This window comes from Vigna unguiculata, chromosome 10 (genome assembly GCF_037176805.1).
Source record: "Vigna unguiculata cultivar grain cowpea cultivar isolate G323 ecotype 2 chromosome 10, ASM3717680v1, whole genome shotgun sequence".
NCBI lineage: Eukaryota > Viridiplantae > Streptophyta > Magnoliopsida > Fabales > Fabaceae > Vigna > Vigna unguiculata.
This window is the reverse complement of record NC_140801.1, coordinates 47495541-47776821: the sequence shown is the minus strand read 5'-3', so window position 1 is coordinate 47776821 and position 281281 is coordinate 47495541. Positions and strand designations below refer to the sequence as shown.

General features: G+C 32.1%; 18 protein-coding genes, 3 long non-coding RNA genes and 2 pseudogenes across 35 annotated transcripts; 14 read left to right on the top strand and 9 right to left on the bottom strand.

Moving 5' to 3' along the window:
- The first annotated feature begins 9551 nt into the window (after positions 1-9551).
- LOC114167484 (1-aminocyclopropane-1-carboxylate synthase-like) lies at positions 9552-13366 on the top strand. Its single transcript, XM_028052579.2, has 4 exons — positions 9552-9810; positions 9912-10043; positions 10390-10550; positions 12118-13366. The coding sequence occupies exons 1-4, from the start codon at positions 9640-9642 to the stop codon at positions 13091-13093; spliced, it is 1440 nt and encodes a 479-aa protein (XP_027908380.2). The 5' UTR covers positions 9552-9639; the 3' UTR covers positions 13094-13366.
- Positions 13367-20929: 7563 nt separating this feature from the next.
- On the bottom strand, positions 20930-25253 carry LOC114166009 (Iron-sulfur cluster biosynthesis family protein). Its single transcript, XM_028050665.2, has 7 exons — positions 25053-25253; positions 24851-24924; positions 23784-23830; positions 23161-23330; positions 22505-22635; positions 22319-22427; positions 20930-21287 (listed from the first exon to the last, which is right to left on the bottom strand). The coding sequence occupies exons 4-7, from the start codon at positions 23317-23319 to the stop codon at positions 21219-21221; spliced, it is 468 nt and encodes a 155-aa protein (XP_027906466.1). The 5' UTR covers positions 23320-23330; positions 23784-23830; positions 24851-24924; positions 25053-25253; the 3' UTR covers positions 20930-21218.
- A 16790-nt stretch (positions 25254-42043) lies between these two features.
- Positions 42044-44160, top strand: LOC146883377 (uncharacterized). The gene is made up of 2 exons (XM_085667687.1): positions 42044-43708; positions 43981-44160. The coding sequence occupies exons 1-2, from the start codon at positions 42490-42492 to the stop codon at positions 44019-44021; spliced, it is 1260 nt and encodes a 419-aa protein (XP_085523813.1). The 5' UTR covers positions 42044-42489; the 3' UTR covers positions 44022-44160.
- Positions 44161-49900: 5740 nt separating this feature from the next.
- On the bottom strand, positions 49901-52364 carry LOC114167328 (heavy metal-associated isoprenylated plant protein 39-like). 2 transcript variants are annotated; one of them, XM_085668327.1, is made up of 3 exons: positions 52097-52364; positions 51573-51648; positions 49901-50710 (listed from the first exon to the last, which is right to left on the bottom strand). In XM_085668327.1, the coding sequence occupies exons 1-3, from the start codon at positions 52100-52102 to the stop codon at positions 50319-50321; spliced, it is 474 nt and encodes a 157-aa protein (XP_085524453.1). In that variant the 5' UTR covers positions 52103-52364; the 3' UTR covers positions 49901-50318. The 2 variants fall into 2 exon arrangements, with proteins under 2 accessions (XP_085524453.1, XP_085524454.1); XM_085668328.1 differs by having other exon boundaries at positions 51573-51645; positions 52097-52311.
- Positions 52365-66217: 13853 nt separating this feature from the next.
- On the top strand, positions 66218-68651 carry LOC146883376 (uncharacterized). Its single transcript, XR_014985288.1, has 4 exons — positions 66218-66655; positions 66883-66931; positions 67896-68035; positions 68388-68651. It is a non-coding gene; the product is annotated as an uncharacterized LOC146883376 (long non-coding RNA).
- A 23384-nt stretch (positions 68652-92035) lies between these two features.
- LOC114165245 (Erythronate-4-phosphate dehydrogenase family protein) lies at positions 92036-95320 on the top strand. 2 transcript variants are annotated; one of them, XR_014985144.1, is made up of 3 exons: positions 92036-92923; positions 94543-94893; positions 94979-95320. XR_014985144.1 is itself a non-coding variant. In XM_028049902.2 (2 exons), exons 1-2 carry the CDS (start codon positions 92240-92242, stop codon positions 94771-94773), a joined length of 915 nt encoding a protein of 304 aa, XP_027905703.1. In that variant the 5' UTR covers positions 92036-92239; the 3' UTR covers positions 94774-95320. The 2 variants fall into 2 exon arrangements, 1 of the variants encoding a protein (XP_027905703.1); XM_028049902.2 differs by having other exon boundaries at positions 94543-95320.
- Positions 95321-105526: 10206 nt separating this feature from the next.
- Positions 105527-111765, top strand: LOC114167231 (protein REVEILLE 5-like). Its single transcript, XM_028052249.2, has 8 exons — positions 105527-105925; positions 107144-107201; positions 107811-107934; positions 108032-108208; positions 108321-108455; positions 110001-110110; positions 110224-110283; positions 111153-111765. Exons 1-8 carry the CDS (start codon positions 105693-105695, stop codon positions 111249-111251), a joined length of 996 nt encoding a protein of 331 aa, XP_027908050.2. The 5' UTR covers positions 105527-105692; the 3' UTR covers positions 111252-111765.
- A 5583-nt stretch (positions 111766-117348) lies between these two features.
- Positions 117349-120881, top strand: LOC114166708 (putative serine/threonine-protein kinase At1g01540). The gene is made up of 7 exons (XM_028051485.2): positions 117349-118026; positions 118851-118955; positions 119045-119167; positions 119261-119431; positions 119786-119915; positions 120029-120238; positions 120513-120881. The coding sequence occupies exons 1-7, from the start codon at positions 117470-117472 to the stop codon at positions 120681-120683; spliced, it is 1467 nt and encodes a 488-aa protein (XP_027907286.2). The 5' UTR covers positions 117349-117469; the 3' UTR covers positions 120684-120881.
- Positions 120882-126458: 5577 nt separating this feature from the next.
- On the bottom strand, positions 126459-130404 carry LOC114166709 (uncharacterized). Its single transcript, XM_028051486.2, has 9 exons — positions 130262-130404; positions 130053-130172; positions 129892-129959; positions 129478-129586; positions 129323-129391; positions 127846-127903; positions 127190-127425; positions 127018-127069; positions 126459-126920 (listed from the first exon to the last, which is right to left on the bottom strand). The coding sequence occupies exons 1-9, from the start codon at positions 130262-130264 to the stop codon at positions 126853-126855; spliced, it is 783 nt and encodes a 260-aa protein (XP_027907287.2). The 5' UTR covers positions 130265-130404; the 3' UTR covers positions 126459-126852.
- A 4883-nt stretch (positions 130405-135287) lies between these two features.
- On the top strand, positions 135288-137396 carry LOC114165688 (coenzyme Q biosynthesis Coq4 family protein / ubiquinone biosynthesis Coq4 family protein). Of its 6 annotated transcripts, none has more exons than XM_028050253.2 (4): positions 135298-135467; positions 135753-135848; positions 136210-136419; positions 136769-137396. In XM_028050253.2, exons 3-4 carry the CDS (start codon positions 136237-136239, stop codon positions 137258-137260), a joined length of 675 nt encoding a protein of 224 aa, XP_027906054.2. In that variant the 5' UTR covers positions 135298-135467; positions 135753-135848; positions 136210-136236; the 3' UTR covers positions 137261-137396. The 6 variants fall into 6 exon arrangements, with proteins under 6 accessions (XP_027906053.2, XP_027906054.2, XP_027906055.2 ...); XM_028050254.2 differs by having other exon boundaries at positions 135753-135893; XM_028050255.2 differs by having other exon boundaries at positions 135310-135467; positions 135799-135848.
- A 3788-nt stretch (positions 137397-141184) lies between these two features.
- Positions 141185-147140, top strand: LOC114166044 (mitogen-activated protein kinase homolog MMK2). Its single transcript, XM_028050697.2, has 6 exons — positions 141185-141515; positions 142255-142384; positions 143111-143248; positions 144438-144770; positions 145674-145857; positions 146502-147140. Exons 1-6 carry the CDS (start codon positions 141355-141357, stop codon positions 146675-146677), a joined length of 1122 nt encoding a protein of 373 aa, XP_027906498.1. The 5' UTR covers positions 141185-141354; the 3' UTR covers positions 146678-147140.
- Positions 147141-147220: 80 nt separating this feature from the next.
- Positions 147221-151665, bottom strand: LOC114166043 (putative polygalacturonase). Its single transcript, XM_028050696.2, has 6 exons — positions 151526-151665; positions 151002-151337; positions 149762-149882; positions 149139-149313; positions 148966-149036; positions 147221-148098 (listed from the first exon to the last, which is right to left on the bottom strand). Exons 1-6 carry the CDS (start codon positions 151553-151555, stop codon positions 147389-147391), a joined length of 1443 nt encoding a protein of 480 aa, XP_027906497.2. The 5' UTR covers positions 151556-151665; the 3' UTR covers positions 147221-147388.
- A 15378-nt stretch (positions 151666-167043) lies between these two features.
- On the top strand, positions 167044-185059 carry LOC114167388 (B-block binding subunit of TFIIIC). 6 transcript variants are annotated; one of them, XM_028052477.2, is made up of 18 exons: positions 167044-167422; positions 170003-170176; positions 172073-172835; positions 172930-173004; positions 173091-173153; positions 173689-173865; positions 174176-174739; positions 174849-175604; positions 176026-176301; positions 176442-176597; positions 177085-177440; positions 178097-178577; positions 178815-179126; positions 180451-181222; positions 181337-181395; positions 182973-183449; positions 184252-184290; positions 184675-185059. In XM_028052477.2, exons 3-18 carry the CDS (start codon positions 172116-172118, stop codon positions 184858-184860), a joined length of 5469 nt encoding a protein of 1822 aa, XP_027908278.2. In that variant the 5' UTR covers positions 167044-167422; positions 170003-170176; positions 172073-172115; the 3' UTR covers positions 184861-185059. The 6 variants fall into 6 exon arrangements, with proteins under 6 accessions (XP_027908278.2, XP_027908280.2, XP_027908279.2 ...); XM_028052479.2 differs by lacking the exon at positions 170003-170176; XM_028052478.2 differs by lacking the exon at positions 167044-167422 and having other exon boundaries at positions 169955-170176.
- A 3041-nt stretch (positions 185060-188100) lies between these two features.
- LOC114167117 (putative N(6)-adenosine-methyltransferase MT-A70-like) lies at positions 188101-192312 on the bottom strand. 2 transcript variants are annotated; one of them, XM_028052076.2, is made up of 8 exons: positions 192072-192312; positions 190346-191541; positions 190124-190222; positions 189851-189934; positions 189401-189750; positions 189055-189271; positions 188868-188947; positions 188101-188614 (listed from the first exon to the last, which is right to left on the bottom strand). In XM_028052076.2, exons 2-8 carry the CDS (start codon positions 191516-191518, stop codon positions 188332-188334), a joined length of 2286 nt encoding a protein of 761 aa, XP_027907877.2. In that variant the 5' UTR covers positions 191519-191541; positions 192072-192312; the 3' UTR covers positions 188101-188331. The 2 variants fall into 2 exon arrangements, with proteins under 2 accessions (XP_027907877.2, XP_027907878.2); XM_028052077.2 differs by having other exon boundaries at positions 192077-192303.
- A 10264-nt stretch (positions 192313-202576) lies between these two features.
- LOC114166525 (putative UDP-rhamnose:rhamnosyltransferase 1 pseudogene) lies at positions 202577-204316 on the top strand (annotated as a pseudogene).
- Positions 204317-204802: 486 nt separating this feature from the next.
- LOC114167416 (mechanosensitive ion channel protein 1, mitochondrial-like) lies at positions 204803-215167 on the bottom strand. Its single transcript, XM_028052503.2, has 7 exons — positions 215024-215167; positions 213957-214848; positions 213584-213861; positions 212872-212972; positions 212271-212378; positions 211147-211368; positions 204803-205123 (listed from the first exon to the last, which is right to left on the bottom strand). Exons 2-7 carry the CDS (start codon positions 214754-214756, stop codon positions 205010-205012), a joined length of 1623 nt encoding a protein of 540 aa, XP_027908304.2. The 5' UTR covers positions 214757-214848; positions 215024-215167; the 3' UTR covers positions 204803-205009.
- Positions 215168-216459: 1292 nt separating this feature from the next.
- LOC114167616 (nuclear transcription factor Y subunit C-4-like) lies at positions 216460-217122 on the top strand. The gene has a single exon (XM_028052724.2). The coding sequence runs from the start codon at positions 216612-216614 to the stop codon at positions 216990-216992; it is 381 nt and encodes a 126-aa protein (XP_027908525.2). The 5' UTR covers positions 216460-216611; the 3' UTR covers positions 216993-217122.
- A 6069-nt stretch (positions 217123-223191) lies between these two features.
- On the top strand, positions 223192-226430 carry LOC114167411 (uncharacterized). Its single transcript, XM_028052497.2, has 3 exons — positions 223192-224204; positions 225574-226113; positions 226225-226430. The coding sequence occupies exons 1-3, from the start codon at positions 223365-223367 to the stop codon at positions 226324-226326; spliced, it is 1482 nt and encodes a 493-aa protein (XP_027908298.2). The 5' UTR covers positions 223192-223364; the 3' UTR covers positions 226327-226430.
- A 1667-nt stretch (positions 226431-228097) lies between these two features.
- LOC114166583 (epi-neemfruitin B 7-O-acetyltransferse L7AT-like) lies at positions 228098-229607 on the bottom strand. Its single transcript, XM_028051331.2, has one exon. The coding sequence runs from the start codon at positions 229569-229571 to the stop codon at positions 228222-228224; it is 1350 nt and encodes a 449-aa protein (XP_027907132.1). The 5' UTR covers positions 229572-229607; the 3' UTR covers positions 228098-228221.
- A 6723-nt stretch (positions 229608-236330) lies between these two features.
- LOC114166267 (uncharacterized) lies at positions 236331-240958 on the top strand. Of its 2 annotated transcripts, XR_014985159.1 has the most exons (3): positions 236356-236640; positions 236756-236901; positions 240780-240958. It is a non-coding gene; the product is annotated as an uncharacterized LOC114166267 (long non-coding RNA). The 2 variants fall into 2 exon arrangements; XR_003599885.2 differs by lacking the exon at positions 240780-240958 and having other exon boundaries at positions 236331-236640; positions 236756-236953.
- LOC114165584 (epi-neemfruitin B 7-O-acetyltransferse L7AT pseudogene) lies at positions 237432-239011 on the bottom strand (annotated as a pseudogene).
- Positions 240959-247527: 6569 nt separating the features above from the next.
- On the bottom strand, positions 247528-251340 carry LOC114167301 (UDP-glucosyl transferase 73CC6-like). The gene is made up of 2 exons (XM_028052356.2): positions 249844-251340; positions 247528-247763 (listed from the first exon to the last, which is right to left on the bottom strand). Exons 1-2 carry the CDS (start codon positions 251272-251274, stop codon positions 247584-247586), a joined length of 1611 nt encoding a protein of 536 aa, XP_027908157.2. The 5' UTR covers positions 251275-251340; the 3' UTR covers positions 247528-247583.
- Positions 251341-258742: 7402 nt separating this feature from the next.
- On the top strand, positions 258743-260896 carry LOC146883375 (uncharacterized). The gene is made up of 2 exons (XR_014985264.1): positions 258743-259878; positions 259959-260896. It is a non-coding gene; the product is annotated as an uncharacterized LOC146883375 (long non-coding RNA).
- Positions 260897-281281: the final 20385 nt, after the last annotated feature.

Sequence of the window (281281 nt, the reverse complement as noted above, 5' to 3'; positions counted from 1 at the left end):
TAAGATTTAAGCAGTTAGCACAAGATAATAAATTTTGAGTTAGAAATTAAAGGGTGCTGAGGTGGTGTTGGAGATGAACACCAAACAGTGTCGTGGTGATTATAATCCTTGGCGATTGGTGCAAAACTCATGTATCTCATGCCTTGTATTTTCAAAAGAGAGATCATCAACGCGTAAGAATCCTGCACCACCATTACTTGCGGTAAGACGAATGCACTCAAAGTTTGATTCAAGAAGTAATTCTCTGATACGAGTTACATGTGTATATTCCAATGTGTTCCACGACCACAAAATGTTTGAACACTTTCCCAGGAAACTTGGAAGATGTTTCATAGTCATTCTTTGGTATACGTGGCAAAGTTTTCTTAAATTCCTACCAGAAAGTAAGGGCATGTGGGGCCAAAACTTTACACGGTGTTGCCGGCCATGAGCCCTAGGGTTCCACCTTTTCAAACTTTCTATTTCTTCTGAAACAGTACCTAACATGCTTCTGTATTGCCATCACGATACTCCAATTTACTATTTTCACAGTCGAGTGCCGGCCAAATAAATATCTTTTTCTCCAAGTGTTTTTTTTTTCTCAGAAAATTTTTCTAGTCAGTGTTTGTCTTCCTTTATCTGAAATTATTCATATAAAAGAAGAAATTATCCCACGTAACTAAATAGAATTAGGAATGTCAAAAAAATCTGTACAGAATTAGGAATGTCAAAAAAATCTGTACAGTGAGTATTTGTGGATAAAATCTACGACATATCAGAAATGGATATTATAAATGAATATCCACATATAACAGTATGAATATTTTTCATACAAATATGTTAACGGAATGAATACAAATATTATAGTATTCATATTCGTAGATATCCATACTCTATCCGCTCCGTTAATATCTCTAGACACAATCCACATATATGAGTAATTGATAATATAACTGATATTAAACTTGATCTTGTTAATTATGTAAATATTTCATATTTGAGTATCATACTTCAGAGTATTAAGAGAAAATATTTATAGACACTCAAAGTCTCTCTCTACCTAAAGAGAAGAAAAGAAAAAAGATGATATATTTATACAAAATATGATGTCATAAAAGAGAGATAAGCGTGCTTATTAAAAAAAAAGGTTGTATTCTATTTAAAACAAATAATTGAGATAAAGATTTCACTAAAAACGATTTTCTAACTTTTTAACAAAAAATAATTATAAATAAAATTTTTGTTATTGAGGAACATGCACATAAAAAATTAATTAACAAGGATCAGATATTGTAATTTAGACTCGTACCTAATTCAAACCCCTAAAAGTCATTCTTCACACTAACATTATTAGATTTAGTGCATAATATCAACACATGATATATACTCTAATGTTATTAATAATTTTGTTTTGAATTTAATTCCCACAATTAACGTGTGAGATGAGAGTCATATTATTATTCTTTATATACAATTTTTTTATTGGTATGATAATTATTGAAACATGTAGCGAACCAATGCTCAAAATTTTTCACTAAAAGAGGTACATAATTGGAGTACCTTATTGTCCACTTAGACTAAACAAGACTGAAAACAATTACATTCCACTTATGGTTATAACTTTCGTACTTTGGAACATGTTTGCCTAACGCAGAGGGAAAAAAGAAAGAACATATGAATTAATATATGTCTCAAATAATATATTTATATTCAAACTTAGTATATATACACATTACTATTTAAATTGAAATATTGCTTAGAGTAATTAATTCTATGCATGTGACCAGAAAAACTCAGAGTTCATCAAGTCAATAAATAACTGAACCGTCCAACCAAAAAGTAAGTCAGAAAGGAATAATTACCAAATGTTAATTTATTTGGGTAATTGGTTTTCATTAAGGTTCACTAGTTGACTTAATAAATTGGTTAAAAGGCTTCACCGACAATTGAGATATTATTCTTTTTTTACTGCTCATAACATTATTGTGCTAGATTTAAAATAAATCCAAAGTGAAAAATAGTGTAATACCGAAAACTGCATACATATTATTTTAATCTTCAAAATTAATATAACTGTTTTACGATTAATTTGGTAATTGATATTTTAAAATATTAATTTGGATTCTAAAAATTAAGAGCACAAGTCAACTTATTTTTTAATATATTGAACTAATAAATTTACTCGTTAACTTCGACAAATAGTTATTTTGGATATCCATATTTAATTTGATCGTTGACCAAATTAACAACGATAAACAAAGTCAAGATCTAACGGTTTTTATACAAAGGTTGCCCATAGTTTGGTTCCCGATCATTTTTTTTTTCTGGCACATAAGTACTTTGTGCCATGACTCAACTACACTCATGATAGCAAACATTATTATGGAAAATTAGTTTTAAACCCTACGTATGAATGGATAGAGAATAAAGAGAGTTGTCTAACATTAATAGATTCGTATAATCTGTGTATAGATAACAGTCTTATGTATATTGTTAAATTTATTTAATTAATGTATGGACAAGCTCATCGAATGTGTGTTGCAAAACTCATTTAATCAGTAAATGAACAAACTTATCTAATATATGTTCTTACACTAATCTAATTAATGTATGAAATGACTTGTTTTATGTTTTATGTACAAAATACTTGTTTAATTAGGACATGAATAGACTCATCTAATGTGTATTACTAAACTCGTCTAATTAGTGTATGAACAGACTCGTCTAATTAGTGTATGAAGAGACTCGTCTAGTGTATATTGTAAGATTTATCCCGAATTGACATACTCGTCTAATGTATATTAATAGACTCGTCAAATTTGTATATGAAAAAAACTTATCTAATATATATCTCTTTCTCTCTTACACGTTCTTGATTTTATTTTTTTCATTTTAAATAGTTATTCATCAATGGAAGCCTAGTTTTCTTAATCGATTCACATTTGCAACATGAGGTAAATCCAAAATTGAGGTCGTTCTTTTTTTTTTTTAGATTTTGATTGAGATTTTAATTTGAAAATTAGTTGTGAATTAAAATTAAATGATTTTTTAGTTCTTCGTAAATGTGTTCAATATAATTATTTAATTAAATTTTTTAATTGAATCGGTTGGTTGTATAAATTTTAATTTTATTTTATTTTCAAATTAAATTTATATGAAGTATTTTGATCATCATATTTTATCTTTAGAATTTTGCAATTTTAGTGAACAGACTCTACATAAATTCCCTCCCAAACTGCAATTTGTATAATAAGACAAGATCATATTTAATTCAAGTGATATGTATTTGTGAATCGACTTGGCTTGAATTTTATAAGAGAAACTTAGTTATTTTTTGAATCGAATTGACCTCATTATGAGTTATTCATTGATATTTTAATATGGAAAACATGCTTACATTTATTACTTGGTTAAAACCAGTCGTGGCCCGATTGTTAATCACATTATTCACTTTATTTAATTTTTAAAATAATATAAATATTTTTTTTAAAATTTTATTATAAATATTGATTTATTTTATAGATAATTTTTTTATTAAAAATACTTATTTCAGTTTAAAAGTTATTAATTTTAAAAAATTAATTGAATAAAACACCAAATTAGAATATCGTTTATTTATAGATTTTTTGAAAGATGGATACTTCATTGATCTTGACAATGCTTTATTTTTTTATGCGAGGATCGGCTCAAGGGTAACATAAGTGTAATAATATAAGTGTAACATTAACTTTAGGTCTCCGGTACAAGAAGGTTTCTAATTTTTTTTATTATTAATATTTTTATATTAAATTAATGATAAAATTATGTTTAAGAAAACAAGACTCAATTTTTTTTAACTAATATATCTTTATTAAATTAAAATTACAAAATTATATTTAAGAAAAAGTCTCAAAAAATATTTTATTAATGATATATGTCAATTAAATTAATTATAAGTTCATGTTTAAGAATAAAATTTAATTAAAATTATTATTTTTTATTGATATTAAAAATGATAATTAATAAATTAACACTATTATTTAGTAAATTACAATTTTTTTTTATGAAAAACACAATGATTATTTATCTTTATTTTCTTATAATGACTTTGGGTTCTATTTTCTTCTTTTATCTTTTTATCTCGATGTGACTTTTTTTGCTTCTCTTTACTTTTTTCTTTTCTAAAAATCCTTGTTTTATGGTTTTGAAAGATTACATTCTTTCAATTTCATATTATTTGTGTGTACCAATTTGTTCATCATCATTTATGACTAATATTTTTTTTCTATTTGTATTGCTATTGTTTTTATTCTGTTTTAGATTTGTATTAGAAATAGAAATACATTTCTTTTATCTAATTTTATTTTTTGGTACTTTTCGATCTACGAGTTCCAAAAGTTTTTTTTTTTTACATATATCTTGACAAAGAAACTAGAATTTTTCTACAAAACTATTAATTAGATTAGGATTTAATCTTTTAGCGGATAATAGATTAATTGGAGCATAATTCAAGTTGGATTTTCTGTAAAAAGATAATTGAAGTTTAAGGAAAAAAATATTTAGATTTAATTACTCGAATAGTACTGACTTTGGTAGAGATGCGTCAATTTGATACCCACTTTAAAAAAAATATCAATTGCATCCTAGTTTTTAAAAAATGCTTCAATTACGCCTCTTTTAAACAAAAAATATTAACACCATTAACAAGGTTAGTAACTTAAGCGAAATTATAGATTTGGAAAATGGACATTCTTAATTATATAAAAAAAATATTTTTTTTTTCAAATGCATATATATTATAAAATAATGGTAATAATTTCACTGTCAATTAAATGTTAAATGAAGTTAATTATAAAAATTTAATAAATAATTTTGCATCAAAACAAACTCAAAAAAAAAACTTATTTTTTAAGTTTGTTTTGACCTTTCAAAATCTTGAATCACTCTATTTGCGTCATCATGTCACTCATGTCCTTTCTTCTAGAAAGAGTAAATTTACTAACCATGATTTAAGAGCACTAAGATCAATACATCGATGATTTTCATATTTTAATTCTAAAACAGATTTAATCAACTTTCTAATTTTATTAAATATTTTTAATTAAGTTTTAATTAAAGAAAATTATCTATTAATTACTCAAAAAATTTATATTTTTTAATTGAATATTATATTAATTTTTTTTACTATTTAATAAAATAATTATTTTAACTGGTCATCTTACTTATTTATTTCTATATATGAAAAATATGAGATTTTGAGTAATATTTGTAATAATATAAATATAAAATGACACGTGATTTTTATTATTTTTTATTAAGAACTATAATTTTAAATTCGTGTTTATGGACCGATTAATGTTTGTTTGTATGGTATTAGAACCGTATATATTATATTAAATGATAGTTTAGAAAGAAGTAGAGAACAAAATAGAATAAATATTTTTAAAAATAGTAAATATATTGGAAATTATTATTTATTATTTTTATTAATATATTTTGTTTATTTGCATCGCAAAATAGACCATACATATGCATGATTATTAATCGGTGGAAAAAATTAGTATATATACTTTTTTTAATGTGGTGTAGTTATTTATTTCATTATTGGTTAAATTATTTATTTGGTCCCAATTTTGTTTTGTAAATTTGAATTTGGTCCCTCAATTTTTAAAAGTGTTAACTAGGTCCCTAATTTTGGTAATTTGTTTCAATGAAGCCCCTTCCGTCAAAATGGCAGAAACGACATTAAGAGCACAATGACGTGGAGATGTTAGATGGGACTGAAGAGTGAAGTGGCACATTAAATGTGGTACATATGGAATTTTAAATGCTGTAATAAATAAATAATTTCGAAAAAAAGAAAAATGGTGTGCATTTAAGCCCAACAGAAAAAAAAGAAACCAAATTAAATACACTTACATAAGGTTTTTCTTCAATCCAACATGGAATGCTTTCTTATAAGAGGCTGATATATTGCTCCATTGCCTGCTCTGGACTCATAATCCCAACTTTTCGCCATGCAGTCCTTAAAGAAATGACTCGATTAAACACATAAAAGAATCTAATGGTGATGAAAACTAGAGCAAGAGGGAAAAGATTCTAAGCAGGGTAATCATTAATCAACTACCATTTTGCTCGAGCAGAAGAGAACTTCAGTGTCAATGGCCGGGGTTCGTGGCAAGGACTCTGTGTAGCAATTCGGTAATAACCATGAAGCTTCATCTTCACTTCATTACTGAGACTATTATTGTTTATCCTGGATCCGACAAACCCCTCCTTCCTCCAATTTCGGCCACGAACGCAAACCCTAGAATAATCCCCAATTTGCTGGTTAACACAAGCGCTGATTCTGTTTTATTACATATTAAATGCACACCATTTTTCTTTTTTTTTTTCGAAATTATTTATTTATTACAGCATTCAAAATTCCATGTGTATCACATTTAATGTGCCACTTCACTGCTCAGTTTCGTCCCGTCTAACATCTCGACGTCACTAAGCTCTTAACGCCGTTTCTGCCATTTTAACGGAAGGGGCTTCATTGAAATAAATTATCTAAATTAGGGACCTAGTTAACACTTTTAAAAATTGAGGAACCAAATTCAAATTTACATACAAATATTGGGACCAAATGAATAATTTAACCTTCATTATTTTATTAATTTTCTACGAATATGAGACAATTAGTTGGTGTAATCTAAATTTTAATATACTACTAAAGGAGATGCGCTAGAAAAGATACTCTCATCATCATTTACATAAATAATATAAATAATAGTGACAACGACAATTTTTTTATCCATATAGGTGATGATATAAAAATTATAAGAAAACATAATATCTTTTATTATACAACACATATTTTCGATGTAAGTAATCAAAACTACTTGTCCACTTACATTGAGCATATCAATTTATATTAATTACTAAATCTTATGAAATAAGTAAGATAGATAACGTAACAACATAACAACAAAACTAAATAAGAAAAACTCAATCGAAAAATATTAAAATTTAGAATACATAATATAATAAAAAAAGTTATAATTATGTTTTTTTGTCCTTACATTAAACCATATACTTATTTTGTTTCTACACATTATAATGGTTACAAAAAATAAAAAATCCTTCTTAAAAAAATGATACATAAAGGTTTTATTATAATATATTATTAAATTTGATTTGTGACATGAAAAATATGTTTGTTAATCTAGAAATATGATTTTTGAATTCCAAGATAAAAAACATACTTAACCTATGAAATAATTTAATAAAAACTAAATTAAAATATCAAGTTTATAAAACACTTAAAATATAGTTGTCTTAAAAATAGTTAAACATTTTGATATGATCTTCGTAAGTCTTTTTGAATTTTATTTATAATTTTTATCTTTTAATTTAATATAGTACATAATGATTGATATAATAAAGATTAAATGTAAAATTAGTGAATATTAAATATCAGTTAAATAGAATTAATGTGAAATTCTCAGGATTTTGGTTAATTCATTTCATAAAAAGGATGCACTATATAATATATAAAAATATATGAATTTTGATAGAAGATATTAAGTTTTCTCTTTGTGAAAATTGCGTGGAATTCTGAATTATATGATCTTAATATTAATCTTAACAAGGTAACATGTGATGATCAATCTCGTGATTTATCACTCACCTCCTCCTCTTTCTAAGGTGCAATGTCGTTTCCCAAATTGAATATCAGAATAGTCCCTTAATTTCTCATCAGATTTTCATATGTTAAATGCAATATCTGGTTATAGTGAGAACCATGGGTGATGGGATTTTTCAGAATAATAGAGGTAACTTTCCGAGTAACTTCACAATTGATTTTGGCATTGAAACTTCTTTTCTTGCTTATGTTGTTACAATTGTGATAGACATCAAACATGTGCTCACCGGTTGAAAGAAACAATGGCTTCAGTGTGAATTGGTGCTTGCAGTACAAGTTCTAGATATAGTCTTGTTACTTAGAATCTGCAAGCTAAATGGAGAAAATGCAAGGGGATCACATCGTTTTTATTTTTATTTTCCTGCTCTCATATTTTTCTTGAATGGAATATTTGTTCTAATAAGCTAGCCAATTATAATTTAGTTAAAAAGTTCTTAATGGTTAGATTTCATTAATTATGATTTCTTTTATAATAGAAGTGAGCTAATGGAATATTTGTGCTAATTGTTAAATATATTTTTCTTTAGAGCTAATTAACTTGTATCTCATTTACGGTGTATTTTATATGATTTTATTATTAAAGTATTTGTCATTTAGATTAACTATATGTTAATACAGAGTTTGGATTTAAGACTTTATCCATACTATCCAAACCGTCCAGCATTAGATCAATCTTAGTTTATTCTTCTATTTGTAACAATTTTCTTTAGAACGACGTAATATTGGTGTCAAGTGGAGAGACATAAAATGCAAGAAGAAAATGAAGAACGGAGAAAGTGACACCAATTGATGCGATAAAAAATAAACAGATAAATAAAAAAATATAAGCAACATAAAGAGTGAGTTTATTTGAGTATTTTTATCACTATTAAAAGAATTTATATTTTTTTATTTTAAATTATTTTAAAAAATATTTATAAATTTTGTTATGAAAAAAATTTTGCAACAGATTGCTGTCAATATTTTTTGTAAAATATTTTATATAAAATATTTTTCACAATAAATTTTGTGAGAAATACTTACGAATTTTATAGTTTTGTAAAAGATAATTATTTACGAAAAAATTATCTGTCAATTAAGATTTTTAGAAAAATAAGCAGAACAAAATATTTTCCTGTAAATTTGCAAAAATAAAATATCATGTAATATGAAAATTTTTAATATTTCTAACAGAGAAAAACATTTATTATGTTTGTTTTTAAATATTTGCTTAATTAAAAAGAAGTACGGTAAAAAAAATGGAATGGGAGCTATTTTAAAAAATAAAAGAGATACTTTTAATTAAAAACGTATTTTTTTAACCAAACATAAAGTAACATACGTACTTTTATGAAAATTACTTAATAATATTTATAGGAGATTTTTCAATTGAGGTGTAATTTTCGTTTTAAAAGTATGTTTTATGATTTTGATAATTAAATATAAATTTATTTAGTGTGTTAGTAATGGAGTTATTCAGTATCTATTTTAATAAAAAAAATTAACTATTATATCATCTTTATTATATTTTTATTAGATGACTCGTAAATATCTAATTTTACGTTTGATAATAATCATAAATAGAATACAATTTTCATTTTACGAAAATTAGTTTTATTAAATTGAGTTTAAGTTTACCCAAACTCACTTAAATTAAAAAGAAATGAGTTGAGAATACAATTATTCTATTTGGCATTGTGGTCGTTGGTCTTTCCACACGTGTTTATGAAACGAGAAATGAGAAGAGAAACAAGCAATTGAAATTCTACGTACCAACATAATCCATTATTATCTTTATTTTTTTTTTCAGCGTTCAATCATAAAGTTCTAAACAGAGTTTTCTTCCTCATCTACCACTGTTCCTACCCCACATTTACTATAAATACCCCAAACTCACACCATTTCTTCACCGGAACTTGTTCGCTAACCTAGCAAGCACGATCCAAATTCCAAAACCTTTGCAACTCAAACTAGAGTCTTATCAAACACCTTCTGCACAAATTAACATTAACATGGACTCTCAGAGAATGAGCCAACAACACCTTCTATCCAAAATTGCCACCAATGACAAACATGGAGAGAATTCTCCATACTTTGATGGGTGGAAAGCATATGAGAGAAACCCATTTCACCCTACAGAAAATCCTCAAGGTGTTATTCAGATGGGTCTTGCAGAAAATCAAGTACGTGTGATTCTCCATAGACCCACCATGAAAAATGCAATTGTGTTTTCTTTATTATGATCAGTGGTGTTCATTTTCTTGCTGGTTTTTATGTTTTCCAGCTATGCTTTGATCTGGTTGAAGAGTGGATTCTGAATAATCCCGAAGCTTCCATTTGCACTCCCGAGGGAGTGCATCAGTTCAGAAACATTGCCAACTTTCAGGACTATCATGGGTTGCAGGAGTTCAGAAATGTAAGTCAGGAAATTAAATGAAAGCCAGACATAATATATGAAATCAATCTTTTCTCACGTAAAGTTTCATTTTATTAATTTCTACCATAATATATAAAATGTGAAATCTATTATCCGTATTTATAATCTCGATTTTAACTATCATAGAATCAACAATTTCTGATTAACACGGAGTTCAACCCACGACTTCTTCTATCCTTCTTTCTAAATTGATCTTACTTCTCCAAATTATTACTGAGGAGTTCAAACTCATGATCTTACCCTCTCTTTCCTTCTGTCTAGCGACTATTTCACCTTATCGGCCATTAAACTCATAAGAAAGGTGCAATTTTTTCTGGTTTTTCAGGCTATTGCGAATTGGATGTCAAAAGTGAGAGGAGGTAGGGTCAGATTTGATCCAGACCGTATATTGATGAGTGGAGGAGCAACAGGGGCCAACGAGCAAATCATGTTCTGCTTGGCTGATCCTGGAGATGCCTTTATGATTCCTACCCCATTTTATCCAGGGTATGTACCTTCTCTTCCTTAAAATATGTGTTCATTCAATGAATGTCTCTGTGCTACTCACTATCAAACTTTTAAAGTGAAAAAACAAAACCAAACATTCATAAAGCCTTATAATAATAATAACACCTCTTCTTTTTATTTAAGGCGAAATTCAATGTCTTCACATTCTACTTACTTTAGTTTCAACGGCTTTTCTTAAAATAATATTCATCAGAGTGATATTTTTGTTTCTGATGAACATTTTATGTATATCTGCTTACTGGTTTAAGTCTGGAATACTGTAGAAGTAGCCTAATATTTTGACAGATTACGTTATCTGAAGTATCTAAGAAAACGTGGCATTCAAGGGTTTTTGTTGCGGACACCAAATAAGGTGAAGCTTGGGTTGTATCAATCAAAAAAATGTATCACTAATAGATGAAATAATTGAGTCAGTTTTAATTTTATAAGCAAAATAAACTTTATAAAAGATGTGAAGAACAACAACACAAAGTATGACATGATCTTAATTTTTTTGTGATATTAATTAAGGTTTTTTCTTTAAGTTAAACTGATTAATTTTATTTTTAATGTTACAAATGTTTCTAATATATTATTCTCCACTGTTAAAAATAATATTTGGGTTTAATAACTTGTAAAACAAAAATTTTGACTTGCAATTATTTATAACTTATATGCGGATCATTAAATTATAATTATTTTTTCTATCTTTTTATTACGAAATATATATCCTCTTATGGTATGAATTTCTCTTCTGGTCTTTGTTGCATTTTGTGATAATTTGGAAAAAAAAGATCAGAGAAATTATGTTCAAACTATTAAGCGTGCGACGGTGTGAGGTTAGTCAACACGCGTGTGGTTTTTCGTTCACATTAATGTTAAGTCCAAATTAGACACTTCGTGATGCAAGCTAAGTGGATTATAACTATACGTTGACCTTTAGAAAATGGAACATGGAAACTATGAACATTTAGGGTGACCTCATATTCAAACACAAACGTCAGCACAATACAATAATTACACACACATGCAGCTCTGTAAATTTTTCAGAAATTTAATTCCGTAGCTCAAAATTTCTTCAAAATATCAAATTTAAAGAAAATATTTTTTTATTTTTATTTTTTTTTCAAGGAATGTCTTTTGCCCTAAACCCAACTATGTTCTTCTTTTAACTGATTTCTGCATTGATATATTTAAATTTGCAATTAATTTGCTTTAGAGATTATGCGCTTTTTACTGAAAATAACTTTTTAAAACTTTATTCAAGACTCTTGTAACTCTTTCCAGCTACCCACTTAATGCGTGGACCACAATACATAATATATTCACTGTGGCTGAATTGGTCAAAGGAGAATTAAACCTGATAGGGTGATTACACGCATGTTATTATAATAACGTGATGTGATTAAGATGTGGAAAAATTAATTAACAACTTCTCATCAATGGCAAAATGTGATCATATATATGATTACGTAAGTGTATACTTACACAATACAAAACACAAAGAATGACATGTATGCTTTTAACAGAGTGATAAAGATTGATATATCTTCATATTTTACTACAGATTCGTTCGTGACTTGTGTTGGAGAACCCAGGTGCAGTTAGTTCCTGTTCACTGTCATAGCTCCAACAACTTCAAGATAACAAGAGAAGCTCTTGAAGAAGCATACAAAAAAGCCAAAGAGGACAACATCAACGTTAAGGGGTTGATCATAACAAACCCCTCTAACCCTTTAGGAACAACCTTGGACAAGGACACGTTGAAGAGCTTAGTGAGCTTCATCAACGAGAAAAACATTCACTTAGTCTGTGATGAAATCTACGCAGCAACTGTGTTCAGTAGTTCCCCCAGTTACGTAAGCGTGGCTGAAGTGATCCAAGAAATGGAACACTGCAAACGTGAACTAGTTCATGTCATTTATAGTTTGTCCAAAGACATGGGGTTCCCAGGTTTCAGAGTTGGCATAGTTTATTCATTCAACGATGAAGTGGTGTCGTGTGCAAGGAAAATGTCTAGCTTCGGCTTAGTCTCGTCGCAAACTCAACACATGCTGGCTTCGATGCTTTCCGATGAAAAGTTTGTGACGAGGTTTCTTTCGGAGAATTCAAGGAGGTTGGAAGAAAGGCACGAGAAGTTCATGAAGGGGCTTGAAGAGGTTAACATCGCTCGGTTTCCAAGCAGTGCAGGACTTTTCTTCTGGATGAACTTGAAGAGTTTGTTGGAGGAACCAACTTTTGAAGCTGAGTTGAAGCTATGGCGTGTGATCATTCACGAGGTGAAGCTGAATGTGTCACCAGGGTCTTCTTTCAACTGTTCTGAGCCTGGTTGGTTTAGGGTTTGCTTTGCCAACATGGATGATGAAACAGTGGATATTGCACTCAACAGGATTCGTGAACTGGTGGGGAAAGAAACAAAGAAACCAGTGGGAATCAAACGTTGGCAACTGAATCTTAGACTCAGTTTTTCTTCGAGGATGTTTGATGAGAGTGCCATGTCTCCTCATTCACCTCTTGCATCACCTCTTGTTCAAGCCACTTGAATATTCGACAAGGGTTTGCATGAACATCTATCATTTCAACAACTATGAACTATGATATTGTCTGAGTCTGAAAATATTTTATATTTTTTTTTTTGCTAATTAGGTTTGTTTTCCTAATGTTGTGGAGGGTGCTTAGGGTATTTTCACGTTTAGGTTGTCCTAAAGGGCTAACTGTGTAAGGTAGCTAGGGTGACTGAAATGATCGGTGCAATATTGCAGTTATACATATGATTGGAATAAATTTGCCCACTTTATATTTGGAGAAAGTTTCGTTTTTCCATACATGTAACATTCATGCATGAATCAAATAGTGATTGTTTTCTTCAATGATTCATCGTAACTGCGTTGGATTATATATTTTTAATTAATTTTATGAACTTGTAACGCAAAGTTAAATTGTCGGAAATACCGAAGCTTCTAAAATATATATTTTAAAAGTTAAATAAAAAATTATATTTTTTTATTTATAATAGTAATTATTTTAGTTACTAATATTTTTTTACTTCGTAAATTGGTATCAAAATTAGTCACTATAATAACTAATCATTTTTTATCATAAAAATTAATTATTATTAAAGAAACATTTTTTTTAGTGAGTAAGTCCATTTTCACATCCTAATTTCTTGGTAAATGTTGTTCTTTTAAGTGATTCACAATTTTTTATTAAAAGACAATTATTCTGTTATTCTTTTAAGAGAATTAACCTCTTTTGAGTATTGTACAACCTTCCACTCATACCTTTAAAAGAAGTAGATTTAAAAAACTAAAATGACATTTTTAAAGCACATGTTAGCATAATACTAATGGAAAGAAATAAGGTTAATTATATAATAATTGAAGGTTTATCGATTGATTAAAGTTTCGAACTTTACATGACCGATGTGCATATATATGCATAACGTCACTCGTTCCGTGGAGCGTGCATGAATCACATAATATTATTATATTGAGATATTCAATGTCATTCTTTGGTACCTTAATTCGCAAGGGAGAGAATATGATGACTATAGTGTGAAAAGGGTACTAATTAAGTGTCTTATTTTCGTTGTGCATATCTACTCATCCAATCTAATAAAGTTTAAACTATTAAATTATTATTATTATTATACCTACTTATATTCTCTTATTGAATGCACCACGACTCCTTATATACCACTACCTTGTTGACTGATACCACACCCCAGTCAATTTTTTTTTTTTTATTTATTAAAGTAATTATGTTTGAAGTGAGTTATTATAATATACTAATTAATGAGAAGTTGAAAGTATTTGAAGACAACCGTGTCTGAACAAGATTTACAGCTTTCGTTTTTTCTATGTTTATATTCTATTTCTAAAGGTTAATAAAATACCTTAATTTTTTGATGAAATCATTCATTTTATCTACTGTCATTAACTTAAGACAACATTAATTGCTAATTTTTTGAATTCACTTGATTTTTTTATTATTTTAGCTATTTGGTAAAAAAAAAAAACATTGGTTATATATTTTTAATAGAGAGCTGATACTTTCACACTCTTTGTTCTCTACTTCCTCTTAAGAAATTCATGTAAGAATTTTTTATTTAATAGCTTAGTTTAAACTTAAATTAATCATATTAATTTAATATTTCGTTATTAAACATGATCTTAACAACTTTATTTAATGATTTTTTATTTAATAACTTAATTTAAACTTAAATTTATCATATCAATTTAATGTTTTATTATTAAACATGATTTTCAAATTGGAGTATTTATAAAAACCGGTGTAAAAGAAATTTTTATCTGTTAATTAATATACACATTATAACAAGAATATTTTTATATAAAAACAATTTTAATTAGATTAGAGACCAATTTAAACATTTATTTTTTGCTACTTAAAACTTTTTTAGTTAATATTAAAAGATTAATTTAGAATCTAATTTACAAATCAATTATAATATTTTATACATAATAGAAATTATTTTAGATATTAATCAATTTTAATTTATAAATTAATATTTAAATTAGTTATCAAAAATAATTAATTATGTTTTGCTCTTAAAATTAGTTTTGATTTAAGAATTTTATGTGCAGTGACATATTTCAACACGTCAGTCTAAAACAATTGAGGTTGTGTTTTCATTTTTATTATTTTTAATTACGTTTTCTTTTCGAACCATAGAATAAGTAAACTATTTATCATACTTTTTAGAAAGTAAAAAGTTTAACACATCACACAAGAAATCTCTGAGAAACTTCCACTGCATAATATGATCAAATAGTTTGGAACCAGTTGCTATCTATCTTTACTTACAAGTTCCAAAAACTATACTATGAAAAAAACGACTTCTACTTTTCTAAAATTTCTCTATTTATTATATTTGCATCGAAATATAGTTTATGAAAATTCCTATAGATATTTGAGAAACAATCCAGTCCCAGATAGCTATATATCATCACCTTTATCTTCTGAGAAAATCTTTTGTCGAGATTAGGGTATGTACTTGATAGATGTTGAAAACAACAAGTGTGTGCTTTTGTTTCCATTTGTATTATTGTTCTGATACGTGTAACTATGAAATGTGGTGAAGAATAAATATCCGAGGTTAGAGCATGGCTTTTCCAATTTGTTATAATTCGTTCTTACATTTTTGGTCGGATAAAAAGTGAAAGGAAAGGTGTGTTGAGTGTTGTTAGCTTTTCAGGTCTTTTTCCACCATTGGAAGGGAACACAGTGACCCACACATTCTGCATTTTCATTGCATCGCATATCAAAATTCAACTCTCTGTCTCTGAAACCAAACCTAACTAAGTCTTCGCATGCAGATGATAACTCACAAATGAATCTGAGTGGAAAACAAAATCTAAGGTACCGAACTGATGATTTTGTGGCAATTGAGTGGTGCATAATTGGAAGCTTTTCTTGTCGTCTGGGACATGTTCATTCGTTTCCTGTTCCTTGACACTGTTAGAACATTCATGCACTAATTACGTGAATTTGTGGTACTTTAATGCTTCAGGTTCCATCAATGCTTAATGCTTTGAATGGTGAACAACAATGAAGGGTCGCAATTTGCAAATTGCAAGCTAAATATGTGTAAGTCGTTATCTAAACTCATACACAGTTGAATAGAAGGTTCGTTTGATGAAATAGTGGCTCAGCTGGGCCACTTGGCTATTGCAGATTCTGTAACATCTCCCTCTCATGATTATCATTGTTATGTTTGATTTGATGTCCTTAGCAACAAAACTTGAGGTACTCAAATCTTCACACTTCTAAAATATGAGAACAAATTAATTCATGGAAATAAAAGAAGAATCATAATTTTATTATTATTATTATTATTATTATTATTATTATTAGTGTTAAATAATCATTTTTACACATTTTGAATTATCAGAACATCTCATAGATTATGCTGGAACATATAGTAATTCATTATCCTCCCTTACTCCAATAATTGATTGTCTCTTTCCTTCAATTAATTACTCTTTCGATATTGAAAAATATATTATATGAATTTATAAAGTAATATTAATTTGTTTAATTTTAAATTCAAATTATATATCTCATGTGAATATGGTCTATGTAAATAAGATGTTAAATTATTTTATATTAATACAAAATTTTGTGTGTATGATTTATGTGAAAAATCTTATCATGTAACTATAAAATTTGATAAAATCTAAAAAGTATTAAATAGTATAACATTTTATATCTTGGTGATTTTGTGAAAAAAAAAAAAAAAGAAGAAGTTGTGTTTCTATCTATAGTGACCCAATTTAATATAGTCTTTCTCTTCCCAATATGGATGTTGGACATACAAGCATTTTTCAGGTTAATTTATCAAATATTATTAATTTACTTTTGTATTTTCTTAAAAGGTTGGATTTTTAAAATTTTACCAACATGGTTGGTATCATCTCTACATCAGGTTCCTTCTACATACACACCATCTTTCAATCTTAACCTAAGTTCTTTTCAAGTTCATCTCACAGTATATTCAAGACATCTACAATCACATCACTATATGCTTATAATTCAACTTCACCTATTGTTAGATATGTATAAGCCATGTGAAGGAAAAAAAAAAACACAAGAGATATTTGGTGAAAACAATTCAAAGAAAGTTTGGTTATTGATTTATTAGAACTTTGATCAATATATAGAGTACAATATTCTATCATAGAAAAAGAAAAGTAAAACCTAATAAAATAATAAAACAGAATATTTGATAATAATAATAATAATAATAATAATAATAATAATAAAAGAGAATCAAATATATGATATTTTTATCGATATAAATTAAAGCAAAGTAAAAAATGTATAATATCTTTATTACTTATGGATTGTTATCGATCTACAATGTCTTTAGAACAATATGATAATAAAGGGGATGACGAAGATGATAATGGTCAAAATAATGATAATATTGAACAATAATTTACCATTCTAATTGAACCGAATATGGAAAACACCGAAGACTTAGAAAAAAACAAAGAATACCATCATGTAATACTGATTCATACAAATAAATATTTATATTGGGATCATCATTTATTTTTATTTTAATGGATTTGATTCGCTATAATTTTTTTCTTACTTTATTAACTGTCATATATTCAATTATTTAAATTAATTTTAAACATTAAATTAATTAAATAAAAAAATAGAAATAAGTTCCATTAGATATAATAAAATAAAAATTAAAAAATACTTTACTTTAAACAAAAATTAAAACCACTTCAATATAAAATATTACTTTTAACGGAAAAGTTTTCGAGTCTTCGAATGTACCAGGACTTCAATTTAAAAAAAAAAAAAACTAAAATCATGCTACCTCATGAATTAAAATGTGTTATTGAACAAGTATGAACATATTCAATCCTCAATACTAAATGTACATTAGTTATCAATTTTAAACATAACAGTATCCATTCATCCAAATATTTCACTACAACTAATTTGCTAATTTGTTGCTTTTAATTTTTTTACAAATATTGAATCAATCCAAAGGTATTTTAAATTCAATTCTACCAAACCACTAATCTAATTAATATAGCTCCTCGAGCATCTTAACAAGTGGAATCTTGTTGGGGGTTTTGAAGTTTTTTAACATAGGAGACATATTATATATATATTAATTGTTTTATTTTATTCTATATTTACAATATTTAAATTTTATTTTTTTAAATTTAAATAATAACTAAATATATTTTTATATAAATAAATGTTTAAATTTGAAAAATTTTCTAAAAATTAATTTAAAAAAATTATTATGTAAATATTTCCAACAAACATCTCTTATATAATAATCTTTTAATGTGTTATTGACAAAATAAAACGTGATTACATATTGAAAATTCCGTTCCAAAAGGAATAACAAAATAGATGAAAAACAGCGATATTTTCTGTGAGAGACCAAATGTTCATCGCAAACATCCCATAAATGAATCCACCTCAAAATTTATATATATCTTTAGTAAATACATACCTAAATGCACCGCAAAATTTAACACGTTACTTTGTTCCCATATATTTTAATATATATATTAAAAACAAAGTTAGTTAATTAATTTACGTAATGATTAATTATATTTTAATAAAATAAAACTCAGTTTATAATATTCAATTATGAATTTAAGATAATTTATGATTTTTTTTCCATGAATGGAGCCCATTTTCACATCTAATTTATTGACAGATGTTGTATATTGTTTATGGTAGACTTATAATTTTGTGATTTTTCAAGTTCATTATTTGAAACCTTAATTTATAAGGGAGAGAATATGATGATTATAGTTAGAGTTGTCAAATTAGTCCATAATTCATGGGTCCGTCTTGATCTACTCTTCAATAACTCTCCTTTAGGGGACCCTAAGGTAGGGGTAAAAGAAAAGTTACACCATTTAAAACCCCTCTAAAAGTGTGTTAGAGTCAAGGTCAAGGTGGATTAGACCCCATTACGAGACTTTAATTAACTCTTAACAACATATTTAGCTTGAGTCAAAGGTCGAGCATAGTGGTCTCAAGCTGAAGATCGAGACGGGGTGACCCAAATTAAGGTTGGAATTATCCATTTCGAACAAAAACTCTAAACAGGCTGACCCGAACCTAATGCCAAAACAGGCCAACCCAGGAAAAAGGTTGAGATGAATTGATACGGACGAAGGTTGAGACGGGTCATCCCATACCGAGGCCCGAGACAACCAATCTGGGTAGAAGCCCGAGACAGGTTGGCTTGAGAGGAAGGTCAAGTCAAACAGGTTGGGATGAAAAATGATACAAGCTAGGGTCGAGCAAAAGCCCAAAACGGATCGAGCTAGGTTGAAGGTTGTGATAGGCCAAGTTAAAGGTCAAGACAGGTCGGTAGAGATGTAAGTCTAAACAGTCTGACCCGAGCCAAAGGTCGAACCAAGAACATCGACCAACTTTCAACCGATGTTAGCCAGGGGCCGACTCGACCAACCTTTATTCGGGTTTGACTTGACCGACCTTTGTTCGGGACCTACTCCGCCAAATTTGGCCGAATTTTGAGTTGGGCCGACTTAGCCGAATTTGGTTAAGACCAACTCAACTGAATTTGATCAAGGCCAACTTGATCAAAATTCGATCAAATTTTGAGTAAGGTCGATTTGGTCAAATTTGGCCAAGGTCGACTTAACCGAATTCGTTTCAATCAAGGTTGATTCGACCAAAGATGGTCTTTCGCCCAAATTTCGGTTGGAATCGACTTTACTGAATTTGGCCGAATTTTCGCCACGATCAACTTGAACAAATTCAAGCTAATTTTGACAAGGGTTGACTCGATCAAATTCGGCCTATTTCAATCTTGGTCAACTTGGCCAAATTCAATATAGGACCACTAAGATGAATTGCGACTGGGTCAACTCAGTCATATTCTGACGAATTTCGATCATAATCAACTCAAGCAAATTTTAACTAGCTTCAACTCGACTGAATTCAGTCGAATTATAACTGAGGCTAGCTCCACCAAATTTCGAACACCTTGAATCAACCGAATTGTGACGAATTTCGACCTTGGCCGACCTACCTAAATTCGGCCAAATTTTAATCAGAATCTTCTTGGCCCAGTTCTATCTGAATTCAAACTCTGTTTTAACTGTATTAAGTAGTGACCATCAATTTAAAAAAATCTAAGGCGTGATCGAATTTGTTTTCCTTGCTGGATTTTGGCGGGCATAGAGACAAACATTCATCAATGAGAAAATGATAAAATACATACTCGAACACAATTTAGGATGATGTGAACGGACTCGGTGGAAGAAGAGGGCGTGGCGTGGTGAAGAGTAGCAGGAGAAGCATAAGAAAGAAGAAATACGCAGGACGGATTGGTTGTGTCGGGATCGTACTGCCTAGTGTAGAGCAAGGCTTCGAATCATTGGTCCTGCTTCTGTTTCCTCCCAAATGAAAGGCTTCAAAATCATAAGCACAAATATAAAGCATTACAACACAATCATTTACATATCATTAATGTGGACTCCTCGATAACTTCAAGTTAAGTGATGATATAAAATTCTAGTTTGAGTCTCCATTTTAGTTAAAGGGTGATATAGCATCAAATTTCATGAGTTATTTTAATAAACTAAACTACACCAATGAATCTAAAAAGGCCAATAGATATGTCCTAAATTGAATTCTGAAAAAATTATTTTTAAAATGAAAATTAGTATATTTAATATTATTTTTCAATCAAATTACATTTTATAAATTTAAACATTCAAAATCAAATTCTATCGTAGTTCATACTCCTTTACTCACATATTAGTTTCTCCTTTTCGGATACAGCCACTGTAATGAATGTATAAATAGTTGAAATTTAAGTGCATATGATCAGGTGTGAATTCAACACAAAATATGCAGAGTATTATTATCAGTATCAGTGTATACACGTATAGAATGAGCGTTCAGAGAGAAAAAAAATCATGGCATAACAAATCAAATGCCAAACCAAAGGACGCAGAATCTATAAATACTTGCTTTTATGGATATGGATAAACCTATTACTAGGACAGCAGCATTTGAGAGCATTGTACAAAATAAACTTTACCTTCTTAGTGGTACAAAAGAACGGAAAATTGGTTATAACAAATATCTAAGGAGTGGGTGAAGTGTCAAAAAGGAGAAACAAAATCACAATTGTTTCACCATGAAGGAACTTTTACAACTGCAACCACCAACTGCACTGGGGTTTTCAGTCACCTGCACATGAAACCAGAGTCGGTAAATTGTCATCGGTTATATGCCTTAATGATTTTAATATGCAACCTTATAGCACAGAACAAAGTAATGATAAGTGATGATCATATACATATTACATCCCAAACAGTTATGTAAGTTTTCATGTCAACACTATTTTGCAGACATACTACACTTTTCTCATGGAAACAGCAGTAATTGAAGAAAATATAAGTTATCACAAACATGCTATTAAAGTGCCGCTGCAAAAATTTCTCTTTAATAAACATGAAATCATGAAACGAACAAGAGAAAAATAAGGTTATGAAATCATTTAAGAGTGGATCCAGACAGTGTTATCACAGATGATGGTTATTGCTGATTCTGCTTAGAGGGGATAAGTAATATCAGAGTATCGAATCATGCTTCTTAAATGTTTTAGTATCAAAAGACAGAACAAGAAAAATTAAAGGATTACGTTGTTGATTACAAATCAATTCAAATCTGTTAAGATTTTGATTGCAACAGGTTCACCTGCGAAATTTTTTTAAATAATTTCAGATAAATTCCAATTTTATTTTTGTTTTTTGCACTTCAAAATTCCCGAGATTTCATAAGATGGATTATTAGTGTCCTCAGAAATCAGAACTATAACATAGTAGTGAAATCAGCAACACGCAAATCCAAAACTCACTATTAACACATGCAGATTAGCTAGACCGACAACAATTGTATGCATGCGGTACTAAAGGAGATAAATAGGTGTGCATTGATACTTTTTCTGAAAACTTTATGAGAATACAGCATAGGGCGTGCTTAGCTTAGCCTATTTTTGATGCAAATTTTCTTCTTTTTTTTCTTTTTTGAAAATTTTTATGAGAGCAATCGAAAAGAAAAAGGAAACAAGTATTTCTTAAAAGAAATAAATTTACAAACGTGCACACAAAACATTCTTCCCTAGGTGTAACCATAAATATAAAGTTCTGTGACAACAATGGTGCGGTGCTAATATGAAGACAACAGTTTATGCTCACTCACAAGTGAAATTGTCTTACCACGAAAGCTGAACGGATTAGCTCCTCAACATAATCAACCGTTGCCCCTTTTACAAATTCGTATGATATGTTGTCAACGACCAATTTAGTTCCTTCTCTCTCAAAAACTCTACAATGTAGTGATAAAAATGTCAGAACAAGGGCTTAGCATATCATTATTGAAATTTCCATGAGAAAAGGTAATACCTATCATCTGAGTTAATTCGGTCATCAAGATTAAAAACATATTGGAATCCAGAACAACCACCAGTTTCCACACTCAAACGAAGCATTTTTCCACTAGTCGATGATTCACTTGCTTCCAGTTCCTTCATTTTCTGTTGCGTTGACACGGTGTAGAAATGAGTCAATAATAAGTATTGAACTCACGTTGTAATATATACAGCTTCATGGAATTAAATTAGTAGAATCGAATTTAGAAAGGATGACCCTACGATGCAATAAGTAATTTAGTATAACCTGCATCATCTAAACAATAGTCACATCACATAAATTATGTATTCCAACGACGTGCGCCAATCATCGAAGAAATACTGAACAAAGCTTGTTTGTGTTTTTCCCTATACTATAATGGGACACAAAAAACCACCACAGTGGTTGTTGAACCCCTAATTTTCCATTGCCAAAATACAAATCGAGGTACAAATCACGTACGCAAATCAATAGCTATACCAAGCAAAAAATAAAAACATATTTTAATTGTACTAAAGCAGTGACCATCAATTTACAAAAATCCAAGGCGAGATCAAATTTGGTTTCCTTGCTGGGTTTCAGCGGGCATAGAAAGAAACAAAGATCAATGAGAAAATGATAAAATAATGAAAAATTAAAAGGGGACATACTCGAATACAGTTTGGGGTGATGTGAACGGGCTCAGCGGAAGGAGAAGAGGACGTGGCATGGTGAAGAGTAGCGGGAGAAGCATAAGAAGAAGAAAGACGCAGGAGGGATTGGTTGTGTCGGAATCGTGCTGCCCAGTGTAGAGCAAGGCTTCGAATCATTGGTCCTGCTTCTGTTTTCTCAAAATGAAAGGCTTCAAAATCATATTCATATGCACAAATATGAAGCCTCACACAATATTATGTAAGGATAACACAATCATTTAAGTATAAATCAATCTTACAGAATGTACTTGTAATATATATATATATATATATATATATATATATATATATATATATATATATATATATATATATATATATATATATATATATATATATTAATTTGCTGCTGGTATTTCCAATTAATGTGAACTCCTCAATAACATCAAGTTAAGTGATGATATAACATTCTAGTTTGAGTCTCCATTTTAGTTAAAGGATGATATAGCATCAAATTTCATAAGAACGACACTTATTTTAATAAATTTAAGGGTCAATCAATTATAATTACGGCTAAAAACTAGATCACACACCCAAATGGAACCAGCTATATGGAAACGAGCGAATAATACTAATCTTACCAACAGAGAAGAGAAGCCTCAGGGATGCTGCGCCGGTCTCTTGCGTTCTGAAATACAAGAATTTATAGAATTATAGGAAAAAAATTATATATTGTAGGAAGAAACTTCCTTATATTGCTTGTTGTTTGGTGTTGGGCTTCAAGACTTTTCTTATAGGGTTAGAAAAAATATATTGAATTACACAATTTAAGACAGTAAGTTAGACTTTCAGATTATGCAATCCTAAAACTTATATTTAAAAGTCTGTATTTTAGAATATACAATTTAAAAGTCTTTTTTACGAAAAAAAATAATTTATAGATTGTATAATTCAAAATAGACTTTAAAATTTGGAATGATTTACAGATTGAGTAATAAAAAACTTATATTTTGTACCAAAAAAATTTTACAATATGAAATCCTGAAAGATATTTTCAGATTACAAATTCCAAAAGTTATATTTTACATTAAAAAGACTATTAAATTGTGTAATTAAAAAGGCATTTTCAAGTTACAGAATTTAAAACATTTTGCTGACGTAAAATCTCAATGTTTCTATCATGAATTCACCATACACCTCATGGACAAAGTTGTGGTGTCAACAAGTGATGGTAAGAAAAATGAATGATGATATTTTGACATCATACAGTCATTTGATAATTTAAAATAATGATATTTTAGTTATATTTATATTATTTTTTAATATATATATATATATATATATATATATATATATATATATATATATTAAAATGGAGTGTCAAATATATATATTGTTAACTAGTATCAAAATAACTTTTTCCTAAGAGAATAAGACAATTTGTCTTTACACACCCGTAAAGATGGAAGATGAAACTACAGTGATTCAAATGTTGGAACTTCTAATTCTTAAACACCAAAATTTTGATTAAATAATTGGAAAAGGGATATCCCAACTCGCAAAAAACATGTGCAAGATACGAATTACAAATCAACCAGAAATCCCCACCCCATCCACGAAATCACCATAACGAAAACCCCCCCAATTCGAAAAATAATGTCAAATGAAGCCCCAACAAAATGATGCAAAGAAGAGAAAAGAAACAAACCTGCGTCAACGTCGCCGATTGTTTCACCACCGTCAGTCACCTTCGCCGTTATGGAGACTCTCTTTCGTTATGGACTGTTGCAGTAAGAAGAAGAAGCTTAGGAACCATCAACTAAGGCAAATCAATTGAATAAGAAAAACTAATTTGAAGAATTTTGCGAACGAAATCGAAGATTAGAAAAGGAATCGAAGAAAAGACGAACCTGTGTCGCGTAGGGCCGCTGTCGGTGTGGTCGCTGCCGCCGATGTGATCGTCGCCGGAGTCAACCCCGAACTGGGATTGGGCTGGGTTGCGTGGGTGTGGTAGGTTTTCGCTCTCTATCTGTCGCGTGCTGCTGCTATGCTGTTTAATGTTTTTGTTTGTGGCTCTCTGGACAGAAATGAAGGAAGGGCAAAACAAAAACAATCAAAGCTGTTAAACGGGGTTGGCCCCGTCCAGTGGCATTTAATGTCCATAAGTAATAACTATTATTACAGTATGGTAAGTTTATTACTTTAGAATATATATATATATATATATATATTAGCGTTCACTGCACTGTCACGTATATTAACATTTTTAAATATGGATGATAATATTAATAGATAATGATAGTATAATGTTATTAAGTTAATATATAAAATAAAATTATATTTATTAAAAATAAAGTGAAATATACAAGAAAAGATGAAAGAATAATTGTTGATAAATAAATAAAAAGTTTGTAAAAGTAACGGTAATTTTAAAAAATTTAATAAATAATTATATTTTAAAGGATAAAATTAGTATTTTGAAATGTGGACACAAAAGAGGGTATCATCTTTTGTGTTCATATTTCGTTATTCCAATTTTACCCTTAATTATTATTTTAAAAACTAATTATTTTATAAATAGGTTACTTTTAATTCTTCTAAAAACCTCTTATGTTTTAACCCGTTGTATTAAAAACTTCTCTTATGTACATATTTTATTTTTCTAATTTTACATTTAACAATTATTTTAAAAATTCATTATATATTTTTTATTAAACAGAACTGAATCGAATCGAATTGAACTGAACCAAACCAAACCGAATGGTACTAAATTGAACCAGACCGAACCGGGTCGGACCGAACCGCACTAAACCGAACCGAACCGAACCGCAACAAATCGAACCGGACCAGACCAAACCGAACCGGACCGGACCAAACCGAACCAGATCGGACCGGACCAAACCGAACCAGACCAAACCAAACCGAATCGAACCGCACTGAACCGAACCGGACTGGACCAAACCGAACCAGACCGGACCGAACCGAACTGCACTGAACCGAACCAAAATGAAATGAACTGAATCAAACCAGACTAGATCAAACCGAACAAAACCGCACTTAACCGAACCGAACCGGACCAGACCAAACTGAACCGGACCAGACCAAATCGAACCGCACTAAACCGAACCGAATCGCACTAAATCGAACCGAACCACACTAAACTGAACCTAACCGCACTAAACCGAACCGCAATGAACCGAACCAGATCAAACCGAACCAAACTGGACGAAACCGAACCAAATTGAAACTAACTGAACCGAATTGAACTGGATTAAACTGAACATAAATATTCTTTACTTTTGCTGAATTTTAAAATACCTTCAAAGAAAGAGAAGAAAATTTAAGGAAAAATTTTACACTTTCATAATTAATCAATATAGAGCAAAAGGAGAGTCGCTTTGTAATGTGCGTAAAAAATGTCACACCGAAAATTTTTTTAGCACCAACACCACAATCGTGAAGTCCCTCTTAAACAATTGAAACATAATGATTTTCCCCAAATTAAATATAGCAAGTGTATAAACAATAACATAAACAAACTGTATACTTTCAATAAAAACAACATTCAAAGGACAAGCTTAAAAATGTTTGTATTCACCTTTCATGGAAATAACTATTTTGTCAAACTGGAGAACATAGAGTTCCGAAATTGGTGAAAGTCTAAATATTTAAGAATAATATTATAAGACGATGAAAAAAATTATTTTTTTACTTTAATATTTAATTTTTATTATAAATAGTTTAGTTTTTTTTTTGTTACTTTAATATAATACAGATAATCATATTTAAGTTTAGTTAGACTAATTTTTTTCATCTATAACAATATATATAGATGATACCCTCTTTTGTATCCATATTTTGTTATTCCAATTTTACCCTTAATTATTATTTCAAAAACTAATTATTTTATAAATAGTTTACTTTTAACTGTTAGCCTAAAAACCTCTTTTGTCTTCAACAGTTATTTTAAAAACTTCTCTTATGTACATATTTTATTTTTCTAATTTTACATTTAACAACTATTTTAAAAATTCATTATATATTCTTTATTGAACTGAACCGAACCGAATCGAATTGAACTGAATCGAACCGGACCAGACCGAACCGAACCGAACAACACTGAACCAAATCGAACCGGATCGGACCAAACCGAACCGGACCGAACTGAAACGCATTGAACCAAACCAAATTGAACAGAACCTAACCGCACTGAACCGAACCAAACTGAACCAAACCGAACTAGACCAAACCGAATTGAACCGAACTGAACTGAACTGAACCTAATCGAACCGAACTGAACCAAATTGAATGGAACTAAACTGAAATACTCTTTAGTTTTGCTAAATTTTAAAACACCTTCAAAAAGAAAAGGAGGACGAAATTTAAGGGAAAAATTTACATTTTCATAATTAATTAATATAGAGCAAAAGGATAGTCGCTTTTGTAATGTGCGTAAAAAATATCACACCCAAAAGTTTTTTGAACACCAACATCACAATCGTGAGGTCCCTCTTAAACAATTGAAACATAATGTTTTTGCTCAAATTAGATATAGCAAGTGTATAAACAATAACATAAAGAAATTGTATACTTTCAATAAAAAAAAAATTCAACGGATAAGCTTAAATGTTATAGTAGTGAAGGTGGTAAGGTGGAATGACGAGAGCAAGGCGATTTTTATATTTTTTTACTTTAATATTTAATTTTTATTATAAATAGTTTAGGTTTTTTTTACTTTAATATTTAATTTCTTTTTATAACTTATATTTTTTTATTTCACATATTTTCACAGTTCAAATTGAGGTTGATTTAAAAGTATGAAAAAAATATATTCAAACACATGCATCAATTTTTTTTCTATTAAATTATAATTTTGTAAATTAAAGTATGATTTGTGCCGTATATATTTAAGTTTGTCAAGAAACTAATTTATATACATTGAAAAAAATCTAAATAATACATTATTTTAAGGGAACACTGTGTATACATAGAGAAATATAATTATTTTACCAACTTTTGTGTCTCATTCAATATATAAAGAGGATTCCTTTTTTTGTGTCAACTTTTCGTTTTCCAATTTTATCCTTATTTATTATTTTAAAAACTAATTATTTTATAATTAGTTTATCTTTAACCGTTTTTTTTAAATCTCTTTTATTTTAACTCGAAAAAAACTTTTTTTCAACAATTATTCTAGTTAATAACTATTTTAAAATTTATTATACATATTTTGAAAGTAAATATTATTGATCTTAACTCAAATTCTTATAAAAATTAAAAAATGTAAACACACAAGCGTTGTCACACCTATATTTTCGCTAATATATATATATATATATTTAACGTAAGAAAAAGTAGTCAAAGTATAAAGTATATAGTAATTCAATCCCATTTTTTTTATTTTAATTTTTCTACAAAAATGGTGTGGTAGCTATTATTTATCACAATTTTTGACAGAGGTGTTATTTGCTTTGGTGATCAAATCCTCAAATTTGTTTTCTCCTACAATATAGTGTACTTCAAAGTTTAGACGATTCAGGGTTTGAAATTATAGAAAACACGTTATAGGATTCTCGTGACAATGATAATGGTAGAATATTAGTCTTTATCTTTTTGGTGTAATTATGCTTTTGATCTTTATTTTCATAACAAAATCTCAATTTGATAAAAATTGTCACGTGTCAAGCTGTTGTCGTGCCGTGACAGTGACAGGATGATGTAGCGGTGACAATGTCACATGTCAGTATTATGTCATGTGTCATTTCCTCATTCTCAATTTGGCCCCTATATTTTAATTTTTATCTAATTTTAGTTCCAATTTTTGTAAAAATTGTGCAATTTAGTCCGTCTCCAAATTGAAACAAAAATTAATTTTTGTATAAATGTTATACAAATATTTTTATTAAATTTGATATTTTTATTCAAATTGATATTTTTATTATATGTTTTTAACATAACTAAGTTTATTTAAATTTGTGTTTCACTTTCAACTTTACTTAAAATTGTTTTCATATTTTAAATTTATTTGTTTTTTATTGTTACATGAACTAGTTAAAATTATTTTTAAAATTTTTATAATTGTTATTCTTACACCAACTCAAACATTTGTATAGAAATTATTAAATTTTACACATTTTAAAAATATACAATTATTTGAATTATAAATTCAAATGAAAAATAATATTAAAGTACAATGTAATAAAATATTAATATAATTTATGAATTTTTTTTCCATTAACATTATTTCTGTTAACAACTTTAAAACAATTTTTGTGACGCCCCGACTACTATACTAAATAATTATTATTTGATAAAAAGATGTGGAATTAATTTTTTTTTCCATAAGATTATCCTTGAGAGAACATTAATAATAACATAACTTCATATTCATATATATAGTTTACATCTTTATAATTGTTCGTGAAATATTACAAAAATATATATTTGTAAAATATTAAGAGTTCTACATTAGAATAGAAGATTATCTATATTTTTAATATCTCCTAAACATATCAATAGAAATTATCCATGAGTCAATCTTCAGAAGATCCACCAATAATATCCCGAACAACTCTCACTGAGCAGGTTCCTCTTCTGCTCATGCAACAGGTACATATGAAAGAAAAATATGAAAGGAGTGAGGTCTTTATAAGCCTTAAATATCAATCTTAATAAACTCAACAAACAACACAGACACCGGGGGGCCTAGATTTGGACCTACAACCACAAAACTTGATCTTGTTTTACCAGACATATGGATCCATATTTCACTTCTGATGATCCAATCTGAACATCAAAAGTTACTTTGGGAAGTGATTAGGTAGTTGAGTATTTCTCATAAAATATTGGTACAATCATAATTATTTCTTTCTCGAGAATATTAGCCATTCATCGGCTCACAAAAGAGATATATACTCACTACCTAACCTTGGCGATAGGGCTGGGCAAAATAAACCAAACTGCACTACACTACCAAAAACTGCACTGAACTAAAAAATTGTTCGCATGAACTGCACTGAACTGGAAAACAATTCAGATGAACTGCACTGAATTGTTATTCTTAAAAATAAACTGGACTGAACTGCACTGCACTGAACTGCACTGCACTATAATATAAACTGAACTGAACTGTTATAAACTGAATTGTTTTATGAACTGCACTACGTCAGAACTGAACTGCATTATTTTTGGATTGAACTACACTAATTTTTAACTTAACTACACTGTTTTTGAACCGTTTTTGAACCGAATTGCACTGCTTTTGAATAAACTTCACTCTTTTTGAACTGAATTGTACTATTTTTGAACCGGATTGCATTGATTTTGAATTGAATTGCACTATTTTTGAATTGAATTACACTATTTTGAATCGAATTACACTAATTACATATGATTGTACTACGCAATAATAATCTAAAGTTTATGATTTGAAAATGCTTAGAAAATAATACTTGAAATATGCATCATACTTCAATACACCAATTAACATTTTTATAATTTTTTTATTTATATTAAAGTTTTTTGTAACTTAAAATGTAATTAAAATATTAAAATTAATATAATAAATATAAATATCAGTATTAACTTATTTTTTATATTTTAAAATCTTATGTAATATTACTTTTTAGTTTTACAATGTTTATTATGTTGCATAAAATTTTTTAAAAGGATTTATTTTAGAAAATTCTCAAAATTAATATTTTTTTAACATTTGTATTCATTAATATTTGTGTGAAAAATGTTATAGAAATTTTATGACGTTCTAAAATTAATATTTTAAGAATCTTTTAAAATAAATTCTCTTTAAAAAAGTTGATGCCACATAATGAATATTTTAAAACTAAAAAATAATATTATATAAGATTTTAAAATAAAAAATACGTTAGTACCAATATTTATATTTATTATACTAATTTCAATATTTAAGTTACAAAAAACTTTAATATAAATAAAAAATTATAAAAATGTTAGTTGTCACATAATTTAATTTTTAAAAATAACTTCTGTAAAATCATAACAAAAATAACATTACATAGTAAAATTCATTCAAAATAAATTAAGATATTGAATTAATTTATAATTTTTTTTAATAAATTAATTATAAATATTTTATATTTTTCTCAAAGAAAGAGTAAAGAAAAAAATTAAGACAAAATAAAATAAATATTTTAATATGAAAGAGAAAGAATAGAACGTAAGATATAAAACACATAAGTCCAATTCTTATCCTAATACTAATATTTTATTTGAGGTATTTTGCTCTTTCAATCTATTATAGTTCAATAGTTAACTTAGTTAACTTAGTTAACTTAACATAAGTTTAGTTTCTTAAAACTGAACTATTTTATAGTACAGTTCAATTATTATTATGAATAGTTTAGTATATTTTAGTTTAATATAGTACAATTAACTATAGTTTAGTATAGTTTAGTAAATTATGCCCAGCCCTACTTGGCGATGCCGAGCAGGTATCGGATAGTCCCAAGTTTGGCCTATGAATATCCTAGTCCAGTGCGTTATTCTGAACTATCCAGATATTCACCTACTTGGTAAAACTTCCTTAGACCCCACCATGGTCCCTGCCTTTCATCCCGCAGTGTACCAAACTGTGACTTCCCAAATACAACCACTTTGACACTGGTTTAATCTCAACTTATTGAAACCAGACTTAACTCTTACTCAACTGACATACTCTTGAATATTTTCAAAGGTCATAAAATGTGATGACTATCAAATCATGTCATTGCATAAACTATACACAAAGAACATAAAATAAAATAAAATGTACATGTAATTTTCTTATATTCAAGCTCACTGAATAAAATAATATTTACTTTCACTTCACATTTTTTAAATTATAAAATAATGATAAAATAAGAATCAAAGCAAGAACTTTAAATAAATAATTAGATAAGGATTAGAACGTTATAAATAAATATAATAACAAAATATTAATTAAACAGGACCAGTGCGTAACTGGAGATAAAAATAAAATAAAATAAATAAATAGGACCAGTGCGTAACTGGAGATAAATAAAATAAAATAAATAAATAGGACCAGTGCGTAACTGGAGATAAATAAAATAAAATAAATAAATAGGACCAGTGCGTAACTGGAGATAAATAAAATAAAATAAATAAATAGGACTAGTGCGTAACTGGAGATAAATAAAATAAAATAAATAAATAGGACCAGTGCGTAACTGGAGATAAATAAAATAAAATAAATAAATAGGACTCGTGCGTAACTGGAGATAAATAAAATAAAATAAATAAATAGGACCAGTACGTAACTGGAAATAAATAAAATAAAATAAAATAAAATAAATAGGATCAGTGCGTAACTAAAGATTAAATAAAATAAATAAACAGGATCAATACATATTTGAAGATTAAATAAAATAAATAAATAAACAGAATCAGTATATAATTGGAGATTAAATAAAATAAATATAAAAGGATAATAAATGAAAATAAGTTAAATGAAAGTAAATAGAATAATATATGAGTCAAAATAAATAAAAGATTAATATAAAACTCATGAGCTTATCAAGATTAATATATAAGAGCTTAACCTCACTCCCCCTTACCTTATTGAGTGAAGAGCACACTAATAATATTTGAAAAGGACTAAGATCTCTTTGAATCTTTGCTCTAAACTTTCTCTTTCTCTTCTTTCTCTTTCTCTCTCTTCTTTCTTTCTTTCTCTCTCCCCTTTTCTTTCTTTCTTCCTTTCTTTCTTTCCCTCCTTCTCACTTTTTCTCCTTTTCTTTCTCTCTCCCGTAACTTCTCATCTTATACGTATATATAAGCCTATAAATGTTTATCTTTCTTCAAGTCATCATTACCTACATTAATTAATGTTTATCTCTTAGGTCTTTTTTTTTTCTTCTTCTTATCTTTTCTCATCTTATCTTTTTTTTTTTCTTCTTATATTTTCTTCTTATCTTCTTATCTCTTCTCTTTTTTTCTATATTTTTTTTACACACCTATTTAATAAAATTTATATTTTTTTTACGTAATAGTTTTTTTTAATATATATATATATATATATATATATATATATATATATATATACATATTTAATAGTTTTGTTTTCTTCTTATTGTTATTCTTAATAAGTAAAAACATGATAAAATATATTTTTACTGTTTAGACTACATCATAATAAAATACAAAACATTAGTAAAAATATAATATTTTCTAAGTGTTTTATTTAAAATAAATAATATAGTTTGTTAAAAAAAGGGATGTTACAATTTTAAATAAATTAAATGTAAAATATACATTTAAATAAACTTAATTTTGGATTATTATCATTTTTTTTACGGTTATCCTTTTGGATTCTTTATTTGTATTTTTTTTTTTGTATTTGATGTTAGACCTAATATTATCAGCATTGGACGTATCACCATTGATGACATCAACTCTTGGACATTGTTGTTACGGGTACAAAAGGTCTTGAAGTATAACAATGCAATCCTTCGAGGCTTTGTCAGAATCGCTCTAATGTCTGAGATTTGTTTTGTGTACTCATGTAGTGTGGAAGGCTGTTACTTGCTAATTGACAATGATAATTAGTTTTTTTTTTTGTTTAAGTAGGTGTGCCGATTATTTTGAGGTTAAAAGTTAGTTAAAACTACATATTTTATTTTGTTAAAATAACGAGAGTATATAATTTTGTTTTATATCCCTATTGTAATGTGAAATATTTTCTAGTGTGATAGTCAAGTAATGTCTTTTGTTTAGATTATTATATGACTTGAGGACTTAAGTCAAGGATTAACATATGAGTGTTCTTTTTAAATTTATTTAAGAAAATCCATATGAAGAAAAAAAATGATATGATTTTGTACGTAATATTTTTTTTCTTACAAGACCAATAATTATGGTTGGGAATTACCCATAAAAATTGAAAAAAATGAACATAATTTAATAGTTTTATCATTTAGTTATATGAGTATAATCGAATAAGACTTTAGCTCATAGGTAAGTTTTATGTCACTGTATTAATTCATTAAGATATGTTGTTATTGACAAAATATAATAGTTTTATCATTTGGTTATATGAGTTTAATTAAGTAAGACTTTAGCCCACATGTAAATTTTATGTCATTATATTCATTCATTAAGACATGTTGTCATTGGTAAAACATAATAGTTTTATCATTTGGTTATATGAGTCCAATTGAGTAAAACTTTAGCCTAGAGACAAGTTTTATGTTACATTCATTCATTATGACATGTTCGCATTGGTAAAACATAATAGAGTTTTATCATTTGGTTATATGAGTATAATTGAGTAAGACTTTAGCTCAAACGCAATTTTTATGTTACTAGATTCATTCATTTAGACGTGTGTTTGTACGGGTAAAATATAATAGTTTTATCATTTGGTTATATGAGTATAAACGATTAAGACTTTAGTAAACAAGTAAGTTTTATGTCACTAGATTTATTCATTAAGACATGTTTGAATCTATCAAACATAATAGTTTTATCATTTTGTTATATGAGTCTAATTGAGTACGACTTTAACCCACATGCAAGTTTTATGTCACTACATTCATTCATTAATACATGTTTGCATTGGTAAAACATGATTTTTGTTATAGTCTCAAATGATGAGGAGCATGTATCTTAAAAATTTACAGTTTCTTAAACTGTGAATATTTCTTATATCCATTATGGTTTTCCCAAACTAAAAAGGGGATAATTATAAGTTTTTGCAGGAGAAAGTTCTTCTCAATTTGGATTGAATGGACATTGATTATACTATTAAAAAATTAGAATTATCGTTATTATCGAGACCAAAACTTTCAGATGTTATTGATCTCTTTGAAAAGTGGGAGAGGTTACTTTGCCTCTTTGTGACATTAATAAAGACCAACTTTTCTGTTGGTATTCGAGTTTTTGATGGTTAGCATGACAATGTGAAAGCTTTACTAAAGGTTATTGATGAATAATCCATCAAATTTGACAAATCTCTTACCAACACAATTATCATGAATTTTTCATTCTTAAAGCTCACCGAGGTTAAGACATTATGTGATTATGTTAGAGAGTCCAAAGATTACAGTATTTTATTGTCCATCTCATAACATTAGAATTCTGGATCAATGAATGTGAACTTTCTTGGAAATGACTTAGTTAAAGTGATTTAATTTAAAATAATCATAGTAAAGTTCAACTCTCTAAATCAAATGACAGGTTGGTAATGATTCATGCTCCTTTTGGTTCAAGAGCGTATTAGATAGTTGATTATTCGAGTTCCACAAATTATTAGAGATAGATCAAGTTGTTGAGGAACCTATTAAACAACAAGTTTTCCATCAAGGTAGTAAAGCAACATTAAGAAGATCTACAAATATCAAAATATTAATTAACAATTTATAATGATTATGAAGTGTATTTACAAGAATCAGATTATAACATTGGAGCCGAAAGTGATCTTGAACGGGAACTGATGAAGAATGTTTCATATGCTTCTAATATTGGAAGTCTAATGTATGCTCAGGTTTGCACCAGACCTGACATTTCACTGTTGAAGTTTTGGAAAGATATCAGAGTAATCCAGGTGTTGACCACTAGAAGGTAATCATATATTTTTAAGGATCAAAAGATTTCAGGCTCATATGTAAACAAACAAACTGATGGTTTGGAGGTGATAGGGTACTTCTATTTAGATTTTAGTTGGTTGCATTAATACTAGAAAATCAATATTTGGTTATATTCTTATCCTAACTAGTTGGGTTATATTTTGGAGTAGCAAAAAACATATCTTAACGGCTACTTCCACTGTGGAGACTAAGTTTGTTTCTTATTTTGAGGCTACCTCACATGGTGTATGGTTGAAGAGTTTTATGTTTGGGTTTAGAGTTGCGAATTCAATTGCTAGGCTATTGAAGTTATATTCTGATAACTTTATTGTAATATTTATGGCTAAGAATAATAGAAGCGAAATTCAAAGTAATCACATTGATATTAAATATCTAACTATAAGAGAACATGTATAGTGGTCATTGAACACGTTAGCATTGAGTTGATGATTGTCGACCTTTGACTAAAGACATGTCATTAAAGAATTTTAACGATCATTTAGCGCAAATGGAACTTGGTTCTATGTTGTGACACATTAATTTTACTTTGATAAAACTCTTATTTAGTTTTTTCTCATTTTGTTGAGTACATATTTGTTTATTTTGAGAAATTTCGTTTGACCCAGAATAATAAACATATGGTTTATTCATTGGAGTTAAAAGTCTTTGATGAAAGACTTATATATTGTGGTACATGAGAGATAATACTCAATTTTGGATTACCTGTCACCACTTGTATGTAATTTCTTGTATTGGTTGATAATGGGAGAAATGGACCAAGTGGAAAATGTTGGAAATTTCCCAAATGTGATATGTGGGATAATATGATATATTCACATGGTCAATTATTTCCATATATGTGGTCCATTTGTCAATCAATTTTATAATTGTTGCATAAATTTTGATAATGTAATCCCATATAATTGACAAAAATTTATTATGGTAATTACTCTCTGATGGGCAAAGAGCTCTATAAAGTTCATAGGTGTTTTGTGCTTTGGGTCATTAAATTTTCTCTCTTCTACATTATACTATATAATCAAAGTTTAGAGAGTGAGAGTTTGAAACTATAAAGCACATTAAAGGATTCTCGTGACAATGACAATGACTAAAGGTTAGTCCTTATTTCTTTATCTATATTAGTTTAACAATGCTCAGGTCCAAGTATAGCAATAAGAGTTTTAACACCTGGAAGTAATTCAACATAAACCTCTCAATCATTCAAAAATGGTACCACCAAGTATAGCAATAGGAGTTTTAACACCTGGAAGTAATTCAACATAAAAACCTCTCAATCATTCAAAAATGGTACCACAAAAGGAGATTTTTAAGAAAATACAAACACAACTATATCATCATAGGTTTTGCACATCTTTCAAATAACCATTAATCTCTTTCAAACTTTGTATTGAAGATTTTTGAATGTTGGTTGGATTAACGTCAACATGAATAGTTAAGTCCTCATCATTATTGAAATTGTAAGTATACAAATGAGATATGGGTAATCATTTTGGATATGCTTGAAAGATTTTCATAATGTATAAGATGATGCTTAATTGGATTATGGATGATATTGTTGTACTTTTTAAAAAAATTGCAAAAGTTTTTCTCTTCTAGTATGAAATGTGTGGATTGGGAGAACTTGATTTGATTAGATGTGGTGCCACCAGGTAAAACTTTGGTTCTTTGGAAGTTGTTGTAAGGTTGTTTTACCTATTGATGTGGAGGTTAAAAAAAAGAACGATTTTATGCTCTATGTGTTCTTTTTGTGGTAATAATGTTGAATTTTTCTCTTATTTATTCTTTCACTGTTCTATTGTTATATGGTTATGGGAATGGTTGAATGAAGTTTTTCAGGATTTACAACTTTTTTTCTTTGGATTTGCACCTTTGAAGGGAGTGATTAAAGTGACTGTCATTATTGCAGTTGTTTGGATGATTTGGAGGATGAGAAATCATAATAGATTTTAGGATCCAAATGTGTTTTCTTCTGCTATTTTTCAAATTAAGGAGTTAGTGCATATGGTTTAGAATAAATATAAAAAGCATGAGTAATATTATCTTTGATTTTATTTTTTTTTTGTGCAGAAATTTTTCAATATTCAAACTAGGGTAGTTTCACTTTTGGATGTAATATGACAAGTTCTATCTACCATTTGGCTTAAGGTGAATATTGATGGTGCAGCTAAGGTTTGTCCTGGTTTGGCTTCATACATACTTCTATTTATGTTGAGTTGTGACTTTTCTTTAGTTTGTCATGATTTTTTGGATCAATGAATGGTTTTTAGACTTCTATTTATGTGCTGATAAGTTAGCTAATTTAATTTTGATTCATAGTGTCACAACCTAAAACGCAACAAGATGACTAACTTGGAAAAGAAAAAATAAAGTATTTTAAAATAAAATACCTTTTTAGGAGTCTTCACCATAGTTTATTTTGGAAAAACTATGGAAAAATCATAAGGATGAAACAAAACTGAGGAAATATTAACACCCTACCACACCCACCCAAAAGCAATACCTTTAACTACAGATACAAAGATAATGTGAATTTCAAAATACACAATTTTCCTAAAATTAGTAGAAAAATAATACTCTAAAGAAACAAAATAATTTTTAGGTTTTAAGGTGCTTGACAAGGATAATTCCTTTTCTCACATATTTTTATTCATAATAAAGAATTAAAGTTACGTAATTTGGTTGCAGAAAAAGTTTATTGAAAATATTGTATTTGTAATTTTTGAAAATCTTATATTTTTCAGAATTCTTTTAAGGAAAGAAAAAAAGTACCGAGAACCAAACAGTAACACAATACAAACATCCAAAAACTTATCTTCAAAATATTTTGATAAAATAGTTAAATACTAGACGATGCGGATAATCTTACAGGTATCCGAACCTTTATTGGAAATATCAAATAACGCGAATGACCATAAAAATATCCTAAAAACTTATCTTTAAATTTTTTTATTAAATTATCAAATATCAGCTATACATACAATTATACAAGCATTCGAATTTTTATTAGAAGCATTCGAATATTTATTAGGTATATAAGACGATACGGACAGACGGCCGTATAAACACCTAAAACATTTTAAAACGTATAAGTATGAAATTGAAAAAAAAAATGTTGAACTTATAATACTAACAAATTATGGACAATCCTTAAATCCATATAGAATAAAGAAAGCAACAAAACAAAGCATTGTGAATATTTGCCTCTAAAGGCCCATTTCCTGCGCATCTCGAATTATACCAGATTAATCTAATTCTCAAATATAAGCAAAAGCAACCCATTCATAAGAAAATCACATAAACCTAATATTAAATTTAAAATGGGACCCGCATCATGTAATGTTAACTCACCCATACAAATTTCAATCACATATACAACTAAATGCATCAATATTATACTATAAAACCTCCGGGATATTAAATGCACTAACATATGCATTCAATCCAGAAACAACAATATTTTTCAAGTTCTACTCAGAACCACATCTGCAAAATAAATTAGGAGCCTCTACTTCCAGAATCAAACAAATTGCATCAAAAGTTCAAACCAGAACAGTGTTAAAGACAAACCTAAGACTCTAAATACTAAGTATATCAAATTTGCCTCATCACTAGATGAGATTAAAAAGATACCATGTTTATGTTATACCATAGAAAAATTAAAAAAAAAAACGACTCTAAACATTGCCATCAAATCTGAATCCATCACATGTATAATGAAATCTTATAGCCATGAAGCTTTCGGAGTCGATTCATACAGCAAAAATATGGGCTAACCTCTGTCACTAATTAACGACAACACAGAGTCCCAACAAAAGCAATTATGAAATTAGACCCATGCCAATGTGATTCACCCAAACCCCTTTCACGACCAACTTCTGCCACAAACAGTACTCACTTTAACTCATCAATCCTAACACAAATCTAAGTAAATTATAACCCAATAATTCGTCTCAAGAACAAATTGCATTTTCAACATAGGTTTTTTTTTTTTAAAACAGGATTCTTTTGAATCCATAATCATAAAATAGGTTCACTTGACCATTTTTTTTTTAAAAGTGAAGTTGTCAGAACTTCTACTGATTTTTGTATATTAAAAAACTGAAATCGTCAGTATTCACCACGATTTCAGTACTAAAGTTGTCAGAATTCATGATATCAATACTAAAGTCATCAAGACACATGACTATTTCAGTTCTGTATTTATTTTTAAATACGAAAATCTGAAAGAGTTCTAATGACTTCTTTTTTGTAAAAAAAGAAATAAAACAAGTCACACGATAACTTTAGTCTGAAAGTCGTCATGAAACCTAACATATTCATCCTATTTTACAAAATAAATTTCAACCCATCCTATTTTTACGATTACATATTCAAAACAATGCTGTTTAAAAAAAAAACAAAAATAAATAAAAACCAACAACTGTACTAGTAACTAGTAACTGCAGTTCTCCATTTCAATAGCTCATACTAAAAAAAGACCTCATAACCGAATCAAAGATCCACAGTTTCATTGTTTCCATCAAAAATTCTTATCATCTAATCAAACCTAATCAGTGAATCCAAACGTATGGCACCAAATATTTTGCATAAAAAGCTCAAAACACAACCGCATTGAACCAATGTTAAATGAAAACCGACGTGGTGTCCAGAGAGTGGGTAAGGGTTTTGGGTTGTGGGTACGAAACGGTCTATCAGATTTTGAGTTTTAAATTAAAAACAATCTAAAAGATTTGTATTATGACGATAATTCGATTATAGCAATTGCTGATAATCTTATTTAATAGAATAAAACATGTTGAAATCGATAGATATTTAATTAAAGAGAAATTCGAAGCTGAAATCATTTATTGCACCTTTTGTAAGATTTGAATTATAATTGGTTGATGTCCTTACTAAATGAGTGGTAAGAAGAACATTTAATAAATTTTTATTCAAGTCGAAAATATCTCATATATTCATACACCAATTTGAATGTAGTATTAAGATAAATCAAATATTTTATTTGATTAAATAATCAGTTAAATATTATGACTACTAAAAATTAGAAATTTATACAAATTTAATAAAAACGGTTTAAATTTAAAATACATATTATTTTCCTTCGCAAATTCATCCCCTGCTAATAAACACACTAGAGGTCATTTTCCCATTTTTCTTCTCTTTCTCGGCTTCAGCCAAATCACAGAAGAAAACCTTTTAGCACTTTTTTTCTCTGCCATGTTTCTCTGAACCTACGTAGCGTCAGGGTTTAACGAAGAAAGTAAAAATTATCTCAGCCACTAGTCTCCCTTATAGCTGGCATCGACTACCTCAGTGATGAACAAAGATTTTCTGACCCATAACATCGCATTAATCCAACCATAAACTAATATATTCAATTGATTAAGGCTCTTTTAGGTTTAATCAATCACTAATTTATATATATTATCATTTTCGAGAGGTTCATTAGTATGACTGACAGGAAGAAATTCACAGAATTGCGGTGAAAGGGATGAAGCAAATCACTGACAAATACGTATGTTGAACAACGATTATAAATGAAACATTACAGCATTTTAGTTTGAATTAATGTTATTAATATGCATTGACTTGGAGTCAACCAAAACATTGAAAAAGTAAAAACTGGTACTGTACTATGATAAATATAGGAAACACCGTCCTTTATAATTTAAGGATAAGAATCCTACGTGTTTGTGCATGTTCTTTGACGCTTGTATTTGGAAGTTAGTTGCATTTATATCTTGCACGTATTTTCAACAGTGACAACATGCTTTTTCGACACTAGCGTGTACCTTGATTTAAACAAAAAAAGAAAAGGCCCGACAGAACATAAATTCACTTTGAATTTGGAAGCAGAAAACTTGTAGAACAATCAATCCCTCAGGCTTTTTTCCATGAATGATTTTCATTTATGCTGTGTTACTGTTTATTGTTGTTATCGTATCTGCTTTTTATTTTCTTTTCGTTTATATTAATTGTTTTCATCGTTTTGAACTTTGCATGATATGTTAAATGTTTGTGATCACTGTTTTTCTTTTTGGATAAGCATTGTTGTGATGAGTTTGATTTGCAGGTAGAGCTTGTATACCATGTTGGAATTTGGAATGATATATGCTGACGAAGATAAATCACAAACGACCACACCTAATCAATGGACAATATCATCATCAGTGACAAAATTACCTAACATATATATATATATATATATATATATATATATATATATATATATATATATATATATATATATATATATATATATATATATATATATATATATATTGAAACCCTAACCCTTAGGGTTTTTCCCGTTTTCCCCCTTTTCTTATAACTGATTACTGATTTAATCAGTAATCTAGGGTTTTCATTGTACCCCTGTTTTTCCCCTCTTTCTATAAAACCCGATTGGGTTTTTCCCCTTTTGTATGAACAGAGAAATAAAAACAATAACAGAAACAGTTCTTACCTTTCTCTTGCTTCTCCCACGAGCTTGGCTCTGCACCTCACTGCAGATCCCCTTTCTCTCTTCACCATTCTTCGTTTTCTCTTCCAATCTCTCTCTTCTACGTTCTCTACCATGGCCACTGTCTTTTCCTTCGCAAATATGACAGAGAGAGTGGTTGTGGTACTGCTTTATGGTACCAGAGCAGGTTTCTAACCTGCTGTGCTTCCGCTTTTCCCTTTCTTTATACCAAGAACGTGATTCTTGGCATCTTTTTGAAGGATCATGGATGGGAAATCTGAAACAAAGCCAGAATACACCAGCCAAAAGGCCAACAACTTTGATCTTGACCAATCACTCATACCCACCAGTCCCTACTACCTACATCCTGGAGAAAATCCAGGTTTGGTTCTAGTTTCTAATGTTTTAAATGACAATAACTATGTTTCCTGGAGCAGGAACATGCAACGTGCTTTGCTCTCCAAGAACAAGCTGAAATTCGTTAATGGCAGCATTAAAACACCTCTGCCCACTGACCCAAATTATGAAGCCTGGGAAAGATGTAACGTGATGATTCTTTCATGGATTATGAGAACTCTTGCACCAGACATTGCAGAGAGTGTTATGTACATAGATTCTGCTAAAGAACTATGGGAAGAATTAAGGGAAAGATTTTCTCAAGGGGACTACTTTCAAATATCCGATCTGTTGCAGGAAATTCATTCCATCAGACAAGGAGATAGAAGCATAAGTCAATTTTTCACTGAATTAAAGAAGTTGTGGGAAGAACTAGAGTTCTTGAGACCCATACCTAACTGCACCTGTGGAAAGCCCTGTGAGTGTGATTTGTCCAAAGTTTTCTTGAAACAGAGGGAGACTGAACATGCCATCTGCTTTCTAAAGGGATTAAATGATAACTACAACAGTGTCAGAACTCAGATACTGCTCATGGAGCCTCTACCTAACATAAACAAAGTTTTCTCTCTTGTCATGCAGCAAGAAAGAAAGGGCAATGGTTCTGGAAATTTGGCTAATGAGAATAAAGTTCTCATGAATACAGCTGACAAAGGATATAGGAACCAAGAACAAGCTTCTTGGAGAGGCCAAGGAAGAGGCAATGGGTCTCGAGCACAAGGAAGAGGCAGAGGCAGGAATCCTAATCAAGGAAAACAATGCACCTACTGCCACAAAATGAATCACACTGCAGAGGAGTGTTATTCAAAACACGGATATCCTCCATGGTACAAGCAAAGGACAGAACAAGATAAAGGCTCCTATAGTAATAAAAACTCCAATACTCAACAGATGTGCAACCTTAATGTCAATCCTGAATCTCAAAAATCCTCTGATCACACTCCAGAAGAAGGTACTGCCAATACAACCTTAAGTATTGAACAAATTCAGAGACTGCTGAAGCTTTTAGATGACAAAGATGAGCCTAAGCACTCTGTCAGCCACATCCAGAGCTTCAGCAACAATGTCTCAACTCACAAAAATCAGCAAGGTAAAGCCTGGATACTTGATACAGGGGCCACAAACCATGTGTCCCATGACCTAAGCCAATTTTCAAGCTTTTACAGAATTAAACCTATTACTGTAAAATTGCCTAACAATTCTACTGTCACTGCTGAATTTGCTGGAACTAAGAAATTCTCAGAATCTTTGATCATTTTTAATGTGCTATACATTCCTGAATTTTCTTTCAATATAATATCTGTTCAATCTCTCATAAATGACTCAAACTGTAAACTAACTTTCTCTTGTGAGCAATGTCAGATACAGGACAATCATTCATACAAGATGATTGGGCATGCTAGCATGATAAAGGGGCTGTACTACCTTGATGAAAACACCTCTACTTCACAAGATCATGGTTTTGTTAATAATGCTATGAATTACTCTAAGAAAGACATAAATGTATGGCATTACAGACTTGGACACCCATGTAATAGTGTGCTAAGACAAATTTGTAGAACTTTTCCTTATGTTCGTGATTCTTGTAACAACATATGTGACATATGCCATTACTCGAAGCAACATAAATTGCCCTTTCCTCACAGTATTACCATTTCTGATAATTGTTTTGATTTAATTCATGTTGATATATGGGGTCCTATTTCCATTCCTTCCATACATGGGCATAAATACTTTCTTACTGTTGTTGATGACTTATCTAGACATACTTGGGTTTTCCTCATGCATTCTAAAGGAGAAACCAGAAGCCTTTTATTGAATTTTGTTATATACATTAAAAATCAGTTTAAGAAGGATATAAAAATCATCAGATCTGACAATGGCCCTGAATTTGAGTATGATGATCTTTATAATAAATATGGTATTATTCACCAAAAGAGTTGTGTTCATACTCCTCAGCAGAACTCTGTAGTTGAAAGAAAACATCAACATATTTTAAATGTTACTAGAAGCCTGCTATTTCAGTCTAATATACCTAAATGCTATTGGTCTTATGCTGTTAATCATGCTGTTCATATAATAAACAGAATACCCTCTGCTGTTTTAAAAAATAAATCCCCATATGAAATGCTTTATTCAAAATCTCCCACTTATCTTGATCTGAAAACCTTTGGTTGCTTAAGTTTTGCTTCTACCCCTGACATAAATAGAAACAAACTTGATCCTAGGGCAAGAAAATGTGTTTTTATTGGCTTTAAAAATGGAATAAAAGGATACATTCTGCTTGACTTAAAATCTAGAGAGATCTTTATAAGTAGAAATGTCTTGTTCTATGAAACCATTTTCCCTTGCAGTTCCACTGAAACCATCATTGCTGAAAGAAATAATCACATGAATCAGGATTTTAGTTTCTTAAATGACTCTCATATCAACATTAGGGAGAACCATATTGCTCTTAACGATCCTACAGGAGAAATTCAAGAAAATGATAGCACTATTGATGATGAAGAAGACAGGACAACTGACAGCTCCAATTTACAGCAGACAGAACCTGAACAGATTGTGAATCAACCTGCCCAAGATCATGACAACCAAGAAAATACAGCATATGAACAAGATGACACAGAAGACAACATTCAGGATTTGAGAAGATCCAGGAGAGACAGAAAAATTCCTCATTATCTGAAGGACTACCAGGTTAATGGTTCCTTAACTATCAATAACTCTTGTCAACCTAAATACAGTAACAAAATAAAGGCCAACTATAAAACTGCTTATCCCATTGATTCTGTCGTTTCTTATGATGGTTTATCAAAGGAGCATCTTCACTACACTCTCGCCATCACTGCCAACCACGAACCACAGTCCTATACTGAAGCTAGCAAAACTAAAGAATGGAGGGATGCTATGAACAAGGAAATACAAGCTCTTGAAAACAACAAAACCTGGTATCTCACCAATCTCCCAAATGGAAAGAAGCCCATAGGTTGCAAATGGGTTTTCAAGACCAAGTATAAATCTGATGGAAGTATAGAAAGGCATAAGGCTAGGTTGGTTGCGAAAGGATATTCCCAACAAGAGGGAATAGACTACTTTGACACTTTCTCCCCTGTGGCTAAACTCACAACTGTCAGAATCATTTTAGCCTTAGCAGCTGCCAAGGATTGGTACCTATATCAGCTTGATGTTGATAACGCTTTTTTACATGGAGATTTAAATGAAGAAGTCTACATGACACCTCCACCAGGACTGAAACTTCCCAAACAAGGACAAGTCTGCCGTCTAACTAAATCTCTATATGGCCTAAAGCAGGCCAGCCGTCAGTGGTTTGCTAAGCTTTCCTCTTTTCTCTTAGAACTCGGTTTTATTCAATCCACTTCTGACTACTCCCTTTTCATACATAAAACTACTAGTACTTTCACTGCCTTACTTGTGTATGTAGATGACATTATATTAGCAGGGAATTCTATGGAGATTATCAATAAGACCAAAGGTACTCTGCATCAGACCTTCAGAATCAAGGATTTAGGGAAACTAAAATATTTTTTGGGTTTTGAGATTTCAAGGACCAAGAGAGGGATCCATATGTGCCAAAGAAAGTATGCCTTGGACATACTAAGTGAAACTGGAATGACTAACAGCAAGCCTTGCCAAACCCCCCTCATGAATGACACAAAGCCTCTTTTCGCAACTAATAATACCTCCTACAATGCTGATTCCTATAGGCGATTGATAGGGAAACTTCTCTATCTCACCAACTCCAGACCTGACATCAATTACTCTGTGCATCTTCTCAGTCAGTTTGTACAGGCACCCACTGTTTGCCACAACCAAGCTGCCCATCATATCCTAAGATACATCAAGGCTGATCCTGGTCGAGGACTGTTTTTTCCTAAAGACACTGATCTACAAATAAAAGGCTTCAGTGACTCTGATTGGGCCACATGCCCTGAAACAAGACGCAGTGTCACTGGTTATTGTGTGTTCCTGGGAGAGTCCCTCATCTCATGGAAATCCAAGAAACAGAGTACTGTTTCCCGATCATCTTCTGAAGCTGAGTACAGGGCTCTCGCGACTACATCATGTGAGATTCAGTGGATTAGCTATATTCTTCATGACCTCTGCATTCAACTTGATCTGCCCCCAGTTCTCTATTGTGATAATCAGGCCGCCAGACATATCGCTCAGAATCCCTCTTTCCACGAACGAACGAAGCACATTGACATTGACTGTCATGTGATTCGCGAACGCCTCCAGAACAACCTCTTTCGTCTTCTCCCTATCAGCTCCAATAACCAGCTTGCCGACATCTTTACGAAAGCGCTCCACCGTACCAACTTCAAGCTCAATGTTCACAAGCTTGGGATGTTGAGCATCCACCATCCAGCTTGAGGGGAGGATATTGAAACCCTAACCCTTAGGGTTTTTCCCGTTTTCCCCCTTTTCTTATAACTGATTACTGATTTAATCAGTAATCTAGGGTTTTCATTGTACCCCTGTTTTTCCCCTCTTTCTATAAAACCCGATTGGGTTTTTCCCCTTTTGTATGAACAGAGAAATAAAAACAATAACAGAAACAGTTCTTACCTTTCTCTTGCTTCTCCCACGAGCTTGGCTCTGCACCTCACTGCAGATCCCCTTTCTCTCTTCACCATTCTTCGTTTTCTCTTCCAATCTCTCTCTTCTACGTTCTCTACCATGGCCACTGTCTTTTCCTTCGCAAATATGACAGAGAGAGTGGTTGTGGTACTGCTTTAATATATATATATATATATATATATAACTTTGATGTTATTTTTTTAATCAATGAAGGTCAGCAATGATATATATATATATATATATATATATATATATATATATATATATATATATATATATATATATATATATATATATATATATATATATATATATATATATATATATATATATATATATATATTTTATAGTTCATAGTTTCTTACATAATTTGGCTTTTAATAGGAGGAAGAACAAAGAAGTGTTAACATACTTTTAATGGATGGTTATTTTGTTTCATTTAAGAAAATATACGTATCTACTTGACCAGTTTAATTTCTATGTTAAAACAAAATTTTAACCAAAATACAGTTATTTAACAAATTTGTAGTTGAGTTTTACATATACAGGTGCATTAATTTTCTTGCGAGCCTCATATGCCATGTAGTTTTTTTTTTTTTTATACATTTAAAGAATTATGTGTTTTTTAAATAAAGAAGAAAAAAAAATTGTTACATCCTTAAATGGTAAACAAAATGAAAATGAGAAGGAAGTATACTCATTTATAATGAACATTTTTTATTTTTAACTTATTAGACATTTTATGTTATTTTAACAAAAATGATGGTTTAATAACCCGATTTTCCTATATAACTAATTAACAACTTTTTTATAATAATAATGATGAGGATGGTGATATTTAAATAAATTAATAATATCTTAACAAATAATTAAGTAAATAATTGCTTAGTTCTCACTGTACCACTACTCTGTATCACCATTGGTTGGATGCAAAATTATATTATAGGTTAAATAGTTAATGTAGATTTGAGTTCAATGAATGTTGCATTCAATATTTTAATAATAATAAATAAAAAAGTCGTTCATAACAATCTTATACACAGACGAGAGAAGATAATTTATAAATATTCTAATTTTCACTATTTGATATTTATAAAATTTTTCATTATATTAATTAAGTCAGAAACTATTCTATAAATTAAAATTTATAAATATCAAAATTTTTAAAGACTAATTTAGAATATAATACTATACTAATTTAGAATATAATACTATTGAGTAGTTAATGTTAAAAATTAATTTAAACTCTTATTTATAAAGTAATTATAATTTTTTACTAATAATTAAAATTATTTTATATACCAATAATTTTTAGTTTATAAATTAATATTTAATTTAATTAATATAATAACTAATTATATTTTTTCACTAAATTAATTTTTTTTAATAATTTTCTTGTATTACATTGATGCATATATTATGTTATATATACTCACCAAATTTTTATTATTGAAAATTTGTAAATATATTTACTAATCAATTTAATGAGTAACAATATAAATTCTACAAATGATTTTAACACTAATAAAATATTATTTTTTACTAATTATTTTGTTCATTTATTCGCAATTTTCTTTTCACTATTTCCCCTTACTTATTTTTTTTATCTTCCTAAATTGGTCTTTCTGACTTGTCTCAGATTCTCATGTCACTGGCTTTAAATATATGGTTAAAATAGTTTCAAAGGTGTACTACTTAGTTGTGTACCATCAAATCCAAATTTTTTCTTTTGTTAGAAAAAATTAAATAAACATTCAGTTGCTCTTTTTTTATCACACCACTTAATAAGACTTCTTACTTTCTCTCTGTTTTTCTCTATCTTTTCGTCTTTTCACTCAATCTTTCCCAAAATAAAAGGAGCATTCATCACTACTCTTTATTCAGCAGCCCACATAGAAACTCTACAAGGTATAACCTCACACCTAAAGTTGAAGTTTTGTGCTGTGTCTTTGGTGAGAATAAGAAAGAAAAAGTTATTGATAGTGAGGTGATGAAACCCCTTTAATCATATTCCACTAAGTAGTGTATTAGAAAACGAGTAAAAATCTGATACACGAGCATCAACAGATTTTCCAAAATAATAAAACAACTCATAAGTACCCAAAACTTTAATATATAAAAGTTTAGTACTTCTCAGAAGATAAGACCCAACAATGAAGGTCAATTAGCTCATCAACACCATTAGGAAAAAAAAAAATATGCTAGCAATTATGACCAGCTAATAGTGCACTTGGATCATGATTCATGATTCATGATTCATGATTTATGACCCCTTCAATCATGCATCAAAGTAACCAATGAGACAAACCAACCCCACAAATTTCCATTTTTTTGTTTTTCTTTCTCTGAATCAATTGCCGTGAAACAAGGTAACAACAATCTCGTTATGCAGAGGTTAATCAGAATCCGAATATCGATGATTTTTACATATGTAAAGAGTGAGAGGAACTATGATAACACGCAATGAAGAGAAAGACGAAAAAAGAATCTCAATAATGGGGTACTATGCATATGCTTTTGAGCCACCATGCCCCACAAGAAGAAAGACATGACAATGCTGCTGTCTAACAAGAAAAGACATTATCTTTATGGTTTGGAGTGGTTGAGGATGTGCCAATAGATTCTGGGTTGGGGCTGCTTCCCCCTCACCCAACCCCACAAACAATATTTTTCAAATCACATCTCAGACAAACACACACGCTATATTAATGTAATGGATAGTGATACATTCACATAAAGTATACTTAAATTACATCCCAAAAATTTTATTCCTTCTTCTCTACACATTGAAAACTTCTCAATAGCTCAACAAGACATCACCATGTTATATACAAGGAATTCCTGTACTCTTGGCAATGACTCATATTGGAGTGAAAGAGAATTGAATCCATTACCATGATGAAGAAGTGTGTCCTTCCCTTGTGTCTGGACAGATTATACTATTTAATTAACACTTGACAAAACTTACATACAGTTCTCTAGGTGTTTCTGATATTGCTTATTCGATCAGAATTGAAGTTTGATCAAATGAAAATTTCAAGTTCTAACAGAAGAGCAACACCAAACCCACCTATTAAATTGCATCCAAATTTTCTTTTCTTTCAACAAATGACACATGCATTGGGATTCTCTTCTATGCTTGGAGCATAGTAGTGTGTGGTCATGTAGGGGTTATATGCTGCTCTTTGAGCCTTGACCCATTCCAAAACAGGATCTGGGAGTGGCTCTTTCTTTTTCTCATCTTCCTTCTTTTCATCTTTTTTTCCTTCTTCTTTCTTCCCCTCTTCCTTCTTTTGTTCCTCTTTCTTCTCTCCCTCCTTCTTTGCCTCTCCTTTCTTTGCATCCTCTTTCTTCTCTGGCTCCTTCACTGGTCCTACTTCCACTATGTCTGTCTGCCAGTATTTCCTCAGTTTGCTCACAACACTCACCGGATCTACTGTTCCTATCACTGTTAACTTCTTCTCCTTCATGTTCATGGCAATGGCATCAATTCCTAACATGTTGCACAACCTCATCATTACCACTTTTTTCATTCAAAACATAACTTCTCAAGCACAACAAATGTTTCTCTCAAAAGGTACAACATCAAATGTGAAAGATGCCAAATGGTCAAGCAAAAACTAACAATCTTTGACAGGAATTCGATACAAACTATAATGCAAATATATAGATAAATGTTTCCTTGTGCTGTATAGAAAAGTTCTGTTCACAAAAAAGTTTCAAAAGGTCATTGCAATTCTGGTTTAACATAGCCTGTGGAGAATTTGTTAAACAGCTATTACAGCAGACCTAGATGATCGATGATCGATTCCAAACAACTACAGAAAATGAAGTTTAATGTTATGCCATATCAAGTAATTTTAGACCAATGTTTTGCATTAAACATGTTTTGTTGAGAATTAGGTGGAACATCTTAGTGTTTATGTTTATAGGTAAGATGTCAGGAAAATAATCAATAACTTCCAATTGGTCCCAAAAGGCACCATTCTTTTACAGAATACCAGAATATAAGATATTTATGCTTAATATAAACTAGTTAGAATAATTAAATATACATGACAAATTTAAGAACATAGACATCTTACTATTAGTATTTTCTCTATAGCTTTTTGTTATGTTTCATTCAAAACCAATAAAATTAAATATTAAAGCATTTTAGATACAAAAGACACTAGTATAATAAGAGACGTGCAGCCTTCTACCACTGTCCTGTTGACTGATTCGAAATAATCCATTTTTCAAGATGATAGAATGATAATTTAAAATAATAAAAAAATAGTGGAGGAACATCCAAAACAAAACAAGCAAAGTGAACAACATCATCAACTACAACAAAAAAAAATACTATTTAGTACCTGAAAGAGTTGAAACTGTTTTCAAGGCCTTCTGCTTTTCCTTGTCATCATGCAAATCCAACTTGAGTACAAACTTCTGTAACCAAAATAATAAATTGTTTCAGCCCATATTCTATTATAATGAATCACTGAAAGAATGTTTCTTGAACAAACAAAAATAAATGTGAAGCACTTGAAACAAAAGTTTCTGTATCAAGCAAAAAGCTTATTATACATAAGAAAACATGTGATCTAAACCAGACCCAGATTTCCAAACTAAATTCAAATCCAGGAATCTGATGAAGACAGTATCAAAAATCATTTAAGGTCACCCAGATCTTTGAATCTGGAGAAAAAGGGGATAAAACAGAGGCTGTGAAAAGGAAAAAGGGAAAAAGGGGGAAGACATAAAGCTCATGGAGAATCAACAATGAATTCAGTTCTGAGTCAAAAGTTAAGAGGAGAAAATTAACCATTTTTAGAAAACGAATAAGCAAAATAAAGAAGAGCAGAAAAGAACCAAACTTGGCAAGTGTGAAACATACCTTCATTTTTTTAAAAACTATGCAATTTTGTGCAGACCAAAGAAGAGAGAAAAGCTAATATTTTTAAGAGAAGGAGAGAAAAAAAAATGTGCAGATGCAGAGAGTGGTGAAGAGGGTATCTAATAATGGTCTGATGGAAAAGATGGAAAGGTAGGTTTGGAGAAACAAGTGTCAGAGAACGAAAGATGAGACCAGTTGAAGAAGTATTTATATGAATGTGGTTGTTTTTATAGAGCAGGTGTAAAATGATGTGTAGTCCTTTCTGACGTTGTAAACTTTTTGATAATTTGTAATTTAATGTAATTGGTGAAAAAGAAAAGAAAAAAATTGAAAAAAAAAAAACTTAAAATCATAAGAAATGATGATGATAACAGAAAATGAGAGGAAGATAGTGATAGATTGGTGAGAGAGAGAAAGGATGCAAATGAATGCTGTGGATCTCGGGACCGAATGAATCATACTTATCAGAAGTAAAGACCAAATTCTTTTATTTCTCATTCCCAGATCAAATGTTTAAGAAATCTTTGAGTATATATATTTTAATATCAATAGTTAAAGTATTTTACAAGTCGGTATGAATAAAATTAAAATGTTCAATATAGTATTCAAATAGTAATTTGCTTTTAAAATTATTAGTTTATAAACTATGGCTTATTTTGATTAATGGTTAACTTGTAGTTTATTTAACTTTTTATATTATTTATTATATTTTAATATATTTCTTATTAATCATCTATTATTACATATTTTAGTTTTATAAACATAATTAGTTATGTTACTTTTAGTATTTATTTACTTAATTTTAAATTTTTACAAAGTTTAAATTAAAACATTAAACGTTACAATTTAATATTTGATGAAGATTACATACAAACAAAATTAGGTTTAGTTGAGTTTTAAGTAGAATTCCTTTTAAACTGTGATTGTATAAACAAAATATAGTTTTTAGTAGTTTAATTTTCTTTGTTAATCAGGTGATGTGGATGTTATACTATTGTCACCTTATTTAGTTTATATCATTTATTATTTTATAATTTGATAATTATATATATATATATATATATATATGAAGAAAATTTGCATTAGAATCTTTATTATTTTGGTTAAATTTTAATTCATTTTTGGAATCATATCTTTGACACATCTTACCATAATGTAGTGGGTAATGCTTTCTATGTATTACTTCCTCCCACCCTCGTAACTACATTGAAAATGAATTTTATGAAATTTTATCTTTGATTATTGTAATTTATTTCTTTGTCATACATTAATGTAAAAGATAATGCTCTCGTTGAACTTCTTCCTCCCAACCTCCGAACCATGTTGTAGTTTTATGATCTTTCACTTTCTCATTTTTCAATTTAGTCTTCATCTTCTTCATGTTTTTACAATGTTTACCTATTGCAAAGCGTGTAAGACTCGAATTCAATTCCTTCACGTAGTTTGTTATAGCGCTAAGGTAAAAAATGTGACAACATTTTGAATGCTTTAAATTTTAAGAAGAATCACATTATTCAAGCACGATTTCATTCATTGTTGACTTGTACAATAATGTTATTGAAGGATCCTGACCTTTTTTGAAAACTCATTTTATTGGTTCTCATTAAGAGGTGATCATAAATTTTTTCATTTAAGATATCGAGGATGAGGTTAAGGATTTATTGTTTCCTTCACCTAGTTCTTTATAGCGCTAAGGTAAAAAATGTGACAACATTTTGAATGCTTTAAATTTTAAGAAGAAAAGCATGATTTCACTCATTGTTGACTTATGCAATGATGTCATTGAAGGATCCTGACCTTTTTTGAAAACTCATTTTATTGGTTCTCATTAAGATTAAGAGGTGATCATAAATTTTTTCATTTAAGATATCGAGGATGAGGTTAAGGATTTATTGTTTCCTTCACGTAGTTCTTTATAGCGCTAAGGTAAAAAATGTGACAACATTTTGAATGCTTTAAATTTTAAGAAGAAAAGCACGATTTCACTCATTGTTGACTTGTGCAATGATGTTATTGAAGGATCCTGACCTTTATTGAAAACTCATTTTATTGGTTCTCATTAAGAGGTGATCATAAATTTTTTCATTTAAGATATCGAGAATAAGGTTAAGGATTTATTGTTGTTCAATTGTAGAAAGAGAGAATGAATAGGTGTGGTGTTGATATTGGTGATGAAAAATGTGACATAAGTGAAATTAAATTATAAAACTACAAAATAAAGACAACCGACCAAAATGATTCATTTAATACAAAAATTAAACTTTTCAACTATATAATTTTGGAAGACTTAATATACCACCAAAATATGAAAATTTATTATGAATTTAAAATTTAATTGAGTATAAAAATAAAATAAAAATATTTTAACTTAGAAAATCTTAAAATTTTAAAGTGAAAAAAGTAATTAGTATTTATTGGATAACTCATCGAGTATTTCGTCCAAATCAAAAAAGTATTGTCAAATAAACCTTTAATCCTAAAAATATATGATATTGCAATATATTGATAATCAATTAGGATGTTTTTTTGGTAAAACATATTTGTTATGAAATCAACATGACATAATCACCATTAAACAAATTAGAGATTCAGACGTAAACTAAAAGAATTATAGGTAATTATTCCGTCTTCTGAATTACATTGCATGTTAATATATATGTAAAACTATTTATAATACTAAGTAAAGTTCTCTTTTTAATAATGATTTTTCAATTTAAAATACTAGAACCGTCAGGTAATTTCAGTAAGATTAATTTGATTAACTGAAAATTTAAGAATGTTCAGGAAACCATATTAAAAGAGACATAATTTAATTTAATTTTTGTTAATAAAAAAAACTGAAATATATAATGTTGTCGTTCCTAAACTCAATTTGATACTTCGATAGTAAATTGTCGTACAAGTTTACACCTACAAGAAAATTATAGTATTTATCTGTTTATAAATATTTACAAAATCTAAGAGAATGATGTGTCAGTTATTTGATGTCCATAAAAATAAAAATATAAAAAATATAAAAAAAATGTGAATTTAAAGAGGACAGTATTTGATGTTGTTGTGGAAAGTTGTAGGCCCTTGAAAAAGAAAAGAGAAAGAAATATAAAAGTAATAGCAGGTGAGATTTTGACTTGCTGGTGAAGCCTCCAAGTTTAGCCACCCCTACCCAAAATTTAACTCAACCTTCATTTTCTTCAAGGATATGTAATAAAAATGTGGTAAAATATTCAACTTTTTTTTAATTTTTAAAATATTTTGAATATTTAAAATATTAAAATATTTTTAAAAAGGTGTTAAATTATTACAGTTTATAAAAAAATATTTTGAATATTTAATTTGTTTGTATATTTCTAGAATTAGAATTCTATACCATGATCAATCGATCATGCGAGTTAATCAGAGTGTTTACTAGTCAAATTAAGTTTAGAAAGAACTGAAAGAAAAATAGTAGAAAATATCTGCAGTTTAAATTGAAAGTTATTAACAAATATTAAATAACATAAATTTGTCATATTTTACAAGGCTTTTCTTTTTAGCCTTTGACACTTTCCATTGGTTAAAAGATAAAATAATGAATTTTCCAACAACTCATCTTCCATTCCAAGAACTTCAGTTAAGAGATCTTTTGCGTCGTTCAAAAGCTATTTATGCAAAATTTCTATTCCCATAAACAACATTAAAAGGAAAGAATGTCAAAGTAAATTCTAGAACATTACAGAAAACTTTGAATTTTTTCAAAAAGCATAAAAAAATTGTATAATTTGTGTGGGTGTGATTTGAAGAAACAGAAGCCAGAGAATTTGGTTAAAAGAAAACAAATTCTTACTTTCACCAAATAGACAAACTTAGATTTTTTTTTTTGCTTGAACGCTTTTTTACTTTTTAATCAAAATATTTGTTTGCAGATTATTGAAATATAAACACCAGTATTAATTAAATAATAATAACTAAAAGTATATAAATTAAAAAATAGAGAACGTGATTTTAAAGAGATCTTGCAAATCAACTGTTTTTTCAAAATATTTATTTTATGTTGGATATTCGATGACAAATTTAACCTAACTAATTTTTAAGCAAGTTCATGTTATACACCAAAATACAACTTATAATTTAATTTAAACACAATCAATATAAGCATTTAAAAAAAATATACTTAAACTAGTTATATATGGCAGTAATATCAATAAATAATTAATATGCTAACTGCTTGTTATCTTAATTAGGAGTGTGTATGATGGATTAAAATATCATCATATTTATTACGTTTTTAAATTTAAATTTTGATTGGAATTTATTTTCATTTAAATTAGATCCAACTAAGACTAAGAAGAAATAATTTGAGTTTCTCGATTAAACTCAATATTTATGTAAAATAAAGTTGATTCATATATAATTTGTGAAAAGTGTTTAAATGATTTATGAAAAGATAGCAATGTTTATATTGTTATGTGATATTGATATGGCAACGTTGAAGGTTGAAGGTGGTCCATAAATGCTTGAGCATGCGTATCTCTCTATTATCATCATCAATCGACCGACAAATGTACTAAATATATACTTTTTAATATTTATATTAATTAGAAGCACATTTTTCATCAATTTTATTCATGTGCTTTTCCCTATCTTCTTCGTACAAAATAAAAACTCTTGAAAAAATTATTGTTGGGATTAAAATATGTAGTAGAATATTAAGAACTCCAAAATTCTCCTCTTTCTATAAACCTAATTGACAAAAAAAAATTATCAGTTAAAGCCAATTCCAATAATAATATTAATGATAACTAGAAAATAATAAAATAAAAGCACGCCAAATACTTGATAATAAAATTAAAATGGTAGAAAAAAAATACTATATTACCCGATTCAGTAAAGAGTACTTCTTAAGGTGATTTATTCCAAACCTAAAATAATATTCTCTAACTTTAACTTTAAATCCTGAATCACATAATTAAGAAGAAATATGTCTCTTTTAAAACGTAGGCTTAATTATCAATTTGGTCTTCTAATTTGTTGGTTTGATTCTTTGTTCTCCTTACTATTTTTTGATTCAATTTGATTTTCTAATTATTTAAAAAGGTTCAATTTGGTCTCTGGTGTTAAGTTGACGTTAACACCGTCTTCGTACATGTCATGTGTCATTTTATGGAATTTTTTATTTTTTAATTTTTTTTATTATATTTTAAAAAGAAATTAAGCTGTCACGTTATAGTTGTGTCACATGTCAACTTGATAAAAAAATTAATTTAATTAAAAAAAAGTGAGGTCACGATTGTGCCACGTGTCAAACTAACATTGGTTGTGTTCAATTTAGTCCCTCTATTTACAATTTTGATTCAATTTAGTCCTCTAATTTTTTAAAATAATTCAATTTTGTCATCTCTAATTTGATACCAAATTAGTAATTAAACTTAATTACAACTTATACGTACACGTTAAAATCATTTTTATTATATTTATAGATCAAATTACTCCATCTAACTATTCAAATTATTTTTTTTACGCGTGTACAAAATTTCAAGTATAAAAAAATTACAAGTGAAAAATGTAAGAAATAAAATAACATGAGTATTTAGGGAGTGATTTGATGTATAAATAATAAAAAAATATTTTAACATGAATATATAAATTGTAATTAAGCTTAATTATTAATTCGGTCTCAAACTGGAGATGATAAAATTAAATCATTTAAAAAAATTGGGGGACTAAATTAAATCAAAAATTCAAATAGAGGGACTAAATTGAAAACAACCAATGTTAGCTTGATATGTGGCACAATTGTGACCTGCCATGTAGCATTATTATTTTTTAAATAAAAAATCTCAAATTAACATATGTCATAACCATAAAGTGACACGTGGCAATTTAAATTTTTTTAATAAAAATAAAAAAAGATTTTAAAAAAATTTAAAAATTCTACATAATGATACGTGTTAATAATAAATGTGATGGGAAAGACAAATCACTCATAAAGATGTCAAGATAAATATTTCTTTAAAAATATAAATACAGTGCATATTAAATAAAGCAACATATTTACTTTTTATCATTGTTCAATAATGTGAAAGTTTTAGATAACCAAGAAATAGAGATTCAGAATTATTTGTATATATTATTTTTTTTTAACTCATTAAAATGTATTTTAAACGATATAAATATAGTAAAAAATATTGAGCTCCTAAACATTTAAGATTTATTTTTCTTCCTAATTCTCGCACAAATTCAAAGCTTCAAACTTAACTTCACCTCCATTTTATCCATATTTTAAGTATTTATACTCAAAAATCATATAACAGGTCACCTCCATTTTTCCATAACCCATTCATCAATCAACACGCACATGACACTTAATTCTCCATTTAAAAATAGGTCACGTGTCCAAAAATGAAGAATTAACCCCTATAACACAACAAGAATGTCACTGTTTAACTTTCAAAAATGGCATCGACCATAATGGGAATGCAAAAGGACGTGGACTAAACTTACACACAACCCACTCTACAGTATTTATATATATAAAAAAAAAGAGTAATTGCTTTTATCGTCAGCTTGGCTGACGCATAATTTAAAAATCAATAGTCGGCTGGCCGACGCATATGGATTCAATAATTGGCATCGGCTGGCCCACACATACATCTCTTAAATAAAATAAAAAAACAAATCTTTAATTAGATTATATTTCGTGGTGACATTTTCCATTTTTCAATTTCATTTTGCCTCCACCATTTTGTTTTTCTAACATAAACTCGTTGCCCTCCTCTTCTGCAACACAGTGAGTGCCACAACCATTGCATCATTTTTCAATGTTTTGCGTCTCTTTTCTACTGTGAGTGTGAGAAGGTTTGGAATTTGTTAAGCGGAATCGGGGGTTCGGTGAAGGGGAGCTCGTTCCCCAATCTACCATAAACAATGTCTGTGAGTAAAGTTATGAGTTTGCTTCTGCATTCACGGTGAAGGTTTCTTCAAGTCATTATGCACTCTTCCACGACCTATCGCACACCGCATTGGTCTGAGAGCACCGCCTCTGCGCTCACCTTCAAAGCCCCTTCCAGCAACACTCTAACTTCTCCATTCTAGTCACCCCACGAGCCAACAAGGAGAGCAAAGAGGTTTCGATTTCCATTTTCAATTTCCAGTAACTTCTTATACATCTCTTCCTTAGTTTTGGGTTTTTCCTATTAGGGTTTCTTTGCTTTGTGTGTTGGGATGATTAAATTCGATTGATTTTGTGTCATTCTTGCTTTCTCTATCTGCTTGATGCAAGTTTTGGGAGGCAAGTTCTGGGAGGCACGTTCTGGGAGACTTTGTTGATGTTTAAGACATGTTTTTCAACTGGAGTTCTTTAATTTGAATACCAAGAGTGAAGGCTATATTGTCCGGTGAAGATTCAACAACTGGTTGGTGTTGATCATTAAGCGTTTTAAGTGAAGGTAAATAACTTTTGGAGACTTAAAATATTAAATTTGAGGTGCGTAACTAAGTTGGATTTTGAATAACATATTATTTTGACTTCTGAATAATATATTACTAATATGGAAACTTGTAAAAAAAAGTCTGACCTTGTTTGTTTTAAATTATAACAATTTTCTCTAATTTTCAGTTGAGTTCAATATAAATGGTATAAACAGACAAAAAAAAATGTATAATACTCGTGATTTTATCAGATTAAAAATATTGCGTTTCTATATCTTATAATAATTTTATGAAATTCAATTACGATTATCTCTCAAGAATATTTGTGTTATGTGGGGAGAAAGTGTTGGTAAATAAAAATTTAAGAATTTGTATACGATGCATGTATTCGTACATAGGTAAAATAAATGGAGATCTATAGAGTCAAATTATTCTTCTTGCTTTTGGGATTCAATGACATAGGTTAATTATAATTAGTACTTGTTATTTCACTTTCTAGCAAACATATTGCAATTATAGAAGAAGAAAATGTTAAATTCTTATGTTGTTTATGACACAATAATAACGTCAAAATGTTCACTCATTGTGTGCATGATTAATACAATTATTTTTTGTTTGTTTTGTGTTTATTATAGTTTTAAGTGATTGGCTTAATAATTTGGCCAACTAATGCAAACTCATTTTCTGATTTGCACGTTAGGTTGGACCAAAACCGGTAGTTGAATCATTCTCATTGCCACAGATTAATACATAAGTTTTTAGAATTTTTTTTTAAATAATTATTAAAAATAATAATTTCTAAATACATAAAATAAAAGAAAATTATTTTAGAAACAAAGTAACATCTTTACGATAATGTCTATATTGGATTATTACACGTGAAAACATGTTATTAATATTAGCAATTTTTTTACCTATATACATTTTACTAACCTGCATATATTGTAATTACTATTTCATTCCTGTAAACTGGAAATGTTGATGTAATTAGTATATAATTAAGCCTTTTAAACATGTGTAACATTTGATTATTAAATATATATTTCATGCAACTTTTTCATTAAAAAAACTCAAGTTATTAATTGTGATCTCTTATAAACCGTTGTGATTTATATTTTTTATCCCTTTGAAGAATAATACACAATTTTATTCTTAAATCTTATTTCAATTCTTGTTCGATTAGTATTTTTGTTTTATATTTTTAGATTTGTATGGTTTCCCTTATAATTTATAATCTTAAAGTGCGGCATTTATTGAATTGTTATCTCTCATGCACATCCCTTGTTAATCATATGTTAGATGCAGAGCGGTCCACAAAACCCTAGTCTGTTTAAAGCCCATACAAATGGGTCTGTTATTTTTTGACCCATTTCTACTCTGAAAATTTTTGGACCAGTGTGCATACTTAAAAAAAAAAAAAACCAATTCCGGACCCTAAAAATTATAACAAATTGGCTAGACCATTTTTTATTTCTTATAATTAATTAATTATTGATAATAATAATAATAATAATAATAATAATAAGCCTTTCTTTTGATTTGTGTTTATTTTCTGATGATACGAAATATTTGATTAGTTAGTAAACTTGTAGAAAATATTATATAATCAAATGTTGTTTAGATAATGTTTGCAGGATTAAAATGTTATAAGAACATAACATCTCTATAGAAAAATACGCGAATAAAAATTATAAAATGAATTTTATTTTTCATTTTCTTTTCTAAATTTTTGGAGATCTTAATTGGAGAGATGACCAAAGAAATTAATTTCTGTGGTACTTTAATATGAATACACCTTTTAAGGTATGCATCCTTAATGAATATCATTATGATATATGTGATCAAAAATAATGAAAATACACATAATATAGAGAGTGAAAAATTGTCCTATATGTAGGAAGGTGAAGCCTTTTAAGGTAAGCATCCAATATTTCACATTTTTTAAGAGAAAATGTGAAATATAAAAAATGACATGCTCAAAACTAAAAAGTGAAAAAATGATGGCTAATGTTTTGAAGCTAAAAATCATGAAAATTTATCTTTGCTAACACACCACCCTTAACATTGGAATGCTTTGTTAGAAGTTTTTATGATGGAAGTGATGAGTTATAGGTGTTTATGACATGCATTTTTGGTTACATAGAGAAATTCTTTCCAAGTCTATTTTATCAAATAAACACTTAAACTTTGTACTGTGATGTTTGTGAGCATGTAAAGAGTCACAAAACTTATTTTATTTTACTTTCAACTAAAAATTGTCTTCCTTTTATGATCATTCACTCTTATGTATGGGTCCATCCAAGGTTACAATGTTGGGTGACTCAATGTGACTTGTAAGGTTTATTGATTATTGCTTAAATGACTTAGTTATGTTTGATAAAGTCTAAAAGTGATGTTGTATGACTATTTTAAAAGTTTTGCAAAATGATTAAGATTACAAAGCACAAGTTCAAGTACTATTAACAATGGAGGATAATATATGCTATCAGAAGTTTAACATTTTTTAGTAGTAGAGGGGACACTTTATACTTTTTCAGTCCAAGAATTTCTAGTAATTGTTCAATGTTTTTCTTCAATTTTTTTATTCAATATGGTTCCAATATTTATTAAAAGGAGTCAATGTGCTTAATTCTGTTAGATCAACATTAACATCGTTAGAGGACAATGACTAGGCAGATTAATTAATTTGTGTTTTTGTAAGAGGAAAAATCTATTAAGACCAAAAGAGGTATTAAGCCTTAAAGGAATTGTTCATCACAGATTTTGTGTACTCCACACCAAAATGGAGTGGCAGGATAAAAAAAAATCATATTTATCTTAGGTGGTCCGAATTGCACTAATTAGAGCTCACATGCCAACATTATATTGGAGATAAGCTCTCACATATGTAAAATAGTTTATTAATTGAACATTGTCTAAGTCTCTTGAGTATAAAACACCTCGTCAATCACTCAAAAACACAATATTAAAAGTCCCAAAATTTTTGAATTCATACACAAAGTTGTTATGTTACTTATGTTCACTTATATAAGCGTAAAAGAAATAAATTGTCTCGTATAGTTGAAATGTCCTATGAGTAATTATGCTTGTAACCAAAATTTCTCTAATTCAAATATCACATTTATAAGTAAATTTCATTTGTATCTATTCCTCGTAGTGTGCAAAAAGTTTTAGTTGACTCTAGGTGGAATGATGTTATGAATGAGGAAATGAGATCCTTGCAAAGGAATAAAACATGAGATTTGGTAGATTGTCTAGATGGAAAGAAACAAGTAAGATGTCGATGAATGTGTGTTGTAAATTTTAATGCAAATGGTGCAATTGAGATAAACCAAAGTAATGTATTAATGGCAAAGCGATATAGACAAGCATATGGAATAAGTTACATTGAAACTTTTGCTCCTCTAACCAAAAGTAGCACAATTAGTATTGTTGTCTCTAGTTGTAAACCTTGATTGGTCTTTACAACAATTTGATGTGAAAAATATCTTCTTACATGTAGAGTTGTCTAAAGAAGTTTAGTACTTGAAAGATGTGGGATTTGGATACTTAAAACAAAAAGGAGTGTAAGTTGAAAAAGTTATTATATAAACTAAAACAATCACCACAATCATAACTAACAAAATCATAACTTGTTTCTAAAGAAAATAAATAAATATTACAATTTTGAATGCTTATTTTGATGATATGATAATTACAAAAGATGATAAAGCCGGATGCAAGACACTAAAAGAGTACCTGGAGAAGGAATTAGACATGAAAGATCTTGGACCTTTGAAGCGCTTTCTTGGAATGGAGGTTTCAAGATCAAAATCAAGTAATTTCCCTTTCAACAAAAATAGGATTGAATTTTTAAAATAAAAAAACTAGGATAAAGAGGGGAGATATGATAGACATAGAGATTGGTGTATCTCTCGCACAACAAACCAAATTTAGAAAATGCTTTTTATGTGGCTAGTTGCTTCATGCGCAATCCAGGTGAAAAACACATGGATGTTACAAAATGGATTTTAGGTACAGAAAAGTTGCTAAACTCTAAACTCTAAATCCTAAACTCTAATTACAAATATGTGATGGTTTATATTGATTTAGATTGGGTAGGTATCGTTAATGATAGAATATTAACCTCTAAATCACATTTGTAGGAGGTAACCTTGTCACATGGAGAAGCATGAAGCATAAATTAGTGTAGAAGTTAAACTTAAAGGAATGATTCTTGGACTTTGTGAAGGTTTGTAACTCAAATTACTTCTCTAGGATCTAGGTATGTACATATGCAAATAATTTAATTGTATTGTGATAATAAAGTTGTGATATATATTCTCACAATCATATCCAATATGAAGCTTGTGGAGGTTGATAGTTTTTTCTTAAGGGAAATATTGATAAAAAATATTGTAAATTTTTCAATATTCTATCTAAAGATCAACTTGTTGATATTTTTATCAAAGTTGTGACAAACCAAGATTTTGGAAGATTATTAGACAAATTGAGAATGTCCAGCCATTTAACAACTTAAGGAAGACTATTGAGATAAAGATATTTGATTTATAGGTTTGTAGTGTAGTATAAAATATATGATGATAACTTTCTTAATTTCGTTATGATTTGTGGAAATAAAATACTATAAAAATTGAACATTTACATATAAAAATAAATTAGTGAAAATAATAGAATGGATTTTATTTTTCAATTTTTTTCATCCCTAAATTTGTTATCTTATTAGGTTTCTAAAATTCTTTTATGTTGATATATCTTTCAAATTTTATTTTTTAAAATATTATTGACTTTTTTGTCCTTAGAAAAGTTTTAGCACGTGTTTACTATCTATAATGGTAATCTATAAGTTAGTGAAGCAACCATGACGTTAAAAAAGAAATACAATATACTTTTTTTAAATACACCATCATACGGTATTTATGAGTTTTTTTTACTGCATCCTATAAAAAAACTAATATTTTCTACCATGTTTTAATTTTTTTTTTATAAACATATTTACAAATTTTATTATAAAAAAAATTAAGAAATTGTCACTAATTTTTTATAAAATATTTTGTATAAAATATTCATTTTAAAAAAATTATTGAAAATATTTATGAATTTTATAATTTTGTAAAAATATAATTATTTACGAAAGAATTATCTACCAATTAATTTTTTTAAATAATAAAAAAAATCTTTTCTTACAAATTTTATATAATATGAAAAATTCTAACAGTGATAACACGTTGGTTATACTTATGGTTAAATTCATTTTTGAAATCAATTGTAATACTATATAACAATTAAAAAGCCATGTGAAATATCTATAATCATCACTGATAACAGGAATAATGAATTATTAATATATTTGTCAATTGACCAAATCTAATTGATTAAATAAATTGAAGTAATTGGTTTGGTTACATAACTCAAATTTTGTGTTAAGGGTCTCAATTAGACATGTGTGTGCATGTTTGTAGAAACACTCAAAATCAATTTCTAAAATCAATTCGTGGTTAATAAAATTGTTTGCAAGTACTCAAAATCAATTTCTAAAATTAATCGTAGATACAAAATTCACATAAAAAAGAAACAACTCTTTAGTTTTTCCATCAATCAAAATTGATTTTTCCACATCAATTTTCTCAAAATGTTTCCAAATCATGTATCACACAAGAGTCATAATTATTTTTTCAGGAGTGAGTGTATCATACTACTCTAAAGGAGTGAGTGAAGATGATAGAGACATATGGCATCCTTAAATATTTTTTCAGGATCAAAACATTTTGGTTAAACCGGTGCATTGGCTAAATTAGCATAATTATTACCTAAAATTCACATAAATAATGTCAAATTAGTGTATGTAACTTTTGTAGTGTATCTCAGGAGTCTAATCCTTTTTTAGTTAACACAAATGTTAACTGGGAATGTCACATACGTGAACCATCCTAAACATGTAAAAGTAGAAGCAACCAATGTTGACTTTTTGTGTTTTCTTAAATAATTTTTAAGTAAAAATGACTTTTAAGTCTTTATTTGTGTTGTTGTTTTAGGTCAATTTAACATTGGACTGCGGTTTGTGGAATGTCTCCTCTAAGAATCTTTCTTATATCTCTAAGAATTTTCCTGATATCTAGTAATCTAAATGTAATATTTCAATGAAATAAAAAGCTGACAACATTATTACTAAATTGACTCTTTAAGGGCAAACTGATTTCACTAATACACTGATTTAGCCACCAAAGATTAGTGTCGATTTATATAGATACGCTATTAGAGTTTATTTTAGCGTCCGTCAGACAACGCTAAACCCAAATAATTAAAATAAAAATAAAAGTAAATTATATTAGTTTTTTTATGAGGGGTATTCGACACTATTTCATTCCATATTAATGTTGGCCATGCGACACTAGTTTAATATTATTAGATAAATCTGTTTGTGAGAGTCGATGGACACTAAAATATTTACGGGTTACGTGAGTTATGCGACGCCAATTCAATATGATGTGTAAGAAAATAATATTAGTTTTTTGTCGTGGGCTGATCCACACTATTCTATTTCAATTCGCTTCGATGTAGGGACGCTAAATTTTATATAATTTATAAAAGATAATGAAAAACTTATATTATTTATTTGCGAGCACCGACCAACGCTATTTTAGGTGAGATTTGTTATTTATTTCCGGTTAGCGTCGGTCAGTCCTCACTATGTTATTTGATTTTGCTTTGCGTCGGCTAAGGGACACACAACTTGAATATAATTAATTTTTCGCTTTCTATTTCATTTCCCTCCTTTATTTTTTTCTCCTGTACCCTCGCGCTATTTCCTCTCCAATTTCACTCTCACACCCACCCATTACGCCCTAGACATGGTGAACTCATTTCCCCTCTCTTGCAATTTCAATCTTGCGCATAGCCCCCACTAGCCTTCTCCTGAAAAAGCTCACCCTCATTTTTCCCTGCTATAGAAGCTCGTATCACTGGATTCCCTCCATTGGCTTTCCTTCTCACTGTCTCCCTCTCTTCATCACGCGGAAAACACCGCACGCCTCTCTTCATCAAGTGAAAAACACTCCACAGCTCTTTTCGTTGCCTTCTCACCGATCGTCGTCCGATTTCGATTGTCACCCAACTAGTTCCATCTTCTCACTATGGTCGGGCTTAGATTTGGTATGTATCGCTCTTCTCGCCATCTACCTGTTACCTACTCTTGGTTATGGCTTGCCCTAGTGCATGTTTGGATTTATTGTTTGATTTTGTTACTTGTGTCTATAATCTAGGGTTTATATGTTTGATTTCGTTACATGTTGATCAATTTCTTGATATTGCTAATTTTTGTTTGATTTGAGAATAAAATGTTTTTTATAACCAAGGTGTTGATGTTTCTGTGTTTGCAGATGCAGGAACTGATCCTAGGATCTAAAAAATGTCGTGTCTTTGACCCAGGTCTTTTTTGTCTCTCCAATTAATGCTTGTTTATAGTAATTAATCTAACTCCTTGGTGATTTTTTTGTGATGAACTCAGAGAAGGGGATGGGGTTTTCAGTGTTTGATTATACATTAGTTTAACCTGCTAGGGAGTTTGGAAAACAGTTTTATTTTCTACTATTTAATAATTGGGAGTTGTTTTGGTGGGAATTAGATGGGTTTGTTCCTTTTAGTAAACTGTAAATGATGATTATGGGCACGGCCTTAAAATACTTGGGGAGACTGTTTTATAAATCTGCTTCCTTCTTGATCTACAAAATGACCGTTCCACAACATTTTTTCATGAGAAACAGGAAATGAGATGAACAGAATTATAGTTTTGGTTGTGTTGCTCTATTTGAATGTTAATCATGACCTCAATTTCTAAAGGTGGATTTCAAGTTGAATATAGGGTCTGATTTATGTGATGTAGCTTACATTTATAGGATTGTGAGCTAAAGTGGAGGCCATGTGGTTCTTCTATTGATCAGGGCTCGACGCTTGCATCCATGTTGGAACCCATAGAATGTCTTTGTTGCGGTTGAATTGGCCAAGCCAAACCCTTTTACACCATAAATTTTGATAGTTATTTTGTTTTGTTTAAGGATGATTACCTTTATTATTTATACAAAGTAATGTGCACTGTTTTACCATACCTTTTAGTTGAAGTTGATTATATGTAGATAACAGAGTACTGTATTGTCTGCACGATAACTTGTGATATCATTTGGGATAGTAAAATCTTATATTGTGTAAATTCAGAAATATATTCGAACTCAAACATGCATTGACACTGCAGTTAAATTGACTATTAATTTAGTTCACCTAAATTAATAGACCTATTACTGTCTGATATGGTATTTCGTCTCTTGATTTTATCAAATTGCTTTATGTTGATACATTGCGTGGTAACTGTAATTGCTTTGATATTTTGTTGTCATAGAGAAACCCAAAGGTGATATTATATCATTGAAAGCTGAGAAAGAAGACTTAGAATCATCACTCAGCAAGGAGAGACAACATGCTCTTCAATTCAACCAAGAGCTGACAAAAGCTGAGTCCCGTAACACTGACCTTTAAAAGGTAAACTACCTTAATTGTTGAAGTTACTTTTTAGTTTGGAGTTATAGGTATGGATTCAATTCAGGAATCGAGCATTAAAGTGGGTAATGATTACTAGCAAATAAAAATTAGAATTTTAAAGAACTATTCTATTGCTCTTTTTCTGTCCAGAGCTTTGACTTATAGGACACACTCCTTCTATTTTCTTTGAACTATACTTCTTTCTTTGGTCTTTTGGTCTATAGATCAGTCGGTTGGGTTAAAAGACCCATGCAAAATGGGGTGTGGTATTGAACTGGTTGATTCAGAGTAGTAATTTTGATTAATTTCTAAACCACTTTCCACTTTCAAATTGTTCATGAAATTGCTACAGGGGCACTATGGAATCTTGCTTTCAATGCCGGTAATGCTCTACAAATAGTAGATGAAGGTGGAGTATATGCACTTGTTGACGAAGAAGATTATGAAGAAAGATGATATTAAAATCTGATATATGCTTTGTTAGTTGAGTTTGTAATAATTATACTTTAGAAAGATTTATCAACAAATACACTAACACTTTATAACTAGACTATATATATTGTGACAATGAATTATCTGGAAATTAGAATTTATGATATTTTTATTCCATGAAAAAGTCCATTTCATTTTGCAGCAGGTGGTAATAGTTATAATTTTGAAAGATTAGAATTGTTCTTATTTTATTTATTTTATTTCTAGTATAATACATTTATTTGTGTTGGCTAGCCCACGCAACATTAAATGTTTTAGAATAACTTTTATACTAAGCGTCGGCTAGCCTTCGCTGTTTACTTTGTAATTAGCATGGGCCAGCCCACACTGCTTTTAACATTTTACATTTTCTTTCATCATTTAACGTTAGATGACCGACACTATATGGAACTCAAATCAGTGTCCCTAATGCGACGCAAATAAATTTTACGTCCAAGGTTTTTTCGTGGTTCCTTTTCCGACACTCGGCCGACAACAATGTTAAATTAGTGTCGGCTTTTACTTTTTATTGTCGGTTTTTGGCCGACGCTATTTCTATGTATTCTTGTATATTTCAGAAAATAAAACAGATCAACAACATAAAATACTTTTGAAAAATGATATAACCAATATCAAATTTCCTATGTCCTTGACATGAGACTCATTAATGTAAATGTTTCATGACTTTAGAGGACAGCCATTTTTCACACACACACACAAAAAAAAAGACTTTAGAGGATTTAAAACACTCAACAAAGACATGCACTATGAATTTAAAATAATATACAAGACACTGAATCAGCTTTAAAAAGAACAAACACACTTTTGAAGCGTTGAGATCTACATATATGGCTGCAGCAGTTAATTCAGAGAAGAAGATCCCTGAAATATGATATTTAATAATTTATTATAATATGGATATTTCAGTAAAACGAAAGGAAAAATATTCATACAACATCTCTATAGAGAGAGAGAGAGAGATAAATATATATATATATATATATATATATATATATATATATATATATATATATATATATATATATATATATATATATATCAGAGGCAATTCTAAAGGAGTTATGGAAATCTCAATTCTAATTGAAATCCCATGAAGTGGTTGGCAACAGTGGACGAACCCTTCTTATTTGTTGACGCTGCAACCGGGTTCTGACGATGAAGAGCAGGAGAGTGATGAACCACAATGTGTATACAACGAAACCTAACGAATCCCAAGTTTCAGGTAGCAAGAGCAAGAGCAAGGAAATCAAGGAGAGTGAACCAAAGACATGCATGAGGATGTCAAAGTGATGAACCCTAATACCAAACATGAGGGTGCCCAAGAAGCCCACGCAATAAAGAAGAAAGGTAGCAATGGAGAGCATGGTGGTCTTTGGATGAAGTTGAAATGGGGTGGGATTTTGGGGATACCTGATTTGGATAAAACCGAGAAGTGCAAAGAAAGTGAAAGCAACAAGGGCATGCAGAGGATTGGTTTCCATTGCTACGCTACGTACTTGTACATACAGGATATTCAAGGTGATTGCTTCACGACCTCTGAAACCACGATCCAAAGAAATGGGTCTTGGCCTCACAAGATCAGGCATTGAATTTTTTTAGGACAAGCACAAAGCCAAAAGCAGAGCAAAGAGTATAATGATGAATGAAAGGGTATGAGGTTGAAGCTTTTATAGAAATGGAGTCCTCTCTCTCAAGCATCATAGACAAGCAAAAAGGTTTTGGTTGTCGCTAAGATGGCAAAAATATTTGTGTATGAGAATATTGATGGATAAAATTCACGGAATAATTGGTATAAGTGAATATTTATTATTTATGGGTAAAAGGTATTTTAATATTCGCTGATAAACTGGATTGAGTGTGAGTAAAATACTATCTAAACTTACATATATCCATAACCGGTAAAAAATTAAAATTAAAATTTAATTATATTTTATTAAGTTAAATTTAATAAAAATAAAAATTTAATTTATATTTTATTATATCAAATTTAATTAAAATTAAAATTTAATTTATATGTTATAATATTAAATTTAATTCATATTTAATTTAATTTAATTTAATTTAATTTTTATTTTATTTTATTTTATTTTATATTTTTTATAATTTTTTTTAAATTTTATTTTAAAAATTTATAAAATATATTTTTCCAAATATTTTCGGAAGTATTCATGAATATTAACATATTTTAAAAAGTCTATGGATATTTTTGAACGGGTATTCAATGAATAACCGAACGTATAACAGATAAATAATTTTATTATAAATTGAGTTACAAATATACACTATTCCTATACAATCCAACTTGTTTTTATATCTACTTTCATTTCTACCTGTCACCGTCGGTGTAACAAAGTCAATAAATACGTCTTCATCCCATGGGATATGTGGTTGGAAAATTAAGTTTCGTAGAAGCTTACATCTCCGGAGATAATTGGGTGCAATTTTGACTAAACATTCACATTGATGAGCTATGGTAAACATATATTCTATTTGGTCATGCAGCTTGTTTAGGAAATTTCATGCTACTGATATTGGTTGTAAAGAGTTAACGGTCACTGTATCATTAATTGAATAATCTGATTTATCAGTAATACTTTCCATTTGGATGTTTCTTACTACTAATTAGTTAATGATGTTGTATTTTACTGATATTTATCAGTCACTTCTGGCATCAACCCAAAAGTCTTGCATTTCGGCGTTTGCTTTCGACACGTGCACGAGTCACATGCACATATCATCCATATCGTGAATATTATTATATCTATAATTGGCATGGAAATTTTGTTGGTAGGAAATTAAGACAAAGTATATATTTTTATGAAGTGGCATGTTGCATGGATTGTTGATTAGGTATTGATATGAAATTTGAATGAAATAGCTATTGCATAAGAGGCTTCTATATACCTTCGCCAGAAACAATCTCTGCCTGAAAGTTTATTAATGTTAATTATATATTATGATAACTTTATGGTAAGAGGTAAGTGAAGATGTTAAATCAATGAGGTGGCATCAACTTTTTTCTTAGTGAAATAAATTATGAATGTCATTCTCTAGTTATTAGGATTGCATTATAAGGAAAAGCTGAATACTAAAAGCTTGGATCGTCAATTATATAGAATTTGAATCATTATTTAAAAAAATCAAAAACTAAATTTCATATATGCAATTATAAGGCATTTTATCTCGCCAATCAATGGCGGATTATATATGGAGCAGAAGGGCTGTGGACCCAAAATATTTTTGATTTTTTTTAATTATGTATATACTTTTAATTTTTCTTAATTATATATATATATATTTAAAATTTTGAATTTTATTTAAATTATAAGTAATGTATTTTAAAAGTTGATAAAAATTTAAATTGTGTATCTTTTTAATATTTTTATAAAGTATAATACTGTTAATAAATAATAAAATATAAAATTAAATATAATAAAGAGTAAAAATATTTAGGTTTAATTTTTTTTGTCTTTGATTTTGTAAAATAAAAGGTCAAATTTCGACTAAAAAATTGGAATTAAATTGAGAATAAATCAACTTGAGGACCAACTTACATTTTTTGAAACAAAAACCAAAATAGTAATTAAAACAAATATTTATTAAGATATTTTTTATTTTATTTCTCATTATTTTTTTAGGTTTTCACAAACTTGTACTAATCTTTCAGCCTCATATGTTTTCTTTTTGTTTTTGAAGAAAAAAAGAAGTTAGACACAAACTAATTACTTTTGCTCTCATTTGTCATTTGTTTCCTTTCTTCCTTGAAGAAAAAAAATGTAACTCTCTTGTCTCATTTGATAATGAACTATTAGTTTAATAGTTATTAACATTTTTTTTATTTCATGAACTTTGTATATTCATTTTTTATGAATATAGAAGAAAAAATAATGTATTATGTGTTTTTTCAAACCGATTTTGTGAATTGATTATAATATATTTTTCCTTTAATAATTACGACTCTCAATTTCATTATAATAAATTATTTTTTAATATTAATTTTTTTTTAAAGTACATTGATGAAGAATAAAATCATAGATTCATTCTTTAAAAGTGTTAGAAGAGAAGTTGTTGGTGAAGATGAATTCACATATTTTGAAGTATTGTACTAATGATCAAATTTTTCAGTTAGATGAGTTATTTTTTGAAGCATTATACTAATGATCCAATCTAATAATCAAATAATTATATTATTTTGGCCTCTCCAATTTTTGTAGTCAAGATCCGCCACTATCACCAATAAATTTAATTTAATAATATGTTTTTCTTTTCATTTCCGCTACTATTGCGGCAGTGGTGGATCTTGGTCGAAAGTTTTGGAGGGACCAAAGTAATATAATTTTTTCATCATTTGATTAGACCATTAGTATAGCACTTACTCTTCTATCAAACAATTGGATTGTTAGATTTGATCATTAATATAATGTTTTAAAAGATGTGAAGGTTAAGAAGTATAATTTATCTTGTTTTCATCTTCACGTATAACTCCCCTTTTATCATTTTTACAAAATAAATTTATTATTTTATTCTTCGTCGATATACTTTTTTTAAATATATTAAAAAATAGTTTATCATAATTTAATAAAAGATTAAGAGACATAATTATTAGAAAGAAAAAAATATTATAATTAAGTAACAATTAAAAATCAGTTATAAAAAAAACACATAATACATTATAATCATATAAAATGAGTATACAAAATGCTCATGAGATAAAAATAATAATTTAAAAAACTATTAAACTAATATTTCATCATCAAGTGAGACAAGAGAGAATTACATTTTTTTTTTCGAGAAATAAAGGAAACAAATGAGAGATGAGAGCAAAAATAATGAATATGTGTCTAACTTCATTTTTTCTTAAAAAAAAAACACGAGAGTGAGAGAGAGGTACAATTTTGTGAAAAAATTAAAAAGGCAATGACAGGAGAAAATAAAAAATATTTTAATAAATGTTTAGTTTAATTATTCTTTTGCTTATCGTTACTGTTTCAAAAATATCAAATTGGTCATTCAATTTTTTTAATCTCATTTTAATTCCAATGTTTGAATCGCAATTTCATATTTTTAGATGAGATTAGAAAACAAAAGAATAATTATAACTACTTTTATTTCTTATTATATTTATTTTTATTTTTATTATTTATCAACATTAAATGTTATATTTTATATAATAAAAAAATAAAAAACACAGTTTAATTTACACCAATTTTTAAATTATATTATTTATAATTTTAAAAATTTTAATATATATATAAATAATTTGAAAAAAAAATAAAAAAATTGGGAGACATGCCCTCCCCGCTCCTTATGCTCCGCTCCGCCGTTGATCGCGGGCTAAAGTGAAAAACACTTATGATAATAAAAAAACGAATGATTTTAATAGAAAATATAAATTCATGTGTTTATTTTTAACAGTTTCAGTACAATTGGTCTGTAATTTGGAAGACTGTCTTGTATGTACGTCAGGATATTATATATATATATATATATATATATATATATATATATATATATATATATATATATATAAAAGTCTCATTTCTTTTCAGCTCTTTGTGTTTGGGTCTGGCCTTTCGCAGGCCCAAGGCCAGCTTTGTAGGGAGCCCCTGTCACTCTTGCAGCTCACTCCCTCTCTTGTGTCATTTTTTTTCAGAGACTGTCTACCTCCCTCAAACACCTCTGAAATTCCAGTTAGAGCTCTGCTAGGGCATAGGTCCGGTTGTTCCAGCTAGCTTCTCTGTTTAATGCTCTCAGGTAAGTTGAGCTTTAACTTCATCCTTCCTCTTTTCCAGTTAAAAACTTCGGTTCTGTCGTAGGTTTCCCCTAATACCCATTCTCATCTTCGTGAGTGTTCGTTTTCAGTTCTGTAGCTTGCTCCAGAACTTGTTTGGTCTTGCTTGGGTTCCCATTTTCTGTGTTAGTACCCCAAAAAGGTAAGGAAAGCTAGAAACTTTGTGCTCTTAGGTTATTTTGCTCATTTATGGTCTGTTTTGTGAGTCTAGTGCTTGGCTGATGTCTGTGGTGGTGTGAATCTATTCTAAACCTGTGTGTATGCTTGGTTGAAATGGTAATGCATGTATCAACAGGTGTAGAACCTGCTAATCTCGCCCGAGCGAGTGACCTCGCCTAAGCGAGAATAGCAGGGACTCACCCTGGGTTCCAGCTCGTGTTGTCGCCTAGGCGACTAGTTTTTATTTTTTGAGCGAGGCGCAATCTCACTTAGGCGAGACGCTGTTGCCTGAGCGAGAACCCGCTGGAACCTTGTAGTGGCCACTGTCTCGCTCTCGCCTAGGCGAGGAGGGGTCGCCTGAGCGAAAGGAACCCTTTCGCCTGGGCGAGGACCTTTAGCTTGGGCGAGATGTTGCGACAGGGACTGCTGTGTTGGATGATGTGACTCTATATGTGTGTTAATTAATTCTTTGCTCATAGTATGTGGCCATGCTTGGTGTGTATGCCTGAATGGGTTTTGAATGAAAGTGTAAATTAGGTGATAAGCTATGATTTTGTTGGATTGAATGTTGGTATGCATGTGATAAGTATGAAATGAGAAACATGATATATTTGTTGGTGAAACTTCATGAGAATTGGGTGATGGATAGGCATGTGAACAGTGTTGGTGAGGGAGTTTCATGGGAAACCCCTAGTGATATGTATATATATATATATATATATATATATATATATATATATATATATATATATATATATATATATATATATATATATGCATGCCTAGTGTATACCTTGATATAGGAGATGTCTAGATAAAGGAGGGTATCTTGAACTCTAATAAGCATTCACGCTCACGTAGAGCAGAATGGATTGTGTGGTGAGAGTGGCAGGAGGTCCTTGTCTTGAGACAGTTTGGGCCCGAGACAATAGAGGATTAACTTTGTGTGTGGTTGGGTGATAACCCCCTGCGTCTAAACTCTGCAGAGTCTACAAACCAGCACAGGCGCATACTTCCTTTAGAATCCTACATCAAGTGTATGATCCGGATATCGAGTCATAGTAACTGCATTGGTTTGTTCTTGCATGATCTGAGTGTCTTTTATTAAATGTAACGACTTGCCTTGCCTTGTACGTGCTTTATAAATTGTTAACCCATATTTTCACTCTAGTTTAACCCTTTTATCTTCGTGTTGTGCTTGTCTGTTTCTCTTTTGCAATGATCACCCTGTCAATGGGAACAGATGGGAAGCATGTGGAAGGTGGACCTGACGGTAACGATGGTGCGGAGTAGAGGGCCCTGTCCCCTTTGGCTCTTGAGAGCAGTGTTTAAATGGCAATAGTCTTTTGTTATTCCTAGTTCTAAGAGTCTTGATTTGGTGTTTTGTGAACTTTTGGATTATGTTTTGGTTATGGCATGGTTGTATGCCTAATTTCCCTTGCAAGTACTTCCGTGGATGACTGTAAAAGTGCCTTTCTAGGCTATGGTTTATCTATCAGTTTTTGCTCTCTACTGTTATAAATGTGTGATGTTTTATTTGATAGATTAATCTATTTAAATGGGATGTCACAATTTTATGGTATCAGAGCCTTCGTTCCTTAGTGTCTGTGGGCTATGTGTTTGCTTAGCTTTCGTAGTGCCTTTCTTGTCGTGTTTAGATGAGTTTCCAGTCTAACCAAGTTTCTAATGGTTCTCTCTGTGTGTCCAGTGTTATGGCACCCCCTTGTATAGCTCCTCCTCCACCCGATCAGGGCGACAGACAAGACCTTGCAAGGGCGATAGAGGCTATGGCAGCAGCCTTGACGCAACAGAGCAACGCCATGTTGCAGCAGCATGAGGCGGCGACGCAACGCCAAAAGGCCTCCCTGGAGCAGCAGCACCTGGTGATGCAGCAGATGGAGGCTGCTAGGCAGGCTCCTGATGATGCCCAGAGGCCGCATATGGATGCTCTCCGCCAGTTAGGGGAGAATGCTGCTGGTGCTCAGATGCATGGTCCTCATCCCCAACCTCCACCCCCTGAATGCAATTTGGAGGATTTCTTGAAGCACCAACCTGCCAAGTTTGATGGCAAGACAAGTCCCGACCAGGCGGACCAGTGGATGAAAGACATGGAGCGCATCTTCGATGCCAAGAGATGCCCCAATGAAAGCAGGCTTGCTTTCACAGTCTATATGCTCACAGGAGAGGTTGAGCATTGGTGGGCTAGTATGAGGCTGGTTATGGAGGAGAGGCATGAGGAGGTCACATGGGAAGCCTTCAAGAGGAAGTTCTTGTCAGAATATTTCCCTAATAGCGTGAGATACGCTAAAGAGGTGGAATTCCTCCAGCTGGTACAGGGGGATAAATCTATAGCTGAGTATGCAGAGAGATTCAAGCATTTGGGACGCTTCTACACCATGCCGCTGGATGAGGAGTGGCGCTGCAGAAAGTTTGAAAATGGGCTACATGGAGATATCAGGTTGATGGTGGCACCACTTTCCATCAAAGACTTTGCAGCTTTGGTGGAGAGAGCTCGTGTTATGGAGCGGATGAAGGCTGAGGTAGAGGCTCAGCAGGTTCAGCAGCAGCAGAAGGCCAGTGGATCATCTGGGTCCCGATCTAGGGTGGAAGAGAGGAAGAAACCCTATTCTAGGTCGCAGCCTCAGGTGGCCAGGGGATTCACCCCTCAGCAATCATCGGTGCCTAGATGTTATTAGTGCAACGGACCACATCTGAGGAGTGCATGCCCGCAGTTGGCAAGCACACGGAAAAGAAAAGTGATGAGTCAATCTGGTTACCTCATAAGTTGTTGTGCTGGTCCGGGTTATCGTGTCCGTCTGAGTCGTCATGCTTGTTTCTGTCGTTTGACACATCTGAATTGTCGGGCCAGTCTAAATCGTTGGGCCCGTTCAGGTTGTTGGACCCGTGCGTGTTGTTGTGCTGGTTCAGGTCGTCGAGCATGTGCATGTTGTTGTGCTGGTTCGGGTCGTTTGGCCCATCCGGATCGATGGGCTAGGCCAAAAAGTTGGGTTCGTCCGGATCGTCGAGAACGTTCGGGTCGTTGGACCCGTCAGGATCGTCGAGCCCATCCGAGTGGTCGTGCTTGTTGGGGTCGTCTGGCAGGTCTGCGTCATTAGGCCTGTTCGGGTCATCGTGCTTGTCTAGGTTATTAGACTCATCCGGATCGTCGGACCCGTTCCACAAATAATAATATATTTTTCATGTTGAAGATAAAAATCCATGTGTTAACCCTGACCCATAGAGCTTTTGTGGAGTTTTTGGTCTGTGAACTTCTTTGATGGAAATTTTTTTTTAATGTAAACTTTTTTGACCCTAACCTGTAAGAGTCGGGGCCAAATTAACACCTCTGAGTCGAATCCTGTAAAAAAACCATTTAATTTCGGTCCTATAAATCGTCGCTTGCACTCATGCACAAATCAATATAATGAAACACGGGAAATCACAATTCTCATATTTTGTAAGAAAGAGAGTATTTTCTCATATGTGAACACAACATATGGGAAAAGAGCTTTTTGCTTATAAAAGTCAAGTCTATTAGTAGGCTACATTAGATTGTGCGAATATCAACTCAATAGAATTACCCTGATTTGATTGGTTGGAGGTAGGAATTTTAAGAAAATGGTGGTGAACTTTTTATGTGAGTTTGATGGAAATGGATAACTTTTCTTTTTTAAATGATAGGAAAGGATAAATCGTTCTTGAAAATATAATTTTAAAGTGAAAATAAATGTGTTTTCAAATTCTAGTTTAGCTTTATTAATTTTAGTCTAGTTAAAATTATGAACGTGATTTTGGCTTTTTTGTTATTTTTTAAATCAGGTTCAGATGCTCCATTTTGTTTTTTCTAATATTCTAAAAATTATGCTTAAAGGTTTGATTTTGTTTTTTCTTTTAAAATTGGGCTTATGGGGATCATTTATTTATTTTTAAATAAAAAAAAAACTTGCAAGCACGATTTTGGTACACTGTGATCTTTTATTTCTAAACGGATCTATGATTTCGTATTCTTTTATTAAAACGGCTTATGAAAAGTAGGGATGACAAATAAATTTGACCTCATAGGTATTGTCCAAACTCGTCTTTGTTTTGACGAAAATTTTTAGCACTAATTGGATATGGGTGTAGAGAATATCTGAGTTTTTCAATTGAGTACAAGAATGAGGATGATGATGTACATATTTTTCTTGTCTCGTCCTCATACCCGTCATAATACCTAGTGGCGGATCTTGAGCTAAACTTTTGGGGATACCAAAATTTTGGTTGAATTACTCTTTTGGTCTATTTTTTCATCCAAAAATATTATATTGATCCTCTAGTCTTTTAACCTCAAATTGGTCCTGATTTTTAAAAAATTTATGCACTTTGATCATTTTCATTAAATTTTTTGAAGCGAAGAAATGAGTTTTTATCAAAATTGATAATGAGATTATGTCAGTTATATCAACAAAGAAAACCATCATTATTTATAACTTCAATTTTTATGAAAAAATCTTGATCCAATTCAAGAAATTTAACAAAAATAAGACTTAATTGCATTATTTTTAAAAAAAATTGTGACCAAATTGAAACTAAAAAAAAACTAGAAGATCAACTTAATATTTTTAAACTGAAATAAAAACCAAAAGAGTAATCTCAAATCTTTTATATAAACTAGTAAAAATATTGTTTTTATTTTTTTATGATAATAAAAAATAATAAAATTATTATTATTATTATAATTATAAATGAAATATAAATAATTTTTATTTTACTATAATTAATTTTCATTTATATTGATTCAGTTTAAAAAAATAATTAAATAAAAAGATAGTAAAATTAAACAAGTAATCACTTTAAAAAAATATTAAGAAAATAATTATTTTTATTTAAAAATATTCAAAAGGCTAAACTAAAAAATAAATGTAGATAATAGAAAAATATATCTTATGCATTAATATATTTTTTTTAAATATAAAATATATTAAAAATACTAATTTTATTAAAAAAATATATAATAAATTATGTAAGTATAAAAAATTTTTGGGGGGCATGGTCGCCCTATGTCATAGCGTAAGTCCACCGTTGATAATACCTATTATTGTCCTATCTTCGTTTCCGTTTAAATTATTAAAATACTCATAATTTAGTAAAGGCCAGACCCAAACACAAAGAGCTGAAAAGAAATGGGACTTTTATATATATATATATATATATATATATATATATATATATATATATATATATATATATATATATATATATATATATATATATATATATATATATACTACACAATTCTTATTTTTTATTTCTTCTAATTATTTGATATGTCATGAAATTCATTTCGTATCTCCAAAATATTTTTTCGTCTATCACAACATTTGTCCAATTATGTTCATGAGATGTATGTTAATTAATATTTTTTAGTTATCACATTTAAATATTTCTATTCTTTTTTTAATATTTTTATGCACTATATATTTTCATTATTAGAATATTTAACACTATGAATTTAAGTGTTGAATAGCATAACCTTTTATTCATTAAATAATATAAAAAATTTATCTTCTCTGTATAATTATTATTAATTTTTGTTTTATTTGAAGAACTCTTTCATGTTTCACTAAAATAATGTTTATTATCTTTTTTATCACAATTCAACATATATTAAGTTCAAAATATATAAGATCTATGTTAAATTTCAATTATTGATAGTTTAATCTTTGTTCTTTCTGTTATTTTGATTATGTGATGTTTTATGACTTTTATCAGTGTTAAAAAAAAGAGAAATTTCATTAGTATTTAAAAAGTGAAGTGAATACACTTTTAAAATATTTGTTAATTTAAACATTTATTTTACTTTCATATTTTTTAAAATATTTTAAATTTTATCAACTAGGTAATATTATGAAAATTTAATAAATGTTTTGGCTGTCGTAAAAATTTGTTGGTATTTTAATTTGATATGTATACAAATAAAATTTCTTTCTAAATATTTGGTATTGGAGAGTATCGAAGAAACATAGTACCTTCCTTTTAATATTTAATATTTGATAAGATTATGTTTTCTTTACCCTAATTATTTTTTTTTTATAAAAATTAATTAATTGATATTGAGACAGTAAAAAAATGGGTACTATTACGGGTACAAAAATATACTCGTTACCCGGTAAGGATGAGACAAATTTGATAGCCATTACATTTAGGTAGGGGAATGTGGATGAACTTTTTTTTATGATGAGTATGGAATAGCTAAACTCGTCCCGTCGGTGCCATGTCCATATTGAAGAGATGTTTTAATATTTTTTTTCTTTATTTGAATATTTTATTTTATTTATGGTTTATACTTTTAAAATTAATATTTATTGTTTTGGAAAATGAATTTAGACTTAATTATGTTTTAAGTCTTTGATAAATTATAGAACTTTCAATCGAAGACCTGATCAATTTTTATGCTCTATTGTCAATAAATTATTTTATTATTTTATTATTTTAAAATTTTATAAATTATAGTTTTATTATCATTGGTATGGAATAACTAAACCTATCCCCATCTCTTTGCCATATCCCTACTAAAGAGATGTTTAAATAATTTTTTTCTTTATTTGAAAATTTTAATTTATTTATGGTTTATACTTTTAAAATTAATATTTATTGTTTTAGAAAATGAATTTAGGCTTAATTATGTTTCAAGTCCTTGATACGTTAGGGAACTTTCAATCGAATACTTGATAAATTTTTATGCTCTATTGAGTTTTTGTCATTTGTAATTTTATTATTTTATTATTTTTAAAGTTTTATAAATTATAATTTTATTATCACTATTGTCGCAATCGAAATCGCGACGATGAACAAAAAATAAAATTTGCAAAACAAAGAATTGGTCATGATATCACTATTTTCTATATCAAGGGTGTGATAATTAAACAAAATCAACTCTTCTTTCTTCTTCTTCTTTTTTATCTCTTTTTTTTTTCTTTTTTTACTAAAATTAAAGTTTCAAAATCTTTAAAACCCTTTTTTTATTTACCATTAACTAAAAAACATTTCATTTTTTTTTTCCGAAAAAAAATAATTTATTCACCTGGACGAAATTGGGTGTTGACCGTCATACCGTCATACCGTCATACCGTCATACCGTCATACCGTCATACCGTCATACCGTCATACCGTCATACCGTCATACCGTCATACCGTCATACCGTCATACCGTCATACCGTCATACCGTCATACCGTCATACCGTCATACCGTCATACCGTCATACCGTCATACCTTTATCTTCAAAAATCAAAATTATCACAATGCAAAATATAACAAAACTCATACCACTTTAATTAAATAAACAATATTGTGTAAATTCAAAACTTTAAAAAATTTACCATACCCAAAGAAAAGTACAAAATCTTTAAATTTCATAATTTAGGGTTATACTAATATTCGGGAAAAAAATATAATTAGAGTTCATGTCAATCTTATTAAAGAATCCATAAAATCATAATTATGGTTCATACTAATTTGGAAGAAACATCGTAATAGAACAATCACAAATGTAACATACATAAATCATAATAGAATACTAACATTGATCAGTGAGGATGTGTACTTCAATATCTCTATTCTCAATCTCTATTTCCCAAACTATTTCTTTGTTTTTTTTTCTCCTCTCACACACTTTGATGATAACTTACACACACTTTGATGATAACTTACTGTGTGAAACAACCTTATGGTCAAAGAGACATACCTCATTAATCTTTTTTATTAACCAACGTCTACATCAAGTTGGTTTTTATTTTATCTTTATTTTATTTTTATTATAACTTTTCATAATATTAATTTGGTTAAAATACACATTTAGTTCCTATTTTTGTTTGATTTTTTCAATTTAGTCTTAATTTTTTTTATGTTCAATCTAGTTTTCATCAATTTTGTTCAATTTAGTCATTTTTGTTAACGTTATCTAAATAATTAACAGATAGTGAATAATGTATGTCACGTGTCAGTTCATGATTTATTTATTTATTTATTTTTAACTTTTTAATTTAAAAAATGTATGTGTTGAGTCAGGATCATCTCACGTGGTAATAGTAGTGCCACATGTCAAGGTGAGTGACACATGTTAGTGTTAGTGCCATGTGCCCTTGTGAGTGTCTTATATTTAATTTGGTTTCTATATTCATTATTTTTCTTCAATTCAGTCCTTTTTTTTTAAATTAAGCAAACTTATCTTTTTTCAAATTGAGACCAAACTTAATTTTTATATAAATGTTATATAATTTTTATTAAAATATTCCTAATTTAGGCTTAAAATTAGTTTAAAATTAGAATTCAAATTTTAAAAGTGCGCCTAACATCATTGGTTTGCAATTTCAAGAGGTTAAAAATCAATTAAACTATTTAATACTTTATGTGATTTTTAGGTTAAAAATCAATTAAATAGTCTAACCTTAAAATCCGTATAACATTTATATAAAAATTAAATTTGATCTTAATTTAGAAAGGAAAAAAATTGTTAAATTTAAAAAATAAAATTGAGACCGAATTAAACAAAAATAACGAATATAAGAACTAAATTGAATTAAATAAAATTAGACATTTGTTTTAATTAAGAGAATATATATATATATATATATATATATATATATATATATATATATATATATATATATATATATATAAATTAGATGAAAATTAAAAAAAAAATCACAAACTAACATGTTACATACACAATTCACTGTTAATTAATTATTTAAACCGCATTAGCAAAAATGATTAAATTGAATAATATTGACGAAATTGAGATCTTATTAAACAAATAATAACTTTGACCAAATTTACAAAATTGAACAAAAATAAAAACTAAATATATATTATAATTTATGAATTTGATATAAATAATATAATAATATATAATTATAATTTTAAAATATATATAAAAAATAAAATTAGAAAACGTTGGGAAGCTATGACTACCGAATCATATCTATGTTCCCAGTAAATATAAAATTGAATACTTAGGTTACTCTAATTAGACTATCATATTCAAGAAAGACAATATCATTTAAGGCTAAACAAAACTCACAACTAATATACAATATTAGCAAAAAATCAATTAAAGACGAATGAGAGACATGGAAAAGATTGTTGCTAACACTAATAGTGTAGAAACAAATTTGAATTGCAGCAGGTTGATGAGATTTGGTCGGATGTAGACAATCTCATCATGAGTCTAATCCTTTTTTAGTTAACACAAATATTAACTGGGAATATCATATACGTGAACCATCCTAAACATGTACAAGTAAAAGCAAGCAATATTGACTTTTTGTGTTTTATTAAATGTGAAAATGACTTTTAAGTCTTTACTTGTGTTGTTGTTTTAGGTCAATTTAACGTTGGACCGCGGCTTGTGGAATGTCTCCTTTAAGAATCTTCCCTATATTAGTAATCTAAATGTAATATTTCAATAAAATAAAAAGCTGACGACACAACATTGTTATTATATGGTTCCTTCATTCTCTGATATGTCAACACACTCTTTAAATTGACTCTTTAAGGGGAAACCGATTTCCCTTTTATTTCAGAAAATAAAATAGAACAACACTTATAATTAAAATGCTTTTAAAAAAATGATATAACCAATATCAAATTTCCTATGTCCTTGACATGAGACTCGTTAATGTAAATGTTACATGACTTTAGAGGACAGCCATTTTTCACACACACAAAAAAAAAAAAAAACTTTAGAGGAGTTAAAACACTCAACAAAGACATGCACTATGAATTTAAAATAATATACAAGACACTGAATCAGCTTTAAAAAGAACAAACACATTTTTGAAGCGTTGAGATCTACATATATGGCTGCAGCAGTTAATTCAGAGAAGAAGATCCCTGAAATATGATATTTAATAATTTATTATAATAATAATAATAATCTTATAATATGGATATTTCAGTAAAACGAAAGGAAAAATATTCATACAAAATCTATATAGAGATGTAGATAGATACAAATATATATATATATATATATATATATATATATATATATATATATGTATGTATGTATGTATTCATTCTAATTGAAATCCCATGAAGTGGTTGGCAACAGTGGACGAACCCTTCTTATTTGTTGACGCTGCAACCGGGTTTTGATGAGTAGGAGAGTGATGAACCACAATGTATATACAACGAAACCTAACGAATCCCAAGTTTCGGGTAGCAAGAGCAAGAGCAAGGAAATCAAGGAGAGTGAACCAAAGACGTGCATGAGGGTGTCAAAGTGATGAACCCTAATACCAAACATGAGGGTGCCCAAGAAGCCCACGCAATAAAGAAGAAAGGTAGCAATGGAGAGCATGGTGGTCTTTGGATGAAGTTGAAATGGGGTGGGATTTTGGGGATACCTGATTTGGATAAAATCGAGAAGTGCAAAGAAAGTGAAAGCAACAAGGACATGCAGAGGATTGGTTTCTATTGCTATGCTACGTACTTGTACATACAGGATATTCAAGGTGATTGCTTCACGACCTCTGAAACCACGACCCAAAGAAATGGGTCTTGGCCTCACAAGATCAGGCATTGAATTGAAACTCATGTGTTGGTTTTGAGGACAAGCTCAAAGAAGCCAGAAATTAAAGACAGAGAAGAGAGTATAAAAATGAATGAAAAGGTATGAGGTTGAAGCTTTTTATAATGGAACCTTGTGTGTCAAGCATCATAGACAAAGTACAAATGTTCTGGTTACAAAGTCAATATATGCAGCAGCGCCACTTCATTCCATGGGGTCAGTGTCATTGGACAATTAAGTTTCGCAGAAGCCGAGACATTTCGGGACATAATTGTCTCCTTTGTTATCGCTGCATTTTTTGACTAAGCATTCACTTTGATGTGCGATGTCAAGCATATTCTATTTGGTCATGCAACTTATGTAGGAAATTTCATGTCACTGACATTAAAGTTTTTTTTTTCCTTTAATAATTGTAATTAATGACCAAAATATCCAACATACCTCTCCACTTAATTTACCAATACTCCTCACATATCTCATACATAACTTATGAAACTTTTTTCCATCACTCGAATCCAAATAAGTTGTTTTTCAATTTAGTACAATAGTTATGGATTCATTACATTGAACATATTGTGTTAATATTTAAGCTTGATATTTTTCATAGAATTACTGCAACTTATGTTCGAAATATGAAGAACAAATCTCAATTTAATCCAATACGACTCTCCAAATACTTCATACATACCTTATGGGAAATTTTTTTTATTACCACCATCCAAATAAGATACTTTACAATTTGATGGTGATGGAATTAATTTTGTGTTATGGATGCATGATAACCAACGTACTGTATTAACATTTAAGTTTCATATTTTCCATTCAGTTACTGCAACTGATAATAACAAAATTTATAAAAACTCCCTAGTTAATTCAGCACGACTCCCCATATATGATTTACATTACTTATGGGACAATTTGTAATGTTCATCATCCAAATAACAAATAAGCTGTTATTCAATTTAGTCAATCATGGAAATAGTTTATTTTTGTTGCTTATAATTCAAGATCAAAATGTCCACCGTAACTCTCCACTTAATCCATCATTGGTCCCCACATACCTCATTCGACCCTTTTCCATCATCCCTATCCAATTAACATTTAGTAGTCTTGAAAATATTATTGTGCTATCATATGATGACAACGAACATTTTCTCTTGACTCTCAAGTTTTATATTTTCCATTTTTATATTTTACATTGAATTACTGTAACTGACGTTCAAAATAATAAGAATAACTCGCAAGTTAATCCAGCAGGACTCCCCACATACCTCATACATACTTTAAGGGACATCTTTTCATCATCAGCATCCAAAAAAGTTTCTTTTCAATTTGGTATTAATGGAAATAGTTTTGTCCTATGATACGATGACAACAAACATTTTGTCTTAACACTTAAGTTTCATATTTTGCATTAAAAAAACTATTAGTGATGCTCATAATATTAAGAAAAACTCCTCACTTATTCCAGCACTACTCCCCACATACAGAACCCACAACGAAATGAACGTCGACGAATGAAGGATTCCAACAACAGCACCCAAAAAACTTGATTCTCCCAATCTTGCAATCATTCCTACCGCATCTCTTGCTTGCAATGAGTCTTACCATCGAAAGATATGACATTTTCCTTAAATAAACCCAATGTTTTAACTTTTGTGGTGAATCTCACAAAAATCAAACATTTCAATGTTTTAATTGCGAGTTCTCTATGCCAAAAAAATAAACAAATCACAGTTAGGTTACAAAAATTATGAAGATAAAGGTCTGGAAAAGGTGTGTGATACAATAAAAGGAAACTTACAAACCATCGTAAAAAATAAACAAATCACAGTTAGGTTACAAAAATTATGAAGATAAAGGTCTGGAAAAGGTGTGTGATACAATAAAAGGAAACTTACAAACCATCGTAGGCGTGTACATGGATGATGGCAATATAAATAGGTCTTTCCATCGATGTCTTCTCATCGTCTCTATCTTCTCTAAGCCAAACAAAATACTTTTGTCTTCTTTCCGCGAAACACTTTTCTCTTTATCTCCAAAATTGCACACACATATAAGAGTTAATATCATTTAATGAAAATAAATTTTAAAAACTTAAATGTTGTGCCAAAATCTAAAAATCATGTTCAAATATCATTTTCATAAAATATATATATATATATATATATATATATATATATATATATATATATATATATATATATATATATATAATTGAGTACATAAACACCGCTGATAGTGGTTGTAAAAAGTTAATGCTTACATCCTTAATTAAATAATCTGATTTATCAGAAGAAGTGTTTCTTACTAATTAGTTAACAATGTTGTATTTTACTGATATAATATATCGGTCACTGTTGCCTTTAATCATCTAAAAGTCTTGCAAAGCGGCGTTTGCTTTGACACGTGCACGAGTCACATGCACATGCACATCCATATCGGGAATATATTATATCTCTAATTGCCATGGAATTTTTGTTCGTAGGAAATTAAGACAATTATTTTTATAAAGTGGCATGTTGCATTGATTGTTAATTAGGTATTGATATGAAATTTGAATGAAATAGCTATTGCACAAGAAGCTTCAAGTAGGGGTGGCAAACGGGCCAGCCCGGCCCGTTTTGGCCCGGCCCGTATGTGGCCCGTCAAAAAACGGGCCGGGACGGGCCAGCCCGTCAAATAGAAACGGGCCAATAATCACAACCCGTCCCGTATAGGACGGGCTAACGGACCGGGCCGGGCTGGCCCGTCTAGTTTTTTTTTTAAATTTTTTTAATTTTTTTTAATTAGTTTTCAAATTTTTTAATTTTTTATTTTTTAAATTTGTTTATATATACATATAAATTATTATTAAAGTCATATTTAATCAAATAAAATATTATTTTAAATTTTAATTAATTAGTTAATGTTTTTAATTAGATAAGTTAAAATAATTATTAAATTTACATATTAAATTATTCAATTATAACTAATAATTCAAACTTAATTTGTAGGTGTTGATGATTTAAATTACAATACTATTATATATTTCTACATTTAAAATATATAATCTAAAAAGTTAATCTTTTTAATTATTTTTATTTTATTTTATTTTTTTAAAACGGGCCAACGGGCCAGGACGGACCAGCCCGTACTTTGGCCCGTCAAGTTGACGGACTGGACGGGACGGGCTAGAACGGGCTGACGGGTTGAAATCTTCAACCCAGCCCGTTCCTTTTAGCACGGGCTAACGGGCTGGCCCGTTGGGCCCAGCCCGTTTTGCCACCCCTAGCTTCAAGGGATACCTGCGCCAGCAACAATCTATGCCTCAAAGATTGTTACACGATCAAGTTTAATAATGTGTCGTTATTACGATAACTTTATGGTAAGAGATATGTTTCTTAATAAAGTTAAGAGATTTAATAAATGATGAAGCATCGAGTTTTTTCTAAGTGAAACGAATTATCTAGTTATTAGGATTGCATTACAAAGAAAAATTGAATAGATGGTCAATTATACACTATTACTAGAAAATTGTTAATATATTTGATTAATTTATATATTAATTTATAAATTTAAAATTATTAGAATTTAAAATAATTTTAATTATAAATAAAAATATATAATTAGTTTGTGAATTATGATTCGAACTAGTCTTTAACATTAATTACCAATGTTTTGACTATAAAAAATTAGTCTCTAAATTAAATAAAAACTAATTTAGACACTAATTCTTTAATAATAAAAAATATTGATAGTTAATGTTAGAAATCAATTTAGATTATAATCTACATTATAATCTACAAACTGATTAAATTTTTTAATTTATAATAAAAACTATTTTAAATATTAATATTTTATTTACTTATAAATAGGAATCGAAATCAATGAAACTAATTGCTTTCTGCATCTAAAATTAACTGCTATTTAGTGTTTTGTTTTAGTATAGAATTAGAATGATACAAAAAAAATTCAAAAACTATATTTCATATATGTAATTATAGTCATTTAATTTATTTCACTAATCACTACAAGAAAATGTTTTTTTAACAAATAATTTCAATGACCACAAGTTTTTAGTCACTATATTAACCAATTTAAAAAATAAAAAAATTACTAAAATAGTCACTATTATAAATAGAAAAATCATAATTGATGCATGGTGTATGGTGTTGTTTATGCATGGACATTAGCTAATATTGATGCAAGATGTGTGGGGATTATGCACAGTTATTGGTTAGCATTGATGCAGGGTGTATGGTGTTTATGCACGAACGTTGGCTAATATTTATGCAAGGTGTGTGAGAATTATGCACAGTCATTGGTTAGCATTAATGTAGAGTGTATAGTGTTTATGCACGACCATTGGCTAATATTGATTCAGGGTATGTGGTAATTATACACGGACATTATGTTAACATTAATGCAGTGTGCATAGAAATTATTGGGACGTTTAATTCCAATTCAATACTTTTTATGGTGGAGTATGATTATTGGTATAGACAATGAAGATGTGTTTATTTTAATCAGGGTGGAAATTGTTGGACTGATGAAAATAATATGTGTTGGAAAGTCTCATATTGCCTAGGATAAGCTAGGGAGTGGGTATTGCTAACTACATACTTTAAGTTCATGGTGTTTCTTGTCCTAGTCAAAGACATTTTAAGCATGTATTTGACTTTTCTTATACTTTTGTATTAGAGTGTTATGAGATTTGGGTTAAATTATTGTTTTGGAGAGTGTGAGTGTACTTGGGATTAAAGGGGCATTGGAGAGTAGTCTATGTGTTGTACAAATTTTCACATAGTATTATTCTTTTTTGATTGTCTTTAGACAACGATCGTAGTTTTTTTTCGGTTTTGGAGTTTTCACGTTGTATTCTTGTGTAAATATTGCACCTCTTAAATTCTATTCAATATAAAGGACCTTACTCGTAATTGTTCTGCAAGATGAAAAAAAAAAAAACACAATTCCCACTGTTTATTGTAATTGAAAGTGAGACAATCCATGCTCGATTTTTTTTAAAGAACCTATTGAAGTACATATCATAGCATAGGATGATTTGGACTATAAATTTTGGGTTGCCACGGGTCTCTTAAGAGTGCATTCTTAGGATAAAATAGCTATTAGATAAAAGAAAATTTAATGCACATTTGACATTACATAAAATTTAATTTAAGAATGAAACACCATAAAAGAATGATATAAATATGTGTAAATATTGCACCTCATAACAAATGTGCCTACAATATATAAATTAACTTTACTTATTTTACTTGTTAAACAAATGTAATACTTTTTTCTCACCATCCCGATAATGTATGAGATTAATGAGTACATATTCAACTATTGCTATAACGTTGTCATGGTAAAAAATCCAAAATATAATATAATGCATGGATAACATTTCAAGAAATATGTAGACATTTGCAAGGGATGATGGATCATTGAGGATACAAGATGGATTCTGTGTTGAAAAATATATAAAATCTTCCTATATTTTTATTAGTCATTATTATGTATATAAAATGTAACAAAATTTTCATAGAAGAAAAACAAAATTGTTATAATTGGTGATGACATGTTAAAAGTTAGTTTTAAGCCTAATTCAACTCCATAAAACCGGTTTGGTATATTCATATCTTGTGCGTGAAACTAGAAATTAGTGGGTGGTCCGTTAGCGGCCCGATATCGTGTAGAACGAACTTTGATACCATATTAAAAGTGGGTTTTAAGCCTAATTCAATCTCACAAAACCAGTTTGTAAGGTGAGGATTGCACCCACTGATATATTGTGAATTGACTTTATCTCTAGTCGATGTGAGACTTCCAACATGATTACAATTGGAATATGCACAATTAAACACTCTGATACTACTTGAATTTGGTTGATATAGAAATATATTTTCAAGTGTAAGAGAGAATGAATTTGAGAAAGGTGCAAGTATTAGAAATTTTCATAGTTTTCATAGTAGGAGTAGGTTGAGTGTAATGTGATTGTGAGATTAAAAATTTGATATACTTTGTTATCACTTAATTGCTATATGTAAATATATACGTAAATGGGTATATAAATTGTTGGATGAACTTCTAAAAATAAATAGCAAATTGTTTTCATAATTGATACATATTGTCCTTCATACTAGGGATTACAAATCCATCCGAATTCATCTCAAGTGTAATCGAATCAAAAACTAAAATAGAAACTAGGAAATAAAATTATGCAAGATTTTATTTCTATTTTCACATATATGGTCACACCAAAAGTAAATGTTCCAAGAATCATCGGGTTGAGACGTCAAATCCAAACCATTGAAAAATTTGTATGTCATCTATTTTCATAATTGCTCTACAATTTAAAGAATAAAATCCTTTAGAAAAGAAGATTAAAATTCAGAAAAATTTATCATTCAATTCAATGACATAGATATGAAAAAAAAAAATCAAGGTCCGAAAATTATAACCTTAGCGATTTAGTATTAAACTCGTAATTCAATTATAAAAATGCTTAAGTCACCCACTTAACCAACTTTGCAAAAAAATCCTTCTTTTTCAATGCATTGTTTGAAAAAATATTATAAACTCGTAAATGGTACTATTGAAAAGTTAATGACATAAATACAATATAGAAAAAATCAATTCGCAGAAAAATAACCTACCACTACCATAATTAGAGAAAAAGTCAATAAGTTACTCGACCAATAGGTTGAAGAAAGCTCTTTTAATAACAAAAATTTGTGACCACATAAATGTAAAAATCTACAATTTTTTTTTTATTAATAAAATATTTATAATTAAATTTATTTAAAAAAAAAAACACATAGGCTGAGAAGTTGCAGTGAGTGTTATTTTTTTATGTTGGAAAGTGGAAAGAGAGAGAGAGTGAGAGCGATAAGAGGGTGTACAGTGACATAAGACAAACAAACACGTGTCTCTCTCTAATCCTTCTTCATCTTTTTCTCATTGACTCTTCCCAATAATTTCTCCCTCCCTTCAGTATATTTAACATAAGCCAAACCAAACCTTAATATTTCCAAACCAAACACACCCTTGACCCTTCTCTTCTCTTCTTCGTTCATGTCTTTTCAGTTAAAACCCTTTTTTTCCGCACCCGCGTTTTCCCTTCTTCTTCTTCTTCTTCTTCTTCCCATCACAATCATCGTCACCTGATTCAACGCATTAGCGAATTCCCCAACCCAAACCATTCCCAATTCGGAGATTCATCAATGGATCAAAAAGAGGAAGAGCCGATCATTGCCAAAACGACGCCGTTGAAGACTTTCCCTTCTCTCACCCATTCTTCCTGCCTCGAAATTCGGCTCTTCTATGTCAGAATCTCCCCCTGCCTCGTCGACTCGCTCCCCGACCACCTTGCGCTGTGCCACGCGCGGCGTCACGCCGGTGTCTCGCTCGTCGTCAACGCCGCCCCCGTCCCCGCCTCCTCCCCCGCCACGATCCACCTCCACCGCGGCCGCGTCGACCGCCATGCGGCCGAGGTCACCTACGTCGCCACCGACACCGTCAGCCTCAGCGGCAGCGCTGACTTCGAGGTCTACGAGAACGACGCGCTCTTCCTCTGCGGCTCCCTCGAGCGCCTCGACTCCGAATGGAGAAACGGGTCCGGGTCGGGATGGGGCATGGACTGCCATGTGGCGGCCGGGTCCGTCGGGTCGGGTTGCTCAGCGTTCTTCAGACCGCGCCTCGGGGTTTCCGCGCCGTCGATCGAGGTCTACGTTGCCGGGTGCTGCTCCGGCGTGCCTGTGATTCTGAACAAGACGATTCAGATGAGTCCGCGGAGGAGGGTGCCCAGACATGCCACGCTGGACGCGATTCCCGAGGATGAAGAGATGATGATGATGATGATGGAGAAGAACCGTGTCAATGGTTTTGCTCCCAACCGGAAGTTGCAGGTATGTGGATTGAATGAATTATCATGTAATTGTTATTGTCAATGTTTGTGGTATTCGATTGTTGAGTTCATGTTTGTAGCATTGGTCCTAATGTTTAAATTTCTGAGGTCTCTCTCTTTTTGAAAGCATTAGTAATTTAGTTTCATAAATTTGGTTAAAATGTATTCGTAGTCATTGAATCATAAATTATTCAAATTATCCAAGTTATGATTATCCAGCGATCCATTAAAACTAAACTTTAGCTTTGTTTTGTGAAGCCACAAATTAACTGAGGTAAATGTTCTCCAGGAGTAGGGTGGGGAATTCTTTTTGTGGGATGTGTCATTTCTCAAATTAACTTGGCTTTTCTTTGGAATTGCATTTGTGTCTTTGAAGCAGTTAATGATTTTTTGCTAGCTGTGTGACCGTGTGTTGGTAACACGGTTGTTGCCTCTGGGATTGAATCTGGGAAGCGATTCATAGTTGTTTTTTACTGGAATTTGTTACATGTTAAGCATTCAATGAAAGATTTATGGAGAACATGAGGTGTGTGTGTGTGTGTGTGTATGACTCTGGTTTTTGTGATGGATGCAAAACCAGCTTAAGCTTATGACGTGGTTGATTGGTGGTTCATGACAGTTTCTTTGTATGGAGTTGTGGTCATGACATTCTGTAATATGTAATGTCTGCATTAAGCTCAAAAATGTAGAAGACCTTGTGGTTGATATGTTAAGGTCATTGCTTGAGTCATGCCAAGAAAATTAACTTTGCAATGTGTGTCTTCCTTATTGAATTAATAGATAATTTAGATAGCTAGAAAACATAGATGTTAAATTTGGTTTTACTCCAGTAATTTTATTAGGGATTATTTACAAGTGACATGTGATGTGGTGTGTCAAAATGCATGACAAGGGGTGAACATTGTTATTTTGTGAGGATTAATACCAACAATTGTTATTTTGTAAAGGACTGATGAACTGTATACAAACAAGAAAGCATTCTGCTGGTTCTGATAAGAGCCATAATTGATAGTGCTGTTATCATTCCGAACCAAAGTTTGATTTTTTTTTTTCTGGATCATAGTCAGACCTCATTAATTTCCGTCCATTACCAGTTTAAAACACTTTTTTGCTACCATATAATCGTGTATTGTTCAATCTTGGACATTTTTTGACTGCTGAAACTTGGAACCACCACGGAAGTATGCTAAAAACTAGCCCTCTGTTGGGATTTCAATTAGGAATGCGTAAACAGATGCTGAAGGCAATCCTCCCTCTCGCATGTTTTTCTGTTCAAATTTGGAATGTATTCAAACAATAAAAGAAACTTAATAAATGAATCAGTATCAAGCTGACAACTGAGAAGTGATAAACTAAAATTCATGTCAAGTACTATCTGTTGAAGTGGTTCTACTCTTCAATTATGATTATGATTGAACATACGGGAACAGTAATCTTAATTTCAGTAATTTCTTGTGTTTTAGATGATGATGAACTCACCAGGGATCTGACTTGCACCTTTCCAAATGCATTTGTTTCTTTTAAGTACAAATGGTAGTATAGTTCTAGTTTTGCGGTCTAACCTGAAGAAGCTTGTAATTTGTGAAATATAAATTGTTGTGCATTGATGGTACCTTGCAGATACCAGAGTCAGAGGTTGATGACTACGATTGTGATGAGAAGATGGGGAATGGTTTCTACTCTCAAGAAATGTATCCCGGTGAGGATGGACAACTGTCATGGTTCAATGCTGGGGTCAGAGTTGGTGTTGGAATTGGCCTTGGGATGTGCGTGGGGATAGGGATTGGTGTTGGACTTCTCATGCGTTCATACCAAACAACAACCAGGAACTTCAGGAGGAGATTTTTCTAAACTGTAATAAGGAAATTGCTACCATAGTTTAATGACAAGATGAAGAAAATATATTGGAGCTCAATCAAGGGTGCGTGGGACATTAGGATCCAGAATTTGAAGAAGCAAAATGGATGAAGTGTAAGTTTTGTAGAAGAGTGGAGATAGATTCTGCTTCCTCTTTGTTTTGTAGCTTACTCTCAGATACGTCCACGTAGCTTTGCAGATTTGCATTTCGTGTGAATTTTGTCTGGTCTTCCGACAACAATAGCTATCAATAAAAGCGCAATGCAATACAACTGCTTTGAGGATGTGATGTACCAGGGGGATCTGGTGTTCAGGGACCATCATTCTAAGGTTGCCAGAGGTTTTGACTTCGACCATGTACCCAGATTTTACTGTTTCTTTATTGCCTTGTAGATATATTATTTCATTTCATACAAATTTTGACAAGTATATATATATAAAGTTATATATAAACACGTATGTGTTTCTGTTCCCACGGTAAATGATTTTCTCACAACTATTTTCACTTCTAATAAATGTTATTCTCCATCTCCTTCGATGATCTTAAGTTTTCATTATGCTTTTATTATGGGAATTTAAACCAGTTATTTGATGGAATTTCCTTGGAAAAAAAAATAAAAACTAATGGAGAAGAAGAAGAAAAGTGTGAACTCTCAAGATCTGTCATGTTGTTGTTTTGCGAGTGTATAAAAGGACAAAAGGTGTTTTCTGTAGTGTGTCTTGCAGCAGTAGTTGTACTTGTGACTGCCACGTATTCAGTGAAAGCAAAGGAGTAAGAGTATGTACTTATGTCTGAAAAGACACTTTGAGATTTTTTTTGTGTTTTTGGTTTCGTGTTGATGTTGTTGTTGAGGAAAGGGAGAGGATAGATAGATTACGGAAAGAAAAGAAGTTGGAAAGAGATTGAGTGTTACAAAGGGAATTTACCCGGTCTCAGTATCGGGTCGGGTCGGGTCTGGTGAGATGGGGACTGGGTCAAACTTAATTAATTAAGTGTTATTTGAATTTAATATTTTAAAATTTATATTTAAGATCTAATTTATTAAGTGAATTGGACATATTGATATTGTTCTGTTAATTTGGTTGGATTATATATATTATAAATTCATATTAAATAAATATAATAAAATTTTAACTTTAAAAATGATATGTATTATTTTAATAATAATAATTGTCAGAACAATTTTAAAAGTGGCATGTATTATTTTAAATGATTTATTATTAAAATTTATTAAAAAATATTATATTAAAAATAAAATTTAAAATATATATTTAGTTATAAATATTAAAACATAAATTTATATAGAATTGGATGCTTATAAAATTTAAAAACTTTAATTTTATTATATAAATTTAACTTTTATTCATTTTATTTATCTAATATTATCATTCAAACAATCCAGCTCAACACTCACGTTCAAATCTTAGGTTCCTACCATTCAACTCAAGCTTTATGGCAGATTTCTTCAAGTTCAGTCCTATGTGAATTTTTTGTTTAGGCCTAAAATCTACTCCAAAAAATAAATCGGATTTCTAATTGGGAAGAAAAAGAACAAAAGAGACAGATGGAAAATATATAAAAAATTTGGTTGTTTAGTTATAGAGAAAGTAAAAAGGGAAAATAAATAACTGTATATATTTGATTTATTATGTCAGAACTCATCACACTTTTTTTATTTTTCTATTCATTTATGTTTTGTTCACTTGGTTGGATGAGTTTGAAGGAGAGAAATGAAGAATTTGAGACTGAAATATGTGTTATTTTTTTTAAGAGATTTAGAAGTGGTTGTGAGTGAATTTGGAAGTAGAATTTGTTAGTGATTTGATTAATGTGATAGATAAAAAAATGTTTTAATATATAGAAAAGAAATATTATCATTTTGTCCTTTATGTAATAAATAGTATAAATTAGTATTGGTATGAATTATAATTATTTTTAAAATTTTTATTTAATACTACACTTTAAAGAAATAAATTATAAAAATTAATAAAATTAATTAATTTTTTCATAATATTGCAAAAAATGTTACAAATCATTTGTGAATGACATTTTATTTTAAATAAAAAAATTAGTATGAAACTTCACCATTGCGGCACGTGAAAAAAACGTGACAATGAGTAAAAGTGTCTTTTGCTACAACAATACTTCACATATGTCCTAAATACATGAGATAAAAAATTTCATCCATCCTACAAATCACTACAACTACTCACCTTTATTTTATCCAAAACAAACATCTTTTATACTTGGTAATTGGTCCTTTGATTTCCTTTCAAACAGGAAATCTTTTGAAGCAAACATACCCTTAAATTGTTATTTTTGTTATTCTATATTTCCTTTCCTTTCTTTACCACACTATCTTCTCCACAACCAAACATAAGCAAAGGTCTCTTATAGTATTTGAATCTTAGTTCCGCGTAGTGAAAACAACAAGAAAAAAAAAATGAGAAATAAAATATATTGGTTGAAGAAAAATATAGATAAAAATAAATAAATAAGGGTTAATTAATTCAAAAAAGATAAAATAAAAATACGGATTATTTGGTTATGAATAATGAAAATAAATAAGATAAAAGTTTATTTTTTAAAAACATATTATTATTTATCAGTATTAAATTTTATTATTTATTAATATTTTAACATGTTAATATTTTTATTCTCAATATGTTTTTTATTAAAATAATATTATTTTAATTTTCATTTATTTATTATTAGAAAGCTAAACAAATTTAAAACATAAAGGAATACAACAAGAAAGCATTGCACACATTTTCACATACCAACAAAATTGGAAGAGTAGTGTGAACAATAATATATTAGCTTTTTCCTCTTATTTCATTTAATTGTTTCTTAATATATTAGCCTTTTCCTCTTTACCAAACCAGATTTCTCCTCTTCTTTTCCTCTTTTCATCACACCAAACTTGTTGATAGAGTAAGTTTGGTTGAGATAAAGAGAAAAAAAAAAAAAGATTGACATAAGTTGAAGAAATAGAAGTTTTGAAAAATGAAATAAAAATTAAAGATGTTTTTGAATGAAGAAAAACCAAAAATAAAACGTAAAAATGAATAAAACTACAGAAGAAATGATATAACGTGCTCGTAAAGTGATTATATAATTCTGTATATGCTTCTTTTGGTTGTATTTAAGTCGAGTTTCAATATGTAAGTAAATTTTCTGTGCCTTTTAATTGATATATGTTATGTGCTCATAATCTATTTTTGTTCTGTTTAAGTGTTCTGTACTTGACCATATATGTTTGTGACCATTATCATGGCCCAAATAGATGTTTGACAAAAGTCTCCAATGGAAAAAAGGTGTTTATTTTTCTCACATCCATGCGATTTTTCTTATTCAATTTATTAGAATTTTCAGTGATGAGAGTGAATAGTATGGTGTTTGAATTCTGCCGATATCAAATGATTGGTGTGTATTACAAACAACTTGTTTCAACCATTCTATGTCTATTTCAATAATAAACACATTCGATGTCATTTTTATCATTTGATTCAATACGAGACATGATGTAGATCGTTTTGATCACATTCATTTTAATGAGACGGTCTCATTCATTTTGATCGTTCCAACATTTGACTTTAATTTAGTAAGAGGTTTACGTTCAATTTTTTATATCCAATTTAGTATACGAAACAATTTTAATAATTGTTAAATGAATGTCTAACCTTGTTCAACAAAGTGTAAAATATATTTTTGACTGTTACTAAGCTAATATTTTACTTTAATTAATTAAAAAAAGCTTTAAGAAATTGTTTATTAAGGAACAACCTCTTATTTAACAATAATAAGAGACTTTGGTTGACAACTAAGGTTGTGAAAACAACAAGATTAATTAAAATTCAAGCTCAAAACATAACTTTGTCTACGCAATTATATAACATCAACTTGCTATGATAAGATATAAAGTTAAGTGAATTTTAGGATTAGAATCACCTTTTGTACCATGGAGAGATTGGTTGATTAACTAAGTATTTTTTTTCCTTTATAATTTTTCATGTTTCTTTAGTTTATACAGGTAGGTTTAAAGTATCTCGTGTACCTTCATTTATAACATTTTGCTTCTTTGTCAATAAAAAATCAATTTTATATTTGTTCCTTATTTATAATAAATAAAAATAAAATAGATATTATATTTTAAAATGGTGAAATAAATTATCATATTAATGATGAAATTTTATCGATGAAACAAATTTTATCAATAAAATAAAATTTACCAACAAATTTTAGCGACACAACAAAAATCATCGATAAAACAAAATTTACTCGTGGATTTTTGTTAACGTTAACCAATTTAGTCTCTCTCTAAATTGAAACTAAATTTAATTTTTATATTAAAATTCACATTTTTTATTAAATATTTTTATATAATATATTAAAATTCACATAATTATAACTTTTGATATAAAAATTAAATTTGATTACAATAGGGACCAAATTGGTTAATGTTAACAAAAATTAGGACTAAATTGAACAAAAATAACAAATATAGGGACCAAATTGAATATAGAACATTGACTTTGACACGTGGCATGATATTGGGTTGACACGTGGACATTTAAAAAAAATTAAAAAAATTTAAGAAAACCACGAAGTGACACGTGGCATGCTACTGGGTTGACACGTGTACATTTAAAAAAAATAAAAAAAAATTCAAAAAAAAACACGAAGTTACACGTGGAAGTCATCGTTCATGGTCGTTAATGATTAAAACGGTATTAGCAAAAAAGGACTCAATTGAACAAAATTGACGAAAATTAGGACCTATGTAAACATAAAACCAAAATTATGACTTATTTAAAAAAACTTGACGAAAATTGGGACCAAAAAGATATTTTAACCTAAATTATATTAGGACAATTACTTTGTGCATCCTATCATTTCTTTTCTTATATCTATCGCTTCTACGGTTACTCCTTGAAATTTATCTTTCGAAATACAATAAACAGTTTTTTTTTTTCTAAAATCAATCACTTATTTCACGAAAAATATTCTCGAGAAGCTTTTGATGGTGTGAGAGATAAAGTTTGATGAGTAAAAAAACTTTAGTCATTATTTGATTGTAGTAAAAATGAACTACACATTGCCGAAGAACATGTCTCCACTAGTTTATTACTAGGTTCTTCCTCATTTTAAGACACTTCACTTACCATTAGATTTTTCTTTACCAATTATTTTACTAGAAATCTCATGATTCGATTATGATTCGGTTCACTTAATTTCTGTCACAAATACAATAAAACCATTGTGAGCTTTGTTTTTCTAATTATAATGAAATTCGTGTTAAAAAAATGTTCATGGTCCAACAACTGAAAAACAATAGCCAGGGAAGTGTGCACATTATGGGAGACATTGCTTTGTCGCAAAGAATGAAGGAATAGAAAGGCGTAACAGTGAAGCATGTGCATGTGGCTGTAAAATTCAAGGCTTTGGACCATCCAAAGTAATGGAGCTTTCGACCAAAAACATCATGTGCCTCACCTAAACCTCAACCCTTTTGGAGGTCCCATGCACCATTCTTTAACGTCAAAACAACTTCCTATAAACTATTCAAGCCCTTCATCATTTTTTCTACTTTTTGAATAACTCATCATTTTCTATTAGCATCAAATTACAAATTAAATTAAGGTTTAATAGATTTTTTTCTCAATATTTAAAGAATTTATTCGATATGATCTTTCAATTTTGTTTTATATAGTCCCGTCCTCATTCTTTGAAAGGTGAAAATGACTCTAACATTTTTAGTTTTTTTTTTTTTTACTTTTTATAACGCTTCACCACCGTTTTAAAATACAATTGATGAGTAAAAGCAGAAAATAAAGGTTCAAAAATTAAAGTTATTTATTACTGTTAAAAATTTTCATATTTTATTAAATTTTTCTTACAAATTTGTTATAAAATTTTATAAAAGAAAACTTTTTTTTGTTAGTTTTTTTAAAAAATTTAATTAACAAATAATTTTTTCGTAGATAATTATAAAATTCGTAAGTATTTTTTATAAAATTTATTGTGAAAATTATTTTATACAAAATATTTTTACAAATAAATTGATAGTAATTTATTGTAAATTTTTATTCATAACAAAAACTTTAAGTATTACCTAAAAAATGTTTTTAAAAGAAAATTGGTAAAAAATGTATATTTTTTTGAGTAGTGTACACGTTATTATCTTCCAAACTGTTTTATCACTGACTTAATAAAATATAATTCCTTTTAAATAAAATAGGAATTGAATTAATGATAAAAAAAATTGAGAAATCACATTAAATAAATACTTTGAATATCACATTTTAAAATAAAAAACTTATCAAGTCTTAAATTAATTAGCTACATTTATGAACATAAAGCATGTTAAATTTTATTCTAAAGTTTATAAGACCATTATTTATAATTTTTTATTTCGGCTTATCGTAATTCAATGCGAGTACTTGAGTAATTTTGGAGAATTTATAAAATGACTTATGAGATGTTTATACGCTACTTTTAGCTTATACTGTTAAATTCTCTAAAGTAACTCGTAAAAATAGCGCATCATTTAATTATATACAAAAGTTAGCTTTAGTTTTTGTCCTACAAAAAAGTAACTCATAGATCGTTGTTAAATGATAAATATTTCTTTAGTAAGTTATTAGTTAAGTTATTTATCCAGCAGAACAAAATAAACATAATTGCAATGCTATATTGCCATATATTTCATTTTAATTATGAATAAACTATTTTTTTATTAATTCTGATTGAAAAAACTCAAAAACTTGTATTTCTTGATTACTAGATTTATCATTCTATTTTAATGACCCTGTCACGATTCACTTTTACAATTTTAGCAGAGTTATTGATAATTCATTTCATTATTTTATTTTATTATATAGGTCGTTCCATGGTATGAAAAGATGTCAGAATTTATAACGTATAATCTTTACTACATACTTTTAAAATGTATATTTATTAAAAGTGCGTATCAATATACAAATATCCGGTGAAATTTCAAATAAAATATTATTTTCAATTCAATGTTTAAAAAACATTTTGAAAATAGTTTGGGTCTTAAAAGAAGTGAATATAATATTTTGAATAACTCCAACTAATTCACAAAGGGTGGTCTTGCAAAGTTAAACCATCTCTAGATGATGAAATTGTCACAATAATCACGAGTGAATCAAATAATCTCATAAATATGATTATGAAAATATTTATAGGACTACATAAGACGAATAATTAATTATTCAATTTCGTGAATTATCATGTCTAATAAAGAAATCAATGAGTTGCAAACTACATTAATTACTTGTCTCTGTCAAGAATAATTGCATGATATCAAGAATGCAACTATCCAAATTAATATATATATATATATATATATATATATATATATATATATAATATTTATAGTCCTTCAATAAGTATTTTATTTTATTTTAAATATATAAAAATTACAATCATGGGAGAAACCGTAAAATATAATAATATACACATATATAAACATTCTATTATAACATTTTAAAAGTTTTGTAGCTTCACTGGTATTCTTTTCATCACCTGCATGATCAATTTACATGTGAGTCTAAGTCTCATATTGAATAAAAATAAGAAAGTAGAACACTATATAAGGATGAAGACCTATAAATCTATTGTCTTAAGATTTTAGGGTGAGAGTAGTGTCAATCTCTTATATAGTTAGATTCAGGTCTCATTATTATATCTCTCTAGTGAACCTCCTTGTTTATAGACCTAACAATGGTTTTAAAGGTAATAGTTAGTCTTAGTGACCAGCTCAGACAAGTACAATAGGGTTCATGTATTGAATATCTTCCTGACAAAGGTTTCATGTAAGCGTGTATCTTTAAAAAAATGGGCGACAAGAAAAATGAGTACTCATGATTGCGCGAAATTGTACCAATATAAAAGTGACTCATCCTCGAATATATATCCAAACTAGAAACCTAGTATAATATATCCAATTAAAACAAAAGTTCAATATAAGGTAAATTAATTTCAGAGTATAACTTCTCATTCATCTTAACTAAATTTGATAACTAAAACAATACAAAAATTAAAGAATAATGATTTTATATAACAAATAGAAACTTACTTACTTTTAAGATCTGTTGGTTCAAATTGTTATTCGACTCTTCAATTTTAACATGATTTAATTAGATTTAAGAATGGATAAGAAATAAAGGGAAAAAAAATGAAAGAAATAAGAGAGAAAAGATTACTTGTGAAAGGAAATTGAAAAAACGGACCCAAACCGAAGTGCAAAGTGCCCATGATACCATTTTTCTATTCTCTCTTTTATTAGTTTTAATATATTATTATATTAATTAAAAATTAATTATAATTAATTTTTAATTTTTTTCTTAACATCTTACAACGAACGTGAAATAGAAGAGATCTTCTAAGTGATATTTAATATCATTTTGTTATTCCAAATTGTAATCCAATTAAATGTTAGTCTCCAAAAATACCTTTAGAGAAAAAATAAGTGTTTTATCCGCAACTTTTATACCAAAATTTATATATATAATTCTATTATTTTTATACAATAATAATAATGTAGGATAGATTAGGTGAGTTGAACATTTAAGTCTGTTTATTTGCATAAGTGTATCGCACATGATTCACATTCTACAAATCCGTTGAGAATTAACAAACTATAAATATCTGAAAATCCTTGTTATTTGAGAATAGGTCTTTCACAGATGTTTTAGCATTATAAGATATTTAAATTTAAGATTAATAAGTTATAAATGTAAGCAATTCTGTTAGGTCTTACATGTACAAGTTTATCCTAACTCGTTTTTTAATCGTTATAAGATATTTATATTTAAGATTAACAAATTATAGTTATCCATAAATCCGTTGTTATTTGAGAATAGGTCTTACAGGATAAGTCAATCCTTACTTTTTTTAGCATTATAAGATATTTAAATTTAAAAATAATAAATTATAAATATCCACAACTAAGATACTTAAATCTAGGATTAACCAATTATAAATATCTGTAATCCGTTGTTATTTGAGAATAGGTCTTATAGAGATAAGTCTATCTTAACTCTTTTTTAGCATTATAAGATATTTAAATTTAAAAATAATAAATTAAAAAAATCCATAAACAAGATATTTAAATTTAAGATTAACTAATTATAAATATCTGCAATCCGTTGTTATTTGAGAATAGGTCTTATAAGATAAGTCTATCTTAACCCTTTTTTAGCATTATAAGATATTTAAATTCAAAATTAATGAATTATAAATATTTATAAATCCCCCATTAAGAATAGGTCTTATAGGGATAATTTCATTCCGACTATTTTTAAGAAAGACAAATAAGGGATAAGGAATGGATAAAAACACATTATCCGTCTTAATTTTACTCATTAAAAAAATTTATTTTGCATTATTTTTTTAAACATTGTTTATGCCTTTCTTTACAAGGTAAATATATATATTTTTTCCTTTTGTGGTATTTTTTTTTTCTAGAAATAGGATAATAGTGTTTGTATTTACGAATTCATGATTCTTGTTCTGGATGAAGCCAGAATTTTCCACACGAAAGTAACTTTAGTAACACTCCATTTGCATTCTCATTATCTATGATAATCACGATCACGAGACCCAAAATCACGCTTATTTAAAAAATAGTAAATAGACATCGTATTCTGTAGCCTTCGGAAAAGTGTTTACCTTCCACGTTTCAATCCTAGAAACCCTAAAAACTTTTTGTTTACCTTCTTCAACACCAACTTTAATATAATATAAAGTATTCCATCATCACAACAACATAGATTATTTTATTTTATAAATCACATAAAATAAGTTGTTTTTTAAGCCAAGAATTCAAAATCCAAAGTTAATCCTTATCAAAATCTAGTGTGCTATGTTGCCCCTTGTTTTCACCTTAAGTTTCAATGATTGCCACCATTTTCAATTAATCACATGACCTTTCATCTTATCACTTTAGATTTTGTAAGTACTAAAAGGAGACATCATTTTAGCATCAAGAAAAGTCAACATAGGACCTTTGAAGCTACGTTTATGTTCTTTTTCCCTTCGTTCTTCCGTCACTCTTGCATTTTAAACATTAATTATCGTATTAACTCCATCTAAACATTTAATTATATTGATTTATCATCTCAAAATCTTTGTGATACCATCTTATTAAAATACTCAATGTACCTAAAACAGAAGGTTAACAATTGCTTTTAATTAATAATAACACATAACTGAATTATAATCGACAATTACATCATAATAAATTAGAATTAAGAGAACAAGAGTTTGTTATTTGTTCATCAACAATTACGTCTTAATTAATGTAAAGAAGCGGTATCACTAAGTACACTTAATGAAAGCTATAACCGTCTACAAATGGATATTATTTGAATTTTTTTTAAATTAAAAAAATTATTCACATACGACAACTAATTAATTTTTTTTAAATTTTTTTATTTTTTAAATGCGTGTGTAAATATTTCCTTCATTACCAATTTATAATGTTCACGCATTTCGTTTTACAGACTTTTTGTATTTAATTTTCTGAAAAAAAAACACATCCAAACGAAAACACATTTTTTATCGGCAAATAAATTGTATCCAGAAAAAAAAAATGCAAACAGCATAACAAGATAACCGCCACTGGGTGGTGACTCACTACGCAGGCGCAGAAGGGGTTTAAGGACAGAAAAGTAATTTCGTCTGCTTCCTGAGGTCTATATAAAAGGTTGGTTGGAGTTTGAGATTACAGAGACTAAAATCGCGAGAGGACGAACGAAACGGAACACAAGAGAACAGCGCGCAGAGTGAGAGATACATAGTTGTTGGGAGACACCGAAACAGGATTTGGAACACGAAACACTTGTGACGAAATCGAATTGAGGTTACTGTTTTTGTCTGCTTGATGGTGTCGGTGAACCCAAACCCCGCCCAAGGCTTTTACTTCTTCGATCCCTCCAATATGACCCTTCCCGGCGTGAATTCTCTTCCTCCGCCACCGCCGCCGACTCAGACTCCAGTCGTTGCCCCCGCCGTGGAGGATCCAAATAAGAAGATCCGGAAACCCTACACGATTACCAAGTCCAGGGAGAGCTGGACCGAGCAGGAGCATGACAAATTTCTAGAAGCTCTCCAATTGTGAGTCCGTTTTTGTATTTTTATTTTTATTTTTCATGGAAATGAAATTCCTGGGATGTGAATTACGCTCTGGCAAAGAATTGGAGGATTGGTGATTCTTTTAGACTTTTTGGGAATTTGGCTGTTCTGGTGGTTTCTAGATGATTCGTTAATGGTGAATTGAGTTTTTTATTAGTTAAGTAGTTTATAAGGAATAGGTGGCTGTAGTGGGACTTGTTTGGGGTTGTGTTTTTGGTTCGTTTATTTAATTGGGGTTTTCGAAATTATTTACTTTTTTTTAATGATTTTAATGTTTCGTTGCTGCTACTTCGCTAATATGATCTGCTAATATGATTTGGGTTTTTAGTTTTGAGGAAGATGAGGTTTAAAAGGAACATTTTTTTAATTAAACTTATTTGTTTTTCTTCAGTAATTGTAAAATCGATCTTATTTGCTTAATTTCAACTCTGGTAGGGTGCGGAGTAGTTCATGTAGGGTGGGTTATCAGTATTATAGTGAGAAGGAATTTAAATCTTGCTACTTTTTGTCATTTTGTATTTAATCATATTGAAAACACCCATACTTGAACTAGTTCAGAAAACAAAGTGGTCTTAAGCCATTGCATTTATTGTTTCACAGGTTAACGGTTTATTTGCACCGTGTTTTGTTTAGACTTTTTCAACAATAGGTTGCCCCTTCCAATCAGGGACAAGTGGCAGAGTGATGATTCTGTAGTGGAATGTTTTTGGAGGGAAGCCAATATATTGTTAGAACAGTTTGTCAATACTTGGTGTATTGAATAAAGTTCTAGGGGAACACCTCATCTTAGTATGCCTAAACTTTTTTTTTCACATCTTCATTCAATTATCTACTTTGAACATACATCATTACATTTACATGTACACAGCTTTTTTATAGAATACAAATTCTTTAGAAGGTTTAGAATTGAAAGAATTAGGGTTTAGAAACTCCACAGTTCATTTAGAGAGAAGCATAGGCAAAGATCATAAAGCCATATGGTTGGTATTTTGCCATTTTGCAAGTGTGCATTGTGCTCACCAAGAAATGCAATTCCGTGTTTTCTGGTTAACATCACCTATGCACCTGAAGTAATAATGTTATTTTTTTTGTTTTGTTGATCCCATGCCAAAAGCGGTATATAGGATGGTTTATAAGTTATTTGTTTATTTTTGCTTATTTTATTCTGTATTTCTCATTCTTTTTCTTGACTAATTTCAGATTTGATCGGGACTGGAAAAAGATTGAAGCATTTGTTGGTTCAAAAACTGTTATCCAGGTAATTACTATAGAAGCCAAAGGAAAACAAAGAACAAGTTACTAGCGGATGCTAGCTGATTGAGTGTGTGTATTTAAAAGGAGTGAAACTTGACCTTCTCAACAATAAATTTGTTCAATTTCACATTATTCTTGGATTTTCTATTCAATACTGGCTATTTAGTGAAATTTTCAGTGTCTCAAAACTGAATATCATACTTGAATTGTAGATGAGTAAATGGAGACATGATCATTCCAAAAGACTGTCAATTGAAGCTCTGACCTGAGTTTGGATCTTCCCATTGCTTTTTATGCTCTTATATCTTCTCTAACTAGCAAGTCATTTTAATTCTTGTCAGATTTTGTTGCATCATAACTAAATGCAATTTATTATGTCTTTTTCTTCAAAATCTAAGGGTTGATGATGGGATTAAGGACATTAACTTGTAATTTGTTACTTTGGTGCATGTGTACTTAAGAAGAAAAGAAAGGACATAAAGTTATATAATCTTGTATTGTATAATGTTATGGTGTTTAGTTCATCAATTTTCTTGTAGCGAATCTCTGATATTTGTTACATGTTCCGTTAACTATCCTTTCTTCAATATTCTATGTAAATTCTATTTGGCAGATAAGGAGTCATGCACAGAAGTATTTTCTAAAAGTTCAGAAGAATGGAACAAGTGAACATGTTCCTCCTCCCCGACCAAAGAGAAAAGCTACTCACCCATACCCTCAAAAGGCTCCTAAAATCAGTTAGTATAACCAATGTCAACCATGTTTAATGTTCGCTGGTTTTTGTCTTGAATCTATTTTTAAATAACACGTTTTCTTTTTTTTGCAATTTATCAGCTCCTACTGTATCCCAAGTTATGGGCCCACTGCAACCTCCATCTGCTTTCATTGAACCTGCATATATTTATAGCTCGGATTCTTCATCTGTTCTTGGAACTCCAGTTACCAACATGCCTTTGTCGACTTGGAACTATAATGCTAAACCACCAGTCAATGTGCCACAAGTGACTAAAGGTTTTATTTGTCCTGAAATCTAATGTTTTGTTTTACATTTTTTTTTTGTTATTCAAATATGTATTTCATTGAGGAAGGCTCTGTTAACCTGGAAAGTTTTTTGGTTTGTTAGATGACATGGGCTTGACCGGAGTGGCACAAACTATTCCTCTTAACTGTTGCTATAGCAGTAGTAATGAGAACACCCCTCCAACTTGGCCAAGTAGCAAAAAGATGAATCAAGGTGGCCAGGGCAAGCCAATTAAAGGTTAGAATACTTTTTCTTTAACTTCAACTTCTGGAAGTGGGCACACAAAATATTTAACTGGAACTTATCATAAAACTTGGAGATTGTAGTTTTAGATAATGGGGCACTTCTTGAGTTTTTGATTGAACTAAAACAGAAAAAGAAGTCCTGAAGCTTGTACTTTCATTGTAACAAGATCATCTTTCTGAGATGATTGTTGTTTAGGTATTTGTCCGAACTCTAGTAGAGTTATTCATCTAGTTGTGGATTGATTTATAGGTATCATGTGAACTAATAAAAGAAATTGTGCATCAGCTTGTTATCTATTAGAATTAGAATAGACTTATTTCACTAAATCTAGAATATCATCACTGAACCTCAGCTTTGTTATGCTTTGATAAAGAAGTTGTCGAGATTTTTAAGGTCCAATCGTACTCAAAAGTTTTAGTAGTTTCGTAGCCAATTGTATAACTATGAGCAGGAGTAGTAGTGGAGAAAAGTGGGAGTTTGAAGTATTATTATTCTGTTATTTTTAGGTCAACCTTAATGGATAAGAAGCTGACCTATTTGAACGAGTTTCTCCATAACTCCTATTAGAATAGAAAAATAAGAAGAAAAACAGGAAATTACCTTTTTCTTAAGTTAAAATTAGCTTATAAGCAAGTTATAAATAAAAATTTAGAAAAGCTGTATGAGAGAGAAAACTTCTACAAATTTACTCATGCATAAACTAATTTTAGGTCAAACACAAATTATAAATAAAAATTTAGAGAAGCTATATAAAAGAAGAGAACTTCTACAAATTAGCTCGTGCATAAGCTAATTTTAGCTATGGAAAATTTGATTTCAAATTTTCTTTTTTTTTTTTCCTAGAAGAGGTTATGGAAAACTTCGTCCAAATAAGCTTTAAATGTACCTAAGATCAAGAAGAAAAATTAATTAAGCTGCACAAGGAATGTCATGGCGTTCCTTAAAGCTTTTAGTTCAAGGAATTAAAAATTATGCTAACATAACACATTGCTTGAACTTTGCATTTGTTTATCTTCAATCATGTTCAAGTAGAGCCAGAGACCCTTAGAATCAGTTCAAAAGCATGAAAGTGACTTGATTATACATAGAGCTCTAGAGCTGCTATATTGAGGGGACAGTAGGAGTGATAGTAAAATTGTTATTTTTTGTCCCTGTACCACTCCTACCCAAAGATTTGAAGCTGGGCCTGGGCCCTTAATTCAACGTATGCATTTTCATATGTTGTTGGGGCTTCAAGAAACAAGTAGGGCTGGGCTAGAGTAGGTATATTATATCCACCACATCTGGACCTTTTGACAATGAATAATATGCATTTTTATCCTTTCAGAATATAATTTCTGAAGTGAGTAGTGTGTATAAACAACTGTAATTTTTTCCAATTTTCACAACAATAGAAATATTTATGAACAGTATTAATGTTATTAAGTTTGTTAGGTTTTGCTATGCTATATGTCCGCTGTTACGAGTGTTTAGCATTGTTTCACTCCTATGTTCATGATACATGCACTTGTTGATAAGTTTGACTTGTGTATGCAGTAATGCCAGATTTTGCTCAAGTCTACAGCTTCATTGGCAATGTCTTTGATCCAAATTCGACTAATCACCTTCAGAAACTAAGACAGATGGACCCAATAAATGTAGAAACGGTAATTAATAATTTTCTTTTCCTCTTTATCGTGGGGGGATGTAAAGGTCTAGAATTTTGGGTTCATGGTCGTAGTTTGTGTGCCTGAGTATTTTATATTGTTCTGTTTTGCAGGTATTGCTGTTGATGAGAAATCTCTCGGTCAATTTAATGAGTCCAGAGTTTGAGGACCATGTAAGTTTGTTTCCAACAGTTAGCATTTTTTAGTTATTGACCCCATCACGTTAGCTAGATGCCAAAGTCATCTTTTAATTCTTGTTGCTTGCTTTTATTATGCTACTTAAACAAGATGTGAGTTTATGTAAATTGCTTTCAAATGGGGGGATTATTTTAAGCGAGTAAATAAATTGATATCACTATGTTGATATTTTGTTGCCGGAATCCTCAATAAGCCCCTAGGTCTGTGATGATTATAGTTTTGGCTCTATCACTGCACGTTTGTTGTTTAGCAGTGTGGGTGATTTTAAAATTGAATTTATTTTCTGGAGCATGATATGTTTAGACGAGCTACTCCTAAAGGATTTTTGGGAGAGGAAAAGAAAGAATAAATAAATTAAATTAACTTTTCCATAAATCAAAATTAATTTATTCAGAAGTTAAAAATAAAATTTTGAGGAAGTGTTATACAAGACAATTTCTGCTAATTAGTTTATATATAATCTAAATTTAACTTATGGATAAGTTAATTTCATCTTTAGTCTTTTTTTTCCTTAGAAGTCTTCATGAAAAAACCCGTCCTAATAGATTCGATAGAATATATAAAATCAATGATGACACTCATTGCAGATGACTATTTTCACACACGTATGAAGTTTAGAAAAGCTATTTTATGCATTTATTTATTTTGAATTGCATGCACGGATATTCTGCCGCATCATATTCTTATTCTGTTTGTTCCGAATTCACAGACATGCAAATGCAAGTGTTGTCTTATTATTATTCTGCTTGACAAAGTCCTAGTCCTAGCTTCATTTATTTTATTTTACTTTCCATAACATGCACTTCTTCATGGTCTTCTGACAAATTATTTTTTAATAATGCAGAAAAGGCTGCTTTCATCATATGATACCGACTCTGATGAATCGAAGCATGTTAATATTTGCAGCACTAATAAATCCGAGAGTGCTATTCTGTCTGCATAAGGATTTCGAGAGTGGTTTTTCACTGAAGAGTGTTTTGAATCTATCTACTGAAGAATGCACATAAAGAGGGAGCGAGAAGGTTAAAAAAGACAAGGTTTTTGGTAAAAGGAAGTGTAGCTTCTTAATGCTTGCATATGTATATAAGACGTACATATATAAATATATACATACATATATACTTATATGTATGTATAACTTTTGGTTTGAGCTTTTGTTTGTTTCTGGCAGTGATAGATGGTAGATATGGTGGTGTTTTGTATATGTTTTGAAGATGGTTGTCCTTGGAATGCTGGACAATGAGAGTCCTGTTAGGTCACTTGTGGAGGCTTTACTGTACAGTCTGAGTGTTTTTGTGTTATGCTGCAAAGCTTTGAATTAGCATTTAATATTTAAGAGCAGTGTTAGGAATTAGGGGCAGTCGTTTGCCTTGTATATATATAAAGCAATAAAACAGTGTAGATAAGTTTCTTGTATATATATAAAGCAATAAAACAGTGTAGATAAGTTTCTCTCCTTTCATGCGTGTATATATATTATTATAAAACCTCTCTTGCTACCTATCTGGTTACAACCTTTTCATTCAGAAATTCAAACAGTTTTTGCTCAAGTGATGATTTTTTGAAGTTTGGATTTACATTTTGGATGAAGAAAAATAAGAATTTTATTTATTTATTTAAAATAGTTTTTAAAATCGTAATGGGTGACTTTATATGATCTTGAAACAAATATTGAAATTAATTTATTTTTAATGCGATCACTTCATCTGATGTGGAGACAATTATTGTATTTGTGGTGTTTATGAATCTCATACTAAGAAGAATAATGAGTAAGTTGAAACTTGAGGACTAAAATTTGATATAAGTCTTTCGTTAAATATTGTTGACACTGATATTTGAGTTATGATTTATATTATTTAATTTAAATCTAGTTTGAAACACGGTAAAAAAATTAATATTATTGAATTAAAGAAATTATGTTTATTTATTATATTTGGAATTTGAAAGATTTGATAATGCATTAAAATGTGAGATTTTAATTTGAGATCGACATGAACTCTAATTTTTAATTTTGCATGTAAAATTAACGAGTACAATATATATAGTCCATAAATTAATATTAACTTTCCAATCAAATTTGTTTTCTCGATTAAAAGAAACCTTAGTATATAACCTACTTTATTGTAAACAAATATATTAAATTTGAGCGAAAGCATTACTATCATTATAATGAGTTATGAAAGTGAAAGAACTCCTTATAATAAGAAATCAGTAATGGCCCAAACAAATATACATTTGTACTCTATATGGGCTTTTAAATAAAAAAGGTATATCATGGTTTAGTTTGATCCAAAAAAATCATTATATATGTATTATAATAATAATAATTCATTTTTTCTTCATTATTATTTAAGTGAATCATTATAATTTATTTTGAATGTAATTCTATAATGAAAACTATTCACAATAATTTAAACATATTTTACATGTAATTATATAGTATTACTATTTTTAATTATTTTCATTTGTATAGAACATATTTTAAATTAATCATAAGTTAAAAAAAAAGTTATTTTACATTGGTAAAACGAGATTAAACCTTAAATTAAACAAGAACCAAACTTTAAATAATACTACATATCAGATCCTTTCCATTATTAGAGGATAAGAAAAAGAGTGTTTCAACTCATAATCCACTAAAGAATTTGAAACCATGGTAAATGATATATATATATATATATATATATATATATATATATATATATGTAATTAATCCGGTTGTTTAAAATGTTGGTTGATTGCATCAAGCATTTCAAACCATAGCATCATATTTTGAAGGAATTTAGGCGTTTAAGCTAATTAAAAAGACAATTTCTTTGTCTTATGACAACAAACCTATTTTAAGATCAATCTTTAACATCAGTGAAATTGTACTTAGAAATACTAGTTTTAAGCATAATCAATTGTATGTCATAATTTCTAGAGTTCAAAATAATTTTGGATTAAAAATTTTAATCCATGACATAAAAAAAAAACTTTTGAATTCTACCAAAGTAGTTTTCCAAAATGTAGAGTATAACCTTCAACAAGCATTTTGGTTCATTATGTATATTTAAACTATTCAATTAACTTAGCATCATTAGTAAATCCATCTTAAAAGACATAATTTTTGTGAAATACAAGTATAAAAATGCCCAAAATAGTATATCTATATATAAAAATAGGATAAAAAACTAATATAATTGTGTAACAGTATGCATCAGCCATTAATAATATAAAACACCTTAAAATTACATAATCTCTAATTAAATCGAACAACTACAACATACATCTCATTCCTTTACTTCAATTATATCTTCAAAATAATTTCTATAATATTCAATATTTAAATAACCTTTTAACATGTTTAAATATAAACCAATGTTTTCATTCATTTCTTTAAAAATACAATAACATTGTAAACTAACAACATCAATTCTACAAAATACACGCTATTTAATGTTGATGCAAGTTACGTAAAAGAAATAAAATTCTAAATATCTGATGTATATAAATATCGTTATCAATAAACACCACTAATTATTGTTGTCTGACATCTTATAATTTTACCATAAACAAAATTATATTAAATAACATTTTTTTAACAATTTTTTTTTTAAATCGAAAAGAAAAACCACAATGCTCGTACTAGTGAATTATAGAAATGAAAGAGTTTGTTATAATCTAAAACACTAATAATGACCCAAATAAATATGACTTTTGCACTTTATGGGCTCTTCAACCCAAAATAAGTACACATGGTTTAATTCGACAAAAAATATTCATTATATATATAGTATAATAATAATAATAAGATGAAGAAGAAGAATAGTTTTAACTTATCTTCTTTTTTTCTCCATTATTATTTAAATGAAGTATTATATTTATTTTCAATTTAGTTATATAATGAACAGTATCCACAATAATTTAAACATATTTTAAAGGTAAGTTATACAATGTAACTCTTTTTAATTATTTTATTTCATTATTTATAAAACATATTTTAGACTAGAAAAAAAATAATACTTTAACACAATTATATACTCATTTCACATATTATTTTTTACCTTTTTTATTATAAAAAACATGTGAAATAAATTTAAGTTTGTATATCACAGTTTTTTAATTTTATATATATATATATATATATGTATATATATTATTTTATTAAGTTATATTATATATATATATATATATTATATTTTTATTATTTAAAAAGTAAAACAAAGATAAAATAAAATTTTATTCGATGAATATTGATTAATAAAAATATCAGAATTATCTTTTTGAATTTTTCACGACCAACAATCAAGTGAGCATGAGAGTAAAAAGAAAAGACAAAAATATATAATAGGAGAGGGATTGAAAATTAAAGAAATCGAAGAACACATTCTTATAATATCCTATTATGATTTATATGTAGAATAAATTTATGATTCTTCCAAATTAATATGAACCGAAATTATAATTTTATGATTCTTTAATGAAATTGACATAAATCCTAATTATATTTTATCAAAATTTTAAATTATAAAATGTAGAGATTTTGTATTTTTTTGTCATTACATATGATAAAATTTGTAAAACTTTAATGAATGTAGACCTGCATTATGAATACTGCATTATGAATACTGCAATACCGCTACATGTAATGAGTTGGTTGAATAGTCTTAAATTGGAATAGAAATTAAAATATCATGTTGCTTAAATTCAATGAATTAGAACAATTAAAAATTGAAAAGTGTAAATTACAGTGTAAAAATAGTTTAAATACAGGAAACTAATATTTTTTTTAAATTAAAAATAAAAATTTAGATATAAAAATTTAATTTGTTGTCCAAGTTCCCGTATACTTTATCATATTTTTTTACTTTTTTTATCTATGTAATGATTTATACCTAACCTACTTCTTTAATATTATTATTAGTATTATTATTTAATAATATTAATAAATTAATATTTTAATTACTAATGTTAGTAAATATATGTTGAAGTATGTTTTTTTTTTTGTATGAATATAATTATATTTTAATGTATTGATGTCATCTTTTTAAAATATGTTATTGAGAACCGTAGTAATTTAAAATAAGAAATATCTAATATCGAAATATTACAAATAATTAACAATTGATTATAGAAATAAAATGTTAAACTATTTCACATATTCAAATTATACAAGTTACATTAATGAAGATTCGGAAATTTCAGTCATGTTTTACATAAACTACCTTTGAAGAATAAAATGTAATATTTGTATGGATTGTGCTGATGATAATATCGATTATTGTATTTGGAAAGTATAATTCACCGTTGCATTCAATAATATATTAATAATACAATTGTAACATAATATATTTACCAAAATAGTACATGTTTATGAAATGTATGAATTTTAATTGCATATATTTATCACTTAGTCTCTATTTGAAATACATTAATTATTGCAAATTAGTTTAATTTGTTATACATTAGATTCTTTTTAATTAATATTGTTCATGAGTATATTATAAAGTGACCAAACTAAAAAAAAAAACTAAAATACAGTTATAATATAAGGAAAATGGAAAACAAAAATATAGGTAAAACGAAAAACAAAAATCAAAGTAAAGTAAAAGTTAATATAATAATAATAATAATTAAATAATATAATCATAAAAAATTTGGTCACTATTTCAATTACTAAATTACAAAAATAATTTCGATTTACTAATTCGATTAGTATTAATGACTACATCTCAATCACTATTTGACAAATTTATAGTAATGTTAATTACAAAAATTAATGTAATATTTATGTAAATGCACTTAATTATAAATAAATATGTTCACTCAATTACAGATTTTTGTTTCTTACATAATATAAAAAATATTTTAAATTATTTCAATGCCAAAATAAATAAATAATAGTTATAAAATATATTATTGAATTCATTAGCTTATTGTTATATATATTAAATATGATTTTAATATAAGCATAAATATGTTGTTGTAAGAAATATAAGTATAATTATAATAAATATAAATAAAATAAAAAACACAGGAATTATGTAGTATAAAATATGCAAATATTTATTTTAAAATTAGCGATAATAACCAAATTTAATAAAAAATAATAATCAGTCATTATAGTAAATATTTTAGATTCTAATTTTTAAAATAAAAATCATCGGTAACTAATATAATTTTAAAAAATTATAATTAATCTAAAAATTAATAACTAAAATAATTTTTATTATAAACTAATATTTAAATTGATCAATAATATTAACTATTGAAATTTTATTCACCAAAAATTAAATTCTAATTAGAATAATATCTTTATATTAGTTTTTAAACATATTATTTTTTATCACTCGATTATTATTTAAAATTTTTCTAATGTCTTGGTAACGGAACGGTCATAATTTAATCATTCAAATATTTTCGAAAGAAATATCTAACTTTTACATTCCAGAACTTTAAATTTTAATTTTCATCATTTCAAATAAAATTGTAGTAAATGTTTCACTTATAGATAAACTAACTTTATGTTTAACTAATAAACAAAATAACTTATTGAAAACATAAAAGAGTACATTTCATTAAAGGATAAAGAAAGAAAGTACTTTTTAAAACCCAATAATTATTATTTCAATAGAACTATAAAGAAAATAACTTTTATTCGATATAACATTAGAGAGGAATACATAACTTTCTTAATACCATCTCTTCTCCCAACAAGTCATATTTTGAATACGATAATTAACTAATTGAATTGAATTTGACCATCTCTGGAACAATAAAGCTCATCCTTTTAAGGTCCGTTTCAACAATTCTTCTCTTTTTTCTTTAACAACTTCGAAAAAGAAACAATATTTAAACTCTCCCATGTATTCATCCTAAATTGAAATACAAAATCAATTAATAGTATTAATGATCTTACGTCAACAATTCTACATAATACTATAGTTATAATACTATAATTATGAAATTCTCATTTTCAAATGCAATAATTACATTAAACCTTTTTCTTTTTCACACAGAAACCAGACGAACGCACGCAATATAAATAAGCAAAAACTCATCTTCTTCACTCTCTCTGTGTCTCAAATTTGTTCAATGAAGTTTCTTTAACTTCACTTTCCCACCCAAAACCAATGCCACCAATTTTCTAACACCAACACACCCTCTGTGTTTGCAACCATGTCGGTGTACGACGCAGCTTTCGTCGACACAGAGCTTTCCAAACGCACTTCCATCTTCGGCCTCCGTCTCTGGGTCGTCATCGGAATCCTTGTCGGATCCATCATCGTCATCGTCCTCTTTCTCCTCTCTCTCTGCCTCACATCCCGCCGCCGCCACCACCACAAAACTCCCCTCCGCCGCCGCGCCGCTGCCATCCCCACGCCGCCCATTTCCAAGGAAATCCTGGAGATCGTTCACGTTGCCCCGCCGCCCGAGACCGTCAACCTCCCGCCTCCGAAGGCGGAGCCACGCGCCGCCGCCGTACTGTACTCCAGTGGGGAGAGCAGGGGAGCGTTGAGCTTGTGCGAAACGGCGTCGTCGCTGGGGAGCGGGAGTGTGGGCCCCGAAGTGTCGCATCTCGGGTGGGGGAGGTGGTTCACGCTGAGGGAACTCGAAGCTGCGACTAATGGGTTGTGTGAAGAGAACGTGATTGGTGAAGGTGGCTATGGAATTGTGTATCGTGGGTTGTTACCTGATGGAAACAAGGTTGCTGTCAAGAACCTTTTGAATAATAAGTATGTCTCTCTTCTTATTACATGCTTCAATTTTTTTGTGGTATTTAAATTCAGTTTAAGTGGGGTGGGCTACATGGATCGATCAATTCTTTGACTTGGTTAAAGATGAAATTTTTAGAAGGAATTATCGGAAAATTTATTTTGAGGTTTAATTGGGGTGGCTGAAGAAAAATGGAGTTTCTCTGATCTGTGGTTGGGTCTCTGTGTGTTAAAGTAAAAGTGTCAGGAGAAATTCATGGGTTTATGTAAATTATGTTTTTTTTCTTAGTTTGGGTGTCTGGGGTTGAATTTTTCATGTCGTGTTTTTAAATCTGCATAGGAGACAGGTTTTATTGGTTTTGGGTCGTTTTTTTTCTTAATTTGATTTTTTGAAAAAAGAAATGCTTGGGTTGAGCTAAATTGATGCTTGTGCTAAGTTTGGAACGCAGCTTTACTTGCTTGAAGTGAATTAGTTCTTGTGGTGAACAGTGATTGACTCTTTTCTTTATATTTTTTTTCTTCTTGTTTTCTCCTTCTGTTTTACTCTTGCCACTACTGTTTTTGTAATACTTTTTAACCTGTTTTCCTTTTTGTGTTATCCTTATCTTCTGCTTCTGGGTGTTGTGTTGTAAAGTCGCTTACTTATATGAAGAAAAGAATCATTTTTCTTTTCGGCTCCTTGTTTGTTACTACTCAATTGATAATGTTGTCACTTTCAGGAGTTTCTGTAGAATCATGCTTTGTTGAGATTTGCAATTAAATTCGTCTTTGGTTACTCACTGAAAATAATGTGGTCTTGGATTTGTCTCTCTCTAACAAGTGATTAGTGTCTAACTCATTATCAGGGGCCAAGCTGAGAGAGAATTTAAAGTAGAGGTAGAAGCAATTGGTCGTGTGCGGCATAAGAATCTTGTTAGGTTGCTTGGATACTGTGTTGAGGGGGCGTACAGGTATTTTTCCAGTTTACTTTGAACATTGAAGATAGAAAGTTTGTTTGGTTTGAAGGTTGTAACATTTGGTGTATGTTTTTGTATCGCAGGATGCTTGTATATGAATATGTTGACAATGGGAATCTAGAACAGTGGCTGCACGGCGATGTTGGAGCCGTGAGCCCTGTAACTTGGGATATCCGAATGAACATTATACTGGGCACAGCAAAAGGGTACTATATCAATGGTTTAATATGCATTCTGATATCCATTTCGGTGCTTGAAAGGCTTTGATCAAAGTGATTTCTTCTGTGTATCTTTTTCAGACTGGCCTATCTTCATGAGGGTCTTGAACCGAAAGTTGTCCACAGAGACGTGAAATCAAGCAACATACTTCTTGATCGTCAATGGAACCCAAAGGTTTCTGATTTTGGGCTTGCCAAGCTTTTGTCTGCTGATCATAGTTATGTCACTACTCGAGTGATGGGAACCTTTGGGTTAGTATGGTTTAACTAAGCTTTTTCCTATCTCTATTTTCTATTATAATTAGCTATTACTACTTCCATTCTCATGTATAATCAAAGAAAAGCTAACTTTGCACATGTTAAGTAAAACAGTAAAGTGCATTAATTTTTACAGTTAATAGATGTTCTTCCTGCAATGTCCTTTTCGTAAAACACAAAATACAGATTATGATGGTATAACCAAAGGTCAGACGATAATTAATGTTATAAATAGCATTCAAGGAAATAAAAGATGTGATGTTTTTTTCTTATAGATGAGAACCGAGGTTGTAATACTCAAATTCAAGGTACTCAATCATAATTAGTGATTCTCTCTTTTTTCTTCAGTTATGTTGCACCTGAGTATGCCTGCACTGGAATGCTGACTGAGAAGAGTGATGTGTATAGTTTTGGAATACTAATCATGGAAATAATTACAGGAAGAAGTCCTGTTGATTATAGTAGACCACCAGGAGAGGTTAGAAACCATCACCAACATGGTCAAACAGTTTAAAGTTTTTCATTTTATTGTTTGTTCTCTGCATGGTTCTCTCTTGTTTCCCCTAACAGTGGAAGTTGGAATTGTTGCAGGTTAATTTAATAGAGTGGTTGAAAAGCATGGTTGGGAATCGAAAATCTGAGGAAGTAGTTGATCCTAAGCTTGCTGAAAAGCCATCTTCAAGGGCTATTAAACGGGCTCTTTTGGTTGCTCTTCGATGTGTCGACCCTGATGCTGCAAAGAGGCCTAAAATAGGCCATGTTATCCACATGCTCGAGGCTGAGGACCTCTTATTCCGTGATGTATGTTCTTTCTCCTTTTCAAACTTTAAAAGTCCAAATTCTCTACTGAATTTTTTCGTGTTATCTTCTGCCAAACATTAAAAATACACCGATATTTGTATATTATAATTCTTTTTAATATATTTAAAAAAAAAAAGTGTCAATCAGTAGACTTTGAAGACACAGCAGTAAGACAACACAAAAAAATCCAACAGGGAATCCAAATTCCGAAAAAGAGTTCAGTTTTGCTGTAATCTGATGCTTTTCTATTTTCCTTTGTTGTTCCTGTCTGTAGGAACGAAGAACTGAGGGAGAATCTTCCCGTTCCCACCGTGATTATCAACTGGAGCATAAGGGCTCAGGATTAGATAAAAGGCAAACAGGTGGAGAAATCAACTCTCAGAGTGAAGATGACAGTAGTAGTAGTAGTAGATATCACAATCATCAGCCTAATAGATGGAGATGATTGTCATGATAACTGAAAAGCAATGTGCCATATTATTTTTCTTCCTAGTAGTTTTGCTGATATCTATTTGTACTTTAATGATGAAAGAAGCAATTAGTCCCCTATTCTGCATAATGTCCCCAGTTACCTACCTCAATCTGGGAGGTTCTTTGTATACTCTGATTCATTACTATAAAATTCAAAATTGTTTTGTGTTTCTTTCTGTTAGACATTGTAGGATAATCATCACACAGTGGTACCTCTTCCATGTGGTCAAAATATGTCATCAACCACCTTTGTCTCCCATATTTTGTTTCAAACACTGCATCCTGGTCCCATCCATATGTTGGAAAATTTAGCATTTTATGAGTGTAATTGGTGGGTCCAGTTAGATGCTTCAGAGCAACAGGCCTACCATCCAGCTATCTTGATGGAAACAGTTTCAATCCATTAACATCATTGCCAACTTCATTATTGGATGTTTGTGATAAATGAACACGTTGGATCTGTAATCAATATCATCAACTCTTTTTGCCATGAATGGCTTACATTTTCCAAATGGAATAACAGGCACTGAGAGTATGGAAGTTGCAGGAACTTGTTCACAGAATTAGGTTTCATTGTCAATGCCAAACTTGCCAGTGCATAAGCAACAGTGACTGGTGCCTGATTATGAGTGTATCTGGGGATACCCTTTTTTTGTCTCTTTCTGTATTCTTCAATGGTTAGTTAGTTAGTTAGTTAATTTCTCATGACAATGCCCCTTGAAATGTTTAAACCACTGTAACTCTTTCACACTGCTGATTCCCTTTCAAGTGTTAATTTTCTCTGTGCTTTGGAACCTGACATTGATTTGGATAAGTAATTATAATTTATAACCACTGAGAAAGATTTGTCAAAAAAGGCTTTTGTCAAGCTACATTGATTATTGACTTTTTGTCAACTGTGGACCCTTTCAGAATAAACTAACACTTATTTGTTTATCCACCCTTGAAATTTCTTATTTTGTTATTTTTATAACCTTTCATTGTGTAAAATGGACAATCATAACATATTCTTTACCTTTCCAATCTCATAAATATCCACCCAATTACTTGTTAGCACTTTCATTGTTTCTTCTTTTTTATTCCTTAATCTCAGAAATCACTTTCTTGCAGAAATTATTATATACACATTTAGCTGTTGGTGGTAACTGCTGAACCTATTGAAGCTTTATGGAAGATAGCAGTGAACTGTTTCATGTCAAATTGTTACCACAATGTATGCAAATGGTTTTGTTTCATGAATTTATAAATTTTATATTAAGAGTTTTACTTAATGTACTTGTTAGTAATTAAAAATATAAAAATCACTTCCATTTAAGGTACAAATACTTCTCATTTAAGGTATTTCACAATTATTTTTAAGAAGTTCAATCAGATAACTTCAATTCTAGGGAAATATAATTGCCTTTGATTAAACCATTGTTCCACCTCCTTCATACTTCTCAGAGGAGATAAAAGAAACAACAATAAAATTGGGAAGAATGCTTTCTCAGTTTTATAAAGTAAAAGCATCTGAAAAGAAATTAAAACTTGTACAGTTATATAGAAATAATTTTTAAATAAAAAAGTAAATCTTTGTTTCAAAAATATTATCTCTATATCTTGTTCACAAGAGACGAGTCTTTTGGATACTACAACTTCAATTTTCCACAAAGTCGTGAATTGTGGGTTGAAGAAGCTTGAATTCATGTGGTATTATTAATGGCTCTTTTTTTTACTCCAACATGCACATGAATAAATATACCTCAGAACATCATAAGTTATCTTGTATAAATTAACTTTAATCATATCATTATATGATTGAGATTCATTCCTTTATACTTCACACTTTTATCTTTTTTTTTTATACAAATCTCAAACTCAAGGCTAAAATTTAAACTCTATAAGAAGCTTCAAACAATCTCATAATAACTCATTCATGACACTTTAATATCTCATATTATATAATATGCTAAGAGGGATAAAGCCATAAATGGATTGTCTTTGTGTGATTCAAAACTTCTAGTCAAATGAATCAAAGAAAAATATTGTCAGCACATTAGAAGAACTACCATGTTTTAAATTTTGAACCACTAAAATAAATTGAGACTGTGAAAAAAATTTCAGAAGTTGTCGGAAAGAAGAGTCTATGAAAGAAAGATTTAGTTTAAGAAGGAAAAAAAAATACAAAGTTAGCATAAATAATGACAGCAGCATCATATTATTTTACTTTAAAAATATGCTTTTGTACGTAGCATGAATACGACATGATGCGTTTAGATATTTCTGCATTGTTTTTCAAACTCTTCTAAAGGCACCATTCACGAGAATCTTGTATGTTCAAACTTGAGATTTAATTATATTTTTTTACACAAGCAACGTATAAAGATTTTTCTCAACTAGCAGATAAGAATTAATATCAAAGATCCACATTTGGTTCCATATAATTTTTTACACATTTTATGAGTATAAAACAGACAAGTTGAACTTATTTTTTTTTAAGCCATTAAGTGCTCCAACTTGTGCATGCACATGCTTAGCTTCTCTAAACATATTTCTTGGCAGAGAAAAGAGGGAAGAGACAAAGAGATTATGTGGTTTCTACTTTCTATAATAAACAAAACACCATTTTGTTTATTGCAAAGCAATGTCTGCAAGAAAGTACTATATAGTTATATTCTATTCAAAGTCTTATTTAATATTTATTTTTTTTGTGCAGTTGTGATGTAACATGATGTCAAAGAAATTATGTTATATTCTTAATAGCATTCTCTCTTGACCTCTTAGTGGAAATTTAGAAACTGGTACGTGACTTTCTTGGTCTGTTCTATTCAGTTAAAAATTTTCTCAGAAAAAGGAAAAAGAATGGAGTTAGTAATATGCTTCATTTAGTTAGTAGTCAAAACCAACTATAGTTTTATTTTTATTTTTTCAAGTTATTCCAACTTTGACATGGATGCTATGAGGTAAAAAACACATTGAAGTGTTTTTTTTTTCTACAAAAATAAGAAAACAACCACACAGATTCAAGATTTATGCAGGATCCTGTTTGTGGAGATAATTAATTAATGAGTTGTATATATTATTTTTGTCTGGGGTACAACAAAAATAAGGGTCAATTGTGTGGTCCATGTTTGAACTTGAGATAATCCATTATCCATAAAAATCAAGGGAAAGAAAATTATAATGTGGTTAGTTTTATACTTCCTAAAGAGATTAATTTTTTACTGTAGAGTATGTATAGCCTTAGTATATATTTGCAAGATGACACATAATGTATATAGAATAGCAGGTATGTAATTTATTTTACTATTTAATTTAATATTATTTTTTTAATGTTATGTCATTAATTAAAAATATTGTAATAATGACTGATTGAATTGAAATAAATAAATAAGTTCTTTATTTGATTCAAATATGAAGATATTTTAAACCAAATGAAAAATGTAAAAAGAAAGATGAAGACAACAAATATGGGTGGACCAATCTTATAGATTAGAAAGAGAATATTCATTATTACTAGAGTTTTCATTATATAAAAATTGTTATTCTATTCAATTCAAGATTTAAAACATTATATTTGTGTTTTCTTAAATATGTTTTTCAAAATGTTTAGTCTTATTTAATATGAGACTTTATATTCGTATCTTTAAACAGTTTTCTCTCCTAGAACGAGTTTTTATTTTTTCATGTATACCCTCTATCAAATATCTTTTTATTTGTGAATATTTAATGGAGACCCTTTAAATATAATATAATTAAATGCACCTACTTTTTATGCTGTGGTTGTTTTGCGTTGAAAATTTTAGACAAGACACTTTGTAGGAAGGACTTGGATTAAGAAGAGATTGAGAGGACGATGATTCATAAGCTAAACATGTTTCAGCATAAAATATTAGTTATACATACACGAACAAAAGATTAATTAATAAAAAAGTTAAAAAAAAATCTTGCTGACAAAAAAAAATTAAATTGAATTAAGAACTCAAATAAAAATCATTCAAAATAGAAGTACTTTGTAACTTTTGTCAATTTTTGAGGCCAAAAATTGCATTGTAAATATGATTTCTATTTACATCAGATAGATATGTAAACATGTCTACCATTTCTAACCTAAGTGTGGATTGAAATGTACAAAGGAAGAACCGAAGAAGAGAAACTTTTGTACTTTGAAACTTTTTTTGTTATTCATTTTGGATTAGGAATCATGAGAATTGAAAAGCATGTGATTAGGAAACAAGTGTTGAAGAGTGTGGCTTTAAATGCAGTCAAGTATAGAAATGAAGAAAAGTAGCGTTAGGTCATCTTCCTACATTGTATTGTTCAACATGTGACATGTCATTGTCAACTATGTTTGTCACCATTGTCTTTCTTTCAACTTCTATAACAACAATTAGCACCAAAATGTAGTGGTTAGGTGGAACACAATTAAATGAGAGCCACATTCAGTGATACAAAACTACAAATAAGTTGGTCATATTTCACTCGGTGCTCCTCACAATCATCTATTTCAAGATTTGGATAGGGTTTATGATTGGAGATCTTGACATTGTTTACCAACTAATTGCACAATTCGGCTTCGTTTTCTTAATTTAATTTTATTGGGCCACTAAGGATCAAGTGAGTCACGTGTAGTCTCTGACCAAGATCATGATATTATTGTGGTCCATCTTGGTAATTTTGGAGAATTATTGTGAGGACTTGGCTCCTTGCTTTATAAAATTTTGTTCCTATTATATATATATATATATATATATATATATATATATATATATATATATATATATATAGAGAGAGAGAGAGAGAGAGAGAGAATTCTCTTTCTGGTTTTGAAACATCTTGTGACATTGGAGTATTGAATTTAATTCCTAAATGATGAGATTCCTTTTCCTGAAGTGAGCAGTTATAATCATTAATTAATTGGTTAATATTTAAGATTTCATAATTTATTGTTTGTGTACTTGGAATCACTAATCTGTCCTGGCCAGTGCATGGAGATTCTGTCCAATTTGACAGAAATAACATTCACTTATTCAACAAATATTGCACATTCAAGCTCTCCACAAAAGAGTAATTCTATTAGCATCTCTTAACATACTTATCAAAAAAATATATTTTCACTATTAAATTTTGATAATTCTCTCTCACAACTTGATGTATCATCTTTTAAATAATTTTAAAATATAGAAAAATGAGTAAATAGATAACTGATTAAAAGATATCATCATATTATAAAAAAAATTGTCAAAATTTAATAATCAAAATATCACTTTTCTGAACAATAATATTTTAATTACTAAATTTTGACAAGTTTCTCTTACGACCTGATGTTTCATCTTTTATGTAATTTTAAAATATAGAAAAATAAATAAATGAAATCCTTTTTTCGTATGTAATTTTGGAATATAGAAAAATGAATAAATGGAATCCTTTTTTCTTATTAGAATCATTATTATCGTATAAAAATCTAATTTCATTAATAATCCTTTTTTCAAGTACTGACTTTTAAAAACAAACAATTTTTCTAGGGAAAAATCAACAGCAACATAACTGGTGGTAGTTTCCTTGCACTCACTTGAAAAGCAATACCCTTCTGAACCTAAAAGAAGGGTATATTCGAATAGAAATGACTCCACTTTCCTCAACATTTTATATAGACTTGTCATTCATTCCTTCCGATAGGCTACAAAAGTTTGTTAGGACGAACTGACAATTCAAAGGTCCAAATTGTTTAAAAAGTCTGCTTGGTACATCCATTAGGAAGAGTGTGCAATAAATAAAATTTGGCGATTGGCAATAAATAATATAAATTTGTGCCACAACATATAAATGCAGCTACCTAAAATGTCTTGTCTTGCAAATGAAGTATATAAATTCATCCGACCTGTCTGACTCTTGTACAACAGTTACCTCAAAATGTCAAGTGCTAGAACTGATCATTAGCATTGACTATCCAAAGAACATGTCAGTATCGCAATCTGATAACAAAAAATGCTTTCACTGTTTCCCCAGACAAAGTCTCTGGCCCCGGCAAAGATTGGACAACTTTCCGCAAACGCTGGTGGCGGTGATACAGTCATAGCATAGGACAGAAAAAAGCACAGGAGTAGTAGAACTTTGACCACAGCGTTTGAAATCAAGTTAGATCTCCGATGGTTGCTATGACCTTAAACAAGCAATACAGCATTTATACAACCGTCATTTTCTGGATTATTGGTAACCTGAGCATATTTACCTGCATACATAGCAAATAAAAACCCGTGTGTCAATGTCAGACTTTTCAGTTGAAAATTCAGCCAACAGTGATAAAACAAAAAAATATATGTATTTACCCCATACAACTTTCCCCGCAGGTGTGACAAGTCCAAGTTCACTGACATTCACCTGAATTATATACATTAAGCAGTGAAATAAGAAAACACAGTTTGATAGAGTTATCAGTGATAAAAAAAAAAGTTAAATTGAGTTCCACTAATAGATTGGAAGAGAATGAAATATAAATACCTCAATTATAGTTCCCTTGGTCATGACACCAAGTGAGGTGTACATAGGGCCGTTAGGGTTTTTCTTTACTCCAATTATTTCTAGATTAAACGTGCATTTAAGTTCTGGGTGAGTGACATGGGCCTTGGTAAACCGCAAACCTGTTGGACGAATGAATCTCTCATACTTTGGAGGCTTCCTGGTAAAACCAGGCCCAACAAATGTAGCTTTAGTAACCATCCTCTTCCATTGCTTGGCTGCAAAATGGTTAATCATGAACTGTCAGATGCGCTTCAGGAATGATCATTATATTTTTTGTCTAATACTCTAATAACACCGAGTGCTTATGAGTCATGATGAACTAACAGACCGTAAAAACAATGACAGAAAGACACCTTCCCAAATAGAGATTTCTCTAATGACATAACAAGAACACGTAAAGATTTCAAGTACTCAATATCCTCCACCTATTCAAGCAAAGAATGCAAGAATGAACTATGAATCATACACAAGCATGATTTGTAGATTTGTAGACAGATGAAGACAATAATACAATCTAACTAATACTTGAAAATAACAATTTTATGCCATTTTAATCAAGTGGTGCCAATAAGGTGAAAAGAAATTTAAAAACTGAAGCTGGAAATTAAGTTTAGACAGATAAATATGATACTTACTCTTTCTTTTACCAGTCCGGACCACTTTGAACATTTCATCTTCAGCCACAGGACGAACCTGAAGAAACGAAGAAGGCATACATTCTTGTTAACTAAAAAGGAACACAACCCCACCCCCAAGGGGCATCCTTTCCTTCAAAAAGGATACAAAAAATACTCATAAAAAGGAATCTGTATTGAATATGCTATACTTTTCATGTTGCTACGTAGGAAATACACACATGAATATTGATTAGTTATTTTTCTATCAACTGATGCAGTCAACACTCACATGATGTCTATGTGATTTGTTTATTATTCAATTTCGTTGTGTCATTGCAAACTGTACAGCTTTTTGTATTCCTTTCCATCTCCACTATTTTTGTCCACTCAAAATAATTACACCCTCTATTCAATTGTGTCCAAACTGCTGGCATCAATCACCATAATATGAACCCAAGAATCTATGGGCAGAGTTAGCTCCTTAATTGTGGTCAAAAGTTCAGGTCCTACTTGTCACAACTACTTTTATCAACAGTGGTTATTTCTCCCAAACAGTGGTGCCATAGCGGCCTACCTAGCAGCACAATGGTATATGTTCTGAATAATAAGAGATTAAGAATAAAAATAAAAGATAAAACTCAGAAGAGAGCACAGAACCGTGAGACAAAAGCTTGTACATAGATATTAAAGAAAAACAGAGCGAAGCAACAAAAAGGTCACGAATGCCTAGAAACAGCAGCGTGTTTGCCAAAATTGGTAACTGAAGGAATGACCAAAAACTATGGAAAACAGAGGATGCAATGGTTGAGAAAAGCCAACAACAGTCACCATAAATGGCCAGAAAGGAAAATACTGGGAGATGCTTGAAATGCTGCCAGAGATGAGTAGGTGTTAAAGGGAAAGTAGAACAGTGGGTGCTACCGCATAATAGTGTGTGCAAGTGCAAGTGAATCAGAAAGTAAGAAAGTAGGATCATAGTTCTGTGTCATGGTTCAGATAGAATATTCGTGACTCACACAATAATAGCCCCTACTCCAGCAGGGGTTTTGCGTAATTGTTTGCACTACCACAGCCAAGAAAGCTGCTATTCAATTTTAATAGAATGCACCAGCCCCTAAACAACACATTTCCAGAATAGCGCTCCACTATTTCACACTACTGAGTATTGACAACCATGCTCCAACCAAGCAGCAACCAGTAACCACAACTAGTAGTTCTTCTCTTATAATGTGTACTTATTTATTCTCACACGCACCACATTTCATTTTCCCTTTCTATACATCTTCCCGTCTGTATGTTTGCTTGAAGGCAATTTTAATTGGGACTAGGTGTTTAGATTTTTCTTTAAGTGAAAAAGGATAAAGGTTTTTACTAAAAATTTAATCCAAAGTTTACTTAATGCATGAAGAGCACAGGTTCTGTGACAGGTGATAAACAAATTTCAACAGAGGTCATCTAAAATCACCCATGCACACGGTATCAAATGCAATCTTACCTTGGGTAGAGGAACATCCCACTTTCCAGCCTTCTCCTTCCTCTTTTGCTTAATGGTGTTGCTGAGAACCTAAAATCAGAAATTCAATTTAGATGACTTCTGCGAAAAGAAATCACGAATCAAAATTATCATTCAATAATTCACGTGAGATATGCCTTTGCTCTGGCCGTGTTATCACGGTCCAGAAGATAAGCAGGAACGGCTCCATCTTGAACATTATCATCAGCCTTGCGCCTGGATGTTGACTCTTCATGCATGGCCAAACTGTCAACCACAACAGGTAATTCATTATTATCTCATAAACTTAACAACTACCAAGCTAGTTATCAAACATCAATCAACAAAATTTCAACAAACACATCATTCAAAACAACCTAGACACAATGAATCAACCACAGACAGTTTTTTAAAACAAACAAAAAAATGTAGCACATCAACAACTAAAACACTTCCCCAACGTGTCATAAAATAACATACAATATAAACAATTACTGAAACATTATGAAATACAGAAATCCATCCACACAATAGATAAATAAATAAATGTTGTAAAAAGAGAAAATTCTCACGTTTTCTTCATCTGCGCCTTTTCAGCATAATTTTTCTTGGCAATAATCTTCCCCTTGATACCAAGGGCCTGTTTACGAATTAGAAAAAAAAAAACATTCAGATTCGCGAGAATACAACCACATAACTCAAATTCCAAATTTCAAACAAAAAGCGGCAAAACCTTCTGCGCCATTGCGGAGCGTTTGTGAACTTGCCGAGCCTCTTTCTTGCGCTTGCGCTCGAAGTGATCGAGGCGGTAGCCATAGTCTCTTCGGTGACGTTCTATGTAATCCCCTTGCGGCTACAATAACACAATAACGGGATCAGAAAATGCATGCCAAAGATTTTGAAAATACGCGAAGAAGGTATAAGTGAAGTTAAAGAGCGAACCATGGTTACGACGGCGACCGGATTTTCGAATCCGAGAAAGGATGAACGAAGAAAGAGATATTCAGCGTCGCCCTAAGCTGCTTGTGCTGGCGAGTAGAGGTTTATGACATCGACGGCGGTGACATACAGAGTTGGGTTCAAATGGGTAGATGACTATAGTTGGGCTTACAATTGGGCCTTACCAATTACAGAAAATAAACTTTCCTCAGCCAGTTGCACCTTCATAAATTTCTCCTGCATCGTCACATATAAAATGTTTTTTAAAATAACTTTTGAAAGTAAAAAAAAAATGAGACCTTACCAAGAATCATAATAAAAATTATAATAATGAAAAGTTTAAATATTCTGATTAAAATTCTGATCAGATAAAAAAAAAATCAGATATGAAAAAAAAAATTAGAGAATATTATTGAGAAGGAGAAAAAAATAAAAATGAAAATGAAGCCGTGTGAGAGAACCACACTTTACAAATAGAAATAGATTTTTTACACCAACAATCAAATTAAGTGGTATTCAATAGCTTACTTTTTAACATTATATTTTATTAAAAATAAATAGTTTTACTTAATTATTATTTTCTATACATAAATTTTTTTATTATAATATTGAATCACTATAAAATAATTTTGTTAATATATTATAACCAATAATTTTGTCTCTAAAGATAAAAATATTAACATATATTTTAAATTATAGAATTAATAATTTAACATACTAAAATAATTTGTAATATAAACAATATTTTTAAATTTTTCATCTTTATACAACTTGAAACTAATGTGAACTAATTAAGTTAAGTGTGCTTAATTTTAAAATTAGAATAAATAAATAATATAAACTTAACTAATGTGACTATGTTAAGAAGGATAATATATATCACTAGTTTCATGTGAAAATAATCAAAACTCTATTACTACAAACATATATGCTTGTTGAGATGTTAAATAGACTTGTCATTTTGGATATTATTTGAATTTATTTCCCTTTTGATGGAAATTATTTACATGAACTAAAGAGGTATAAACCTAATTTTTTTGGCTTAAATATATATTTGGTCCCTATTTTCATTGTTTTTATTCAATTTAGTCCTTATTTTAGTGTTGTGTTTAATCAATCCTCATTTTCGTCAAATTTTGGTTAATTTAGTCTTTTTTAATAACGATTTTTAAATAGTTAACATTTTTTCAGTTCTTGGTTTTTTTAATTTTTTAAATTTTTTAAATTTTAAAAAATTGTCCATGTGTCAAGTCATAATTATGTCACGTGTCAACGTTAGTGCCACGTGTCAGTTGTAGTTGTGTTATTTTGTTGTTCAATTTAGTCTCTATATTTGTTATTTTTGTTCAATTTAGTCTCAATTTTAGTTAAAATGAATCAATTTTGTCCTTTCCAAATTGACACCAAATTTAATATCCTTTATAAAAATTATACTAATATTTTTTCTAAAATTGACATTTTTATTAATTATTTTTGAAATTCAATTATAAATTATTAAATTTAATTATAAACAACCAAGTATGGAGCTGCGTATTACTTTTCGTACAATTTTTTAAAATTTACTAATCAATCTTTCTTTTTATCATCCAATGTATGTACCTCTTATGTACTTCGAATTTGATTATAAGTTACAAAAATCAATCATTGTTACTTGCACTACGTGGTTGGCTTGAAAAAAAAATTAAGTCAAACCAAATAGACAAATAAGTGGGGCATAATAAACAAATGAGTGGAAAGTTGCATATTAGTTTTCGTAAAAAAAAATTAAATTTATTAATCCATCTTTTTTTATCATCAATGGGATGTACTCCTTATGTACCCGAATTTTATTATAAGTTTCAAAAATACTGCTTGTACTAAGTAGCTATCTTTAAGAAAAAAAATAGACTAAACCAGATAGGCAAATAAGTGGAACACAAAGAACAAAGAAGTGGGGAGGGGTGTATTGTTTTTCGTTCAATTTTTTAAACTTGACTAATCAATCTTTTTTTTATCATCCAAAGCGATGCTACCAGAAATTTGATTATAAGTTTCAAAAATCAACTCTTATTACTTGCACCAGGTGACTAGCTTGAAGAAAAAAATTAGGTCAAACCGGACAGGCAAATAAGTAGGGCATAATAAACAAATAAGTGGGAAGTTGCATATTACTTTTCGTACAATATTTTAAAATGTACTAATCAATCTTTTTTATCATCCAATGGGATGTACCCCATATGTACCCTGAATTTCATCATAATTTACATAAAACAACCCTTATTTCTTGCACTAGGTGGTTGTCTTGAAAAATAAAAAAAGTAAGCTAAACCAGATAGGCAAATAAGTGGAACAAAGAACAAATAAGTGGAGAGCTGCGTATTGTTTTTTGTACAATTTTTTAAATTTTACTAATCAATCTTTTATTTTTATCATCCAAAGGGATGCACTTCTTATGTACCACATATTTAATTATAAGTTACAAAAATTGCAAATTGCATTAGGTGACTGGCTTGAAGAAAAAAATAGGTCAAACGAGATAGGCAAATAAGTGGGGCATAATAAATAAATAACTGGGAAGCTGCATATTATTTTTCGTACATTTTTTTGAAATTTACTAATCAATATTTTTTTATCATCCAATAGGATGTATCCCACCCCGAATTTGATTATAAGTTACAAAAATCAACTCTTATTGCTTGCACTAGGTGGCTGTCTTTAAGAACAAAATAGGCTAAACCAGATTGACAAATTAGTGAAACATAAAGAACAAATAAGTTGAGAGGTACGTATTGTTTTTCGTACAGTTTTTAAAAATTTACTAATCAATATTTTTTTTATCATCCAAACGATGCTACCAGAAATTTGATTATAAGTTTCAAAAATCAACCATTATTACTTGCACTAGGTGACTGGTTTGAAGAAAAAAAAAATAGGCCAAACCAAATAAGCAAATAAGTGCGGCATAATAAACAAATAAGTGGAAAGTTGCGTATTACTTTTCGTACAATATTTTAAAATTTACTAATCAATCTTTTTTACCATCCAATGGGATGTACCCCTTATGTACCCTGAATTTCATTATAATTTACAAAAAACAATCCTTATTTCTTGCACTAGGTGACTGTCTTAAAAAAAAATAGGCTAAATCAGATAGGCAAAAAAGATTAACTATTTAAACACCTTTAGTAAAAAAGATTAGATTGACCAAAATTTGACAAAAATAAGGATCTAATTAAACATAAAACGAAAATGAGGACCAAATTGAATAAAAACAGCGAAAATGGGGTCCAAATGTATATTTAAGTCTTTTTTTTAATTGGTGTAGGAATGAGGATGAATATGTAAATATTTGTCTCGCACTCGTCTCTATACTCATCCTGATGTGGAAGGGACTCACCACCGTGGAGGATATTATTGCATTCCAAGTGTCAGTCTAAGTCTCACATTAGGTAAAAGTGAAAAAATTGAGTATCAAATAAGTTTCAATCCCTTATGTGAGTTAGATAAAGGTGGCAATATGGGCCTAGCTCGTCGAGTAGGTCCGCATGCCCACACAAATAATGCGGGGTGAGCCAAGATAATGAATACATAGGCCCGTAGTGGCCTACCCTGCAAAAGCCCATAGCTCCCACGGGATGGCCTGCAAGGCTGCATAAAAAAAGAAAAAAAAAACTTGCATTTGTGTATATCAATTATTCTTTTTACTCTTGCATTAACGTTCCAAATTCTTGTATGACTAGAAAATACAAGTATTATGTACTTTTTAATGTGCTAAAATTTGAATAATACATCGTGTATGTCAAAGTACGAATATAAATATGATGAAAATGTTGAATTTTCAATTTATCATCAAACTTTCCAAAGTCGTTACTTAATTTTGTGAACTTCTTAAAGTTTCTCACTTTTTAAAACATTGAAAATTTTATCATAAGAATTTAAAAAAACAAGCGGGCTGGCCCGTGGACCCGCATGTTGGCTCGCAGGCCCACACTTATGTGGGACGAGACAAACTTTTCAGCTCGTGTTAAAAATGCAGGGCAGGGCAGCCCACAATATTGTGCGGGCCGGGCCTAAACAGACCGAGCCGACCCACATTGCCACCCCTAGAGTTAGACTCAGGTCTTATTGTTGTTGTGTTGTTAAGATGAACAAAGATACGAAAATGGGTGCTCATGCTTGAAGGGGATATTGTTAGGTTTCAAGTGTGAGTTTAAGTTTCATATTGAGTAAAACTGAGAAAGTTTAGTATTTATAAACTCATTGTCTTTAGTTTTTTTTTTAAGGTGATATCAAACCCTAATGTGAGTTATACTTAAGTCTTATTGTTGTTGTATTTTTCAAATGAATTATCCCCACTTGATAGACCACAATTGGTATTACAATTATTTAAGTCTCATATTGCGTAAAAATGAGAAAGTCGAGTAGCATGTATATAAATCCATTGTCTCAAGTTTTTTGGTTGAAGTGGTGTCAATCATTTATGTGAGTTTGACTCGTGTCTATTTTTGTTATATCTTTCTAATGAATTATCTTTCCATCAATTCTCATCCCGTCCTCATTTAAATTATTAAAATATTCATCACTTGTATAAATATTATTCTCTTAGTATTTAGTTTCATAATTCTTAATATTTTTTGTTTATTTGTTCATATTATAATGTTTGAGTTAGAATTTCAAAGTTTCAATGATGTATAGTTCAACTAATTCAATATATAAAAACTTTTATCATATCTTCAATATATTTTCTATCTAATCATATTTTTAATATACATTTGATTATTTTTTCTTATTTTTAATATTTTTATTTCTTGCTCTTTTATTATATAACATATTGTTTTAAAAAAATTATATATAATCATTTTTATTTTCTGATTCATTCTTTTAAATGTAATCACCACTAAAAAAAATCTAACACTCTAAATCATAATATTTAATTCTGATGTTTATTCATTTTCTGATATTCTCTCATAACCGACTTATAATCTTCATTTTTTCATAAAAAAAAATACAAATTTACTTGAATATAAAAAATGAATAAAAAATCATAATTTTAATTTTACAGAGTAGAAGACCACCAGTGTCAAACTCAACAAACCCCAGACACCATTTCGTGCACATGTTGACGGCTGTGTTCGTGTCTAGACGCTCCGGGAGGTGGACGCTGAGGCAAAATTGTCTGGGCTTTGTAGAAGAGTCCCTCTCACACGGTCATCTTTTCATGGTCACCTAGGTTTGCTTTCTCTCCCTTCATCTTCTCCCTTCTCACTATTCATCTCCTCCCAGTTTCTTTTCACATTTTCACATTGTCTTCTGTCCTTCTATTTGTTGATATTCTTCTTCTCCTGTTCATTTTCTCCCTGTTTATCTTTCCCCTGAACTTTCATATTCCTTTGTTTCTTCTCCTATGTGTTTCTTTTTTATTTTTTCCAGTTTTTTTCCTTCATCATATGTTATGCAAACCTAATTGGCAATTACATTATTCACATTCGATTCAACGATTCATGTTACGATTCAGGTTACAAGTTACAAAACGATTCATCAAACGATATGTATCGCTGCAGGATAATTTTGTAACTGCGGGAGAATTTTGTAACGAATCGCGATTCAGATAGTACGATCCTGATCCTGATCCTGATGATTCTAACTACACTTAAAAGTAAAGAAGATTTTTTTTTTTTTTTTTTTTTTTTTTTTTTTTTTTTTAAATTTTTACACGGGTTAGGGAGCCTACTACGGGGTGAGTTGAGCTAGAGCCAGGTTGTAAAAGTTCTGGATCATCATAAAATGATCCGGGTATGGCTGCTGCCTCTTTCTTAAACTCAAAACGTGTGAGGTGTTTGACATGTCTAACTGAAATACGATAGAACTTTCAAGCAATATTTTGTGCAAAGAATGTAGACATAGAACTGCTTATATTTCTTGAAACATTTATTGGTGTCAATAAAGATAAAAATAATGATGTGTTGAATCAGATTGGCAGTTTTAGTTAGTTATCTGCAATGATAGAAGGCAGTAGAATTCGGTTGAAGACATGGCAGCAGGCTGCTGTGGCAATGGGTTCGGCAGTGGGAGCATTGTTGGACCCTCGAAGAGCGGATTTGATAGCGGCTCTTGGTGAGACGACTGGAAAGCCTGCTTTTGAGAAAGTTCTTCAGAGGATGAAGAGTTGCCCTGAAGGAAGGGTGAGCTAGTTTGTTTTATTCTAATCTTATTTGTTTTTCGTTAAGGTGGATATTTCCTGCCCATATTGTTTTGGATGCTGATTTTTTCTATTTGCTTATTGGATGCTCTATAGCTAGTACTAGCAACAACCATAGTTTATTTGTTCTTGAGATAACAAAGAGTTTAGGATCAGGTGATGGCTGGCCCTTGGTCTTACTCATTGATAAAAGTGATTATAAAAAGCTATCACTTATCACTAAATCACTATCATTTATCACTAAATTAACTGGCATTCTTTTTTGCCTGTTGAAGCATACAACTATGCCACAACAACAACCAATCATTTTCTTTTATAATTCTGATTTATAGGCTGTGTTATTGGAGCGCCCTCGTGTTGTTTCTGCAAACGTTGGACATGCTTGGGACCTGCCGGAAAACACATTCGGTGCTGCCTATGCTAGGTTTATGGGATCTAGGAACTTTTCACCAGATGATCGACCTCCTGTGCGGTTCATGGATACAGATGAACTGGCCTATGTAACAATGAGAGCTCGTGAAGTGCATGACTTCTGGCATACCCTTTTTGACCTTCCCACTAACTTGATTGGGGAGACAGCGTTGAAGGTTATTGAGTTTGAACAGATGGGCCTTCCTATGTGCCTGCTGTCTGTTGTAGGGGGCACTGCTAGATTCAGTGGAAAGCAGAGGAAATTGTTTTATCAGCATTACTTCCCCTGGGCTATTCGTGCTGGTATGCAATCCACTGATCTTATGTGTGTGTATTATGAGCGGCATTTTCATGAAGACTTGGAAGATGTTCGCAGAAAACTGCAAATTGTTCCTGCTCCCATTGTTCCTTAGCTGTATGTATTCGCTCTTGATAAGTTGTCTTGGTGATGACACTGTGCTTGAACTTTGCTATCCAAATTTTGGAATAAAATCCACTGTACTGTACAACCCCTTCCTCTTATATCTTAGTCAATTAGTTTTGATTTTATCATATGATCAGTAAAATAGACTTACAATCACTAGTTCTATTTTTCAACATATCCTGTTATGTTATAGTTTTATTCTTGTATCAATAGTGATTTATCAATCCATGTGATTGCAAATTTCTAATCTAATCACTGACTTTATTTGTCTTACCGGCTAGGGGTATGCAGAAACCACTTGTGAACCAAACCAAACTGTGAAACGCACAGAATTAAATTGAAATAATCAAACTTAAAACAATTCAATTACCAAACCACTTTTTCAAAACAGTTCGGCTACGCAAACTAATTTGCTTAAGTAATTTGTTGAGCAAAATGCAAGTTTGTAAATACTTAAAGGCCAAATTGCATGTTTTTTTAAAGATTCTGAACTTACTGTTTCAAAATTTTCAAACCCTACCATCAAATAAGAATCCTGTCCCTTAATTTTGTATGCAAACTCCATATGAACCCCTTACTTCAGAATTTTCAAACACTAGCTCCAAATCCTCACTGTGAAGTAGGGATTATGTCTCTTTATCTCTGATCACATGAATTAAGCCTCACTGTGGTTCAGTACTTCTAAGTTGTTTGTTCTTGATTCGGTCCTTTTGGCCGGCCCATATATCAGATTGGACGGATTTATTGACTCAGCATTCACATCCATGAAGGGCTGGTAAGAAATAATATTGTTACATAGTCTTTTTTTATTCTTACAAGCCTGACTTAAATTGTATATATGATTAAGTGTAAAAGTTTTAATGATTAGCAGGATTTCTTTTTGTTGCTGGGTAAAAAATGTAGTGCTTTTCTGACGTTGCGATTAACTAAAATTTATGTTTTGCTTATGTCAACGTGTGAATATGGGATGACTATCATCTGATGGGTTATGCAAGTGGAAACCTGATTGTGTGTATGCTTTTTGAGATTTGAGGACTTAAGCATCTTTTTGATGTGTGCATTGTTGTGCTTACTTTCTCAATTTCGGTGATTGCTTTGTGGGTGTTTATGGCATGCTGTTAATGGTGATTGGATCCTAAATTTGGCATGTCTCTTGCAAAAGTTTCAGAAAATTGCAGGAACTATTAGAAGCTATAATTCTAGTCTCCCTACTTCAACTTTTGTAAAATTGGTATGTGGTTTTGAACGTTTGTACGTAAAATTGACTTTGGTGAGACTTGATTCTTTAGTGAAGTGATTGATGTTTGTCGGATGTTTTTATCCCGAAACCATGTTTGCTTAAACTTGGCTAGTTTTTCAATCCAGTAGAGAAGCTACTATTTATTTATCATTCTAGTCAAATCTAGCTTTGAAGCAAAACCAATTTTACTTAGCAATAATCAAACTACCATATTTTTATAAAATCAAGTATGCTGTCAAAATCAATTCTTATTATTCCCATGCTGTGACAGCAAACACAATTTTAGTATATCATGCAGATATAGTTGAATGTATTGAGCCTTATATGAATGCCAGTTTGACGATACGATTTTGGGAGTTTATCTCAGTGTGAATTATTTTGTTCAAAATATCATCCAGATGGAATTGGATGTGCTGAGCCTTTTATGAATGAGAGTTTGATGATTCGGTTGAGAAATTATCTCGATCTGAATTATTCTGTTTGCATGCTATATGTTCAATAAATGCTAGATTTCTAAAAAACATGATGATGGGCCCATATCATATAAAATTCTGATTCTTGCTTCACTTATTAATGGAACCTTATCTGTTTTGTATATCAAGCTTTCGTTACTACTTTATTATGGATGGAAACAGATGAAGGTTATTAATACCTTCTGCTATATTGACCTGTCGATTGACTTGTCAAATTGCTTTACCCTATGACAAGTCAATCTGGCCCGTTATTCAATCACTTTATCATCAACCCCTGTTCTAAGTTATTCTGAAGATCTGTTTTCAGTTGATTCGTCGTTATTCGTGAATTAATAATTGTCAACAATAATATAATTTACTATCTTTACTCGTTTTTGGAAAATTATTCAGTTGCTACTTTTATGTGTCACTATAATCTGTAAACTGTATATTGTATCTGTTCAAAACAAAAACATATGGTCTAAAGTAACCGAAACTGATATTTTGTTATGTTAAAGTCGCAAATTGTTTTCAGTACAACTATGATATCATAAGGGATTGTTCTATAATTTATAGCTTGATATTTTCTTTATGGTTCTTATTTCTGTTAGCATATTATTGTTAGATTCTACCTCAAATTCTGGACAATAGAAACCATGGAATGAATGATAATGTCAATTGGATAAAAGCCTCAAGAGTATCAGAGTTTTCAGATGAACATGACAGCCAATGTTTCCGAGTCATGTCTTATGGATTTTGTCTCTATTCATTTTTGGACCACAATCTGGGAAAGTTTCTGTGTTTGCAAATTCCATGATCACACTAGGGATGAAAACAAGGACCCAAAGAAAAAGTCTAAGAAAGAAATGAAGACCGAGTATTTTGCATATCAGAAACACATATTTTTTTATTAGAAATGAATCATTGACTGTAAAATTTACTTATAATTTGCAATTTGAATCTGGTTTTCAGAGACTTCATTTCTGATAACACCATTAAGCTCAATCTTGTAAGTAAGTTTGGGTGTTCAAATTAACGAGTAAACCAATTCTTGTTTGTGCTACGTTGACGATGACTTGGACGTGTATTATTTCGCAGAAACAGAAATTTCATTGACTTGACTTTGATCAGTGCAAGTTACTTTGACAATTTATGAAAATATGGTAAATACAAAGTCGGTGTTTTCTAGAGTAGAATGACGTTTCTTATAAACTTTTTTACGTGCTCGTTACTTCACATGATAACATAGATGTCAAAAAAATTGTTTAACTACAATTGAATGGTGATACAATTTCTAAACTATGAACTGACATGCATATAAATATTGTTCATCTGAATACGTAAACATCTGAGGCTTACTATTAAAAAAGTTTTATCAGTTCTTTTACAAAATTAATGTAATAATGTTATTTTGATGAAAAATATAGACCATATGGGTTGTGCATTATTGGATTGGAGTAATCGAAATATTTCATTTGTTGTAAATGTTTTAAATATTTCGCAACATAAGAAAAAATATGACCAGCTGGTTATAAAATACCCATGAATGTTGTTTGAATGTTTACATTTTTATTTTAAATTTCTCTATTAAATTCCATACCACGAGTTTGAAAATAATAATAATAAAAGATCTTGTACTTGCATTGAAAATGCATAAACTAGTTTCAAAGTTGGAGCTTTGCATTGACCAAAACAAAGAAAATGTTGCAGCTTTGCTAGTTGTTTTTTTTTTTTTTTTTTTTTTCCTTTTTAAAGTTAATAATACTCTACTTGAGGTAAACAAAGCAGCATATTGATATTTATGCAATTTTTTAACACCAGAACCATAACATTATTCATTGAGAACCAGTTCCTTTTAATTTTTATATATAGGTTTGATTTAATTTTCAAAAATCTGTACTACATAAATTAAAGCAATATACATAGAAATCAGAGTAAATAACTTGTACGTGAATTAAAAGAATAATTTTTAGATGTAATGAGCATGTATAGAACTAAATATGTAATTAAATCTATAAAAAGTAATGTAGATACAATTATGATTTTCGAGGAAGGAAGATGAAGTTGAACAAAAAGGGTAATCAAAATAATAAACAAAATGGGAAGAAAGGATTGGAAATGGAAAATCACAGACAGCACACCAACGTTGATGAAAAAAAGTGAAAAGAAAAGTCAATAAGATCACGGGTTCACACATGCGTGTCCGCTAGAAAAGCCTCAGACTCTTACCACTCTTTCTCTCTCTCTCTCTCTCTATGTCTTGAAACCGAAGTGCCTCAAAGTTAGCTCCTTTTCCACTCTGAATCACTCTATTTATATTGGGTCTTTCCTCCAGCTCCTTCTGAGTTTCTGGTATTGAATTGAGTTCAGAAGAGGTCATAGATACAAGACATGTCTGGTGTTGAGTCTGGTGACCACCACAACATCAAAGGGGTACCAACTCATGGTGGACGCTACATTCAGTACAATATCTATGGCAACCTCTTCGAAGTTTCCAGAAAGTATGTCCCTCCTATTCGCCCTGTGGGTAGAGGTGCTTATGGTATTGTTTGGTAAGTCAAAAGTCCCTTTCTTTTTCTGGTGTTTTCTTTTGCTGAATTTATTACATTTGTTTTGTTGTTTGTTGCCTTTTGGGTAAAGGGGTTTTCTTGCTTTGAGCTATGTTGCTGTACTTTCCTATTGTGGTCTAGGATTAGCTGACTTTAGGAGCAAAGACTAGTTTTTGTTACTGATCAAACCTCTTTTGTTAAGAATTAAGCAATTAACTTTTTTTGCTTTTGAATTCTGTCATTCTTTAGTTATGTATGATCTGGTTGTTGACTTATTGAAGATTGGATTGGTTATTTTCGTTTGATGGTGAGGGAGACCAGTTTTGAGCTCAAATTGTTGCATTTTTCTTGTTTTTGTTTTACCAATTGCCGTGTCTTTATGGGATTTGTGTGTTACTCGTTCCCAGACACTGTTTTTGTAGATTTTAAAATGTTGGCCAAGTGCGTAGACTTTCAAATCTCTTCCAATTTTGTTTCTGGTGTTTAATTAGTTGTTGATACTATGATTTTGCTGGAGTCAAAAATGGAAAATGAGATGAGATCATTCCTTTTTTGTGTCTGGGTGCTCTTGTGATACTGATGCTGTTAACAGCGTAGTTGTTGGTATTTCAAGATTCAATTACATGGAGTACAATGTATATGTTTTGGATTGTGTATGAAATTCTGGGTCTGACTAGGAGTTCACTTTATTTTCTGTTATCAAAGATGTGTAGAACACTAACAATTTTATTGTTTCCTTCAGTGCTGCTGTAAATGCGGAGACAGGAGAGGAAGTTGCCATTAAGAAGGTTGGCAATGCATTTGACAACAGAATAGATGCCAAGAGGACCTTACGAGAAATTAAACTTCTTCGGCACATGGATCATGCAAACGTAATTTTGATGCTTTTTTACTTGCACTCATCTACAGCTTGTTTTCTTCAATGTTATTGTTTATTTAAATTATTTACTTCCCTATGAGACTGTGTGAATTGTATTTGGCCTATTATTACTTTCTTTCTTCAGTTTCTTCTTTTGCTTCTTCGCCCATTTTCTGTTGCTTCTATAAAAGCTTTGATATGTAGCGTTTAATGTTGCACGTTGAACAAGAAGAAATGACATAGTGCAGCATCTTGTAATGTGATACGCTGATTCACCACTATGGACTTTTCTTATACATAGTATTTTCACCATATGCATAAATTTATGCTCTGTTGGGCTGAACATTTTAAAACAACCTAGTTAATGCTATTTATCTATCTTCATATTCTTACAATCTCAATTTAGCACAGTCAAATTTGTTTTTGAGTAAATAACTATTTATCAGAAGCATACTTTTGAGTTGGACTTTCTTGACATCCTTGCTATAATTTTATTCAAATGCTTTTTGTATGCTTGAATGCAGATTGTGATTAGCTTTAGTATGAATGATTTCATTTATTTAAGTCAGGTTATGGTAAAATCTTTCGATCTTAGTTGTAGAAAATACTTGTCTAGTTCTCTGGGTATACTTGTCTTTGATTCATGAAAGGTGTTTGATTGGGTTTTCCTCCTTCAGTTTTGACTAAAATTTTCATTAGCATTCAACTTGCTAAGATTACTATTATATTTTCAATGCAGATTATGTCTATTAGAGATATTATACGACCTCCTCAGAAGGAAAACTTCAATGATGTATACCTTGTTTCCGAGTTAATGGACACAGATCTCCATCAAATAATACGTTCCAATCAACCACTGACTGATGATCATTGTCGGGTTAGCACTTTAATTACTTTTAGCATACGACTTTTAATCTATGTAGTTTGAAGACTTTATAGCAAACAGCTTCATTAATGTACTCTCCTTTAGTTGTATAGTGACACAAACTGGAGATAAAGCCAAAAATAAACTGCTTAGTAGATATTTTGAACATAAATATTGGTGTCGAGTATGCTATATTGCGTGTGTGTGAAGTAGTTCTATCTTAGTTTAATAGGCCTGAGTTTTATATTTTCATGTCAAACTAAATCAGTGTTTTGTTTGCAGTTCAATGTTTTATGCTGTGACGGCTACAATACTGTGGTTGCATTGTTGTTACTTTCTGCAAAGTTTTACTTCCAATATAATGTCAAGGGCATAAATTAATTTGTTTTAGCATGCTTTATACTTGAGCCAACTATTGAATTTGCATAACACCAGACTTGAATTTGTGCCTCTACAATGATACATGTTTTCATATGGTTAGGATTTGAACAATAACATTGTGCATGGATAATACCTTACCTGATTACTCTCTTTTACTTTGCTTATAAGCATTATGTGTTAGCCACTCTCTAAAGTTTAGACCTATTATTAACTTTTATCTGAGGTATTCTTTTGCTGAAAATTTCCCCCCATTCTTCTACCTTTTTTTTTGGTGTTGATTTGTGACTTCATTTCATTGTTATAAATAAATTAAATCCTTGGAAAGGTTATGCTTTGGTTTTCACCTGTATTAATGTTTGTGGACAAAGCTTTGATCTCCAGTTATGTGAAAAATGTGATATAAATCTGAGCTGAATGTGTATAATGTTCTTCACTTCCTCTACAACAGACTAGAGAAAATATTTTAATACGAATTTGTTTTATAATTTACATTGATATGCTGAATTACCTTGCAATTTTCTTAGTAATTTAGTCTTCTTGCTTTGGATTAATTTGGTTAATGACATTCAATGTTTTATGTATCAAATCAATAGGTAAAATGTAATTATACTTATGAACATCCTGAAGAGCCTGGAACCTTGGAACACTGAATGAAGCTCAGTCTGTGTACTAGGTGGTGTCGGTCTCCTATCTCGCTTGTGGGATCCACATCATCTATTACACTGCTTGGACTTAGTGTGGTCTTTAAGGCTTCCGGCAGTGTAACATTGTTTTTATATTTTCTTACAGTAACTCTTAAGATCTTTCTTTTTTTCCCCAGTATTTTCTGTATCAATTGCTTCGAGGACTCAAATATGTACATTCAGCAAATGTGTTGCACCGTGATCTAAAGCCTAGCAATTTGCTATTGAATGCCAATTGTGACCTCAAGATTGCCGATTTTGGCCTTGCTAGAACTACATCTGAAACTGATTTTATGACTGAGTATGTGGTCACTCGATGGTACCGAGCTCCTGAATTGCTTCTTAATTGTTCAGAATATACCGCAGCCATTGATATATGGTCTGTTGGTTGCATACTTGGAGAAATCATAACAAGACAACCACTCTTTCCTGGCAAAGATTATGTTCATCAGCTGAGACTGGTCACTGAGGTATTAGTTTTTGATATCATCCTTCTGATTGCTATCATAAATCTATTGAGACTGCTTATGTTCTTATTTATTTGTATTTCTTTTGTCTCTTCTAGATCTGGAAGTTGGATCTACTTGTAAATTAGAGTTCCAACTTCTACAGCTTTATGCAATTGTGAATTTTGGGTGTCAAGCTTTGCTGAAATGCTGTTGGTACTTTGATTATTTTGAACCTTTGGTTTATTTCAGTCAAATTGACCTCTTTGGTATAGTATGATAGAATTTGGGGAAAATTCAAGGAAAAAACAACTAAGTTTTTGAAGGGTTGAATATTTTAATGGTGTCTGACAAAGGATTCAGGTCTGGTGGCATAAAATTTTTATTTTGAAATAAAATAATATGAAAAGAAAAGCTGTGCATCAGTGATATCACTTGTGCCCAAATGAAAAAGATGCATCACATCAATAAGATTTTGGATCTTTATGCTTATATCTTCTGGATTTTACAACCTGTATCACCATGTGGAAATGTAAAATTACAAAATTGTATACCAGTTTTGAAGTTCTGAAATGTTATAGGATGGTATTTGTGGTCCTGGCCTTTACAGTAGTTTTACTAGCAGAGTAGACCATATGATATTGTTATTAAAAAATATTAAAGACTTGTATTGTCTATGACTACTTTTGTACCCTTGGTTTCTTTTGGCGTTTTGAGAAACCTAAGGAAATCATATATGTAAGAAATGAAAATTGATTAAATTAAGAATGCTTATATAGTCTCTGACCCATCCCGTTCTAGGTTATCAATAGATTCAGATTATACAGTTTCCTGGTAGAATGTAAAGTTTCATTCTTTCATGCTTTTGAGATCTCTTACTGATTTAAAATTAACAATACAATAACAATTCTCATTTCTTTCAAAAAGCTGATTGGTTCACCCGATGATGCAAGCCTTGGATTTCTACGAAGTGATAATGCTCGTAGATATGTAAAACAGCTTCCCCAGTATCCAAAGCAAAACTTTTCTGCTAGATTTCCCAACATGTCTCCTGGTGCTGTTGATTTGCTGGAGAAGATGCTTATCTTTGATCCTAACAGGCGTATTACAGGTATTCAGCATGCAGAACTTTTTCCACAGTTTTATGAATAGCTGTCTGTGACTTTTATTGTTCCTGGAGCAGTATATGAATTGGAATGACATATATATAGGGACAGATGTGAAAGACCAAGTTATGAACTTTAGCACCAATAAGTACCTCATGAAAAAAATAAACGGGAATAATAATTAAAATATGAGGTTACGAGTTAAAAATCTGTTACAATTTTTTCCAATTTTGTTTTGAAGGGTACCCTTGTAAGTCTGTAGTGTTTTCTGGCCTAGAAATGACTTCTCAGTTTAGAACAACCAAATCAATGACTAGTTTGTACGGCTATCTTGAACCTGTTACCATTAGGTGGTGTGTAAAAGCTGTTACAATATCTAGTATTTGTGGTGTGGTTCTCCCAAGGTTCTTATCATAACATAAGAGTAAAGCCAACTAGTTTTGTGAAGTCATTTAAACATCATATTTTTTTTTTTCTGAACAATATACATACCACAAATGATGATAATGATGAGATGGGAATTCAGTGATTTCTGTTAGATGTATTTGTACAAATATTATACAATGAGAGTGTTCATATCTATAAATAACGAGATTCTCTTTTGTCTATATTTTTATTAAATTGTATCCTATTTCTTAATTCTTTTCAGTTGATGAGGCATTGAGCCACCCATACATGGCACCTCTCCACGACATCAATGAGGAACCTGTTTGCACTAGACCCTTCAGTTTTGACTTTGAGCAACCGTCATTCACTGAAGAAGATATCAAGGAACTCATCTGGAGAGAATCTGTGAAGTTCAATCCTCATCCACCAGTCTACTGAGATTTTGTTTTTATGTTGTATATGCTTAGCGAAATACCTGATAACTAATATACGTTATGACACTACTTTGGCAAGTTGCAGAGCACCACAGAACATGAAACATATTGGACATATCTGAGGTTGTTGTGAGGTTTCTTTCATTTCAGTCTCATCTCAGATTCTTGGATAATCATATTGTTGTACTGTACTGAGGAAAGGATCAGAAGATGTGCAGCTTTACTCAGTTTTTCAGCTGAATATTCTTGAGCTCCAACTCCTTGTTGCACTTCTATCCTTCATTTTAGACTCCAGGATCGTGCACTGAACTCATCTTGCCAGTTTTTCATCATTCACACCAAGATAAATACACAACTTTTCATTTGTGTGGACAGACATTATCCCATGTTCCCATTGTATGACATAAAATGTAATGGTTTGTTAGTATTCGAATAATTTAAAATAATTTAAAAAATTTCTTAAGTCAGACGTGTGCAGTGGTCCTTTTAGCAGAACTTAACAGACAAAACTTGACTCATGTAACAACATAATATATAGGTTCTAAGAAGCTTAAAGCCATTGCATGAAATTTTAGCAAAAGGAAAATTTTTTTGTGACAATAATTTCACAGAAAATTCATTGCTCTACACGAGTAACGATTTCTGTACTGTGGATAAGATGGTAAAGACTAGACTTACATAAATAACTATATGAAACATTGTATCACTAGTGTAGTCATGCATGTTTAATTAGGTAAACACATTTCTTAAGCTGCAACGAATCAATTGGTAAATCATCTGTGGGGAAATCACAGGGTTTGATGTTCTCCTGCCCTTGATCAGGTAAAGAACTGCATGGCTTAGGAGTCACCCCACTTGTGGTCCCTTCAATATCAGTACATGTCCATGGTTGTTTTTTGGCCTTGGCTGCCATGTTAATGGTGACATTGGAAATGCAGATTCCAGTAAAAGGGTCATTGGAGATTCCTTCCAACCTAGCAGCCATGGTGACATTGTCAGCCACCACATCTCTGTAGTTGATGCCTTTGATCTCAGGCAAGGCTTTAGGATCATAGTGGCTATCAGCATGGGAGCCATAGCTACCAGTCATCCAAAAAACCCATTTCATGGTGTGCAAAGTCATTCCCTTTACATATATGTCCTTCACATACCCTCCTCTCCCTACTGCAGTTTTGATTCTGACCCCTGATTCTGTATGAATGGCTGTGATATCCTCTGCTCTGACATCTTGGATTCCACCTGACATCTCACTTCCTAAGGCAATGGCTGCACTTTCTGGAGAAATGCATGTTAGCCGTCTGATCACTAGTTGTTTTGTGGGCCATCCAAACTTTATGCCATACTGATCCCATCCACTTTTCACTGCTACACAGTCATCTCCAGAAACTATGTAGCAGTCTTCAATTCTGGTATTTGTGCAAGAATCTATTGCAGAAAACAAGGAAAAGTGATAATATCAATATACTCACCGTCCAAAACCTGTTCTGTGCTAGCATCTTTAACAATTCTAATTATTTTATTAGAATTGTTTTTAATACTATTGAAATCTGATTCTTTGTTTCTTCCTATCTAATAATTAGTGAAGTTGAAGACTCATAGAATGGATGAAGACAAACTTTGTGAAAGGTTTCCCTAGAAAGGACCAAAGTAGTGATTTTGAACCCTCTTAACTGAAATTATTTTTAATGTTTATTCCTTTTCTTTAAAGTCTCATGTTTAAATACTTATTTAATCTTGATAAATTATATTAAAGTTGAGATTTTCTCCCTGGATAAATTGCATTTTAAGACTATTATAATCTAAACAAAATAAATTTTGAATTTACTTTTAAAATTTTTGACATAACATATAGTGACTTTTCTGTAGAAAGGATGAAAATTTCAAAGTTTTGGCATACCCTTTTTTTCATAATTTTCTCAGCGCCTTTTAAAAGTTTTACTTCTTTAATTTTCTTCTATCTAATTAAATAAAATATTATTATTAACAATGAAACAATTAATGTTCTTTTCAAATTTATTTATTTATATATTTTTAAAATTTAATGATACAAAAAAATTTATCAGTTGCATATTAGGTGAGAGCGTGAAAATCCATATATGATACAAGGAAAAACTACTTATAACCATACACTCATATACAAATAACTAAATTAATATTTTTTTATCTGACTAAATTAATATTAACATTTACGTAAACTTGGATGGTTAATATTAGTTTCTTTTACTATTTTTTAATTGGCATGTTCTCCCCACTGGAACATATATATATAACAAATAATCTTCACGTACTCACCTGGGTTGATGCCATCAGTGTTTGGAGATGGGACAGGAGCGATAATGGTGAGGCCTTTAATAATAATATTGCTGTACAGTGTTCAAAAAATTATCATAAAATCTTGAAATTGGAACAACATTTCAGAGATTTAATAATGCATCTTGAAGGCATTTATAACTTAAATAAGTTACCTGCTATAAACAGGATGAACATTCCATGATGGAGAATTTAGGAGGGTCAAATTAGAAATTTGAATCTTGTCTGAGAACATTAATTCAATCAAATATGGACGAGTGTACTTCAACTGTTTCTTGTGAAATTTCTGCCACCAAAATGCTCCTTGACCATCTATGGTGCCATTGTCACCTATCAACCCAACAGTGACATCAACCTTAATGTAACATCAAACTTACAGAAAATTTTTAAATGACAAGAAACTGATGTTATTTTTTTTTGTTGGAATTTAAGAAATCATCTCATGGGACCAATAAAGGGATGCAATTGCAATATGATCATTGGTCACAAAAGATTAACCAGCCTGTTCTGAAAGTAACTGTATGTCTAATTTGACGCAAAGTAGCTCTTGAGAGATACATTGAGTGCACATATTAAATTAAACAATTAACTAATCCAAAATGTTTAAGGAAAAAAAGAAAGAAAAGAAAGCCTAATGGGAATACATTGAATCAGAGAAAGGAAATTTTGGCTACTTGGAATTCAAACTTTAGATGCGTAGCACATGTTTGCTGAAAAGGTTCACCAACCCTTAACTACTGGTTTGATAATTGTTTCATGCATGCAACTTTTTGCATACCTGTGACAATAACATCGGTGAGGTTTGTTCCAAATATGAGGCTGGTGTACCTTCCTGCTGCTGCATCTCTTCCTCTACCGTACGATGGGAGTGGTTCAATCACAGGCCACTCACTAATATCCTACACCAGTTTATATTAATTAATGACTAATATTATTAATACAAAGAAAAACTTTGGTTAGTGGTGTTGCACATGGAAGTGCTACAAAATGTGCCACTCTAGGAACTGCTTCCTATGAAAAAAGACAAAAAGTGTTTTGGACCAGACTATGTCAGGAATAACCAAAAGTGAAGGGATGAAAAATTGACTTGATTTTGGTTTTGGGGATTGAAGGTTCCTTTGATATGGAACCAAATTTTTCTAGTGAGTTTGTGAACAGTTTTTGTTGATCAAAGGTTTGGGAGTTTGTAAATTGCTTTCACGAGTTACTTTGACAACATTGCTTTGATGGCCTAGTTTTCTAGTAACAGTAGAAAGTGAAGAACCTTGTGACACGTTTGAATTTCATTTATCCAACATTTTACCTTATTTGTAACTCAAGTGAATCCCTTTAAAAAGGTATATCTCCAATTTCATCCGTAAGTCACGAGTCTATGACACTATGACAGCGATAAATAACAAACTAGTTCTGTTTTTCATTTAGTTTTGAAATCAAACTAAGAACATATTACTAATTTTCCATCAGTGAAGTCCACTGACATAATATATTTTCCCATGCACCAAAAAGAAAGCTTAATAGCACCACTTCCTTGACTTATTATTGGTTTTTTTTGTCAGATTTGGAAAATAGTTCTCCCAAAATGCTGCCACAAGGAAAGGTGCAAGAAAGGGAAAAAGAAGCTAAGTGGGTGAAAAAACAGTAGTTCAAATACCAGAATCAGTAGAATAGTTTTTTCAACTATACAGGAACAGTATAACACCTTGAGAACATACAAAGAAACTGATATTTGTGGTTTGGTCAGAAAATCAGTTAACATTATCTGGACATGTGAACAGAAGGTTATTAGAAACACATACAAAAAGTATATTAAAAGATCTTCGTGTAAAAGGTTTAGAAGGAGACTGAGATATTTGATCATTAACTGAAACTAATGGTATCAAGTAATCTATGTAACTGATCTCTGCAAGAGAAACAGGAGTATAGTAGCTGCAAATCAAGAAACTGGATGTTGGCCAGGTCATGAATCTCATATTTGTGATAGCTTTTTCATCAAAGAATGAACAAAATGAGAGAGATACCTGAGATGCAAGAAGAACAGCATCTTTGTGAAGATAGAGAGTGAAATGACTGGTAAGACTAAAACTCCCAGTGAGCCATTTTCCAGCAGGAACATAGAGCTGAGACCCCCCTTTTGAAGCATGCTCACTCAGATGACTGATTGCAGACTTAAAAGCCTTTGTGTTTGATGTTTTTCCATCTCCAACACCACCAAAATCCGTCAATGAAGCACTGTAAGCCCTGCAATTTATAGCTTTGTATTCAAAAGAAGTGCCAACAGTTTTGGATTTTCTGCTCTCTGCTACCTCTGAGTTTAGCAGTGTCACCAAAAGAAGACCACAAACCAATCTAATTACCTGTAAAACAAAACACCCCTCAGAGAAAAAAAGTGCAGAAAATGAAGATATATGTATACACGTAACTCGATACATTTGTCAAACGGTTTCCATGCATAAGCTCTAAAAGTATATGCAGGAAAGAATTGCTATATGAAACAAAAATGCAACTTAGAATGACAGAGGAGGAAAAAGGGTCTAAGTTGTACCCTCATGTGAGCTTTCCACAAGAGCTCCATACTAAGAAAAGATACTTTTGTATTTGTTTGAGGTACATGTGAAGAGTGCAGCAACCATGCCAAGTATTTATAGGTGAAGTTTAGATATGGTCACTAGGTTCATTCATGAATTCTCAAAATTCAAAAAGGTGAATGATTATTGTTTAGGATTTGTTTAACTAAATAAGCAACAATTATTTTTCTCTCTTGATAAACAATTTGGTAAATATGCCTATAACCTATGTACCAAATCTTCTTTTTCTCGTTCCTAGACACACAAAAACAAACATGTCCAAGGTTACTTGTTATCCTAGGAGCCATGATGTGCCAAAAGAATGATACTGTATTTGTTGCGTCCAAGGCTTCATTCAATCCTAGTTGCAACTTCAAATAGGAGTTGCCCTGTTTTCTCCGAATTCATGAGTAGATTTTCGTTTATTTCCATTTGCTTCAAAGGTTTTGCTGAGTTAGAATCTCTTAAGGAGAAAGGAACATTAATTATAACTTGTATTCTTAATCTTATTGTGCTCACATATCTTTACATATACAAAATGTTGCATAACTTGTTTTTTCGAAATTTATAGAAATAGATTTATGTCTTGGCATAATATGGTAAGAATGTGAGAAAATATATATTGGAAATTCAAGTGTAAGTTTTTACCAAGAGTTTACCTCTCTAAAGACCCATATATTGAACATATATCAGTGCAATTTTGTTATGATTATGCTTTATGAATTTAGGAAGAAGTTTAGAAATGTAAGATATTGGGTTGGTGTGGTATCTACTATGATTGTATTGGAACATATTTTTTTCTTATTGGAATTCTCACTTATCTTTTTGGGTCTTCTTCTTTTCCTTTAAGCCAACGCCAATCCCCACTATTAACCACCCATTTCATAGAATTATTTGGGATGTTTGGATGAAAAAAAAAGAAAATAATAGGAAAACGAGAGTAAAAAATATGGTTTGTGTAGAGGAATGGAAATAAGAAAGGAAGAAAACAGATTATTTATATTTGGTTGTTTGCATAAATTGAAAAGACAGCGAAAATATAATAATTTCTTGCATTAACAATTGATAGTGGTGAAATGTTGTTGAGGTTGGAAAAAGTCATTTCTGTGATCCTTTAATTAACTGTACCAAATAGCATGAGAAACCAAAGAAAGATGAGCATTAAGAAGGAAATAATAGTGATTTTGACAGTTTTCAATCACAACTACTCCATTCCATCACAAGCAATACCAAACAACTATTTGGAGTAGTGCTTGTTACATCGCCGTTACCTACATTTCAATGCCTTCTTTACCTACGACACTTATTCTGTCTTCTAATTTTTCAGGAAAAAGGGTTATTTTACAGCAACTACAGTTTGAAAACCTTTTATATGAATAAAATGTTCCAGAAAAAAGTGATTTTTTTTAAAAGAAAAAGAAAAAAGTAGTAAAGGAAAATAATAAATTGAAGTAAAAAAAAAAATCGTGTGAAAGTCCTATTGTCAAAGTTTCTCGAAATATTGTCAAAGTCATATTGGGTTTCCATTTGGAGTATGAGAGTGTGGCAATAGGAGGTTTTCGTTTCAAGTGTAATTTTCTTTTGTAACTATTAAAATAGACAAATTTTCAATTTTTTATAATATGGATAAATAGTTCAATCTATCTTTTTATTAAACTAGTGTTTTGAAACATAATTTTTTTTTATTAAATTCGTGTTTAAAATTGTGATTACAATTTATTTATATTTTTTAAAGGGTGATTCCAAAACATGCTTTTTATTTTTTTTATTGGTTTTCAAAATGATTTTAGTTCGCACGTTTGAGGTTTTTTTCTAAATGGTGACTGTAGGCTCATTTTTAATATATATATATATATATATATATATATATATATATATATATATTAATAAACCAACATTTTTTAATTAATTTTTGGCTTTTTCTTATTTATTTAATAATGTAACTTTTTTTTGAAAAAAATAAAAAATAACATATAATTTTAAATTTTAAATTAATTATTGTATTTATTTCGTATAGTGTGATTAATTACTTAAAATAGTTATGCTAATTCAATCTAATTTCATAAATAAAAAATAAGTAAACTAATAATTTGAATAAAAAAATATTTCAAACATTTAAATAAACAGCAAACTGAAATTAATTTTTTTTATTGTATACATGAATAATTCTTCATTTTCTTTACATACAAAGTAGAAAAAAAATTTACAATCTTTATTCTTTTTCAAAATGTTGATGAATATGTTGAATGTAAATTAACTAATCATTTTCCTATAAACTTTATAGTTACAAACAACAAAAACAATCTCATAATTAAATGATCATTATATTTTATAAATTTCATACAAGCAATATCATTTGGATAACAATGGAAATTCCAGACTTATCTTGGTACAAATGTCGCATATTTAATGTCGTGTCAAGATTTTTTTTGTGTAGATTTTTTGGCGTTATTTTTTTATTGAATTATTGGTACAATAATTTTGTACTTTAATTTTTTTAATATATTTTAAAATATTAAAATTAATATTCAACAGTGTATTTTAAAGACAAGAACAATACAGAAAAATTTAGTAAATTTCATTAAATGAATCCAAATCAATCGGCAAAATCTCTTGTGGAAAATCACAATCTTTGATTTCCATGGCTGTTCACAAGCTTTGTCTGAGATGATGTTAATAGTGGCATTATCAATGCACTTAGAGGACAACAAAAATGATAGGTTTATATAAGTTATGTGATATGATAGGAAAAGAGAGATAAAAGAAAAAAATTAAGTGTCTAATAAGTGTTCACAAAATCAAGATATATGTGTATACATTGCTGATTTAATTATTGATTATAATGTTCTTAATAATTTAAAAGTACTCTTAAAACTGCTGTGTAATTAATTAATTATTGCATATATTCAAGACTAATTTTGTTAAAAGCTAATTAGTAAGAATAGATATAATAATTTTGAATTCTCACAATTCTACAAAATATTTTAAGTAGAGTTGTTTTCTTTGTCGAAAAACATTGTTTTTCCTCTTTAAGTTTATGTTTGGCTTAAAATTCTAAAACTTGACTCCATATATAAAATTTACTATTTTTCGTTTTTTGGATAAATTGAGTTTTAATGTTATACTAATCATGCGAGAAAATATAATTGTAAATTTAACTTTTAAAGTTTACCTTGCATATCAATAGAAATGTCTTATCTTTTCACATAAATGTTTTTCTAATAATTTTCCATTTTACTTTATCTAATTATAATAAAGTAAGGTATTTATTATTAATGATGAAAGCATTTCCATTCAACCTATTTTTGTTTATAAATTTTACTTAAATTTAAAAGTAGGCAAATAATATAGAGAAAAACAGGTTAATATTAACACACATTTGAAATATAAAATATAATTAAATTGTATAAATGAAAATAAATTGAAATTAATTGGACATTTAAAAATAAGATTAAAGTTTAAGTAACATATATTATTACAAGTGAAATGTAAAGCAAGAACATGAATAAGGTTAAAAAAATAATTAGAATCACACAATAATATATAAATCACCAAATTAATTTTGTATTGTTTTTACATTTTTTCTTTGTGTGTTCTCGATATATAAATTATAGTTACCAAATCTTTAGCTGCATACCTGGGTTTATGCCATCAGTGTTTGGAGATGGGAGAGAAGCCATTATGGTGAGGCCTTTCACAATAATATTGCTGTATAGTGTTTCATAAGTTGTAGTTAATATTATTTTACTAGATAAATATTTATTTATAAATTCAAATTTATAATAAATAAATCTTTTCAATTTTATTTTAAATAAATGTGTTTAGAAAATTTAATATTTACTCATTCTATTTGAAACAACATTTGAAGGAAAAAAAAAAGGATTACCTGTTATCAACCAGATGAACATTTCACAATGGAGAATTTAGGAGCATAAACACAAATATTTTGATACCACTATTTTTTTATTACTATTTGACATTACTTATTATTTACTTTCTTTTAAAAAAAATATAAAAGTTATTTTTTATAAAACTATTTTATCATTATATAAATTATCAAATCATCGTCAAATAATATTAAACAACATTTATCCTATTATCAAAGAACATTAATTCAATCAGGTACGCGCAGTGTAGTTTAAGGTTTTTTTGTCCCCTTTCAAACCGCAATTTATCCTATAAAGACATTTAATTTATAAAAAGTATAAATATTTATTAAAAAATAGTTATTCTTATTAAGATTAATCAACCCTACCAACAACAAAATCATTTAACCCATAGTTAGTGTGAAATTGATCTGGAAAGTATGTTATTTAAGTAATGACCAGGTCAGAAATCATTGACCAGAAAACAAATGAATGAGAGTAAGTGAAGTTTGGGAACTAGAATTCAAAGTTTTGATGCGTATCACATGTTTGATGAAAAGGTTGATGACCAACTTTAACTACTAGGTTGATTGTTTGATGCATATGCAACTTTTTGTTCGCATAACTGTGACAATAACATCAGTGAGGTTTGTTCCAAGAAAAACTTTGGTTAGTATAGTGTCACACATCATAGTGCCAAAATGTGTCACGCTAATTTGTTGTAGGTGTCTGAATCTCCTTTCAGAACCAACATTATATATGTCTTATGGGTATTTTATTGTGAAAACATGAGAATGGTGAAAATTACCCAATACGTTCAAAGTTCAGCATATACTTTGAAACATCTCTCCATGAGTATTGATATAAGTTCAAATTATAGAAGGAAATTTCATTTTATAAACTCTTATTTCATTAAATTTCACAGAAGACTTGTGTAATTAAGGATTGCACCTATCAAAGGTTAGTAATAAGTCATTTATATGTATTACTTGTTCCTGAAAAGGTGTCCTTTTGTTATGACTTTTTGGACCCTTTGTACATTTCTTACAAAGACTCATAAGTGGATGATGACTTTGTAAGTTTATATGTATTACTTGTTCATGAAAAGGTGTCATTTTATTGTCAGTTCTTGTTTTGACCCTTTGCACCTCTTATGAAGAAAACACCATAATGAGTGGGAAAAGTGTAGGATGAAACCATATTTAACGCAAGAGATGTAAGAAAATATTTAGTGAGACATCATCCTTTTACGTATTTTTTTATATATATGGGTTGGGCATTTTGCAATAGTGATTTTAATATAATTTTTTTTCTTAAAAAGAAAACAAGTTGGAAGAAATTAAATTTGACAATAGAATGTGAAATGAAGAACAACTAGTTTTAAGAGGGTGTATTTATAAAGCAGATTCGATGAATTGTGGTGGTAGATGAATGTCACTAAGAAAAAAATTCCATGCAAAAACTAGAAATGAACTAACATCAAGCACATACATATAAGTATAAGAAGTTTAAGAAAGCACCTCTTCTTTCTATTATACCACTTAGTTTGAAAAGTTTGCATCTGTGAAGGATGCTTCATCTTTTTCAGCTTGTCGCATCCCGAGATCACACGAATGTACAACCAAAGAATTAATGTGTTTCCCACTTGTTTTTATCACTTTAATATTTCACATATATGCAACAAAGACTAAAGGTAAAAAAGTAGTATACCAAATATATTATGAAGATGGTTATTCTCATCACTCTTTGCCACTCATGAGAATTCATACAGCCATTAGGGCTAGTGTTGCCTCACATAAATAGTTATGTTTCATGTGAAGTCACAATGGAAGAATTTCTCCCGGTTGAGATCCAACACATTCAACCAATCATTAAAGTGTAATGCAGAAAACAGGAAGGGAAAAAAATAAATTTGCTTTTTTAGGATTAAATTTTGACAACAATTTTCTTTTATAACTTGAGTTAACATTTTTAAGTGGTTTTTTATTATATTTTTTCATTTACTTACATTTCAAAATTATTTAAAATATGTTACCTCATATTGTAAAAAAAAAAAAGTTGTTCAAATTTAGTTTGTCTGACAGAAAAATCAAAGTTTATCAGACATTATTTTGTTGAAATATGTATGACAGCAATGCAAGTTTAGCAGCAATCAAAGTTTTGTAGCTTACCCTAATTAGCCACAGTTGCAATTTGGTCTCCGAGAGACAAGTGTTTTGTCTCCTCAGCTCACGCACATGACTTGTCACATACATATGCATTAATCCAACTAAACACAAAATCAATGAAAGAGAAACACACTTCCTTCCTTTATATTTGACATAATTCAACCCGAAAGTACTTATGATTTAATTCGGACATCACCCACTGAAGGAAACAAAGCAAGAACCAACACTTTGAACCCAAGACAGAAAGAGAAAAACAAAGTACTAGGAAAACAAACATGTAGCTGCGTGGTTCCTTATGAAGCTAGCATCACTTCTTTTTTCTGCCAAAGATTTGCTGAATGGTTAATGGCTTGGTTATGACATTGGAAGTGGAGCTGGAAATAGAAGAGGCTGAAGTGGAGGATGAAGAACTTGCAGTTCCACTTCCACCACTTGGTGGCTTTCGGAAAGGTGATAGAACCTGCTGAATGTCTATCTTTGGGGCCATTTGGATAGTGGAAACAAGATCTTACACAAACAAGAAACTACTGAAGAAGAACAAATGAAACACGCTATAACTTTTGCCCTTAATTTGAAGATATAAATTGCTCTCAATCTATATAAAGAGATTGGCACAGCTTCCGATTTAAAAAAAAGAAAAAACTTAAGTTGAGTGTATGGATTTTTTTAACTATTATACCACTGGAATTTTCATTTTCTCTGAGAAATTCATTAAAAAATATTATAAATGTAATGAGTCCAACCCATGTAGGAGGTTGTAAGGCCCAATTTTTTCTGCCCTAACATTTTAAGGGTTGTTTTGCGTCTGTTGGACCTGAGGGTTGACCCAAAGGTTAAAAACCATTCCTAGTTGCCATAATTTGCACTTTTCACTCTTGCAGAAGAATCAGCCGTCACTCTTGCGCCTCTCGTACAGAACGCTCCGCTAGGGTTTACTCTGAACCTTCTTCGAGCTAATTAAAACCCAGCTCCTGCTCCACGACCGCCGTGTTCACTGTGTTCGTGTCGGAGTGTCCCGCTAGCTTGTTTTCCAAGTAAGGGAAGTTAGGACCTTCTGTTATTTGTGCTTTTTCGCTGTTTTGGACATCTTTTCGTGTCTGTATGGATTGGTTGGTGTTGTGTCTGTTTTGGATTGAGTTAAAGCATGATTTGGTTCGTGGTCTTGGCTGCTGTATGAGAAAATAGTGGCGAGTACTGGTTTTCTCGCCCAAGCGAGCCAGTCTCGCCTAGGCGAGATTATCAGAGGCTCGCCCAGGTTTTTGTTGCGCGATTTGTCACCTAGGCGACGCACGTTCTTTTTGAGCGAGGAGTGCTCTCGCCTAGGCGAGAAGGGACTCACCTGAGCGAGACCTCGTAGGGTTCTCTGTCCCCTCGTCGTGCCCTCGCCTAGGCGAGATGGGACTTGCCTGAGCGAGAGGGTCCCTCTCGCCTGAGCGAGCCCTATTGGCTTGAGCGAGACAGCGGGCGGGTTTTGATGTTGTTATTAAGTGGTTCACTGATATGTGGTTTGTTTATCTGACCCCAAATGCCTTACTGGAAGGGTTGTGTGATGATAACATGATTAATATGTACATTTGAAATGGAAATGGCATGTTATTTGATTGGGTATGAATTGGAAAGCATGAATTGTATGAATTGTTAATTGTACATGATATTTGTGTTATGGGAAATTCTTGATTGGTGGGTGGAACATGTTTAAAGTATGGGTAGGGCATAATTCCATGACTCTTGTAGTGAGAGATCTTGGTGGCGCCTCATCGGTTGGACGTAATTCCATGGCCCCCCCAAAAGGGGAGTCCCTGGTGGTGCCTCGACAAAAGGACGTAATTCCACGGGGGGTCATGGTGGTGCCTCAAGGCCAGGGCGTAATTTCACGAAGGCCACATGGTGGTGCCTCCGGTAAGGGTATAATTTCGTGAAGGCCTCGCGGTGGCGCCTCATTATTAGGACATAATTCCACTGTCACGTGTGAAATGGTATATTGAGTGCATGATATGATGACATTTTCGCTAGCTTACCCTTGCTTACTTGTGTGTTATGCGTGGCCTCTTCCTTTGCAATGATCATCGACCTGGTTGATGTGAGCAGATGTGAGAACCCCTGGTAGTAGTGATGGTAATAGGGATGTTGCAGCTTGATGGATGGGACAGGTGTTGGGCCCACTGTGGGGCCCATTACTGGAGGATTTTATATTATTTATGTTTTTCTTGTCCGAACAAGGCCTAATTATTTAGTTGTTTTCTTTTCAGTATTTTTCTGATTGGGCCATGTGGGGCCCTTTTCTTGTAATCTGGGTATATCTGACGTATTGTACACCTTCCTACCCTAAACCCCACACTCTCTGAATATTCATGTATGTGATGCTTTATTAATTGAGAATTATTCAGTTTTGGGACGTTACAGAGGTTATTGGTAACATAACAAAAATAACAAACCATTGGACAAGAATTGGTATGGTTAAGAAAATGGATTTTAAGTTTAACTCAACCTCACAAAATTGGTTTGTAAGGTAAAATTTGCATCTCACTATTATATATTATGAAATTGTCTTATCTCTAGTCGATGTGAGACTTCTAACACACTCCTTCACATCGAGACATCTACATTTTGTGCGTGGATAAAAAAAATGGATGGTCCGATAACAGTCTGAGATAATGGGTGGAACCGAATATCCAAGAAACATCATCTTCCTAGGATAAGTGTTTTTTTAAAACAATAGATCTAATATCATGTTAATAAGATGGATTTTAAGTCTAACTGAACTCCTAGAGTTAAAATTCACTTTCTTAACAAACATTACTTTCAATACAAAACATTAAAACAATCAGTTTATGAATCTTCTCTATAATATTCAATTTTCTATAATATTCAATTTTCTTATTTTCGAGTTCTTGGATTTCCAACATTTAGTTTGGAATTCTAGATAAAAAAAAATGAATATAGATTTTTATAATTAAAATTATTTTACAAATAAGCTAATATTTAAAAGTTTTATAATGTAATACTTTTTATTAGAAAGAAGGAATTTTAAAGCTCATCCAATATATGGTTTCATTTATAATGTGCCATTTAAAATTATTTTACACAATATTTTATTTATTTATTTACTTTTAATATGCACATAAATATAATTTTGGTCTAAGATAGTTTTTTTTTCTTCACAAAGGTACGGTTCATTTTCTAGATTTTCTTTCATACAATGTTCTAATGTTTATCTTTCAGGTTTTCTTCTACACAATGTTCCACCTCCTTCACAATGGTTCTTCCCTTACCGTCTTCTTCACCCAAACCACTCAAATCCTCGACGTTAATTTCTTCAATGGAAGTTTAGGAGATGAGGTGGTTGGTCAAAACTTAGGTATAGGTGTATCAAATGAATCTATATAGAGTATGTCGGTAGTTGTGTGAAGTATTAGGATAATTTTCCTAAGTTCGGCCAACACAGTTGACTATATATTCCACATCATTCTATTGTGCTTCCGGAGATTGTTGTTACTCGCCATTTACCAAGCTTCTCATCGATAATATATAGTGTATCAAAGTTTCTCATGCATAATGAATATCAAATATTCCTACAAGAACGAGATTTTTCTTATAATGTTTTCAAATATTATCGTTAGTCAATTGCTATGCTATTAACGTCGACTTAATCAACTCTAACATCACACTAAAGATTAATTTAAAAAAGAACTCAAAAAACATAAAATTCTTTTTAATTCTTTTATTAGATAAATATTTTAGTTAAACTAACTAAAATAAATAAAGTTAACATTGATTTATCGGACATGTATTTTAAATATTTGGATTTATTTAAGTTAATGATGATACTAACTATTAAAAAACTAAAAAAAATATTAAAATAAATAATGTTGACATTGATTTAAGAGATGTTAACTTTATTTGATTTGAATATTTTATTTATTTAAATTAGTATAAGCTAAACAAATGTTAAATATAAATTAAAAGAACTAAAATAAATAGTGTGAACTTAATCGATATTAGCCTTATTTATTTTTAATATATTATATTTATTTAAGTTAATGTTAACTCAACGAAAACTAACTATAAAAGAAACTAAAATAAATAAGATTAATGTGGGTTAAGTGAATGCTAACCTCCTTTATTTTTTTAATGTTTATAATTATTTAAATTGGTTTGGACTTAGCCAACAAGTTATATATTTTGAATCACACACACAACACAATAATGTAAACTTATCTATAGGGGTTAGATTTGTGGAAAGTTGTGGAGGAAGATAGTCAACAAATTCCATGGAAACTTATCTATAAGGGTTAGATTTGTGAAAAGTTGTGGAGGGAGATAGTCAACAAATTCCATGGCTCAAATAAAAATGCAAAAGAAAAAAAAAAGACAAAGAAGACAAACACAAAATCATATTTGTTGATGTTTCATAAATCCTTACGAGGATCATGACCCTAAAGTCATCTAAAAGAATTTATGATTATTTAAAAAGAAAATAATAAGAAAGCAAAAAGATTTGGGAAATGAAAGTTTTAAACTTCACATAACTTGAGTTGAAATGATAAAGGAGTGTGAGACAATTAAAGAATATTCAAACAAATTGTTGGATGTTGTTAACAAAATAAGATTATTAGGAAAATAATTGTCAACACAACAAGTGTAAACAGAGATTAAATGCAAATTGTCATAAATGTAATCAATTGGGACACGTGAAAAATATATGTAAATCTCAAGTTGCTCAAGAAAATGTCAAGATATTAGGATGGATAAATTATTTCTTACAATATCATGTGTTATAACTAACAAATTTACAAACAGTTGAATTATAGATAGTGATTGTATAAATTCATGACTCATGATTGAGAAGAACTTTTAAAATAGTTTAATAAATCATATATATATATATATATATATATATATATATATATATATATATATAATATTTCTAAAGTAAGGGAATAGAGATTGTGAAAGGTACACTTGTAATTAAAACTCATTTACTTGTCAAATTAATTTTAATGTTTAATATGTTCCTGAGATTACTAAAAATTTGTTAAGTATTGCTCAAATATTAAAAAAAATTTATAAGATCTCTTTAAAAATAAAACTTTGTATGATCAAAGATGCTAACAAGCTATTCAAAATTCTTATATATGAAAGATAAAAAATTTCCTTTTAATTCAATAAAGGAGGAATGAGCTACAAATGAAAGAGGATATATAAAAAAATCAAAATAAAAAAAGAAGATACATCTCCGAAAGAATTTTGATATCCAAATAAATAAATTAGATAAAGATCGACATTCACATCGATTAAAGGTTAAGTGTTACGTACTACAATGAAATCCATAATAGAAAAAAAAAAGTAATGCTCATAGAAAAATAAATACAATTAAAATTGTCAAATTGAATAAAGACATCATCTTAAAGAAAGAAAAAAAAAAGAATTTCAAGAAAAAAAGAGAAAAAAAAAATCAAAGAAGAATCAAATATGAAGAATTGAAAATTAAATAAGATGATCTTAAGTATGTTAAGAATATTTACTAAATACTTTTTTTATTAAAATTAATTTAAAAAAAATTCAGTATTGAAATCATATACAAAATTGTTTATTATTTATGAAATAAAGATTGAGATATATCGTAAATATTTAACATTATGTTACGATTTGCTTTACATAAAAACACATAATAAAATAAAATAATAAATTTTCTAATAATTAGTTTTCTCGTAAAACATATCATATCTCTTATATATCTTCAAAACTAACAACACCAACTATAACAACGTTTTAAAGAAATTAGGGCAGCATGTATATATTTCTTAATAAAACTGTTTGTTGATTAATGATAAATCATCGTGTATCCTAAATTTTTTTTAATTGAGTTCTGACCAAAAGTTTATCTGTCTGAATTAATTGTTCTTCTTTTAACCTTTGAACAGAAAAACCAAAAAGCATGTGTATGCATGTATGTTACACATGATTTTTTTACATGTATTTTTCTCTGATAACTCATTAATGTTGTTTTCTTCAGTTGAAGTTAGTACAATGAAGCAATGATATTAATCATGGGACATTGTTGAAAATGTGACTACAACAACTGCACACACGATTCAGTTTTTAGTTGTTTATTTTTCTGTTGCTTTCTTAGGAACATCATCATACATGTATTATGTATACGTGCAAATATGTTGAATCTAATAAAGCATGCATGTCTTGATATCTTGCCAACTGTTTCGAACTTTGGATATTAATATGTTTTTTGTTTATAATCATGTACGTGCAATTATAACCAGATGGGTGAAACTTAAAGAGATTATGAAAGAATACTCGAATAATTTGAGTGAAACCGTGAGAACAGACCTAGTTGAAAGTGCAAGGTTTAATCAAGTCTGCATAATTGTACTTATATGAAGATGTGAGAATATTCACATTTAAAAACATGAGAATACTCGTTGAAAACGTACGTACACACGTGTATATGTATTTGATATATATATATATATATATATATATATATATATATATATATATATATATATATATATATATATATATATCAATCATGAAATTGACACTAGGGAGATACAACACTAATGAGATCTGAGTCAACCATATAAGAAATTGACACCACTCTCAACCCAAAACCTTAAAACAATAAATTTATGGGTCTTTATTCTTATATAATGCTCTACTTTCTCATTTCTGGTCAATGTGGGACTTAGACTCACACTTGGATTCTTAACAATCTCCACCTTAAGGGTGAGTCCCTTACATTGATACACTCCCCCTCCAGCGGAAGCATTCCCAACCACGAGTACTCCTTTATCTGTCCTTTTCATAACTTTTTATTTGCAAATTTTGCAGTTCTGTTGACTACATCACTTTCTGAAATTTCTTCTAATGATACGTGTTCTGGCTGCTCCATGTCAGTTGGCTTCTACCCTGTTAAGGGTAGATATAACTTCTTTTGATACAGGTAGTCCTCTATTTGCATCTTCCAAAACCCGAAGTCACTGCTATTAAATTTCTCAATCCTCACCTTCCCTTCTTCCAATGCCATTGCTCTTGCTGCTTTGACCAAAGCTCCTGCTGCGACTTCTGACCAAAGCTCCTATTGCGGCTTTTGACCAAAGCTCCCACTACTTCTCTAAACTGAGATCTCCAAAAAAAAAAATAGAAATTAAATCTTTTCTGACATAGAAGATCAGACAATTATGCAACCTCAAATTGATTGCATGAATGAATAATAAAAAGTATGAGTTTCCATGTTACATGCCTTAAGTTTTGCTTGCATTGTCCAGTCAAATATTCGCAAAGTTAACAGTTTTGCAGACAGAAGTGTTGAAATTATAATAAAAAATGTGATTTGGCGTATGAAAATCTTTTGTTTTCACACGTGCAGTTAAACAGTGTATGTGATTTGCCTTTTTCATGCTTTTGCTTATAATCGAAGGAATTGTTCGTATGCATAAAAAATGAATGGAATTTGAATTAAAGACGGTGAAAAAACTGAGGTTGGTGTGAGTTATGTTTTTTTACTGCATAATCCATTAACATGTGTACATGGTATCCTAGAAATGTATAGTGCAAAAATGGCACATAAAGAGATTGAGTGGGCCAATAATTAGGACATGCAGAAGTTTTGTTTGTTTGAATGGTAGCATGACCAAAAAGGAAGGTTCACATTTTCTTTTCTTCTTTCAAGATCAATGTCACCATTCCCTCTGTATCGCAATCATCGGGGTGTAGCGTGCTTATTATTGTAATAACAAAAATATCTCTTAACCATTTTTTTTTTCAAACAACCTTTCTTTTACCATAGTAGGATGTATTCATGGTCAATGTCACTGTTATAATAATAATTTATTATTATTATTATAAAATCAAATATATATATATATATATATATATATATAATATTGTCAAAACCTCGTTTTTCTTATTATTTTGGTCTTTTAAGAAGCTAAAGAAACTCAACATAGCCAGGGTTAGAGAAAAAATGTTAAAGAAATGTGAAACTGTTGCGTTTAACATTTAATACATAATTAGACTTCTAATTTTACTCGAATTTTTTAAAAAAACTCCTAATTAATCTTTTATTTGTTCAATTTTTAAAAAATATTTAATTTGATCATTTCTATTAGACTAGTTAAACCTAAGTTAACGCCGTATTCTTATAGTGACATATATCTTGTTATTGTCACGTAATAGATAATAATACTTGTTTTCAATTTAGTCATCTTATTTATAATTTTGAATCAATTTGGTTTTTTTTCAAAAATAAAATATTGAAGCAATTTGATCATTCCTCAATTTAAACCAAATTAATAATTAAACTTAATTATAATTTATAAAAAACATATTTAAAATATTTTTTAAAAATTTATATATCAAATAACTCCACCTAAATATTTAAATTATTTTTCTTTTACATTTTTACATAATAAGAATCCCTATTTAAATTTATAAATTTTTTAAAAAATATCAAAAATGTAAATGTAAAGCTTATAATTTTTAAACGTTTAAGGTGACAACTATCGCTCTATATTTATATTTTGAAAACTTTTAAAATATTACAAGTTTAATTAGGGATTCTATTACGTAAAAATATAAAAAAAAATTAAATATTTAAGTGGATTTTTTTTGTATATAAAATATAATTAAGTTTAATTATTAATTTTGTATGAAAAATTTGAGAGGACCAAATTACTCCATTTAAAAAATTATCAAATTGAATCAAAATTAAGAATAAAAAAAATTAAATTGAGAATAAATATCATGTGACAGAAATGATTAGATTTAACATTTTTAAAAAATTAAAGAACTAATTTAACAAATAATTTCTTTTTAAAATTCAAATAAGATTGGATGATCAAATTAAGCATTAAACATAACATAAATAATAGAATTTTATCATCATTTACTATATTGGTATGAGATTAATATTTATATTTTTGAAAAATAATATCACGTGCTAATATATATAATATTATTAATGTAGACTTGAAATTATCCATTAATATATATATATATATATATATATATATATATATATATATATATATATATATATATGATGAAAAATATATCACTTGTTTCTTAGAATGGTGAATACTAAATGTTTTCGAAACCAAACTAAATATATAAAATGGATTAAAAACGAAAAAATATCAAAACCAAAAAACATTTTTATATTTGGGATTCTCCGTTTCTTAATCAAGAATGTTTGGCTTCGGTTGGAAAATCAGAACTGAATACTGTATTTATATATAATATTTTTTTTTTGAATTAATCAGTAACCAACAAAGATAGATAAATGCGACGTGACTATTAAAAGTTTATTTCCAATATATTTATATTTAACGATTTTGTGTTATAATAGAGAGATTATATAAATGAAATACATAAATATAATTACAAAATAAAAATACAATGTCTCTCTATTTGACAGTTGTTTTGCAAATATATGAGATTTTTAAACTACCAAAAATCTCAAAAGTCAACCCCTTTCACGATTCGCGCTCTCGCTGCTGCCCCCACCATTCACGACGCTGACGTTGCTGCTGCCCCACCCATTCACGGCCACCGCACCGCAGCCGCAGGAGCGCACCCCTCCACCCTTTCACGAATCACGGCCACCGCGGCGCAGGAGTTCCTCCACCCCTTTGACGATTCACGGCCACCGCGCCGCAGTAGCGGCTCTCCTCGAGACCTTTCACGATTCACGCTCGTCAACCATCCATCATGATTCCGGCCAGCTCTCTGCATCGAAGTCGAACGCGCCCTTTCCGAATTGGTTTGGTCCCGAAATCGCCTTTCTCGAACGCTTTCCGTTGCCATCCATTGCCAACAACAGGTGAACCATCTCTTCAATTTCATTTTCTTTGCTTTGTATGAACCTGCAACAGCCTGCATTGATGCTGAATTGATTTGCTGTTTAAATTGGGTACGTTTTTTATGTGTATTGCTGCAACAGTCATGTGTGTGTACTGCTGCTGTTTATTAGGTTTGCTTTGCTGTTGAAATTGGTTTGTGTATTGCTGCAACAGTCATGTGTGTGTATTGCTTCTGCTGAATTTGTTTGCTGTTTAAATTGGGTTCGTTTTGTTGTGTGTATTGCTGTTGCTGATTTGGATTGCTGATGTGTGTATCTGGAAATTGAATTGGAATTAATTTAGAAATAAGAATGGATGATAAGAATGTTAACATACCTGTTTATGATAGTGAAATTGACAAAGATGATACCGAAAAACATTCTGAAACAGTTGAGAATGATAAAAGGTAAAATAAGACTAGTATTGTTGGAAGTATTTTACTAAGATTAAAAGTGTTAAGTAATGCTCTAGATCAAATTAGAAATATTAGAAATAGCATCAAATCAAATATATTAGGGGTCAGAGATTAGAATGATAAAATGTATGTAGGTTGTCAACACTTGTATCTCTGTGTGGTGCTTCATGCTTCCTGTTATGTTTTAACTGATGACTTCAGACACAACAAGCACTAAAATCTTAATGATTACACAGTACAAGCACTAAAGAATACTATAAATTTTGTTAAACTACTGCAACAGACTGAGAAACAAGTTTTCTAGGAACTGACAATATCAAATCAATTTTGCAATTACCTGAATTTACCTTGCCCCCCAAGGAAAGCTTACTTTTAAATCTTACACCACATGTTTACTTCCTGAATTTGAAGCTCAAACCATAAGATCACATAGACATTGATCATCGGAAAATGTCAAACCTTTGAGATGAAGTGAGATCATGAATTGAAAAGGCAGCATATCTTCAGTCACAGAAAAAGGAAAAATGTTAGTTTGGATCGGCAAAGTAAAAATTGTCAAAATGTGAAGGATCTCTTTACTTGGAATCGATGTTATTGAGAAAACATTATTATCACTAGTCCCATTTTGTTTTTAATTAGCTTTGTTTGTTTTGATTACAAAGTTGGATATTTGCTATCATCTAACTTTTTTGTAAGTGGTAGTAAGATAATGGGACGAATATTTTGAGTGTAATTTTTTAAATATGATAAAAATGTGTAGTTTTTATTTATGTTTTGTTAAAAGATATGACAAAAAGAATGTTTAGTTTAGTCATGTTTTTTAACATATAAGGACACTTTTTTGAAAACATCAAATATTGGTAATAAGCATGTTAGTAGTGCTTAATTTTAATATAATTGTCATTTTAAAATTTATTTAAATATATGAACATTTATTATTAAATCGGAATTTCAATATTGATTTTTTCTCATGAATTTTGAACTGTGAGTTTAATCTTATTTTAAATCTTAAGATACATAACTTGTATAACTTAAAAGATAAAATATATAAAACCCTTAAATAATTACTATTTTTTATAAAAAAGAAACAATATAACAAAATTTGTATATTAATTCAAATTTATTTTCTTTTAAAAAATTTTAAATGAAAAAATCCAGAAATAATTAATTTAAATGAAAAACACATAAAAAAAATTAGAAAGAAAATATTAAACAATAATTGAAGAATATAAGAATACTTATATATTAGTTTAAACCATAACTAAGTTTTTCAAAGCGATAATATTAATTTTTTATAAAAATTAGAATGAAAAATAAAAAAAATAATATATAAATTATTACTGTCACTTTAGTATGATTAAAGTTGTCAAATAAAAGAATATGAAAAAACATTTTATATTTAAAATATTATCATGAAAAACCTATTCGAATCTATAAAATCTAAACACAAACAAAGATACCGTTAAATTAAAAAGATATAAAAGACAAACACCAACTAAATTAAAAAAATATTATTGAACACGACAAAATATATATATATATATATATATATATATATATATATATTATCAATTTAATTAGTATATATATATATATATTTATTGAAATATAACAATTACACTTTATAGTATAAAATTGTATAAAAGTCTGTCTATCAATTATAATTCATAAATTAATAAAAATCAAGATAAATATTTATAAAAAAAATGGTCTAAAAAAGGAAAAGAAATCTAGATAAACATTTATAAAAAAATAATCTAACACTCTAATTCATAATATTTAATTCTGATGTTTATTATTTTCTGATATTCTCTCATAACCGATTTTATCTTCATTTTTCATAAAAAAAAAATACAAATTTACTTGAATATAAAAAATAAATAAAAAATCATAATTTTAATTTTAATTTTAAATTTAAATTAAAAATAATTATAATACAAACAAATTAAGAAAAAGATAAGTTTAAATAAATATTTATAAATGATATTTATTTTCAATCCAAAGATAAATTTTCTCAATCCAATTCAATAATATAATACATAAACTTTATGTTGTGTGAGTAAAGTTTCTTTAAAAAAAATGTTTTTATCCAAATTCACAGACTTCTTCCTCCCAAAATTCACAAACTATCTTTCTCCTCCCCTAGATTCCAAATTCACAGAGTAGAAGACCACCAGTGTCCAACTCAACAAACCCCAGACACCGTTTCGTGCACGTGTTGCCGGAGCCGGCGTGTTCGTGTCGGAGACGCTTCGGGAGGTGGACGCGAGGCTTTGTAGAAGAGTCCCTCTCACACGGTCATCTTTTCATGGTCACCTAGGTTTGTTTTCTCTCCCTTCATCTTCTCCCTTTCCACTATTCATCTCCTCCCAGTTTCTTTTCACATTGTCTTCTGTGGTTCTATTTGTTGATCTTCTTCTTCTCCTGTTCATTTTCTCCCTGTTTATCTTTCCCCTGAACTTTCATCTTCCTTTGTTTTTTCTCCTATGTGTTTCTTTTTTATTTTTTCCAGTTTTTTTCCTTCATCTTATGTAATGCAAACCTAATTGCGAATTACACGCTTCACATTCGATCCCACGATTCATGTTACGATTCAGGTTACCAAACTATTCATCAAATATCGCTGCGGGATAATTTTGTAATGAATCGCGATTCAGATAGTATGGTCCTGATTATTCTATCTACACTTAAAAGTAAAGAAGAATTTTTCTTTTTAATTTTTACACGGGTTAGCGAGCCAACCTACGGGTGGGTTGAGTTGCCTGGTTTTAAAAATTCTGGCTCATCATAAAGTGATCCGGTTTGGACTGCGCCCTCCTTTTTAAACTCAAAACGTGTGGGACTAGCTTATTTTTGACATGTCTAACTGAAATACCATAGAGCTTTCAAGCAATATTTTGTGCAAAGAATGTAGAGATAGAACTGCTTATATTTCTTAAAACATTTATTGGTGTCAATAAAGGTAAAAATAAATTTCTAGTTCTCTGTATTGAATTTGGAATCTTGCACTATACCTATTCAAATCTTAATTACACAATTTCAGCAAGACAAATCTGAATTAAAGCTTTCAATCTTTGACAATGATTTACAGAATTATTTTAGTGCATTCACTTTTATAATAAGCTAACAGCATGCCATCTAATTCCGCAAGTATGTTTTTTTCTTTTTCAATTTTCATAAATTTGTAAAAATATGTTTGGAAAATGGTGTTTGAAGATATCTAGATTTTTGAGAGTGACATTGTTAGTTACTGAACCAGAAATCAGGATAAAAATGTTATCTTTATTTCTAAAAGTAAAACTTTCTCCTAGTGTAGATTCTATGTGATATATACTCTAGCTAATTACCCCTTTTTTATCCCCTTTCTTTATTGAAGATAAAAAGTTGTTCTGTTAAACAAAACAAAGTTCTAATCCCCTACTGAATAGAAATAGTACTTCCAGTCTTACCCTTCCTAACCTACGCATAATAGACATTTAATTGCTTGAATAGGAGATTTGCATTCATAGTTACTATTCTTAACCCTATTAGCTTTAACATCCACATTTTCAACATTTTAGTTGCTTACTCTTTGTTAATGGCCCTTGGGTTATAATGTCACCCCGGTTATCTTCCAGAAACAAGGGTGAGCAAGAGGTTGTAGGTGATTAACTTATTATTTATGTGGAATGGTAGAATTGGACCAAGAGTAGAATGAAAATTAGGAAGTAAACAGAATGTGTAGTATTATTATTTAGTGGAACGCCTGCTTCGGGTATTCATGGGACCCTGTTCATCTCCATGTCTGCTGAGGAGACCCCAAACATCCCTAATATGGATAAGGAGTGGATGCTACCATTGACTGTCTTAAAATGGGTAAGCTTGACAAAACCATTATAATTGGCATTGAATAAAAACTCTGGCCAAGAAGCTATTTTGGCTATTTCTGTTATCCATAGATAAGACTATACACAAGACAAACCTCTCTTAAGGGTTTTGAACACTTTCCCAATCTGCCCACTCAAATAAAATTTATCTTGTCGTAGTATAGAATCATGTGTTTATCAGAGCAAGACATTCTTTTAACCTCTAATGAAGTTTGTTCCTATTGTTCTTATCTACAAACTATTCGTTTTGTAATTGTATACATCATTAGTGTTAAAAGTGTCCTGGAAGAACTCAGTTTGATTTTGTTGTGTCAGTTATTGAACATACAATGCTTTATCCATCATTCTAGGCTTGAAAGAAAGAAGAGAGACTTTAATTCTGTAGAGAAGAGAATGGACTCTGTTGTCAATGTGGCAGTGGAAGAGATATGTAGTGGAATTGAAGATGGGGTCACTCTTGCAGCCTTATGGGTCAAACTTCAAGGCTCATCCACTCTTTCATCCACCAATCTCCATTTGAACCGCACCGTCAAAAGAGCCATATGGAGGAACCTCCTTCGCATTCCGGGTCTTCGTTTTGAACCACAACCATCTTCTTTGGAATTGGAGGATGCTGAGAAGCTCAATATAAAGATTTTTCCTCAATTGAGCCTTGTTGACAACTTCGTTGGTCTGTACGAATCACAATCACTCCAACATGCCCAAACGCGTGTCCTTCACCTTCTTGCCAATGCTAGAGGCAATGGTATAACCCAAGCTCAACTTGCTAAATTGTTGCACATTAATGCCAATAACTTCCACTATGTGTTGAGGAGTCTTGAGTGTCAAGGTTTAATTGTCAAGCGTTCTGCAATTGAGAAGAAGAAACAAATCTCCAGTCTTGGTGAATCCAAAAATTTTCCATGCGTAACTACCCATTTAGTTTACTTACGTCGCTATGCGAAACAACTTGCCTGTCATCAAAGGTTTGAGTTTGAAATTACTAAATTCAACTCCCCAGAAGAGGAGGAGGAGGATGCAGATGGAGCCACGTTTCAAACAGATGTTCATCTAAAGGATTATTCACCTCAACTGAAAGCTATTTGTGACAAACTTGCAAAAGCCAATGGCAAGGTTCATTTTCATTCAGTTCTCTTTAAAGTTACCTTCCAGACCAACTAATACCATCATTTATGCTCACGTTTTTATTGCAATATATTTCTTCAAGGTTCTTCTTGTGTCGGATATTAAAAAGGATCTTGGGTACTGTGGATCGCGTCCAAGACAAAGGGCTTGGAGACAAGTATGTTTTCTCTGACTTTGAACATACCAAATTATGATTATGTCTTCTGCTATTACTACATTCCCTTATTGCTCTTGTGTGACCAGATTTCTCACAGGTTGAAAGCAGATGGTATTGTGGAGCAGTTTGATGCTAAAGTGAATGGCAAGGTTGGTTAGTTTACACTGTATCATTACTTTTATGTCTCATTTTGATGATTTTTTAGTCTCTGCAATGTCTTTCTTGGAAAGCATTGCAAATCATCTTCTTATGGAGAGGAAATTCCAACTTATCAGTCACATATGTGAAAAATAAATAATGAATAAACAGTCTCATTATGGGTAAAAATATATTGTTTGAGTTTGCAATGTATCATTTTTAATTGCAACAGTATGACATATTTTTATGGTTGCAATACAAAAATGGACTTGATTGATTAATTGCCTGAAAACATAAAATGTTGTTAAGTGGTGGTTCTGTGCTTTAACGCAATCCTTATGGTAGTGATGACAAAAACCAAATTTCTTTTTTCAGTTCCTATTCTTCAGTCTTTTATTTTAATATAGATTGATATATTTTATACCTCACGGTGACACAGTCAAGTGGTACTCTTCTTATCAATTGAACATTAATTCCCCCCACCCCCTCTTTGGCATAACTTTGTTCTGGTAGTAATCTAGATGTAAGTCTTTAAGTGTTTTGTAGATTGAGGCTTGCATGCGCCTTCTTGACCCAATAACTGCTGAATCTGGAAATGAAGATACAGGGTTGAGTTCTGAAAAAACATGTCAAATTATTGATCAGCTTGTGGAGCTTCCCATTGAGCATCAAATTTTTGATATTATTGATGCTGCAGGATCTTGTGGCATTACTTTGAAGGAGGTACAATTTTTATTCTTATATTATCCACTTTGGTAATTGCAGGAAAAGAGAAAGAGTAAACAAAAGGAAAGATGTGTGTGGGATTTAAATGTGCTATACCACAAATATTATTCATTTAATACATAATATTTACCACCAAACCACCTTTCTCTTTCTATCTGTGTCCTGTATTCTCCTGTGAACACTTTTGACTGAATAAGCTTCTTTTTTTTTTTCATCTTTCTGGCTTTAAGTAAAGATTTGTTTATTAGTGCTGCTTCTCCTTGATTGCCTTTTCACATCGAATATATTGGGTGTTAAATGTAAACAGATATGTGAGAGGCTTGGGATTGAACTGAAAAAGAGCCACATTCGACTTGTAAATTTGTGCTATAGATTTGGAATGAAAGTAAAGGAAGAACAGTGCCTCAAATCAAAGACAATTCGAGTTTGGACTTCTAAAAATTACAACCTTGGACCAGAAGTTGAACTTATTTGCAAGCGTGATGAAAATAAGATTTTAAATCATGTACCTGACAGTTCAAAAATAATATCTGAATTTGTGGCTTCGACTGCCAGTGGGGAACTTGCTGATCAAGCGAAATTGGAAGATATATTAGTTGGTGCAGAACTATCGACTGTATCTCCTACAAATATTGAGTCAAACTTTGTAGAAACATCAACAAACTTGCAGGATTTGGTCCTTGATCAAAGAGGTACGATTTCTTGCTGCAAATTTGTCAGTTCATCAGTGGACACAGACAATGCCCCATCAGGAGCATTTCCATCTGAGGTGTTGAAACAATTCTCTACTGGATCATATAAAAGATGTGCAAGTTTTTCTTTAAGTGACGATAACACTAGAAGGGCAAACAGGATACTTGAAAGACTAAAGGTTTGTCTTTCTTCCCCTTCCTAATCCTATTGCAAATAGAGTAAATATTTTTTTTCTTAACATTTATATCCAACGTTCCTAAGTCATTTTTTCCGTTTTCCCCATTCAGGATGAAAGGTTCATTTTGAAACCTGAATTAAATAGGTGGCTTAATAGCTTTGAGAAGGATAAGTCTACAAAAGTGGATCGCAAGACTATAGACCGAATATTAAGCAAACTTCAAGAACAAGAGCAGGTCAAATGCATGACTGTACATTCACCTGTTATTTCTGAATATTCCAGGACAAAAGATTGTGTGGTAGTTCTGCGTCCATCCATGAGTCTATCTCAAGAGTTATTTGATGAAATTCAGGATAGAATTCGATCATTTAATAATTATATTCGCAAGAAAAGTACTTTGCATCAGAAAAATGATGAATTGATACCTGTAATGGAGGATATTCAGAAAAATCAAAGTATTATAGTTCCAGATGGGCAGGTTAGTAAATCAGAAGCCATGCGTGTCAATGGATTTGTATTAGCAAAAATGATTCGTGCTAAGCTGCTGCATAGTTATATTTGGGATTGTCTGCATAGGTCAACTGGCCAGGTTGATGCTTTATCATCTAAAATATGTGAAGAGGAGCTAACTGATACTCCTCACAGTACCAGCAAACTATTTACTCTAGAAGAAGTTGTTAAAGAAATGCCAGTTGAATTATTCTTACAAGTGGTTGGGTCCACCAAAAAATATGAAGAATTGATTGAAATGTGCAAGATGCATTTACGTCTCTCTAATCTCCCTCCAGAGGAGTACAAGTGTTTAATGGATTGTCATGCAAAAGGGAGACTGTCATTAGTTATTGACATTTTACGGCGATTAAAGGTATGCCTGTTGATTTAAACTGAAATCTTTGTATTTAATTAGAAAATTTATCTTTTTTTTGTATTTTGTTGGTTCCATCTTATTACAGTCTCCCACTGGGGTTGGTGGAGTATTCAACCACATAGCATCCTAGAGCCTAGAGTCATCTTTACAAAATCTAAATTTTCAATTCCGTGACATGTTGCAGTCATCATTGGACAAAACTACTTTTTTTTATTTCTTTTACGGAATTGTTGTGAACAAATACTTTTTTCTATCCCGCTGTTAAATTACGTTTCTGAAAGATAAAGAGCTGCTAATAACCAATTAGGGGGAAAGTGGTCCACCACGATGGAAAGTAAGAATTTATTAGGAAAAAAAGTTAACAAAAAGAAGATAACAATTAAATTCAAAATTTTAATGATGCATGCTTGATGTGTAGTTGATTCGCATGGTAACTGATTTGCAATCTAGAGATGCAGCCAAAAGCCCTCATACTCACACCATGGAGCTTAGCCCTTATATTGAGGAACCTATTTCAAATTATGCAGCGTCTTCAAATTTTATATCTCTTGATCTTCGACCAAGAGTCAGGCATGATTTTACTCTGTCTAATAGAGATGCAGTCAATGAGTATTGGAAAACATTGGAGTATTACTATGCTACTGCTGATCGAAAAGCTGCTTCGTATGCATTTCCTGGATCTGTTGTACAAGAGGTAACCTCCAAGTTTATCTTCAGTGCACAATTGCAATATTTCTAAGTTTTAATGCATTATTTCTAACCCAATATTATATTTTGAAATCATGGTATCAGTTCAAACTCTGAAGATAGTAATTGTTTTGTTTATATTGTTAGCTTTTCCGCTTCCGTTCATGGGCATCTGCTCATGTTATGACAGTCGAACAACGTGCTGAGCTTTTAAAGCATGTCATGAAGGATAATCTCAGTGAAAAAATATCACTTAGGGACTTTGAGAAGAGTGCTAAAGAACTGAATCTTACCATGGATCAGGTTAGTTTGTTTCAAGTTGTAGACTTTCAGTGTTGTTTATCCCTTTTGGAAAGGATAAGGCAATCAGTTGCAACCCCCCTGCTCTTTTAAAAAGTTTCAGTATCTACAGGTGATTATATCCTTGAGGATATAATATCATTTTGAATTTTCATTAATATGTATCTCCCAAAATAGTACTATTTTTCTTTTTTCTAAGAAAGCATGATTGTGTAGTTGTAGTCTACAAGAAAAGTTATCTATGGAAGGAAATTAACTGGATGAAATTTCTCACTGATTTCGTTTTTTAATCTTCTTGTTGCTTATAGTTTGAGAGAGTCTGGTAGATTATACTGAGAACTGTAAATGGAAATGAACTCTCAGAATTTAAAACTTTTAAGTGAGAAAAGTGTTTTTATTTTTTTATTTGAGTAAAAATTTAACTCGTATTATTACCACTGTTTCAATATTAGTGACTCTTGCAAATCTTTCCTATTAATACCACTTATAGGTACTCAGCATGTATTCTTGTAAACGACGCCGCCATTTGGTTAATCAGTTCAAACATGAAGAGAATGACGATAATTCGCCTGAAGACACGAGTAATGCATCTTGTTGTAGGAAAAACAAATCCACTGATCTCAGGCCTGCAAAACGTGCTAGAACTGATGCATTAACTGATGTTGTGGACATGCACATTGAAGAACCACATAATTTGGATGTGCACTCAGAAGACTGTGCCACAGATATGCAAGAATTTGGTGAAAGTATGCCTGAAGGCTGTACCCTCCTCATTAACCAGTGTGTCTTAAACAAAATGAAGGCAACACGTCGTAGAAGATTCATATGGTCAGACAAAACTGATAGGTAAGAGAAGTTTTAGGAACCTGCTAAATCTTAAGTGAGATAACTAAGTTAGTTTAGATCAGGTGTGGAAATAATGGCTCTCTGAAGTTGGACCATTTATATATATTAAGGTCAAATTGCATGAAACAATTCAGCTCTTTTTCTTGCTTGAAAATTTAGTTTTCTGAATTGAATATAATGTCAGTCTAGTATTAGTTTGTTAGCATTATTAGTGGAACCTGTATTACAAACTTAAATCAACAGAGAGTTCTTTGTCATGTGTATTTTTGTGTTAACTTCTTACAAAACCTATTGTGACTCTAATTGATGTGGAATAGTTATTTTAAGAATTGTGATTAACTTGCAAAAAAAGGTTAAAAACTAAAGAAATTACTGGTAATTGATATTAATGCTGATTTTATGAAACAATTTTTTATTAACCAGAAAATTTAAAAAATAATTGGCTTGAATTATAGTTTATATATAGCTTAAGCGTGTCAAGGATTAGTATTTAATAAGATAACAAAGTACTTGCCCCCCTGTCTGTGTCCATTCTATTGTTCTGTAAGTTGAGGCATATTTGCAGTAATTCAGATTACTAGTTGTCTGTTTGTCTTATAAGCCTATGAATATATTATTTTTGTGGTCTGAGTTTGTATGATTTTGTATCATGTCAGGCAGTTGGTGATCCAATATGTTAAACACCGTGCTGTTCTTGGTGCCAGATATCACCGAGTAGATTGGACGTCAATTTCTGATCTACCAACTTTTCCAGCCACTTGTATGAGAAGAATGAATTTGTTGAATGCTAACTCGAGAGTTAGGAAAGCAGTGAATAAACTCTGTAACATACTTAGTGAACGATATGCAAAACATCTGCTGAAGTCTCAGAACATGTCATTAAACTCAGATGAATGCAAACAGTTTGTGCGTTCCCAGTCCTGTGAAGGTATCTCAAATAATTCTAGTCCGGATTCGGAAATTCAGATGAGAAGTTTAAAGAGTGAAGCTTGGGATGACTTTGAAAACAAAAATATCAAGACAGCCCTTGAGGAGATTCTTCGCTGCAAGATGATGGCTAAGCTGGATTCCTGCTCCCAAAAGGGTCAATTGCAATATGAAGGGTGCTCAGATGCAAGTGTGAATGCTGATGGCTATGTAATTCTCTAATAACTTTAACAACACTTGTGTCAAGTCATTGCTGCTGAGTATCTAAAAAAGACTTAAACATATTTCTTGCTGAATCTTGTATTTAAGTTTTAATTTCATAATTTTCCTTTTGCTCTCTTGTCTTTATCCTTCCTGAATGAATTTTTTTTCCTTTTTCTTATAATTTATGTTCTATAATCTTTAAGTATTCTGAAATCTGTCTGACACACTGACTTTTTTTTGCAGGAATCTCCAGAAAATAAAGAAAGTACGTCAGCTCAGAGTCATCATGGGAAGTTCCATTCTTTTTCCTCCCAAAGATCACGTCGTCGGCGACTTGATAAAAAAATTACTAGGTTTCTGAATAATATGGCTAATGTTTATGGACAAGTAAACGAATCATTGGCTATTTCAAATGCTGTCGAGTTATTTAAACTTGTTTTTTTAAGCACCTCAACTGGTCCTCAGCCACCCAATTTACTTGCGGACATTCTTCGGCGATACTCAGAACATGATCTATTTGCTGCTTTTAACTATCTTAGAGAGAAAAAAATTATGGTAAGGTGTTCTCAATCTCATTGGTTTTCTTCAATGCATTATATATGAATTTGATTAGTTATGTGCTTAACTTGTCTTTGTGCTGTTACTTAATGTAGTCATCTTGTGAAATAGCGATAAGCCTGGTATTGCATACACTGCCTATTATGTTTCCATATAATTTTACCCATATTTTACGAATTGTGTCTGAAATGCTTCATCATAAAATGTTTGTGGGTGTGTAGACTGACATACCCAAACTCTTAAGCCTGTTGTAAATGAAGTGATCTTTCTTTCACAAGAAAGTTGCAGCTTAACCTGTTAAAAAGTATATGTAATGTGGTTATATTTTTCAAGGTGGCTTCTAAGAAAATCTTGTGTCAATGTTAACTTAATTTGGTGAGAAAATGATTGTATTCTTGTTCTTAGTATTGGAATTAAGCCCGCGTCAACAGAGATAAGCACACGAATACCTCAGATTCAATGCAACTGATATTTAGCTGATTAAGAGAATTGTTATATGTTAAACTTAAAATCGGAATCCATTTTATTGAATGTTGTACAAATTATAAATTACACATGTAGACTGATTAGTACCAGAATTCACCAAATTCTTTCCATGTGTACAAAGGTTTACTAAAAATAAAGTATGGATTAAAATATGTTTATGTTTATACTAATGTAAAAGTTCCTACATTCCCCCAAGCTAGGTCGAACTTGCTTGTATATTTTTAAATAATACTTATTTGAGCTATGGAATTTTTATCGAAGTGATTGATTGCTAGTTGAATAAAGATTTATATCATGAACCAAATGACCCATTCATATTTTGAAATAATACACTATTAAATCCCAAAGAAGATAAATTTTATCAGGGTCACTACAATCTTGTTCTTAATCCTTAGGTTCAAGGTAGTTGAACAAGCTATGGAATTCTTATCTAAGTCATTGATTGGTAGTTGAATAAAGATTCATATCATGAACCAAATGACCCATTCATATTTTGAAATATTACACTGTTAAATCCCAAAGAAGATAAATCTGATAAGGGTCACTACAATCTTGTTCTTAATCCTTAGGTTCAAGGTAGTTGAATAAAGATTCGTATCATGAACCAAATGACCCATTCTTTGGTTTGCAAATAAAACCGTGACCCACTTATATATTACAAAACTAATGTATGTGAACTGATTCTATCAAGTTGAGAATGACAAGAAAACAATACTAGTTATAGTTTTCCGAAAATTTCTTAGTCTGACTTTTTTTATATATATTGTTCATTTAGTTTGTGTGTGTGCCCAAGTGTGTGTTTTTCTACAAATTTAATTACATTAATATTTGACAGGTTGGGGGCACTGGCAGTGAACGTTTTGAACTTTCACAGCAATTCTTGCAGAGTGTTTCAAAGTCACCATTTCCATATAATACTGGAAAGCAGGCTGTTAAATTTTCTGCATGGCTGGATGAAAGAGGCAAAGACCTTACAGAAGTGGGGGCCAATATTTCTGAAGATTTACAATGTGGGGACATTTTTCATTTGTTTGCTTTAGTCTCATCAGGTGACATCTCAGTTTTGCCATGCCTACCAGACAACGGTGTTGGAGAGGCCGAAGATTTGAGAAGTGCAAAGCGTAACCTTGATGTTAGTGAGTCTTCATGTGGTGATAGAGCCAAAAAACCAAAATCTGCATATGGAGTTGAAGGTGAAATAATTTCTCGTCGGGAAAAAGGTTTTCCTGGTATTGCCATCTCTGCATACCGAACAACAATATCAAAAGCTGATATTTTAAATTTGTTCAAGGATAATGATAACAATGGCCAACCTTTTGGGGGTGATTTACAATTAAACATAGGCCAAAGTCATGATGACTCTATTTCTGACCATATGTTGGAAATTGTTAAATCTTGTGACCCTATACCTGTGGATAAAAATCATACTGAATCACCCTGGGAAGCTATGGCAGGCTATGCACATCGATTATCGTCAGAGTATTCCAATCAAGAACACGCAAATGGCATTTGTGCTGAGGTCTTCAGGGTTGTTTATGCTGCCATCCAAAAGGCTGGTGACCAAGGATTAAGCATGGGAGAAATTTCCAAGGTTATAAACCTTCCAGGTATAGATGTGGTGATTTACCAATGTATACAATTTACTTGAAATTGACTAATATGGATGATTTTTTTACTTATTTAAACTTGAGATTGTTTATTTTTCTTTGGCTGTCTTTCAGGAGCTGAGGTAGATGGGTTGATTGTTGATGCTCTTCAAGCATTTGGGCTAACATTAAAGGTTCCTCCCTATTTCCTTGTTTCAATAGTTTATAGAATGTCTGCTTTCAACTCAATGGAAAGCATATATTTCCCCCTTCTTCTACTCAAACAATGGTTTGAGACCCAAAATCATGTTCAAACACAACCAACATACCAAACCATTATGTCACATAACTTGTGATTTGTGGATTAGAGTCAATTTAAACACTGAAATAGAATATTTTTTTAACTTTAAAAACTGTAGCTACTACAGGGCTCTATAAGTGTGCTTCTTTGTGCATTGATAGATTGGTTATTTACACATTTCCCAAGTGGAAGCTATGATACCATAATCCTGTGCTTTCATTGAATCTTTTCATTTCTTTTAGTTTTGTTGAATGCAGTATATTATCAGATGATTACAGAGTGTATTTTTATTCTTCAATTGTTCAGAATCATAGTAGTTTGGGTATTTATGCAGAATTAAAAGATTGATTATGCTATAAAAAAGGAATAAACAGTGAAACGAATTTCCTTAAAATCAGGAGAGTGCAAAAGAAATAAATGCTCCTAATTCTGAATGCATCTAAAAAGATCCAATAAATCTGTATGGATTCTACCAAAACTGTATGCATCTAAAGAGAAGAAGATTTAGAGTGAATTTGAGAGAGAGTAAGTTCTTAGGTTTCCATATTTATAGTAGTTTGAGATACATTAGATACAATGGATGAGAGGAAAGAAGAGAACTCTTGAAGATGCTCCTAGGAACTAGGTCTAATGCATGCTCCTAGGTACTAGGTCCAACACACCATATAATGAATCATATTTAAGACTATTTATTCTAACAAAAGTGTTGATCAATTTCCCCATGTTTACTGCAGTTATTCTGTATTAGATTTTGTGCTATGCTTATTATTGACTTATTTTCACAATATAGTTTCAATGGTAGACAAATAGGTATATTCGCAACTCCTCAAGGATTCTCTTTAGCAACAAAATTTCAGAAACTCAGTTAGTCATAGTGCTATAATCGGCTTCAACACTAATCCTTGCCACAATATTTTGTCTTTTATTATGCTACGTATCTGAATTACCCCAAACAAATGTATTAAGGGGGGCCTCAGATTGAATTTATTAGTTTCAAGCTTCGTCTTGAGAGAGTTAGAATTTTTAAATATGGGTAGAAAGTAGTTGTATTGGAAAACTGCTGCATGCTTCATCTGAGCTGTACTTTGTAGCTAGGACTACAGTTCACGCTTTTGATCTTTGCTCTTCCCTCTATTGATTGTATCAGAATTCTATCAGTATAAATTTGAGAAACATAAGAGGTGTAATTAAGCCCACTAAATTATATTAGTCTCTTGTTTATGTTAAGATATATATATATATATATATATATATATATATATATGTGTGTGTGTGTGTGTGTGTGTGTGTTTTGCTGAAGTAGTTTACAATATCAGTAGTGATTTGAGACCTTTTGCTCCAAAGAAATTAAAATGTTTTTGCAGAAATTCATAATAACTTATTCTCATGCTGGATTAAAACGCTTCTTTCATTTTTCTAATTTGTTTCTTTCCCACCATTTTCTTTAATAATATGCTCTTTACTGTATAGGTCAATGCCTATGATACTGTCCGTGTTGTTGATGTCCTGTACCGTCACAAGTACTTTTTGACATCTGGGTCTGATTTTCATCGTGTTGTACAACCTTCCTCAACAAAAGCTATTAAGAAAAGTAATCATACATGTGAGCTTTACGAATCAGATAAAATGGATACTTCTTCTGTTCATACTCCCAGCAAAAGAAACACTACTGTTGATAACGTGCACAGAGTGACCATACTCAATCTTCCTTGTGAGGATGTGGATCCTGAAAATCAACCTTGTGATGGGAATGAAAGCTGTAAGCAAGACAGGTTTGGCATATCCAGAGTCGATCATGAGAAAGAAACTCTCAAAATTTCTTTGGGTGACTCATGTGTGCCAATATTGCCATGGATCAATGGAGATGGAACCATCAACAACATTGTTTACAGAGGACTTCGACGTCGTGTTCTTGGGATAGTGATGCAAAGCCCAGGGATGTTGGCGGTATGCAAAATCTACATTGTTTTCTTATTTAATATTTTTAAAATTTCATAAAACTTTGAAATGTGATAAGGTCTGATGTGAGTGTTTAGCTGGGCCTAAAGGAATAATGAAAAATTGCTTTAATCCTTTAGAAACAAGTTAGGTTAGCTTTTTCAGCATATATGGGACTTTATTTTATTGACATGGAACACTACCAACATATTAGATCTTAACACTCTTCCCTGCATACTCTCTTTCTGCTATTAACTCAATTTGTAGGGATTGAGATTCCATTTCTTTAGTTGCAATAATTTGGATAGTGTCGTGTTAGCATTTTTATGATATTGATATGGGTCCTGTTTTAGTAAAAAACTAAAATATACTTATATTATATATAGGTGTTTTTTTATTTAATGCATAGGAGCCAGTAGTTTATGTATTATATAATATGGATATAGTGGATTATTTGTTTTGTGCTGTATGCTGTCTTGTGTGTGTAGCATTTATAGCATAAGAGTAAATGATTCGAGTTTTGATTATTTGATGCATTCTGCTAAATTGTTTTCTATATTGTTACTCCAAATCAGGCATCATTACCTGTGTTGCAAAATGGAAAATGAGAGTAGTAATGTAATAACAGAGCAAACAACCAGTTTATAAGAATCGTTATATACATATTATTATGAAAAATATTGGCAGTACTTCTATTAAAAATAAGTGATGACATAATAAATTGAGATGCAATGGAAATCAAGTTTTACAAATTTTAATCCTTCATTAGTAAATGGAAAAATGTACTGACAATTTCATTTGTATGTGTTAGGATGATATTCTACGACACATGCACGTGTTGAATCCACAGGTATTTTACTCAATTTTCAAAATTCTGCGCTTCTATTCTGAAATTCCTAGTTAGTCTTCTAGTCACGTGCTGACTTCTATTCTGAAATATTTCTGGACTCTTCACCTCCAATTTTTTTTTCTTCAAGAATATTATAAGATAAGTTTGAGTCAATAATGCTTTTCCTAAGGTATTATTGAAATATGCACCCATCTAGATTAAAATTATGCCATAAACTCCAATGGCTTGCAAAAGCTATTTCTACATCGCACCCAGTGTGTGCACATGTGTATTTTTCAATCACAGATTTTTTTCTTCCATAGTAGGTGAAAAGAAGCTAAACAAGTTATCCTGTGTTTTTCTATGTTGGTTTTAATTGTATATGCTGATTCGAGTTTCTGACAGAGCTGTAGAACGCTCTTGGAAATGATGGTTCTAGATAAACATCTAATTGTGAGGAAGATGCATCAAAATATATTTGAGGGAGGACCCACTGTACTTCAGAATCTTATTAGAAGCACGTCCAGCAAACCAAAGTTGATTTACCGAGAGCATTTCTTCGCCAATCCCATGAGTACAGACTTGTTGTAAGTAATGTATGGAGTTGACATCAGTACTTCTTTGTTACATAGATACAGAGAGATGGGGTAGATTGTATCTGTATAGAAACAAGTTTATATGAAATTTCAGATACCAGACCTTAAATTTATATTTGGAACAGTTAAAACATAGGCTACACTCGTAAATATTTCAGGCTACTCCCTTATAAAATCTTTATATTTTGTTTTTAGTATTTTATTGACATATGTTAAGTAACTATATCTATATCTGCAACTGAGTGTAACATTTTTTTTAAAGGAAAAAATGAATCGATATAATGAATATATGGTTTCTATTCCCTTTTTTTTTTCAGTTTTTCTTATTTGACAATTAAATTCAGAGAAGATAACCATAACTCTGCCCATGTCCTTGACCATGCCCTTAACTCTATCCCTTAACGCTAACCTTAACTCTTACCCTAACCCCAATCCTAAACACAAACCCTAGGAGCCATGATGTACCAAAAGAATGATACTGTAATTGTTGCGTCCAAGGCTTCATTCAATCTTAGTTGCAACTTCAAATAGGAGTTGTCCTGTTTTCTCCGAATTCATTGAGTACATTTTCGTTTATTTCCAATGGCTTCGAAGGTTTTGTTGAGTTAGAATATCTTGAGGAGAAAGGAACATTAATTATAACTTATTCTTAATCTTATTGTGCTCACGTGTGATTACATATGAAAAATGTTACGTAACTTGTTTTTCAAAATTTATAGAAATAGATTTATGTCTTGGCATAGTACGGTAAGAATGTGGGAAAGTGTATATTGGAAATTCATTATAAGTATAAGTGTTATATCAGAGAGGTGAAAAAATTAATTATTATATAAAAAGGTTAAGAAGATTTATAAATGGATTAAATATATTTTTAGTTTGTAAAACTTTGATGCAAAATTAAAATGTCTTTATTCAAAATTTTGATATATTTTGGTTATCAAAATTAAATCATTTGACACATTTTTACTTCGTTAACAATTATATAATACGTCAAAAAAAAGTTTAACTTAATTAAGTTATATAAAATAAATCATGCACAAAATAAAATATCCAACTTTAAAATGGTTTTTATCAATATTACGATTCTAGAAAATTTTGGAATATAGGTCTATATAGGTACTAGGTATGACTAAAATACTGTAAGTTTAATTTTGTTTTAATTCTTACAATTTTAGAGTAAATTTGTTTTTTATCTCCTCATCAAAATTAAAATACTTTATTTATTTTACCCTAAAAGCATGAGATAGAATAGGCTGATAAAAGGAATAACGAAGAGCGTGGCTCTTGGGAATCTCCTGTAATTCAATAAGGATAGTTTATTAGGCACTCGCTCTTAACACAATAGAAAATAACTAAGGAGGATTTACAAGTTTTAATTTTATTTTCTAATATCATACAAGGTCATGTTTGTAACAATTCCATTGAAGAACTATAACTATTTTCTATTTTCTTTCATCAAGTTTAAATAAACACATTTTCATTTCTATTTTTCTCTTTCTTTGATTTTTTTTAATACAGTTTTCATCCTCTGCTCCGAATAAAAATGTATATTTTAATGTTAAGAGAATGTATTAGATACTATGATTTTTGGTACATCGGTTGACGAGAAATAAATGCATGAATTTAACAATATAGAAAAGAGAAATTGATGTTATTTTGTTTGAATGATATAAAGCTGAAAGTAAAAAGATACGAATGAAAAGTTTATATAATTTTGTGAATGATTTAATGGATAAGATAAACAAAAAATATTTTAATAAATTAAAATTAATATAAAATAAAATATAATTAGTTAAAATTAATTTAAAATAAATTTTGAATGATTATTTTTAAATTACAAATTTAATAGGTTTAATAGGTTTAATTAATTTAAAATAAAATAAAAATACATTGTAATAAAATTAATATCATTGTCGTTATTATTTCATTTAGATATTGTGTTATTTTTTTATTAATTTTATTTTTAGATACCTTGTTGAATGATTATTTAACGGTGTCATGCTCAATTTTAAAAACAGTGAAGAGTACTTCAGTCAAATAACATTGCATGAACAATAATTCTCCACTTATTTCCTCACTTACTCATTCCGCTTGTTCCCTCAAATAATCGTCAAATCCCTTTACACAAAAACAACCCCATTTGTATCTTCATCCATTACAATAAATAAACACAATGGTAAAGAAAATACAAACATAAATTGAATGATGAAAAGAAAATTGAAAAGTTAAACGAAGAATTAAAGTGGTAATTAAAAACATGTATGCTAATTGTTTTCTTTTCTTTAGTAACAATTGACTTTATCATGTTTGTACAATCAAAAAACAAACTCTCACTAACTTTTCTATCAAACTTTCATATCCCAACTTATAAGCACTGATATATAGAAAATCAAACCATTCAGTGACTCACGGGGCCTAGAGAAGGAGTGCTGTAGAAAAACCCTGCAGGGTCTATTCATGATTAAATGAAATAAATGACTAAATTTAATATATGTAATTGATTATTATGCTGTATATGTTATACTTTTTTAAAAATTATAAGTGTGCATTAACTTTACTATTATTTGTGAATAAATTATTAAATACGTAATACATGTTTTTTCTAATTTCAACATGGATTTTATTTTAATATAATTTCTAACTTATGTTACATTAAACATTTAATGAATCTCTAAAAACGAATAAAACATTTAATTTAAAAATAGTTGTATTGAAATTATAGTATTAAAATTATTTTGGTTTTCGTTTGATGGTCCAAACTCAAAGCCAGTAAAGAGCAAATCTCAGATCTAAATTATTTTCAAAATACAGAGTTTGTAATAAACTATTGAAAAGAATTGTGTTTCACTTAACATACTAAGTTGAATTGACCTTTTGTTTTCTTTCAATAAAAAGTTTTACGGGGAGAAAATATTTTCATCTGAGCATTAATATTCATTTGCTTCTCCTAATTTGATACTGATATTATCAAATACTTCACTGATATGTGTTTAAAATGTATCCAAGTCTTTCAAACATATGCAGAAACTCGATAAAAAATAAAATGTACAAAATGGTGACATTAGGAAAACTAAAAATGAAAGTTGTCTTCATTATCCATGATATTCGAAGTTATGTCTGGCCATTTTCCTGAACAATTTTCAACTCAGCAACATGTTACTTCTTTTCATGAATCTATATGGTTAGTCAGGACCATAAATTAAAAAGATTGATGTTTGAATATCAAACAAAACTGTAGTCAGGAACAATTGGAATTGGACTTTTACAATATTCCTCATCATTAACAACAATTTCATAATTATTTCACTTACAAAAGCATCTTCGCCTGAGGGAAATATTTCTCTAATAACTTTCCTAAAAAGAGGTTTGAAAGAGTAAAATTAACAATGGTGAAAGGTCAAAATACTGTTCTGCTTTCAGCTTTGTCAGGGAACAACTCCAACTAAGCATGAGCAGAAGTGGAAACTTAAGCAATGTCAACATCAATAGCCATTGACTTATCCTCTGAAGCAAAGTTAGTTTCTGGAGCTGCTGCAGTCTCCGCAAACTGAGTTGAATTGGACTTAGATTCTGTGGCTGCAAATGGACTCCTGGTGTGAGGAGCAACACTAGTGTCAACTTCCATAGCAGAAGCTCTTGGAGGTGATGGTGGTTGCACCTCCACATCCGGATAAGCAGCCTTAAACCTTGCTCGCAGCCCCTCGTCAACCAACCTTACACCACTCAATTGATTACCAAGAGACATCCATCTGATAGAGAACAAGGAAGAACACAATCAACAATAACACCAACAGTCTATAATTTCTACCTAGATGATTTTTAAGCCCTAAATCAACAACTAGTTACTTCTATCTTTCTACCAGTTTAGGTTCTATGTAATCTCTTCTTACAAAGAATCAAAAACCATGACATAATTAGACTGTCCTCAATCTCAATCAAACTATTTCATGAATAACATGAAAGAAAATCTCAAAGGAAAATACACCAGTCAAGAAAACCAACCCTGCATGAGTATTGTGCATGCGAGCAAATAGTTCTAGCTTTCTTGTTCTTGGACTTATCCTCTCCAGCATAGGATACATCTACACGAATACATTGACAACTTTGAAAATGTTAAGAATGTGAATTATTTAATTTTAACGACAGGAACAGTAGAATGACATTGTTATTAGACGAATATTATACAAACCTCATCTGGTTTACGACTTGTTTCCCTGACCTCAGCAACAATAACATCTGTGTCAATGTTTCTGTTCACTTCAGGATTACCCTTTATTCCAACTAGACAATGTTCCTTACTGTGATTGAGCCAATGACCGGTGCGCCCAGTTCTGATTATTCGCTGAAGTTGATTTGTTTTCACCCAAATAATCTCCTCAACACGTTTATATCCCCAAAGTTCCAAGCTGGATGGAGCATATGGAATATAGAAACCAAAAATGAATTATTAAAAAAGGGCAGCCATATACGAAAATCAGGTAATAGATTTTTCTATCAAAATAACAATAGCACATAACCAAACACAAAAACAATACCATTCTCGTCCAAGTTCCATGGCACGTCCAGTGACCCATAGAAAAATAAGCCCATCAGTTTGCAATGCAGGGACATTAAGACTGCGCATTTCATCATCAGCCATTGTTCCATAAGGCAGTTCCATGTGAATGTCCCATGGTGGATCTGCCATTATTACTCCAAATTGACCTAAAATGTCCATTCTAAAGTTACGTATATCACAGTTGATCCATTGTGGTTCACCAAGTTCCACTTCAGAACAATATTCAGCACGCTGAGGCTTTAGTGGTTTGGGAGGAGGAGGGCCACCCATCATTGTTGGAGACACATCAGGTGTAGGGTCATACTCATAGTGAACATACTTGCATGTCTGTCAAAGGAGAAAAAGTACAATACATAACTCAAACTAAGAATAAGGATTACTAAAATGAAAATAATTTCAAAATAAAAGAGTCGGGTAAAAATCATGCCTTCATGTGTCTGCAAGTATCAAGAAAAGAACAGTCTCCTAAATTGATGTCAGTATGAGGAGCAATAATCCGTCTAAAATGAACCTGGCAGTGGAAGGACGATTAATGCATGTCAAGAAAGGCTCACAGAAAAAGTAACACCAATATTCATGATTACATTCCACTTAAAATCAAATAAACAGCATATTAGTTTAAATCAACAGAGATAAAACAAAAGTTCGAAATAAAATCTAAAAGATGGAAAAACAATAAAATAATGTCCTTATCACAAACCTTATCACATGCTATAAAGGAACCAGATTGACGTCGGCAGTCCTCTTTAGTCAGTAAGTCACAGTATTGTCTGACTTGGGAACCACCTTTTGTTTTGAACTGAAACAATCCATAGTAAAAAAGATGAATTAGATTAAACTGTAGAAAATTGCACCAAAGCTGACAACAAGCATAAGGGAAATTTTAGTATAGAGCCTATTAAAGTTGGCAGAGAGTTTAAACCTTAGCGGCTACAGCAGTTTCCCTTGCAGTTGGACGGTGAATTAGGTCCAAAAGCTCCTCACCAGTTTTAGATTTTTGCATCTCCTTAAACGATTTCTTATTCAACAAAGCCTCAAGATCTTTCATATCATCCTCTAAAGTTCTTGGTTTTTGTGACATTGCATTAGGACTACTCCCTTGTGCATTTGGCCCCATTGGGAGTCTGTGCATTGAAGGAATACTCATACCTCTATGAGTCCCCATCATGCCCATTACCCTGGGTACCCCCCTTGGTGCACCTGGAAACATTGGCTGCAACCCTGACATGTGAGGGTCCCCATGGGATATCCACATGTCAGCCATTGGCCTCAGAACTGGCCTTCCCATCCCAAGCAAACTACCATTCACATTAGTACCACTGTTAGTGATTTGTTGAACTTGATTTTGATTTACATTCCCATCTCCAGAACTTGATTCAAGCCGATGATACTGTGCACTTTCTGGCAATTCCCTCAACAGTCTGGTCCGGTCTATATTCAAAACCATGATTCTTGCCTTGCCACTAACCACAAATTCCTCCACTTCAACACCACCGTTATCATCTGCCATTGACCTTAAAGCTTTCTCCACTGCAAGTATTGCTCCTGAATCCCCTCCAAGCTCCTGAAGCGCTGCCTTTTCTGCTGGTGTCACTGTCTGATCATTTTCCAATTTCCTCGACACAGTGGAAGAATCTATTGGTGAGAAGGGCACTCGCCCTAATAGACAAACAGCGACCAGTGATCGAACCACCGCTAATGGACTAACCTTCTCAGAATCTACTTGAGATGATGGGTTTGAATCGATAGATGTTTTGAGTTTTTGATTCCTGGGATTTGTCAAGTCAGCTTCAGTAGAGCCATCAGCGTAGGACTCAGAATTGGAACGATGAGTTAGTTCAATAGATTTTTTGGGGTTCAATTTAGGATCAGGCAGAGGCAAAGCAGGTGTAGGAGAAAAAGGACGATGGTTGAAAGAAGACACAACCTTGAGAGAAAGGTCAAGGGATGAAACAAGATTAGGTATTACTGCTTGTATAGAAGCAAGCATCTCCATGTGAGCCTTGTGTTGGCACTCTATGCGAGCTTCAAGCTGTTGCCTTATATCTTTAACCGCAGCTATGGTGTCCTCATTACTGTCTGGTTGTGTTTCCATGGATTCCTACGTAACACGAAACTCTGCATCACAATTCCAGACATTCGGGTTATCAACTAGGATTGTTCAACAAGCAAAAAATACATACAAAAAAACAAGATCCTTCAAAAGTTTGATAGTTAAAACCAGGATGGGTAAAGTAAAAGAAAAATTAATTAATCAAAGTATCATCTTCATAAACAGGAGCTAAATTTTGAACAATATTGGTACTGTTTCATGTTCAACCAGCCACAAGTAACTTACAACATACAATACGCAAAAGGAAAACCTTGAAAAACCAGATAATGGCCAGAAAAAGTTCACCAATACGTAATAGCAGAATAATACTCCATCAAATGTAAACTTAAATAACAACCATTGCATATAAATAAACATGGAAGAAACCCCAAACACTCGTATGCCAAACTCCCAAAGCAACATTACATAACAAACCACCCCAAAAAAGCCAGTTCGAAGACAAAAAAAAAAAAACGATACCAATAAATAACCCAAATACCAAAAAGCGCTTATATTTCTAGGAAAAATAAAACTTTGATGGCGGCATGAGAGTTACCTTACAATATAGAATAAAAAGCCCTGATTCCTAGAGACCTAGAACGAAAAAAAGGAACTTGAACACCGGTTAGTTGGGATGCCCATCTTACAGAGAGCAGCCGGAGGTAGAGACTTGCCGGCACTTTGGGCTTTTCCGGTGGCGGAGAAAGAAGAAAGGAGAGAGGAGTTTAAGGGTACCAGTGACGGAAGAAAACGAAGGCCAATTGATTTTGCAGAGAAGCTTACTGTGATGTTTTATCATTTTTTATTTTTCATTAATATTTATTACTAGGGAAATCATACTATATTTATTATATCAAAATATTTACAATTTATTACGTTTATGAGAGATTAATCAAAAACTACAAAAATTAATATATATATATATATATATATATATATATAAAATTTTGTAAGAGTAATAACAATTGCATAATTATTTTTTTAAAGAAATTTTTAATTTAAAATAAGTTAATTAATTACTTATTTATTATTATTATTACACTAAAAGCTATAAGTAAAAATGTATCCCAAATTTTTCACTTTCTAAAATTTATAATCAACAATAATTAAAATAAAATTTTATTCGAACGAAGGTCTCAATAATAAAAATGATTGTTTACTACAATTGAAAAGAAAAAAAATATAAAATTAAAAGTCTCCCTAAACATTTATTGGCATTTTCCTTTATATTTGAACGATCATATGTTCTCATCTAATAAAATAATATAAAAACTTTATTTTGAAAACAAATTTTGAAAGTGTTTAAAATTTCAAAATATTTGAATAATAGTTCAAAAATTTAAATATTTGAAAGGTCCTATAAATAATTTTTAAAATGCAACAAAACCTTAATTTCTAAAAAAAAAAAATGATCAAAATTAATCAATAAAGTTCTTTCTTTATCCAAAGACAACTTAATAGGTTTTCGGTGTCCATAAATAACCTTAAGTTTTGACACTTTAAAAATCTTTCGGTCCATTGGAATACTAACTAAGAGGGATTCTCTCAAGTCATGTCAAAATCATGATAAAGATTTGTTCTTTATTTTAATTATCAAAATCATGTCCAAGATAAAAAAATTATCTTTCAGATTGAACATAATGTGTCCTACAAGTATCGTATAAGTGTCGGTGTCTGATACGTGTTGGACACGGGATACGCCATTTATGAGACGTGTCGGAGCATCACAGGGAGCATGTTCTGAACATAACAACAAACAATGCTCAAAAGAGTTGAGTCCTCACACAATGCTCAGAGGAAGCTACTCATATGCATTCAATCAAAATTACAAACCAACACAACTCACAAATACATAACAACACTCAACACAATCATTTGCCCAAACATCTTTAAAATCATAACAACATTGCCTTTGACACTCATTCAATCTCATAATGAAATCAACAAGTAAAACTCTAAACTTAAAAAATAACAATTTAAAAATAAAAACTTTCAACATCATCACCACCAATAACACATTTTGATCACCAAATAACAACACTCAAAACTCAAAAGAAATCAACACACATATAAGCAAACACACAATCAAGAAAGCTAGTTTCCTTCATTTGTATATTCAAAGATCTAGATTAACTATTTAACCTTCACTTTAAACTCTGTCTATTCTCACACATTTCTTTTAAGAAACCCTTCAAAACTACTTTTGAACTTCTTTAAGAAAACCTCATGTGTCACTTTCTAAATCACCGAAAAACCTTAAATTTGAACGTCTTACGACTATCACAACTTATTTATAATAAAACTCATAGTTCAAAAATCCACTTAGATAACTTACATATATTATTATAGGACTATGATTCTTTGACAAACTTTTTTTTAACAAAGTTTATTTTTTAACACACACCAAACATTTTTCTTCTCTTTCCAAGTCATATCAAAATTTTATTTCATCCATTAAAGTATTGGCACATGTACTTTGTCAAAAGTTTGTTAATAAAACTTTGTCAAAACATACTTTTCCATTATTATATTTGTGGAATCTAATTGAATTTGTACATTCCTTATAACTACTTCACTTTTTAGAAAATATGTTTAATATATTTTATTTTTAATAATTATGTACCAAATATTTTATCTCTTAATAACATTTTTAAATAAATATTTTAACTATTCTATCGCTTATAAATCCTTTTAAATAAAATAATAATTAACAAATCATTATATCTCTTATCAAAATAAAGAAATATTCTAAATTAAATATTTATCAAATAAAAACATCTTTTAAATTGAATAATTACAAAATCCTTTTATCTTTTAAAAAATATTTGATATAAAATAATTTTTTTAAAATATATAACTAATAATTTACTTAAAATATATATTTAACCTTATTTATTATAGTTTTTATAGTTTACATGATCTCATAAAAATCATAGAAATATATATACTTTTTATTTTTCTAATAAAAAAATATTAAATTATGAAATAAATTTGACTAAAAATAATTATAAAACAATATTTAATATAATTTCTTTTATTAAATAGTCTTTTAATATAAATAATTAATTGAGTTTAAAAATAATTATTAAAAGGATAAAATAGTAAAGTAGTTATTGTAATTTGTAATACGCCTTTTTCACTTTCTCCCTCTCTGTTAGAAACAAAAGCCATCGTACCCATCCTTCTCACTTTTCTCATCTTCTCTGGTGCCCAAACTCTCTTCCAACCTCTCTTCTCAAGTTCTGCTATCTCATTGTGTGTCTGATTTCATGCTCAAATTCTGGAAGGACTAGCTTAACAGGATCCCCAGCTGCTTCCTCTCTTGGCCTCCATTCTCCTAGGTTAAACTGAAAATTTTGCTCTCTCACAATTTGCTTGATTCCACCAAATTGAATTCTTGACAAAAAGGTAAGGGAAGCTAACTTTTCACCCAAATTTCGTATGAAATATGTTAATGAGTGATTGAATTGCTTGATTGTGTGTTCAATTCGTGTTTGAAACTGTCTGTGTGTGAAATTGGGTGTTGGATGATTCTGAGCAAGCCTGCATGTGAAGAACAGATGAGATTTCCTGGTAGTTTCACCCAGGCGAGCAGCTCTCGCCTAAGCGAAAATACTAGAAGATCACCTCTGTCACTGCGCGAAATCTCGCCTAGGCGAGCTGGAGTCGCCTGAGCGAGATAACTTCTCGTCTAGGCGAGCTGGAGTCGCCTGAGCGAGATAACTTCTCGTCTAGGCGAGCCAGTTTAGCCTGAGCGAGAGTTCGCCCAAGATTTTTATTTTGCCACTGTAAGAGGTCTCGTCCAGGCGAGAGCAGCTCGCCTAAGCGAGACAAACTCTCTAGATTAGGCGAGACCCTCTAACCTAAGCGAGATTCCCTGCAAAAGTTAGCTCCCTCACTGTTTTTGACTAATTGATACTATATTAATTGCCTTAATATGATAATAGCTGGTCTTATATGTGATCCTTATGCATGATAGCCAATGTGATGGAATTGAGTGTGAAATTGGTATGAATGAGAATATGTTGGAGTTAGAATTTCAAGGGAAATTCTAAGGAAAATGGTTTTAGTAAATGTAAGGGCATGAGGACTCATATTGGTGGCATTCTGACGCTCCTAGTAACCATTAAGACTCATGTAGAGTATGATGGATTACGTCGGGGGGAGTAGCAAGAGGTCCTGGTCTATGGATCCGATTCGTCATAGATGTGATGAGACTTACCTTGGAAGTTGTTGGGTGAATACCCCTTGTACCTAAAACTCTGCAGAGTTTGGGAACCGTCTCAAGTGCAAGTCACCGAGAGCTCCAATGTCACTTACATAATCTGGATATCGAGTCTAGAATGATGTATGGTGTTATAGTTGGGATTAATTGGATGATTTTGATAATTGTGTGATCAACTCTGATTTCTGCCTAATTATAAAAATTGCATGATTTACTCTTGGTTCAAGTTAGCTTACCCTTTTTGTGATTGTGTGTTCTGTGTGTCTTCCACTTTTGCAATGATCGTCCGTAATGTATGGCGTGAACAGAAAAAGGTGCAGGTGAGGATACACCCTTACTGGATAGGAGTTGAGTGGTGTTGGACGTTCCAGTAGTAGTTGTCGCCCTTTTGTTCTGCTTAGTTGTTTAGGTGTTTTGTAACCCTTTGGTAATGTATGGCATGTATGTATTAGACAGTGTATGTATGGTTATATTGATGATGACTGTATTATACATTATACTGGCCTATTATTATCATTTGTTTTTGAATTATTGAAATTTAATGTTTTGTTTAATAGTATAAAAACTATGAAAACGGGATGTTACATAATTTATATTAATTTATTTAAAAGATATAAAAAAAACTATTTTAGTTTAAAATGATGATAAATTTAAAGGATGAAATTAAAAAATAAATCCGTGCAGAAAAAACGAATATCTTTGTATATATATAGTAAGTATATAATTACTTGTAATATTTTCTGCTCATAACTTTCACAGAAATAATAATTTATATCCGTAACTCTTTTTAAAGGAAAAAATGTTATATTCATTTAACTCGATTATAATTAAATCAACTTGACTGAAAATAATATATATATATATATATATATATATATATATATTTTGTTGATTCTAATATTAATTTAATTATTGATTATTATTTAAAATAAATATTAATTTTAACACTATTACCTTATCGGAAGTTGTTTATATGAAAAACTTATCAATAGTAACTTAGACCAATGTTTATAAAAGAAATTTATACAGAATTTCTCGAGCTTCGTTGGAGTTAATTTTACATATTTATTATTTAATAGACTGGATAATATTCAAATAACACGAACTGTGATTTCTCACTCACTTTCACTTTTTTTTTTTTTCATCTTTAACTCTCGTTTCTCTTCTAATTTGTTTCTTTCGTACTTCTACTTTTCTTTACCCGTAAATCAAATTAAGATTATTTTTAATGATCTTTTTAAAATTATATAAATATATCATAATAAAAATTATATTAGTAAATTTTCTGGCATCACATTAAGTTAAACTCGATGTCGAATTGCATTAAACAAGATAATAATGTTAGATTCATACAATTTAAGCAAATATTTTCAAACAAATTCCACTTAAAATGTTACCAAAAAAAGATATAGAATAATATCTAATACTGAAATATTGGATTCCAATATTTATTTTGTATTGTATCATTTTTCTCATTAAACCCTCCTTCTAAATCAATAAATATTTTTCATAAAAGGTATATAAAATAAACTTTAAAAACACCATATTTTAATTTATAACAATATGATGGCAAAAAATAATCAACCTATGGAAAATTGAAAAATATTTCTTTGAACAAATGGACCTCAAAGCTTCTCACTTGAACATTAAGAAGTTGAATCATATCTAGAATAAGATAATCCCCACTCCTAATATAACATTCATATAATTATTATTATTATTTTTGTAACATTATATACTTTGATTACGTTGTTTTTAATCCTTACAATCTTTATATCGAATATTTAAGAAAACGCAACCTTATTTAAGAAAACACAACCTTGTAGCTTATGATTTTATAAATAATTTAATAAGAACATCATGCTATTACTATTTTTATTGTTAAAAGAACTGTTATATCTTTATCAATTCACTCTTCTTACTTTGAGTATATTTAATAAGATTTATATTTAATTATTATTTCATTGATGAATTTATAAACTAATTTGACTAATATAAAAGTATTTGATAAGACATACGATAATTTATTTTATGTTCTTCTAACTCAAACTATAAGATTATTCTATTAGTTATAGTCTGTAACCTATTCAATTTTTTATTATTATTGTATCTTATATTTTAATACATTTCTTCATTATCTTTATTTTTGTTTTAGTTATTATTATTTTATACATTTTAATCTTATGAAAAAAATTAATTATTGTACCGTTTCTAATATTTATTTATTGGGTTACTTTCGGTCTTTATTCAATTTAAATTTATATATATATATATATATATATATATATATATTATATAATGTGTGTGTGTGTGAAATTGCAATAACAAATGTTTATGATGATAAGGTTCGAAAATTACACATAATAAAAATTATAGAGAAAAAATTGAATGTAACAATAGTTTAAATTAAGAAATAATTTTTTTAGAATATATAAAATAAATGTAATTAATACGATCAATTCACTTATATATATATATATATATATATATATATATATAGTTTTTGAGAAATAAATAAAAGCTATAAAAAGTGTAAGGTTAAATTATATTTCTAATAAGGAAAATCTTTGGTAAATGTTTTGAAAGTACCACGTACACAAAATATACTAAATTTAAAATAAAAGTTTGGAGGGGAGGGGACAAACTCTCCAAGTTTAGCTGTTGTATCGTTATTAAGATTAACATTGTATTGTACATGTTATATATCAGTAGTATTTTTAATAAATTTTTTTTTTCTTTCTCATGTCAGGTCAATATTATGTTATGGGAGAGTAAGCAGTGATACCGTTTTTTATTGTCAGTGTCACATGTATTTAATTTAATTTTTATATTTAAAAATTTTACTCATTTGAATTATAATTTTTTTATGAAAAGATTTTGTTCCTCTTTAAAATAGAACAAAATTAGAGATTAAATTAAAATATATATTTTGAATTTATACATCAAATTATTATATTTAAATATTTAAATTAATTTTTTTTAATTTCAATAAAAATCCCAATTTTAAACTTATAATTTAAAAAAAATATAAATATAAAATTACACTTGTAGTTTTAAAATTTTTATGTTTGTCACATTAAATTCATAAATATACTAACAAAGACGTAAAATATATCAAGTTAAAATATGTAAATGAATTTGTCACATTAAAGTAATAAATAAGCTAACAAAGGAATTTTTTTTTAAACCATAAATAATGACAAGAACCTCACACATTAAAAAAAAAATTGAAAATTTTGAAAAAAAATATTGAAAATACTGTAAACAGACACATGACACGTACATACACAATGATGTTAATATAATGAAAATGACTTAATTGAATCATTTATACAAATAAAAAGACTTAACCAAATAAAAATTAGAATGCATAATTGAAACATTCAAAGAAATACTATGACCAAATTACTAATTAAACTTTAAATAAACAATGAAAGTCATTTTTTTTATATATGAACAATGACGAACCTTTATTGGGACAAGAGGTAGCTAGGCTTCCAAAAAAAAATTAATTTAATTTGTTTATATGTATTATATTTGTATTTTAAAATATTTTTGTATTTTAAAATTTTATTTATATTAATATATTATTTATATCAATTTTTTACCATTTTTTGTAACTTTGTTTTTAATTTTTTTTCTTTTTCGTACCTTCGTCTCTTCTTCACCTCCCTTTTTCTATCTTAATTTTCATCCTCAATCTCTTTTAAAATTAAATTGCACAATGACGAGACTGAAGAATTAAGGAATATTTTGTACAATCAATTCTTTCTTATAAGTTAATTCTTTTTATCTTTTTTAATTTATATTTGAAGTAATCTTTTTTCTTTTTGTATGTAATAAATTTGTTTACTATGTACCACTGAGTGGTGATAAATTTATCATTCTCTAAATAAGTAAGAGGTAATAAATTTATATTAAAAAGATTATGGTAAACAATAAAAAAATTGATTCTCTTATCAAGAGGAAGATTTATGATGAGAGATGAAAAAAATACATCTAATGAACTTGAGAAAAAAATTATATATAAAAAATATAATTTGACATAAGATTCTATGGTATATGAATACAAGTAAATAAGATGAAAAATAAAATAATAATAACATTACTGTGCTAACATAAAAGTTAAATGAAATGAAACTTAATTGAATTTTTTCTTTTTAATAACTTGATACACAATTTTTTTTAACAAAGACTCAATTAAAGATACACTTAATTAAACCAAAGTTTCAAATAATTTAACTATTTTGAAAACAATTAATATCTTTTACATCTAACAGCTGGTTTAACATATGCTACATTAAATATTAATTGAAAACTAAGTTATCAGCTATCAGTTAGATTAGGAAAAAATTTATGAATTTCTCTTTCTACAATAATGTATTTATTTAAGAGATTTGTCATTCTCTCTATGTAATAAAACGTTTCATGCTTTGTTTCATAATTTTCTCTCCCAAAATTAAATTATTCCAATCCTTCATTTAATAAATTTGTCTCTCTAAAAAATGTTTAACTCTTGTTTTTGTTTCCATCACATTCAATTTAGTATAAATACCTTCCTCCCCTTGTGCTAATTTTCATTCTCAATTACAATAACTTTCACTCATCCCAAATTTTCTCCAACCTTGGGACTCATTCTTCTTTCTCCTAACCTCATATACTCACTCTCTCCAATTTCTCTCACTATTTTGAACAAAACTTGTTGCAATTTGAATTCTTCCTAATTTTTCTTATTTGAGATACTCTAGAAGACAAATTTTTGGTTTATTTCCATGTTCCTTTTTCTTCCCAAGTGTTTTTTTTACCCTTTCTCCAAATAAGGCTTAGATTTCATTTTATTCTTCAAATTAGGATTATTCTGGGAAGAGTCTTCTCCCTCTCACGATCCTCTTGGAGAAGTTCAGTGCACAAAAGATACATTTTTTTACTCTCCAAAGTTTAAACTTCACATAAAATTTCCAGTTTTGATAGAAAAAATGAATTGAGTGGTGGAATTATATTCTTTTTCATCTCTCAAGCAAATTTTTACAGGTTTCTGATTTTTCATATTTATTGACTACTGATTTTTCATTTCTACGTGTTTTGGTTTATGTTACAGTCTCTTGCATTATCATTTATTAATTTATTATTATTATTTATTATTATTGTTATTTACCTCAGTTTGAGTGTTGTATTTTTTGTTTCTGATGAATTTTCTTGTCCTAGATTCTAGTGTTAATGTGTGTGTAATTTCTGTAAAAGTAGTGGGCACTCAGCAAAATGATTTATCATTTGAACCTGATATCTACCTTACTTTTAATCATCCATACATTTTTATTTTACTTATTATAATCATCATTGCATTTTTCTTGAGTAATCACTCTTTTTTTTTTTTTTTTAATGATTGTGCAATTTATTTCTTTAGCAAAACACTTTCTAAGGTACTTGCAGATTATTAAGTGACCTTTATTTCTTACACGGTGTGTAACCAAATTGTTCTTTTTGTATTACCATTCTTTCAAAATCTGCAGTTTCAGGTTTCTTTTTACAGTAACAGTTTCAACAAGATCTGAAATCTTTCGATTTTGAAACTCTTCGAACCCAAACAGTGAGGAGCCAGTAACAGAGCTGTCTGCTGTTTCTTCCTCCAATGGCCATTAAACTGTCACTTCACATCAGTTTTGCCCCTTTTATTTAACTTTATAAATATACAGATTTATTTATTTATTTATTTTCAGAATGAGGAGCTTAGAAAAAAAAGTAAATTACCATTCTCAAAAAAATTACCATATTTATAAATTTAAATTGGAAGGGTAAGACTGATATTGAGTGACTGAGTAATGCTCAGTGCAGGTAGGAATAGCAGCCAACTCTGTTATTGTCTCCTCATTATTTTGGTTCGAACAGTTTCAATGTTAAAAAGTTCTGCATCTTATTGCTGTTGTTTCTGCTAAAGAAAAACCAAAGAGTGGATTTTTGAAAGGAATAATCATGCAAAAAAATAACCCTTTTGGTTACACACTGTACCAATGTCATATAAATTTGTCACATAGGTACCTTGAAGAGGGTTTTACAATAAAATCAAATTGCACAAACATAAAAATTTGATCTGTTCTTAGTTTTTCTTGAATGATGCTTCAGGGAATTGTGACATAAGCTGCACTACAAGATTCAGATACAAGATTTCTCGAGATGATAAGGAAGTTCCCAACACAAATGATGATGAAGATGAAAAAGCTAAAGTCATGATGAGAAACATTTATCTTTATCGAAAAAGAGATTATTTAATTTTGATATGGTTTCAAGCTGTTGGAAAGTTTTTATTTTATATTGTAGTTTTTATGTTTTGTATAATACTGTACAGAAGAAGTTTATCATGAAATACAGAGAATGGTTTTTTTTTATTATTTTCTAGATTTTGTTACAACTTTTGCCATGGGGATCTCATGGAGTTGATCTTTCTATTGCTGTTTGGTATTGCTGTTTGGTGAACACAAAAGGGAAACAATACAAATGAGATTAATTAAATTCATAATAAGATGATAAGAGAAAATTATCAAGAACAGGAAAAAGAGAGAGAGAAAGGGTTGTTTATATGTTTAGGTTTTTGCTGCATGCACGTCTTCTTTCATTACAGTTTTCATGCTCACACGCTCTGGATCACTCCTTTTCCCAAGCATTCATCACTTTTAATTTTCTTCTATAAACAGGAAAGTTTCTTCATCAAAATAACAGTGTATATTACGTAAACAAATGAACTTCATGTTTACACGTGTCCCTCGGCATGTTTACACGTGTCTCTCTGCATGTTTACACGTGTCTCTCTCTGTTATTTGCTTCTGTTGTGTATATATAGGGCTCTGCTCTCTCTCTTTCTGATATCTTTTCTCTTTTACAGAGTGTTTCTTCGTTTTCTTTCCTTGGTGTACCTTTTACGCAGTGAGAAAATAATGTAAAAATGGCTGAGAATACAATTCATGTGACGATGCTTCCATGGTCTGCATTTGGCCACTTGATCCCATTTTTCCAACTTTCCATAGCCTTAGCCAAAGCTGGTGTTCATGTCTCCTTTATATCAACGCCCAAAAACATTGAGAGGCTTCCTAAACTTCCTTCAACTTTAACTCATTTGATTGATCTGGTGCAACTTCCTTTGCCATCATTGGATAAAGAGCTCTTGCCAGAAGGTGCTGAGGCCACAGTGGACGTTCCATTTGAAAAAATTCAGTACTTGAAGTTGGCATATGATAATCTGCAACATGCTGTGAAGCAATTTGTGGCCAATCAGTTACCAGATTGGATAATTAGTGACTTTTGTCCGCACTGGATCACAGACATTGCTCAAGAGCTTCAGGTGAAGTTAATCTTCTTTTCTGCTTTCTCGGCCTCTGCAATAGCATTCTTGGGACCACCAGGCACCAGAAAAGCTCCCATTTCTCCTGAAAGTTTAACAGTACCACCAGAATGGATGACATTTCCCTCATCAGTGGCTCTTCGAAGACACGAGGCAAGTGGTTTTTGTGCTAATCACTACGAGGAAAATGCTTCAGGCATAGGGGACTTGGAAAGGCTTGAAAAGGTATTCAGTGCCTCCAAAGCTATAATATTTCGTAGTTGCTATGAGATTGAAGCAGAATATTTGAATGTATTTCAGAAACTAGTTGGAAAGCCCGTGATTCCCATAGGTTTGTTACCTGTAGAGAGAGGAAATGTTGAAGGGGTTTGGGGTGAGACTTTTGAGTGGCTTGATAGACAAGCAAGCAGATCAGTTTTATTTGTAGGGTTTGGCAGTGAGTGCAAGCTGAGCAGGGATCAAGTTTTTGAGATAGCTCATGGAGTTGAGGATTCTGGATTGCCATTTTTATGGGCACTCAGAAAACCAAGTTGGGCAAGCAATGATGAAGATTCTTTACCTTTTGGTTTCATTGAAAGGACATCTGAGAGAGGAATTGTTTGCATGGGATGGATACCACAACAGCAAGTATTGGCTCATCCATGTATTGGGGGGTCTTTGTTTCACTCTGGCTGGGGTTCTGCCATTGAAAGCTTGCAGTTTGGTCATGCCCTAGTTGTGTTACCCTTCATTGCAGATCAACCTCTTAATGCAAGGTTTTTGGTTGAAAAGGGTCTAGCCATTGAAGTTAAACGAAATGAAGATGGTTCTTTCACTAGAAATGACATTGCCACGTCTATTAAACAAGCTATGGTATTGGAGGGGGGGAAGAATATCACAGTTAATACCGGAGAAGCTGCTACAATTGTGGGAAACGTGAAGCTGCACCAAGATCATTACATTGCTGAATTTGTTCAGTTTCTTAAGAAATGAATCCAGAAACAAAATACAGAGCTGAAGAGAATCATTAAGGCTTCTTGAGTTTAGGGTTTGACAGTTTGTTAACTACACAATCCTATCTTCTAAGGCTATTTATAAAAGCAAAAAATATGTATTCTGAATTCAACAAGCACTTTGTAGTTTTTATGTATTCCAAAAGTCAGATTCCACATGGCATAGCTCACTCGTTTTCAGATGGTTTATATATCACTACTTCCTTATATCCTCAAAATGAATAATAGAAGTTGTGTCTTATGTCCTCAAATGTTGTGTATGGTTGTTAATCCTTTTATTTGTACGATGTAGCAGTGTGCGTCAATATTTTGCAAATGTGACAAATGTTAATTAACGTTGTTTTATTTTAACAATTTTGCAATATATCTTCATAATTTTAATTGATCTGATAATATTAGATTTTATTGAATGAATGTCTTAAAGTTTCTAACCAGTCAAACATATATATATATATATATATATATATATATATATATATTAATTATATATGCACTAATATGCATATTTTGGAATTAACGATTTCCAAAACAATATATCTAAAGACATAAAAAATATTGGAAAAAATAATATGGCAAATTAAGTTGTGATGTGATTGCTAATAAGATGACATATAATTATTTATTTTTTAAAGTAATATAGTAATTTTTAAAAACATGAATTTTTGTGTAATGAAACTTGTTCAATTGTGAAAAAAAAAAAAAAAAAAGCCTTCGTAAGTAGATACATAATGCCACAATTCAATCAACGAGAAAAATCACACTCTTTAGTAAATCAAAATTAAAACCTGAAGGCAAATGAACCAACTACACGGGAAAATATAGTATTGGAAAACTGCTTCAGTGTGAATGAATGACAAATTCCTTGTAAGCATTGCATTAGTAAAAGCTAAAGCTCACAATGTCTTGCAACCACTTCTTCCAAAATTGTCTTCTTGCCGAGCACATCATTTCGAAGGCATTTCTTGCCATGTGCTGCCAAGAGCAACCCCATGATTTTTAATGATCTGAACTGCCAGAAGCAGAATTTCTTGTTCAGCAGAGTATAGTTCATCTTTGCGCTGTAGAAAGCAGAGAAACAAGATAAATACGAGGATGAAAAGATGTTAACACATAGCCCAGTAATAAAAGATTGCATGACACAGCGCTAAATGACAGTGTGAAAAAAGATAAAAAGCAGGAAAACTGAACCATAGTTGAAGAGCGCAACTACGTACATACAACTTTACAAAAAGACCCACTTCAAAATGGCAACCTTGGATAAAAAAGTCACCTTAGTATTATCATTTGAGACATAAAATTTTCCTTTCAGATGCTGATATGAAATGTACGATACTGAAACTGTATTATTGTTAATTGAGGTCCTAGTCTTCTGGATCACAGGTCACGGTCACAGGATTTGCTACATAGCAACTGCCTCACTTCCTATCTAGTTATGTACCAGGGATTAATTGGTAATCAGTAATCAACTTGGAATCACAACTAATTCTGAAGATTGCAAGTAACAGATCCTCCTGCTTGGAATGACGGGGCTGTATCTATTTTAGAAACCTATCAGAAAATCAGTTTCCTTGGCCAGTTGGCCAGACCATTATTTCTACTTACTGTCACAATATCACGGTATGTGAAAACATACTTCAATCCAATACTCAAGATTGTATTTCAGAATGACTTGTCTTTGATTCTGCAACACCCTTTTCTTAAATAGGCACTGCAAAATATCTTTACATTAATATTCAATAAAAGGGGAGGGATTATAGGAGATTTCCTATTTACATGGAGTAATTGAGGATCCCTAACAGCTAGGTGTTACATGTATAGAATAATCTATTAAAGACATAATCAATTATATTTATACACACTAACATCCCCCCTCAAATTGATGCTGGTAAATCAACCAGCAACAATTTGCCAACAAGAAACTGATGGCGCTGTCGAGTCATAGCTTTGGTAAAGATATCTGCAACTTGAAAATCAGTAGAGATGTAAGGAAGAGAGATGACATTGTTGGTCAAGGCCTCTCGAATATAATGACAATCCACTTCAATATGCTTGGTACGTTCATGGAACACTGGATTTGCAGCAATCTGAATAGCACTTGTATTGTCTGCATGAAGAGGTGTAGAGGTAGGTTGGGAAAACCCAAGCTGGTCCAAAAGACTACGTAACCATATAACTTCAGCACAAGCAGCTGACATTGAACGATATTCAGCCTCAGTAGAAGATTTAGAAACACGATCTTGCTTCTTACATTTCCAAGAAATTAAGGCATCACCAAGAAACATACACCAACCAGTAGTAGACCTACGAGTATCCGGACATCCTGCCCAATCAGCATCACTATAGGCCATAAGCTGTAAAGATGAGGCTTTGGGAAAGAATAACCCACGTGCAGATGAACCTTTAAGATAGCGGATAATACGACGAACCGCAGCAAAATGAAGATGACGAGGAGAAGACATAAATTGGCTGACCTGGTGAACAGCATACGAAATGTCAGGTCTAGTAGTGGTGAGATAAATAAGACTGCCTACCAAACGCCGATAGAGAGTGGGATCAGGCAAGAGATCTCCTTCATCTTTCCTGTACTTGACATTTACTTCCATAGGAGTATCAACTGAAGTAGTTCTAACTAAACCCGCCAATTTGATTAAATCTTGAATATACTTTTGTTGGTTTAAAAAATGCCATTGGATCGATGATGAACCTCCAATCCCAGAAAATATGTGAGTTGTCCAAGATCTTTCATGCGAAATGTTGCATGGAGCGCAATTTGCAACTTAATAATTAACTCATGATCAGTTCCCATAATAATGAGATCATCCACATAAACCAACAGGAGAACGATACCGACAGTAGACTTGTGAAAGAAGAGAGAATAGTCATATTGACTCTGCGTAAAGGAGAACTTAAGCAGAGTAGTACGAAACTTCTCAAACCAAGCCTGAGGAGCCTGTTTAAGCCCATACAAGGAACGTCGAAGTTTACAAACATCAGAAGAGGAAGAAGGAAGCATACCAGAAGGAAGTTTCATATAGATTTCTTCTTTGAGATCACCGTGAAGAAAAGCATTCTTCACATCCATTTGATGCAATGGCCAAGATTGAGAAGCAGCAATAGCAAGGATAGTCCGAATTGTAGTCGTCTTAGCAACAGGAGCGAATGTCTCCTCATAATCAATCCCATACTCTTGTCTATTACCAAGAGCGACCAGTCGAGCTTTATAGCGATCTAAAGAGCCATCAGATCGAAGTTTGATAGAGAACACCCATTTACTTCCAATAGGTTTTACCGTGGGAGGACAAGACACAATATCCCATGTGTGATTTTCTTGAAGTGCTTGTAGTTCTTCTTGCATTGCCTTTTTCCAACAGTCATGTTCCATAGCCTGGGTATAACTAGAAGGAATAGAAATAGATGACAATGTAGTGAATAAAGAAATAGGTGTAAAGAAGCCATACCAATCAGGAGGTTTTGATGATCGAGTGGACCGACGAAGAGGTAGAACAGAGGTGACAGGATCAAGTGCCGGCGGAGGGACAGAATCAAGTGTCGGAGCATAATCAGGAAGGGTACCAGAAGGAAGACGACGTCTTGTATACACCAAACCAGGCTTGAACCGTTCCATAGTGTGAGAAGAGTCTAAAAATTGTGGCATAAAGGAAAAAAATGAAGATGATGGTGCAACATAAGAGGGAAAGAAAAACTGATTTTCAAAGAAGACTACATTCCTAGAAACTCTAATGCGACGAAGCTGCGGATCATAGCAAACATAACCTTTTTGATTAATAGCATAACCTAGAAAAGCACACTTAACAGATTGATTAGTGAGTTTGTGACGTTCATGAGGAGCAAGATGTACAAAACAAACACAACCAAAAGTACGGAGATTAAAGTAAGAAGGAGAATACCCAAACAACTTTTAGAAAGGAGAAACATTATGGAGAGTAGGAGAAGGTAACCGATTTATTAAATGAACAGCAGTGGAGAGAGCTTTACACCAAAAACGAAGAGGAACAGAGGATTCTAGCAAAAGAGTGCGAACAACATCAAGAAGATGACGGTTCTTTCTTTCAGCAACACCATTTTGTTGTGGTGTAGAAAGACAAGAACGCTGAAATAGAATTCCCTCATTTTGAAGAAAACTTTGAAATGTGTTAGACATATATTCACCTCCAGAATCTGATCTTAAAATTTTTATGTGAGCAGAGAATTGAGTTTTAAGGAACGAAACAAAACGTTGAAAAACAGAGAAAACTTCTGCTTTAGACCGAAGAAAATATACCCAAGTAAATCGGCTGTAGTCATCTATGAACGTGACAAAATACTTATAACCTGCATGAGATACAATAGGAGAAATCCCCCAAACATCACTATGAATAATGTCAAAACAATGATTTGCCCGAGATGCATTATGAGGAAATGGTAAAGTTTTACTTTTACCAAGTTTGCAGGTAGTACAATCAAATGAAACATGGGAGTTTTTATAGCCCAAAGAACCAGATTTAAACAAGGTACTAAGTACATGAGAATTTGGATGGCCTAAACGATTATGCCACATTTTATTTAGTTGTCTATCATCAACACAAACTAGAGAAAAAACAGGACAATATGTGGAAGGTGAGATGCATAGCGGAAAGAGTCGTCCTACTTTAGGTCCCTTCAGAATGATCTTCCCTGACACTTGATCCTGCACAACACAACCAGAACGAGAAAATTGGACATTATAATCATGATCAACTAATTGGCCAACGGATATGAGATTTGTGGAAAGATTAGGAGACACAAAGACATTAGGCAAAGAAGGAGAAATATCACCAATAGCACTAATAGGTAAGGAGGTTCCATTAGCTGTGTAAATTTGTTGATTGCCATCATAAGGTTTCACATTGGATAGGGACACAACAGAATTTGTCATATGGTTAGACGCTCCAGAATCAAGATACCAAGGTTGAGAAGAAATAGGAGTATTACCTGAAAGACCAAGGGCAGAAAAGGCTGACACAATCATTTGTTGTACCATTTCTGGAGTAAGAGTGTTGACAGGAGGTGTAGGAACAGAAGTTGGAGCAGGCAAAGCAGTAGAACTCGAAGCACCAACTGAGACATGATAAGCAGTGTCTTGTTTCTTTGCAGGGCGAATAGGACAAGCGGAGATAATATGCCCCCTATTCTTGCAATAATTACAAATTTTTTGTGAACAATCCTTTGCAAGATGACCAAATCCCTTACAACTGTAGCATTGGACAGAACGCATATCTCTGGGCTTATTCTTTCCTTGGGCAGCATAGGCCACACTAACTGGAGCAGAAGAATTCATATTTTGTTCCATAACTGTGTGCGTTTTGATTCGTTGTTCTTCTCGGAGAAGCTCACTCAAGCAAGCATCCAACGTAGGCACAGGGTCACGATTCATCAGATTGGATCGAGTAGCGTCAAAATCAGATCGTAGCTTCATCAAAAATTGATCTCGCTTGCTAATCTCGTGCACCGTTTGGACAGCTGATAGGGCTTCACCAGAAATACCCGCATAAATAATATTTGAGTATTCAGCCCAAAGATTTTGAAAACCAGAATAATATTCCTCAATCGATAGACTTCCTTGTGTGAAATTAGCCATCTCATACTCCAATTGAAACCTTCGAGCTGCATTGGCTTGATGATAAACCTTTTTCAAATAATCCCACATATCCTTAGCAGTGTTGTAAGGCCGAAGATCATGATAAAATGAGGCTCAAGAGAGCTAAGAATCCAGGTCATGATTTGGGCATCTTTCGTTTCCCACTTCGCCAAATCTGCTTCAGCCGTCGGTGCGGGAATTTTTCCATCAATATGATCCCATAATTCTTTGCCTTTGACAAAGAGCTTAAATTGGAACTCCCAAGCAGCATAATTCTTTCTATTAAATCGAACCAGAAAAGTGTCGACTCTGTCTGAGGCCATGACGAACAGGGATGCAAAGAATGGGTTTTCGAAATCAAAACCAGAGAAGACAAGGGTCTGACGAACGTCAAACCAGAATGAATCGAAGAGCGTAAACGAGCAATAACAAGAACGAACCGTGAATCGAAGCGAACACGATAATCACAGTGACGAGAACGAGATTCACGAACCACCACCGCCTGCGAACCGAACCGACCAAGAAGCGCAAAATCGCGAACAAGAATAGATTCACGAACCACCACTACTCGCGAACCCAAACGACCAAGAAGCGAACAGGTTGAAGAACTCCCACCGATTGCGAACGTCAATCACAAGTTCGAACCAGCGACTGCGAACAACAGTATGCGAAAAATGGATTCCGAACAGTGTGACGAAGATGGAGGCAGCGGAGCTCGATAATAGCGTATCGAAAAAGAAGACCCGGCAGTGGAGCTCGATAACAGGTCGAAGAAGAAGCGGGATGGAGAACAAGAGTGACCCACGGTTCAGAGCGGGATGGAGAACAAGAGTGACCCACGGTTCAGAGTTGTAGCTCTGATACCATGTCACAATATCACGGTATGTGAAAACATACTTCAATCCAATACTCAAGATTGTATTTCAGAATGACTTGTCTTTGATTCTGCAACACCCTTTTCTTAAATAGGCACTGCAGAATATCTTTACATTAATATTCAATAAAAGGGGAGGGATTATAGGAGATTTCCTATTCACATGGAGTAATTGAGGATCCCTAACAGCTAGGTGTTACATGTATAGAATAATCTATTAAAGACATAATCAATTATATTTATACACACTAACACTTACAGGGTACTATCTCTAAGTATGGTGTTCGAAAGTTAGGTGCAGTGAGATATCATTTAAATATTCCTTGAACGGTCAAAATAAATGTAGAACAAGCTGGAAATCCAATCAAAATAAATGCAATACACAATGAAGCAAAGGGAAGTTAAAAGATGATTATAGCATCTCCATATAGTATTTCCTATAGGTGTTTGACTGTGCTTGCACGTCAATTTCTTAAAATATATTTTCATTTAAGAATAAGTTTTCCAAATTATGAACAAAAAGGATTCATCAACTATGAAAAAAAAAAACATAATATGGTTAAATTTAGAGATTCAAACGGGTGAGGTACCATATGTTTGAGGTTGTATCCAAGAGTCAATTCTGCATATGAACTTTCTATACGGGATAAGAAACAGTAGGGAACATCTTTCCCTAAGAAAACCTTTGCATTTGACCTGAGCATGCTTTTTACATCATCTGATATCTGGGGAATCTTACTTAAATCCTCAGTTTGCAGAGGAATTTTGCTAATAATGGCACGATATTCAGCACGGGACTTGTTCACAATAACCTACAAAGTTAGTATGAAAAGAGGGTTGTCATTCAATGAATGAGGAAAAGAAAGTATATCATAGTCACAACATCAAAAGCTTAAGCACGAAACATGCTTATAGAATTAGGGTATAGCTTCGTATCAATAGTGTGTGAGAGTGCAAACATGTAAACGTGAAGTGTGAACATCAATTTATATATCCTCCAGAGAAGTTTTCGATTACACAAATTCAAGCCCAAAAATCAAAGGGAAGTATAAAAATTAAAAACACGGGTGCAATCAAGTGATTTAATCAAATATCTTGGCTTCAGTCTAAAAACTGATGAAAGTAATGGCTAGACAAATCTAAACTCTAAAGACAACATCCAACAGTGTCTGACCATGAAGGAGCAGCACATGGTATGATACCAATGCATTACAAAATTATTTGACCAAAATAATAATTAAATAAAAGAAAATTCATGTTCAAGTTAAGAAAAAAAAAAACATGGTTTGAAACACAGGCACATGTCAGCATTTTCTTCTTCCCTGATATATATTCATATTTATTTTTTCTCTTGCCACATATTATGATATAAAACTAACTAAAACAAACCAAGGAGTAAAAAGGTCGGCTTAAACAGAAGTATAGGATGAAAGACAAGAGAATTATATATATGCTTGCTCAAACTAGTTCTTGGAAAGTCAAACTACAAACAAAAATTTTCCAACTAGTTGCATATCTTAGCATGATGTAGTGCCAAAGATAAATTAGTAATGTGCAAGTTCTCAGAACATATTTTCTCTTTCATAAAGTCATTTGCAATAGATGCATTTTAGAGAAAGAAAGAAACAATAGAGTAGGCTTCCCTAATCTTAAATTATGGGGCCCACTTCTCTGTATTGCTTAAGTGACTGCAGAAGTGAGCCTAGAGACCCACCTGGCTAGAAAAAAATGAGTTTGGAACAATGACTGGAAACTTCTCTGAACTCAGCAAAGACGTAGTAGTAAGACCCATTTCCATCACTTGACCCTCTATCGAGCCTGCCTGCAATTTTTACAATTTCTCAGACACATAAGAAACATGAAACTTAACCAGGGGGAAGACCTACACTGATGCATGAACACTTTAAGATTTCCGAATTTTGTGAAATGCTTTTTGCAGTACCAAAAAAATAAATAAATAATTCATGATAAGTATGTTAATCAATCCAAACTCATGGTATCTTTTTCTCCATAACACTCATATAAATTTATTTTTATTTTGGGCCCTCCAATGTTTCATTTCAATCTAAATTCTAAAAAGCTGGACGTACTAACTACATATATATATGCACTACGTATTGGGCCATTTGAAAAAAAGCATCAATAATGAAGGACTTTTTAACTTAATAATGTGCAATAAGTAAAAAATTAATTATCACTCCTCACCTAAAAAGTTAACTGTACAGAGGGCATTCAAGTGAAAGAGACCGTAGTTCAGAAAATAAATTATACCATAAAAGGACCAATCAATAATGCTCACTACTAAATCAACATACTTTTATTGTATCTCCAACTGAAAAAGGCTTAGAAAACTGCATAGATAAACCACTAAACACGTTGCCAAGAATGTCCTTGGCAGCAAAAGCAGTAGCCACTCCTGCATAAGAAAGAAAGAAACATGAAGTTTTCCATTCCCTGTTTTATCGGTAAAAAATGAGTGAAACTTGTCAAGGATGGGGAGCAAGTCAGCAACATGATAAAACATTTATCAACTAGATAGATGATGGTTCTGCTAAATGGAACAAAAGAAATACTTTATGTGCATTTGTGCATTCTATTTCTTTCATTTACCTACTACTGCTGACTTTCTTCATTGTTTTACAATTCTAAAATTAGAATGCAACTTCTCTAAAGTCATGGGGTGTGCTTTGAAAGATAAAGTGCCTTTGCAACTGTTGATTGAAAAAAAAAACACAAAGCAATCAACCGTTGTGAAATGTAATAAAATCAAGCATATGTATAGCAATCTTAGCATGCCACACCAGATAATAATATACCAATTTCTACAGTGTTAATGGTTGTCATCTTTCGACCAAATTATATGCTTATAAGGAACTTTTCTTTTACAAAATCTAATCAACAAGACTTTTCGGCTACAATCAACACTCAACTTTAATGAAAAACAAACATACAGGGATAACAGAGATGCCAAAAGATATTAAGAATCTAAAATTAAATTCATCAGACTTAATTTAATTCAATACTTACCTCCTATACCACCAACAGTAACAATAGATTGCACGGCCACACCACAAGCCTCAGCAAAAGCCATTATACCAATCACAAATAGACCAATTGATGAGATTTTGTCAAGAGCGAGCACTTTGTCCCTATCAAGTCCAAGTAAACTTTGACTGGACAATGTCCGTGCAAAAACATTTGTTTTCCATCTATGCAAAAACCATACAAATGAAACTATGACTGCACCCCTCCAAACTGGTGCAAGATATTCTGCGGTTATAGTTGTTGGAGCTACCATTACACCACTGGAAATCAAAGTCAGCTGTCATATAACCATAAATATAGTAAACAAAATGACACATTTAAAAAATGACTGAGTGTATACATACAACCCACTAACATTTGTGAGAATGCCATGAAGGTAACTAAATATCGCACAGGATCCTCCAAAGCACCCCAAAAGCTTTTTTCATAAGGAACTGGATCTCCAGACATGCTTGCTGGCAATAGAGAAACGGGACCTTGCATTGCATATCTGTGAAATTTCCTCAAAATCATAGGCATCAAGAACCAAGCTATTAGCGTAGCGGTTAAAGTACCACCAACCGGAATAATCACATTGCCTAAATATGGGTGTGAATCAAGCAACTGCTGAGCATATGGAGTGAGATCATCGGATGTTGCTTTAACCTTTTCCCCAGCATATGATGCTGACTCTACCATACTCTTCCAAACATCTCTAATCCTCTCAGCCCAATCACCCCCAGCAACAGAATCACCAGTGGCATTCATGTCACTCGCACCAGAACCAGCAGAGACTTCTGTACCAGCATCTCGACTTCCTTTATCACCACCCACCGTCGACGAATAAAATCGGCGATTCAACACGTGGTTCGCAGAAGCAAAAGGAAGGGCACTCCCAAAACAATAGCTAGAGAATCTAGGATTAAACGATACATTGGTTCTAGTACCAAATTGGTGTCTACTTCCAAAGGATTCAGAAGCCAAATTACTAAACTGATTCTTAGCAGATTGTAACTCTCTTTTGTAATAAGGATGACTCGGTGAATCACTCGGCAACCTTGCAAGGTTCACACACACACTATGGTGATAGTGACGGTGCTGAACTAATTCCGTACTGAAAGAAGCATTGATTGTGATTCCTATACGTCTTACAGAGGAAGACCTAACAGCTGCCATTGTTGAACAAACTAACAACTCAACATTTGAAAGTAAACAGCGATGGCATTGTATGGAACAATATCAACCAAATAATTCAGTAACGAGTCAATCTGCGAATTCGAGAACAATAATCACAATACAATCAGAACATAATTAGTTGAGTAAAATTTGGCATAAACAATTCACAGTAATAGAATTAATTGATAAACCCTAAGCATAGAGTATTTGTAATCAGAAAAAACAGTGAAAATAAATTAGCAGAGAGTGCAATAAACAAGGTCTTACTTCCGTTTCGCACTGAATCGATTTCCGTTTGGGAAGGAAGAGAATCTTCTTTTACTTGCCTCGGAAAGAAAGACAAGTTAACAACCCAATAAATTAATAAATAAATGAAAAAAAAAACAGAAAAGAAATAATAATTTTGCTCACAGCAAGTTTGGACAGAAAATTCGAGCGGGTAAAACAATTAAATCTTATTTTATAGAAAATTTGAGGAGAAAAGTGTGAGCGTTTATTTTCATGACTAACATTTTCTATTACTAATATTTTAATCTGTATAATGTATGCATAATCTTTAATTGTATTAATATTTAAAAAATTTAAAAGGAATCAAGCATAAGTAGGATTTAAAATATATATATATATATATATAAACATTCAATAAATAAGGGACTGTTCAATTTATTAATGATTTACTGTAATTTAAAGTCATGTAAACAATATTAAGTGAGACAAAAATATAGGGGAGCTAGTCTATTGGTCTTTTAAAATTATATTTAAATAAAAAAGGTGTATTTAACCAACATTTTAAAAAATATATAATAACTAATCAAAACTATGAGGATCTTTTTTAGCAAACTGTAAAATAAGATGATATTAAATTAAGATTTGGAAATGATTAAAATAATTGTCTTGAATTATTTTTTATGTAATTTTTATGGATTTTGTCTAATTTTTAAAGGAAGAAAAAAAAGGTAATGAACTTGTTTTAAAGGAAGGCAATGAACACATTAAGAGAATAAAAAAAATTAAAATTTCATTGTTCAAGTCAAATATACTAAAAGGAAGAATGAATTTCTTGATTTTGAAATCTTGAAAAGTGTTTTTAGTCGTTTTAATGTTTCTTCTAATAGAAATTCTATAAAAATGCTTTTAGTTGCTCTTCTCAGACTTATTCATACGGAATTTTCTTATCATATTTTAAAATTTATCGTGTAAACTCTTACATATCAATTAAAATAATTCACTTCATAAGTTTGCAAAAAAACAAAAAAAAAAAATAGTCGGTAAAATTTCTTAAGATAAAATTAGTTCAATTGTTTTTTCACAAAACAACTTTAACTTTGCCTACTGTATTAAATACTGATAAAATATGACACTTCGCCTTCCCTTTTAGTGCATGATAAAAAAAATCATTCAAACTGTATCAGTTTTCCTTAATCTCATTCCCTCCATTAAAAGCTAGCACACGACTAGTTGGTACCTAACATGAAAATATAAAAATTAAAAGTTGAATACAATATCGAAAACTTTATAACACTATTAAGGTCCAAAAATATATTGTTTAATGTTTAATTTTTTAAGCTCTTTTGAGTTCATCATGATCACTGATGCTTCTTGACACAAGCAACAAATATATAAAAAAAAAGAATAAAAGTCTTGCAGTCAAAGAGTCTAATTAAGAATCATCATCATAATTACTTATTAAAACACCAATTTGTGAGCTGAAGCAGGCTTGGCCGGCCATGTTAATGGAGTGAAGCTACGAAAGGTTCAATGAAAATGGTGTATATATATATATATATAACACTGAAGCTACAATTAAGAGTATAACAGAGACCATTGAAGCTGAAGTTAACCCAGAAGAAGAGATATGAGACAAGCTGGTGCATATTCAGGGTTACTGTGTGGAGGGGTAGCTGGAAGGACAGGACCCCACTCTCTGCCCTTGGCAAGGATCAAGAAGATCATGAAGAAATCAGGGGATGATGTTAAAATGATATCAGGGGAGGCTCCGATTATCTTCTCCAAGGCTTGTGAGCTCTTCATTCAGGAACTTACTAGAAGGTCCTGGATCATCGCCATGCAAGGCAAAAGGAGGACTCTGCACAAAGAGGACTTGACCTCTGCAGTTATAGCCACTGATCTATTTGACTTTTTGATCACTTTGGTTTCCGATTCTGACACCCGTTCACCTGGTGTCACCACCACTACCATGGAGGTAGAAACTTTGTACCAGTCTTCAGCAACCTAAACACAACAGCAGCTTCAGAATTTGAGTTCTATATATGGCTATGTAATTATTGTAATATACATGTATGTGTCTGTTGGTTACGCATCACTGTACTTGAATCAAATGAAGTTGTGCCATGATTTTTAATACACATATGGAAGTCTCACCTGGATCAAAGATCAGACAATTTTATAATTTTATAAGCGAGTTCAAATTTTATTTTACAAATTAATTTTATGGAATTGTTTAAGGCTTTTTAACATGATATCAGAGTCAAATTAGAACTAATCCTAACAAATTTTCTAGGATATGTTGTTTCACTCGCTATTGAATCGCTAACGGACCATTTACTAAATTTTAGTCTCACATACAAAATGAACATAGGGTATATTAAAAATATCACATGACTAAAAATAAGCTAATTTCATAATATATAAGTTATAAATCGGTTTTGTAAGATTAAATTAGACTTAAAATCCATTTCTAATAAGTTGAGTTAGACTTAAAATTTTCTTCTTTAATATATTAGTAGAGAATATAGATTCTCCCATAAAGAAGGAAAATTGGGGTTTTGGGGAAGAAGCAGAGAGGAATTCTGGTAGTGACTAATAGAGAGGTGGATGAGAAAAGGTATGGTGAAGATAGTTGAAACAGTTGAAAAGGTACTGAAAGTGAAAGTGACATAGAACAATCTTTCATTCATTAGATTGTAGGCTTTTCGTGGCCTGAGAATAGAGTTATACTATTACCACCCCTAAGTTACTATTTGAAGCTCCCAACCAAAGTGAATTATAGGTGGACGAGTCTAGCTAGTGTCTTGAAAATAAATATATTTGAAATGGTAAAAAAAATGTTAAGACAATTATTGGTATTTTTATAGAAGATATTTATGATATATATAAATTTTATATGTATTTTTATTATTGATTACATTAAATGTTATAAGTATTTTTGTATTAATGTATAATAAGAAAAGTTGAAAAGCCGTTAATAGTAAAGGTTAATTTAATATTTGGCAATATTCTTTTAAAATTACAACTAAATTAATTATTTTCATTGGAATATATGGAATGTGATTACGTTAGAAATAATATTTCTTAAAATGAACTTATGTCTTATTTATAAATTAAAAGTTCTTTCAGTTTAGTTTTTTCACGACATCATTTTAACTTGTAAAAAAGTTTAATTATTTTACATACTTATTTCATGAATATATATATTAATATCATAACACAAGATTTGATAAAAACGGAAAACTTTAGAACAAAAAAGTGTATTAAAGATTTATCTATAAAATTGTGATTGTGTTTACGTGAACGAGTGTGGAAGATACTTTATTAGATAAAATTGCATCAAATGTTTATTAAGATAGGTGTAATTGTATCTACTCAAGTGTGATTAGCACATTACTCAAAATATTTGCATTAAAAGTTTGTGGAAACTATGTTTACTCCGCACACCATTGATATGTGTATTAATAGATAAAATTGTTTTAGAGATTAGCTCATAAAGGTGTGTTTTTTCTTACACAAATGTAAGCGACATATTAGTAAAGGAAATTATATGAGAGGCTCATCCTATGGTTGCAAATGTAGGTGATATGATCCTATCCAAGAAATATTATATTCGTTTGTTACTTTAAACCTTTTATTAAATATAAACAAGAAAATTAGATAAAGAACATAAAATTAGATAGAAATGGAGATGCTCAACAAGCTTACAAAACAAAGGAAATAAAGAAAAATTACAAGACTTGTATTTGTCTAAAAGCTATTGTTCAAGTGTGCTCCAAATCATAATCTTGATGTCCTTTAAATTTCAATCTTCATGGAACATCAATAGTTGGAAAGAAAATTGTTCTTCTAAGTTCATGGTCCTTTAACTTGGCATAGGTCCTTTGAATTGCATTGATTCTTCCTCAAGTTCTTCATATATGAGATCAAGATAGTCCTCTATCGGTAGGAGACACGATACAAAAAATTGCATCAGTAGTTCTCCAAAAAGGTGTGTTTGTGACAACATGAGTGTGGAATGTGCACATATGTGTATTTATAATCATTGACAAACCTTCGATGTGACTAAGGGGAGCCACGACTCCCCCAAGTTTTCTAATTTAATTTATATATATATATATATATATTATAAAATTTTATTTATATTTTAAATTTTATTTATTTATATATATATATATATAATAAAATTATACTTATATTTTAAATTTTATTTATATATTATTATTTATATTAATTTTAGAAAAAATTCCCTCAACTTTTTTTTCTTCTTTCTTTGGTTTCTCTCTTTTTCATACCTCTATTTCTTTCTCACCTTCCCCTTTCTATCTTAATTTTCACCTTCAACTTCTTATCCTTTTTAAAATTAAATTGCACCATGGTGAAATTGAAGAGTTAAGGAACATTTTGGAACAATAATTTTTTTTTTTATAAGTTCATTTTCTATTTTTTGAAGTAATCTATTTTTCTCTTGCATGTGGTAAATTTGTCTATTATGTACCACTTGCGATGATAAATTTATCTTTTTCTGAAAGGTGATAAATTTATATTAGAAAAATTATGATAATTAGTAAAAGAATTAATTTTTTTTCAAGATAAAGACTTGTGATGAAGATGAAAAAAAAACGTATCTACATCAGCTAAACTTGATAAAAAATTTATATATAAAATATCTAATTTGGCCTCTTGAATTTTTTGTCCAAGTTTCTGCTATTATCTATAACCACGTGTGAGACACGCCAATAGAAAAAAATTATGTTAGAAAATTGTACACACACACACACACACACACACACATATATATATATATATATATAAATGTGATTGTACTTAGGAGAGTATGGGACATGCTAGTGGAGAAAATTACATCACATTCGCTAAAATAAGTTTGGTTTCACCAAAAATAGGTATGAAAAGATGTAAAGTTTGAAATATTGCTCATTGTTAGTATTATGGTTCTGGTTGAAATATAGCCTTATCCTTGTAAAATGTGACCTAAAGGGACATTTCTTAACCTATATGAAAACCTTACTTATAATTGGAGTGTAGTGTTACTCTTATGAATATGATACAATTATACCTTAACTAATATGAAAATGATTATGTTTACATTATACAAACTATCATATATGAAATTAAATCATCATGCATTTCACATATACATCTCATCTCAATGAAAAATCATCACATATCATCAATCATATATACTTCTTCTCAATTTAAGAGCTAATAAATCATAATTAATTTTCAATTGCATTAATATAATCCAAGTACAATAAATTAATCAAATATAACAAACAACAACAAATAATCCAATTTTAGCATTTAAAAGCATTCAAAACCTTATTTCTTTAAAGTTCATAAAATACTCTCTCCTTAACTAGTATTTGGCAAACTCAACAAATTAAAAATATGTTGAAATTAATTCGGTCAAAATTATGTTTGTTCAACCAAATATGTTAACACAACAAATGAATTTTGACTTCTCAAGTGGAAATTTCACTTGCCTATCAAATGACCATAGAAGGCTTTATAAAAATAGTTTCTTTGGGGGAGATTTTGACTTATTGAGTGACCCAAACATTGGGAGAGACTCACATAGAGAGATTTGACTTGTCAAATGACTAATCTCTTTGAGCTTTCGAGTTTTTTCATAAAACTAATTTCGTTCATCAAGAGTTTGGCTTGCCTAACAAACTAAAATATTACGAGTCTTATTTAAAGGTTTGCTCAATAAATAATGTTTTTTAGCTCTCTAGATCTTAAAAAATTATATTTCACTTGGTAGACTCTCCAAACAATTCTACATAATTCATAAAGCTTTAAAGATAAATCAATTTTCATTTTATAATTCAGACGACCCATATTAACCCTTTCTTTTCATTTTCTTATCTCAAAATTGATATAGTTAATCAAAATAACATCAAACTAAATTAATTTGATCCAATAGACTACAAATTAGACTATCAAAGATATTCAACATATCAAATTAAATCAAACACACTAAACATGCATAAAATTCAATAATTTATGACCATTCCACTTCTAAATTTAAATTTTATATCCCAAAATATTATCAAACTTAAACTAATTTCTCTTACCTAGATCAAACTTTTCAATCTTAAAAGAACTTCATAATTGTTATTCTCACAAGATATAATACTTGTACACAAAAAAACTCATTTAAACAATCTAAACACATTTTAATAATCCAAGACAAAAAGACTCATCTTATATTGAAATGAGTCACCTACAAGCATCACTCCATTCATGCATGCAAAACTTCTAAAATTTAAAAACTTACTCGTTTGAAATTTTTATTGCATAGGATTATTATATTATACATTAGGATCTCTATGGAAAACTATAATTTTCACAAAAATGAACAAATAGTTCAGAAACTTAAAAAGAAATCAGAGTAACAGAATAAATAGTTTTTAAGAGAAAGCGATTATTTTGAAATGAAACTTGAGTAATCAAATTTTCTATTTATAAGTTTTAACGTTTACATTTTAATGATAAAATATTTTTGTTCTATATATAAGAGATCACTTGCCTTTCTAATTATTTTCTAAATCTTTACAAAATTTAGATTTTGAAATAATATTAATAACATTTTATTATTTTATTTCACAGGTTCTGTCTAATATTTAGACAACTTATTTATTAATACGTAGAAATGAGAAAAGATTAAATATTTTTTATATAAATATTTATGAAAACAAAAAAGATTATTATATTTTTTAATTTAAATTTTCAGATATCTTATGGAGTATAATCTATTGTGAAAAAAACATTATCGTAAACAGTAGTTGAAGTGGTGGATTAGTTATATGATTGAAATGCAATGCTGTTAGCAGTTACAGATAAACATATATAAAATATTCCATCTTTGAAGCAAACACTAACAGTTCCATCATAGTTTTCTTCCGAGTTTCCAAAATGAGTTTGGAGAATGTTATGATGGTTCTTTTTATAACAAAAATACATAATATGGTTATGTTTTTTTGTTACTATGCTTAGATTTTGATGTGGGAAGAAACAATAAAGACACATTTTTTTTGTCTATTAATAGTGTATATACTTTAGTTGTGATATTTTTTTTTAGTAAAGACACGTATGCTGCAGCCAAAATGGGTGGTGAACATGAAAACAAAAACACTGATTAAGATAAGTTATTGGAAAAAATTATTTATAAGTAACTATATTTGAGAATAGTATAAAACTAAAATAATCAATTTTGAATCTGTGAATAAAAACTAAACTTATTCCAAATTCGAAAAATTAAATTCACATTTAAATCTGAATTAAAATATTTACCCGATTTAAAACTTAGAGTAAAATATGATTATAAGTAACACAGTTTTTTTTAATACATACTTTCTATTGAAAGTTAATATATACAAAATCACTAAATAAATGTATGTGAATAAATATGCAAAAATCAGAAAAGGTATGTGAATGAGAGAATAACGAATATACATATAGTTGTCTTATTTACAAATATGGACTCCTCAATTATAAACTCTCCATAACTTTCCCTTTCTCTTTTTTCTTTATTTTATAGATAACTAATTGTTTAATTTTGTAGTTATAAAACCTTTTTTTTTATTTCAATCTTGATATTGAAAACATCTTCTTTTAGTTAACATATTTTATTATATGGACTGAACGATATGCAAACTAAGGTAGATAAAAAATACTGTAACAATTTTAAAAATATTTTCAAGCAAAGAGATTTAGATAAGAAACTTTTATAATTTTTTAAGTCATATAAATTAAACTTCGATCTTTTAAAATACATTTAGAGGCATTCATCTCTTTCACTAATAAATAAATAATAAAAGTGCCTGTCAAAGAATTATGTTGATTTTTTTTAATAAGATACATAATAATAACAGGTTCTTTTATGATTTTTAATATTTTATCAATTTTAATGAATTTGTAAACATTTTTTTAATCAGTGGAGGAGAATGGGTTAAATTAACTCATATAGAATCATTATTTTAAAAAGTACAACTGAAATGAATTTTAATCAGTTAGTAAAAAAAAGTTACGTTTTTGCATAGTAATCAAATGAATAAACTGCAGAACTGGCGTTAGCATATTGCAGTAGTTTGTTAAATTTAAGATTTAATCTTAACTTCAGACCAAACAATGTTTTCGTTTTGTTTTTGTTTTTGTTTTGTTTATCATTTATCAGGCACTCTTTTCGGTGTGGTACTATGCAGAGCTTAAAACTTTACCAAATCTAATAATCTTCCCCTTCTCTCTCTCTCTCTCCTTCTTCTTCATCTCCCCATCCATGGGGTTCTCATGACAAAGCTTTTGGGGTTTCAATTTCAATTCATCATCTTTCTGATAAACGCTTGAAAAGAAAACCATGTCCATCATGAAGAACAATTTCAAAGACCCTGACCATTTATACTCTCCATGGAGCTTCTCAAAGCTCATGGCTTTCTTCTTCCTCTTAATCTCCATCTCCTACCTCTTCTACTCCCTCAGATTCGTCAGCCACACCTACGACTGTGATCAGCCACCACCCCACATTCCCACCGTCACTCACCGTCACACATCCAACAACCCCCCACCGCCGGAACAAAAGCCTCCACCTTTCCAACAAACCAACCTTTCCCACATAGTGTTCGGCATAGGGGCCTCGGCGAAGCTCTGGAAGCAGCGAAAAGAGTACATCAAGATGTGGTGGAAGCCCAATGAGATGCGTGGAGTCGTGTGGTTGGAGCAGAGGGTGAAGACCGAACCCGGCGATGAAAATTCCTTGCCCTTGTTGAGGATCTCCGGTGACACTTCCAGGTTCAAGTATAGGAATCCGAAGGGGCATAGATCGGCGATTAGAATCTCGCGCATAGTGTCTGAGACTCTGAGGCTTGGGATGAAGGATGTGAGGTGGTTTGTGATGGGGGATGACGACACCGTTTTTGTTGCAGAAAATCTGGTGAAGGTTTTGCAGAAGTATGATCATAACCAGTTCTATTACATTGGGAGTTCTTCAGAGAGTCACTTGCAGAATATATATTTTTCTTACAACATGGCTTATGGGGGTGGTGGTTTCGCCATTAGTTATCCTCTGGCTGTGGCATTGGAGAAAATGCAAGATAGGTGCATTCAGAGGTACCCTGGTTTATATGGCTCTGATGACAGAATTCAAGCTTGTATGGCAGAATTAGGAGTTCCTCTCACCAAGGAGAAAGGGTTTCATCAGGTTAGAACAGAACTCTGTTATTCTGAGAATTTTTAGTTTTCATTGTTGTTTGGATTGTGGCATTGGTGTTCTTTGGCTTGTGACAAATTTAGGTTCCTAGGAAAAAAAATCTAGGAAAATAGGGTTAACATAGATAGAGAAAGAAAGTAATTGTGTCTGTGACTTCAGAATTCAGATATTGATTGACTCAGTCCATTCGTATGATTGGTAATGGAGAAAACTTGAACATTTAGAAGTGGTGAGAAAGTGGGTTAGTGAGAGTAGGAAGTGGAAGACTTTTAGGTTCATAGTAGTACATTTTTTCAGCTTAATTTTGACAATTTTTGACAAAATGGTAGTGTAAAGTTTTGTCATTATTTATATAATTTCATGAGATATAAGATGTTATGTACAGAGACATTAAATAACTAAGTTTATATAAAAAAATTTGTTTAATTTTTAATTTTAATTTTCTTTGTAGTGTTTAATATTGTGTGTAAATTTTAAAAGCTTTATGCTATTGGGGTCAAGAGTGATTTATGCATGACAACAAAAGAAATATGTAATGGCTCGTAGCCGCAAGATGCAAAAATAGAAAACGACAGCCACCGTTAGATGCCAAAACGTAGATAGTAACAGATGATTTATTTTCTGGGTGCATAGGTGGACACATTTATTGCTATTTACCGATATTGTTGAAATTTAAAGTGGATAGTGTCAGAAGAAATTAGAGAGATTTAATCAAATTGTGAATTTATGTGGGAGCATTAAGGTTAAGATGAATTAATTAATTTTAAAAACTAGGTTATCTTTGAAATTAAATTATATGACCCATCATAAATATAAATTGACTTCCTTTTTCAAACCTAACCCATTGAACCCACCCTATCCATGACAAAATAAAACCTTGTTGATTTCAATTTGAAGTCTTTTTCTCCTTTACATTAACACTTTGTATTTATTGAATAGTATAAATAAATGTGATTATCGACGTGTCACACAACACACATTTTTCTGTGATCTTCTTAAGGTGCAGTTGAAGGAACCCACTTATGTTTTATTTAAAAATTTAATATCACACACTATAAGACACGTAGCATGAAAACATGGGCCACAATGTCCTCCGTCGTTCATAAACTATTGTCTTTTGTCGGTAGATAAGACCCTTCCTAATTCCCACTTACCCTACATAATTGTGTTGTTTGATCAAACCTTATTAATACTAACTAAAATTATACACGTGTACAAAGTCCACACATGTGTAAAGCCCACACGTGACTTCTGGGTATGGAAGCGGGTTTTCAAGAAATGTTTTTGGGTTGAGTGGATTAATTCTGTAATCTTGTGACGTATGAATGATTCTTCTTCTGATTTTGACATTGAATAATAGTTCGATGTGTACGGCAATCTGTTTGGGCTTCTGGCGGCCCATCCACTTGCACCGCTGGTGTCACTACATCACCTGGACGTGGTAGAGCCCATATTTCCAAACGTGAGCCGGGTGCGGGCTCTGAAGCGGCTGAGCGGACCCATGAAGCTGGACCCGGCCGGGCTCATGCAGCAATCTATTTGCTACGACAAGGCCCGGACCTGGACCGTATCCGTTTCGTGGGGATACGCGGTTCAAATATTCCGGGGAATTTTCTCGGCCCGGGAAATGGAGATGCCGGCGAGGACGTTTCTCAACTGGTACAGACGCGCCGATTACACGGCGTACCCGTTCAACACCCGCCCCGTCAGCCGCCATGTTTGTCAGAAACCTTTTGTCTATTTCTTGTCAGAGGCGGTGTACGACAGTGCTGCCAATGAAACTTCAAGTTACTATATTCGGGTCCAGCAAAACCCCGATTGCAAGTGGAAAATGGAGGATCCGACCCGGATCAAATCGGTGGAAGTTCGTAAGAAAATTGACCCGCATTTGTGGGATAAGGTAACCTAATTCAAATGTGTTCATCATTTTCTAGCATTATTATGAATTATTTATTTGCTATTCAAGTGAATGGAATGAGAATTTGGCTAAGGGTTTTGTTGGTTTGAGCAGGCTCCGAGAAGAAATTGTTGTAGGGTTCGACGCACGAAGAAGAAAGGAAGTATGGTGATTGATGTTGGGGAATGCAGGGGAGATGAAGTTGTTGAGTTGTAGTTATAGTTCTTTACATCAATTCATCATTCTTAATCTTAACTCAATCCCTTGGTATATGTAATTTTTTCTTCTACTTTATATATAATCATTTACTTTCTGCGTTTCTTCGCCTAGTGTAGACAAAGCTCAGTAGCTAGAAGTCTAAATCAAACTATAGTATTTTCCTTAAACGTTCATTGTTTTGCACCACAAGTTTAGGATCTAGATGTTTGGCACCAGGTCAAACTGTCTCATAATTCAACGCTTTTTTTTTTAGTTTATTCATTCCTATATAATAAAATTAGAATATACAAAACTTTGACCCTTCATTAACATTATCTGCATTCTCTCCTTCCTTTTAGAATTGTATTTTATACACCATTTGTGTTTAGTTAAAAACTTATCTGCAAGTACCGTGAGTTGCTGTGTTTGTTTTATCTCAATATGCAGATCGCCAAGGTGTGTTTTATTTCTCTGAATTAAGTGTTTTCTTTTTTTCGTGGGGAAAGCTTACTAAATGTTGTTTATATAAGGTTAAATTTCCTCTATTTATCAAGGAATATTAGTTTGATCTTAAATTTTTTGTTGTCTCAATTTGATTCTCATTTTTTTAAAAATGATTTATTAGAAAATGATTTATTTTGGTCTTTACCGTTAATTCAAAATTAATGTCATATATCAATTTATGGTATTTTTGAATATTTTTTAATTTTTTACATGTGTCACTTCAAAGTTGTGTCACATGTTAAAATGACTCAATTTGGTCTCTATATTTATTTTTAGTTTCAATTTAATCTCAATTTCTGTAAAAAAATGAAGTAATATTGTCCCTTCTTAAATTGACACTCAATTTAATTTTTTTATAAATCTTATGATGATATTTTTAATAAAATAGACATTTTTATTAAATATTTGTAAAAATATTTTTAAACAATTTTTTTTAGTTTTATTATTAAACAAAGTTAAACCCCAAACTTAATTTCAAAAATTAACAATTTTGTCATCATATATAAAGACTTCAAATATATTATACAAATTTAGTGAAAATTAAAAATCAAATAACTTGTCACACATCAGTTTAGGAACTAAATTTCAAGTTCAAAACAAAACCAAAATCTAATGTTTTGTATAGAATTTAAAGTTAATTTAAAATATTTATAGAGATATTTATTAAAAACATTAATTTTAGTAAGAATATCACCATAAGATTTATAAAAATGTAAATTGAGTGTCAATTTAAGGAGGGACAATATTACTTCATTTTTATAAAAATTGTGACTAAATTGAAACTAAAAACAAATATAATGACTAAATTGAGTCATTTTGACGCATGGCGCAATTGTGAAGTGACACGTGTAAAAAATAAAAATAAAAATTAAAAAATTAGAAATTAACACGTGACGTTGACTTTAATACCGTCTGGTCAAACTAACACGGTGATGACTAAATTAAATACCGTCTGGTCAAACTAACAGGGTGATGACTAAATTAAATACCGTCTGGTCAAACTAACAGTGTGAGAACTAAATTGAATCATTTTTTAAGAAAATGAGAACCAAATTGAGACAACGAAAAACTTGACCATTATAATATTACTTGATAAATAAAGGAAGCAAAGAGAGAAAAGAGTAATTTAATCTTTATATAATTCAGAAATCAAATTCTGACCCATACATATATATATATATATATATATATATATATATATATATAGTATCAGTGGCGTTCACTGTTATTCGGTGTAACATAGAGTTAAATAAGATACAGAAAGCTAGGTAAGTATGTAAATGGATTTAACAACATGAACTTCAAGATCAACTAAGTGAATTTGTTTTTTACATTTGGTTTCGTTAAACCAACTTATTAGCTTCAAAAGAAAGATCACTTTCAACAGTAATGAAAGCTGATTCTAATTATCAGGCAACAGAACTCATTGCCAAAGGACTTGGATCCAGCGTTGCACAAGTGAGGAGTTCATGGTCTGCTATCAGAAGAGTCATATCCTCCTCTCTCAAGGTAACCCAAGCTTCTATGCCATCTCCCAACCTTGTGTCCACTAGCATGATAGTATTCGTAGACCTTGAAACTGAATCAGCTGAAACAGCACCATTCACCCATGTGGGTTTTCCCCACCCAAAATCAGCCTCGTAGAACCCAAAATTGCACCAACTAGTAAACCCAAAATGATCACTCTTTGATCCCATCTCACGTATTGCCCCGAAACTCTCCTGCATAATCGACCTTCCCTTATCACCTCTCAATTCTTCAACAAATTCCTTATCTACTCTTGATATTGCAGTCCTCAACTTCCCCACCAACTCCACCAACCCCATCTCATCAGCGTCTACACTCTCTGCAGCTATCAACCAAATAATATTTCCCATGGCATGTTCAGGACACAGAGCCTCGTCCATTTTCCCCCTCAGGTTCACCACATGAGTAACAAAAGAAGGCCTTTGGGTACCAAACCGTGCCTTCGACACACCCATGAGGGACTTCCACAGCATAGCAGAAACCATCTGCAGACGTGTGGAGTTTTCTGTGCCTGCTGTTTGAGCCTTGAGTGTGGCTATAGCTGAGTTTCTAAACAGAAACCTCCTTGTGACCCACTTGCCTTGTTTGCAGATGGAAGCCCACGTCCTCATAGATAAGTCTCTAAACCAGGGACTGTTAGTGGGGAAGAGAGAAGGTGCAATGAAGTTTGGTTGGGTTGATTGGTTACAACCCTTGGCCCTTTCTGTCCACCCTTTGATAAAGGTGCTTAGTGAAGCTCCGTCTATGATCTTATGAGAAACGCACATGCCAATGGCGATTCCCCCACATTCAAAGATGTTCACTTGAATTTTAGTGACATAGGTTCCTGAATTTGATCCTTCAGAAACAAGACCAACAGGAAGAAACTTGTGTAGTGCGGTCATCTGGGGTTGGAGTAGAAATTCATGAAGAGGGCATTTCACTCGGGCCAGCACAAAATAAGCACCTTCATCGTTGCACTCAATGGATAGATCCTCTTTGATTTTGCCACCTAGAGGGTAGAATTTGGTTAGTGTCTCTGATAGAGATTTTTTCAGCAATTCTAACCTCTTGGGGACTTCAGAAAGGTGAGTTGTGTTAGTCTTAGGTGAGGTGTAGAACAGGATTATTGGAACATATGGCGATGGGATAAGGTGATCCAAAACGGAAAGCCTGAAGAGTCTAAGGTGAGAGGGTGTGGGAGAAGATGGTCTAATATCTTCTCTAGAAATTATTTCTACGTCAACCTTCATCCTCTTTTTTCTGCTTTTCGTTCAATAGTTTGTGCTTAAATGGTTACCCTTGCCCCTGTAATGATTTATATAATATATTACACTCGTGCGTATCCACGAGTCCTTTTCTTTATTTATTCAAAGTTGAATTTATAGAAATAATATTATAATTACTTTTATATTTAAATAAATAATTTATTTACATTATTGTAGGTAATTCTTATAAAGTTTAAATACTCTTTTAGTCCTATTTTTGTTGTGTTTATTCAATTTAATTCTCATGTAGTTTAAGTGTTTAATTATGTCTTAGTTTTCATCAATTTTGGTTAATTTAATCATTTTTGTTAATAGCTTTTAGATAATTAACAGATATGAACTCTCTATACCAAATGTAAGTTTGTGTTTTTTTATTTCTAATTTTTTTAATTTAAAAAAAATTTACGTGTTAAATCAACATTGTGTCACGGTTCAATGTTAATACTATGTTTAAATTCATTGTTATGTGTCATTGTCTTTTATTGAATTCAGTTTTCATATTCGTTATTTTTGTTCAATTCAATTCATTTTTTTTATAAATGGAACAATTTTGTCCCTTCTAACTTAAAACCAAGTTTAATTTTTATTTGAATGTTATACTAATATTTTTATTAATTATTTTTGAATTTTAATTATAAATTATTAGATTTAATATTAAATATTATATATATATATATATATATATATATATATATATATATATATATATATATATATATATATATATATATATATATATATATATATATATATATATATGGTGGAACAGGTCAAACTTTCATGTGGAAAACATTGTCAACAACTATAAGAAGCAAATGAATGATTGTTATAAATGTAGCTTCAAGTGTGATTGCTTCTTTACTACTTCCTGATGGAAAAACAACACATTCAACATTTTGCATACCAATATTCACTAGTGCATTTTGGACTTTCTAACTCGAGCTTTATGCCTCGGTTATAGCGGAAACGAGGCATATAAACACGCGGTGGCAGTTTTGTAATTTATGCAATGCTTTATGCCTCGGTTGTTATTGACCCGAGGCAGTAAAGCAAGTTTATGCCTCGGTTGTTATTGACCCGAGGCAGTAAAGCCAGTTTATGCCTCGGTTGCTACTAACCTGAGGCAGTAAAGTGTCAGCAATTTTTTTTTCTTTTTTTTTTCGGACTCTATGGTTTCAGGTGTTAGGACCCGAGGCAGAAGATGGTGATATGCCTCGGTTTTCAATTGAACCGAGGCAAAAGGTGGGATAAAAATCTTCAAAACCAAAAACATTCCATCTCCTTCCTCTGGTGCGAAAAAACCCTAACCCTCATATTTCCCTCTTCGATCCTCTGCGTAAGTTTCATCAGAGAAGTGTAGCAATGGAGTGGCTAAAACGTTGCATTCTAAATGGGTTCGTGATGTTGTTGTGTTCATGACTTTGGTTGCGGTGGTTATGAAGATCTGATGGAGGCGTTGCTATGTAGTGAATCTCGCGATTAGGGTTCGTGATTGCTTGGTTCAGATGTTGCAGCGTTGAGTTTTCTGGCGTGGTGGATGTGTATTGGCTAGGTCCGTATTGGTTCGTTTGCGTGGAAAAATCCATGGCGCGTTCTGGATTCTGGGTTCATTCCGTCTTGCTGCAACGGGATTTTGGTGAAGAATTGGTTCGTTTCATGAGTGCAGGACCGTGAACGAAGCTACACTAATGGTGGTTCGAAGGTATTGTGTCGTTCTTGATATGCCTGTGGTCACACTTCTCGAGTTGCTCGATCAGCACTGTTTCGTCGTCATTCGTGTGGTGAAGATGGTGTGGAAGGTCGGAGAAGATGAGAGAAAGTTCATTTCTGCAATTTTTTTTTTAATTTTTAACGTATATTATGCCTCGGTTGCCATCAGAACCGAGGCAGTAATGATGGGATATGCCTCGGTTGAGAACCGAGGCAGAAAGATGACCCTTTTTACCTCGGCTGCATATGCCTCAGGTCTTAAACCGAGGCCAAATGACCAAAATAACCGCGACAGAATGTCTTTCCTGCACCAGTGATTGATCAATGAGGAATCAATTTGCAACATCAGTCAAGGTAGTCTTCGTACTTAGCTCCTAATAGAAACCAAATTGATTATATAGGATGAAGAACCGATGATGAATAAACTATGCTTTGAAGCATTTGATAGAACATTGAGGGACATTATGAAAAGTGTTGATCATGCAAAGCAACAAAAACCATTTGGTGGTAAAGTGGTTATTTTGGGAGGAGATTTTAGGGAAATTTTTCTTGTGGTTAAAAAGGGATCCAGATATGATGTTAGATCAACAATAAACTATTCTGAATTATGGAAATATTGCAAAGTGTTGAAACTGACAACGAATATGAGATAAAATACCGCCACAAAGCAAAATGCAACAAATATCAAAGAATTTGCTTATTTGATCCTCAAAATTGGAGAGAGAGATATGGATTTAAACGAAAATGGTGAATGCAATCTTGAAATACCAAAAGATCTTTTAATTGAAAACATTGAATTGCCTTTATTATCATTAGTTCAATTTGTTTATCCTGAATTTGAGGTGAATATGATGTCTCTTAAATTTTTTGACGGTGGAGCAATTCTATGTCCAACAATTGAATCTTTATAGCAAGTGAATGACTTCATGTTATCCTTCATAAATAGTGAAGAAATTACATACTTAAGTTCAAGTTCAGACACACCTTGCCAATCAGACGAGGATCAAGAAACTCAAGCCGAGTGGTTTACATTAGACTTCTTGGATGAAATTAAATATTCAGGCATACTAAATCATCGATTGAAGTTGAAAGCAGGTATGTCAATTATGCTTCTAAGAAACATTCATCAATCAAAAGGTCTTTGTAATGACACAAGGTTATAAGTTAATAACTTGGGCAAAAATATGATTTCTACTATAATGAAGGAAAAAAACAATGGTCAAAAGATATTTATACCAATAATGAATTTAATGCCTTCTGATTCTATATTACCTTTTAAATATCAAAGAAGACAATTTTCTCTAGCACTCTGTTTTGCAATGACAATCAATAAGAATCAAGGACAAGGGTTGGACTTTATTTACCATATCCAGTATTCCCACATGACCAACTGTATGTTGCTATTTCTAGAGTCAGAATAAAAAAGGATTGAAAATCTTAATTCTCGACGAAGATGGAAATGTCAATACCACAACTAAAAATGTCATGTACAAACAAATCTTTGAAACTCTTTAAAATGAAATACCTACCCGATCTTGCATTACATATAAAGTATACAACTTATTTGAACTTTTATTTCAATTAAAAGCTATTTATATCAAAATTATGTTTTGAAATTATTATTGAATTAATGACAGCTGGAAGATCCATTTTAAATGAGTAATTTTAGTTTTATTTTATTCCGACTTTTTTCCTTTTGCATTTGTCATTTCACATTCTTTCTCCTTTTGGTTTTCCTCTCAGATTTTATTATGGAAAATGATATTTTAATCCACTTTTTTTCACCCACTTTTAACCCATTACTCTCATCACCTTTAGATCATCTATTTTAAGTTTTTGGAGTGATGTGATGTGATGATCTAAGGGTAATAAGAGTGGTGGGTTAAAAGTGGGTCAAAAAATGTGGGTTAAAGTATCATTATCCTTTTATTATGGAGATCCTTTCCCATTTTTAGTTTTCATGGGCATTTGCTTTTCCTTTTTGCAGTTTGGCAGTTTCGGTGTGGTTTTCTGCGTGACTTCCAGCGACTTAGGGAGCAGATTGGTTTGCTATAGTAGGCTCCGGTCCAATGATGTTCATTGTTGGGGGGTAAAAATGGTAGTCTTTTATGACTCATTCTACTTGAGAGTGAAGACGTGACAACTCATTTTTTAATAGAAATTTTTTAATAAATAAAACATTTCATAAATGTAATATAATAGAACAAAAGATGGAAAATTATACTAAAAATAATTGTTACAATAATTCAAAATATACTAGAATCAACAAAAGTAACATGAGCATAAAATAACCCAAGAGAAACATCACTAAAGACATAAAAAGTTGTGCAAAAGATTGTTCATCAGAGCATAAAAGGCATAAATAGTTCTTGATGGTTACTAGGGGCTTCTTCATCTGTTCACATCAAAATTGTTGATCATTGTAAAAAGAAAACACCACAAGAAAACAGAGCACATAAAGGAAGGGTAAACTAGTAAAAACAAGTTTTTAACATATAATAAGCAAGTTATAAAACACACACAACATGTGTTAGTAAATAATGGAAGACTCTCTAACTCGATTATCCGGATACATGTAAATAAAATCGGATTCACTGGAAACTTGTGGTGGCTCTACTGCTCTGTAGAATCATTGTCAATGGGTTTCACCCTACCATGTACAAGGTTAGTCCATGATCATCTAAGGCCATTATCCTGCCAGAGATTAGGACCTCTTGTTACTCTCACCATATGAACCCGTCTATTCTATGTGAGTCTGACTAATCCATTAGAGTGTCCAGATGTAACCTTACTTGAATCCTTAAGTCATTACATACACTACTTTATCACCCAAGGGATTTCTCCATGAAATTCCCACACATAGTCAACATGTTATCTCAAAACATTATTATCTCATGCTAATCACATTAAATATAGTCTCAATACACCACATCATACATGCACAACATTATACATCATACTCTTGAGGAGTAAAACAACCAATCATAGAAGAAATCAAGCAATTAAGCACTTCCCTGCACCTATCTCGAATCTTGCTCAAGCTAGAAGCCATCGCTTAAGCTAGGCATTCTCGTCTGGACCAGAGCTCGAACAGAGGGCATTGTGAGATTCTACGAGTTCTCGCTCGAGTGAGATTGTTCTCGCTCAAAGCTGAAGCTCCTCGCCTAAGCGGTAATCCAAACAGAGGCAAGGTTGAGTTTTTTGTTATTCTTGCTTAGGCGAGGGTTGTTTGCTTGGACAAGAATAACAGGTTTCTCACCTGCTCATGCATGCAAACCGAGAAATCCAATCCAAACCACATATACTTCATTTTTCACACAATTACAAACATCAAACCAACATTTCAAAATCGATTCAGAACCAAAAACATGCAAGACACTTAAAAAGCTTTAAACTCTACTTTCCCTTACCTTAATACTTTGGCTTTTTTGTTTTTCTGGGTCCTTTTGACCGGTTATTTGTAAAATTGGGTCGTTTGAATTTTTTTTTGTGAAACAGGGTTAAGTCGTCGTGGAGGAGGACGACATTAAAGACGAAGTCGTCCTCTCCCTGACCGGTTTCATTTTTTTTTTCAAAAAACCAAAATCGTCATATGCAAACACGGTTTCTAAAATCTGAGATTGAAATCGTCCTTACAACGGACGACTTAACCCTCAGCCCCTCCTTAACAATTCTGATGTGTTGAATAGACAATTGGGTTGACCATTTTTTCCCTCAGGCTCCAAAAGTTTCATTCAAGAAGCCTACAGGAGTGTGAGTGTTTCTGGGCACAAGTTCGTGGGGTGCCAAATGCCCTATGGCCTGCAGATAACGCGATCGGAGCATGTGGAGGATCCGTCGAGGAACGTGGAGTATCTTTCTTCGAGGAACGCGACAATCATGGGAAGCAGGAATGAACATGCGCCAACTTCACAGCCGATGGAAAAAAAATTTAAAAGTGAAGTCGTCAGCTGTGAAGACGACTTCAACTTTAGATTTTCAAAAGTCGTGTTTGTGCATGACGACTTTATTTATTTTTTTTTTTAAAAAAATAAAACCGGTTTGGGGGAGGACGACTTCACCTTTAATGTAGTCCTCCCCCATGACGACTTAACCCTGTTTTACAAAAAAAAATTCAAACGACCTAATTTTACAAATAACCGGTCAAAAGAACTCAGAAAGACAAAGAAACCAACCCAGCACGCATACAACTTAAGGAGTTGACAAACAAGAATAAAGGGAAAAGAGAGTGAGGTCCATGTCCATAATCCAAATAAGACCAAAAATTTTCAAAACTAAAAAACAAAAGAAAACAGAAATTTGGAGTTACGTGATTTCAAAACTAAAAAACAAAAAAAAAAACTGAAATTTGGAATTCAACTTACGTTGAAGAAGGAAATGTTCAATTTGTTCTCTAGAGAGCTCTACAACAATGTTAGTTTCAGCCAGCCTCATTTTGAAGGAATGGTAACAATAGAAAAGGGTAGAACAACAACTCTGAAAAGTGGAGAAAATTGAGAAGAAAATAGAGCAGGGAACCGGAAGATTTAAAAAAAAAAAACAAGTGGGTTGACTTTGCCATTTTTAATTTAATTGGGCCCAAAATTTTTAAAATAAAAAGTGGGTTTTCCAGAAAATATAGTAAAGAATTCTAAAGAGATTAATTTATCTCGTAGCTAACCCGTGCTTAGATCAATGCTTACGTATCATATATCACATATACAAATGGATACTGAAAAAAATAAGTTAACCTATTCAAACGATCTAAATAATTACAACAGACTTTTATGTTATTGTTTGTTCATAAGCTATGTCTCTATGGTTGCAGGAGTTACTCATGCCATATTTTAAAGAATAATTTAATCTATTTGTTTTTACTCATTTTTAATTTATTATTTTTATTATTTTTAGATTATCACATCATATTATTATAAAAAATTAAAATAAATAATCTAAAAATAATAAAAATAATAAATTAAAAATGAGTTAAAAAAATGGGTTAAAATATCATTTTTCTATTTTAAACCTTCTCATGTGAATGAAAATCATCTTTAAGTCAATAGTCCCAGTTCCCTTATTTTCTCGGCATACTCTTCTTTTTTATCTATACATACTTGTCCTCCAAAGACCGCTGCCAAATAGATTTCATCATTGTTGGGAGAAAAATTACATACAATTGCCATGCCTGTAAGAAACGTGTTGTCTATTTCTTGTCAGAGGCAGTGTATGACAGCGCTGCCAATGAAACTTCAAGTCATTTTATTCGGGTTCAGCAAAACCCCGATTGCAAGTGGAAAATGGAGGATCCGACCGGGATCAATCGGTAGAAGTTCGTAAGAAAATCCACCCGCATTTATGGGATAAGGTAACCTAATTGAAATGTGTTCTTCTTTTTCTTGCATTATTATAAATTATTTATTTGTTATTGGAGTGAATGGAATGAGAATTTGGCTAATTAAGGGTTTTGTTGGTTTGAGCAGGCTCCAAGAAGAAATTGTGTAGGGTTCGACGTGCAAATAAGAAAGGAACTATGGTGATTGATGTGGGGAATGCAGGGAGGATGGAGTTATTGAATTGTAGTTATAGATCCTTTACATCAATTCATCATTCTTAACTCAATCCCTTGGTATATGCATTTTTTTCTTCTACTTTATATATAATCATTTACTTTCTGCGTTTCTTCGCCTAGTGTAGACAAAGATGAGTAGCTAGAAGTCTAAATCAAACTAGTATTTTCCTTAAACGTTAATTGTTTTGTTCCACAAGTTTGGGATTAGATGCTTGGCACAAGGTCAAAATGTCACACAATTAAACAGTTTTTTTTTTTTTTTTTTTCAGTTTATTCACTTCTATATAATAAATCAGAATATACAAAATTTTACCCTTAATTAACATTCTCTGCATTCTCTACTCCCTTTTTAGAATTGCATTTCATACACCATTTATGTTTAGTTAAAAACTTCTCTGCAAGTATCGTGAGTTACTATGTTTGTTTTATCTCAATATGCAGATCGCCAAGGTGTGTATGATTTATTTTTCTGTATTAAGTGTTTTCTCTCTTTCGTGGGGAAAGCTTCTGAGTAAATGTTGTTTATATAATTCAGAAATCAAATTCTGACCCATACATATATACAGTATCAGTGGCATTTACTGTTACTCAGTCGAACATAGAGTTAAATAAGATACAGAAAAACTAGGTAAGTAGGTAAATGGATTTAATGACATGAACTTCAAGATCAACTAAATTAATTTGTTTTTCCATTTGGTTTCGTGAAACCAACTTATTAGCTTCAAATGAAAAATTACTTTCAGTAGTAATGAAAGCTAATTCTAATAATCAGGCAACAGAACTCATTGCTAAAGGACTTGGATCCAGTATTGCACAAGTGAGGAGTTCAGGGTTTGCTTTCAAATGAATCATATCCTCTTCTTCCAAGGTAACCCAAGCTTCTATTCCGTCTCCCAACCTTGTGTCCACTAGGATGATAAGATTCATGAACATTGAAACTGAATCAATTGAACCACCACCACTCACCCATGTGGGTTTTCCCCACCCAAAATCAGCCTCGTAGAACCCAAAATTGCACCAGCTACTAAACCCAAAATAATCCACTTCACTCTTTGATCCCATCTCACCTATTGCCCTGAGACTCTCCTGGATAATTGACCTTCCCTTATCTCCTCTCAATTCTTCAACAAATTCCTTATCTACTCTTGATATTGCAGTCCTCAACTTCCCCACCAACTCCTCCAACCCCATCTCATTATCATCCACACTCTCTGCAGCCATCAACCAAAGAACATTTCCCATACCATGTTCAGGACAAAGAGCCTCATCCATTTTTCTCCTCAGGTTCACCAAATGAGTCACAAAAGAAGGTCTTTTGGTACCAAACCGTGCCTTGGACACACCCATGAGGGACTTCCACAGCATAGCAGAAACCATCTGAAGACGTGTGGAATTTTCTGTGCCTGGTGTTTGAGCCTTGAGTGTAGCTATAGCTGAGTTTCTAAACAGAAACCTCCTTGTGACCCACTTGCCTTGTTTGAACAACGAACCCCACATCCACATAGATAAGTCTCTAAACCATGGACTGTTAGCGGGGAACAGAGAAGGTGCAATGAAGTTTGGTTGGGTTGATTGGTTACAACCCTTGGCCCTTTCTGTCCACCCTTTGATAAAGGTGCTTAGTGCAGCCCCATCAAGGATCCTATGTGAAATGCACATGCCAATGGCAATTCCCCCACATTCAAAGATGTTCACTTGAATGTTAGTGACATAGGTTCCTGAATTTGATCCTTCAGAAACAAGACCAACAGGAAGAAACTTGTTTAGTACGGTCAACTGAGGTTGGACTAGAAATTCATCTAGAGGACATTTCACTCGGACCAGCACAAAATTAGCACCTTCATCATTGCACTCAATGGACAGATCCTCTTTGATTTTGCCACCTAGAGGGTAGAATTTGGTTAGTGTCTCTGATAGAGATTTTTTCAGCAATTCTAACCTCTCAGGGACTTCAGAAAGATAAGTTGTGTTACTCTTAGGTGAGGTGTAGAACAGGATTATTGGAGCATATGGCGATGGGATAAGTTGGTCCAAAAGGGAAAGCCTGAAGACTCTAAGGTGAGAGGGTGTGGGAGAAGATGGTTTAATATCTTCTCTAGAAATTATTTCTACTTCAACTTTCATCCTCTTTCTTCTTCTTTTCGTTCAACAGCTTGTGCTTAAATGGTTACACTTGCTTCTGTAATATTAATACATATATACGTGTGGAGGGGCTAAAAGTCTTCCACAGTCTTAGTTGTGAAAGTTGATTTTGCTAGCACAGGAAGAAAATTTCCCAAACAAGACAGCCACACAATTTGACATGTGCATATTCTGACATCTTTGTTAGAATCATAAATGTTGAACACCTTCAAGAGTGATGCTTTCAAAAGGGATAGTCAATAGTGGCGTAGAATGTTGAACATTTTTTTTTTCACAGGTTAATGTCGTATAAGAAGAAATATGATCTTTAGTGGGGTGAAATCACTACTTCGAAATATTCCATATTTGAACCTATGTGTTAATTCATTAAATATTTAGAATTAGTTTGATTGATAGTTATGTTAGAATTGAAAGTGATTAAAAATGAAAAATTTTAATATTTAGATTGCATGAAAATTTATAAAATTCAGATTTTGTGTGGACTCAGAATTCTATTCGAACATACTGGGAGCTATTGTCTTCACTGTCATTATTTACGAAGCTAGACAAAAGAAAAGGCATTAACTTGTGTTTTTATATTTGTTTACATTTTTTTACAATGTTATCGTATTTTTTACAACATTATTTTGTATCACTATTTTTATTATGATATCATCTTTCATTGAGTTAAATTTCAGATTTTTTCAATATTCTAAATATATGATATTCTATTTTTTATCAACAAGCTTTCAATTAAAAACAAAAACAGAAGTATAATATGCATCACAGGTACATAAGTTCTATAATTGTAAAATTTATTATGCACTTATATCTAGAGTGTAATATATGTTTTAGTAAGTGAAAATTGTATTAAACATTTTTGATATTTTTGATATGTCAAACAACGATCTAGGCCTACATATGATTTATTTATATCTTTTAACAAGTTTAAGCTTAAATATTAATCTAAAACATGCAAAAAAAAAGTTTAATGTTATTGTATTAAAATAATTATATCTAGTATAAAAGTTTCACATAAAAATAAATTTCAATTTTCCATCCAAATTTAAAAATTACAAATATATTTAATTTTAGTATACAAGTTTAAGATAAGGATAAATTTTAATTTCACATCAAGTTTAAGAACTACAAACATATTTAATTTCATTTTAAATTTAAGCACGATTGCACCTATAACATTTATTATACACTTATAATGCATAACATGATTTTTCTAAATTTAAAATATAATAACCTAGACTTTTAAAATATTTTTTCATTTAAATTTCATTACTTTAAAATATGATTAAACTATTCACACATAATATTAAGATAACATAATAAAAATGTAATATATATATATATATATAAAATATGAAACATTTTTAATTACTCATAGGAAATATAATAAAAATTGGAGATTATTATTAATAAGCATAAGTTGGAGATTATTAATAAGCATGTTTTCGATTTTAGCCCCACGAATTTTAGCTAAGAAATTTAATTAAGAGCATATTGTAATATGTTTGAGACCCACTTGCTTTTAATTGCTTAGACAACTTCATTGTAATATGTTTCATTGTTGATGATTTTAAGTTTGATTTAAATTTATATTGTTGTTAAGCATGTTATTAATATCACAAGTCAATGAAATGAAGGTAATGATGACTTTTTTTATACAAAACTATCAAGGACAATTGACTCGTGATTTTTCTGTGTTTCATTCATCATTGGTAATATTTAAATTTTAAGTATATTAATATATATTTTATACTGTGAAAAATGTTACTAATTATTATTATTTTTAATGTTAGGTATTTGATCAGGGGAGTGTTCCCAACGGAGAAACAAATGACTTAAATCAAGATTGATAGTTGAAGAATCTTATTAGACTTTCATTTTATTTGACTTTATAACAATTAGAACTTTTAAATAAAGATATTGTAATATTTCACTAGTTTGAACTTTTAAACTTTATTATTTACTTTGAACTTATAGACTACGTTCCTTATTTTTATGAATGTTATATCTAGTTATAAATAAATATCTAAATGTTAGAATTTTTGTTTATCACATGTTTTATGAATTATATGCATTCAAAAAGTATAACAAATAAAGTTAAGGGAATTTGAAAAGTAAAAACATCAATATATAATGAATTGCATTGCAGGGGTAAAAAATGGACTTTCAGTACTATTGTATAGTATAAAGGATTTAAAGAAACATACAAAGAATAGGTACTAAGAGTTACAAAACCGTAGTAGATACTAGGGGTTCCAAAATCGTCGGTAATTACTAGGGGTTTTAAAATCACAGGTAAATACTAGGGGATTTAAAACTACCAGGCTATGATGCACCTATACTTCAACTTAGGTCACGTATCCGTGTCCGACACGTATCCGTATCCGATACTTTAAGATACATTATCGATACTTATCAGTTAAGTATTTAATTTACAAAGTCATAGTACGGTACAAGAAAATCTTTGAATAATGATTAATTTTAGTAACAAAAATAATTAGTCACTATATAGTGATCAATTTAAGTATCAATTTAAAAACTAAAAATTATTGGCAACTAAAATAGTTCAAAAAAACTATAATTACTCTCTAAATTGATAATTAAAATAATTTTTATTATAAATTGATTTCTAAATTAGTCATTAACATTAGCTACCAAGATTTTGACTACCAAAATAATTGGTTTCTAAATTAGTCACTAACATTAGCTACCAAAGTTTCGGCTACCAAAATAATTAGTCTATAAATAGTCTCTAATTATAAAATCGGTCTCTAACATATTTTTGGTTACTAAAATTTGTCATTGTTTAAGAGTTTTCTTATAGTGATATTTTTATGATGACAATAATTTATATTTTTTATGTTGATAACTTTAGTACATATAATTTTAATTTGGATTAACACAATAACAATAATATATTTATTATGTTTTTAAGAATTATTATACACACTTTTCAATTTTCATATATCACGTATCGTGTCCTATTATTTTCAAAATAAACGTATCGACGTATCAGATACGTGTCGTATCTGATACACGTATCGTATCTGTGCATCATAGCTACCAGGGATTTAAAACCGCCGTTAATTACCAGGGGTTTTAAAATCACAACCCAAGGGTTTTAAAACTGTTGGTAATTACTATGGATTTTAAAAACTTTGGTAAATAATAGGGGTTTGAAACTGCCGGGTAAATACCAGAGGTTTCAAAACCGTCAGTAAGTGCTGCTTTATCATGGATTAGTCAAACCACTAGTAATACATTAATGATGCTTATTATTCTAAGGGAAAAACAAACTGTCGGTAATTTCTTTAACAGGGTTAAAACCCTGGAAATGCTATTAATAACCTCTCGTAAAAATTGTTTTTGTTGTAGTGATAAACCACATAATTATGATTATATTTGATAAAATTAGTATAAAAGTAGTGGAAAGTGATAAACTAGGTTATAATTATTTGGTGAAAGTAATATCATATAGTTGGAAATTGTAAAATAATATATTAAAGCATGATTATGGAATCAAATCTTAAAATTAGAGAATTACATGTTTTTAGAAATTATAAATGTACATTTTTTTAATTATTTAATTTTTTTAAAATTTATTTTTTCATATAAGTTAAATTTCAAGGATATTTGTTCTTTATTAGAATTTAAATTTAATAACATTTTTTGTCTTCCGTTAAATCAGATTTAGTGTTGTTTAGAGATGATGAGCCGACTTATGTTATTACAATCACTCCCTCTTCATGTGGATTTATTGTCCAATTCTAGGGATAAATAGAGAGAAATGACATTAATGCTAAGTTAAGATCAAACCAATTAACTTTTTTAAAAAATATAAAGAGTACATTAAGTAAACAAATAAATAAAAGAAAAATATATAAGCTATAAATTATCACAAAAATTGTTCTGTCAAACAGATGAAACAATTTTATCACAAATAGATCTACAAATTTTATCTATAATTTAGATGAAATGTTTTATCGATATATAACAGTTTGATTAAATTAAAAATTAAAAAAAAATAAAAGATTGAGATCAAAACATAATTAAAATTAAATTACATGTTTTTTGTATTTATATGTTTCTATCCTCTCTCGCAGTTGTACAAATTCTAGTACTACTTTGGTCGACTATACAAAACTAACAATCCAATTTCGTTAGTTTTATCTATCAATAATTACGTTTTTCCTCCTAATTTATTTTATTTTCCTAGAATCACTTATTAAAAATGAGAAGAATAAAAATTGAATTATAGGTTTTTACAATTGTAATACAGGAGGGGGAAATAGAGAAGAAATTAATTAGATCTTAATTTATTATTATTTTTAATCTTAATGCATCAAATTCATTACATAAAAAACATTGTGCCAACTCTTCCTAATAACATATTTCTCAATGATAACATTGCCTTCAAATTTAACTTTTTCTTTTGTGTCATTTTAAGTATTAAAATTTTGTGAGCATAAACAAAGAAGCTACTCAATGAATAAAAAGAAGACGACAACCTTTCTAAAGAATAGTGGGTCATCCGTTTTTTTTTTTGCGTTGTTTTAAATTTGGTACCCTTTTACTTATTATCGTTCACGGTATTTACTTGTATGGTCATTTAATAACTTAATTATTTTAGTAGTTATTTTCTATATCATTAATGGAGAGAATTTTTTCATTTTGGTATATACAACTTTTCTAATTTTATTCTTTGAGTAATTACTTTTTAAATTAAAATGGAGAGAACTAAAAAGCTATTTAACCTAAACTTTATTATTCATGTTCTAAGTGTTACGGTTTTGGGGTGAAAAAAATTGGGAGGTTCCTTGGGATCCTATTTTGATCAAGTGGTAATGCGAATTTTGTCGTTGTTGTTGTAAAGTAAAATTAAGGGACAAAACACACATAATGAGAGGTGATGTGCAAAAGAATCATAGACCATTGACAAAAAAAAAATGTATAACAAAGTTGTGTGTGTCATGTTTGATGATAACGGTGTAGGTGGAGATTAGTTTCATTTAAGGAGCCAAATTATATTGCATTGATTAAATTCCTATCGAGGTTTAATAGATAATGATAAGGCTTAAGTTGATTGCTTACATGGAATTTGTTACATAATGTATTTTTTTAATGAATAAAAAAAGGGTAAACATTAAGGTTAAGGTTTTAAAATAAATATTTGTTTGATTGTATTGAATGACACATCATGTTTAATTGAATTGAGTTATTTACAAGAGTTAGGGTGACAAGACTGGTCATTTGCATATGAGATAGGACAAGATGGGTTGCCCATCGTACTAAAATATAGGTTTAATTATGTCTTTGGTTTCCATTTTCGTAACAAAATCTCAATTTGGTCCCTCTATTTTTTTTGGTCTCAATTTGGTCCCTTCCGTTAGTGGTACAGTAACACCGTTAAAGGGGTGTCACGTGTCAATTCTTGGATTTTTTTGATTTTTTTTTTACTTTTGTTTTGATTTTTGATTTTTTTTAAAATTTTTTTAAATAAAAAATTTGCCATGTGTCAAGCTGTCATCGTGCCACGTGGCAGTGACAGACGGATGTGGTAGTGACAATGACACGTGTCACTTATATGTTAGGTGTCATTTCCACTATCTTAATTTGGTCCATTTATTTTAATTTTTGTCTCAATTTAGTCCCAATTTTTATAAAAATTGAGCAATTTTGTCCCTCTCCAAATTGAAATCAAATTTAATTTTTATATAAATGTACACAAATATTTCTATCAAAATTGATATTTCAAGTAAATATTTTTAACAAAATTAAGTTTATTTAATTAATATTTTACATTGAACTTTATTAAAATTGTTTTAAAGTTGTTAATAGAAAAAAAATCATAAATTATATTGATATTTTATTACGTCGTACTTTAATATTATTTTTTTATTTGAATTTATATTTCAAATAATTGTATTTTTTTAAATGAGTAAAGTTCAATAATTTGTATACAAATGTTTGAATTGATATAAAAATAATAATTATAAAAATTTTAAATATAATTTTAACTAGTTCATGTAACAATCAAAAACATATAAATTTAAAATTTGAAAACAATTTTAAGTAAAGTTGAATGTGAAACACAAATTTAAATAAACTTAGTTATGTTAAAAATATATAATAAAAATATCAATTTGAATAAAAATATCAAATTTAATAAAAATATTTGTATAACATTTATATAAAAATTAATTTGTGTTTCAATTTGGAGAGGGACAAAATTGCACTATTTTTACAAAAATAGAGACTAAATTGAGACAAAAATTAGAATATAAGGATCAAATTGAGAACAAGAAAATGACACCTAACATAATACTGACACGTGACATTATCACTGCCACATCACTCTGTCACTGCCACGTGGCACGATGACAGCTTGACACGTGACAATTTTTTTTTATTTAAAAAAATTCAAAAAAATAAATAAATAATCAAAAAATTCAGGAACTGACACGTGACATTCCATTTAACGTTGTTAATGTGCTACTAACGGAAAAGACTAAATTGAGATCAACTTTCCCAAAATAGGGACCAAATTGAGATAAAAAAAATAGAGGGACCAAATTGAGATTTTGCTACGAAAATGGGAACCAAAGGCATAATTAAACCTAAAACATAATAAAAATTTGCACTTGTCTTGCTAATGGATGGCCAATGGGTTGATAGGTTGGCCCATTAATTTTTTTGCTTTATTTTTTATTTTAATATATATATATATATATATATATATATATATATCATATTTAATTATATAAATATTTTTAAAAATTTTAATTAATTAATGTCTTTAATCGGATAAATGAAATTGATTATTATATTTACATGTTAAATCACTTCATTATAATTAATAATTGAAACTTAATTTGGAAGTATTAATGATTTAAATTAGATTTAATTACTCGGATGCCCCTCACTCTGTTGGGAATGCGTCAACTTGGTCTTTGCTTTTCAAAAAAATTCAATTGCATCCCAACTTTTGAAAAAATTTATTAATTAGGTCCATTTAAAAAAAATTACTAACGATGTTGTTAACGACATGTTACATGTCAATATGTGATTTTCTTAATTTATTTATTTATTTATTGGTTGAATATAGTTTTGGTCTTTCAACTTTTAATGAAAATTGGAATTAGTCCCTATTGGAAAACTTGAACCAATTTAGTCTCTTATCTTTAGAGATGCGTTAATTTAGTCCTTTAAACCAAATACTAAATTTTTTAAAGTTTATTTAATGTTTCAAACGTGTTTCTCTGCTAACAATGAAGAGAAAATATGTCAAATGGTGTAAACAAACTAAAATACTATAATGAAATGTGTTTAAAAGTCAAATGAACTTAATAAAATTTGGTTAAAAAGACTAAGTCCACGCATTTACAGAATTAAGGAACTAAATTGATTCAAAGTTTCCAAGAGGGACTAATTCCAATTTTTACTAAAGGTTGAAGGAACAAAAACATATTAAACCCCTTTTTTTTCACAAAACCTTTTGTTGTCACGTGTCAGGTCCTTGGTGTGTCAAGTAACATTATTTGTGCTACAACGTGGTAGGGCATTGCCACATGTTAGTGACAAGTGTCATTGTCTTAATTTTAATTTAGTCCATACATATGTCTCTTTGAATCAATTTAGTCCCTACATATGTAATTTTTTTTAAATAGAACAATATTGTCCCTCTCCAAATTGATATCAAATTTATTATTTGTATAAATGTTATACTAATATTTTTTTATTAAAAATGATGTTCTAACGTATTATATTTTTCTTAATTGTAACACATGTTTTGTTAATTATGACTTTTATTACTAAATTTTATTATAAATATAAGTTCTTAATTTTGTAAAAATATTTATACTTAATTAGTTTTAATCTGATAAAAAAAGAGAATTAACAAAACATGAATTAATATGTTTTTTTTATCATGTTTTTTTATAAGATTAAAAAAATTAAGTATTGATATTTGTATTAAAATTTAGTGGTAAAAGTCATCATTAACAAAACATGGGTTAATAATATACAATAATATAATATGTTAAAAAGTTAGTTTTAATAAAAAAAATATAAGTATAACACTTATATAAATAATAAATTTGGTGTAAAATTATAGAAAGACAATATTACTCTATTTTGAAAAGAATTTAGACAAAATTGAATCAAAGAGACATGTGTAGGAATTAATTTGAATTAAAAAGACATATATAGGGAATCAAGACAATGACACTTGACATCGAGACTAACACATGACATGGTCCTGTCATGTGGCATTGATAATGGCACGTGTCATACCAGGGACATGACATTTGGTGACAATTTTTTTGCAAAATAAAAAAAAAAAAACTCATGATTGGCATGTGGCATGTCGTTAACGTTGTTAATAAGTTTTTTTGAAAGGGACCTAATTGAGATACTTTTTTCAAAAATTTGGATGCAATTGAAACTTTTTTAAAAGCGGGGACTAAATTGATACACTTCCACTAAAGTGGGGACCATCAGAATAATTAAGTTTTAAATTACATTATTATTACATATTTGCATCCCTATATTATTATTACATTAACGTTGCTACTAAGGTTCACTATTGAGGTCCTCATTCACGCGTTGATGGTGGGGTTCGCGTTCGCGATTATGCTAGTGGTCTCTACATCACTTGTGGTTTCATTCGCTGGTAATTCTTTCTTGCCCGTTAAGTTTGTTGCGTGTGGCTCCGATTTTTTTCTCTGGTACTCTCCGTTCCAATGATCTTCCCTCTGCGATTCTTCATTTCCTCGTATCTACATTCCAAGTTAGATATTATAATATTTTATATTTTTTTAAAATTAAAGATAGTATTTAATTTTAAAATGTATTTTACTTAGTGATTTATATTATGTTGTGAGTATTTAGAAATATTTGCTTGATTCAAATGTGTTGTGAGTATTTTGTTAACTCATTAGAACTATTTTTATTAAACTTTGTTTACATATGGTGAACGATTGTCTTGAATGGTTGCAAAATGAGTTCTGAAAATTTATACAGGAATCGTGGCTTTCAAAAAAATAAATATGAAATTTAAAAAAAACAAATCACACTTCTGATAAAGGTTCTTTAAAACAATTATCATGGTTTGACTTTTGACTACAATTCTTTATAGCAATTGTGTCATTTACACTTTTAATGACGATTTTTTACAATAATCGTCGTCATTTATTTAATTAATTTTTTTTCTTGTTTTGCACAATGACCGTTGTTGCTTTATATTTTGTTGAGACTCTAAAAACTGTGTCATTTATTTGAATTTTTAACGACAATTGAAATAATAACGGTTTAAAAATCGTTATTACGTGCCCATTTTAGCCTTCCTTCATAGCCAATTTGTAGTCATGGTCACTATAATGTTTAAATGTTTGTTTATGTGTAAATAAACAAATTAAAGAGTATAAATACGCTTACTGGGCAATCCAATGGATAATAATGACTACTGTACGAATTGAAAATAATACAAGTTAAATTTGATATATTATAATACACTAATACACTAATCCAATAATAAATTAAATTTTGTTTATGGAGTTATGTTAACTTAGATAAATATTATCTAATTCTTCAATTAAATATTAACACTATTAAATTTTTTTATATTTTATGAGATTTTTCTTACAAATTTATTATAAAATTTTGTAAGAAAAAAATTTATTTTTGTTATTTTTTCTACAATTTTTAATTAACAGGTAATTTTTTTTGTGGATAATTATTTTCTACAAAATTATAAAATTAATATAAAATATTTTACAAAGAAATTGATAGAAAATTATTGCAAACTATTATTCTTAACAAAAGTTACAAATGTTTTTTTAAGAAAAAAATTTAAAAAAAAAAATTGGCAGAAAATATATATGTTTTTAGGGATGTAATAAATATTTATCTATACTTTTTGTAATTTACATATTTATCGAAAATGTTTATAAACTTTAATTATGTAATCATATAAATTACGTATTAATTCAAAGTAATATGGAAACACTAAATTATAATAAGGTTTGTGAGATAGCTTCGTGATGAGATATGAAATATGATAATCAATTAATAACTATATAAATAAATGATCTGTTTAATATTTAATTGGACGTAGATTCCAAGGTAGTTTTCATTAAACGAAAGAAATATTAAAATAAATTACACATACTACCACAGTCCATCATCATATATTACTTTAATCAAACCCTCATGCTAAAATAAAATATAAATAATATGACAACCACTTTATTATATATATATATATATATATATATATATATATATATATATATATATATATATATAAAGTGTTGTCCTGTCTCAAACATTGGATGATGACGGTTTTAGAAGGACGGCTTTTTTTAGAAAACGGATTATTCTCTTTTTTATATTATCGATTTGGGTTTGGTTTGGGTTCGTTTTAAATTGTTACAGATAAAATAAATCGTGTTTTATGTGTACGACTTCATTAAAATGAAGTCGTAATGAAATTGTCAACGTGAAATATGACTTGGCTTTAGATATTTTTACGATTAAATTTTTCAATAACATATAGGACTTGTACATTTTATATAACTTTTTTAAAATTTAGTCGTCTATACGAGACACAACTTAATTTTATCCTTAATTTTTTATATGCGAATTCAGATCGGTAATATAAAAAAGAAATTAATTGCTTTAGTAAAAAAAACACTGTAATCATAAATTTGATACAACGCGGTGATATTAAACCATTTTCAAAACTTTGAAAGCCATATTTGAACTAGGGCTAAAAGCTTCATAAGCGCTTATGGCTTCTGATTTTTATTGGTTTATGAAGAGAGAAGAAGGAAGAAAAGAGTATTAGGTAGCTGTTACCCTGTTTGGGATGAGAGCTTTGAGGTAATCAACGAGAGCAGTGAGACTGTTGTGTGAAGATCCACCTTCTTGAACAGCTCTCCAAGCTTTTTCCTGCATTTCCTTCGCCTTCTTCCTTATCTTCCCACCTTCTTCTCCTCTATCCATCAACCTCTTCACAGCCTTCTCTATTCTCTCCCCTCTCAACACCTCCTTCTTCCCGTCGTACGGCGATATGCTCCACTCCGCCGCACCTACCTCCACCCCAAACCCGTGCACCTCCGTTATAAGCTTCTCATTGTAGTACTGATCACTAAACCCCGGCATCGTCACCATCGGAATCCCAGCACTGATCGCCTCCGCCACCGCGTTCCACCCACAGTGCGTCAGAAACCCTCCCACAGCAGGGTGGTTCAAGATCAGAGGCTGCGGCGCCCATCCCTTTATCAGCATCCCTCTCTTCTCTTTCTCTATCTTCTCCTCAAACCCTTCTGGCAACCACTTTTCTTCTTCTTCTTCTTCTCCTTCTTTGTTTTTCCGGTGAACCACCCAGATGAAAGAGTGCCCGGAGGCATCCAGGCCGGTGGCCAATTCATAAAGCTGCTTGTCCGAAAGAAGAACGAGGCTTCCGAAGCAAACATAGAGAACCGAGTCCCGTTCCTTTGAGTCAAGCCACGTGAGACACTCGTGTCTGATCTCGCTCACAATGGCGGGTTTCTTAACGATTTGTTCCACCATCAGGGAGCTGGGGCCGACATGCCACACTTTTCTTCCTGTGAGGTTTTCGTAATGCTGAGTGTACTCCGCGTCGAGTTCAGCGAAACTGTTCACGATGACTCCATGACTGTCCTCTTCCCCTTCGAGAAGAGACTCCGTGAGCGCTGCGAAACCCGGCGAGGGTTTCACCGGGAGAGTGAGAGGGTGAGGGAGACCGGGGATATGGTAGGGCGCGGAATCGGAGAGAAAGGCTTCGGGGTGGGTTTTAATGGCCTGAATCATGCACACGTCGAAGATGGATATAGGGTTGAAGACGAGCCTCGGGATTTGAAGAGTCTTGGACAGGTTCTTGCTCCAGGTGAAGAGGATGTCGGGGATGAAGACATCGGGAGGGGACTCTTTCAGGACAGCTTCGATCTGAGGCTGGATGAAGTGCGCCGCCATGTGGATTTTTGCGGCGGTGGTGCTGGTGGTGGCTGAAACCAGATTTTCTACGCCTTCCGGTAGACCCACACGGGTGTTGGGGAATTTGATGAGGTGGACGCGGATGTGGTGGCCGGAGGCTATGTCGTCGTCGATGGTTTTCTGAAAGAGTTCGGCGTTGCCGGGAGTGGTGACGATTGTGACGTGCTGTCCACGTGAGGCGACCAAGCGTGCGAGCTGAACCAGAGGGATTTGATGGCCTTGTGCGAAGAACGGAAGGAAGTAGATTTTCAATGGTCGTGGTGTCTCCATTGTTTCTTCTTCTCTGCTCTTTCCGATGATGATGAAGAGTGAGTGGTGTTAGTGGCTTTTTATGTGATGACTTCCGCTCAGCGAGTGCCACGCTTCTCACATATTTAATAGGAAAAATTAGAACCCGTGAACTGCATGAGCATGTAAGATTCATAGTATATTGGAAAATTTTTGATCTACTCCTTTTCAATACCTAATAGAAAAATCAACATTTATACTTTTTTTAAGCTAATTCATTTTATATTATTAGATATTTTAAAATAAAAGTATTATTTTATGTTTAAATACTATTCTCTGCACTTTCCTCTCAAGGTGTCTTATCTTGATTTGAAAATCGATTACTAGTTACATAGGTGAGAGATTGTAAGTTTTGGAAGTCTTAAAGTAGCTCGGAAAAAAATATTTAAATTATTTTTAGTTTAAATTATTAAGGCACACTTGGAAAGCTTGTAAAGTGGCTCCCAACTCTTTCACCACAGTCAGATTTATCATTTTTAAGTTTTATTTTATAGAAGTAAAATGTTATTGGTAATTAAAGAAAGTATAGTTATTGTATAGTATTTATTTAAGTGCAAGTACAGTGAAAGAGTATAATTACCTATTTCTTACGCTAAAAAAAATGACCTCCACTTTTATACAAAATCTAAACATTCAAATTACTTTTAATTTGATTATATTATTTTGATTTTAAAATTATTTGTCAAAATCAACGATGTAAAAAAAATGTGGGAGGCGTATAAATTTGTGTGCTTGTATAAAACTTTTACAAAAATAAGTTGGCATAAGATTCAACAGTAAATGTGTTGTTGTGTTTCCAAACAAAAGGTTTGTGTCTCAGGAAACGTACGTTTTAAAGCAGGTAGTATTATTTTAATATCTAACAAATTTTTACACATTTTTTCATATCTATTATTTTATTTTTTAATTTTTATTTCTTTTAAACTACACAAGTTAATATTTTAATGATTAAAATTGTACCTAAAAATGAGTTGTAATGTGTTCCATCTAATGTCCCAAAAACATTTTCCTTTAAAGTATATGTGATAGGTTTTGTGCGTACTTATCCTTATCTGGTTACATTATTCTCATGTTACAATAATATAATATAACATTCGTGGATCTCGTGGGTTTCTTTATTTTTGAACAGTGACATCTACTATAAAAAAGAACTCATCATTTTATTAAAGTTTATAACATGTTAGGTTGCATTTGGATTTTACTCTAAACACGTTCTAAAATATAACGTTACATCAATGTAAATTCTTAGAAAATGTGGCCATTGGTGATCAAGTCCTGCTAATTTGTATGGGATAACCAATTTCATGAAATGCAAAGCCTGCAGTTGAAGAAGTCATAAAGAAAAAGAAAACTAATCAATTTCAACAACTAGTTTTTTTTTATGCATTAAAAACCTTGGGTTACATAAAATTTTCCTTTAAATAATTCTTGAAGAGTTTCACCACAACAATATATATATTACAATTAATTGCACAAAACGAATAAGAGTACATTAGACCTTTTTTTTTTTTTGTTATCCCATCAATCCTCCCAAAATCAAGAGGTGGTGTATGATTACATCTAGCAACACAGAAAATAAGGCTGAACTTAAAAAATAGGCTTTTTTTTTTAATTTTGGGATCGTTTTGGCTATAAATTTGTAAAATAGGTCCGTTAAAAATTTTATTGCAAAATTAGATTAAGTCGCCATGGGGAGGACGACATTAAAAGTGAAATCATCCTTCACCGAACCAATTTCTTATTTTTTTTTTGTAAAAAACAAAGTCGTCGTAGTAGAGGACAATTTCTGTTATTGTGAACAGTGAAGTCGTCGTCTTATATAACGACTTCACTTCTAGTTTTTTTTTTTTTTAACATTATAGATTATATTTTGTTTTTCAAATTTTTCACTTCTCAGCTTTTTTAACCTTGCAGTTTTTATATGTTTTTTTTTTTACAAAATTTTGTTAACAGTAGAGATTATATATTTTTTTTAATTATTTTTTATTGGTACAATAAATTAATTTAACAAAATATATTAGATAACAAAAATGACATAATAAAAATGACATAATAAAAATTAACTAGAAAATTAGATAAAGCAATAAATGACTAACGACCTACATGTGAAACTGAAGGACATAGATGAATGTCTTACTAATTTCTACTAACTTAATTGTTGTATTTTAATTTTTAATCAATGTTAAAATATAGGTTTAACTATGCCTTTAGTCCCCATTTTGGAGTCAAAATCTCAAAATGGTACCCAAATTTTTAAAAGTCTCAAGTTGGTCCCCTTTTTTGTTAAAACGTCTCACGTTTGCCCTTTCCGTTAAGTCAAGATTGACGCCGTTAGAGAAAGTGCCACGTGTCAGTTCCTCGATTTTTTGAATTTTTTTATTATTATTTTTTTTGAATTTTTTTTATTTTTATTTTTATTTTTTAAAATTTTTTAAAAAAATCAAAAATTGTCACGTGTCAAGCTGTCATCGTGCCACGTGGCAGTGACAGTGACACGTGTCAGTATTACGCCAGGTGTCATTTCCTTAGTCTCAATTTGATCCCTTTATTTTAGGCTTAATTATCATTTTGGTCCCCTAATTTGTTGGGTTGGTTCATTTTGGTCCCCTTATTATTTTTAGGTTCAATTTGGTCCTCTAATTCTTTAAAAGGTTCAATTTGGTCCCTGCCGTTAAGTCAACTTTAACACCGTCTTCGTACATGCCACGTGTCATTTTGTGGAATTTTCAAATTTTTTTTTATTTTTCTTTTTAATTTTCTTTTTAATTTTTTTAAATTTTCTTTTAAAAAAATTTATACTGCCACGTGTCACCTTATGGTTGTGACACGTGGCAGGTCACGATTGTGCCACGTGTCAAACTATCATTGGTTGTTTTCAATTTAGTCCCTCTATTTACAATTTTGATTCAATTTAGTCCCCCAATTTTTTAAAATGATTTAATTTTGTTCTCTCCAATTTGAGACCAAATTAATAATTAAGCTTAATTATAATTTATACATTCACGTTTAAATAATTTTTTACCATTTATACATCAAATCACTCCCTAAATACTCATGTTATTTCATTTGTTATATTTTTCACTTGTAATTTTTTACACTTGAAAGTTTCTATACATGTAAAAAAAAAAATTTGAATAGTTAGATGGAGTAATTTAATCTATAAATATAATAAAAATTATTTTAATATGTATATATAAGTTGTAATTAAGCTTAATTACTAATTTGGTATCAAATTAGAGAGGACAAAATTGAATCATCTTAAAAAATTGGGGGATTAAATTGAATCAAAATTGTAAATAGAGGGACTAAATTGAAAACAACCAATGTTAGTTTGACACGTGGCACAATCGTGACCTGCCACGTGGTAGTACATTTTTTAAATAAAAAATCTCAAAGTAACACGTGTCACAACCATAGGATGACACGTGTCACAACCATAAGGTGACACGTGACAGTTTAATTTGTTTTTAAAAAAAATATAAAAAAAATTTTGAAAATTCCACAAAATGACACGTGACATGTACGGAGACGGTGTTAAAGTTGACTTAACGGCAGAGACCAAATTGAACCTTTTAAAGAATTAGAGGACCAAATTGAACCTAAAAATAATAAGGGGACCAAAGTGAACCAACCCAATAAATTAGGGGACCAAAATGATAATTAAGCCTTTATTTTAATTTGTCTCAATTTAGTCCCAATTTTTGTAAAAATTAGCAATTTTGTCCCTCTCCAAATTGAAATCAAATTTAATTTTTATATAAATGTACACAAATATTTCCATCAAAATTGATATTTCAAGTAAATATTTTTAACCAAATTAAGTTCATTTAATTAATATTTACATTGAACTTTATTTAAAATGGTTTAAAAGTTGTTACCAAATTAGAAATTGAACTTTAAAAGGTGAATTATGGGTACCTTAGCTCCTTAGGGATATCATCAGGGATGTCAAAAAAATCCGTACCCGCGGGTATCCGTGGATAAAACCCGCAACGAGTAGGAAATTGATATTAAAAATGGATACCCGCTACCCACGGGTATGGGTATTTTTGATACCCGCATGTTAATGGGGTGGGTACGGGTATCATAGTATCCGTACCCGTGGATACCCGTACCCGCTAAACTTTACCCTTAATATATATATATATATATATATATATATATATATATATATATATATTAGTAAAAAATATTATAAGTCTTCATTTAATAATGGTGGTCAGATTCTTACCCCACAAATGAGTAAATTACTTCCATATACTGTGGAGGCATTGATGTGTCTCTAAGACTGGTTATGGAGGTAATGAAATTAACACTTTTACTTAGATATTTTAATTAAGTGATTGTTAGAATTTTTTACTGAACTTCTTATGTTTTGAGGCTCTTCTATATTAAAATTGGACAAACATGAAACTTATAAAGTTAGTAATTTCTTTAATATTTTATTCAAAAATAAACTACAATATAAATTGGTAGTGATTTTTTATTTGTTTGTTTTTTAAGAATCAATCGGAGAAAAGGGACTGGTTAATCTAAGCACTAATTATGGTTAAATATTTATTTTTTAAAATATTTTTGTAAATACTCGCGGGTACCCGTGGATACCCATGGATATGAAAAAAATAGACGGGTACCCGCATAACGGATACCCGACGGATATGGATACGGGTACGGGGCGAATATTTATTCAACGGGTAAAGTACGGGGGAGCTACTACCCGTACCCTACCCGCCCCGTTGACATCCCTAGATATCATGCATGATGGTGGAATTTATTTATATATTTGGTTTATAACTTTAGCTAATGGATCGGTCAACTGAGCCAACCCAAGTATGGAAAATTACTACGGTTTTCCACAACCCGTTTAATCACCATCTATTTCAATCTACAAATTTAATTTTAATATTTTAAAAAAATGACAACTATTCGAAAAATTTTATATGACAATTTAGATTGTTTGTTGTAAATCAATCATAAAGAGAAATATTTGTTTATTGCAAATTTTAGTTGTATATATACAAATAAATTGTATGTAATGCTTATACTATAGTTCTAATTTAAATTTAAAAGAACTGTGTTAAAATATTATAAAAGTAAGTTGAAGCAGTCAACATTGTAGGCTAAATATCAATTGATGGTTTTGTTTTTAGAGAAATTTATTAAATGGAGATTATGTAAGTGTGACCTAAGTTTAATTTATATAAGAGATTTATACTACTTTTAACCAAATTTTTTAAAGCATGGATTTACATTGAACTTTATTTAAAATGGTTTAAAAATTGTTAATAGAAAATAATGTTAATAGAAATAAATTCATAAATTAACTAGTTCATGTAACAATAAAACACATATAAATTTAAAATTTGAAAACAATTTGAAGTAAAGTTGAATGTGAAACATAATTTTAAATAAACTTAGTATGTTAAAAATATATAATAAAAATATTAATTTGAATAAAAATATCAAATTTAATAAAAATATTTGTATAACATTTATATAAAATTAATTTTTGTTTCAATTTGAAGAGGGACAAAATTGTTAATTTTTACAAAAAATTGGGACTAAATTGAGACAAATTAAAATAAAGGGACCAAATTGAGACTAAGGAAATGACACTTGGCGTAATACTGACACGTGTCATTGTCACTGCCACGTCACTCGGTCACTGCCACATGGCACAATGACAGCTTGACACATGGCAATTTTTTTGATTTTTTTAAAAAATTCAAAAAAAAAATTCAAAAAATCGAAGAACTGACACGTGTCACTCCCTCTAACGGCGTCAATCTTGACTTAATGGAAAGGGCAAACGTGAGACGTTTTAACAAAAAAGGGAACCAACTTGAGACTTTTAAAAATTTGGATACCATTTCGAGATTTTGACTCCAAAATGGGGACCAAAGGCATAATTAAACCTAAAATATATTAATGTTTATTTTTATTTTTATTCCAATTTATTTTTTTATTTTTACCCTCTAAATTTTTTATTTTTACCACTTATTGTTCCAATAAAAAAAAACGTAAAAGTGAAGTCGTCGTCATAGATGACGACTTCACTGTTCACATGAACAGAAACCAAACTCCTATACGATGATTTTGTTTTTTGGAAAAAAAAAGAAATTGACTGGGTAGAGGACAACTTCACCTTTAATGTCGTCCCCCACCCTGATAACTTACCCTGTTTCAAAAAAATATTTACACGAACCCTTTGTTACAAATTCAATGTAAATCGACCCCCAAATACAAAAGAAAAGGCCTAAAAAATAAGTCTCATAAAAATTATATGTAACTCATAAAGTAAAGGGTTTCGCTTTAGCTCTCACATAAATGATTTAATACTTCTAAATTGTTTAAGAATAGACAATCTAAAATCCTGTTTTGGAACTTGAAGAAAACTTTGTTTTAGAAGATTTGCATATAGTAACAGAACATCAAGGAAGGAAAATACAGAAACAACTCTTCTCACTAAACTATTGTACCAGAATATATATATATATATATATATATATATATATATATATATATATATATATATATATATATATATATATATATATATATTCTGACCTCGACTCTTGGATAAAGACCAAGAACAAAAATCTTCTTCTTTCTTCCCAAATTTGAGAAAGTGAAGTGTTTCTCATCATCCAGAAAAAAGAGATCCTTTCTCCTGTGCTAGATATCATGTATATATAGCACAATCTGCGTGATTCCAATCTTGCCAGATTTCAAGTAATTGCCCCCTATTCTTTTATGCCCCATCCTTCTTATATCTTGGAGTACATGAGCTTCTCCTCTTACTTGTCCTTTTTTAGGCTTTATTCGATTGCGACTCCTTGATGGGCCGTATCCTGATGTATTTAAACTTCATTAACGGTAGTTACCAATTCTGACCTGGGGGGTTATCCGAGGTCGATCCACAAATATTAGGTCGGATTCTGACATCTGTTGCTAGATGGTACACAACCCATCAACCCTTTGTGTTAGCACAACTAAGGGTTGTCACCTCCGGCTTACAAACTCGGTTATGTTGTCATGCCTTTTGCTTTTTTGATACGCGTCGCGTGTCTGTTGGGTGATTTCCACACCTAACAGCATTTCTTAGGTCGCAGCTAACCCATCCATGCGTCAACCATCAGGTATCTAAACTTTGATCATCAACGACTGCTATTTGAAATCTAGGTAACTGTTCCTCTTCCTCCTGGAAGTTACCAAGCTGGTTTATTAAAAAACTCCTCATTTTCTTACAAGAACGTTGCGCTACTATTGGCTTGCTCTTTTCTCGCGTTGCTTTGGCTTCTCTTTTTCTCTTCGATCATGAGTCATGTGTGCTCCATTTTCTTTCGTTCTTTTACTTGTGCCTTTTCTCTTGTCTTTGTTTATCTTGCCCTCGATACTTTTTTTCATTATATAGCTTTATCTACTTCCTCTTGTTCGTGATTGGCTTTGTATCATTTTTCACTTGATTGCTGGTTTCTGGTATTGATTCACCTATGGGTCTAAGGGTTTTTGAAGACCTTTTGAATGCAACGCGAGTTTAGTTGTGATATTGCTTGATTGCTTTGTCATTAAGGATTTTGGGGGAAATGTTTGAATATGGTTTTAATGTTCTTTAAAGAATCAGAGCATTTTATTGAGTGATTCATGGCATTGTTTTCCTTGGACTGATGTGAATGTGGTTTTGTGAACTAGTGTTTTGCAAAAGTTGAAGTGTTTCTTCCCTGGGTTTTCTTTTTCTTGTTTCAGATGTATTGACATTCCTGCGTTGACTGCTAAAACTTCTTGGCTAGTAAATCGACTAGGATTTTGCTATTTCTAATCTCTTCCTCTCAGCTGACCGACTAGTCCAATTGAGATGACCTCTTACGACCCTTAGTATCATTGGGCTCCCTTAAACCTGAAAAGGAAGACCATCAATCTGTGTACCGAGAAAAAGAATAAAAGTTTTTAGCGGTAGGCAAGCCTTGTGTAAAAATTATGAAAAAGACGTGGAAGTCGGGACGTGTGAGCTGGATGAGCCTATGTGTAGGGATGGTATTCTCCCTCCTCTGCAAACGTTCACCTTTATATATGCCACTCTATTTGAGCGACATGGTTTTGAATTCCCTTTAATGCGTTCGAGAAGGGATTAATGACTTTGTTAAACGTGGCCCTAACCCAACTTCACCCTAATAGTTAGGTCTTTATTCGTACCTTTCATATTCTGTGTGATGGTCTAGGAATCCAACCTACTCCCGCTATGTTTCTCTATTTTTTTGAACTAAAAAGTAGCTCGTCCCGACAGCTTTGGGCCTCCTTGAGTGGTGTTAGTGGTCGAGGTCTCTTTACCTTGTTCCAATCCTCTTACAAAGGCTTTTAAAGGTGCTTTCGTGAAAAATCCTAGCACCCACCCATAATCCGACCTTGCTAGAGGGTTGTCCTTTGTATTGGACAAGGCACCCAACCCCGTAGAGTGCTCGACTATAGAAGATTTAATTCCTACCGAGCAAAAAAGCTATCATGTTCTGGAAGATTTAGAGGTCATTTTTTACATTCGTAATATCTTAGAGCTCGAGTATCGCGAAGTGGACTTAAATTTGTTCATTGGTATACAACTAACTAACCTTATTTTCTTTTTACATACTACTTTTATGTGACGCATTGGCCATTTTATTTCCTAATGGCAGAAAGTCAGATGGCCCTATCCCAAAAGGTGCTTCGTCGGATCAAGCAGCAGGGTGTAAAGGTCGGGACGAGTTCTCGAGCTCGTAGCTTACCCTCGAAGGTGATCTTAGAGAGTGATCATGAGACCACACAAAGCGATCCAAGGTTAAAAAGAAGAAAAGTGGGACACAAAGGAGGTGATCATGTTGCCTCAGAATCCTCAGATTCTAATGACTGACCTTCTTCCACTGAAGTCATTAGGGTGGAAGATTATGCTGCTTTGAAGAGGAGTTTTTGGGATTAGGGATTTGCAGATTTGGTGCACGATCGAACTAACAATTACTCGACTGCAAATGATCTGGTTCTTTCGAACCGTAGCTTGGTTTCAGTGCATGAATGGCTCTTGCGTTGTTTGCACCAGGCATAGGCCCCCTCACTTTTCCTTATAAGTCGTTTAGAGTCGTTAGAGGAAAATGAGTTGAAAGCCATGGCAGACTTAGAGAAGGCTAACAAAGAAATTACTTAGCTCCGATCTTAGTTGACTGAGTTTGCTAAGTCTCAACAAGCTTTAAAAGACAAAGAGATAGAATTACCAGCTTTAAAAGTCAAAGTGGAGGAGCTAGCCCCTAAGGTTCAAACTTACGAGGTCCAGGTGAGCGATCTATCGACCCGATGTACCGCCTTGGAAGGCGAGAAGGAGGAGCTAACCGACCAACTTTGTTCTACCTTCAAGCAGGGATTTCAACTAGCTCTGGACCAGGTCAAGATCCTTTGCCCAACTGTTGACGTCTCTGAAGCAGACATTACTAAAAAAGTAGTGGATGGGTAGCTGATTGACATCATTGACTTATAGGATATGTTTGTGTTTTGCTTTATAACTTGTTTAATCCTTTGACAATAAATTCTGGAACATCTTTAAAATATTGTGGATGAGATATATAGTAAATGATGCTTTGTTTAATCGCATGCTTTCTCGATGAGAAAATACGCGCCTATCTTTAAGTCATGATGAAAAAAAGTCCAACCAAGACGATCAAATAAAAATCCAAATGAAAAAAAAACCCTCTACCAGTATTTCCTCGCTTGGATTGGTGAGTCACATGCTTATATCAAAAAACTTGTTGAGGAACTATTTTAACTTCTTCCTTTGCATTGCTTCCTCGGTCTTGATGTGTACTACTGCCCAACCTCTTACTTTTGCCAATATTGTCATGAGGGATTTGATCAATGACTTGTTGAAGAGGTTTGCACGCAGTCCCTTGACAAAAACCCCTATACCAGCATTTCCTCGCTTGGATTGGTGAGTCACATGCTTATATCACAAAACCTATTGAGGACATATTTCAGGGATTCCTCTGGCTGTTACTTTATATCAAACATGTATGTTGTTTGTAGTTGTTTAGGACGATTGATAACAAATCATTCTAAGAAGATCTACAAGAAAATTGCGAATGAGTTCACTAACGCACTGAGAATTTTACTGAACCATTTCAAAATCGTGCCCAACAACATCCCTATAAACATCTTGCAGCGAGTGGCATCACTTCCTCCAAAAATTAACATTTGCTCCCAAAAGGCTTTAAGGTGAGCCTTTGGATCGCCCTCTTTGTTAACATTTACCTCTTCCATGATTACCCTAGCCAAGGGGTGCCCCTCTTCTTGGTCTAGGTTTCTTCTCACAATAGTGTGGTCATAGAAATTATCATGATTTCTCATCCAAGTGTACAACTCAGCATTGCATTTTCGCAATTGTTCATGTTGGCGAAGTGACTTTTCTAGGTCTTGGCGCGATTTTGTGGATTCCTTTCGCAATTTTTTGCTTTCGACCTCGGCCTTGGCCCGACGCCTTCCATCCTCTACTTGCCACCATGCTCCCTAGAGGTGTCAATTTGGCCCAGCCCACCGGGCTTGACCCTGGCCCATGTGGACTAGGACAAAAAAATCCCACATTGAAAAAAGGCTCCATCAAAGAAGCCCACAGGGCCAAAAATCCTACAAAAGCCTTGTGAACCAGGGCTAACCCTTGGGCTTACATCTTCCACATGAAAAATATATTATTTTTTAAAATATATTACTATCTGTGGGACATGCCCAAGGAACCGAACAAGCACGACGACCCGAATAGGTCGAATGACTCGGACCTGCCTAACGACCTCGACAACAACGACGACTCGAATGGGGCCGATGATCCAGATAGGCCCAACGACACGAACGGGTTCGACGACCCGAACGGGCTTGACAACCAAGACAGGCCCGACGATCCGGACGGGCTCGACGATTGTGACGGCTCGACGATCAGGACAGGCCCTACAACATAGAAGGGCCCTATGACACAATCGGGTCCGTCCAAGTCATCGAGCTCGTGTGGGTAGTTGAGCACGTCCGTGTTGTCGGGCCTATCTGTTTTGTAAGGCCCATCCAGGTCGTCGGGTTTGTCCGTTTCGTCGAGTTTGTCCAGGTCATCGGGCCTGTCTAGGTCATCGGGTTGTTTGGGTCATCGGGCCCGTCTGAGTCGTTAGGCACGTCAAGATCGTCGGGCCCGTCTGTGTCGTAGGCCCCGTCCGGGTCGTATGGACCGTCCTTGTCGTTGCACCTGTTTGGGTCGTATAGCCGTTCGATCGTCGGTTCCGTACGGGTCATAGGACCCGTCCAGGTTGTGGAGCCCATCCGTCAGGCCTGTCCTTGTTGTCCGTCCTGTCTATTTTGCAAGGCCCATCCGGGTCGTTGGGCCCGTTTGGGTCAACGAGCATGTTCAGGTCGTTGGGCCTACTTGGATCATCGGGCCCGTCCTGGTCGTTAGGCCGGTCCAGGTCGTCGGGCCTGTTTGTGTCTTAGCGCTCGTCTAGTTCGTCGGGCCTGTCTTATCCTTGGGCCTGTCCGGTCTTCGGTTCCCTCTGGGTCATCGAGCCTATCTCAGTCGACGGGCATGTTCGTGTTGTCGGGCCCATCCGGGTTGTCATGACTGTCCTGGTTGTAGGGCCCGTTCGGGTCATCGGGCTCATCCGGGTCGTCGAGCAAATTTGGGTCGTTGGGCCTATCTAGACCATCCGGCCCGTCCGGATCGTTGAGTCCGTCCAAGTCGTCTGGCTCGTCTGTGTCGTAAGGTCGATTAGGGCCGTAGGGCCCGTCGTTGTTGTCGAGCCCGTCTGGGTCGTCTGGTCGTTGATTTCGTTTGGTCGTCGAACCCGTCCGGATCATCAAACCCGTCTTGGTTATCGGGCCTTTCCTTGTTGTCCGTCTTATCTGTTTTGTAGGGCCCCTACGGGTCGTCGGGTCCGTCCGTGTCGTAGGGCATGTCCGCGTCTACGAGCCAATTCAGGTGGTTGGGCCTATCTGAATCATCAGGCTCGTTCGTTGGGTCTGTCCAAATCGTCGGGCCCGTCTGGGTCGTCGGGACGTCCGGTCGTCAGTTCCGTTCGGGTCTTCGAGCTATTCCAGGTCGTCGGGCCCGTCCCTATTGTCCCTTCTCTTTTTTTTGGTAGGGCCCATCTGGGTCGTCAGGTCCGTCCTTGTCGTTGGGCCCATCTGGGTCATCGAGCTTGTTCGAGTCGTTTGGCCTAGCTAGATCATCGTGCTCGTTTGGGTCGTCAGGCCCATCCGGGTTGTTGAGCCTGTCCAAGTCGACGTGCCCATGTGTGTCTTAACGCTCGTTTAGTTCGTCGGGCCCGTCCATTTCGTTGGGCCCGTCCGGTCGTTGGTTCCTTCCTGATCGTCGAGCCCATATCATTCGTCGAGCCTGTCAATTTTGTCCGACCCATCCGGGTCATCATGACCGTCCTGGTTAAAGGGCTCATCTGGGTCGTCCGGTCGTCGGTTCCGTCTGGGTCATCCAGCACGTCTAAGTCGTCAAGCCTGTCCGAGTCGTCAAGCCCGTCTGAGTCGTCAAGCCCGTCCGAGTCATCGGGCCCGTCCTTATTGTTCGTCCTGTCTATTTTGTAAGGCGCATCCCAGTCACTAAGTACGTCTGTGTCGTCGGGTCCGTACAGGTCATCGGCCTCGTTCGGGTTGTTGGGCCTAGCTGGATCATTAGGCCCGTTTGGGTCGTCAGGCCGGTTTGGGTCGTCGGGCCTCTATAGGTCGTCGAGCCCGTTTGTGTCCTAGTGCTCGACCGGGTCGTCGGGCTTGTCCGTGGTTTTGGGCCTGTCCGATCATCGATTTCTTCCAGGTCGTAGAGCCCATCTCGGTCGTCGGGCATGTCCGTGTTGTCAAGCCCGTCCGCGTCGTCAGGACCATCCTAGTTGTAGGGCTTGTTCGATCGTAAGGCCCGTTTGGGTCATTCGGTCGTTCGGTTGTCGATTCCGTCTAGGTCATCGGCCTCGTCCGGGTTTTCGAGCTAGTCCGGGTCGTCGGGCCCATCCTTGTTGTCTGTCTTTTATTTTTTGTAGGGCCCATTCGAGTTGTTTAGCCTACCCAGATCATCGAGCACGTCCGGCTTATCAAGCCCGTTCGGGACGTCGGGCTTGTCCAAGTCGTCCTGCCCGTCTTAGTCGTAGCTCTCGTTCGGTTCGTCGAGCTCGTCCGTGTCGTTGGGCCCATCCGGTCGTTGATTCCTTCCTGGTTGTCGAGCCTGTCTGTTTTTTCGGGCCCATTCGGGTCGTCATAACCGTCCTGGTTGAAGCGTTCGTTTGAGTCGTCGGGCCTATTCAGGTCGTTGGGCCTATCGAGCTTGTCTGGATCGTTGGACCCGTCCAGATCGTCGAGCTCGTATGTGTCGTAAGACCCGTCTGGATCGTAAGGCCCGTCCTTGTCGTTGAGCTCGTTTGAGTCGTTGGGCCGTCCACTCTTTGGTTCCGTCCAGGTCATCGAGACTGTCCCTATTGTCCCTACTATTTGTTTTGTAGGGCCCATTTGGGTCGTGAGGTCCGTCCATGTCGTCTAACACGTCTCGGTCGTTGGGCCCGTCCGGCTTATCGGGTCTGTCTGTTTTGTAGGGTCCATATGGGTCGTCAGGTCCGTCCGTGTCGTCGGGCCTGTCCGTGTCTACGTGCCAATTTGGGTCGTTGGGCCTACCTGGATCATCAGGCCCGTCCAGGTTGTCGTGCCCTTTTGTGCTGTAGGGTCGTCCGGGTCGTAAGGCCCGTCCTGATCGTCGAACTTGTCTGGGTCATCTGGCCGTCCGGTCGTCAGTTTCGTCCAGGTCGTCGAGCATGCCCGAGTCGTCAAGCTTGTCTGGGTCATCGGGCCTGTCCCTGTTGTCTGTCTTTTATGTTTTATAGGGTCCATTCGGGTCGTCGGGTTCGTCCGTGTCGTTGGGCCCATCTGGGTCATCGAGCCTATTCTTATCGTTTTGCCTACCTAGATCATCGAGCATGTCTGGGTCGTCATGCCCGTTCGGGTCGTCGGGCCTGGCCAAGTCGTCCTGCCCGTCTTAGTCTTAGCTCTCGTTCGGTTCGTCGGTACCGTCCGTGTCATTGGGCTCGTCCGGTCGTTGGTTCCTTCCTGGCTGTCGAGCCTGTCTCGGTCATTTGGCCTATTTGTTTTGTCGGACCCATCCGGGTTGTCATGACGGTCCTGGTTGAAGTGGACGTCTAGCATGTCTCGATCGTCGAGCATGTCTGGGTCGTCGGGCTCGTCATCGGGTTCGTTCGGGTTGTTGGGCCTAGCTGGATCATTGGGCCCGTTTGAGTTGTCAGGCTTGTCCAGGTCATCGGGCCTATGTAGGTCCTCGAGCCCATTTGTGTCTTAGCGCTCCTCCGTGTCGTCAGACATGTCCGTGTTGTTGGGCATGTCCGCTCATCGGTTCCCTCCGGGTCGTCTAGCCTGTGTCGATCGTCAAGCCTGTCCGTGTTGTCGGGCCCATCCAGGTCGTTAGGACACTCCTAATTTTAGGGCCCGTTCGGGTCATCGGGCTCATTCCGGTCGTCAGGCACATTCAGATTGTTAAGCCTATCTGGATCATCGGGTCTGTCCGGATCGTTGGGCACGTCCAGGTCATCGGGCCCATGTGTGTCATAAGGCTCGTTCGTATCGTAGGTATCATTTGTGTCGTCGAGCATGTCCGGGTCTCGGTCTCGTTCGGTCGTAAGGCCCCTCTGGGTCGTCGGGTCATTCGGTCGTCGGTTCTGTCCGTTTCGTCGGCCCCGTCCGGGTCGTCGGGCCCATCCCTATTGTCTGTCCTTTCTGTTTTGTAGGGCCCATCTAGGTCGTCGGGCCCATCTGGGTCAACGATCCTGTTTGGGTAGTTGGGCCTTCCTAGATCACCGGGCCCATCTGGGTTGTCAGGCTCGTCCGGGTCGTGGAGCCTTTCCAAGTCGTAGTGCCCATCTATGTCTTAGCGCCCGTTCAGTTCGTCGGGCCCGTCTGTGTCGTTCGGTCCGTCCGATCGTCGATTTCTTCCTGGTCGTCAAGCCCTTCTCATTCGTTGGTCCTATCCATTTTGTCGGGCCCGTTCGGATCGTCGGGCTCATCTGGGTCGTCGGGCCCATTCGGGTCGTGGGGCTTATCTAGATTAATCGGGCGTGTCCGGATCGTTAGCCCCGTCCGGGTCATCGAGCCTATCTGTGTCGTAAGGCCCGTCTAGGTCGTAGAGCTCGTCCTTGTCGTTGGGCCCGTATGGGTTGTCGTGTCGTTCGGTCCTTGGTTTCGTCCGGGTCGTCGAGCCGATCTGAGTCGTCGAGCCCGTCTTAGTCTTCGAGTCCGTCCGAGTCATCGAGCTTGTCCTTTTTGTCCGACCTGTCTGTCTTGTATGGCCCATCCCTGTCGTCGGACCCGTTTCTGTCTTAGAGCTCGTTCGGTTCGTTGGTACCGTCCGTGTGGTTGGGCTGTCCGATTGTTGGTTCCTTCCGAGTCGTCGAGCCTGTCTCAGTCGTCAGGCTATCCTTGTTGTTGGGCCCATCCGCATCGTTAGGACCATCCTGGTTGTAAGGCTCGTTCGGGTCGTTGGGCTCATCCGGGTCATCGGTCCCATTGGTGTCGTTGGGCCTATCTGGATCATTGGGCTTGTCCGGATCGTTAGGCACGTCCAGGTCGTCAAGCCCGTCTGTGTCGTAAGGCTCGTTCGTGTCGTAAGCTCTGTCCGTGTCGTGGGGTCCATCCGAGTCTCGGTCTTGTTCGGTCGTAAGGCCCGTCTTGGTCGTCAGGTCGTTCGGTTGTCGGTTTCGTCCAGGTCATCGAACCCGTCCAAGTTTTCGAGCTAGTTCGGGTCGTCGACCCCATCCCTGTTGTCCAAATTTTCTGTTTTGTAGGGCCCATTCGGGTCGTAGGGTCCGCCCGTGTCGTTGGGCCCATCTGGGTCATCGAGCCTGTTCGAGTCATTTCGCCTACCTATGATGTGACCCCACCAAGCCCAATTGCATCTTCAAGCCCAAGCCCAAGCCCATTAAAAGGCCCAATAACAAGAAGTATGATGAAGAAGATTCAAATGGGCCTCCCAATAGATGGACACAAATCTAATGGGCTTGTCACATTATTTTCACGGTGGGCTTGTCACATTATTTTCACGGTGGGCTTGTCACATTATTTTCACGGGCCAAAGAAATCAACAAGACTTGAGGAAGTGCATCAAAGCCCAGTAGAATAGATTGGGCCCAGCTGGGTCGTCGGGTCGTCGGTTCTGTCCGTGCCGTTCGGCCCGTCCCTGTTATTTGTGTTGTCTGTTTTGTAGGGCCCATTCGAGTCATCAGGCCCATCTGGAACGTGGGGCCCGTCCAGGTCGTCGTGCCCATCCGGGTCGTAGGGCGCGTCCTTGTCGTCGACCTCATCTAGGTCTTCGGGCCGTTCGGTCGTTAGTTCAATTCGGGTCGTCGAGCTTGTCTGAATCGTCATGCCTGTCTGGGTCATCAGAATTATCCCTATTGTTCGTCTTTTCTGTTTTGTAGGGCCCATTCGGGTCGTCGGGTCCGTTCGTGTCGTTGGGCCCATCAGGTTCAACGAGCCTGTTCGAGTCATTTTGCCTACCTAGATCATCGAGCATGTCCGGATCGTTAGGCCCGTTCGAGTCGTCAGGCATTTCCAAGTCGTACTGCCCGTCTTAGTCTTAGCTCTCGTTCGGTTCGTCAGGCTCGTTCGTGTCGTTTGGCCCGTTTGTTCGTCGGTTCCTTTGTAGCCGTCGAGCCTGTCTCGATCGTCGAGCTTGTCTGTTTTGTCGGGCCCATCCGGGTCGTCATGACCGTCCCGGGTCGTCGGGCTCATCCGGGTTGTCGAGCTCGTTTGTGTCGTAAGACTCGTCTGGATCGTAAGGCCCGTCCTTCTTGTCGGGCTCGTCTGGGTCGTCGGATCGTCCGATCGTTGATTTTTTCTGGGTCGTAGGGCCTATCTAGATCATCGGGCGTATTCAGGTCGTCCGTGTCGGTGGGCCCATCAGGTTAATCGAGCCTGTTTGAGTCATTTCACGTACCTTGATCATCGAGCATGTCCGGCTCGTCAGGCCCGTTCGGGTCGTCGGGCCTGTCCACGTAGTCCTGCCTGTCTTAGTCTTAGCTCTCGTTCGGTCGTTAGCCTTGTGCGTGTTGTCGGGCCAATCCGTGTCGTCAGGACCATCCTTGTTCTAGGTCCCGTTCGTGTCGTCGGGCTCATCCGGGTCGTCAGGCCCATTCGTGTCTATGGGCCTATTTGGATCATCGGGCTCGCCCAGGTCGTTTAGCTCGTCTGTGTCGTAAGGCTCGTTCATGTCATAAGTTCCGTCCGTGTTGTCGGGTCCGTCTGGGTCTCGGTCTCGTTCGTCGTCAGGCCCATCTTGGTCATCAAGTCGTTCGGTCGTCGATTCCGTCAAGGTCATGGCCCCTTCTGGGTTATCAAGATAGTCCAGGTCGTCATTCGAGTCGTTTCGCCTACCTAGATCATCGAGCTCGTTAGGCCCGTTCGGGACGTCGGGCCTGTCCAAGTCGTCCTGCCCGTCATAGTCATAGCTCTCGTTCGATTTGTCGAGCTCGTTCGTGTTGTTGGGTCCTTCCTGGTCGTAGAGCCTGTCTGTTTTGTCGAGCCCATCCGGGTCGTCATGACCGTCCTGGTTGAAGCGTTCCTTCAGGTCGTTGGCCTTATATAGATCATTGAGCATGTCCGGATCGTTGGGCCCGTCTGGGTCGTCGAGCTCGTTTGGGTCGTGAGACCCATCTGGATCGTAAGGCCCGTCCTTGTCGTCAAGCCCGTTTGGGTCGTTGGGCCGTCCGGGACGTCGAGACCGTCCCTGATGTCTGTCTTGTAGGGCCCATCCGGATCGTCAGGTCCGTCCGTGCCTTATAGTAAATCTCGGTCGTCGGGCCCGTCCGGCTTATCATGTTTGTCTATTTGATAGTGCCCATTTGGGTCATTGGGCCTATCTGGATCATCAAGCTCGTTCAGATCGTGGGGCTCATCCAGCTCGTCGCGCCCTTATGTGTTGTAGGGTCGTCTGAGTCGTAGGGCACGTCCTGGTCGTCGAGCTCGTCTGGGTCATCGTGTCGTCAGTTTCGTCTAGGTCGTCAAGCATGTCCGAGTCATCAAGCCTGTCTGAATCATCGGGCCTCTCCCTTTTGTCCATCTTTTTTGTTTTCTAGGGCCCATTCCGGGTCCGTCTGTGTTGTTGGGTTAATTTGGGTCATCGAGCCTGTTCGAGTTGTTTTGCCTACCTAGATCATCGAGCATGCCCGGGTCGTTAGGCCCGTTCGGGTCGTCGGGCTTGTCCAAGTCGTCCTGACCGTCTTAGTCTTAGCTCTGGTTTGGTTCGTCGGGCCCTTTCGGTAGTTGGTTTCTTCCTGGTTGTCGAGCTTGTCGGTGTCGTAAGGCTCTCATTCAAGTTGTTGGGCCTAGTTGGATCATTGGGCCCGTTTGAGTCGTCAAGTCTGTCCAGGTCGTAGGGCCTGTGAAAGTCCTCAGGCCCGTCTGTGTCTTAGCGCTCGTCCGTGTCGTCGGGCATGTTCGTGTCGTTGGGCTTGTCCGGTTATCGGTTCCCTCTGGGTCGTCTAGCCCATGTCGATCGTCAAGCCTGTCCGCGTGTTCGGGACCATCCGGGTCGTTAAGACCATCCTAATTGTAGGGCTCGTTCGATCGTCGAGCTCATCCAGGTCGTCAGGCACATTCGGGTCGTTATGCCTATCTGGATCATCGGGTCCGTCCGGATCGTTGGGCACGTCAAGGTCGTCGAGCCCATACGAGTCGTCGAGCCTGTTTGAGTCGTCGTGGTCGTCCTTGTTATCCGACCTGTCTATTTTGTAGGGCCCATCCCAATCGTCGGGTCTTTTCGTGTCATTGGGCCCGCTCGAGTCATCTGGCTCGTTCGGGTTGTTGGGCCTAGCTGGATCATTGGGCCCGTCCGAGTCGTCACGCCCGTTCGGGTCGTCGAGCCCGTTTGTGTCTTAGTGCTCATTTGGTTCGTCGGGCTCATTCATGTCTTTGGTCCCGTCCGGTCGTTGGTTCCCTCCGGGTCGTCGATCCTGTCTCGGTCGTTGAGTTTGTCCGTGTTTTCGGGCCCATCTGCGTCGTTAAAACCATCCTGGTTGTAAAGCCTGTACGTGTCATCGGGCTCATCCGGGTCGTTTGTCCCATTCGTGTTGTTGGGCTTATCTGGATCATCGGGCTCGTCCGGATCGTTAGGCACGTCCAGGTCGTCGAGCCCGTCTGTGTCATAAGGCTCGTTCGTGTCATAAGTTTCGTCCATGTCATTGGGTTCGTCCAGGTCTCAGTCTCATTCGATCGTAAAGCCCGTCCGGGTTGTCATGTCGTTCGGTCATCGGTTTCGTCCAAGTCATCGGCCTTGTCCGGGATTTCGAGCTAGTCCGGGTCGTCAGCCCTATCCCTATTGTCCGTCTTTTCTGTTTTGTACGGCCCATTCGGGTCGTAGAGTCCGTCCGTGTCATTGGGCCCATCTGGGTCATCGAGCCTGTTCGAGTCGTTTTGCCTACCTAAATCATCGAGCACGTCCGGGTCGTCATGCTTGTTCCAGACGTCAGGCCTGTCCAAGTCGTCATGCCCATCTTAGTCTTAACTCTCGTTCGGTTCATTGGGCCCATTTATGTTGTTGGGCCCGACCAGTCGTAGGTTCCTTCCTAGTCGTCGAGCCTGTCTGTTTTATCGGGCCCATCCGAGTCGTCATGACCATCGTGGTTGAAGCGCCTGTTCGAGTCGTCGGGCTCATCCGGGTCGTCGGGCCCATTGTGGTCGTTGGGCCTATATAGATCATCGGGTCCGTCCGGATCGCTGGGTCCGTCCGGATCGCTGGGCCCGTCCTAGTTGTCGAGATCGTTTGTGTCGTAAGACCCGTCTGGATCGTAAGGCCCGTCCTTGTCGTCGGCCTGTCTGGGTCGTCGGGCCGTCCGGTCGTCTGTTACGTCCGGGTCGTCGGACCCATACCTTTTGTTCGTGCTGTCTGTTTTGTAGGTCCCATCCGGGTCGTCGGGTCTGTCTGTGTTGTCTAGCACGTCTCAGTCGTCGGGCCCGTCTGGCTTATCGGGTCTGTCTGTTTTGTAGGGCCTATTTGGGTCGTTGGGTCCATCTGTGTCGTCGGGCCTATCTAGATCTACGGGCCAATTTGGGTCGTTGGGCCTATCTGGATCATCAGGCACGTTTGGGACGTGCGGTTCATCCAGGTCGTCATGCCTGTCTGTGTTGTAGGGTCGTCCAGGTCGTAGGGCGTGTCTTGATCTTCGACCTCGTCTGTGTCATCGGGCCGTCCGGTCGTCAGTGTAGTCCGGGTCGTCGAGCCAGTCTGAATCGTCAAGCCTATCCGGGTCGTCGGACCTGTCCCTGTTGTCCGTCTTTTCTGTTTTGTAGGGCCCATTCGGGTCGTCGGATCCGTCCGTGTCGTTGGGCCCATCAGGTTCATCGAGCATGTTCGAGTCGTTTTGCCTACTTAGATCATCGGGCCTGTCCAAGTCGTCCTGCCCGTCTTAGTCTTAGCTCTCGTTCGGTTCGTCGGGCCCGTCCGTGTCGTTGGGCCCGTCCGGTCATTGGTTCCTTCCTGGTCGTCGAGCCTTTCTCGGTCGTCTGGCCTGTCATTTTTGTCGAACCCATCCGGGTTGAAGCGCCCGTTCGGGTCGACGGGCTCAATCGGGTCATCGAGCCCATTGAGGTCGTTGGGCCTAGATAGATCGTTGGTCCCGTCCGTGTCGTTGGGCCCGTCTAGTCCTTGGTTCCTTCCTGGTCGTCGAGCTTGTCTTAGTCGTCGGGCTTGTCTGTTTTGTCAGACCCATCCGAGTCGTCATGACCGTTCAGGTTGAAGCGCTCGTTCGGGTCGTCAGGCTCATCTGGATCATCGGGCCCATTGAGGTCGTTGGGCCTAGATAGATAATCGGGCTCGTCTGGATCGTTGGGCCCGTCCAGGTCGTTGGGCTCATCCGTGTTGTAAGAACCGTCTGGATCGTAGGGCCCGTCCTTATCGTCAGGCCCATATGGGTCGTATGGTCATTTGGTCATCATGACAGTCCTGATTGAAGCGCCCGTTCAAGTCCTCGGGCTCATCCGGGTCGTCTGGCCCATTGAGGTCGTTGGGCCTATATAGATCATCAGGCTTGTCCGGATCGTTGGGCTCGTCTAGGTCGTTGGGCCCGTCCGGTCATTGGTTCCTTCCTGGTCGTCGAGCCTTTCTCGGTCGTCTGGCCTGTCATTTTTGTCGAACCCATCCGGGTTGAAGCGCCCGTTCGGGTCGACGGGCTCAATCGGGTCATCGAGCCCATTGAGGTCGTTGGGCCTAGATAGATCGTTGGTCCCGTCCGTGTCGTTGGGCCCGTCTAGTCCTTGGTTCCTTCCTGGTCGTCGAGCTTGTCTTAGTCGTCGGGCTTGTCTGTTTTGTCAGACCCATCCGAGTCGTCATGACCGTTCAGGTTGAAGCGCTCGTTCGGGTCGTCAGGCTCATCTGGATCATCGGGCCCATTGAGGTCGTTGGGCCTAGATAGATAATCGGGCTCGTCTGGATCGTTGGGCCCGTCCAGGTCGTTGGGCTCATCCGTGTTGTAAGAACCGTCTGGATCGTAGGGCCCGTCCTTATCGTCAGGCCCATATGGGTCGTATGGTCATTTGGTCATCATGACAGTCCTGATTGAAGCGCCCGTTCAAGTCCTCGGGCTCATCCGGGTCGTCTGGCCCATTGAGGTCGTTGGGCCTATATAGATCATCAGGCTTGTCCGGATCGTTGGGCTCGTCTAGGTCGTTGAGCTCGTCTATGTCGTAAGACTCGTCTGGATCGTAAGGCCCGTCCTTATCGTTGAGCCCGTCTAGGCCATTCGGTCGTCGATTCCATTCGGTTCGTGGGGCCCGTCCTTGTTGTCCACCCTGTCTGTTTTGTAGGGCCCATTCGGGTCGTCGAGTCTGTCTGTGTCGTCTAGCACGTCTCGGTCGTCGGGCCGGTCCGGCTTGTCGGATGTCTATTTTGTAGGGCCCATTTGGGTCGTTGGGCCTATCTGGATCATTAGGCCCGTCCGGATCGTGGGTCCCGTCCAGGTCGTCAACCCAAATGTGTTGTAGGGTCGTTCGGGTCATACGGCCCGTCCTGGTCGTCAACCTCGTCTGGGTCATCGGGTCATTCGGTCGTCAGTAATGTCCGAGTCATCGAGCCTGTTCGAGTCGTCAAGCATGTCTGGGTCGTCAGGCCCGTCTCTGTTGTCCGTCCTGTCTGTTTTGTAGGGCCCATCCCAGTCCTCGGGTACGTCCGTGTAGTCGGGCCCGTCCAAGTCATCGGGCTCGTTCGGGTTGTTGGGCCTAGCTAGATCATTGGTTCGCTCCAGGTCGTCGAGCCTGTCTCGGTCGTTGGGCCTATATAAGTCATCGGGCCCGTTTGTGTCTTAGCGCTCGTCCGTGTCGTCGGGCCTGTTCGTGTCGTTGGGCCTGTCTGATCATCAATTCCCTTCGGGTCATCTAGCCCGTCTCAATCGTGGGCTCATTTGGGTCGTGGAGCCTATTTGGATCATCGGGCCCGTCTGTGTCGTAAGGCTTGTCGTATCGTAGGTTCCGTTCATGTCGTCAGGCCCATCTGGGTCTCCGTCTCGTTCGGTCGTCTGTTTCGTCCGGGTCGTCGGCCTTGTTTGGGTCTTCGAGCTAGTCTGGGTCGTCGAGCACGTCCCTATTGTCCGTCCTTTCTGTTTTGTAGGGCCCATTCGAGTCGTCGGGTTTGTTCGTGCCATTGGGCCCATCCCGGTCATCGGACTCGTTCATGTTGTTGGGCCTAGTTGGATCATTGGGCTCGTCCGAATCGTCAGACCCGTCCGTGTCGTCGAGCTTGTACAGGTCGTTGGTCTCCTTTTTGTCTTAGCGCTCGTCCAGGTCGTCGGGCCTGTTCGTGTCGTTGGGTCTGTCCGGTCATCGGTTCCCTCCTGGTCGTCGAGCCTGTCTCGGTCGTCGGGCATGTCCATGTTATCGGGTCCATACGGGTCGTCAGGACCATCCTAGTTGTAGGGCCCGTTCAGGTCGTTGGGCTCATCCGGGTCGTTGGGCCTATCTGGGTCATCGGGCCTATCTGTTTTGTCGGGCCCATCCAGGTCGTCATGATCGTCCTGGTTGAAGCGGACGTCCAACACGTCTTGGTCGTCGGGCTCGTCCGGCTTATCGGGTCTGTCTATTTTGTAGGGCCCATTTGGGTCGTTGGGTCCATCCGTGTCGTCGGGCCTGTCCAGGTCTATGGGCCAATTTGGATCATCGGGCCTAACTGGATCATCAGGCCCGTCCGGATCGTGGGCCCCGTCCAGGTCGTCGCGCCCGTCCGGATTGTAGGGTCGTCCAGGTCGTAAGGCTATCCTGGTCGTTGACCTCATCTGGGTCATCGGGCCGTCCAGTCGTCAGTTCCGTCCGGGTCGTCGAGCCTTTCCGAGTCGTCAAGAATGTCTAGGTCATCGGGCCCATCCTTGTTGTCCATCCTGTCTATTTTATAGGGCCCATCCCAGTCCTCAGGTACGTCCGTGTAGTTGGGCCCGTCCTGGTCATCGGGCTCGTTCGGGTTGTTGGGCCTAGCTGGATCATTGGGCCCGTTTGAGTCATCAGGCCTGTCCAAGTCGTCAGGCCTGTGAAGGTCCTCGGGCCCGTTTGTGTCTTAGCGTTCGTCCGTGTCGTCAGGCATGTCTATGTCGTTGGGTTTGTTCGGTCATTGGTTCCCTCCGGGTCGTCTAGCTCATGTCGATCTTCAAGCCTGTCCGCGTGTTCGGGCCCATCCGGGTCGTTAGGACCATCCTAGTTGTAGGGCTCGTTCGGTCGTCGAGCTCATCCGTGTCGTCAAGCACATTCGGGTCGTTAAGCCTATCTGGATCATCGAGCCCGTCCGGATCGTTGGGCACGTCCAGGTCGTCGGGTCCGTCTGTGTCATAAGGCTCGTTCGTATCGTAGGTTCCGTCCGTGTCATCGGGCCCGTCCGGGTCTCGGTCTCGTTCGGCCATAAGGCCCGTTTGGGTCGTCGGGTCATTCGGTCGTCCGTTTCGTCCGTTTCGTCGGCCTCGTTCGGGTCTTTGAGCTAGTCCAGGTCGTTGGGCTCGTCCCTATTGTCCATCCTTTCTGTTTTGTAGGGCCCATCTGGGTCGTCGGGTTCGTTTGTGTCGTTGAGCCCATATGAATCAACGATCCTGTTCAGGTCGTTGGGCCTACCTAGATCATCGGGCGCATCTAGATCGTCAGACTCGTCCGGGTCGTCGAGCCTTTCCATACTTATACTTAGTCAATACATATTCGGACAATACCGACGAGTTTATTTGTTATCAATATTAAAAGAACATAACAATGTTAAATAAAATTTATTAAATGTAAATAAACTAATAATGAACTTTTTTCTTAAAACAATCAAATGACAAGTTAAATTTTAATAAATAAATATTATAGTAATATATTTAATTAAATTATTAAGATAATAACATAAAGAAGTAGATTTTCAAATATCAGAAAGTGAAATATTAAACACGTACCTTTTCCAGAAATGTCTTCTGAATTGTAGAGGTGATATCAGTTTCCAATAGAATATTTTCGTAATCAATTGTTACTTGAGACAATCTGTCTGCCTTTAGCGTACCTGGACATAAAGTTATCATCTGGTGGCAATCTATTACTGACAATTCTTCCAAGGATGGAAAACTTAAACTCCCTTTATAGAATCTTCTGAGCTCAAATAAAGATTCAAGATTCAAAAAACTGAGCTGCAAAAACATTATCTCATCCTCATCTGATTCCTCTCCATCCTCCTTAGACACTATTTCTTCAATTGAATAACAAGTTTTTATCTCCATTCTTTTTAGTTGTCCCAAACTTTTGGCGGTTGAGGATGTGAACAAATATGACAAACTATTATAATCTTCTACTTTCAAACATATCAGATTGGAGAAAGACACTGTGCATGCTACCAAGCTTTTTAAACTCCCACAACTAATGACTTTAAAGGTTTCTAAGTTTCTGACAAAGGTTTAAGGTTTATTTATATATTTCAATTTTTTATAATTTAATGTTTCGGACAAATCATTGTTTGGTACTCTTCTAATTTATGTTTTATGCAGATGATCCAACAGATAAGTCAACATTGAGTTCCTTCTTTAAAGAACCGAGCCAGGCTACTTGACATGCAACTTTAGAGGCTCCTATTCTGCTTCACATGATGAAAGCGCTACAACTGGTTTTTTTGTTGAGCTCCACGAGATTGGTGCTCTTTCATAGAAAAATATGTACCCTATAGTGTTCTTTTGTCATCTTTGTCACCATACCAGTCTGAATAATAGTATCAAGTCATTCCAACAACATCTGTAGACTTTCTCATGGGAAACAGAGTACCAAACATTGTTGTGCTTTGTCGGTTCCTTCCTTTTTGCAACACTCATGTGAGATTGTCTCTTACATAAATTTGCTAATGAGACTAACACCAAAATTCAGGTCTGGTCTTGTGCTACACGAGTATCTCAAGCTTCCCACAATCTTGCAATAGAGGGTAGGATCAACAGGCTCTTCATTTGTCTCTTTCTGCAATCTCAAATCCACTTTAACTGGTGTGGCAACATTATTGCTGTGATGCATTTCAAATCGGGACAGTAGATCCTGTGCATATTTTGTTTGATGCATTATGGTGCCATGTTCTGTACGAGTGAATTCAATGCCTAAGAAGTAATTGAGTTCTTCAAGATCACTCATTTCAAACTCACTTGACATTTGATATTTGAATTGAGTTATCAACGCTGCACTGCTTCCTGTGACAAGTAGCAGAGCATCTACGTATAAACGCACAATTAACTTCTCTAGCCTCAGGTTGTTGTAAACATGCTTAACATATAATACACCATGTTCATTCACACACTTTTCAAAGCCTATTTGACTTAGAAAACCAATCCTTTGATTCTAAGCTCTTGAAGTTTACTTAAGGACATACAAAGCCTCTTTTAACTTGTACACATTGTGTTCTTGACCTTTGTTCACAAAATCGTGGCTACTTCACATACACATCCTCCTTTAGAGGACCATTCAAGAAAGTCGATTTTACATCCAATTATTGCATAGACAAATTTCGCATGTTGCAAGTGACACCTAATGCGAACTGTTTGCTACTGGAGCATAAATTTCACTGTAATCAACTCCAGCTTTCTGTAGATATCCCTTTGCCACAAGTTTGGACTTGTGCCTCACAATTTCTCCTCTTAGATTCACTTTTACTTGGTAAATCCACTTCAATGTTATAGGTTTCTTGTTCAAGGGAAGATCTACCAATTCCCAAGTGTGATTCCTTTTTATTGAATCAATTTCTTCACACATTGCCTTCAACCATTTTTCATCTATGATTGCATCATTGAACTCTATGGGTTCAGCCTCGGCCATTATTGCAAAATGCACCAAGTTTCCCTTAGAAGTAACTGCAGAATCACCAAACATCTCATAATCACACAAATGAAAAGGTAATTGGGAAGCTTTGCTCAATCTCCTAAGAGTCTGATTTGTAAAATTACTTGGCACACTTTCTTAGTCTATATTTTCCACTGTAGGCTCCACTTCCAGCACAATGCTGGGCTGTGCAAACACTTTAGACTTTTTCCAGTTCCAACAGGGTGTCTGATCAACTACAACATCTATGTTGTTTAAGACTTTGCAGTTTACAACATCAAACAACTTATAACCACTCATTGAGTGATATCCAATGAGGATTAATGGAATCTGTATATCATCCAACTTCTTCCTCAGCTGATCTAGAACATGCTGGAAACAAAGAGAGCCAACTATTCTCATGTGTGTGACATCTAGTTTGGTCTCGATTCAAGCTTCCTCAGAGGTTATCCCTTCAAGCCTCTTTGTTGGACGCCTATTAACAACATGAGTTGTTATTGAGACAACTTCTCCCCACAAGAAATTTGGAAGATTTTTACTTTTTAACATGCAGTGTACCATGTTTAGGAGAGTTTTGTTTCTCCTTTCAGCAGTACCATTATGTTATGGCATGTATAAGGGTGTTACCTCATGCAAAAATATCCCTTTAACATCCAGTGTACCATTATGTGTATTCCCCTTCTCCATCAGTTCTCAACACTTGAACATTGTGTCCACTTTGTTTCTTAGCAAGCCATTTAAACCTTTTAAGCACATCCAAAGAGTCACTTTCTTTTTAGCATATAAGCCCTCATTTTCCTAGTCACATCATCAATGAATGTGATGAAATATCTATTTCCACCAGGGGTTTCAACCTATATTAGCCCATAAATGTCTGAATGGATGACTTTCAACTTTTCAGTTGACTTTTAGGGTAAAAATTTACAAAATTTTCCCTTTGTCTGTTTGCACTGAATACACTCCTTACACAATTCATCTGGAAGCAGTACATTAGGCAATCAAAACACCATATTTCGTTTGTTGAGCTGATGTAAATCTCTAAAGTTCAAATTTCTAGATCTAAGATGCAAAAGCCATTCATTTCTATTCACTGCACTGGCAAAACACTGATCTTTCAAAATGCTCATTCTGACCCGAAATGTCATGTTTTGAGACAAGTTAGCATGTATCACTAACCTTCTGTTCGGATCAAAGACACTCAAAAAGTTACCCTTCATAATCATCATTAACCCTTTTCTGCAATAGTTGACCCAGGCTATCATAATCTTCATAATGAGCTTAATAATCTTCATAATGCAATGTCATTAACCCTTCATAATCATCAAAGAGATTTGTGTTCAAACCTGGTACATACAACACATCTTCAATAATGATATCTCTGCTATCATAATCTTTTAACACCATTTGTCCATTGCCCTTAGCAATCAAGTTGTTATCATCTGCAAAGTGAATCCTTCCATGAGCTGCCTCATTTATACGAACAAACTAGTCTTTTCTACTAGTCATATGTGTTGAACATCCTGAGTCCAAACAACATCAGTGCCAGTTTGAGCCATCAACATTATCGCTTCCAAATCAGAATTACCGTCTTATGCTAGATTTGTTTCGTTTTTCGGTTTATTCTTTGCTCGTATAAATGAGGCAGCTCATGGAAGGATTCACTTTGCAGATGATAACAACTTGATTGCTAAGGGCAATGGACATATGGTGTTAAAAGATTATGATGGCAGAGATGTCATTATCGAAGATGTGTTGTATGTACAGGTTTGAACACAAATCTCTTAAGCTTGGGTCAACTATTGCAGAAAGGGTTAATGATGACTATGGAAGGTAACTCTTTGCGTGTCTTTGAAAAAACAAATTCTTTACTCCCTATCCATCCTAGAAATGTCGAGCAAAATGACCAAATTTTTTGCAATTATAACACATTACCTTTTTATCAAACTTCCACTCCTTCCTTCCACTGGAAGAAGAATTCCCTTCTAATCTTTAGCCGTTGTAGAGTCGCCAGAATCATTAGACTTGTGATCAAGTTTTTGTTTATGCCTTTTCTTTCCCCCTTTATTCTTCCCTTTATAACCAGACCTTGCTTGGAGAGCTTGTCCTTGGATGTGTCTTCTGTCATTTATCCTGTAATCATGCACTTCAAGCAAATGTTGCAACTCTTCGATCTCCATGGTTTATAGATCTTTTGTTTCTTCAATTTCAACAACTACATGATCAAATCTTGGAGGTAAAGTTCTCATAATCTTGTCCATAACATGCTGATATGAGATGTTATCTCAACAAGATCCCAAGATCGCCAAAGAACACGTTCTTGAATTTTATCAAAATAATCTGATGTGGTTTCACTGTCTTCCATAGTCAGAAATTCAAACAATCGTAGTAGAATTTGGAGTCTTACCTTCTGGATTTTATTACCATCATCATAGGTCTTGACCAAAATTCCCCATTCTTCTTTGGCGATGGCTGCTTTTAAGATTTTGTTAAAGATTTGGGACTCACATTGATATATGAGGAAGTGTTCCTTGCTATCAAGCTTCTACTGAACCTTGTAATTTTTCTTTTCTTCATCAGTGATCTTCGACCCCAGTTCTGACAGCTCATCGGCAACCACTTCTGCAGAATCTTGGAAGCCAAAGATGGCTAGCATCTTAATCCTCCAATCATCAAATATCTTTTTTCTATATCATTCCACCCATTCCAACCATTTCTTTTTTATCAAACTTAGAGGTTCTTGTATCTTCTTGTTTCACTCAAGAAACCACATCACAATATGAAACATCATTCTCGGCTGACTCGTAATTTTGCAACACTCAATATAAGATTAGAAAGATTGGAATATATATGTTTTATTCTCAGAGTCTTGATATAACCCCTGATACCATATGATATAGGAACAGAAATTCAAGAGAGAAAAATATATAAACAACTCGTCATTAAACCACATGACCGTTATACTTGAATATATATATATATATATATATATATATATATATATATATATATATATATATATATATATATATATATATAAAACAGTACAAAAATATAACGGGAGATAATCCAATATTCACCTTTATAAATGATAGAATAATTATTTTGAAACTCATGAAAAATAGTTAAAAGTTGAAGTACACAAAAGAAAGTTTTTTTTTTTTTCTAGAATTTGGGCCTTGATTCTTAATCTCATGTTCTCTCGACCTTTTACAATTTTATTTGATTTATTGTATACAGATGCTACCCTATAAGATGATGACATTTTCATTTCTTAACCAATCTTTTCTTATTTTGTATAATATTCAAATAATAACTTATAAAACATCCATATATCTAAATTATAAAAATATTTATAATTTATTAAATAAATATCTAGTAATAGCTATGTCAGGTGCATTTCAATATGATCGTCATTACAAGTATATACAAAATTAATTTAAATAACTTCAATCTTTGTAATTCATACAAAAATTAATTAAAATTGCGTTGAAATTTAATTATTTAAGTATTCGATAGATGTATTTTCAATTTAGCTGTCGTAAAATTAATTAAATTAAAATATAAAATAAATATATGTTTTAGGACATTACTACCTTCCTTCTAATAGACTTTTCCATATGAAATTTGGCTCCGAAATAATTTTTTCTTTAATTTTTTTAAAATAAAT

Bases quoted from the DNA above. Each gene is read 5' to 3' on its own strand.
- LOC114167484 (XM_028052579.2), top strand. From the start codon at position 9,640: ATGGACTCTCAGAGAATGAGCCAACAACACCTTCTATCCAAAATTGCC. The intron at 9,811-9,911 runs GTACGTGTGATT...TATGTTTTCCAG, and splicing joins TGGGTCTTGCAGAAAATCAA to CTATGCTTTGATCTGGTTGA. The intron at 10,044-10,389 runs GTAAGTCAGGAA...CTGGTTTTTCAG, and splicing joins GGTTGCAGGAGTTCAGAAAT to GCTATTGCGAATTGGATGTC.
- LOC114166009 (XM_028050665.2), bottom strand. From the start codon at position 23,319: ATGATTCGAAGCCTTGCTCTACACTGGGCAGCACGATTCCGACACAAC. The intron at 22,636-23,160 runs GTATGTCCCCTT...TCAACGCAACAG, and splicing joins TCACCCCAAACTGTATTCGA to AAAATGAAGGAACTGGAAGC. The intron at 22,428-22,504 runs GTATTACCTTTT...ACTACATTGTAG, and splicing joins CGAATTAACTCAGATGATAG to AGTTTTTGAGAGAGAAGGAA.
- LOC146883377 (XM_085667687.1), top strand. From the start codon at position 42,490: ATGGATGGGAAATCTGAAACAAAGCCAGAATACACCAGCCAAAAGGCC. The intron at 43,709-43,980 runs GTAAAGCCTGGA...GAGCAATGTCAG, and splicing joins AACTCACAAAAATCAGCAAG to ATACAGGACAATCATTCATA.
- LOC114167328 (XM_085668327.1), bottom strand. The intron at 50,711-51,572 runs GTACTAAATAGT...GCAACATGTTAG, and splicing joins AACAGTTTCAACTCTTTCAG to GAATTGATGCCATTGCCATG.
- LOC114165245 (XM_028049902.2), top strand. From the start codon at position 92,240: ATGGATCAAAAAGAGGAAGAGCCGATCATTGCCAAAACGACGCCGTTG. The intron at 92,924-94,542 runs GTATGTGGATTG...GGTACCTTGCAG, and splicing joins CTCCCAACCGGAAGTTGCAG to ATACCAGAGTCAGAGGTTGA.
- LOC114167231 (XM_028052249.2), top strand. From the start codon at position 105,693: ATGGTGTCGGTGAACCCAAACCCCGCCCAAGGCTTTTACTTCTTCGAT. The intron at 107,202-107,810 runs GTAATTACTATA...TCTATTTGGCAG, and splicing joins GTTCAAAAACTGTTATCCAG to ATAAGGAGTCATGCACAGAA. The intron at 108,456-110,000 runs GTTAGAATACTT...TTGTGTATGCAG, and splicing joins CCAGGGCAAGCCAATTAAAG to TAATGCCAGATTTTGCTCAA.
- LOC114166708 (XM_028051485.2), top strand. From the start codon at position 117,470: ATGTCGGTGTACGACGCAGCTTTCGTCGACACAGAGCTTTCCAAACGC. The intron at 118,956-119,044 runs GTATTTTTCCAG...TTTGTATCGCAG, and splicing joins TGTGTTGAGGGGGCGTACAG to GATGCTTGTATATGAATATG. The intron at 119,432-119,785 runs GTTAGTATGGTT...TTTTTTCTTCAG, and splicing joins CGAGTGATGGGAACCTTTGG to TTATGTTGCACCTGAGTATG.
- LOC114166709 (XM_028051486.2), bottom strand. The intron at 129,587-129,891 runs GTGAGAATTTTC...TGTGGTTGACAG, and splicing joins AAGGCGCAGATGAAGAAAAC to TTTGGCCATGCATGAAGAGT. The intron at 127,426-127,845 runs GTAAGTATCATA...ACCATTTTGCAG, and splicing joins CCGGACTGGTAAAAGAAAGA to CCAAGCAATGGAAGAGGATG.
- LOC114165688 (XM_028050253.2), top strand. From the start codon at position 136,237: ATGATAGAAGGCAGTAGAATTCGGTTGAAGACATGGCAGCAGGCTGCT. The intron at 136,420-136,768 runs GTGAGCTAGTTT...TCTGATTTATAG, and splicing joins AGAGTTGCCCTGAAGGAAGG to GCTGTGTTATTGGAGCGCCC.
- LOC114166044 (XM_028050697.2), top strand. From the start codon at position 141,355: ATGTCTGGTGTTGAGTCTGGTGACCACCACAACATCAAAGGGGTACCA. The intron at 142,385-143,110 runs GTAATTTTGATG...TTTTCAATGCAG, and splicing joins GGCACATGGATCATGCAAAC to ATTATGTCTATTAGAGATAT. The intron at 144,771-145,673 runs GTATTAGTTTTT...TCTTTCAAAAAG, and splicing joins AGCTGAGACTGGTCACTGAG to CTGATTGGTTCACCCGATGA.
- LOC114166043 (XM_028050696.2), bottom strand. From the start codon at position 151,555: ATGGAGCTCTTGTGGAAAGCTCACATGAGG. The intron at 151,338-151,525 runs GTACAACTTAGA...TTTGTTTTACAG, and splicing joins TGTGGAAAGCTCACATGAGG to GTAATTAGATTGGTTTGTGG. The intron at 149,314-149,761 runs GTATGCAAAAAG...TTGGGTTGATAG, and splicing joins CACCGATGTTATTGTCACAG to GTGACAATGGCACCATAGAT.
- LOC114167388 (XM_028052479.2), top strand. From the start codon at position 172,116: ATGGACTCTGTTGTCAATGTGGCAGTGGAAGAGATATGTAGTGGAATT. The intron at 172,836-172,929 runs GTTCATTTTCAT...TATTTCTTCAAG, and splicing joins TTGCAAAAGCCAATGGCAAG to GTTCTTCTTGTGTCGGATAT. The intron at 176,598-177,084 runs GTTAGTTTGTTT...TACCACTTATAG, and splicing joins TGAATCTTACCATGGATCAG to GTACTCAGCATGTATTCTTG.
- LOC114167117 (XM_028052076.2), bottom strand. From the start codon at position 191,518: ATGGAAACACAACCAGACAGTAATGAGGACACCATAGCTGCGGTTAAA. The intron at 189,751-189,850 runs GCATGATTTTTA...CTCCTTTGACAG, and splicing joins ATACTTGCAGACACATGAAG to ACATGCAAGTATGTTCACTA. The intron at 189,272-189,400 runs GTATTGTTTTTG...TGCTCCATCCAG, and splicing joins ATGGAACTTGGACGAGAATG to CTTGGAACTTTGGGGATATA.
- LOC114167416 (XM_028052503.2), bottom strand. From the start codon at position 214,756: ATGGCAGCTGTTAGGTCTTCCTCTGTAAGACGTATAGGAATCACAATC. The intron at 212,379-212,871 runs GTATGTTGATTT...TAAAAATTGCAG, and splicing joins CAGTTGGAGATACAATAAAA to GCAGGCTCGATAGAGGGTCA. The intron at 211,369-212,270 runs GTGGGTCTCTAG...CTAACTTTGTAG, and splicing joins ACTCATTTTTTTCTAGCCAG to GTTATTGTGAACAAGTCCCG.
- LOC114167616 (XM_028052724.2), top strand. From the start codon at position 216,612: ATGAGACAAGCTGGTGCATATTCAGGGTTACTGTGTGGAGGGGTAGCT.
- LOC114167411 (XM_028052497.2), top strand. From the start codon at position 223,365: ATGTCCATCATGAAGAACAATTTCAAAGACCCTGACCATTTATACTCT. The intron at 224,205-225,573 runs GTTAGAACAGAA...ATTGAATAATAG, and splicing joins AGGAGAAAGGGTTTCATCAG to TTCGATGTGTACGGCAATCT. The intron at 226,114-226,224 runs GTAACCTAATTC...TGGTTTGAGCAG, and splicing joins ACCCGCATTTGTGGGATAAG to GCTCCGAGAAGAAATTGTTG.
- LOC114166583 (XM_028051331.2), bottom strand. From the start codon at position 229,571: ATGAAGGTTGACGTAGAAATAATTTCTAGAGAAGATATTAGACCATCT.
- LOC114167301 (XM_028052356.2), bottom strand. From the start codon at position 251,274: ATGGAGACACCACGACCATTGAAAATCTACTTCCTTCCGTTCTTCGCA. The intron at 247,764-249,843 runs GTAACAGCTACC...CTTGGAATGTAG, and splicing joins AAGCTCTCATCCCAAACAGG to ATACGAGGAAATGAAGAATC.